The sequence below is a fragment of the Martes martes genome (assembly GCF_963455335.1).
Source record: "Martes martes genome assembly, chromosome: 5".
NCBI classification, from domain to species: Eukaryota; Metazoa; Chordata; class Mammalia; order Carnivora; family Mustelidae; genus Martes; species Martes martes.
This window is the reverse complement of record NC_137892.1, coordinates 9,267,343-9,555,700: the sequence shown is the minus strand read 5'-3', so window position 1 is coordinate 9,555,700 and position 288,358 is coordinate 9,267,343. Positions and strand designations below refer to the sequence as shown.

General features: G+C 37.5%; 1 protein-coding gene across 1 annotated transcript; it reads right to left on the bottom strand.

Annotated features, from left to right (window-relative positions):
• Positions 1-71,499: 71,499 nt before the first annotated feature.
• On the bottom strand, positions 71,500-207,799 carry LOC308342655 (butyrophilin subfamily 1 member A1-like; the record flags this gene model as incomplete). The annotated part of the gene is made up of 7 exons (XM_080803235.1): positions 207,577-207,799; positions 147,164-147,511; positions 139,164-139,445; positions 136,636-136,812; positions 74,027-74,047; positions 73,752-73,778; positions 71,500-72,026 (listed from the first exon to the last, which is right to left on the bottom strand). The coding sequence occupies exons 1-7, from the start codon at positions 207,689-207,691 to the stop codon at positions 71,500-71,502; spliced, it is 1,497 nt and encodes a 498-aa protein (XP_080659361.1). The 5' UTR covers positions 207,692-207,799.
• Positions 207,800-288,358: the final 80,559 nt, after the last annotated feature.

The following is a 288,358-nucleotide window of genomic DNA, read 5'->3' as shown; positions in this document are numbered from 1 at the left end:
CATCCAAAAACAACATAATGAATATTCATTTCATGAGCACATGAAACATTCTTCAGAATAGATCACATATTGGGTCACAAAACAGTCTTCAATAAATTTAAAATTACTGAAATCATACCAAGCACCTTTTCACAACAGAAGGGTATGATCCTAGGGGGAAGAGTTAATATGGTGGAGGAATAGGCGACCCAAATTTCATCTGTTTACTGCAATTCAGCTAGTTATAAAATCATTCTGAATACCTGCAAAATCAACTAGATATCTGAGAAAAGAATTGCTACAATTCTACAAATAGGAAAGTGACCACGTTTTGTGAGATAGAAGGTACAGAGTTGTGAATCTGAGGCAATTCACAGTTCTAGGTACTGGAAAGTGTCATAAGCAATGGTCAACAAAATCAGAACCATTAGAACTCTGCCTGAAAGGTGCTCATGAGAGGAAGCAGGGTGGAATCCCAGGAGGGACAGCATGTTCTCAGGATCCCCAGGGTCACAAGAAGAGTGGGGGTGGCTGAGTATTGCAATTTCCTAGCATTGAACAGGGAAGCCAGTTGCAAATAGTAAGACCAAATGCCAGCTCTCTACTCAGTGTTGCCATAAACAAGGAACCATTGAATGGTCAGACTGCTCTTTGAGCAGGGACCCAATAAGAAGCAAAGGCACCATGAAGCCTCCTCCCACCACTTAGAAGAACAGCACAGGCATATACCACAACAGTCCATGAAGTATGGAGACTCAAAGCAGGGTCCTGAGCCTGAGGTAAAAATGTTCAGTCACAGGTTGGGTGAACAGAGTTTAGACAGAAATCAGGGATACGAGAGTGATTGACTGCTAATACCTGAGGGCTCACTCATTGAAGAGTCGTGGGCATGAACTTTCAGCTCCAGGACTAGAGCTCTGTTTTCAACCCCCACATTGGCTCCAGAGCTGCTGAAACTGGGCCTGGCTCCCTGGCAGGGGTGGTCAAATTCCATCTGGAGAAAGACACCTGAGCATGAGCACAACAAGCCCTTCCTCCAGAAGATCAGCGGGAACTTCCTACTAACCCCAGATTTACCAATCATAGAGAACTGCAAATCTCCAGCTCTTGGGGAAAAAAGTATATAGCTTTCATTGTTTTTCCTTATCATTTTTTAGGCTTTGGGCTTTATATTTTATTTTATTGGGCTTTTCAACTATTTTCTTATTATTTTAAGTATTTTTTATTTCTAATTTTTTTTCTTTGTCACACCTACTTACTTATTTTTAGGTTTTAATTTTAAATCAATTATTCAATACATATTATTAGTTTCAGAGGTAGTGTTCAGTGATTCATCAGTTGCGTATAACACCCACTGTGCATTACATCACATCCCCTCCTTAATGCCCATCACCCACTTACCCTATTCCCCTAACCCCTTCCTCTACAGCAACCCTCAATTTGTTTCCTATGGTTAAGAGTCCCTTATGATTTCATTTTGTTTTAGCTTACCCTCCCTTACCCTATGATCCTTTGTCTTATTCCTTAAATAACATATATGAATGAAAACATGATAATTGTCTTCCTCTACTTGGCTTATTTTGCATAGTATAATACCCTCTAGTTCCACCCACAACAACTTTGATGGCTGAGTAATAGTCCATTGTATAAAAAATGCTATGTCTTCTTTATCCATTCATCTGTTGATGGACATCTGGTCTCTTTCCACAATTTGGCTATTGTGGACATTGTTGATACAAACATTAGGGTGCATGTGCCCTTTCTTTTCATTACATCAGTATCTTTGGGGTAAATACTTAGTAGTACAATTGCTAAGTGAGAGGGTAGCTCTATTTTCAACTTTTTGAGGAATCTCCATAATGTTTTCCAGTGCAGAGAAAGAGGATTTCGCTTTCTCTGCAGCCTCGCTGACACCTGTCATTTCCTTACTTTTTAATTTTAGCCATACTGACTGGTGTGAGGTGGTATATTATTATAGTTCTGATTTGTATTTCCTGATGCCAAGCGATATGGAGCATTTTTTTTTCATATGTCTGTTGGCCATTTGTATGTCTTATTTGTAGAAATGTCTGTTCATGTCTTCTGCCCATTTCTTGACTGGATTTGTTTGTTTGTTTGTTTGTTGTTGTTGTTGGGTTTTATAAGTTCTTTATAGATTTTGGGTATTAGCCCTTTATATAAAAAGACATTTGCAAATATCTTTTCTCATTCTGTACGTTGTCTTTTGGTCTTGTTTAATGTTTCCTTTGTTGTTCAAAAGGTTTTTAACCTGATGCAGTCCCAAAAGTTCATTTTTTCTTTTGTTTCCCTTGCCTTTGGAGACAAGTCTAGCAAAAATTTACTGCAGACAAGGTCAAAGAGAATGCTGCCCATGTTCTCCTCTAGGATTTTGATGGATTCCTATCTCACATTTAGGACTTCTATCTATTTTGAGTCTATCTTTGTGTATGGTGTAAGAAAATGGTCCAGTTTCATTTTTCTGCATGTGGCTGTCAAATTTTCCCAATACTTTTGTTGAAGAAACTTTTGCTCATTTCTATTTCCTGCTATTTCCTGCTTTGTCAAGTATTAGTTGATTATAGAGTTGAGGGTCCATTTCTGGGCACTCTATTCTGTTCCATTGATCTATATGTCTGTCGTTGTGCCAATACCATGCTGTCTTGATTGTCACAGATTTGTAATATACCTTGAAGTCAAACATTGTGATGTCACCAGATTTACTTTTCTTTCTCAACATTCCCCTGGCTACTCAGGGTCTTTTCTGGTTTGATACAAATTTTAAGATTGTTTCTTCCATCTCTGTGAAAATGTCAATGGCATTTTGGTGGAGATTGCATTGAATGTATAGATTGCTCTAGGTAGCATAGACCATTTTAATAATATTTGTTATTCCATTCCAGAAGTATGGAACTGTTTTTCCATTTTTTTGTGTGACTTCCTCAATTTCTTTCATAACTGTTCTATAGTTTTGAATTACAGAGTTTTACCTATTTGGCTAGCTTTATTCCTAGGTAATTTGTGGGTTCTTGTGTGATTTAAAATGAGATCAATTCCTTGTTAGTGTATATAAATGTGGTACTACAGTGTTGGTGGGAATTAAAACTGGTATAGCCACTCTGGGAAATAGTATGGAGATTCCTCAAGAAGTTAAAAATAGGGCTACTATATGACCCAGCAACTGCACTACTGGGGTATTTACCCAAGAGATACAGATGTAGTGAAAAAAAAGAGTCACATGCACCCCAGTGTTCATAACAGCAATGTGCACAATAACCAAACTGTGAAAGGAGCTGAGATGCCCTTCAACAGATGAATGTATATATAAAATGTGATCCATATACACAATGGAATATTGCACAGCCATCTGAAAGGATGACTACATACCATTTGTATCAACATGGATGGAACTGGAGGATATTATGCCAAGTGAAATAAGACAAGTAAAGAAAGACAATTATCATAAGGTTTCACTCATATGTGGAACATAAGGAACAGTGACGAGGACTATAGGGGAAGGGAGGGAAAATTGAATGGGAAGAAATCAGAGAGGGAGACAAACCATGAGAGACTCTGGATTCTGGGAAAAAAATTGAAAGTTTGCAGAAGGGGTAAGTGGGTGATGGGTATTAAGGAGGGCATGTGTTAGGAGACAAGATGGCGGGGAAGTAGGAGGAGGTGCCTTTTCAACCTGCACCCTAAAGTGAGCTGATTACCTACCAAAGAACTCCGATCACCCATGAAATCAGCCTGAGATCAGAATTATACACGTCTGGATCTCTACGGGGGCCAGAAGACGCCAGTGGGCAGGTAAAGTGGAGTGGGAACGTCGGACTGATATCGGAAGATAAACAAAAGGGGGAGGGAGCCACCAGAGGCGACCGACTGGAAAATAATACCCCAATACGAGAGTGCCCGGCATCTGGGGACCAGCATTAACTTGGAGTCTTGTTGAAAGCACTCAAAAGAGCAAAGACTCGAGCGGGGAAATTGTGGGAATTGGGGCGGATAGGGATAGGGGCTTAAGTCCCCAGACCCAGGGCAGCATCCCCTGGCGCTGAGCCGGAGAGTGCGGCGGCGGAGAAACCTGGTCTTTGTCCCGGAGCCGCCAGTGCGCCCTAGAACGGGTGGAGTCCGGCTCCCGTGAGGGGCTGGGAGCCACACCAGACGGCAGAACGCGCACCTTACTGGAGATGCGCACGTGCCTCAACCTCCCCTGAGAGAGGTGCACGAACGCCCAGCCTGGTGTTCTGGGACCCACGCGGCGATAGACCCACGCGGCGATAGAGCCGATAGAGCTGGAGGCGCCGTGCCCCAAACCATCCCCTGGGAGAGGTGCGCGCAAGCCCTGAGCTCTCAGCCCCAGCTAGTGGGAAAATCTCAGTGTGCAATTGCTGCTTGGAACCTCTCTGGCGGTCTGGAGCTGCCCAGACAGCCACAGCTGCCTTGGTTTTGCGTACAAGCAGGAGATCCTGCGTCCCCAGGGACCGTGACTCAGAACCTGCTCTGCCAGCGGCCCATCGGCTGCAGCACCTGCAGGGGAGCAGACTGAGGCTTCTCTCTGAGAGGGAGGTTGGGCTGCAGTTTTCTTTCCTCTAAACCTCCAAAAACCATCAAAAGCTGTCAAGGCGAGAGAAAAGAAGTGAACAAACATAAAAACCTCCAGAGAACAAAAACCTGAAAAAAAACGTTTTTCTCAGAGCCCACCCCCTTGAGGGGGTCGGGAGGACTTAACTCAGGGAACATCATTGACTGAAAACCCACGTGGCAGCCCCCTCCCCCAGAAAACAAATCAGGAAAAAAAAAAAAAAGATTACAAGAGAACAACCACCACTACTTCATAGATACAACTTTTATTTTTAATTCTTTCCCACTATTCTGGTTCATTTTTTTTCTTTTTTTATATAGATAATTTTTTAACCTATTTACCATCACAGTGAGATGTCCAGTACATCAAATTCCATGATAAACTTCTAACCTGAATTTTTTGATACATACACATGTGTTTTTCTTTTGCTTTTCTATTTTCTTAATTTTTAAAAAAATTTTTAATTTAGTTTAGTCCAGTTTATTCCTTTTTTATTTTTATTTTCTAATATTCATATAGAGTTAAACTTCAAGGTAATCCCCTTTCTCCAAGCAATGCTACCCCTATAGGTGAACCAATTTTTAAGCCCCCTTTTTCTTAGGAAAGTTGAGTCCTTTAACAAAGATATCAAGATACATCCAGGAAGAATCAAAATAACCTTCCTCGCCCACACCAAGAATCTATAACCATGCTCCCATCTTTTTCTTCTGCCAGTGTCTCTGTGTATTTATGTTTGTCCGGATAGTATATAAATCTTATACTTGGGGTTCTTCTTGACGAGGCTCCTCCTTTTTTTTGCTTATATATATATATTTTTTCTCTCGTCATATACTTTTATCAGTCTTTTTGTTTGTCTGTTTTTGTTTGTATACGTCATAAACCTTACCCTGGGGCCCATTTGGGCTGAACCTTCACTTGTATCTTCCCTTTTTTTCCTGTCTCTCTCTCTCCCTCTTTTTTCTTTTTCTTTTCTTTTTTCTCTCATTTGGGTGGGGAATCCTGAGTGCTCAGAAGCGTTCCAGGGTGCACCTTGACTGCACCACGGTCAATACATCCAGCTACATCTGTCCAGTCATCTCTCACCAAAATGACTAGGAGGAGGAATCCCCAACAGAAGAAAAATACAGAGGATGGGCCTTCTGCAACAGAGCTAACGGCTATCAACATAGACAATATGTCAGAAAGAGAATTCAGGCTAACAATTATCCAGGCAATAGCTAGGTTGGAGAAAGCCATGGATGACCAAACAGAATTGATTAGGGCAGAATTGAAAGCGACCAGAGAGGAGGTTCATAATGTTAGGGCAGAGCTGAAGGCCACCAGGGATGAGGTTCACAACGCTCTCAATGAGTTCCAATCTAATCTAAATTCTCTAAAAGCTAGGGTAACTGAGACAGAAGATAGAATTAGTGATCTGGAGGACAAACAAATAGAGAGAAAGGATCAGGAGGAAGCCTGGAACAAACAGCTTAGAAGCCACGAAAACAGAATCAGGGAAATAAATGATGCCATGAAACGTTCCAACGTCAGAATTATTGGAATCCCTGAAGGGGAGGAGAAAGAAAGAAGTCTAGAAGATATAGTGGAACAAATTTTTCATGAAAATTTTCCCAATCTTGCGAATGGAACAAGTGTTCATGTACTAGAAGTAGAAAGGTCCCCCCCCAAGATTATAAATTCAAAAAAAACATCCAGGCACCTCATAGTAAAATTGAGGAATCATAATTGTAGATACAATCTCTTGAAAGCCGCTAGGACAAAGAACCTCCTTACATACAGAGGAAAGCCAATCAGAATAACGTCAGACCTGTCCACAGAGACCTGGCAAGCCAGAAAGGGCTGGCAAGATATATTCAGTGCACTAAATGAGAAGAACATGCAGCCAAGAATACTTTATCCAGCAAGACTGACATTCAAAATGGATGGAGAGATAAAGAGTTTCCAAGACCGGCAAGGCTTAAAAGACTATGCAACCAACAAGCCGACACTGCAGGAAATATTAAGGGGGATTCTATAAAAGAGGAAAAATCCTAAGAATAGCATTGAACAGAAATATAGAGACAATCGACAGAAAGAAAGACTTCAAAGATAACACAATGTCAATAAAAACGTATCTCTCAATAATCACTCTCAATGTGAATGGCCTAAATGCACCCATAAAACGACACAGGGTTGCAGATTGGATAAAACGACAGGACCCATCCATATGTTGTCTACAAGAGACCCATTTTGAACCTAAAGATACACCCAGACTGAAAGTGAAGGGATGGAGAAGCATCTTTCACGCCAATGGGCCTCAAAAGAAGGCCGGGGTAGCGATTCTCATATCAGATAAATTAGATTTTAAACTAAAGACGGTAGTCAGGGATACAGAAGGACACTACATCATTCTTAAAGGGACTATCCACCAAGATGATCTAACAATTGTAAATATCTATGCCCCCAATATGGGAGCAGCCAATTACATAAGAAAACTATTAATCAAGATAAAGAGTCATATTGATATGAATACATTAATAGTAGGAGATCTTAACACGCCTCTCTCAGAAATAGACAGATCATCGAAGCAGAAAATCAATAAAGAAATAAGAGCATTGAATGATACATTGGACCAGATGGACCTCATAGATATATACAGAACATTCCACCCTAAAACAACAGAATACTCATTCTTCTCAAGTGCACATGGAACCTTCTCCAGAATAGACCACATACTGGGTCACAAATCAGGGCTCAACCGATACCAAAAGACTGAGATTATTCCCTGCATATTCTCAGATCACAATGCTTTGAAACTGGAGCTCAATCACAAGGAAAAGTTCAGAAGGAACTCAAATACCTGGAAGCTAAAGACCACCTTGCTTAAGAATGCTTGGATCAACCAGGAGATCAAAGAAGAACTTCAACAATTTATGGAAACCAATGAGAACGAAGACACTTCACTCCAAAACCTATGGGATACAGCAAAGGCGGTCCTAAGGGGGAAATTCATAGCCATCCAAGCCTCCCTCAAAAAAATTGAAAAATCCAGAATACACCAGCTGTCTCTACACCTTAAAGAACTGGAGAATCAACAACAAATCAAACCAACTCCACACGTAAGAAGGGAAATAATCAAGATTAGAGCAGAGATCAACGAGGTAGAAACCAGAGATACAGTAGAACGTATCAATGAAACTAGAAGCTGGTTTTTTGAAAGAACCAATAAGATCGATAAACCATTGGCCACACTAATCCAAAAGAAAAGAGAGAAAGCCCAAATTAATAAAATTAAGAATGAAAAGGGAGAGATCACAACTAACACCAAGGAAGTAGAAACAATCATCAGAAGCTATTATCAACAGTTATATGCCAATAAGCTAAGCAACCTAGATGAAATGGATGCATTCCTGGAAAACTATAAACTCCCAAAATTGAACCAGGAAGAAATTGACAACCTGAATAGACCGATATCTAGTAACGAGATTGAAGCAGTGATCAAAAACCTCCCAAAAAACAAGAGCCCAGGACCTGACGGATTCCCTGGGGAATTCTATCAAACTTTCAAAGAAGAAATAATACCTATTCTCCTGAAGCTGTTTCAAAAAATTGAAGCAGAAGGAAAACTTCCAGACTCTTTTTATGAAGCCAGCATTACCCTGATCCCCAAACCAGGCAAAGACCCTACCAAAAAGGAGAATTTCAGACCGATATCACTGATGAATATGGATGCTAAGATTCTCAACAAGATCCTAGCAAACAGGATCCAACAGCACATTAAAAAGATTATCCACCATGACCAGGTAGGATTCATCCCTGGGTTACAAGGATGGTTCAACATTCGCAAATCAATCAATGTGATAGAACAAATCAATAAGAGAAGAGAGAAGAACCACATGATCCTCTCCATTGATGCAGAAAAAGCTTTTGACAAAATTCAGCATCCGTTCCTGATTAAAACACTTCAAAGTATAGGGATAGAGGGAACATTCCTGAACTTCATCAAATCTATCTATGAAAAACCCACAGCAAATATCATCCTCAATGGGAAAAAGCTTGCAGCCTTCCCATTGAGATCAGGAACACGACAAGGATGCCCACTCTCACCACTCTTGTTCAACATAGTATTAGAAGTCCTAGCAACAGCAATCAGACAACAAAGAGAAATAAAAGGTATCCAAATTGGCAAGGAAGAAGTCAAACTCTCTCTCTTCGCAGATGACATGATTCTTTATATGGAAAACCCGAAAGACTCCACCCCAAACTACTAGAACTCATACAGCAATTCATTAATGTAGCAGGATACAAAGTCAATGTCCAGAAATCAGCGGCTTTCTTATACACTAACAATGAAAATACAGAAAGGCAAATTAGAGAATCGATTCCATTTACTATAGCACCAAAATCCATAAGATACCTCGGAATAAACCTAACCAAAGAGGTTAAAGATCTGTACTCGAGGAACTACAGAACACTCCTAAAAGAAATTGAAGAAGACACAAAAAGATGGAAGACCATTCCATGCTCTTGGATGGGAAGAATAAACATCGTTAAAATGTCTATACTGCCCAGAGCAATCTATACTTTTAATGCCATTCCAATCAAAATTCCACCAGTATTTTTCAAAGAGCTGGAGCAAATAATACTAAAATTTGTATGGAATCAGAAGAGACCCCGAATTGCTAAGGAAATGTTGAAAAACAAAAATAAAACTGGTGGCATCACGTTACCTGATTTCAAGCTTTACTACAAAGCTGTGATCACCAAGACAGCATGGTACTGGCATAAAAACAGACACATGGACCAGTGGAATAGAGTAGAGAGCCCAGATATGGACCCTCAACTCTATGGTCAAATAATCTTTGACAAAACAGGAAAAAATATCCAGTGGAAAAAAGACAGTCTCTTCAATAAATGGTGCTGGGAAAACTGGACAGCTATATGTAGAAGAATGAAACTTGACCATTCTCTTACACCGTACACAAAGATAAACTCGAAATGGATAAAAGACCTCAACGTGAGACAGGAATCCATCAGAATCCTCGAGGAGAACATAGGGAGTAACCTCTTTGATATCAGCCACAGCAACTTCTTTCAAGATATGTCTTCAAAGGCGAAGAAAACAAAGGCAAAGATGAACTTCTGGGACTTCATCAAGATCAAAAGCTTCTGCACAGCAAAAGAAACAGTCATCAAAACAAAGAGGCAACCCACGGAATGGGAGAAGATATTTGCAAATGACAGTACAGATAAAAGGTTGATATCCAGGATCTATAAAGAACTCCTCAAACTCAACACACACAAAACAGATAATCATATTAAAAAATGGGCAGAAGATATGAACAGACACTTCTCCAATGAAGACATACAAATGGCTACCAGACACATGAAAAAATGTTCATCATCACTAGCCATCAGGGAGATTCAAATCAAAACCACATTGAGATACCACCTTACACCAGTTAGAATGGCCAAAATTAGCAAGACAGGAAACAACGTGTGTTGGAGAGGATGTGGAGAAAGGGGAACCCTCTTCCACTGTTGGTGGGAATGCAAACTGGTGCAGCCACTTTGGAGAACAGTGTGGAGATTCCTCAGGAAATTAAAAATAGATCTTCCCTATGACCCTGCAATTGCACTGCTGGGTATTTACCCCAAAGATACAGATGTAGTGAAAAGAAGGGCCATCTGTACCCCAATGTTTATAGCAGCAATGGCCACGGTCGCCAAACTGTGGAAAGAACCAAGATGCCCTTCAACGGATGAATGGATAAGGAAGATGTGGTCCATATACACTATGGAGTATTATGCCTCCATCAGAAAGGACGAATACCCAACTTTTGAAGCAACATGGACAGGACTGGAAGAGATTATGCTGAGTGAAATAAGTCAAACAGGGAGAGTCAATTATCATATGGTTTCACTTATTGGTGGAGCATAACAAATAATATAGAGGACAAGGGTAGATGGAGAGGAGAAGGGAGTTGAGGGAAATTGGAAGGGGAGGTGAACCATGAGAGACTATGGACTCTGAAAAACAACCTGAGGGTTTTGAAGGGGCGGGGTGGGAGGGTGGGGGAACCAGGTGGTGGGTATTGGGGAGGGCACGGATTGCATGGAGCACTGGGTGTGGTGAAAAAACAATGAATACTGTTACGCTGAAAATAAATAAAAAATTTAAAAAAAAAAAAGGGAGGGCATGTGTTATGAAGAGGACTGGGAGTTATACATAACTAATGAATCAATGAACACTGCATCAAAACTAATGCTGTACTCTATGTGGGCTAAATGAACTTAATAAAAATATACAATTATAAAAATAAATAAATAAACAATAAACTTTTAAAAAACCTTATCGATCCTAATATCAAGAAGCTTCTTCCACATGTTTTCTAGAAAAAAATTATTTTATCAAGTGCTACATTTAAGTCATTAATCTATTTTGAGTTAATTTTTGTGAGTGGTTTAACATGGGGGGATATTTTTATTTTTCTACATGCAGTTATCTATTTCCATTTATCTTATATTGAAGATATTATTTTCCCATTGTCTCTTCCTTATTTTCATGGTAAATATTGGTGGATCATATACAAGTGGGTTTATTTCTAGGCAGTCAATCAGTCCCATTGATGCATGTATCTATTTTTATGCCACCATTATATGATTTTCATTACTATAATTTTTTAATACAGTTTGAAATCAGGAAGTGCGATGTCTCCAACTTTTTTTTTTTTCCTATTTCAGGATTGCATTTGCTGTTCTGTGTCTTTTTGTGGTTTCATACTAATTTAAGGCTAGCTTTTGTTTCTGTTTCTGTGGAAAAACATGGTAGTAATGTCTAATTTTAGTGTGTATGTGTTTCCTCACCTTGGTTTAAATATATATATATATGTATATATATATATGCACACTTATAGAAATATGTTTATGCATAGAAATATTTATAGAAATGGAACTTTCTTTTATACATATTTTGTGTCCTGCTACTTTTATGATTTTATTTATTGGTTGTAAATATGATATTACACTATCTGCAAACAGAGACATTTTACCTTTTGCTTTCTGAGTCTGATGCCTTCTATTTCTTTCCCTTACCTAATTGCTTTGACTAGGTCCCAGTACTACATTGAATAGGATGACAATTAGAGAGTACCCTTAAATTATTCCTATTTTTAGAGAAAGGCTAAGCTTTCAGTATTGCTCCTTTCAGTTCTGTTCTTGTCATAGTTTTTTTTTAAATATATTTGGCCTTTATTATATTGAAATACTTTCTATACTCAATTTCAGAAAGTATCATGAAATATGTTGACTTTCATCAAAGGTTTTTTTTTTCTGTAGTGATTGAGATGATCATATTTTGAAATTAATTTACTATTTTCATTAAAGTATTACTGACAAAAATATTACTTTAGTTTCAGTTGTACAACATAATGATTCAACAACTCTATATTCTACACTGCTTGCAAGTGTAGCAACCATCTATCAAGCTAGAATGCTATTGCAATACTGTTGAATATATTCCGTATGCTCTGACTTTCTTTTCCATAAGTGAAAACCCGTACTTCCCTTTCCCTTCACCAATTGTGTCCTTTTACCAACCAACCTCCTCTCTAGCATCATGAGTTTCACCTCTGTATAATTTTGTGTGTGTGTGTGTGTGTGTGTGTGTGTGTGTGTGTGTGTTATATGGAAGGGGTCCAGTTTCATACCTTTGAATGTGGCTGCACAGTTTCCCCAAAAACATTTATGGGAAAGACTATTGCTTCTCACTTTACATTTTTGTCTCAATTTTTGAATATTTATTTACCATGTATATATTTGTATCTTATAGTTCAGTGATGTTTTGTATCACCTTTATTGATTTATGTATGGTAAGTGATTAATATATTACAAGTATGAATTTTACCTAATCATGACTTGTGAAAAGTTTATTTAATCATTAATTTTTGTTTCAACTTTTTGTTTAAATTCCAGTTAGTTAACACATAGTGTATTATTGGTTTCAGATATTTGGCTTTTAGATGACAAAGGACAATGCAGTTATTTTCCATCTCCTCATGTGAAAAATAAGATTGACAATGCACATATAATACAATTACTTTAAAAGTAAGCAACACTCTAAGAGGTACTCATATAATGGCAACATGTAATGGGTAATTATAGCTTTCCCACTAAAATCAGGTGCAACATAATGTTGCCACTTTTCAGGCTTGTGGTGTATTTAATATTGTTCTCAGCTAAAATCCCAAACTCAAGACATATTAAAATGTCATGTAATTATTTAAAACAAGAGATAAATGAAGTGGTACTTTCAACTGATAACATAGTGTTTTCCAAGTTTTAATTTATTTTAATTTCATTTTAGTTTAATTGCAGAGTAGTTAACATAAAATGTTATATTAGTTTCAGGTGTGTGATATAGTGATTCTACAATGTTATATATTACAAAATTCTCATCAAGATAAGTGTATTCTTAATCCCTTTCATTTATTTCACCCTTCCCCCAAACACCTCCCTCCTGGTACCCATCAGTTTCCTCTCTATAGTTAATGATCTTTTTACATATGTCTGTCTCTCTCTGTCTCTGTCTCTGTCTCTCTCTCTCTCTCTCTCTCTCTCTTGTTTTTCCTGTGTTTGTTTTGTTTCTGTAATTCCACATATGAGTAAGATCATATGGTATGTCTTCCTCTGACTGGTTTACTTCACTTAGCATTATACTCTCTAGATCCATCCATATTCAATCTTTTATTCTTATTTATGACTAATATTCCATTGAATAATTATACCATTTCTTCCTTATCCATTCATTTATTGATGGACATTGGGCTGCTTCCATAATTCAGCTATTGTAATTAATTCTGTAATAAACATAGTAGTGTGTATATCCTTCTGAATTAGTCACTTTGTATTCTTCAGGTAAGTACCCAGTGCTGCAAATGCTGGATCACTTTTCATTTTTGGGGAAACCTCCATACCTTCTTCCACAGTGACCAGTTTGCATTCCCACCTGAACTAGAACAAGTGTTTCTTTTTTTCCACATTTTTTATATTTTTGCAGTTCTGATAGATGTGAGGTGATACATCATTGTGGTTTTGATTTGCATTTTCCTGAGGATGAGTGATGTGAACATCTTTTCATGTGTCTGTTGGCCGTATTTTCGAGAAATGTCTGTTTACATCTTCTGAGCATTTTTTTAATTTTTTTTATTATTTTTTTTTTAATTTTTATTTATTTTCAGCGTAACAGTATTCATTGTTTTTTCACCACACCCAGTGCTCCATGCAATCTGTGCCCTCCCTAATACCCACCACCTGGTTCCCCCACCCTCCCACCCCGCCCCTTCAAAACCCTCAGGTTGTTTTTCAGAGTCCATAGTCTCTCATGGTTCACGTCCCCTTCCAATTTCCCTCAACTCCCTTCTCCTCTCCATCTACCCTTGTCCTCTATATTATTTGTTATGCTCCACCAATAAGTGAAACCATATGATACTTGACTTTCTCTGTTTGACTTATTTCACTCAGCATAATCTCTTCCAGTCCTGTCCATGTTGCTTCAAAAGTTGGGTATTCGTCCTTTCTGATGGAGGCATAATACTCCATAGTGTATATGGACCACATCTTCCTTATCCATTCATCCGTTGAAGGGCATCTTGGTTCTTTCCACAGTTTGGCGACCGTGGCCATTGCTGCTATAAACATTGGGGTACAGATGGCCCTTCTTTTCACTCCATCTGAGCATTTTTTAACTGGATTATTATTGTTTTTTGGTGTTGAATTGTATAAGTTATTTATGTATTTTAGCTAGTAAACATTTATCAGGTATATCATTTGCAAATATCTCCTCCTAGTCAGTAGGTTGCCTATTAATTTTGTTGGGTGTCTCCTTTGCTGTGTAGAAGCTTTTTATTTTGATGTAGTCCCAATAGTTTACTTTTGCTTTTATTACCCTTGCTTCAGGAGACGTATGTAGAAAGGTGCTGTAAAACCAGTTCCAAAGACACTACTGCCTGCATTCTCTTTCAGAATTTTTTTGCTACAGTCGTCACGTTTAGGTCCTTAGGACATTTTAAATTTATTTTTGTGTATGCTGTAAGAAAGTTATCTGATTTTATTCTTATGCATATAGCTATCTGTTTTTTACCCAACACTATATTTTGAAGGAGCTACTTATTTACTATTGCATATTTTCCTCCTTCATTGAAGATTCACTGAATATATAATCATGGGTTTATTTCTGGGCTTTGTTTTCTGTTCCATTGACCTAAATGTCTATTTTTTCTGTCCGGTTTTGATTACTGCAGCTTTGTAATATAACTTGGTATCTACCATTATGATACCTCCAACACTGTCTTTTTCAAGATTGCTTAGGTTATTCAGGGTCTTTTGAGATTCCATACAAACATTAGGATTGTTCTAGTTCAGTGAAATGTTTTTGGTATATTGATGGGGATCGAACTAAATCTGTAGATTTCGTTAGATAGTGTGAAAATTTGAACAATATTTCTTCTTTGATTCCATGAGCATGGGATGTATTTCCATTTGTTTGTGCCTTCACTTTCCTTTCATAGTTTTATAGTTTTCAGAATAGAAGTACTTCACCGCCTTGGTTAAGTTTATTCCTTAGTGTTTTTTTTATTTGGGGATGGAATTGTAAATGGGATTCTTCCCATAAATTCTGCTGTTCATTATTAGCACACAGAAATGCCATATATTTCTGTTGTTGTTGTTGTTGTTGTTTTTTGTCCTATGAACTTACTGAATTCATTTGTCAGTTCTAGCAGGTATGTGTGTGTGTGTGTGTGTGTGTGTGTGTGTGTGAAGATTTTAAAGTTTTCTATATATAGTTTCATGTCATCTGCAAATACTGAATATTTACTTATTTCTTAGCAATTCAGATGTCTTTTATTCTTTTTTCCTGTCTGATTACTATGGCTAGGACTGCAAGTATTATGCTGAATAAAAATAGTGACCATTAACATTCTTGTCTTTTCCTGACCATAGGGGAAAAACTCTCATTTTCAATACTGTAGGTTTTCACATATGTTGAGAGCTGTTCCCCCTAAACCTATTTGTTGAGAGAGTTTACCCTGAGTAGATGCTGCACATTATCAAATGCTTTTTCTTGCATGTATTGAGATAATCATATAGTTTTCATCTTTTCTCTCCTTGATGTTATGTATAACATTGACTGATTTACACATACTGAAACATACTTGCATCCAAGGAATAAATCCCACTTGGTTGTGGTGAATAATCTTTTAAAATATTTTTTTATTTATTCATTTGACAGACAGAGATCACAAGTAGGCAGAGAGGCAGGCAGAGAGAGAGAGAGAGGAGGAAGCAGGCTCCCCGCTGAGCAGAGAGCCCGATGCGGGGCTCGATCCCAGGACCCTGGGATCATGACCTGAGCCAAAGGCAGAGGTTTAACCCACTGAGCCACCCAGGTGCCTCTAATTTTTTAAAATGTATTAATAGATTTAGATTACAAATATTTTATTGGGAATTTTTACATCTATGTTCATCAGAATTATTGGCCTCTAGTTTGTTTAATTGATTGATTAATTGATTAATTATTGGTGTCTAGATAATGTTGGCCTCATGGAATGAATTTGGATATGTTCTTTCTTCTTCTCCTCCTCCTCCTCCTCCTCCTCCTCCTCCTCCTCCTCCTCCTTCCTCTTCTTCTTCTTCTTCTTCTTCTTCTTCTTCTTCTTCTTCTTCTTCTTCTTCTTCTTCTTCTTCTTCTTCTTCCTTTAAGAATATCCTGATAAGAATAGGTATTATTATTTCTTCTTTAAATGTTTGGTAGAATTCATCTTTGAAACTTGCCCTGGACATTTGTTAATTGGACATTTTTCTAATACTGAATTGATTTAATTGGTGGTAATCAGTCTGCTCAAATTTTTTTTTGTCTGATTCATTTTTGGGAGGTCATATGTTTCTATGAATTTATCCATTTCTTCTAGGTTGAAAAACTTGGCATATATTTCATTCATATTATCTTACCATCTTTGTATTTCTGTGATGTTCGTCTTTATTTCTCCTTTTATTTCTGATTTGGTTAAGTCCTTTCTCTCTCTCTTTTCCTTTTTGCTCTGTCTAACTAGAGGTTTATCAATTTCATTGCTCTTTTCAAAGAAGCAGCTACTAGATTCAATTTTTTTTCTTTTTTAGTTTCTCTATTATTTATTTATTATCTAATATTTATTATTACCTTTCTTCTTTGGTTTTGGGTTATGTTTGTCCTTCTTTTTCTAGTCCCTTTATGCTTAGGTTTAGATTTTTATTTGAGAATTTCTTGCTTCTTAATGTTGGCCTGTACACTATAAACTTCCCTCATAGAAATGCTTTTGCTGCATCCCAAAGATTTTAGACCATTCTGTTTTCATTTTCATTCACAGAAAAAATGAACAAAATTACTCTTGGATAACTTCTGTGATTTCTTGGTTGATCCTGTTATTGTGTAGTAGCATGCTATTTAACTTCCATGTATTTATGCTCTTTCAAAAATTCTTCTTGACTTGATTTCTAGTTTCATATAGTTTTCTTCAGAAGAGTTTCATGGTAGGATTTCAATCATTTCTTATTTTTTGAGGTTTGTTTTGTGGCCTAATATATGATATGTTCTGGGGAATTTTTTATGTGCAATTGAAATTAATGTGTATTCTGCTCTTTCAGAATGGAATATTCTGACTATATCTGTTAAGTAGATTTGGTCCAATCTGTCTTTCAAAACCACAGTTTGATTGTTAATGTTCTCTTTGGATAATCTGTCTATTGATGTAAGTAGGATGATAAAGTTCTGTACTATTTCTGTACTATTATCAATTCGATTTTTTTATGTTTGTTATTGACTATCTTCTGTATTTGGGTGTTTCCTAGTTTGGTGCATAAATATTTACAATTGTTAGATATTTTCGTTGGATAGTCCATTTTATGGTTACATAGTGTCCTTCTTTGTCTTTTTGTATGGTCGTGTTTTATTTTTTTTATTTTTTTTAGAGATTTTAGTTATTTATTTGAGAAAGAGAGGGAATGAGCAGCAGAGGGTGGGGAAGAAGCAGACTCCTTCTTGAGCAGGGATCCTGATGAAGAACTTGATCCCAGGACACATGGACCATCACCTAAGACAAAAACAGGTGCTTAACCGACTGGGCCATCCAGGTGACCTGTTATGGTCATGTTACAAAGTAATTGTTTCTGATATAAATATGGCTACCATAACTTTCTTTTCACACCCACTTGCATGATAAATATTTCTCCATCCCCTCAAATTCAATCTGCAGGGTTTTTTAGGTCTGAAATTGGCAGCATGTACGTGGGTGTTGTTTGTTTTTGCTTTTTTGTTTGTTTGTTTGTTTGTTTTTCTATTCTGTCACCCTATGTCTTTTGATTAGTGTTTTTAGCCTCTTTACATTCAGAGTATTTATTTATTTGCATGTATTTATTGCCATTACTTGTGTTTAGTTGTTACTATAGTTATTCTCTAGACCTTTCATGCCTTGCTCCCTCCTATGATGATTAGTTGTGTTTAGTGACATGCTTGGATACCTTTCTTTTTGTCTTTTGTCTATCTATTGTTGGCTTTTGATTTGTGGTTACCATTACATTTGTGTATAACATCGTTTGCATATAGCAGCCCATATGGAGCTGATAGTCATTTACATTCAAATCCATTCTTTACTCTTTACTGTCCACATTTTAGATACTGTTGTTACATTTTGCATCCTTTTATTTTGTCAGTCACTGGTCTGATTTTTACTGATGTGCTTATCTTTAGTTCGTTTGTTTGTTTTTTGCTTCCTACATTTCTTACTCTTACTTATGGTCAGTCCTTTCCCCTCAAAGAGTCACCTTTAACTTTTCTTATAGGGCTAGCTTAGTGGTGATGGATTCATTTAATTTTTGTTTGTCTGGGACACTATTTCCCTTCATCTAAAATACAGCTTGGGTGCATAGAGTATTCTAGGCTGCAGATGTTTTTCTTTCAGCCCGTTGAATATATTATTTCATTTTCTTCTGTCCTGGAAAGTTTCTGCTGAAAAATCTGCTGATAGCTTTATTTGGTTCCTTATGTATGTAATTGTTAACTTTTCTCTTGCTGCTTTTATTTATTTATTTTTTAAAATATTTTTATTTACTTATTTGACAGACAGATATCACAAGTAGGCAGAGAGTCAGGCAGAGAGAGGAATGGGGAAGCAGGCTCTCTGGCAAGCAGAGAGTCCAACATGGGGGTTGATCCCAGGACCCTGGAATCATGACCTGAACCAAAGGCTGAAGCTTTAACCCACTGAGCCACCCAGGCGCCCCTCTCTTGCTGCTTTTAAAATTCACTCTTTACTACTTCTTTTTGCCATTTTAATTACTATGTGTCTTGGCATGTACTTCTTTGGGTTGATTTTGTTGGGGGCTCTCTGTTCTTCCTGGATCTGAATTTCTGTTACGTTTCCCAGATTCTGGTAGCTGTCATCTATTATTTCTTCAAATAATTTTTTCCCTCCTTTTCTCTCTCTTTTCTTTCTGGGATACCTGTAATACAAATGTTATTATGCTAATGATGTCACTGAGTTCCCAGAGTCTACTATCATTTTACATAATGTTCCCTTCTCACCTGCTGAGCTTGATTACTTTCTTTTATTTTATTCTCCAGGTAGGTAGTTCACCCTTCTTTTTTCTGTAATGCAGTATTTATTCCATTTAGTTTATTTTTAATTTAATTTATTGTGTTGGTCATATTTTATTTGTTCCTTTTTATCGCTTTGTTATGGGTCTCACCGATGACTTCCACTCTTTTCTCAAGTCCAGTGTGTATCTTTATAATCATTACTTTATTCTCTATTATGTATATTATTTATCCCCATCCCACTAAGGTCTCTTGCTGTCATTTGTCTTGTTCTTTCATATGGGGCATATTCTTCTGTCTCCTCATCTTCTCCAACTCTGTGTGTGTGTGTGTGTGTGTGTGTGTGTGTGTGTGTGTTTACCTCTGTGTTAGTAAAGTCAGCTCCATCTCCTCCTCCTGAAAGTAGTGACCTTACAAAGAAGAGATCCTATAGGCCCTCCTGTGTAGTATCCACCATAGTGCAAGCACAAAGGAACCACACTTGAAAGTTGCCTCCTGTGTGTGATGTGCACAACTGCTTCTGTGGCTGAGTATTTTTTTTTCTTTTGCCCAGTCATCTACAATGACTCTTTGCCAGGACCAGGGTTTGGTCCTAGGTGCTAGTGAACCAGTCTGTGGCTGCTGTAGGGTGTTCAGTCAAACAGAGCCTTTATCAAAGATTCAGTAGCACCAGACTGCATGTTATTTTCTCATGTTGTTCCCCAAGACACTTTAATTCACATGTGGCACCTGCAATCAGACTAACTGTCTGTCCCCAGTCCACTTCTGGGACAGGACTCTGAGTGATTTATTCACTTATAATTCCCTTTCCTTAGGGAAAAAAGTCACTTTAAAGTTTTGTCACCCCTGTCAGTGCATCATCCACACTACCGGGCCTGTTATCCCAATTTGGAGGGGCTCTGACCAAGACCTTATTGGAAGGGACATATCCACAACATTCATGATGGTGGGATACACAGTTTTAACAAAGTCTGTGCTGAGGTCTTCTGTGAGTGTGGACCTACAGGACTGAGACCAAGCCAAATCTGGCTGGAGAAGGTGGACTCACAGAGTACCGGGAGAGAGGGAGTGTGAGGTGTGATTTTAGCAGGGTTTGTGCAGGTCTTTTGGTGTAGGGGATCTGCAGTGCTAGAACTGACCAGGCTGGTGGATGAGGCAGATCTACTGAAGCATGGGAAGGGGGGACAAATGCACAGTGTTAAGAAGTTAAGCAGGGAGTGTCAGCACCATGCTGGTTCCCACAGGTTAATGTGTTTTGGCTGGATGATGGGGATGGTAATGTTATCTTCCATGTCCTTAGTTCCTGGAGTAGTCTTCCAAAAATCCCTGATCCCCCACCCCATGCTCTGAGATTAGTATAAACGAATCTCCCTCCTCTTGACACAGGTGTTTCTTTTTTTTTTTTTTTTTATGCTCTCTATGGGCTTTTTGTTGTGCTGTCTCTCTAAGGCCAGGGACTCATTTTCCTCTCACCCTACTGATTCTCCCAGAACTGAGCCCAGTGATTTTTAAAATTCCATGTTTTAAATCAGACAAGATATAAGAATTTATAAGATGTGGCCCCTTTGGTTTAAAAACCAAATGTTGAGATGCCTGAGTGGCTCAGTTGGTTAAGCCACCGCCTTAGGCTTGGGTCATGATCCCAGGGTCCTGGGATCAAGTCCCGCTTTGGGCTCCTTGCTTGGTAGGGAGCCTTCTTCTCTCATTGCCTCTGCCTGCCTCTCTGCCTGCTTGTGTGTACTCTCTCTCTGGCAAATAAATAAAATCTTTAAAAAATTAAAAAAAAAATGGTATACAGATCTCTTTTCCTTAATCAGGGTCCCCAGTGTGATAGACCATTTCTTTCTCCTTTCCATGTCTGTGGGTCCCTCCCTCCAGTGGACAGTCCCATGGTTTTATTTAGATCCTCAACATGTTTCCACCATCCTTGCCCTTTTTGATGTGATCTATTTTCTACATTCAGCTGTGGAGTTTGTTCTGTATGCTTTTGGTTCATTTTCTGAATTATTCACACTGATATTACAGTTAATTAGTTGTACTCATGGGACAATTTGAGCTTAGAGTCCTTCTACTCTGCCATCTTCCCTGATCTGATAACACTAGCTGATAGAATTATTTTTCTTTATGAGTTCCCTATTTATTTGACAGAGAGAAACACATAAAGAGAGGGAACACAAGCAGGGGGAGTTGGAGAGGGAGAAGCAGGCTCTCCCTTGAGCAGGGATCTTGATGTAGGGATCCCAGGACCCTAGGATGATGACCTGAGCAGAGGACAGATGCTTAACGACTGAGCCACTCAGGTGCCCTAATACAAATTTTTATTAAAAAAGAAAAAAAAATAAGGGTGCTGAGTGGGTGAATTGATTAAGTATGTGCCCTTGGCTCAGGTCATGCTCTTGTGATCCTGAGACCAAGCACAATGTTAGGCTCAATAGGAATTCTGTTTCTCGCTCTTCCACTGCCCCTTCCTCCTGCTCATGATCTTTCTCTACTTATCTCTGTTAAATTATTAAATATTTTAAAAGGAAAAAATATCAAAAAATAACCATTTAATTAATAGAATAATTCATCACGTTATTGGATAAATCAATGGACAGACCTCAATATTGATTTCAGAATGTTAAAAATGGGGAAGAATTATACATATTATTCTTTATGCAGTATAAAACATCAAGAAACATATTTGGAAAATTATTTGAAGAACTACATGTATAATACCACTAGATTTTATGAAATGACCTTAATGATATGAATTACTAGAGGGATAATTTATAATCCATGGTTATGAAAAGTATGTATTTTAAAGATGCAATTTTCCTCCAAATTAACATATGCATCCAAGGACATTTAACCAATTGAAAATTCTTTGAGCAAAGATAGATGAGATTGGGTTCCTGACGATTTGATTGTCCATGGAGAATTCTTTAAAATAAAATAAAATTTAAATTTAATTTAATAACTGAAAAGACAATGCATAACAGAAAATTAAGTAAAGGCCACTTAAAGCCATTAAGAAAAGATGAAATACAATTATATAATTAACAATTAAATTATCTAACTCTCAACTTTCTACAGAAGGACAGGTAAAAACCATAATAATCTATAGCCAAATTTTTTCGTTCTCAGAAAAAAAACTTGAAAAATAAAATTGGAAACATAATGAAATAAAATTGCCACCAACAAGTATTTACTACAATATTAACAGTTGTGCACAACAACAATGTCCATCTATAGATAGGAAAATTTTAAATAAATTAAGGTATCTGTATATATTTATGCAGCTGTTTAGCAGCATAAACAGCTAACTACATGGTCCTCATGTGGTTGAGTTTCATGTAATATTGATGCATAAAAATTAACATACGGTCATATAGAATAGTATTTTTTGGTTCAATGGGTATTTGTTTATGCATGTTTTTGTTTGTACACTCACATTAGGGTGCTATAAGAGTGTTTTGCTCTAGCCACCCAATTTAGTTTTAGTTACAAAATTTATAAAATAGAATTTGAGACATCTCCTAACAGAAACACATACACACACTTACCATCACCACCAAACACGTCCCTCAAGCATTTATTGCTTCTAAATCATTACTCAGCACCACTGATTCCTCTTATATTTAAGAGAAGACTAGAGGGGAAAAAAAGATGCCTAGAGGGACTTTAAGTCATTCCATGCTTAGGTGTGTTATATTCTTTTTTTTTAAGAACCATATATTTTTATTTTTTTTAATTTTTCAGTGTTCCAAGATTCATTTTTTATGCACTACACCCAGTGCTTCATGCAATATGTGCCCTCCTAAACACCCACCACCAGGCTCAACCATCCTCCACCACCTCCCCTCCAAAACCATCAGTTTGTTTCTCAGAGTCCTCAGTCTCTCATGTTTCATCTACCCCTCTGATTTCCTCCAGTTAACTTTTAATATTCTTATTGAAAATTTATTCCATTCCATCCCAGCATGGAAAGCAGTGGAGTGCTTCCCATCCTGGGAAATAAGAGCATCTAAGAAATAGGCTACACATTTATTAAACAATTTTATCTTTTATAAATATCAGGCTTTGTGCTAACAAAGGTGATATGTCGATATATGTTTAATTCACAAGAGATATGTCTAGTAGAACATGTATGGTAACAAAGATGATAGAGTATCTGATTCCGGACACAGTTCTCAAGTGACATGATATTTGAGGTTTTTTGTCTGTTTGTTTTGTTTTGTTTTGTTTTTTTCTGTCACCTTTCTACCTCATGATAAAAAAACCTGTAGTGAATTTTAGTTTTTGTAAAAACAATTTCAAATGAGCTATTTTTTGTTTGCTTATGTTTTTTTGTTTTTGTTTTTGTTTTTGTTTTGTAATTCTGCAACTTCGGTGATGCTTATTCTGACTGTTCTATTCATTTATATTTTTTCCATTTATTTAGTATATAATACGGGCCAACTTTTGTATCTTTTGTATAGGTACATCTCTGGTAACTTGGAAGAGAATTAGATTTATGATCCTGTATACTGTGATGGAGTTCCTTCCATGAAAGCAAATAAATGATCCAATAGTCCATGGGTGAACAATCACTGAATGCATCAAGTTATTTCAGCAAAGTTCAAACATGATAATATTTACTCACCAAGACAAAGATTCCTATAAATATGAGCTCCACAAATAAAACAGCTCATGTTGTGTGAAATGTAAAACTACCATTTTGTGGTTTCTGAAAGTTCTGGACTATGAATATTATATCTCTAGTGGGAAAAAAAATTAAGAACAAAAGGGGGGAAACCACTTAGAAGCATTGTAGAAAAACCTAATTCTAGCCTGTCTTTTTTTCCTGAACAACAACAACAACAAAAATATCCAGACCTACTCAGCATTCCTGGTTTCTGTCCTATAAAGTGGTGAAACCACAGGAAAGGGAGAGAAAAATGGCAGGATATTTTACCACTCTTGGGCCCTAGGATAATCTTTGTTTTTACACTGTCCTGGATGCAAGTCTATTCTATGGTAACATGAGGTATCTCAGATTTTGTGAAATATATCTAAGACTTTGTGAAATAAGAAATAATATCTTCCCACAATACCTCTATTTATACATTTATTACTCATTCTTGATAATCTTCTCACTCCCCAATTGTAAGTAGGAAAATATTATATGAGTTAGAGAAATACAGCAATAGTTTAAGTGGAAATGAAAGTTGATGACATGTTAAATTGATTACAGAACCTTAGGAAGTGGCACACTTGGAGGCCAACGTAGACATTTAACCCATGTTATCACAGTTGGACATGGCTGCTCCAACTGGACACAAGCTCTGGTGTTGCTAATGCTGGTGCAGAAGCTGGAGCTACACCCTCTGTCACTGTGCATGTTATTTCTCCTACCATCCTTTCCAGAGAGAATTCTATACCAGCCTTCATCTTCACATCACCATTCTTTTCCCCCTAAGTGATTTTTTTTTAATGGAGGGGCACATTTCAATTACATAAATCATAAATAGCAGCTCAATGAGTTTTTCATAAAAGAACAATCTTATAACCACCAGCCATATCAAGAAACAGACCTTACCAGCCCTCCAGAGCTCCTTTTGCATGTCCTCATGTTGCAACACCCTAGAAACATAACCATCCTTCTCACGAATATCACTATTGATGAAATTTCCATGTTATTTTTAAGTTTAGATTATGGAATCATTAAGACATATATTTATTTGTGTCTAAATTATTTCAGTAAGCATCGCATTCATGAAATTTATCTGTGTTATTCCTGATGTCTGTTGGTGCTTGGTTCTCATTTTGTGTAGTATCCCATTACACGATTATGACAAAATGTATACTGTTAGTGATTGATACTTGAATCATCTTTCATTTGGGATTATTATAAACCATGGTTTTATAAATATGAATTTGGTATACATATGTACACATTATACATGGGATGTCAATTAATTGTATTTGTAGATACGAAATTACCAGGCCATAAGGTTACCAGAAAATCCCAACCCCCCCAAAAAAGGAAACTTTTCCGAAGTTATTATAGATGAGAGGACCCTGTCACTAACTTTGACAGTGAATTTTAACATTAATGCATATTATTGGAGAATATGGCTAAAATGCCAGCAGTAACTAATAAGAGAGGCTGGGAAAAATGGTCTCTGGCTTCCGTCTTGGAGAGGCATTGATACATACACTGAGAAGCCACAATTATAGGAAGAGTTTTCAAAATTATATGACAGTGAAGACAAAAATAAATATAAACTTCCAAAATGACAAAATAATAACTGTATTGCACACCTGAAACTAATATAACACTGTATGTTAACTATATTGAGATTAAAAATAATTTAAAAATTATATATATATATACAATACATATTCATTATTTTTAGGTGTTCATTCATTATTTTTCTGTAATTATTTATATCTGTATTATAGATGTGGAAGAAAATGATCAATTGTCTTTAGTTTAATGTTAATTAAATATTGTATGACAGGCATTTTCACTATTCACATTAATGCTCTGAAGAAAATATTGCTACAATAATGCACTATATATTTTTTTAATTTGGCAATTAATTATGTTTAATCCACAAGCTCTATATAGCTTAGGTTTAAAATGAAAACTAAAACAGTGAAAACAAAACATTATTTTAAAGCCTGGATCCTTCCAGCTTTAAAATACAAGAGCTCTGAAAGTTGTATATATGCATAGGAAGAACAGGAAAAAAAATATGAATGGAACCATGACATTTCATAAAACAAACTATTATATAACTAGAGGATCAGTTGCACTACTGGGTATTTACACCAAAGATACAGATGCAGTGAAAAGAAGGTCCTTAGGTACACCAATGTTCATAGCATCAATGGCCACAATTGCCAAAATGTGCAAAGAGCCAAGATACCCTTCAACAGACAAAAGGGTAAAGAAAATATGGTTCATATACACAATGGAATATTACACCTCCATCAGAAAGGATGAATATCCAACTTTTGTATCAACATGGGTGGGACAGGACCAAATTATGCTGAGTGAAATAAGTCAAGCATAAAGTCAATTATTATATGGCTTCAATTACTTGTGGAACCTAAGGAATAACATGGAGGACATTAGGGGAAGGAAAGAAAAAGTGAATTGAGGGAAATGGGAAGGGAAGATGAACCATGAGAGACTTTGGACTCTGAGAAACAAAGTGAGGGTTTCGGAGGGGAGGAGGGGTGAGGGGTTGGGTGAGCTTGGTGGTGGGTATTACATAGGGCACGTATTGCATGGAGTAATGGGTATGGTGCATAAGCAATGAATCTTGGTACACGGAAAAAATGAAATTGAATTAAAAAAATAAAGAGACTTAGGTGAGAACTTAATAAAGGCTGATGAACTGGGTTTTTTTGTTTTTGTTTTTGTTTTACTTTTAATATATATATGAATACTGTTTCAGCCACAACCTTGAGGAGTAGCTGTGTTTGCCCAGAAATAAGACCAATGTTGAATTACTGCAAAAGGATAAATGAATATTTTAATATCAAAATCTTTCCTGTTGCTTGGGGAGTCTCTGATGAAATGAATCAAGATTCAAGCTTTAGAGTGAGTAGGGAAATGAAAGCTTTTTTTTTTTTTTTTTTTTTTTTTTTTGGTCAGGACACTGTGTTTATACCGATGTGTGACACGTTGATTTGAAAATTTCTTTCTATTTTGTCATTCTGTTCCGTTTTTTGTTTGTTTGTTTGTTGTGTTTTTAAGGACAATAATGCACTTTAATTGAAAAATTAGAAAACTACTGAAATAAAAAATCTATTCAACAATTTTTGGCCTTAGACTGATATCGTTGGGTCTATATTTTTACTGTTTTCCAACAGAACTCGCTACTTGTAACTGAAAACATTAAAAATTGTTACCTTTCATTGAAGTGGATGGAGTTTAATTTGAAAGTTTCTGTTTTCAAAGTGGAACACTGGAAAATTATAGTGAGGAAACATCCATGGAACTTGAAAGAGACTGTTGGCCTGCACACCATATTCATTTCCTTCTCTTTGAGATTATTAGAACTTACTAAGAGACTATAATGACAGACTTGGCCATGAGGTTTGCTTTGGGCAATAAGATGGAAGTGAAGGTCAATGATGGACAAATAATCAGTGTGTGTATTTGACCAAATTCTCTTCTCTCTGCCATAGCAAATAGGAATATCCAGGTATGTGCAACTCAGTCAGAATGAAGATGAAATTCCAGGGGAACAAAGCCCTCAGATGGCTCATAATGGATGTGTCATATAAAAAAAAGCAATTTTTGTGTAATTAAGGTACAACCTAAAGGTTATCATTTTACCAGCAGCAGATAGTTTTTTCTGACCAATGTTTTACTCATTTTTCAACACAGACATTTGACAAGAGGGTATCTACATGTTATACTGTTAATAAAGCAGGTACACTTTAACCTGAACTGTTTACCTGGATGACATTAAATATACATACTTTAATAGATTTCACAAGAGAGTTCAGGTAATGGTGACTTGTTCCCTGATTAAAAGCTGTGTGGAAATCAGTATCATTTTGTTAAATTAGCACTGCCCTTCGAGTTGAAATTTCTAGAGGGTGTGAAACTGGCCTTGTGTTAATGAAGCATCTATCTGGAGCATGAGGCAGAATATATTTTGGCAGATTTTCAGGAGCACCATAATTAATCATATTAATAGCACCATGTTTATTCACATTCCCTCTGTAAAACAGAAAACTTTCATGGGTGAATTATTTATTTCTGCTTATTAGCTGATCCTGGGGACATTCAAGATATTTAAAGTAACTTGGCTTCTAGTCTATGGTTATGTTCCATCACCTGACTTCATTTTTCCTCTTATAAAGGTGGCATATTTGAAACAATTAAGTAACATATTTCATCTATATCTCCCTGTCTTTCCTAACTATTTCTGGAATCTCAGTTTGAATGACTTTTTAAACTCCTAACAACAATGGACTTCTGTCAGTTTTTACAATACTTGCAGAGTGAACATTAGATTGATTATCTAAGCTCCAGAGATTCTGTCATAGGTGAAAGACTTTAATTAAATCCAGAGAGAAGTCATTCACATTCTTTCTGAATACAAAAAAATAATTAAATACTCGTGTGTCCAGCGATACTAGTATCCCATTTTCTACTTCCCAGAGGAATAACCTTGAATATAATCACACCTATGAGCAGGAACTCAATGCTCTCAATATTTTAATGTTTGTCCTGAACTTCCAGTCTTGAAAAGTACGTATACACAAAGGTTGCCAGGTGTTGAGTTGTAAGACTGTTTCCACAATCTTTACATAATTTAGAGCAGAACTGATAGTGCCAACAAAGAAAAGACAAAAAACAGCCTCTCTGCTCCTTGGATTGATGGGTTTAAGACTTTGGAATCATGTTGAAAGGTGCTCTATCTCAGGTTAGGTAGTGATTTATCCAGCTAAATATAGCATCTAGGCTCAATAAAACTAAAACAATCTCATCATTAAGATTTCATATTGGGGTGCCTGGGTGGCTCAATCAGACGTGCATGTGACTCTTGAACTCAGAATCATGAGTTTGAACCCCTTGTTGGATGTAGAGATTATCTAAATTAATTAATTAATTAATTAACTTAAAAATTCACATCACCAAATGTCTTCTAATCACACATATCTAAATACACACAAATATATGATAATTGACTCTCTGCTTGATTTGTTTCATTCAGCATAATCTCTTCCAGTCCCATCCATGTTGATATAAAAGTTGGGTATTCATCCTTTCTTCTGGAGGCATAATATTCCATTGTATACATGGACAATGTTTTCTTTATCCATTTGTCTGTTGAATGGCATCTTGGCTCTTTTCACACTTTGGCAATCACTTACTTGTGTAGCATAAGGAATAACATGAAGGACATTAGGAGAAGGAAAGGAAAAGTTAATTGGGAGAAATTGGGGAGGGAGACAAAGAATAAGAGACTGTGGACTCTGAGAAACAAACTGAGGGTTTTGGAAGGGAGGGGGGTGGGGGTTAAGTGAGACTGGTCTTGTGTATTAAGGAGAGTACATATTGCATGGAGGACTGGGAGTGGTGTATAAACAATGAATCTTGAACATTGAAAAAATAAAATTAAATTAAAAAAATAAAATAAATAAAAACAAATAAATAAAATATACATGAAATAAACTTACCTTGAAGCTCTAGTTTCATGGTTTTTAAAATTCCAAATCTTTCTCTCTCTTTCTCTCCTTTTTTTTATTTGCATAAATAACATACAGTTTTCTATTAGTTGCAGGTATACATTATAATGATTCAGCAATTCTACACATTACTTATGTTTATCTAAATATGTGTACCCTTAATCCCATTTATCTAGTTAACCTATCAACCTACCCACCTCCCATCCAACAATCCAACATTTTTTTCTCTATATTTAAGAGGCTGATTAATTTTTTTATCTCTTTTTTCTTTGTTTTTGTTTGCTTTCTTTCTTAAATTCCACAAAGATGTAGAATTATGTGGTGTTTGTCATTCTCTGAACTAATTCACTTCATTTAACTTTATACCTTCTAGGTCCATCCATGTTGTTGCAGATTTCAAGATCTTATTTTTTTTCTTTTATGGCTGAGTAACATTCCTGTGTGTGTGTGTGTGTGTGTGTGTGCACGCACGTGTGTGTGTGCGTGTGTGTGTGTGACATCTTTGACCATTTATTGATCAACCTGTGGGTTGCGTCCATACCTTAGCTATTGTAATAATGTTGCAACAAACATAGGGGTGAACATATCTTTTTGTGATTTGTGTTTTTATTTCATTTGTGTAAATATCCAATAACAGAATTATGGGATCACATGGTAATTTTATTTTTATTTTATAAAGAAAACTCAATAGTCTTCCCTCAGTGACTATACCAATTTGTATTCCTATCAGTAGTAAAAGAGTTCCCTTTTCTCTAGATTCTCACCAACACTTGTTATTGCGTGTGTGTGTGTGTGTGTGTGTGTGTGTGTGTGTGTGTGTCTGGGTGTGTGTTTTATTTTAGCCATTGTAGCAAGTGTAATGTGATATCTCATTGTGATTTTGACTGGCATTTTCCTAATAGTTAGACAAGTTGAGCATCTTTTCATTTGTCGCTTGGCCATCTGTATGTCTTTTTTGTAAAAATGTCTATTCAGGACCTCTTCCTATTTTTCATTGGAGTTTTTGGGGTGTTGGGTTATATATGTCTTTTTTTTTTTTTTTTTTTTTTCAAGAGATTTTTTTTTTTTTTTAAAGATTTTATTTATTTGACAGAGAGAAATCAGAGCTAGGCAGACAGAGAGAAGGGGAAGCAGGCTCCTGCTGAGCAGAGAGCCCGATGCGGGGCTCGATCCCAGGACCCTGAGATCATGACCAGAGCTGAAGGCAGAGGCTTAAACCCCTGAGCCACCCAGGCGCCCCTTATATATGTCTTTTAATGTATTTTGGATATTAACTCCTTATCAGATATTTATTTGCAAATATCTTCTCCCATTTAGTAGGTTGCTTTTTTGTTTTGTTGTTGGTTTTCTTTGTGGTGCAGAACTTTTTAGTTTGAATTAGGCCCAACAGATTTTTTTTGAGTCCTTTCAGTCTCTCTCATCTTTCTTTATTAATGAATTTGACTCAATGTACATCCATTTTGTTTATTTTTTTCAGAGAGTCAGTTCCTGGATCCATTGATCTGTGTTATTTTATTTTAACTGATTTTGTTTTATTCTCTATTTCATTTTCTCTACTCTAGTAATCTTTGTTATATCCCCTATGTGCTAGTTTGGAATTTTGTTTGTACTTCCTTTTCTAGCTCCTATATGTGTAAGGTAATTGTTTATTTGAGTTTTTTCTTGGTGTTTGAGGTAAGACTCTATTGCCATTATATTTCCTTTTACAAAAGCTATTGTTTTCAAAAACTTTGGACAGAGGAAGGAGGGGCAAGATGGCAGAGAAGTGGGAGACTCTGTTTCAACCTGTCCCCTAAAGTGAGCCAATTATCTACCAGAACATTCTGAACACTCGTGGAATCAGCCTGAGATGTAGGATTATACACTTCTGGATCTTTATGGGGGCAGAAGACCCAGTACTGGTAAATTGGAGGGGGGGATGATTGGACGAATATCAGAAGATAAACAGAAGGGGTGGGAAGACACCAGAAGTGACACATTTGAAAGTAATACCCCAATACAAGAGTGTCCTGGGATTGGGGACCAGCATTAACTTGGAGTCCAGTTAAAAACACTCAAAAAAGCAACAGATCTGAAGGGACAATTGGTGGAATCATATGGGAATGGACACAGGCTTACACCCATGGACCTAGGATTGCCACAACCTGCAACTACCAGTGCCAGATAGTGAGGCAAAGCCTCTAGGCCATGGTCCCTGAGTCACTGGGGAGCAGGAGAATGTCTGCATGACAGAGCACATGACAGCCTCTGTGTGAATAACAGCTGGCACTCTCTAGAACCACAGCCTTTTGCACTCTGCATGCATGCTGCACACTGGGGTCTGAGATCTGCTCCATACCATCTCCTGAGAGAGATCCATGAGGGCACTAGCAGGTGGTCTCTAGGAACCTCTAGAGTTTGAATATTCCCAGCCTGGGCAGGTATGAAAGTCTCAGGGCACTGTCTCTGGTTAGGATCTCTTGGGAAGTCTGGACCTGCCTAGACAACAGACCCTGCAAAGGCACTCACTGGAAGCAAACTCTCTGGACCAATATTGCTCATTGTTTTACTAGCACTGGGGTACAAAGACAAGCAGGACCTCTGGCAACCCCTGAGAGAGTGGCTGGGGACGTGCTATGCTTGTGGGAGCTGGCAGAGGGGGAACCTGGGTGCTCTGGACCACCCAGAGTGGATCAGACTGAAGCTTCTCTCTGAGAAGGAGGTCTGGGTGCAGTTTTCTTTCCTCTGAACCTTCAAAGAACTGCCAAAAGCCACAAAGGGAGGGGGAAGGAAAAAAAAAAAAAAAAACCTCCAGAGAAGAAAAGCCTGAAAAACCGGTTCCCTCAGAGCTCCCAATATTGCCCTAAAACCTGTATACTTCATATATACAACTTTTATTTTTAATTCATTCCCACTATTCTTATTCTTTTTAATTTTTTTTAAAATTTTTTAAACCTATTTGCCATTACAAGGAGAGCTTCAATACAATGGATTCCATAATAACATTTTCACTTGATCTTTTTTGATACATATACCTGTGTTATTCTTTCACTTTTCTATTTTTAAATATTCATATAGAGATAAGCTTCAAGGTAATCCTCTTTCCTCAATCAATAATATCCCTATATATAAACCAGTTTTAATCCCCCTTTATCTTGGGAAAGTTGAGTCCTTTAACAAAGATTTCAAGATACACTCAGGAAGAATCAAAATAACCATCCTTGCCCACACACACTGAGGATTTATAACCACTCTCCCAACTTTTTCTTCTGTCAGTGTTTCTGTGTATTTCTTTTTGTTCTGGTATTATATAAATTTTATACTTGGGGTTCATTTAGGCTGGGTTCTTTTTTCCTTGTCATTTACTTTTTATTTATTTATTTATTTTTAATTTCTTTTCAGTGTACAGAATTTATTATTTATGTACCACACCCAGTGTTCTATGCAATATGTGTCATTTACATTTGTCAGGCTTTTTGTTTGTCCGTTTTTGTTTGTATACCTTATAAATCTAAACTTTGGGGCCATTATGGCTTCTCTTTCTCTCTCTCCCTTTTCTTTCTGTCTCTGTCTTTCTCATTCTTTTTTTTTCCTTTTTGCTTTCTTTTTGGTGGGGACTCCGATTGCTCAGAAGCATTGCAGGGTGCACCTTGCCTGGATCACAGTTGATACATCCAGCTACACATCCCCTCAGCCATCCTTCACCAAAATGAATAGGAGGAGGAATACCCAACAGAGGAAAAATTCAGAGACTGTGCCCTTTCCATCAGAGCTATTAGATATGGACACAAACAGTATGTTGGAAAGGAAACTCAGACTAACAATTATCCAGGCAATGGCTAGGTTGGAGAAAACAATTAATAACAATATGGAATTTATTGGGGCAGAAGTGAAACCCACCAGAGAAGATGTTAACAATGTTCTCAATAAGTTCCAATCTAATCTAAATTCTCTAACAGTTAGGGAAACTGAAACAGAAGATAGAATTAGTGATCTAGAGAAAAAAACATACAGAGAAAAAGGATCAGGAGGAGGCCTGGAACAAACAACATAGAAGCCGTGAGAACACAACTAGGGAAATAAAGGACTCCATGAAACATTCCAACATCAGAATTATTGGAATCCCTAAGGGGGGTAGAGAAAACCAAAAACCAAAAACAAACAAACAAACAAAAATAGGAGATATAGTTGAACAAATTCCCATGAAAATTTCCCAGTCTGGGGAATGGAAAGTGTTTGTATCCTAGAGACAAAAAAGGTCTGCTCCCAAGATCATAGAATCTAGAAAGACATCGAGGCACATGATTGTGAAATTGAGGAATCATAATTTTAGACAGGAGCTCTTGAGAGCAGCTAGGAGGAAGAGATCCATTACATACAGAGGAAGGCCCATCAGAATAACATCAGACCTGTCCACAGAAACCTGGCAAGCTAGAAAGGGCTGGCAAGAAGTATTCAGAACACTAAATGAAAATAACATGCAGCCAAGAATATATTATCCAGCAAGAGTGACATTCAAAATGGATAGAGAGACAAAGAGCATCCAAGACTGGCAAGGATTAAAAGAGTATGTGACCACCAAGCCGGCACTTCAATAAATATTAAAGGACGTTCTATAAAAGAAGAAAGAACCCAAGAATGTCATAGGACAGAAATTTATGGAGACAATTTATAGAAACAAGGACTTGACAGGCAACATGATGTCATTAAAAACGTCTCTCTCAATAAGCACTCTCAAGGTGAATGGCCTAAACATTCCCATAAAATGACAGAGGGTTGCAGATAGGATAAAATGACAGGATGCATCCATATGTTGTCTACAAGAGACCCATTTTGAATCTAAGGATACATCCAGACTGAAAGTGAAGGGATGGAGAAGCATCTTTAATGCCAATGGGCCTCAAAAGTAAGCTGGGGGTAGAGATTCTTATATCAGATCAATTACAACTTAAACTAAAGACTGTAGTCAGGGATAAAGAAGGACACTACGTCATTCTTAAAGGGTTTATCCACCAAGAAGATCTAACAATTGTAAATATTTATGCCCCCAATATGGGAGCAGCCAACTACATAAGACAACTGTTAATCAAGATAAAGAGTCATATTTACATAATTATATTAATAGTAGGGGATTTTAACATGCCACTCTCAGCAGTAGACAGATCGTCCAAGCAGAATAGCAATAAAGAAACAAGAGCTTTGAGTGACACATTGGAACATATGTACCTCATAGATATATACAGAACATTCCACAATAAAACAACAGAATACTCATTCTTCTCGAGCACACATGGCACTTGCTCTAAAATAGACTACATACTGGGTCACAAATAAAGGCTCAACTGATACCAAAAGACTGAGATTATTCCTTGCATATTCTCAGACCACAATGTTTTGAAACTGGAACTCAACAACAAGAAAGTTTGGAAGGAATTCAAACACGTGGAAGCTAAAGACCACCTTCCTTAAGAATGTTTGGATCAACCAGGAAATCAAAGAAGAATATAAACAATTCATGGAAACAAATGAGAATGAAGACACTTTGGTCCAAAACCTATGGGATAAAGCAAAGGCAGTCCTAAGGGGAAAGTACATAGTCATTCTAGCCTACCTCAAAAAAATTGAAAAACCCAGAATACACCAGTTCTCTTTGCACTGTACAGAACTGGACAATCAACACCAAATTAAGCCAACCCCACACACGGAAGGAAATAATCAAGATTGGAGTAGAGATCAATGAGATAGAATCTAGAGATACAGTAGAACACATCGACAAAACTAGAAGCTGGTTTTTTGAAAGAATCAATAAGGCTGATAAACCATTGGCCAAACTAATCCAAAAGAAAAGGGAGAGGACCCAAATTAATAAAAATATGAATGAAAAGGGAGAGATCACGACTAGCACCAAGAAAATAGAAACACTCATCAGTTATTATTGTCAAGAGTTATATGCCAAAAAATTAAGCAACCTAGATGAAATGGATGCATTCCTGGAAATCTATAAACTTACAAAACTGAATCAAGAAGGAATTGATAACCTGAATAGACCAATATCTAGAAACAAGATTGAAGTAGTGATCAAAAACTCCCAAAAAACAGACCCCAGGACCTGATGGATTCCCTGGGGAATTTGACCAAACATTCAAAGAACAGATAATAATTATTCTCCTGAAGCTGTTTCATTCAATTGAAGCAGAAGGAAAACTTCCAAACTCTTTTTATGAAGCCAATATTACCCTGATCCCCAAAACAGGCAAAGACCTCACCAAAAAGGAGAATTTCAGACTAATTATCCCTGATGGATATGGATGCAAAGATTCTCAATAAGTTCCTAGCTAATAGGATCAATAGCACATTAAAAAAGATTATCCACCATAACCAGGTGGGATTTATCTATGGAATTCAGGAGTGGTCCAACATTCACAAAACAATCAATGTGATAGAACAAATCAATAGGAGAAGAGAGAAAAACCACATGGTCCTCTCAATTGATGCAGAAAATACACTTGACGAGATACAGCATCCATTCCTGATTAAAATGATTCAAAGTATAGGGATAAAGGGAATATTCCTCAACTTCACAAAATCTGTCTCTGAAAAACCCACAGTGAATATCATCCTCAATGGGGAAAAGCTGGCAGCCTTCCCTTTGAGATCAAGAACAAGGATGCCCATTCTTGCCACTCTTGTTCAACATAGTACTAGAAGACCTAGGAACAGCAACTAGGCAGCAAAAAGAAATAAAAATATTCAAATTAGCAATGAAGAAGTCAAACTATCTCTCTTCACAGATGACATGAGACTTTATTGGAAAACAGAAAAGTCTCCACTCCCAAATTACTAGAACTCATACAGCAATTCAGTAATGTGGCAGGATGCAAAATCAATGTCCAGAAATCAGTTGCTTTCTTATATGCTAACAATGAAAATACAGAAAGGGAAATTAGAGAATCGATTCCATATACTATAGCAACAAGAACCATAAGATACCTGGGAATAAACCTAACCAAAGATGTAAAGGACCTGTCCTCAAGGAACTACAGAACACTCATGAAAGAAATCGAGGAAGACACAGAAAGATGGAAGACCATTCCATGCTCATGGATCAGAAGAATAAATATTGTTAAAATGTCTGTACTGCCTGGAGCAGTCTATAGTTTCAATGCTATTCCAACGAAAATTCCACTGGCATTTTTCAAAGAGCTGGAACAAACAATCCTAAAATTGTATGGAACCACAAGAGACCCTGAATTGCTAAGGAAATGTTGAAAAAGGAAAACAAAACTTGGGGCATCATGTTGCCTGATTTTAAGTTTTACTACAAAGCAGTGATCACCAAGACAGCATGGCAATGGCACAAAAACAGACACACAGACCTATGAAACAGAGTACACAGCCCAGGTAGGGACAGACTACTGTAAACTAATCCTGGAGAAAGCAGGAAAAAATATACAGTCGGGAAAAGACAGTCTCTTCAACAAATGCCCAGTTTGCTGGGCAAACTGGACAGCTATGTGTAGAAGAACGAACCTCCCACTCACTTGCACCATATACAAAGATAAACACAGTATGGATAAAAGACCTCAAAGTGAGCCATGAATCCATCAGAATCCTAGAGAAGAACATAGGAAGTAACCTCTTCAACATTGGCCACAGCAAATTCTTTCAAGATATGTCTCCAAAGGCAAAGGAATCAAAAGCTAAAATGAACTTTTTGGACTTCTTCAAGATGAAAAGCTTTTGCACAGCAAAGGAAACAGTCAACAAAACAAAGAGGCGGAATGAGTGAAGATTTTCACAAATGAACGTAGACAAAGGGCTTGTATCCAAGTTCTATAAAGGACTCAAACTCAACACTCAAAAAACAGATAATCATGTCCAAAAATGGGCTGAAGACACTAACAGTCATTTCTCCAAAGAAGACATACAAATGGCTGAAGGACACATGAAAAAATGTTCATCATCATTCGCCATCATGGAGATTCAAAGCAAAGCCACATTGATGATCATTTGACATCGGGGAGATTCAAATAAAAATGGGCAGAAGACATGCCCATTCAAAAAAAAAAGGGGGGGGGCAGAAGACATGAACAGTCACTTCTCCAAAGAAGACAGACAAATGGCTAACAGACACATAAAAAATGTTCATCATCACTAGCCATCAGGGAGATTCAAATCAAAACCACATTGAGATACCACCTCACACCAGTTAGAATGGCCAAAATTAACAAGACAGTAAACAAGTGTTGCAGAGGTTGTGCAGAAAGGGGAACCCTCTTACACTGTTGGTGGGAATGCAAGTTGGAGCAGCCACTTTGGAAAACAGTGTGGAGAATCCTTAAGAAATTAAAAATAGACCTTCCCTATGACCCTGCAATTGCACTATTGGGTATTTACCCCTAAGATACAGATGTAGTGAAAAGAAGGTCCATCTGTACCCCAGTGTTCATAGCCACAGTGGTCACAGTCACCAAACCGTGGAAAGAATCAAGATGCTCTTCGGTGGATGAATAGATGAAGAAAATATGGTCCATATACACTATGGAGTATTATGACTCCATCAGAAAGGACGAACACCCAACTTTTGTAGCAACATGGACGGGACTGGAAGAGATTATGCTAAGTGAAATAAGTCAAATAGAAAGAGTCAATTACCATATGGTTTCACTTACTTGTGGAGCATATGGAATAACATGGAGGACATGGGGAGATGGAGAGGAGAATGGAGTTGAGGGAAATTGCATGGGGATATGACCCATGAGAAGCTGTGGTCTCTGAGAAACAAACTGTGGGGTTTTTTTTTTGGGGGGGGGGGCTTGGGTGAGCCTAGTAGTAGGTATTCCAGAGGGCACACATTGCATGGAGCACTGGGTGTGGTACATAAACAATGAATTCTAGAATAATGAAAAGAAATTTTAAAAATAAAAAAAAACTGGACAGTTTCATTTTCATTTTCATTTTTCTCCTTTATTTTTTATTTCCTCTTTGAATTTTTGGTTGACCCATTCATTATTTGAGAGCATGTTACTTAGTCTCCATGCATTTGTGTTCTTTCATGATTTTTTAAAAATTGATTTCCAGTTCCATATTGTTGTGGTTGGAAAAGATGCATGGTGTAATTAGGGTCCTTATACTTGGGTAAGTCTTGTTTTGTGGCTTCAAATACAATCTATTTTTAAGAATGTTTCATGCACGTTTGAAAAGAATGTGTATTCTCGTGTTTTGGGTGTAATGTTCTGAATACAGATTTTAGGGCCATCTGATCCCTAAATGTTCAGATGTGTCATCAATGTGTCAATAAGACACTGTTTCCTTGTTGCTCTTCTTTTTGGATAATCTATCCAGTGATGTAAGTGGGTGATAAAGTCACTTATTATTGTTGCATTACTGTCAATGTCTTCCTTTATGTCTGTTAATAGTTGTTATATATTTAGGTACTCCAATGCTGAGTGCAAGAATATTTACAGGGGCGCCTGGGTGGCTCAGTGGGTTAAAGCCTCTGCTTTCAGCTCAGGTCATAATCCCGGGGTCCTGGGATTGAGCCCCAGGGTCCTGGGATTGAGCCCCGCATCAGGATCTCTGCTCAGCAGAGAGTCTGCTTCCCTTCCTCTCTCTGTCTGCCTCTCTGCCTATTTGTGATCTCTGTCTGTCAAATAAATAAAATCTTTAAAAAATAAAGAATATGTACAATTATTGTGTACTCTTGTTGAGTTGTTCCATTTATTATTACGTAATGTTTGTATTTGTCTCTTGTTACAGTCCTTGTTTTAAGGTCCGCTTTGTCTGGTATATGTATTGGGTTTTTTTGTTTGTTTGTTTGTTTGTTTTGTTTTATTTTGTTTTTTAGTATGAATCTTTATTGAATCACATCATTTTAAACTATTAAATCTAGAAGATTTTCTGTAGTATTATAAATGATTTTGATTACACATGTGAGAAATGTTCAGGAAGTTTTAATAACCACTTCAGATTTATTCCTTCCAGATTTTTTAAATTTATTTTTTTTAATTTATTTTCAATGTACCAGAATTCATTGTCTATGTACCATCCATGTTGATACAAAAGTTGGGTATTCATCCTTTCTGATGGAGGCATAATACTCCATTGTATATATGGACCACATCTTCTTTATCCATTCATCTTCTGAAAGGCATCTTGGTTCTTTCCACAGTTTGGTGACTACAGCCATTGGTGCTATGAAAATTCGGGTACAGATGGCCCTCCTTTTCACTACATCTGTATCTTTGGGGTAAATACCCAGTAGTGCAATTGTAGAGTCATAGGGAAGGTCTATTTTTAATTTCTTCAGGAATTGCCACACTGTTTTCCAAAGTGGCTGCACCAACTTGCATTCCACCAACAATATAAGAGGATTCCCATTTCTCCACATCCTCTCCAACACTTGTTGCTTACGGTCTTGTTAATTGTGGCCATTCTGACTGGTGTGAGGTGGTATCTCGATGTGGTTTTGATTTGAATCTCCCTGATGGCTGATGATGATGAAGATTTTTTCATGTTTCTGTTAGCCATCTGTATGTCTTCATTGGAGAAATATCTGTTCATGTCTTCTGTCCATTTTTTGATGTGATTGTCTCTTTTTTGAGTGTTGAGTTTCAGGAGTTCTTTATAGATCTTAGATTTCAGCCCTTTGTTATGCCTTTGCAAATATCACACCCATTCTGTTTGCTGCTCCTTTGTTTTGTTGACTGTTTCCTTTGCTGTGCAGAAGCTTTTGATCTTGAAGAAAGCCCAAAAGTCCATTTTTGCTTTTGTTTCCTTTGCCTTCGGAAACTTGTCTTGAAAGAGGTTGCTGTGGCTGGTGCCGAAGAGGTGACTGCCTATTCTGTCCTCTAGGACGTTGATAGATACCTGCTTCATGTTGAGGAATTTTATCCATTCCGAGGTTATATTTGTGCATGGTGTAAGGTAATGGTGAAACTTCATTCTTCTATACATATTTGTCCAATTTTCCAGCACAATTTATTGAAGACACTTTTTTCCACTGTGTATTTCTTGCTGTTTAGTTGAAGATTATTTGACCATAGAGTTGTGAGTGCATATCTGAGCTCTCTATTCTGTTCCACTGCTCTATGTGTCTGTTTTTCTGCCTGGACTGTGCTGTCTTCGTGATCACAGCTTTGTAGTAAAGCTTGAAATCAGGAAACATGATGCCTTCAGTTTTGTTTTTCTTTTTCAACATTTTCTTAAAAAATCTGAGTCCCTTCTAGTTCCACACAAATTTTAGGATTGTTTGTTCCAGCACTTTGAAAAATGCCAGTGGAATTTTGATTGGAATGGTGTTGAAAGTATAGATTGCTCTAGGCAGTATAGACATTTTAACAATATTTATTTTTCTAATTCATGAGCATGGAATGCTTTTCCATCTTTTTGTGTCTCCCTCAATTTCTTCCATGAGTGTTCCGTAGTTTTGTGAGTACAGGTCCTTTAGTTCTGTTGTTAGGTTTATTCGAAGGTATCTTATGGTTTTTGGTGCTGTAGTAAATGGAATTGATTCTCTAATTTCCCTTTCTATAGTTTCATTGGTAGTCTATAAGAAAGCAACTGATTTCTGTCATCGATTTTGTATCCTGCCACATTACTGAATTTCTTTATGAATTCTAGTAGTTTGGGGGTGGAGTCTTTAGGGTTTTCCATATAAAGTATCATGTCATCTGTGAAGAGAGAGAATTTCACTTCTTCATTGCCAATTTGAATACCTTTTATTTCTCTTTGTTTGCTGATTGCTGTTGTTAGGACTTCTAACACTATGTTGAACAAGAGTGGTGAGAGTGGGCATCTTGTTGTTTTCCTGACCTCAAAGGGAAGGCTGTCAGCTTTTCCTCATTGAGGATGATATTCGCTGTGGTTTTTTCATAGATAGATTTTATGAAATTGAGGAATGTTCCTTCTATCCCTATACTTTGAAGCATTTTAATCAGGAACATATGCTGCAATTTGTCAAATGCTTTTTCTGCATCAATTGAGAAGACCATGCATTTCTTCTCTCTTCTCTTACTGATGAGTTCTCTCACACTGTTTGAACCACCCTTGTATCCCACAGATAAATCCCACCTTGTCATGGTGGATAAACTTTCTAATGTACTGTTGGATCCTATTAGCTAGGATCTTGTTGAGAATCCTGGCATTCATCACGGATATTGGTCTGAATATCTCCTTTTAGATGGGGTCTTTCTCTGGTTTGGAGATCAGACTAATGCTGACTTCATAAAAAGTGTCTGGGACTTTTCCTTCTACTTCTATTTTTGAAAGCAGCCTCAGGAGAATATGTATTATTTCTTCTTTGAATGATTGCTAGATTTCCCCAGTGAAACCGTCAGGTCCTGGGCTCTTGTTTTTGGGAGGCTTTTGATCACAGCTTCAATCTCGTTACTAGATAATTGTCTAGACAACATGAAGTTTTCAATTTCATCCTGATTCAGTCTTGGAAGTTTGTCGTTTTCCAGGAATGCCTCAATTTCATCTAGGTTGCTTAACATATTGGCATATAGCTGTTTATAATTTCTGATGAATGTTTCCATTTCCTTGTTGTTAGTCCTGATCTCTCCCCTTTCATTCAAAATTTTATTGATTTCAATCCTCTCCCTTTTCTTTTGGATCAGTTTAGTCAGTGGTTTTTCTTTTTTAATTGATTCTTTCAAAGAACCTGCTTCTAGTATCTTTGATGTTTTCTACTGTATCTCTAGCTTCTATCTCATAGATCTCGGCTCTGATATTATTTCCCTTCTTGTGTGTGTGGGTGGCTTAATTTAGTGTTGATATTCCAGTTCTGTAGGACTCAAAGAGAGCTACTTTATTCTGGATTTTTCAATTTTTTTGAAGAGAGCTTGGATGGTATGTATTTCCCCCTTAGGATCACCTTTGTTGTATCCCATAGGATTTGAACCAAAATTTCTTCATTCTCATTTGTTACCATGAATGTTTACGTTCTTCTTTGATTTCCTGGTTGATCCAAACATTCTTAAGGAAGGTGGTCTAAAGATTCCAGGTGTTTGAATTCCTTCCAAATTTTCTTGTGGTTGAATTCCTCTTTCAAAACATTGTAGTCTGAGAGCAAGCAGGGAATAATCTCAATCTTTTGGTATTGATTTAGCCCTGATTTGTGACCCAGTATGTGGTCTATTCTGGAGAAAGTTCCACTTGCACTCTAGAAAAATGAGTATTCTGTTGTTTTATGATGGAATGTTCTGTATATATCTATGAGGTCCATCTGGTCCAATGTGTTATTCAAAGCTCTTGTTTCTTTATTGATTTTCTGCTTGGATGATCTCTCTTTTACTGAGAGTGGTCTGTTACGATCCCCTACTATTAATGCATTCATATGAATGTGAATTTTTTAAATTAACTGTTGGTTTATGTATTTCGCTACTCTCATAGTGGGGGGATAAATATTTACAGTTGTTAGATATTGTTGGTGGATAGATTCTTTAAAAATGATACAGTGTCCTGTATCTCTGAGTAGTGTCTTTAGCTTGAAATCTAATTTATCTGATATGGGAATAGCTACCCCAGCTTTCTTTTGAGGCCCATTGGCATGAAAGATGCTTCTCCATCCCTTCACTTTCACTCTGGATTTATATTTAGGTTCCAAATGTCTCTCTTGTAGACAGAATATGAATGGGTCCTGTCATTTTATCCAATCTGCAACCCTGTGCTGTTTTATGGGATCATTAGGCCATTCACGTTGAGAGTGATTATTGAGAGATACATTTTTATGGACATCATGTTGCCTGTGAAGTTCTTGTTCCTATAGATTGTCTTTGTAAATTTATGTTTCTTGTCACTCTTGGGTTCTTCCTTCTTTTAAAGACCGCCTCATAATATTTCTTGTAGTGCCAACTTCGTGGTCACATACTCTTTTAATCCTTGCAGGTCTTAGAAGTTCTTTATCACTCCATCCATTTTGAAAATCAACCTTGCTTGATAAAGTATTCATGGCTGTTCGTTCTTCACATTTATTGTCCTGAATACGTCTTACCAGACCTTTCTGTCTTCTGTGGATATGTCTGATGTTATTTTGATGGACCTTCCTCTGTATTAAAGGAATCTCTTCCTCCAGCTGCCCTCAGAAACTCTTGTCTAAAATTATGATTCTTGAGTCTCACTATCATGTGTCTTGGTGTCTTTCTAAATTCATTAATCTTGGGGGGTGTTATTTTCACCTCCATGACTGGAAAGCTTGTTCCATTCCTCAGATTGGGAAAATTTTTATCCAGAATTCGTTCAATTGCTTCTTATATTCTTCTTTCTTCTCCACTCCCTCAGGGATCTCAATAATTCTGACATTGGGACATTTCATGGTGTCGTATTTCCCTAATTCTATTTTCATGGCTTCTATGTTGTTTGTTACAGGCCTCCTCCCGATCCTTTTACTATCAGCTTGTCCTCTAGATCGATAACTCTATCTTCTGTTATGGTTACCCTAGCTGTTATAGTAGTTAGATTAGATTGGATCTCATTGATAGCATTTTTAACTTCTGCCAGTGAAGCTCTCATTTATGTGTTGTCAGAGATTCAGAGATTCTGTGTTGTCACTAATGGTTTTCTCCAACCTAGGCATTGCCTGGATAATTGTTATCCTGAATTACCTCTCCAACATACAGTTTATGTCCATATACAAAAGTTTTGATGGTGAGCACACTGTCCCTGAAGTTTTCCTTTTTGGGTGTTCCTCCTCCTAGTCATTTTGGTGAGAAGTGGCTGAGGGCATGTATAGTTGAATATATCAACCACAGTCCAGGCAAGTTGCACACAGGAATGTTTTGGAGCAATTGAAAGTCACCACCAAAAATAAAGAGAGAGAGAAAAAGTGAAAACCCAGCCACAATGAGCCCCAAAAGTAAGATTCATAAAGTATTTAAACAAAAAAGAACAAACAAAAAGATAGACAAAAGTAAAAGGAGAAAAAAAAAAGAACCCAACTAAAATGAACCCCTAGAATAAGATTTATATAATACCAGAACAAAAACACATTCACAGAAGCACTGACAAAAGAAATAGATGGGAGGGTGGTTATAAATCCTCTATGTGGGTGAGGAAGTTTATTTTGGTTCTTCCTGGGTGTTTCTTGATATATTTGTTAAAGTACTCAACTTTCCAGAGATAAAGGGAGATTAAAACTGATTTATACCTATGGGTAGTATTGAATGGGGAAAGGGGATTACCTTGAAGATTATATCTATCTGTATATTTGAAAAAAAGAAAAGAGAAAAGAAAAAGAAAAACTGATGTATATGTATACAACAAGTTCAAGTTAAAAGGTTATTATGGAATATGTTGCATTAAACCTCTGGTTGTAGTGGTAAGTATGTTAAATTTAAAAAAAATCAAAGAACAAGACTGGTGAGAACACATAAAAAAAATACTTGCATTTATTAAATATACTGGTTTTAGGGCAATGCCATGAGCTTAATATATTGCTTTCCCCAGATGCTGGGGTTTTAGAGTTTTATGGGGACCCTGTGGTTGTTGTCCTCTTGTTTGTTTGTTTTTGTTTGTTTGTTTTTGTTTTTTGTTTGTTTTGTTTGTTTGTTTGTTTGTTTGGCTCACCTTCTGGGGGTGGGGCCTGTTGAGTTGTTTCTTAGTCAGTCTTGCTTGAGTTGAATTGACCTAGCCCCTATCAAGCGGCTGGGCTCTGTGGAAACCGGGTTTTTCAGTCTTTTGTTCTCTGAAGGTTTTTGTTCTTTGTCAGCTTTTTTCTGGTTTTCAGAGGTTTAGTGGAAAGCAAACCACCCAGACCTCTGCCCCAGAGATAAGGCTCAGTCTGCTCTCCTCTGGGTGGTCCAGGACACAGAGACTCCCCCTCTGCAAACTCCGCTGAACAGCGCAACTTCCCACAGGTGGTGCATACCCCCAGCCACTGCCTCACTGGTTGCTCAAGGTGTCTCCTTGTCTCTGCACCTCCGTTCCACTAAATCCGGCAGCAATATTTTCCAGGGAGCCAACTTCCAGTGACTGCCTTTGCCAGGACTGCTGTCTGGGGTCCTGGCCCATGCAGGTTGTGCTCAGACTCTGCTATCCTGAAGGTCACAGAAGGCTAACCCGACCAGAGATCATGTGAGGTTCTCTCAGGCACATACGTAGAGCATCCAGACTCTTGGCTGGGCCTAGAGACTCCTGACTACTGCATACACCACTCTCTCTCAGGCATGGGCAGTTGCCCTGGGCAGTATGCCCAGCTGAGCAGTGGTGCAGGCAGCAGAAAGTCATGATCTCAGGGACCACAGATGTTCTGCTGCATTCTCTCTGGCGTGGGTGGTTGCTGGTGGTGACTGCCCTGGATCTGTGGGCTTAAGCCTGTGCCCATGATCCCCTGATTCCACCAGTTGCCCCTTAAGTTATTTTTCTCTTTTTGAGTGCTTTTAGCCAGACCCCAAGTTAATGCTGGTCCTGAACCACAGGGCACTTTTGGGTTTTCCTTTCCAACAGATCACTTCTGGTGGCTCCCTCCCCCTTCTGTTTATCCTCCAATATCAGTCTGAGTGTTCCCAGTCAGTGTTACCTCTCCACTGATGTCTTCTGCCTCTGTAGAGATCCAGAAGTATATAATCTTATATCTCAGGCCGATTTTTTGTGTGTTCAGGTGTTCTGGTAGATATTTAGCTCAGTTAAGGTGACTGCTGAAACCAGGTCTCCTACCTCTCTGCCATCTTGCCCCCATCTCCTGTGTGTCATTTAAAGCCTTTATTTCTTTTAGGAGTGTTCTGTAGTTCCTCGAGTACAGATCTTTAACCTCTTTGGTTAGGTTTATTCCGAGGTATCTTATGGTTTTTGGTGCTATAGTAAATGGAATCGATTCTCTAATTTGCCTTTCTGTATTTTCATTGTTAGTGTATAAGAAAGCCACTGATTTTTGGACATTGACTTTGTATCCTGCTACATTACTGAATTGCTGTATGAGTTCTAGTAGTTTGGAGGTGGAGTCTGTCGGGTTTTCCATATAAAGAATCATGTCATCTGTGAAGAGAGAGAGTTTGACTTCTTCCTTGCCAATCTGGATACCTTTTATTTCTCTTTGTTGTCTGATTGCTGTTGCTAGGACTTCTAATACTATGTTGAACAAGAGTGGTGAGAGTGGGCATCCTTGTCGTGTTCCTGATCTCAATGGGAAGGCTGCAAGCTTTTTCCCATTGAGGATGATATTTGCTGTGGGTTTTTCATAGATAGATTTGATGAAGTTCAGGAATGTTCCCTCTATCCCTATACTTTGAAGCGTTTTAATCAGGAACGGATGCTGGATTTTGTCAAAAGCTTTTTCTGCATCAATGGAGAGGATCATGTGGTTCTTCTCTCTTCTCTTATTGATTTGTTCTATCACATTGATTGATTTGCGAATGTTGAACCATCCTTGTAACCCAGGGATGAATCCTACCTGGTCATGGTGGATAATCTTTTTAATGTGCTGTTGGATCCTGTTTGCTAGGATCTTGTTGAGAATCTTAGCATCCATATTCATCAGTGATATTGGTCTGAAATTCTCCTTTTTGGTAGGGTCTTTGCCTGGTTTGGGGATCAGGGTAATGCTGGCTTCATAAAAAGAGTCTGGAAGTTTTCCTTCTGCTTCAATTTTTTGAAACAGCTTCAGGAGAATAGGTATTATTTCTTCTTTGAAAGTTTGATAGAATTCCCCAGGGAATCCGTCAGGTCCTGGGCTCTTGTTTTTTGGGAGGTTTTTGATCACTGCTTCAATCTCGTTACTAGATATCGGTCTATTCAGGTTGTCAATTTCTTCCTGGTTCAATTTTGGGAGTTTATAGTTTTCCAGGAATGCATCCATTTCATCTAGGTTGCTTAGCTTATTGGCATATAACTGTTGATAATAGCTTCTGATGATTGTTTCTACTTCCTTGGTGTTAGTTGTGATCTCTCCCTTTTCATTCTTAATTTTATTAATTTGGGCTTTCTCTCTTTTCTTTTGGATTAGTGTGGCCAATGGTTTATCGATCTTATTGGTTCTTTCAAAAAACCAGCTTCTAGTTTCGTTGATACGTTCTACTGTATCTCTGGTTTCTACCTCGTTGATCTCTGCTCTAATCTTGATTATTTCCCTTCTTACGTGTGGAGTTGGTTTGATTTGTTGTTGATTCTCCAGTTCTTTAAGGTGTAGAGACAGCTGGTGTGTTCTGGATTTTTCAATTTTTTTGAGGGAGGCTTGGATGGCTATGAATTTCCCCCTTAGGACCGCCTTTGCTGTATCCCATAGGTTTTGGAGTGAAGTGTCTTCGTTCTCATTGGTTTCCATAAATTGTTTAAGTTCTTCTTTGATCTCCTGGTTGATCCAAGCATTCTTAAGCAAGGTGGTCTTTAGCTTCCAGGTATTTGAGTTCCTTCTGAACTTTTCCTTGTGATTGAGCTCCAGTTTCAAAGCATTGTGATCTGAGAATATGCAGGGAATAATCTCAGTCTTTTGGTATCGGTTGAGCCCTGATTTGTGACCCAGTATGTGGTCTATTCTGGAGAAGGTTCCATGTGCACTTGAGAAGAATGAGTATTCTGTTGTTTTAGGGTGGAATGTTCTGTATATATCTATGAGGTCCATCTGGTCCAATGTATCATTCAATGCTCTTATTTCTTTATTGATTTTCTGCTTCGATGATCTGTCTATTTCTGAGAGAGGCGTGTTAAGATCTCCTACTATTAATGTATTCATATCAATATGACTCTTTATCTTGATTAATAGTTTTCTTATGTAATTGGCTGCTCCCATATTGGGGGCATAGATATTTACAATTGTTAGATCATCTTGGTGGATAGTCCCTTTAAGAATGATGTAGTGTCCTTCTGTATCCCTGACTACCGTCTTTAGTTTAAAATCTAATTTATCTGATATGAGAATCGCTACCCCGGCCTTCTTTTGAGGCCCATTGGCGTGAAAGATGCTTCTCCATCCCTTCACTTTCAGTCTGGGTGTATCTTTAGGTTCAAAATGGGTCTCTTGTAGACAACATATGGATGGGTCCTGTCGTTTTATCCAATCTGCAACACTGTGTCGTTTTATGGGTGCATTTAGGCCATTCACATTGAGAGTGATTATTGAGAGATACGTTTTTATTGACATTGTGTTATCTTTGAAGTCTTTCTTTCTGTCGATTGTCTCTATATTTCTGTTCAATGCTATTCTTAGGATTTTTCCTCTTTTATAGAACCCCCCTTAATATTTCCTGCAGTGTCGGCTTGGTGGTTGCATAGTCTTTCAAGCCTTGCCAGTCTTGGAAACTCTTTATCTCTCCATCCATTTTGAATGTCAGTCTTGCTGGATAAAGTATTCTTGGCTGCATGTTCTTCTCATTTAGTGCCCACATTGAGATACCACCTTACACCAGTTAGAATGGCCAAAATTAGCAAGACAGGAAACAACGTGTGTTGGAGAGGATGTGGAGAAAGGGGAACCCTCTTACACTGTTGGTGGGAATGCAAACTGGTGCAGCCACTTTGGAGAACAGTGTGGAGATTCCTCAGGAAATTAAAAATAGATCTTCCCTATGACCCTGCAATTGCACTGCTGGGTATTTACCCCAAAGATACAGATGTAGTGAAAAGAAGGGCCATCTGTACCCCAATGTTTATAGCAGCAATGGCCACGGCCGCCAAACTGTGGAAAGAACCAAGATGCCCTTCAACGGATGAATGGATAAGGAAGATGTGGTCCATATACACTATGGAGTATTATGCCTCCATCAGAAAGGACGAATACCCAACTTTTGAAGCAACATGGACAGGACTGGAAGAGATTATGCTGAGTGAAATAAGTCAAACAGGGAGAGTCAAGTATCATATGGTTTCACTTATTGGTGGAGCATAACAAATAATATAGAGGACAAGGGTAGATGGAGAGGAGAAGGGAGTTGAGGGAAATTGGAAGGGGAGGTGAACCATGAGAGACTATGGACTCTGAAAAACAACCTGAGGGTTTTGAATGGGCAGGGTGGGAGGGTGGGGGAACCAGGTGGTGGGTATTAGGGAGGGCACAGATTGCATGGAGCACTGGGTGTGGTGAAAAAACAATGAATACTGTTACGCTGAAAATAAATAAAAAATAAAAAAAAAAATAAAGCCTTTATTTCCTTGTTGATCTTTTGCTTAGATGATCTGTCCATTTCAGTGAGGGAGGTGTTAAACTCCCCTTCTATGATTGTATTACTGTCATTTAAAAAAATTAATTGGTTTATATAATTGAGTGTTCCCATGTTAGGGGCATAGATACTTAAAATTGTTAGATTTTCTTGTTGGACAGACACTTAAAGTATGATATAGTGTCCTTTCTCATCTTATTATAGTCTTTGGCTTAAAATCTAATTTGTCTTATATAAGGATTGCTACCCCAGCTTTCTTTTGATGTCCGTTAGCATGGTAAATTGTTTTCCACTCCCTCATTTTGAATCTGGGGGTGTCTTTGGGTCTAAAATGTGTTTCTTGTACACAGCATATTGTTGGGTCTTGGCTTTAGGTTGTTGTTGTTTGTTTGTTTGTTTTTAATCCATTCTGATACCCTGTGTCTTTTGATTGGGGCATTTAGCCCATTTACATTCAGGGTAACTATGGAAAAATATGGATTTAGTGATATTGTATTGCCTGTAAGGTGATTGTTACTGTATATTGCCTCTGTTCCTTTCTGGTTTATGTTATTTGTATTCTCTCTCTTTGCTTAGAGGAAATTTTTCAATGTTTCCAGTAGGCCTGGTTTGGAGTTTGCAAATTATTTCAGTTTTTGTTTGTCCTGGAAGCTTTTTTTCTTCTTCTATATTCAATGACATCCTGGCTGGATATAGTATTCTTGGCTGCATACTTTTCTTGTTTAATGCATACTTTTCTTGTTTAATTCCTTTCTGGAATGGCCATACTTTCCAAAAGCTGTATATTCTTTGCTTATATAGGGGACTGAATTTCACCTAAAGTTGACAGTTATGTGTGATATGAAGTAAGAGTTCATTAATAATTTTCCATATGAATATCTACTTCCCTGATCATATTTTCTTGAAACACGTTTTATTTCACCTGCTGCTTTGTTTTCTCCCCTTGGCCTCTGTGTGTCTGTAGGTCTTTCTCTGGCAGAAGGAATGAAAGCCAGCACTTCATCTTCACTGAGCTCCAGGAAGCATCAGTCCTGTAGCGAATGTTATATATCATCAAAAAAAGTCATTAACAGGAGTCACACTGAGTAAGCCCAACTTAGTGTGCACCATATTTTGTGTTATACTCCAAAAAGATGCATTTTTCGGGTGTCTAGGTGGCTCAGTCGTTCAGCGTCTGCCTTCAGCTCAGGTCATGACCCCAGGGTCCTGGGATCGAGTCCCACAACCGGCTCCCTGCTCCACAGGAAGCCTGCTTCTCCCTCTCACACTTCCTCTGCTGTGTTCCCTCTCTCGCTGTGTCTCTCTCTGTCTAATAAATAAATAAAATCTTTTAAAAAAAGAAAAAAAAAGATGCATTTTCTGTTCAGTAAGAAAACCAGATGTAAAGCTTCCTATGTTCCAATGCCCTGAGGTCTCAAAATGTTTAAGTTCCCCACCTTATCAGTGTAGCTCCCTTTATGGGAATTAAAGTGGATTGGGGCCGTGGAAGGGCAGAGGAAATCCAGTTAGAGACTGACAGACCTGTGTAAAGCTCCTTTCCATTGGGAAGGGATATATTTACTGCTCTTTAGCAGATGAGTTGGGCAGACTGACAGGATCAGCCAACCAGACTTTTTAAAGTGGTGGTAGCCCCTTCTCTCAGGTCTGTCAACGTGATAACTACCGGACACTTACCTTTAACCTCATTCCTCCTTTAGAGGAATCTCAGTTCTTGACAGATGTTTATAGCTTTCCTCCCACTATCCCCCCCACCTTTCTTCATATTATGGTATCTTTCTCAGACTATATTCTGAAACCCAACATGTATATGTGCTCCAACTCATAAGCTTTCCTCATCTACCCATTTGCCCAGCAGCTTCATCTTCCCTCAATATCTGCAAAGTTCTTTACTTCCCAGGGAAATGGATTCTGGCATATTCCTTGGGAAAATGACCACCCAGAGTTCAGTGTCAGGAGTCAGCCTCAGTGACTGATGCTCAACCACTGATTTTCTTTGGGGCTTTCAGATCCTGTGAAACTTCTGTGTTATTTCTTTGTAACAATAGCATGAAAAGTGGTTTCCAGCATATTTCTGCAAGATAAAATAAAATAATCCAGGGAATTTATACCAGAGAGAGCAACTCATAAATTGTTCTGATAACACTTCTGTTTCCAGTATTGCCAAGGACCTTCAGATGGTTCATAGTTTAGGAACCCACAGCAAGATACAGAGATGCTTTCCAGGTTTTCATTTTGCTATAAAATCAAAGCCATTGGGGCACCTGGGCAGCTCAGTGGGTTCAGCCTCTGTCTTTGACTCAGGTCATTACCTTAGAGTCCTGGGATCGAGCCCTGCATTGGGATCTCTGCTTGGTGGGGCGCCTGTTTCCCCCTCTCTCTCTGCCTGCCTTTGTGCCTACTTGTGATATTTCTCTCTGTGTAAAAGAAATAAAATGCTTTAAAAAATCAAAGCCGTTGGTCAAGCCTAAGACTTAACCCTGAGGACATCAGGACTTCTACTCAACAAAATCCATATCGTTATTCTCATCCCTTATTGTAAGCTAGCTTCTCCAATGTTCACTTTTCCACCACGCTAAGACAAATACAGGCCACATTTATTTTAGGGAAAATCTATTTTTCAATAACTATTATGCCATTTTGTCAATCTATATTAATGGTTTTGTCAAAATAAATTTCTGTTTGGTGTCTACTAAAACTTCTTCCAGGAAGCAGAGCTCTTCTCCACAGCATTTCCTCTAACTATTGTAACAACAGAAATGTAGATATTAGTCATATCTGGAAGCCTAAATGTTTATTCATTTCCCTTTTCAGTCCCTTCTGAATCTCTACAGACTCCAATAGAAATGTTTTTATCACATGTCCTATGAGACTGAAATTCTGTATTTTGCCTTCTAACTAGGGAGTCTCTACAAATTTCTTAAGTTTTTCTTTTTTCATTTTTTAAAAATTTAAACTCTAGTTAGTTAACATATAGTGATAACTGTAGTGAATATTGATTAACCAACATAGTTAACCAATATAAAATTGTTTCAGGAGTAGTATTTAGTGTTTCATCATTAACATATAACACCCAGTGCTCATCATAACAAGTGCCTTCAGAAATATCCATCACCTGTTAACCACTCCTGCACCCATTTCAATTCCATCAACATTCAGTGTGTTCTCTAAAGTTAAGTCTCTTATAGTTGCTTTCTTTCTTTCTTTTTTCCTTCTTCTTATATTTTCATCTGCTTTGTTTCTTTAATTTTCACATATGACTGAAATCATATGGTATTTGTCTTTCTCTTACTGACTTATTTCACTTAGCATAATACCTTTCTAGCTGTATCTATGTCCTTTGGAATGATAAGATTTAACTGTTTCTAATAGCTAACTGTTTCTAATATATCTATATATAGAGAGAGATAGATAGATATAGATATGTAGATAGATATAAATAGATATAGATAGAGAGATAGATAGATATAGATAGGGATATATATATATAGATATAGATAGATATATAGATAAGTAGATGTAGATAGATAGATCTATAGATCTATCTATCTATCTATATCTATATATAGATATCTATCTATATCTATCTATATCTATCTATCTATATATCTATATAGATAGATAGATATAGATAGATAGATATAGATAGATATCTATATATAGATATAGATAGATAGATATATAGATAGATATAGATAGATATAGATAGATAGATCTATATAGATATATATAGATCTAGATATATCTATCTATATAGATATAGATCTATAGATAGATAGATATATCTATCTATATAGATATAGATCTATAGATAGATAGATCTATCTATAGATCTATATATAGATATAGATAGATATAGATATAGATAGGGATATATATATAGATGTAGATATAGATATCTATATCTATCTATATATATCTATATATAGATATATATAGATCTATATATAGATGGTGCTTAATCCCAGGACTCTGGGATCATGACCTGACCCAAAGGCAGGTGTTTAACCCACTGAGTCACACGGGAATTTTTTTCAAGATTGTTTTGGTTTGGGGGGCCTTTATGGTTCATATATATATGTATGTATATGTATTCACATCTTCTCATCTTTATCCACTCATCAGCAATGGACATTTGGGATCTTTCTTAGTTTGGCCACCATTGATAATGGTGCTATTAACGGCAGTGTGCATGCATCCTTTTGGCCTCTATTTTTGTGTCCATCGACTAATAATTAGTAGTGCAATTGCTGGATTGAAGGATAGTTCTGTTTTTAATTCTTGAAGGAACCCCCATGCTGTTTTGAAGAGTGTCTGTAGTAGTTTGAATTCCCACCAACAGTGTAAGAGAGTTGCCCTTTCTCCACATCCTCACCAACATCTGTTGCTTTCTCTTTCTTAATTTTAGCTATTCTGACTGGTGTGAGTTGGTATCTCATCTTTTGATTTGTATTTCCCTGTTAATGAGTGATGCTGTGCATCTGTTCATAGCCCTGTTAATTAATCATATGTATGTCCTTTGGAAAAATGTCTAGTCATGTTTGCTGTCCATTATTTAACTGCATTATTTGGCTTTTGGGTGTTGAGTTGAAAGATCTTTACAGATTTTAAGTACTATTCCTTTACCAGATATATCATTTTCAAATATCTTCTCTCATTCCTAAGGATGCCTTTAATTTTGTTGGTTGTTTCCTTCACTATGTAGAAGTTTTATCCTGAAGAAGTTCCAATAGTTTTTTTTTTTTTTTTTTTTTTTTTTTTTTTTTGCCTTTGTGTACCTTGCATCTGGTGAGGTGTTTAGAGAGGAGATGTTATGCCCGAGGTCAAATATGTCGCTGCCTGTGTTCTTCTCTAGGGTTTAATATTTCCCTCTCTCACATTCAAGTCTTTAAAGCATTTTTAATTTATTTTTGTGTAATGTGTAAAAATTGGTCCAATTTCATTTTTTCTGCAAAATACTGTACAGTTTTCTCAACACCATATGTAGAAGAAGCTTTTCCCCCCCATTGGATATTCTTTCTTGCTTTGTCAAATATTAGTTGACTTTGAAATGGTGGGTCCATTTCTGGGTTGTTCAATATGTCCCATTGATCAATGTGTCTGTTTTTGTGCAGTATCATACTCTCTAAATGACTAAAGCTTTGGAATGAAGCTTAATGTCTGTACTCATGATCCCTCCAGTTTTTCTTTCTTTCTTTTTTAAAAATAATATTTTATTTGTTTATTTGACAAAGAAAGAGTGAGAGAATGCAAGCAGGGGAACATAAGAAGGAGAGGGAGAAGTAGACTCCTCACTGAGCAGGAAGCCCAAGGAAGGGCTTAATCCCAGGACTCTGGGATCATGACTTGACTCAAAGGCAGATGCTTAACCCACTGAGCCACCCAGACATTTTTTCAAGATTTTTTTGGTTTGGGGGGCCTTTCTGTTTCCGTACAATTTTAGTAATGCTTTCTCTAACTCTGTGTAACTTGCTGGTGATATTTTGGTAGAGATTTCTTTAAATGTGTAGATTGCTTTAAGTAGTGTAGACATTTTACCAATATTTGTTCCTCCAATCCATGAGCATGTTTCTCCATTTCTTTGTGTCCTCTTCAATTTTTTTTCTTAAGTGTTCTGTAGTTTTCAGAGTACAAATCTTTTCCTTCTTTGGTTAGGTTTTTTCCCAAGTATCTTATGGTTTTGGGTGTAATTTTAAATAGCATTTATTCATCGATTTCTTTTTCTGCTGCTTCATTTTTGGTGTATATAAATGTGACATATTTCTGTGCATTGATTTTATATCTTGTGACATTGTTTAATATATATATTAGATTTAGCAAAATTTGGAGTCTTTCAGGTTTCTACATAGAATATCATGTTGGCAAATAGTGAAAGTTCGACTTCATCCTCACTAACTACAACACCTTTTATCTCTTTGTGTTGTTTCATTGCTGAGGCTAAGACTTCCAGTACTATGCTAAATAATTATGGTCTGTGTGGACATTCCCGTTTTGTTCATGACCTCAGAGGAAAAGATCTAAGCTTTTCCCCAATGAAGATGCTATTACCTCTGGGTCTTTTGTACATGGCCTTTATGGTATTGAGTATGTTGAATCTAGAATTATTTTGTTGAGGGTTTTTATTAAGATTGGGTACTGTATTTTTTGAAATTCTTTTTCTGCATCTGTTGAGAAGATCATATGGTTTTTATTCTTTCTTTCAACTACGTTGTGTATCATGTTGACTGATTTGTGAATATTGAAACATCCCTGCATCCCAGGAACAAAGTCCACTTAATTGTGGTGAATAATTCTTTTAAAGTTCTGTTGGATTTGATTTGCTTGTATGTTGATAAGATTTTTTGCATTATTGCATGGAGTACTGTTATATATAAACAATGAATCTTAGAACACTACGTGAAAAACTAATGACAAATACTGTTTGTATTTTTGTGGATTTAGTTGTGATCTCACATATTTCATTTATGATTTTACTTATTTGGGTCCTTTCTCTTTACTTTTAGGCTAAGACCTACATAAATTTTATCAATTCTTCCAAAGAAATAGCTCTTAGTTTCATTGATATGTTTCTAATATTTTTATTTGTTTGTTTGTTTGTTTCTGCCATTTATTTCTGACCCAATCTTTGTTATTTCCCTTCTTCTGCTGGCTGTAGGTTTTATTTGTTGTCCCTTTTCTAGCCCATTTAGATGTAAGGTTAGGTTGTGTATTTGGGACTCTTCTTGTTTCTTGAAGTAAGCCTGTAATGCAATATGCTTCCCTTTAAGGACTGCCATTACAGGATCTCAAAGATTCTGTTCTGCCATGTTTTATTTTCATTTGCTACCATCTATTTTTTATTTCTTATTTAATTTTCTGGTTATTTCATTCATTCCTTAGTAGGATGAAATTAACCGCCATATACTTATCTTTCTATTTTTTTTCTCTCATCGTTGACTTCAAGTTTCATAGTATTGTGGTCTGAAAATATGCACGGAATGATCTCAGTCTTTTTGTACTTGTTGAAAGCTGATTTGTGAGCCAGTATGTGGTCTGTTCTTGAGAATATTCCATATGATCTTGAAAAGAACATGTGTTGCACTGCTTTAAAAGGAAATTTTCTAATATATCCGTTAAGTTCATCTGGTTCAGTGTGTCATTCAATGCCCTATTTCCTGATTTCCTGCTTAGATGATCTGTCTAAGGATGTATGGGAGTGTGTTAAATTCCTTACTTTAAATAGAAGTCCTTCTATTTCTTAATGTAGTGTTTCATGATTTTCATTATTTATGTTATACACAATCTTAGGTAGAGACAAATAATGAGAGATTATGGACTCTTGGAAACAATCAGGATTTTGGGGGTGGGGAGTATGACTTAGCCAGGTGATGGGTATTAAGGATAGTATATGTTTTAATGATCCCTGGGTGTTATGTGTCCCCTGAGATTCCCCCCTTCAGTTTTCCCTTCTTCCCCCTAATGTTTTCCATGTCATTACTTATTCCACATACAAGTGAAACCATATGATCCTTGTTTTTCTCTTCTTGATGTATTTCACTCAGCATAATCTCCAGTCCCATCCATGTTGATGTATAAGTTTTGTATTCATCATTTCTGATGCCTGAGTAATATTCCATTGTATATATGGACCATATCTTCTTTACCCATTTGTCTGTTGAAGGACATCTCCACTCTTCCTACAGTTTGGCTATTGTGGACATTGCTGCTATGAACATTTGGGTGTGTGTATCTTTTCTTTTCACTACATCTGTATCCTTGGGGTAAATACCCAGTAGTGCAATTGCTGGGTCATAGGGTAGTTCTATTTTTAACTTTTTGAAGAACCTCCACACTGTTTTCCAAAGTGGCTGTACCAACTTGCATTACAACCAAAAGGTTAAGAGGGTCCCCTTTTCTCTACATCCTCCCCAACATTTGCTTTTTCTTGACTTGTTAATTTTTGCCATTCTAACTGGTGTAAGGTGGTATCTCAATGTGGGTTTTGTTTGGATTTCCCTGATGTTTAAGGATTTTTTAAAATTATTTTTATTTTTTTTAAGATTTTATTTATTTATTTGACAGACAGAGATCACAAGTAGGCAGAGAGGCAGGCAGAGAGAGAGAGAGGAGGAAGCAGGCTTCCTGCTGAGCAGAGAGCCCGATGTGGGGCTCGATCCCAGGACCCTGGGATCATGACCTGAGCCGAAGGCAGAGGCTTTAACCCACTGAGCCACCCAGGCGCCCCTGATGTTTAAGGATGTTAAACATTATTTTTTCATGTGTCTGTTAGCTATTTGTATGTCTTCTTTGGAGAAATGTCTGTTCATGTCTTCTGCCTATTTATTTATTTTTTTTGGACTGGATTATTTGTTTTTTGGGTATTGAGTTTCAGAAGTTCTTTACAGATGCTAAATTCCAGCCCTTTAATTGTAATGTCATTTGCAAATATCTTCTCCCATTCCATGAATTGCCTCTTAGTTTTGTGGACTGTTACCTTTGCTGTGTAGATGCTTTTTATCTTGATGAAATCCCAAAAGTTCCTTTCTGCTTTTATTTCTCTTACCTATGGAAACATGTCATGAAAGAAGTTGCTGTAGCTGATGTTGAAGTAATAACTGCCTCTTTTCTCCTCTACAATTTTGATTAATTCCTATCTCACACTGAGGTAATTTTGACTTTATCTTTGTGTATGGTTTAATTCCTCTGTAAATAGCTGTCCAATTTTCCTAGCACCATTTCTTGAAGAGACTGTCTTTTTTCCATTGAATATTCTTTCCTATTTTAATGAAGATCAGTTGAACATAGAGATGAGGAACTTTCTGGGCTCTCTATTTTGTTTTTGGACCTATGTGTCAGTTTTTGTGCCAATATCATGCTGCCTTGTTGATGACAGCTTTGCAATATAGCACGAATTCAGGCAACATAATGCCCCCATCTTTTCCTCTTAAGAGCTCCTTGGTGATTCAGGATCTTTTCTTGTTCCTTTCAAATTTTAGTATAGTTTATTCCAGCTATTTGAAAAATGGAAATGATATTTTGATAGGGATGGCACTGAAAGTTAGATTGGTCTGGGAGGCATAGACCTTTTAACAATGTTTATCCTTCTGATCCATGGGCATGGATTTTTTTTTTCCATTTTGGGGGCATCTTCTTCAATTTCTTTCATTAATGTTCTCTAGTTTCTAGAGTATAGATCATTTACCTCTTTGGGAAAGTTTATTTGTAGGTATCTTATGGTTTTTGGTGTTATTGTGAATGGAATCACAATTTCTCTTTCTACAGTTTCATTGTTAGTGTATAGGGAAGCAATTTATTTCTGTGCACTGATTTTGTATTCTGCCATGTTACTGAATTGCTGTAATGAGTTCTAGTAATTTAGGACTGGAGTCTTTTGGGTTTTTCACATAAAGTATCATGTTAACTGCGAAGATAGAGAGTTTGACTTCTTTACCAATTTGAATACCTTTTATTTCTTTTTGTTTACTGATTTTTGAGGACTTTTAGTAATATGGTGAACAATAGTGGTGAGATTGGAAGGCCTGGGTGGCTCATTTAGTTAAGTGGCTGCCTGCAGCTCGGATCATGATCCCAGAGTCCTGGGACTGAGTCCCGAATTTGGCTCCATGTTCAGCGGGGAGCCTGTCTTTCTCTCTGCCTCTGCCTGCTTGTATTCTCTCTCTGACAAATAAATAAATGAAATCTTTTTTTAAAAAATAATGCTAAGATTGGCCATTCTTTTTTTTTAAGATTTTATTTATTTATTTGACAGAGATCACAAGTAGGAAGAGAGGGAGGCAGAGAGAGAGGAAGGGATGCAGGCTCCCCGCTGAGCAGAGAGCCTGATGTGAGGCTTAAACTCAGGACCCTGAGATCATGACCTGAGCTGAAGGCAGTGGCTTTAACCCGCTGAGCCACCCAGGGCCTCAAGATTGGCTATTCTTGCTGTGATTCTGATCTCAAGGGGAAAGCTCTCAGCTTTTCCCCATTGAGAATGATATTCACTGTGGGCTTTTCATAATGGGTTTTTATGTAGTTGAGGAATGTTCCATCTATCCCTATACTCTGAAGAGTTTTAATAAGGAAAGGATGCTGTATTTTGTCAGTGTTTTTTTCTGCATCAATTGAGAGGATCATATGGGTCTTGTCTTTTATTAATGTGTTCTATCACATTGAATGATTTGCAAATGTTGAAGCACCTTTGCATCCCAAGAATAAATCCCATCTGGTCATAATTGATAATCCTTTTAATGTAATATTGGATCCTATTGGCAAGGATACTGTTGAGAATTTTGGCATCCATATCCATCTGGGATTTTGGCATGTAATTCTCCTTTGTGTGGGGTCCTTGCCTGGTTTTGGGACCAAGGTAATGCTGGCCTCATAGAATAAGTTTGAAAGTTTTATTTATGCTTCTGTTTTTTGAAACAATTTTAGTTGAATATGTAGTACTTCTTCTTTAAATGTTTGGTAGAATTTCCCTGGGAATTCCTCTGGCCGTAGACTCATATTTTTTGGAGGAGGTTTTTGATTATTGCTTCAATTTCATTCCAGGTAATTGGTCTATTTAGATTGAAAATTTCTTCCTGTTTCAGTCTTGCTACTTTATAGGTTTCCAGGAAATCATCCATTTCCTTCAGGTTGGTTAATTTATTGACATATAGTTGCTGATAATAATTTCTATTTTTTTTCTATTTTCTTGGTGTTAGTTGTGATTTATCACCCTTTCATTCATAATTTTATTAATTTGGTTCCTTTCTCTTTTCTTTTGGACAAGTCTGACAGATTTTTGTTGCTCTTATTAATTCTTTCAAAGAACTATCTTCTAGTTTCATTGATCTGTTCTACTATTTTCCTGGTTTTGACTTCATTGATTTCTGCTCTAATCTTTATTATTTCTCTCTCCTAATTGTTTTAGGTTTTATTTGAAGTTCTTTCTCCAGTTCCTTTAGGTGTAAAGTTAGTTTGTGCATTTGGGATTTTTCTAATCCTCGAAAGGGGCTTGAATGGCTATGTATTTCCCCCTTACGACCGGGTTTGCAATATCCCATAGGTTTGGGACCAATGTGTTCTCATTCTCATTGGTTTCCACGAATTGTTTAAGTTCTTCTTTAACTTCCTGGTTGACCCAAACTTTTGTTAGCAGGATGGTCTTTACATTTCAAGTGCTTGAAATCCTTCCATTTTTTTTTTTCTTTTTCCTTATAACTGAGTTCCAGTTTCAAAGCATTGTGGTCTGAAAATACACAGGGAATAAGCTCAATCTTTTGGTATCAGTTGAAACCTGACTTAAGAGCTAGTACGTGGTCTACTCTGGAGAATGTTCCATATGCATTTGAGAAGAATGGGTATTCTGTTGTTTTTCAGTGGAATGCTCTGTATATATCAATGAAATCCATCTGGTCCCATGTGTCATTCAAAGCTCTTTTTTATTCTTATTAATCTTCTGCTTAGATGCTCTCTCTATTGCTATGAGTGGAGTGTTTAGGTCTCCTACTATTAAAGTGTTATTACCAATAGGATTCTTTATTTTGGTTAACCACTAGTTTATATAGCGGGCTCTTCTTTTGTTGGGGGCATAGAGATTTAGAATTGTTAGATTTTTATTGTTGGATTGACTCTTTAAGAATGATACAGTGTCCCTCTATATCTCTTACTAGAGGCTTCAGCAAAAATCTCACTTCTCTAATATAAGAATTTCTTTTTTTTTAAAGATTTTATTTATTTGACAGAGAGAAATCAGAGCTAGGCAGAGAGGCATTCAGAGAGAGGGGGAAGCAGGCTCCCGCTGAGCAGAAAGCCCAATGCGGGGCTCGATCCCAGGATCCTGAGATCATGACCTGAGCCGAAGGCAGAGGCTTAAACCACTGAGCCACCCAGGCGCCCCTCTAATATGAGAATTTCTATCCCAGGTTTCCTTTGAGCTCCCTTGGCATGAAAAATGTTTGTCTATCTCCTCACTTTCAGTCTTTATGTGTCTTTAGGTTTGAAATGAGTCTCTTGTAGACAGTATTTGGATGTGTCATGTCTTTTCATTCAATCTGCAGTCCTGTGCCATTTCATGGGAGCATTTAGGCCATTCATGTTGACAGTGACTATCAAAAGATGATTTTAGTGCCATCATGCTGCCTGTGAAGTCCCTGTTTCTATAGATCGTCTCTGTAAATTTCTGATCTATATCACTCTTAGGGTCCTTCTTCTCTTATAGAATCCCTCCCCCCCCCCCGCTTAATATTTCCTGCAGGACCACATTGGTGGTCACATATTCTTTCAGTTTTTGCCAGTCTTGGAAGCTCCTAATCTCCCCATCCATTCTGAATGACAATCTTGCTGGATAAAGTATCCTTGGATGCATTTTCTTCTCATTTAGTACCCTGTATATGTCTTTCCAGCCCTTTCTGAATTGTCAGGTTTCTGTGGATAGGTCTGTTGTTATTGTGATGTTTCACCCATGATATGTAAGAAATCTCTTTCCCCAAGATGCTTTCAGGATTTTTTCCTTGTATCTAAGACATTCAAGTTGCATTATTATATGTCAGGGCATTGATCTGTTCACATTGATCTTGGGAGGGGTCTTCCCTGCCTCCTGGACAGGAATGCTTATTTCCTTCCCCAGATTAAGGAAGTTCTCAGCAATGATTTGCTCAATTATGCCTGCTAGTCCTCTCTTTTTCTCCACCCCTTCAGGATCCCAACAATTCTGACATTGGAACATCTCAGGGCATTATTCTTTCTCAGCCTGATCCCTAGGGTTTTATTCTGTTTTTCCCAAATCTCCTTAGCTTCCTTCTTTTCTATTATCTTACCTTCTATCTCACTAACTTGTTCTCCTGTCTCATTTACCCTGGAACTCATTTATCCAGTTTAGGTTGCATCTCATTTATAGCATTTTTAACTTCGGCCTGATTAGATCTCATTCCTGCCCTTAAAGATACCATATTGTCTCTAATATTTTCCTCAAACCTGAATATCACCTTCATCATTGCTACTCTGAAGTCTATCTCTGACATCTTGTTTATGACCACATCCATTATGTTGGTGGCAGAGGCCATAGTCTCTGGATTTTTTTTTCTTTGTTCAGGGCTCCTTTTGTTATTCATTCTGTTGAGGTGTGATTGAGGGAATGTATAGAGTCCGAAGTGTTAACCATGATCTAAGTAAGATACACCCATTTGGTGACCCTAGGGTTATGGTCCTCTGGTTCTTCCAGTCTGTCTTCCGGGGGAGGGGTACGCTATGCTGTTACTCAGGCAACCCTGCTTGGGCAGAGTTGCACTGCTCCCTATGTGGGGGCGAGTAGTCTCTGTGAAATCCAGGTTTTTGAATTTTTGTTCTTTGGTGGATTTCTGTGGTGGATTTCCCCATCTCTTCCAAAAGTCATAGCAGCAGTGATCACACCCAAATCTTGGTACCAAAGGAGAGAAATAACAGTCTGCTCTTCACTAAGCCCTCAAGACACATGGTCTCAGTTTCAGTATGCATTGCTAAAAATAACAATTACCTCGGTGGTGCACCCCACAACAATTCTCCCAGAGTCTGATCCGAGGATTGGGCATGTCTCTGCAATTTGTGCTTCTAAAACTGCAAGCCATCCCCGGTTCACAGGCATGTGCCTGCAGCACCTGGATCCTATGTGGGGGCTGCACTAAAGTCCTTTCCCCACCTCTGGTGCTCTACGAGTCTGTGCTTGTTCCCCCATGTGGGATGTTTTTTTCTCCAGTGCTTTATCAACTTCCTTACAGTAGCTTATGGTGGCTCCCTCTCCCTTCTGTTTATCTTCCTATATTTGCTCTCAGAATCATGGCTCAGCCCTTCATACCTTGAGACTGCGCTAGATTTCCTGTTCGTAGAGATACAGATATATATTCCTATATCTCAGCCTGATTTTGTTGGTGTTTAGAATGGATTGGAGAATTCCAGCTAAATTCAGGGTCCTGGCTGAAATAGGGTCCCCTATTCCTCTGTTTTCGTCCCTTCTCTAGAGCCCCTACTCATTGCATCATTATCAATGAGTTTCTTTGTTGGTTATCAATAGTTTTATATGGTTGGGTGCTCCCAAAAATACTTACGTGTTAGATTGGTTTGATTAGTAATTACGATATATGACCTTTTTCATCTCTTATTACAGTCTTTGGTTTAAAATCTAGTTTGTCTGATATAAGAGTGGCTACTCCAGCTTTCTTTTTTTTTTAATGTCCTTTGTCATGATAGATGGCTCCCCAACACCTCACTTTCAATCTGCAGGTGTCTTTAGGTCTAAAATGATTTTTTTTTTATTGTTGTGGTGGTGGTGGTAGTTGTGGTGGTGGTGGTGGTGTTTGCTTTTTCTTTGTTTGTTTTTTTTCAGATGGTATATAGGTGGGTCCTTTTTTATCTACTCTGATACCCTATGTCTATGATTGGAGCATTTAGTCCATTTACATCTAGAGCAATTATTGGAATACATGCATTTAGTGCCATTTTATGACCTGTAAAGTTGGTGTCTCTTGTGATGTTCTCATTCCCTTTATAGTTTTTGTTGCTTTTGATCTCCCCTACCCTCCCCCCCGCCCCGATTCAGAGTCCCCTTGTTATTTCTTGCAGGGCTGCGTTAGTGGTCACAGATTACTCTAGTTGTTTTTTACTTTTATTTTGTTTGCTCTCGTTTTGTTTTTGTCTACGGAAATTCTATTTGTCCTATTATGAATGACAGGTGGCTGGATAAGGTATTCATGTTTGCATATTTCCCCATGTGACATATCGAGTATATCATGCCACTTTCTGGTCGATGAAGTTTCTGTGGACAAATCTGTTGTGAACCTGTTCTGTCTTCCCTTGTATGTTAAGGACTTATTTTTTTTTTGCCCCACCCCTTGATGCTTTCAGGACTTTTTTTGTTTTTTAGATTTTATTTACTTATTTGACAGAGAGAGTGAGTGAGCACAAGTAGGGGAACAGCAGAGAGAGAAGGAGAAGTAGGCTCCCTGCTCAGCCCTGATGTGGGGCTAGATCCCAGGACCCAAGGATCATAACCTGAACTGGAGGCAGAAGCTTAACCAACTGAGCCACGCAGATGCCCTATGCTTTCAGGATTCTTTTCTTGTCTGTGTATGTTGTGAATTTGACTGTGCTATGTCTTCATGATGACTGGCATTTGTTAAGTTTTTTGGAATTAATCTGTGCTTCTTGTATTTTGATGTGTGTTCCTTCCCTACATTAGGGAAGTTTTCATATAATTTGCTCAAATATTTTTCTCTTCTTCTGGGATTCCTGATATGAATGTTATTATTCTTAAGGAGTCACTGACTCCACTAAGTCTACAGTCATGATCTATTACCTTTCTTTTCCATTACCCTCTTCTTTTCAGCTTCATTATTTTCTATATTTTACCTTCTATATCACTGATTCATTCCTCTCTTTCATCCATACTCATTTTCATGGCAACCATTCAGGTTTACATCTTAGTTTTAGCATTTTTATTTTTGGCCTGACTGAGTTTTAGTTTTTTATCTCCATAATAAGTGATTCTTTATTGTCTCCTAAGCATTTTTCAAACTAGCTCATATCCTTATAATTCTTGTGTAAATTTTTTTCAGACATCCTACTTATATTTGTATTGATAAAATCCCAGGCCCTTACTTCTTCCTGTTCTTCCTTTTGGGGTGAATTCCTCTATCTTCTCGTTTTGTCCAGGTCACTATTTTTTGGGGTGTGATTGTTATGAAAGCTAGTGTATTCCTGCTTCTCAGAGTAATAGTTACATTAAGAAAAATTTTTAAAAAGGAGGGTGCGTCCTATATAAACTCTGCTGTTGTGTTTTGTCTCTTCTTACCATTAGTTGAGTCCTCTGTAATGTCTCATTCCCTGAAGTTGGGGCTGTTTGGACCTTGTCTTCCACTCTGTCAAATTTTAACTGGGTATGCTTTGGTCTACTTGTTAAAAGAAGCTAGAATTCTCTTACACCGTACACAAAGATAAATTCAAAATGGATAAAAGACCTCAATGTGAGACAGGTATCCATCAGAATCCTAGAGGAGAACATAGGTAGTAAACTCTTTGATATCAGCCACAGCAACTTGTTTCAAGATATGTCTCCAAAGGCGAAGGAAACAAAAGCGAAAATGAACTTTGGGACTTCATCAAGATCAAAAGCGTCTGCACAGTGAAGGAAACAGTCAACAAAACAAAGAGGCAACCCACGGAATGGGAGAAGATATTTGCCAATGACAGTGCAGACAAAAGGTTGATATCCAGGATCTATAAAGAACTCCTCAAACTCAACACACACAAAACAGACAATCATATTAAAAAATGGGCAGAAGATATGAACAGACACTTCTCCAATGAAGACATACAAATGGCTATCAGACACATGAAAAAATGTTCATCATCACTAGCCATCAGGGAGATTCCAATCAAAACCACATTGAGATACCACCTTACACCAGTTAGAATGGCCAAAATTAGCAAGACAGGAAACAACGTGTGTTGGAGAGGATGTGGAGAAAGGGCAACCCTCTTACACTGTTGGTGGGAATGCAAACTGGTGCAGCCACTTTGGAGAACAGTGTGGAGATTCCTCAGGAAATTAAAAATAGAGCTTCCCTATGACCCTGCAATTGCACTACTAGGTATTTACCCCAAAGATACAGATGTAGTGAAAAGAAGGGCCATCTGTACCCCAATGTTTATAGCAGCAATGGCCACGGTCGCCAAACTGTGGAAAGAACCAAGATGCCCTTCAACGGATGAATGGATAAGGAAGATGTGGTCCATATACACTATGGAGTATGATGCCTCCATCAGAAAGGACGAATACCCAACTTTTGTAGCAACATGGATGGGACTGGAAGAGATTATGCTGAGTGAAATGAGTCAAGCAGAGAGTCAATTATCATATGGTTCCACTTATTTGTGGAGCATAACAAATAACATGGAGGATGTGGGAAATTGAGGGAAATTTGAGGGAAATTGGAAGGGGAGGTGAACTATGAGAGACTATGGACTCTGAAAAACAACCTGAGGGTTTTGAAAGGGCGTGGCGTGGGAGGTTGGGGGAACCAGGTGATGGGTATTATGGAGGGCACGGATTGCATGGAGAACTGGTTGTGGTGAAAAAACAATGAATACTGTTACGGTGAAAAGAAATTTAAAAAAAAAAGCTAGAATTTAAAAAAAAAAAGAAAAAGAAAAGAAGAAAGAAGAAGAAAAAGAACAAGAACAAGAAGGAAAAAGAAGAAGCAGAAGGAGGAGGAGGAAGAAGAAGAGGAGGAATCTAGAACTTATTTACCATAAAGCAGAAGCTATGCAGCCTTCTATGATTAGTAGACTTAGTGTGTGTGAGGGGTTTGTGCTTGTCTTTTGGAGGAGGGGACCAACGCACTGATTCTCAAGCAAACATGCCCTAGTAGGGATGCACCTGCAGACTACAGGAGGTGGACATTGGTGTATATGGTTTCAGTATCCATTGGGGGGTACTCTGTTCCTCATGAAAGTGATTAGTTCTGATATTCAGGGGGAAATGGTATTACTCTGCTCTCTCATCTCTGAAACAGGAAGTTCACACCACTCTTCAGTAAGCCCTCACAGATGTGCAAACACTCACCCATCTTTTGTTCCCAGCTTCCATTAAATCCTTGCCTTCACTTTGTGTCTAAACTGTCTACTTGTCAAGCTACACATTACTCTTGTGATTTTTCTCAGGCACGTGGCTGGCTTTCAAAACTCCAAATTTAGGGGCACCTGGGTGGCTCAGTGGGTTAAGCCTCTGCCTTCAGCTCAGGTCATGATCTCAGGGTCCTGGGATTGAGCCGTGCATTGAGCTCTCTGCTCGGCAGGGAGCCTGCTTCCTCCTTCTCTCTCTATCTGCCTCTCTGCCTGCTTCTGATCTCTGTCTGTCAAAATAGTAAATTAAAAAATTAACTTCCAAATTTACAGACCCTGTGAAGTGAACCCATATTGATCCTCTGATGTATGGTCTCACTTTATTTTTGCCATTTTTGGATTTGTTCCTGAAGTGTTGTCACATGACTGCAAAGTGCCTTGGAGTTTATTGAGAGGCACAGCAAAAAACTGGCACCAAGGTTTGTTGCACTCAGCTGGTATCTCTTCCTATGCTAATGAAATGGGCATCATGTTATTCCCAGCAGTTATTCTGTTCCTGGAGAGGCCATGCCATCATTCCCAAATGCACTCTAAGAAGGAAAATTGTTTCTCCCTGTGTGACACAGCTGATTCTCAGACCAAGTTGCCCACTCCTTGCCCTCCATACTTCTTCCCCATAGGAGCACTACTAAGTATGTGAGCATGATCCTGATGATGGCACAGACTTTTAAAACTTTAGACTTTGGGGGTGCCTGGGTGGCTCAGTGCGTTAAAGCCTCTGCCTTCGGCTCAGGTCATGATCTCAGGGTCCTGGGATCAAGCCCCACTTCGGGCTCTCTACTCAGCAGGGAGCCTGCTTCCTCCTCTCTCTCTCCCTGTCTCTCTCTGCCTGCCTTTCTCTCTCTACTTGTGATCTGTCAAATAAATAAAGATTAAAAAAAAAACTTTAGACTTTGTACTCAGCTGCTTATAATAACTTGAAGTAGTCAGCCTGTCTTCTTTTCCCAATCAGTGGTTTGGGGCAAGAGTTTTTCTTGTGTAATTCCCTGCCTGCTGCTTTCACTCTCTCTTTCTCTTCCTCTCTCAACCCAATCTCTGTGATCACGGCTCCCTCCCTTCTGTAGCACTCACAATTCTTACCTCCCTCAAATCAACTCTCCATAGCTCCTACTTATCATGAGGTGGCATTTTTTTCTCCCTCCACATATGTAGTTTATTCTCTCAGTCTTCAGGTCAATTTCATAGCTGTTTAGAATGATTTGATATTTATCTAACTGTGTTTGAGAGATGAGGCAAGCTTAGGGTTCCACTACTCTTCTGCCATCTTAATTCCTCTTGATTTTCTTCCTTTTAATTAAAGCAGAGTTTCAGGCATTTCAGCAAAATGAGGTTGTATTGTGTCTTGTGTAACTGGAATAAGTAATTTAAGCAAGTTATTTTTGTCATAATTTTCCCCCTTGCCATAATTTTTCATATTTTCTAAGTCACATTCAACAACACAGTTTAATGTTAGTGGAAAGACACATCAATATGCTAGATGTCTCTACTTCTTAGCATTTATCTATACCTTTTAGCTAAAGGCTAGCAGTGAAACACCTGTAATTGAATGAGTCAGGTATATTTTTCACTACAATAAGGGAAAACACACATTGTAGGGAATTGTGGAAAGTGGGTGAAGAAGCATTAGAGGTAAAAGGAATGAGAACATTTTTACTTAATTATTGTAACGAGCTAAATATATTTATCATTATTTATTTTTATTTTATTTTTTTGTAAAGGAGAAAGATTTTTTACTTGATCATTGTAATGAGCTATGTTTAGAAGTTATTACATATTCACTTTTCCCTCATTAGTTCTTCAAAGGATCTGAAAAAGCTGAGGATTTTTTTTTTTCCTGTTAACTTGAGGAGAGTAAAATTTGACTATATTTTGTCTTGTTAAGATTCCTTTCTCAAACACCTGGTATCCTATGGTACGTAATCTAATTTTCACTAATATGTATTATTTTATGCAGCATCCCAGAGCAGCTCTTTCTTATGGACCATATTCTAGTCTCCTGAAAACATGAGATCTTCACCCAGAAAAGTTTTAAGTGCACAGGTCATGCAATGAAGCACCCCTTTATTGCACTACAGAGTAGTTGTGAGCTCTTCTCACTCCAAACATCTCCAGAAGAAGGCAAACATAGGTCCACTGTGTTCTTTAGATTTCATGAGAGAGATTAATTAATCTCTTAATTGTTTTCTCATATGATTTAAAGGGCAAGCAACCACACCATCTCCTAATTTTCTGGGACAGTCACTGAGAACACATACAGATATTTCCTGAAACCTCAATAAACTCTCTTGACATTATTAAATATTCCATGCCCATGATCAGGTAGACTCATATAACCAGATATAGGCCACCTCCTTTAAAATGGCTAAGATAATGGGCTTCATATTCATTTGAAATTGTCCAATTATTATTATTATTATTTTAGGCAAGGATTTAATTTTAACATTTCTTTACTTATATATTGAATATTTTATTGTAATATACCTAAATGGTCCATTAGTGGCACAAAGAAAATTTCAGCATACCTGTCATGTTGTTTCAACTACTTACCTCTCTGGAAATTAATTTAGAACCATTCTGTCCCAATTTCATCTGTGTCCCATAGGTCTTCTACTTTCCCCACACAGGCCCACTCTTATTTATTTATTTATTTATTTAAGTTCAGTCAACCACCGTACAGTACATCATTAGTTTTTAATGTAGGGTTCAATTATTCATTAGTTGTGTATAACACCTAGTTCTTGTCACATCACATTCCCTCCTTAATACCTATCACCCAATTACACAACCCACCACTACCCTCCCTTTTGTAACCCTCAGTTTGTTTCCCGGAATTCAGAGTCACTCATGATTTGTCTCCCTCTCTGATTTCTTCCTACACAGTTTTCCCTCCCTTCCTATATGGTCCTCTGTTTTATTTCTTATATTCCATATGTGGGAAACTATATGATCATTGTCTTTCTCTGTTTGACTTACTTCACTTAGCACATTCTCCTCCAGTTCCATTCATGTTGATGCAGATGGTGGGTGATGGCTGAGTAATAGTCCATTGGATATATGTATCACATCTTCTTTATCCATTCATCTTTTGAAGGGCATCTTGGGTCTTTCCACAGTTTGTCTATTGTGACATTGCTGCTATGAGAACTCAGTTACATATGCCTCTTCTTTTCACTACATCTGCTCCTTTGGGGTAAATAACTGGTAATGCAATTGTTGGGATGTAGGGTAGCTCTATTTTTTAACTGTTTGAGGAATCTCCATACTGTTTTTCTTTTCTTTTTTTTTATTTATTTTCAGCGTAACAGTATTCATTGTTTTTTCACCACACCCAGTGCTCCATGCAATCTGTGCCCTCCCTAATACCCACCACCTGGTTCCCCCACCCTCCCACCCCGCCCCTTCAAAACCCTCAGGTTGTTTTTCAGAGTCCATAGTCTCTCATGGTTCACCTCCCCTTCCAATTTCCCTCAACTCCCTTCTCCTCTCCATCTACCCTTGTCCTCTATATTATTTGTTATGCTCCGCCAATAAGTGAAACCGTATGATACTTGACTTTCTTTGTTTGACTTATTTCACTCAGCATAATCTCTTCCAGTCCTGTCCATGTTGCTACAAAAGTTGGGTATTCGTCCTTTCTGATGGAGGCATAATACTCCATAGTGTATATGGACCACATCTTCCTTATCCATTCATCCGTTGAAGGGCATCTTGGTTCTTTCCACAGTTTGGCGACCGTGGCCATGGCTGCTATAAACATTGGGGTACAGATGGCCCTTCTTTTCACTACATCTGTATCTTTGGGGTAAATACCCAGCAGTGCAATTGCAGGGTCATAGGGAAGATCTATTTTTAATTTCCTGAGGAATCTCCACACTGTTCTCCAAAGTGGCTGCACCAGTTTGCATTCCCACCAACAGTGGAAGAGGGTTCCCCTTTCTCCACATCCTCTCCAACACACGTTGTTTCCTGTCTTGCTAATTTTGGCCATTCTAACTGGTGTAAGGTGGTATCTCAATGTGGTTTTGATTTGAATCTCCCTGATGGCTAGTGATGATGAACATTTTTTCATGTGTCTGGTGTTTTTCAAAGTGGTTCTACCACCTTACATTTTAACCAGGCTCACTCTTATTGCAATTCATGTTCTCTTGAAGTAATTTTCCTTCACCATTTGCATAAGTAGACACATCATTTGGGTATTTTATTTATGTTCTGTGGTCTTGCATTTTCATTAAGTAAATTCTACAGCATGCAATTCAAATCAAATTATTCTTGTCCATGGACAAAAGTACATACTTGTGAAAGAAGTGATTAAAAAGGTATAATTTATAGTATTGAAATTTAGATTTATTTAAAGGAAGAAATTCAGCATTTTATATATATATCCTAAGATTCAGCTGATTCAAAATAAGACATTTCTTCTTCAGAAGAACATTTTCTTTCTGGCTTGTTTATATACCACATTACAGGATGGTCAGAGGGTCTTCATTTTGACCATTGTAGAGTGGTCCAGGATAAAAGTATGGTCTCAAGTCCTCTGTGAAACAGTTTCTATAGGTGTAGATATGAGACAGGTTGTTCACATTATAAAAAGACAACCTCCCAGCCTCATAGTCCAGGAAGATTCCAATAATCTCAGGAGGTTCCTCAAAATGGAGTGTTATCGGTGAGCTTGCAAGAGCTTGGTAGTCATTACATCTTTTTAAGCACAATGTCCAGAAACCCGTCTCTGGGGACACTGTGATTTCTCCTCGTCTGCAGACGGAATCTTTACAAATGCCTAGAGTCCACCTCACTTTCCTTTCTACACTCACCTCCCAGTAGTGTCTACCTTTGGAAAATATTTGCTTACCTAATACACAGACTAGGTTATCAAATTGCTGACTGCTTATGGGTATTTCTTGCAAATTTTTTTTTGCTTTCACACTTTTCTTGTCTTCAGCAACTTCAAGATACGGGTGAGCTGTTTCTGGATCCAAGGTAACATTTTCTATGGAAAAACCTGTTGTCAGTCTTGTTTATGATCAATAATAATCCACAATAATTAATACAATGTACGAGGGCCCTTTCTCTGTCTAGGATTTTTCTCTAACTTTCCTCAAATGAAGCTGTTCTTTTCCCTCAAGTCATGCTTTTTTATCACTTCTATTTACTAACTCACACACTTGAGAACTTGATAATGAACATTTGTCTAGAATGGAAAAAAAATGAATATCTGAACAAACAGATTTTTTCTAGTCACAATATTATTTTTGCAAATGCAATATTACATGGAACACTTATGTACCTAGTGCTATTTGAAGGACATTTATAAATATTTAATTTTCATAACAAAATAAAATGGAGAAATGCTTTTATTTTGTAGTTGAGAGAACAAACATTTAAAGAAATTTGTCCAACTATGATTAGTAAAATCCCTCAATGTTAGGATTCAAGTCCATATCTATTTAATTCAGTTTTGAATTAATGAAAAATATTTATATATATTTACCTTAAATCTGAATGTCTTGACAATTTAAACTGTAATTTATAATTTAAATTTATAATAATAAACTTATTATCTAATGAAATTTGACTACATTTGCTAAATTAATTTTTCTACAATTGCCTGCATACAGGCACAAATTTTCACAGATACATGAATCCAAAAATAATTTGAAAAGTGTTAAAAACATAAACACACAAGACTGAGGTAAAAATTATCTGGATATCTACTTAATTACACAGGATTCTCTTAATATATGCTATAAGTATTTATCCTATGAATTAATAGTTTTAGATAAAACTAAGTTTTACTTGTGTTAGTATAACCACAAAGAAAATTCCACTAATAATAGTGCAATATAAAAATCAGTAAAAACTCTTATATGTTAGCAGTGCAAATATAGGATTTTTTCTGTTAAATTCATTGCAACTCATTGGCTTATAGACATTTTTTCCAAAGGAATATTGATATGCATACTGCATTTTTTTCAACTGGCAAATGTGCTTATAAAGCTGTCTAATGAATGTGAATATTATGTCAATTAGTTATATAATCTGGAGAAATCTCCTATGAATGCTCATCATATATTTCTTTATAAAACAGTGCATTAGTACCTGACTTTGTGTATTTGTGAGAATCAAATGAAGATGCTTCATTTTAACTAATTAATACAAAGCTGTAAAATGTAACACAAGTTTCTATTTTTCCTAGTATTAAACAAAGGCAATAAATGTGACAGTTGTTAAAAGTCAAAAGATATCTTGAAGGAGAAAGTGGTTTTCAACTAGACAAATCAAATGAAGGGCCACTGATTGTGGTCCATAGGCAATTAGTGTCATTGTGCCACCAAATCTTTAGACAAATTTCTCCAACCTACCATAGATGAGTGGCTGCCTACATTTGCCCCATTCCCTGTCAGCTAACTCTATAACCATCCCTCATTCAAAACCATTTTTGGTTTTGGAAAGCATGTTGATGACATAATTTTGGATTATAATATTCTGTTTCCCTCCATCAATGAATCTCAGATAACAGCACAATTTGTGATATATAATGACCTATAGCTGTAAAGTACTCAACAATAAGTATAATAAAATGGAAGTTTTGGCAAAAAAAAAGTGCATTTGTGTTAGGTAGGAATTTGTGAGTGTGTTAGTCTCTCTTCTCTGGTGGTCCAGTGTTCTGGCTAAAAATAAGACTCCATATCCAAGTACTTCAGCATCTAGTTACCTGCAAATCCTCGAGCAAAAGCCAACCCTAGAATTGAAAAAAAGAAAAAAAAAGAAAACAAAATTATAGTTTTGAAACCAAGATTTATCAGTGAGTAAAACAGGAATCTGATGTGCGGTCAAAAGACAGATGTATGAGTCAGGGCTAGAGGTTGCCTTTTCCATAACTCACCTTCTTTTCCCAGGAGTTTTATCCTTTCTGAAAGAACAAGATGTAGTGAGAGTTTGCTTTGAAATATATTAACATTTTTATCCTCCTAGAGAAATATTACTTACCAAGTTCTTCATGAAGTTTTCCTGAAAAGAAAAACAAAGGCAAATCCTTGTGAGAAGTTGATTAAGAGTTGTTAACTAGACTTTCTAATGTTTACACATGTAAATAATTTGGTTAAAAATTGTTTGATTTAAGTTATATATTTGGAAAATAATGGTTTAAAAACTTTTGGTTGGTTTTGCATGAACATAACTCAAATGATCATAGTGCAAATTTTTATGAAAATTTGAGAGAGACATTTGAAAGAGAAATAGGCTCTCCCAGGTGTTTGCATTAAGCACATGCAGACTGTCCTCACCAAAAAGCATAAATTTAAGAATCCAGCACCGAAAACATCAGTGAGGTTTGGATATAATTTCTTTTTCTCTGCACCTGAAGTATTAAAAACTAAATGCACTTAATTCTGCTATAAATATTGTTTTGAAAATGCAAATCTGCCCCAATATGACTAAAATATTAAGAGAGTTCCATTACATTATGAATTTTACATTTTTGTTTGTGATTTGTTGTATAGAGGTCTGTACCTGTTGAATCTATGGGTGTAGATTACATAAAATACATAAAATATATAAACCTACACACAAATACCCACATATAGGCACACATCTCAGAAGGACAATGACGTATACCCACCCACAACTTGTATTGCAATTTTCTCCACTTTTACTTCACAGTGACTATGAGCCATCACCCTCACTAATGGTGCACAGGTCCATGACCTTCCTTTGTTTTTTTTTTCCCCTTTGGTTTTTATCCATAGTCATTCTCTGCTCTCTATCTCTATGTTTCTATTTCTTCTCATTATTGTCTATTTATTTTATTCTCTTCCTTTGCACAAGTCTTTGAGCATAGAGTTGGTGGTAGGGAAGTTACATGGATCCACGTGTAAACTTCAGGTTCCTTTCCTGATAAAATGTCATATTATTGTAGTGTGTGGATATTTCTTAACAAGTATAAAATTCTGTAACATTGTGACACAATGAATGAATTACAATTTTTCAACATTATGAAGGTGTTAGCTGATGCTATGATAGTAATTGTTTTGCAATACATAAATGTACCAAATCAACGTTGTATAAGTTGAACTTACATAATTGAATATGACAATTATATTTTATTAAAAATATAAGGCAAATATATTTTATTAATGTTGTAAGGAAGTACCTCCAAGTTGTTAAGGGACTAGATTTTTTTTTAAAGATTTTTATTTATTTATTTGACAGACAGAGATCACAAGTAGGCAGAGAGGCAGGCAGAGAGAGAGGAGAAAGCAGGCTCTCCACGGAGCAGAGAGCCTGATGTGGGGCTTGATCCCAGGACTCTGGGATCATGACCTGGGCCAAAGGCAGAGGCTTTAACCCACTGAGCCACCCAGGCGCCCCAAGGGACTAGATTCTAAATGTCCTCACCACAAAAAAAGAAATGATAATTGTGTGATGTGATATTAATGTGAGAGATATTAGCTAATGCTAGTTTGGTCCTCATATTGTGATGTAAAACTGTAAGTAAAACTGTATTAAATAAAAAATGAAAATAAATTAGATTTCTTATGGAGATGAGCTTTGCCAGATACATTACTGAGTATATAATGTTTAATATGTGTTCAATATTGTGTTAAATATGTACTTGTGATTGATACATTAGTTAAGAGAATTCAGCATCCAGTTATCAACAGAACTCTTCTTTCTTTTGCAAAAGTTTTGCATTTACTAGAAAACAAAGTTAATTTATTTTGAATGCAGCCTACCATCAATATGCATGTACATCATGCATTAATGTTCATCCAAATGGTGATTTTATCTTATAATGCAGACAACAAAACACGATTCTAAGAAAACTGTAAAAATAATTGTGTATCATTTTAACCTACTGAATTGTAAAATGTACTCATGATTTATCATTTAATCTTTCCTAGGTTTGTTAGCACAAGAATATAGATACCACAATAGGAATCACAGTCATGTAAACTGAGGAAGAACTTTATATTCAAATTATGGCTTAGAAGTTTAAGTAATACACATATTTATGAAGCAGAAATTGCCATCCAGTTAAAGAAATAGCAATTATTTCAATAGATAATATTCTTTTAAACTAGAGTCTCCTGGCAATCAGCTAAAGATAGTTCAAAATATGAACAGAGTTTTCTCAAACTATAACCAACTTATTCCTACCGGTGTGATCTCTGTAATATCAAGAAAATACCTTAAATTAGGATGACACTGTTATCTATAACATAACGGATAAATGAGCTAATGTGAAAAATATATATATATCTAGAATTTTCATTCAGCAACTGATATTTAACTTATCTGACATGTCCACAAGCAACATCTATTACATTTTATTCATGACATTCATAATTTAATTGCCAGGATTTCCTACTTATCCAGTGCATTTTTATTGAGGGTCTTCTTCAGACCGAGCTATAGTTTCATTGTGGTGAGTATGACAAAATCGCTTTACCCACAGAAGCAAAGACATGCAGCCAATCGGAACACCATTCTAAAATCAAGGTGTGTTAAGAGAACAAAAAAGGTCAGCAGAGGCATTGCTGCTAATTTGACCAGGATTATTTTCTTTGTGTCTAACTATAAACATCATTTTTACAAACATAATATATGTTAATATATTTAAAAAAATAAAAGAGAAAAAAATCACATCAGGTTTCCATTACCTAGTTATAACTCCTTTAAAATATATCCTATCTTGGGTCACCTGGGTGGCTCAGTGGGTTAAAGCCTCTGCCTTCAGCTCAGGTCATGATCCTAGGGTCCTGGGATTGAGCCCTGCATCAGGCTATCTGCTCCGCAGGGAGCCTGCTTCCCTTCCTCACTCTGCCTACTTGTGATCTCTGTCTGTCAAAATAAATAAAATCTTTAACAACAACAACAACAACAAATATATATATATATATACATATATATATATACATATACATATATATATATCCTATCTTATAAGCAACTAATGAATCATTAAAGACTAAATTAAAAACTAATGATGTACTACATGTTAGCTAATTGAATTTACATTAAAAATTAAAACAAAAATAAAATACCTTGCCATAATCTCATTATCTAAATATCCAGAATATCTTTACACTACAATAACAAAAGAATAATCTAATACGTGGTTTTCATAATTTAAATTATTCTTTTCAAGATTAATTTGGATATATTCCATGAAAATACTCTATTATAGCATAATCAAGTGACTGGATGGTTTCCTTTTTGTAAATAACATTTAATAAGCTAATTCTTTTCTGTGCATTGAATTACTGATTGTTTCCTTATTCTGATAAAAGTAAAAACCAAAACTATTGATCATTAATAAATCTCATCTCTGAGGTAATCTGAAAGAAAGAAAATAAAAGATAAATGACACACAGAAAAAAAATGACTATGAGTCCAAAACCATATAAAGTAAAAATACAATTTGTCACTTAAAGACCAAAGACAAAACAATAAATTAAAAACAAAATAAATTAAAAACAAAAAGTTTAAATCTCTCTCTCTCTCTCTTTTTTTTTTTTTTTTTTTTTTTTTTTTTGTCAAGGGTTACCGAAGGTCTGGTACTAATCATCAAAAGTTTAGGTAGTTGAAGAGATTACTAATGGTAAGAGAGTTTAGGAATTACCGATATTAGAGTATTGAATTTTATCATCATCTCAATGAACAAAATCAATGTATCCAGTTATATAGGTCAGAGAAGAGGGATGTTTTGCTTGTGTTTCCTTTTACATTACCTTCCACTTCACCCTCCACTTTGAGTTCTTCATTGGGACTTCTTGATCATAGCTCCATCTTAAGTTTCCACCATCTTCATCACCCTCCTGAATCTTTCTCAATTACTGTGGAAGCCCCTTTACTGGTCTCCCAATTCCCACTCTTGCACATGTCAATGGATTCTCTAATGCAGTCTTTTTAAAATGCTAATCTTATAATCTTATTAGGTTAAATCCCTCCTCACTCAAAATTCCTCAGTTCCTTTCACCTCTCATAGGACTGTTATTAAATTCTAAGTGACAGGTTGATTATGATCTGCCTTATGTCTACATTCTCAGTCATATTTTCTTAGTCATATTTTCTTCTAGTTATTTATATCATGTTTCTTTAATTTTTGTTATTCTTATTTCAATGTTAGGCACATTAGGGAAAGAATACATGCTTTGTACTTACCTATGTATTATTATTGTAAAGCACAGTTTGTCTGATGTAAAACTCCTTGGTTAAATAAATATAGGTTGTTGATGATGATGATAATGATGATAAATACATTTTGCTGTCAGGACATGTTTCATATGACTAACCAACCTTTTCTAAACCATAGATAAATGCTTTCCTTCTTTCATCTGTCTTTTTTTTTTCATTTTTGTTTTTGTTTTAATAAGAGAAAATTTATTTGTTGACATTTATTGTAAAATGATTTGTTTTGTTCTATACTCCAAGAAGATTAATTAATTTCTGGGAAAATGAGAAGAAATATTGGAAGTGTAATAAATTTGTGTGCACTGGTTTTCAGATTTGGATTAATCTGAAGTTTATCTGATTTCAGTCAGAATGGGTTTATGTAATATACACCCACCCAGAGTACTTTTACTTTTGATCAACAGCCTTTCTTATATGAGAAGCTTTGTCAAACAGAAAATCTAAATCTGAATATGATTCCAAAGTCAGATAAAGTGGGGACAGTAAAGCAAATGCTATCATGTAGGTCTCCACACTGAGAATCACATAATCAAAAAGAAACTACAGATTCTACACAAGATTTTTCTCTTTCTTTAAACTACTGATTTTACGCAGGAATTTTCTTCCAAATTTAAAAGACCAGTAGACTTATTAAATAACTAAATGATATATACAATTAGTATCATTGAAGGTTAACCATGAAATAATAAATAAGCATAAATAGACTTCTTAGATGGGTTTATTAGTTAAGTTTATAGCTCAGAGTATATTCTACCTAACGTTTCTTTCTCTCTCTGTCTTTTTTTAACCATTAACCAAATGATTTGTTATCTACATTCAAGAAAATAACATTGTTGAAAAGAAAATGTTATCATTCTACCCTTTTTTGTTTAATATTTTTATAATTCCTTTAATTTCTTGGATAATATTCAACATTCTGTTTCCCTGGATCACATTCAAAATTCTTAGAATGGCAAAGAGATACTACATTTCCTTGCTGCTACCTACACTACAGCCCTGATGGGAATTTTCTGAACCAGAGTCACCTAGATATTATGTCTCCTCTGATAGAATCATAGACTCACCTCCCCCCCAGACTTTAGTGCCTCATGTGTTTCCTGCTTTCCACATGTTATTCCTCTCTTTGACATACCTGTCTTCTTTACTACCACTAGTCTCATCTCTGTTGCTGCTTTTTCATTAATCCACAACCCAGAAATAAGTGCAATCTCACTACTGTATGTGTTCATGGCCTCATGAACCCTTCTCCATAACATTTATGAGAATATTGATTTCCATTTAACATGTAAATGTGGATTATCTGTCCTGAGATAGCAACTTCCAAACTGAAAAATAGTTTTTTCTTTCTTTCTTTCTTTCTTTCTTTCTTCTTTCTTTCTCTTTCTTTTCTCATTGTTTCTTAAGCACTGACTATGGAATAGGCTGCCAATTATCATCTGCACAAAGAATGATTGCCCTCACTGCATAGAGCAGTTGTGAGACCTGAGTTCCAGCCCTCAACAGCATTAGCTGAAGCATCCAGTTATTCTTCATTTATGATTAAAACGTTCCCTGTTTCATGAATACTTATATTTACTTTTTCAAAAAGTAACAGAAATATATTTTAGTTATTTCTAAACATTTTTATGTCATAAGAGGGGTGTTGGATTTTGACTCTTTTATAGTATTAAAAGAACATCAAATGTGCAAGGTTCAAACACTCCTTCAATATCACCAAAATCAAGTAAAAAAAAAATCAGTATCACTTACCTTTCTCTTTTTCTATAGTCTCTATATAAAGAAATAAACAAAACAACAGTATGTCAGAATGTGTCCTGTTATTCCTATTCATGGAAAACCTGTCCCAGAACTGGGTCCTCTTTGACAACAGAGACCCTGAGACCAGAAAGTTATGATCCAGTCTATATCTCTGAAACACAGAGAGACACTTATTCTTTGAAAAATAATAATTTAAATAAAATAACTCAATCTAAAAGAATGCAGTTTGACCTGTAAATGTGTATGTTTATATATATATATCTATACACACGCACACACACACACATATCTATATATGTATATATCTATATATGTGTATCTATACACATATATGTGTATAGATATATACATATATGTGTGTATAGATATATACATATATAGATATATATGTGTGTGTGTTTAGATATATACATATATAGAGATAGATAGATATAGATATATGTGTGTGTGTGTGTGTGTGTGTGTGTGTGTGTGTAAAACAGGATATTTAAAAGGGAATCAAGAAAATAGGTGCCAAGGACCTACAAATTCTACCCATTCTTCCCAGAATAGGGGGTAGTCTGAAACCGACCTTCAGATTCTTATTTTATCACAAGATCATTCATAATACATTGAAGTTGATAAGAAGAAACTGAAAACAAACAAATAAGTACTTCCTAAGATTTCTATGGATTTTTTCAGAGGAAGGGTTTGCTTTAGCTTACCTTGTGTTAATGAGGTGCTTTCTTTTTTATATTTTTTAAGACTTTATTTATTTGACAGAGAGAGTGTGAGAGAGCACAAGAAAGGGGAGCAGGAGAGGGAGAAGCAGGCTACCCACTGAACAGGGAGCCCTATGCAGGGCTAGATCCCAGGACCTTGAAATCATGACCTGAGCTGAATGAAGATGCTTAACCATCTGGGTCAAACAGGAGCCCAAATGAGGTGGTTTCTTTAGCATATTCACCTCAAGCAATAGATCCTTTATTTAAACAACCATTAAAAACTTAAAACGTATCTCTTGGAGTTTTAGAGATAGAGAGGTAATTTCCTAATCTTCAATTTTAAAATGTTCCAAACCATAGGTTGTTTAGTCCTACAGTATTGAAAATCTCCCACATAACCTGAAATCATTGCAGATTTGTCCTCCAGAGCAAACTCTACATGTTTGCAGACTTAGAATCAATAGAATTTCCTTGTTTCTCTTACTGTCAATCACATCGTAATAACTCATTGTTTTGAGTATTTCAGATAAGAGTCAGCAAATATCCTCACAAGGACTTTCTTGAGAAATTTGTTAAGTAGACAATATAGTATGTTTCATGGACAGGACCAAATTAATTTAAATAAATACATTTTCAAAATAGCTATTTATTAAACATTTGAGCAAGTGAGACTATATGACACACAGTTATATGTGTCTTTGTATCTGGTTTATGGAATAACCTGGAAATCATTAAGTTTATGGAAGAAACAACCTCATTTAATCTATTAGCCTTTCAAATAAACTTCCTTGAATCATTTTTTTCCATAACAGGTTTTAACTATTAAATTGTCCAGGCCATGAAATGCCCTTTGGCCCTCATTCTTTCACCTCCTCTCTGCTTCTGGTATCTCAAGGGAAAAGAGCTGAAGGTGGCAGAGTGTGAGTTGGTGAAGGAAGGAGAAAAAAAACTTATCTCACGTGAGTGTTATCTCTGTGTTTGAATGCTATACTGTTTACTCTTTCTTTTGGGGAGGATTTTGATATATTCCTCAAGGTCCTCCCTCCCAAATCCCAATCTATTTTCATCCCTTCATGTGGGATGAGTACTTGGTAACTCTCTTAGAAACTCCTCCCTCCCCATGATTCTCCTGAGGTCTCATAGAGCCTCACCCAAAGTCTCAGCCAACTCCATTTATAAGCAGCTCCAGACCCAGATTCTTCAGCATGCCCTTTTTGGCTCAGAGGAGTATGGCCAAACACATGAGGTTCAGAAGAATATAAGATGAAGTCAAATTAAGGGATGAATTATGATGTTATTCTGTGAGAATTAGATATAATGTGATCTTTAAGCTAGATCAGTAAAGAAAATAGCTCATGTTCTCTTTTCCTACATAATCTAGAAAAATAAGGTGCAAAACAAACAAAGAAAAATTCATGAATAAATTCATTGTTTCCACCCAGCAAGCATTTGTGGATTGGCCACCCTTAGTTCTGCAGTGATCATGCTACTGACTATCTCAGTAAGGGACATATACCCCTGACAAGTTCCATGTGCAGAACACCATGCAAAAAATAATGAGGTATACATTGCTGCAGCATCCCATAGAGTACTCAGATCCCTCTCTGAAATAGTGAGGGTTCACCAGTTTCCCACAAAGAAAGCAGTACTAATCAGGAAATGACCACAGAAATAAAATATTTCAGCAATAAGGAAAATCAAGTGCAAATGCATAGAGATCAAATTACTATAAAAATATTCTCCTAAGTAACAAGGTCAACAGTTAAAAAATAAATTCAAAACTAAAAAATATGGATGCAGTATATCAAAGCATATGTCTATTATATTTTAACAATTTAACACATCATATAGAAAAATATAAAGTTTAAAAGAGCCAAATATTGGTTTTAATATGTTTGGTTAGAATATAAAATATAAGTTAACATTGGGGCATCTGGGTGGCTCAGTGGGTTAAAGCCTCTGCTTTCAGATTGGGTCATGGTCCCAGGGTCCTGGGATTGAGCCCCACATTGGGCTTTCTGCTCAGTTGGGAGCTGCTTCCCCCTCTCTCTCTCTGCCTGCCTCTCTGCCTACTTGTGATCCCCATCTGTCAAATAAATAAATAAACTCTTTAAAAATATAAATAAATTAAAATTAATTGTAACTTAATATAATAATTCATTTATTATAATTTATTATATGATTTATTAAATAATTAAATTCATTTAACAATAAATTTAGGAATTAGACAATGTAGGTTAAAATCAAAGTCACCTAATGATTTTTTTTTTAATTTTTTATTTATTTTCAGCGTAACAGTATTCATTGTTTTTTCACCACACCCAGTGCTCCATGCAATCTGTGCCCTCCCTAATACCCACCACCTGGTTCCCCCAACCTCCCACCCCGCCCCTTCAAAACCCTCAGGTTGTTTTTCAGAGTCCATAGTCTCTCATGGTTCACCTCCCCTTCCAATTTCCCTCAACTCCCTTCTCCTCTCCATCTACCCTTGTCCTCTATATTATTTGTTATGCTCCACCAATAAGTGAAACCATATGATACTTGACTTTCTCTGTTTGACTTATTTCACTCAGCATAATCTCTTCCAGTCCTGTCCATGTTGCTACAAAAGTTGGGTATTCGTCCTTTCTGATGGAGGCATAATACTCCATAGTGTATATGGACCACATCTTCCTTATCCATTCAATGATTTTATGTTAGAAGTAGTAGCAGATACATCATAAAGGAATATCTGATTATTTGGCCTTTAAAAATTAAAACATCTAAGAAACAAAGGAAATATTTTATTTTTATTTTTACTTATTTTTTTAAGATTTTATTTATTTATTTGAGGTAGAGAGGTGTGAGAGAAAGAGCAAATACAGGAGAAAGGGGGAGGGCCAGAGGGAGAGGAAGAAGCAGACTCCCTGTTGAGCAGGGAGCCTGACAGGGGCCTCAAGCCAAGGATCACGACCTGACCTTAAGACAGATGCTTAACCAACAGCGCCACCCAGGCACCACTTAAAGGATTTTTTTTTTAATTACACAGTGTGACTACTTAAAATTGTGAATTGTTTATACAACCTATATTTATAGTGTTACAAAAACACATAATTTCAGCTGATAACTAATCATATAGAGAAAGATAATTTAAAGGAATTTATAGTTAATGAAATGGAAATCAATTGCTAATATAAATTTATTATATCAAATATGATTTTATTTTTATGATATTTTATGATTTTTATGATTTATATTTTTATGATTTTTATGATATTTTATCCCTATGATAATTTTACCCCTAAAATATAGGCAAAACTACTCACCTTTCTGTGTAATTAAGAGTTCTGTGTAAAAATAAAATTTATAATAAAGAATTCAACAAATTATGTATGGAAGAATTTCTAGAGAAATAGACTTTACTCAAATTTTTCAAACTTGGAATTAGTAAAATATTAGCCATGTAGGTCAAAATAAGAGACAGAGAAGAGAAACAAAGAAGCATGCATTGTGTACATCATTTCAAATGGATGATTTCTAAGGGATTCCAGAGTATCATGAAATATGCCCAGAATTCCTCATCTACATTCTCCTTTCCTCATGAACTAAATCAGTTCACGCATATTCATCCTACAATTATGTGGAACTCATCACAGGACAGTCCCCAAAGAAAGTTTATCCAGATTACACAGGGGTCAGAGCTGCAAGAGAGTAGGAGGGCATCACTGAGCCTTTGGAAGGGGGAGGCATCCAGAGTCAGCAACAGCCTGAAATAGACAGTCAGGCTTCATTGCTCATCCCAAGAAGAAATTCTGGGCATTGAAAGATATAATCTTTCCCTGGATACTTGACAATGGCCATAATCTGATGGTAATTCAAATACCAATTCTTACCTTGTAAACTGTTATGCAGCACATAATAAAAGATTTTAAAAACTGAGGGGGTCAGATTAAGTGAGAAAGAATCCTTCATACATAAGGATTTTTCTACATTTTCAAAAATGTAGAAGAGAGGAAAAAAAAAGATTCTCCAAGTGCATTTTACACACTCTTCCTTTTCTCAATTCTGAAGGCAATGGGATAACATGTATAACTTACATGCAATCTAACAAAGAAAAAATGAGAATAGCTAACTAGTAGAAATTTGATGGTGGACTAGACTGTGCTCTGCACCAAAATGTAGCACCATGAACCTTTTCAGTAATTCTGTGGGGTTTAATTCAGATCTTCATCTAGTACATTGCCCAGATATTAACCAACTTTCCTCTCTGTAGAATCAAAGCAATACTTTCAAACCTTAAGGAATCACTATTAATATAGTGATCGAACAGAGCCGCTAGACACTTGAAAAACCTAATTAAGACAAAGGGAAGGACATGCATAATTTAAACAAAAAACCCGAAATGGTATTTATTTCCTTATGTCTTTTCAGACTTTTTTCTCTTAAATCTGTCCTTCAAAAAAATGCCTGACCTTTAAATTGTGGTCAATATATTAAACACAAGGTAGTTACCTGGATAGTTACACAGGATGACTTACCATGATCTTCCTGAAGTTTACCTTTAAAAAGAAATACACAAACCAGTTAGAGAGTGAAAATAAAAATTTTGACATTTCATCGCTGTGAAGGGAGCTTATAATACACGTGAGCTGGAAATTATATATTTTATGTGTGTGAGTCATGTTTTGTGCAGCTGGATAACAAGTAATAGAAGATTCACCAACACAGAGGTTCTTGACAGACTTTTGAGCACACATACCATGATTCACAAAGCTCCATACCATGACCTGCAAACACTCCCTTGGAGATATTCATTCTCTGGAGCACAGTGTGACTTGTTGGGTGAGTATTAGTAGTTCTGAGCTGCCCTACATTAAGGTATCCCCAAAGGACAACACTGTAACAAGTATTAGCCATATTATATTACATGATTTCAAACCACTGAATAATAATCTCTTTGACATTATTAATTTTAGACATGATAATTAGAAATCATCAAAGAGAATAAGAGTGAAATATATATCTCTGAAATCATATATGTATGCTCAGGAGAGTGCAAATTATTAATATATTAACTCATTTGTTCAGCAAGAATTTCATTTTTTATTGAAAAATAATTGACATAATATATTTTATTAGTTTCAGGTGTACAACCCAGTAATTCAATATTTATATATTTTATGAAATGGTCAGTGAAATGAGTCTAGTTATTATGTATCGCCAAACAAAGTTGATAAGGTACTATTGATGATATTCCCTGTGCTGTACATTACACACACACACCTCATCTATTTTGTAACAGGAAGATTTTACCATTTAATCCCATTTATCTATTTTATCTATTTTTCCAACCGCATCCCTTATAATGACCATCAGTTTGCTCTCAGTATCTATAAGGTTTCTGGTTTTTGTTTTGTTGTGTTTTGTTGTGTTGTGTTTGTTAGTTTGTTTGGATTTTTAGATTCTACATGTAAGTGAAATCACATAGTATTTGGTTTTCTTCATCTGACTTATTTCACCCTGTATAGTACCATTTAGGTACACTCATGTTCTGTAAAAAGGCAAGACTTTATTCTCCTATATGGCTAAATAATATTCCATGTGTGTGTGTGTGTGAATATATATTTTATAATACATAGTATATATAGAGCCTGGGTGGCTCAGTGGGTTAAAACCTCTGCCTTCTGCTCAGGTCATGATCCCAGGGTCCTGTGATTGAACCCCACATAAGGCTCTCTACTCTGCAGGGAGCCTGCTTCCTCCTCTCTCTCTCTGCCTGCCTCTCTGCCTAATTGTGATCTCTGTCTGTCAAATAAATAAATAAAATCTTAAAAAAGAGGTATATTTCTACTATATAGTATATATAGATGTACATATATCAGCTTTTTCCATTATCTATCTTTGAATATTTATGTTACTTCCATATCTTAGCTATGTAAATAATGCTCCGATTAACATAGGAGAGTGTATGCCTTTTTGAAGTTGTATTTTCATTTTTTTCTGATAAATTCCTAGTACTTGAATTCCTGCAAAATATGATAATTTCATTAAAAAAAAACCCAAACTTTTTTTTTCAATATTGGCTGCACCTATTTATTTTCCCTCCAAGAGTTCACAGTATTCCCTTTCCACATCTTTACCAACATTTACTGTCTTTCTGATAATAAACACTGTGACAGGTATGAGATGATATCTTATTGTGATTTTGATATATATGTAATCCACCACTGATTAGTGATGTTTAGCATCTTCTTCTGTGGCTTTTGTTCCTCTCCAAATCTTTTTTTTTTTTAAGTCTAGTCAGGTATTCTGCCCATTTGTTAATTAGGTTATTTGAATTTTTGATATTGAATTATATGAGTTTGATATATATTTTGCATATTAACCCCTTACCAGATATATCATTTGCAAATATTTATTTGCATTCAGTAGGTTAAATTTCATTTTGTTTATGGTTTATTTTGTAGTGCAAAAGCATTTAGTTTGAGGTAGTTTAACAATTTATTTTTTCTTTTGTTGCCCTTGCCTGAGGGAAAAAAAATATGAAGTAAATATTGCTAAAACTCATTTCAAAGAATTTACTGCCCATTTTTTTCTTCTAAGAGTTTTATTGTTTAGATCTTACATTTAAGTCTTTGACCCACTATGAGTTTCTTTTTTTTAAAGATTTTATTTATTTATTTGACAGAGAGACAGCAAGAGAGGGATTACAGCAGGGGGAGGGGGAGAGGGACAAGCAGGCCTCCCGCTGAGCAGGGACCATGATGCAGGGCCCGACCCTAGGACCCTGAGACCATGACCTGAGCCAAAGGCAGACACTTAATGACTGAGCCACCCAGGCACCCCAGAAAAAATCATAAAAGCAGCAAAAGGGGGAAAATATTACCTTGAGAGGAAGAAACTTAAATATTACAGCATACATTTTGTAGAAACAATACAATAAAGTAGACAGAAGATCTGTCTAAAAGAACTGACAGATAAGAAGTGCAAATTTAGAATTCTATACCCAGCTAACATATATTTTAAATGTATGGGGCAAAATAAAGACTTCTTTCCAGATATACAAGCTTTGAAAAATTACTTCACCAGAAGTTCCACACTATAAGAAACGTTAAAATACTCCACTATGAGTTTCTTTTGTGTATGATGTGGAAGTTGTCAAATTTCATTCTTTTCCAAGCATATATTTTGTTTTCTGAATAGCATTCAATGAAAGGACACTTTCCCATTGTATATTCTTGCTTCCTTTGTCATAAAATTGACAATATAAGTGTGGAATTGTTTTGGATTTGTGTTCTTTTGTACTGATCTATGTGTCTACTTGTGTGCCAGTAAAGTACTGTTTTGTTTATTATAGCCATGTAGTATACTATGAAATCCAGGAGGGTGATACTAACAGCTTTTTCTTCCTTATCAATATTGCTTACTTAGGAACTAAGATGGTGGCAGAGTAGGAAGACCCTATACTCCTCTCATATCTCAAATGCAACTAGATAACTATCAAATCATTCTGAATATCCAAGAAATCAACCTGAGGATGAAAAAAATTTTGCACAACTAGAGGGAGAAAAGAGGTCACTATGGAGAAGGCAGAAGTGTAGAGATGTGGTTTGGTGGAGAAATGGATCCTGGGTGCTTCATAAGGTAGGGAGACCTGGTTGTAGAGAAAGACAATACATAAGGAAATGCACAAGGAGAAGATGTCCCTCCCAATGCTATTGGGTTAGGGGAAAAAAAGAAGGGATGATTTCTTTGAGGTTTTTGTTTGCTTGCTGACTTTTTTTTTTCAACAAGCAGGGCTTAAGGACTGGAGTTTTTATGTCAGTAGGCCAGGCTGGGATGGAGCCTTGAGGTATTTATTGCCCTACTCCTGGAGAGAAGACAAGTAAACAGGATGAGGGAAGATGGTTTAATTCCAGGATCACCTGGACACAGGGTGGGTTGGTGGAGGCTTGCTTCTCTTGGAACACTTCAGTAAGAGGTGCATTCACAGAGACACCTCTACAGTGATAAAAGAGCCAATAGGCAGCATTTTCCTTTCCCACTATTCAGAATAGGCATAAAATCCTCTGCCAAGGGCACTCTGACACCTAACACTGACTGTCTAGACTTATTTCTCCAAACCTCACACCCTTGCACTCTAGCAGGATTGCTTTTCTCAGTGAAACCTCCATGAGTTCCAGTGAGGTGAGACCCCTCCCCATGACATGTTCCCAAAGCCTGGAGTTTTAAAACTCAGTAGGCTTTGCTGGGATAGACTCCAGAGGGCACTGCAATGCTCTTGGAGAGAAGATGGACAAACCCAGAGGCAGACTGCATGAAAATAATTATTTGAAAATGTCTGGGACACACAAAGTGGAAACTACTCACTGTACTGGGAGTAATTCCCTGAGAACAGCAGGCATGGAGATCTGTCTCTGGAGACAAAGGTGTTGGCTGATGCCATTTTGCTCCCCACTGCTCAGCATAAACATAAAAGTTACCTTTAGTAAAAACCACAGTACTGACATTGCCTGCCTAACCTGCTTATACCCTGTGTTCTGCCACTTTTTCCCTTCTCTGTAAAATATGACTCAATCCCAGCATGGCAGTTTCCTTCCTCGGAAGACCAGTAGAAATCCTGCCCACACAATGTCTCCTGAACAAACAGTTCTTCAAGGCTGCAGTTCTAGTGGAAGAAGCATCAGGTCTCCTTTAATAAGCAGACCAGAGGAAAAGTTGGTCCTAGTTAAAATTCACCATAGTCTGGATCAAGTCTAAACACTGCCCACAGCATGCAAGGAGCGCCTCTTCAGAGGACTGCCTGAAGGATAGAGCAGCCAAAACGCAGCAGCAGAGTTCAGTCAGCATGCACTAGAGACACCCCATGATACACCAGTACCTAGACACTATATGACCTCTTCTTCATGAAGCCATTACTCTCAAGCACAAGAAACACAATAGGCTTTATTAACACAGAAGAAAAACAACAACAACAACAAAAACCAAAGACTTAGAGAAAATGTCAGCATAGAAGAAATATCTGAAATGAAGCAAAAAGTTATGTCCATCACCAGGGTTCTAAGTGAAATAAATACAAATAATATGCCTGATGGAGAATTTAAAACAACCATCATAAGATTCTAGCTGGGCTTGGGAAAAGAATGGAGGACATGAGAGGCCCATATTGTAGAGACAAAAGAGTTAAAAAAAACAGTTAGAAAGGAAATAATAAAATAAGTGAGATTAGAAGCAGACAGAGTGTAATGAACAGAAGGATGGAAGAAACAGGAATGAATAAGTAATAAAGATAGAATAGTGGAAAACCATGAAGGTGAAAGAAAGGAGAGAGAAAGAATTATGGATCATGATGACAGACTTAAGGAAGTCAGTGACTCCATCAAACATAATAAGTTTTGTATCATAGGAGTCACAGAAGAAGAGAGAAAAAAGTGGACAGAAGGTTTATTGGAGAAAATAATAGCAGAAAATTTCCCCAATCCAGGGAAATAAACAGAAATCTAAATTCAGGAGCCACAGAAATCTCCAAACAAAATCAACAAAAGTAGGCTAACACACATACACACACATTGCAGTTAGATTTGCAAAATATATTGATAAACAAAAACCCAATAAACCATAGGACAAATTCTCTTACAAGGAAGGACCATAAGGTTAACTACAAATCTCTTCACAAAAACTTGGCAAGAAAGAAGGGAGTAGCATGAGATATTCAATATGCTGAAAGGGAAAAAAAATGTAGCCAAGAATACTCTATCCAGCAATGCTGTCATAGAGAACAGAAGTGAGGTAGTTTCAAAAAAAAAAAAAAAGAAGTGAGGTAGTTTCCCAGACAAAAACCAAACCAAACCAAACCAAAACAAAACAAAACAAAAGGATTCATGACCACTAGACCAGCCCCACAAAAAATATCAAATGGAACCCATTAAGTGTGAAGGAAAGAACATCAAAAGTGACAAACATAAAAAAAAGGAACAGAGAAAATCTCCAGAAACACTGACAAAACAAGTAATAAAATAAATACAAACAATAATAAAATATACACACATCTATCAATAACTACTATGAATGTAAATGGATTAATATTCCATTCAAAAGACATAAGATGTCAGAACAGATTAAGAAAAAAAGACCCATCTATATGCTGAATGAAGGAGATTCATTTTAGACCTTGAGAAATCTACAGATTGAAAGTGAGAGGGTAGAGAAACATTTATCATGCAATAGGCACATAAAGAAAGCTGGAGTAGCCATACTTGTAACAGAAAAAGTAGATTTTAATCCAAAGACTATAACAAGAAATGAAGGACACTATATCATACTAAAGGAGACTATCCAACAAGAAAATCTAGCAATGGTAAATATTTACACCACCAACTTGGAAGCCCTCAAATATATAATCACTTAATAATAAACTTGAATGAACTCGTTGATAAAAATAAAATAATAGTAGGGGACTTGAACACCCCACTTACCTCAATGGATGGATAATCCAGGAGAAAGTCAACAAGGACACAGTGGATCAAATGACACATTGGACAAGATGGACTTAATAGATATATTCAGAACATTTCATCCTAAATCAGCAGAATGCACATTCTTTTTGAGTGTACAAGGGACTTTCTCCAAAATAGATCACATATTGGATCACAGAGCAAGCCTCAACAAGTGTAAAAATAATGAGATCATAACATGCATCTTTTCTGACCACAAAGCTATGAAACTTATTCAACCACAAAAATTAGGAAAGAACACAAACATGGAATTCAACGAATTGCTACAAATAGATGAATAGATCAACCAGGAAGTCAAAAGACAAATTAAAAAAAAAAACATGTAAACAAACAAAAATGAAAACATAATGGTCCAAAACTTTTGGGATGTAAGAAAACTGGGCATAAGATGGAAATATTCAGCAATATAAACTTACCTCAAGACGCAAGAACTAATCTCAAATAAAAAGCCCAAAAATGAATAATCCAGTTAAAAAAATGGGCAGAAGCATGGTCATTTTTCCAATGAAGGCATACAGATGACTAACAGAGACATGAAAAGATGCTCAATGTCACTGACAATCATGGAAATACAAATCAAAACCATGATGAGATACCACCTCATCAAGTCATAAGGGTTAAAATTAACAACACAGACCTGTACACCTGAAGCAAATAATATATTATAAGTTAATTTAAAACAAACAAACAAACAAACAGACAAAAACCAACAACACAGGAAATAACAAATGGTGAGGATGGAGAGAATGAGGATGCCTCTTACACTCTTGATGGGAATGTAAGCTAGTGCAGCCACTATGCAAAACAGTAGGGAGCTTTCTCAAAATTTGAAAAAGGATCTACTCTAGGACCCAGCAATTGCCCAATTAGGTATCTAGAGTAAGGATTTAAAAAAACAATGTTTTTTGAGGGGATACATACACCTGATGCATAACAGCATTATCTACTATAGTCAAAATATGGAAAGAGACCAAATATGGGTGGGAGGATGGGCTAAATAAAGGGAATTAAGAGGTAAAACTTCTAGGGGCACCTGGGTGGCTCACTGGGTTAAAGCCTCTGCCTTTGGCTCAGGTCATGATCCTGGGGTCCTGGGATCAAGCCCTGCATCAGGCTCTTTGCTCAGCAGGGAGCCTTCTGCCCCCAGCTCTCGCCGACTTGTGATATCTGTCTATCAAATAAATAAATAAAATCTTTAAAAAAGAGGCAAAACTGGGCGCCAGGCTGGCTCAGTGTTTTAAAGCCTCTGCCTTCGGCTCAGGTCATGATCCTCGGATCCTGGAATCAAGCCCCGCATCGGGCTCTCTGCTCGGTGGGAAGCCTGCTTCTCCCTCTCTCTTTTCCTGCCTCTCTGCCTACTTGTGATCTCTGTCTGTCAAATAAATAAATAAGTGATCTTAAAAAAAAAAGAGGTAAAACTTCTAGTTGTACAATAAATTAGTCACAAAGATGAAAAGTTCAGCACAGAGAATATAGTCAATATTTTAATAATATATGTTGACTGCATTTATTCATTGAGTAATGTATAGAATTGCCAAATGAATATGCTGTACACCTAAAACAAATTCAACGGTGTATGTTAACCATACTTCAATTAGCAAACATCAAACAAACAAACAAAATAGTGGGAAAAAAAAGGAAAATTTCTTTCTATTTGGAAAGCTATCTCCAGAGAAGACACCTAAGTTTCTACTCTGTCTGGAACCTCCTAGAACTCCAAGACACCTGTGTATATGGTTGAACCGAGAACCCAATCTGCACAATCTCTACAATAGGACACTACTTGTTGTGTTCACTCTCTGACTTCCCCAGAGTTGAATTATCTTTTCACATTCCACTGCCCTGTCTGATCAAGGGCCCAGACTCCTTCAGCTAGACAATGTCCTTGGGAAAGAACTAGGAATAAAAGTCAATACCTGTATTTTACAGTGATTGTACTTAAAAGGAAATATGTGCTTTTTCCTGGTCCAAAGTGACCAAGAAAGTGAAATTTCAGTTTTTAAAAAAGTATCCTGGTGTTTTCATAATGATTTCATATTTTACAGTATTGAATTTTTTCATTGATATTGTGATTTTTTAATCAAAGAAGAAAAGTTCTACTTACCTTAGGATGAAATCTTGGTTCACTCTAAGTATCTTACCTCTTATTCTCAAATTGTAATAGCAAAGATTAAATAACATCAGGTTCTGTGCAGCCTGGGAAGCTGCATATTTTCTTTCTGAATTTGATCTGTTTCTTGTGCATCAATACTTTGTATTATTTTACTCCATCAATTAATTATAAATAAAATTTAAATTCTAATGTTTAATGCTTCTTAATATTTTTCTAAATCAAGTAAATTTTGATGGTGGTACTCTTGGAAAAGAAACATTGGCACTTCTAACATAGGACCTTGTTAGAAATGCCAATACTTGAACCCAAGTCAGAATTGTTGAATCAGAATTCCGGGATGTGTGCCAGCAATATGTACTCACCTTATGATTCTGATGCATGCTCGGGTTTAAGAACATTTGTTCTATCTCATCCTTAGAAATAACTTAATGAACATAATGGTACAGTGTTTCTGTCTTAGATCTCCGAAACTGACAAAATGCAGCCACTCCTCAGAGATGTGGCTAGAGCTCTGTTCATATATAAAAAAAGAGTTCAATAGTCTTTACTTAAGTTCTCACACAAGTCTCTCCATTTTAACATGGATCAGATTAGCTCTCTGGGAACTTTCCAAGCATGCACAGTTCCTGCAATCTTCCATTTTTGATCCATGTTTATTCGGGCACAACTTGAATCTATGACCTTATCCTCTAAATGGAAATGTGAGCTTCTCTTAGTTACAAGTAAACCAACTCACCATGTTTCTTTTTCAGTGAACCTTAAAAAAAAAAAAGAATTTATTAGTAGAACTGATCTAATTCTCTTTCTCTAAATGTATATCCAAATGTGTACCTCTCTCTCTATATATATCCAAATATGATATATATTAAGATAACAGAATATAGGGGAAAGAAAAGTAAAACTTAAAAAAGTTTTTAAATGATTGCCTGGAGTTAAGCACTTCTTCCTTCACACAGTCATCATAGAGAAAAAAAGTGTTTTGTTGTAGATATATATGCCATATATATTAATATATAACTATATAAGATTTGTTATATATATACATATATGTATATGTTATACATATATATATGTATAAACATACAATTTGCCCTTTTGATCATTATTATGTGTGTAATCTGTCATGCTGTTTTCCACTGTTTTGCAAACATCACCACTGTTTCTAAAACATTTTTATCATCCACAATATAAAGTCTATAACTATTAAATAGTAAATTCACACTGATCCCACTCTCCAATTCCCATTGACTTTAACCTATTTTCTGTTTCTATAATATTTGATTAGTCTAGCTTTTTAATATCAATCACACATCACTTTCCCTTTTTGTGTCAAGCTTATTTTACTTGTCATAATGTTTTCAAGGTTCATTTATATTGGATCATATATCAAAAGTTCATTCATTTTTTAATGAATTAACAGTATTCAACTGTATCATACTTCATTTACCCATTCATGTGATGATGAACATGTGTGCTGTTTCCAACTTTGGCTACTGTAAATAATGCTGCAATGAACATGGCATAAAGTAACCATTAAAGTCCCTGTTTTTACTTATTTGTGTTACATTCCTAGGAATATAAATAGTTAATCATATGGTAATTATATGTATCATTTTTGAGGAACTACAAAGCTATTTCCACAATAGTTGCACCATTTAAAATTTTCACCTGCAAACTGCAGGAGGGAAGGGCAATATGTTAGAGAAGTAGGAGACCCTGTTTCAACTGTCCCCCTAAAGTGAGCTAAATATTTACCAGAACACTGAATACCCATGAAATCAGCCTGAGATGTAAGGGTCTATACTTCTGGATCTCTACAGGGACAGAAGACATCAGTGGAGAAGTACAGTGGAGTGGGAACACTCAGACAGATATCAAGGGATACACAGAAGGGGGAGGGAGGCACCAGAAGTGAAACATTGGAAAGTAATACCCCAATACAAAAGTGCCCTCCGACTGGGGACCAGCATTACTTTGGAGTCTGGTTAAAAGCACTGAAATCGAGCAAAAGATCATAAGGGGCAACTGGTGGAATCAAGTGGCCACAGGCACAGGCCTAAGCCCACATTCCCAGGAAGGATACCACTGGCATCTACCCAGGTCAGAGAGAATATGGTGGGACCCTCAGCCGGTGGACCTTGAGTCCATGGATTTCCATTGTTTGCATCACTGCTCAGGCTGGGTGAATCCCTCCCCACTCCTGAGGGAGGCTTGTGTGGGTGCAGGCTTGCAGTCTCTGGGTCTGCATCCTTCTGCAACCCACTGTGGGCTCTGAGAATTCCCAGACTGTGCCTGAGAGAACCTGGCATGATCTCAGGTCAGGATTCCTCCACCAGCAGCATTCCCTGACCCACTGCGGGGTTTGAGCACACCTGGCATGAGCCTGGACCCCAGAAAACAGTTGTGGAAATGGCAGCCAACAAAATTGGGTTCCCTGGACAAATATTGCTTGCCATTTTAGTGGTGCAGGGGTGCAGAGACAAACAGGGGCCTCGGGTGATCATTGTGATGGTAGCTAGTGGCACACACTGCCTGTGGGAGGTTGTGTTGTGCAGCAGAGTTTGCAGAGGGGGAGTCTGTGTATTCTGGACCACCCAGAGGAAGGATACTGAGGCTTCTCTCTGAGGCAGAGGTATGGGTGGAGATTCTTTGCCCTGACCCTCTGAAAAGCCATAAAAACCTGCCAAAGAACAAAAATCTACAGAGAGCAAAAGCCTGAAAAACAGGTTTCCACAGAGCCCAGCCCTTTGATAGATGGAAGGGCTGCTCAACCTAAGCAAGACTGACAGGAGTCAAACTCAGCAGGACCCTCTCCCAAAAGACAAACTAAAAGCAAGAGGACAATAACAACAGGGCCCCCATAAAACTGTAAACCCCAACATCAGGGGAAAACAATATATTAAAAATTGTGTATTGTCCTAAATCCTGTATATTTCATAGATATGTATTTTTTAATTTGTTCTCATGATTTTTGTTCTTTTAATTTTTTAACCTACTTAACATTACAACTACAGGTTTAATGCAACATATTCTTTTTTTATTATTTATTTGATAGACAAGAGATCACAAGTAGGCAGAGAGGCAGGCAGAGAGAGAGGAAGGGAAGCAGACTCCCCGCAGGGGAGCTCAGCAAGAAGCCTGCTTCTCTCTCTCACTCTGTCCCCTGGCCATGCTTGCTCTCTCTCACTCTCTCTCTATCTCAAACAAATAAAAGCTTTAAAAAATATTTAAGAAAGGAAAATATGGTGTGTATATATAATGGAATATTACACCTCCTTCAGAAAGGATGAATACCCAATTTTTGTGTTAAAATGGATGGGACTGGAGGAGATTATGCTGAGTGAAATGACTCAGGCAGAGGAAATCAATTATAATATGTTTTCACTTACTTGTGTAGTATAAGGAATTACATGGAGGACATTAGGAGAAGGAAAGGAAAAGTGATTTGGGTAAATTGTTGGAGGAGAGGAAGCATGAGAGACTGTGGATTCTGAGAAAAAAACTGCGGGTGTTGGAGGGGAGGGGGCTCAGGGATGGGTGAGCCTGGTGGTGGGTTTTAAGGAGGGCATATATTGCATGGTGCATTGGGTGTGGTGCATAAACAATGAATCTTGAGACACTGAAAAATTAAAATAAAATTAAGATGTTAAAAATAATAATAATCAATAATAACAATAATAAAAATAACAGAAGAAATAAGTAACATGGCCAATGGAGAATTTAAAGCAATATCCATAAAGAAACTCACTTATCTTGAGAAAAGGATAGAAGACATCAGAGAGACCCTTACCACAGAGATAATAGAGTTATAAGGTAATCAATTAGAAATGAAGAATGCAATAGGTGATATTGTAAGCAGACTTAATGCAATGAAGAGAAGTTTTCAAGAAGCAGAAGAATGAATTAGTGACCTAGAAAACAAAAATATGGAAAAATAATGAAGCTGAAGACAGGGGAGAAAGTATAATGGAACATAAGAATAGACTTAGGGAACTCGGTGACTATATCAAATGTAACAAAATGCAATAACATTTATGTAAAACGAGTTCCAAGGCAGAAAAGATATATATGGGGCAGAAAATTTATTTGAAGACATAATAGCTGAAAAATCCCCTAATTTGCTAAAGGAAACAGACATCCAGATCCAAGAGACACAGAGAACTTACAAGAAAATCAACAAAGTCAGGTCAACACAAAGACATAATGTAATTCAATTTGTAATATACAATGACAAAAAGTACCTTAATATACAAGGGAAGACCCATTATTCTCGCTGCAAATCCCACCAAAGAAACCTGGCAAGACAGAAGGCTGTGGTTGATGTAATCAAGGTGTTGAATGAGAAAAATCTGAAGACCAGAATACTGTATTCAGCAAGGTTATCATTCAGAATAGAAAGAGACAAATGAGTTTCCCACACAAAAAGTAAAGGTGTGAAAAAGCAGTAAATCAGCACTGAAAAAAAAAAATCTACAGAGGACTCTTTTAGTGGAAAGGAAACACCAATATGATAAAGGTAAAAAGGATCTGAAAAAAATCTCCCTGGGGAAGGGGGATCAAGATGGTGGAGAAATAGGACACCTAAACTTTGTCTGGTACCCAGAATTCAGCTAGATATTTATCAAACCATTCTGAACACCTACAAACTCTACAGAAGACTGAAGAGAAGAATAGCAGAAATTCTATGAACAGAAAAGCGACCACTTTCTGAAAGGTAGGACATCCCAAGAAGTGAATCTGAGATTATACAAGGGAAGATAGAACATGGCTGGAGGGAGCTGGCTATGAGCAAATGAGAGAACAGCAGAGCACAAAAGCAGAACTTTTCGAAGTCTGCTCTATGGAGGGACCTCCCTCTGGTGGCTAAGCAGTAGGTGGAATCTTTGCAGGGACAGTGTGGTCTCAGGATTTTTGGGACCCAGAAAGTCTGGGTGCCTGACTGTGGCAGAGTTCCCAAGTAGGCAAAGCTGAGGAGGTGGCTTTCAGATTGGGTTGATATAAACCTTGATCTGAGGCAAAGTTGGGCAACTACTCTTCGAGCAGGGATCCCCCAGTTGGCAGATCTGGGAAGACCAAACCCCTTCCTCCAGTGGCGTGGGAGCATGCTGGAAGAATCTGCTGGGATTGGAGACCAAACAGGGCTATGTGCCAGAAATAGAAATGCTCAGTCACAGGCTGGTTGAGCACAAAGTGCGACTGGAGACCAAGGAGAAAGGAGTGATTGACTGCTTTTCTCTTAGGTCTTGATGAGGAGGGGGGCCTCTGACCTCTTGTCTCTTCTGGGGCTGGAGATTGGGAGGCTACCATTCACATTCTCATCCTCCAAAGCTATACAGAAAGATTTCATGGAACAAAGCTACCAAAAGCAAATCCAACCATATAATTTAGCTCGGGCCCTGGCAAAGGCAGTGCAATTCTGCCTTGGGCAAAGACATTTGAAAATCACTGCAAAAGACTACTCCCCCAGAAGACCAGCAAGAACATCCAGCCAAGAAAAAGTTTACCAATTAATGAGAATTACAAAACACCTGTGCTAGCAGAATATAGCACATAGAATTCATGACTTTTCCCCATGATTCTTTAGTGTTTCAAATTTTTTTTTAATTTTCATGGTTTTTTATTTTTTTATTTTTTAATTTTTCTTCTTTCTTATTTTAACCTATCTTAACTATCTTATCTATCAATACCTTTTTAAAAGTCTTTTAAAGATTTCATTGCTATAGCCATACTCTATCCTTCATTGTATTTAAACTTTTTTTTGTGTGTATATATATACACAAAAAATATATATACATATATAAAAGATAAAACTTTATATATATATACATTTATATGTATATATGTATATGTATACATATATATGTATATATGTAAAAATAAAATTAAATTAAAATAAAAGAAGAAACTCTATCCCAAATTTTTTAAAGAAAGATAAAACTTTATATATATATAATACATATATATAAAAGATAAAACTTTATATATATAAAGTTTTATCTTTCTTTAAAAAATTTGGGATAGAGTTTCTTCTTTTATTTTAATTTAATTTTATTTGTTCAGTGTTCCAAGATTCATTATTTATGCACCACACCATAAGTCAAGCAGAAAGAGTCAATTATCATATGGTTTCACTTACCTATGGAGCATAAAGGATACAGTTTCTTTTAACAAACCAAAATACACCCTATATTTAGTGTATGGCATTCTTCTAGTCTCCAGCCTCATCACATTCTCTTCTATTTTTTTTTCAAGCAACTTCTTATATTATCAATTTATTTTTTTAAAATCTTATTTTTTCATCTTTACAGTCATATCCCATCTCTTCATTTAGTTTACCCTTATTTTTTGTGTATATATATATATATATATACACACACACATATATATATATGTGTGTGTGTATATATATATATACACATATATATACACACACACATATATATATGTGTGTGTGTATATATATATATATGGAAAGAAAATCATATATATATACAAAAATGTGTGTGTATATATATATGATTTTCTTTCTTTAAAATATTTAAATATTGGGAGTCAATTTCTTCTAAAACACACCAAAATACACCCAAAACCAAGTGTGTGGCTCTGTTCAATTTACCAGCCTAATCTTTTTTTTTTCCTTTCTTCTCTGCCCATTTCAGGTTTCTTCTGATTTGGTTAGTGTATATTTTTCTGGTATCATCAATACCCTTCTAGCATGTTGTTCTCTCATTGATCTTATCTTTCCTGGACAAAATGACAAGTTGGAAAAACTCACCTCAAAAAAGAAAAAAAAATGAATAAGAGGTAGCATTGACTGCTAGGGACCTAATCAATATGTACATCTGTAAGATGTCAGAACTAGAGTTCAAATTGACAATTATAAAGACTCTAGTTGGGATTGAAAGGAAGCATAGAAGATACTAGAGAATCCCTTTCTGAACAAATAAATGAACTAAAATCTAACCAAGCTGAAATTTTAAAAAAGCTATTAATGAGGTACAATAAAATGTGGAGGCTCTTATGGCCAGGATAAATGAGGTAGAAGAGAGAATTAGTGATAAAGAAGACCAAATGATGGCGAACAAAGAAGATGAGAAAAAGAGAGATAACTACTGTATCAAAAGAGGAGACTTTGAGAGATAAGTGATATCATAAGATGAAACAATATTAGAATAATTGGAATCCCAGAAGAAGAAGGAGAGAGAGGGGAAGAAGGTATATTGTAGCAAATTATAGCAGAGAACTTCCTTAATTTGGGGAAGGAAATAGGCTTCAATACACACCAGGCACAGAGAATCTGCCTAAAAATCAATAAAAATAGGCCCACACCTCATCATCTAATAGTAAAACTTATAGGTCTCAGAGACAAAGAGAAAATCCTGAAAGCATCTCAGGACAAGAGGTCTGTAACATACAATGGTAGAAATATTAGACTGCATCAGACCTATCCACAGAGACCTGAAAGGCCAGAAACTTCTGGTATGATATTCAGACCACTAAATGAGAAAAATATGCAGCCTAGAATACTATATCCAGTCAGGGTGTCATTGAAAATAGGAGAAAATAAAAAGCTTCAAAACAAACAAAAACTAAAAGAATTTTCAAACATCAACCAGCCCTACAGGAAGTATTGAAAAGGGTCCTTTAAGCAAAGAGAGAGCCTAAAAGTAAAAGACCAGAAAGGAACAGAGACAATATACAGTAACAGTAACCTTATAGGCAATACAATAGCACTAAATTCATATCTTTCAATAGTAACCCTGAATGTAAATGAGCTAAATGTCCCAATCAAAGACACAGGGCATCAGAATGAATTAAAAAAAAATACCCATCAATATGCTATCTGCAAGAAACTCATTTTAGACCCAAAGACGCCCCTAGATTTAAAGTGAGAAGGTGGAAAACAATTTACCATGTTAATGCACATTATAAGAAAGCTGGGTGACAAACCTTATATCAGACAAATTAGATTTTAAGCCAAGCACTATAATAAGAAATGGGGAAAGACACTAAATCATACATAAAGGGTCTGCCCAAAAAAAAGATCTGAAATTTTTAAATATCAATGCCTCTAACATGGGAGAAGCCAATTATATAAACCAATTAATAATAAAATCAAAGATATGTATTGACAATAATACAATAATAGTATGTGACGTTAACACCTCCCTCACTAAAATGAACAGAGCATCTAAGCAAAAGATCAACAAGGAAATAAAAGCCTTAAATGATACACTGGACCAGATGGACATAATAGATATATTCAGAACATTCCATCCCAAAGAAACAGAATACACATTCTTCTCTAATCCACATGGAACATTATCCAGAATAGAAAAGATCCTGGGTCACAAAACAGGTCTCACCTGGTACCAAAAGACTGGGATCATTCCCTGCCTATTTTCAGACTGAAATGCCTTAAAACTAGAACTCAGCCACAAGAGTAAAGTTGGAAAGAACTTAAATACATGGAGGCTGAAGAGCATTCTGCTAAAGAATGAATGGGTCAACCAGAAAATTAAAGAATAATTTTAAAATTCATGGAAGTAAATGAAAATGAAAACACAACTGGTCAAAATCTCTGGGATGCAGGAAAGGTAGTACTGAGAGTAAAGTGTATAGCAATACATGCCTTTCTCAAGAAACAAGAAAGGTCTCAAATACATAACCTAACCCTACACCTAAAGGAGCTGGAGAAAGAAAAGAAAATAAAGCCAAACCCCAGCAAAAGAAGATAAATAATAAAGACCAGAGCAGAAACCAAGGAAATACAAATGAAAATAACAGTAAAATAGAGCAAAAGAACTAGAAGCTGGTTCTTTGAAATAATAAGATTGATAAATCCCTGGCCAGAGTTATCAAAAAGAAGTGAGAAAGGACCTATATTAATAAATTCATAAATGAAATAGGGGAGATCACAACCAATACCAAAGAAATACAAACAATTATAAGAACATATTATGAACAACTATAGCCAGAAAATTTGACAGTCTGGAAGAAATGGATGCATTCCTAGAGACTTATAAACTATCAAAATTGAACCAGGAAGAAATAAAAAACCTGAACTGAACCATATCTGGTAAGGAGATTAAAGCAGTCATCAAAAATCTCCCAACAAACAAGAGGCCAGGGTCAGATGGCTTCCCAGGAGAATTCCACCAAACATTAAAAGAATAATTAATATCCATACTCCTGAAACTGTTCCAAAAATAGAAATGGAAGGAAAACTTCCAAACTCATTTTATGAGGCCAGCATGAGCTTGATCCCAAAACCAAAGACCCATCAAAATGAAGAATTATAGAGCAATATCCCTGATGAACACGGATGCAAAAATTCTCACCAAAATTCTAGCCAATGGGATCCAATAGTACATTCAAAAAATTATTCATCATGACCAAGTGGGATTCATTCCTGAGTTGCAGGGTTGGTTCAACATGCACAAATTAATCAATATGATACAATACATTAATGAAAGAAAGAACAGGGAATATATGATACTCTCAACAGATGCTGAGAAAGCATTTGGCAAAGTAGAGAATCCATTCTTTTTTTTTTTTTTTTTTTTTTTTTTACAATGCAGTACTTTTTTTTTTTTTATTTTAATAAACATATAATGTATTTTTATCCCCAGGGGTACAGGTCTGTGAATCGTCTGGTTTACACATTTCACAGCACTCATCATAGCACATACCCTCCCCAATGTCCATTTCCCCACCACCCTCTCCCATCCCCCTTCCCCCCCGCAACCCTCAGTCTGTTTCTTGAGATTGAGTCTTTTATGGTTTGTCTCCCTCCCAATCCCATCTTTTCATTTTTTCTTTTCCTACCTCCCCCCAAACCCCCCCACCTTGCATCTCCACTTCCTCATATCAAAGAGATCATATGATAGTTATATTTCTCCGATTGACTTATTTCGCTAAGCATGATACCCTCTAGTTCCATCCACGTCGTCGCAAATGGCAAGATTTCATGTCTTTTGATGGTTGCATAGTATTCCATTGTGTATATATACCACATCTTCTTTATCCATTCATCTGTTGATGGACATCTAGGCTCTTTCCACAGTTTGGCTATTGTGGACATTGCTGCTATAAACATTCGGGTGCACGTGCCCCTTCGGAGCACCACGTTTGTATCTTTAGGATATATACCCAGGAGTGCAATTGCTGGGTCGTAGGGTAGCTCTATTTTCAGTTTTTTGAGGAACCTCCACACTGTTTTCCAGAGTGGTTGCACCAGCTTGCATTCCCACCAACAGTGTAGGAGGGTTCCCCTCTCTCCACATCCTCGCCAGCATCTGTCATTTCTTGACTTGTTAATTTTAGCCATTCTGACTGGTGTGAGGTGGTATCTCATTGTGGTTTTGATTTGTATTTCCCTGATGCCGAGTGATGTGGAGCATTTTTTCATGTGTCTGTTGGCCATCTGGATGTCTTCCTTGCAGAAATGTCTGTTCATGTCCTCTGCCCATTTCTTGACTGGATTATTTGTTCTTTGGGTATTGAGTTTGATAAGCTCTTTATAGATTCTGGATACGAGCCCTTTATCTGATATGTCGTGTGCAAATATCTTCTCCCATTCTGTCAGTTGTCTTTTGGTTTTGTTAACTGTTTCCTTTGCTGTGCAAAAGCTTTTGATCTTGATGAAATCCCAATAGTTCATTTTTGCCCTTGCTTCTGTCGCCTTTGGCGATGTTCCTAGGAAGAAGTTGCTGCGGTGGAGGTCAAAGAGGTTGCTGCCTGCATTCTCCTCAAGGATTTTGATAGATTCCTTTCGCACATTGAGGTCCTTCATCCACTTTGAGTCTATTTTCGTGTGTGGTGTAAGGAAATAGTCCAATTTCATTTTTCTGCATGTGGCTGTCCAATTTTCCCAGCACCATTTGTTGAAGAGACTGTCTTTTTTCCATTGGATATTCTTTCCTGCTTTGTCGAAGATTAGTTGACCATAGAGTTGAGGGTCTATTTCTGGGCTCTCTATTCTGTTCCATTGGTCTATATGTCTGTTTTTGTGCCAGTACCATACTGTCTTGATGATGACAGCTTTGTAATAGAGCTTGAAGTCTGGAATTGTGATACCACCGACTTTGGCTTTCTTTTTCAATATTCCTTTGGCTATTCGAGGTCTTTTCTGGTTCCATATAAATTTTAGGATTATTTGTTCTATTTCTTTAAAAAAAATAGATGGGATTTTGATAGGGATTGCATTAAATGTGTAGATTGCTTTAGGTAAAATAGACATTTTCACAATATTTGTTCTTCCAATCCATGAGCATGGAATATTTTTCCATTTCTTTGTGTCTTCCTCAATTTCTTTCATGAGTACTTTATAGTTTTCTGAGTATAGATTCTTTGCCTCTTTGGTTAGATTTATTCCTAGGTATCTTATGGTTTTGGGTACGATGGTAAATGGGACTGACTCCTCAATTTCTCTTTCTTCTGTCTTATTGTTAGTGTAAAGAAATGCGACTGATTTCTGTGCATTGACTTTATATCCTGACACTTTACTGAATTCCTGTATAAGTTCTAGCAGTTTTGGAGTGGAGCCTTTTGGGTTTTCCACATATAGTATCCTATCATCTGCAAAGAGTGATAGTTTGACTTCTTCTTTGCCGATTTGGATGCCTTTAATTTCTTTTTGTTGTCTGATTGCTGAGGCTAGGACTTCTAGTACTATATTGAACAGCAGTGGTGATAACGGACATCCCTGCCGTGTTCCTGACCTTAGCGGAAAAGCTTTCAGTTTTTCTCCATTGAGAATGATATTTGCGGTGGGTTTTTCATAGATGGCTTTGATAATGTTGAGGTATGTGCCTTCTATCCCTACACTTTGAAGAGTTTTAATCAGGAAGGGATGCTGCACTTTGTCAAACGCTTTTTCAGCAACTATTGAGAGTATCATATGGTTCTTACTCTTTCTTTTATTAATGTATTGTATCACATTGATGGATTTGCGGATGTTGAACCAACCTTGCAGCCCTGGAATAAATCCCACTTGGTCGTGGTGAATAATCCTTTTAATGTACTGTTGGATCCTATTGGCCAGTATTTTGGTGAGAATTTTCGCATCTGTGTTCATCAAGGATATTGGTCTGTAATTCTCTTTTTTGGTGGGATCCTTGTCTGGTTTTGGGATCAAGGTGATGCTGGCCTCATAGAATGAGTTTGGAAATTTTCCTTCCATTTCTATTTTTTGGAACAGTTTCAGGAGAATAGGAATTAATTCTTCTTTAAATGTTTGGTAGAATTCCCCTGGGAAGCCGTCTGGTCCTGGACTTTTGTTTGTTTGGAGATTTTTGATGACTGTTTCAATCTCCTTACTGGTTATGGGTCTGTTCAGGTTATCTATTTCTTCCTGGTTCAGTTGTGGTAGTTTATACATCTCTAGAAATGTATCCATTTCTTCCAGGTTGTCAAATTTGTTGCCATAGAGTTGCTCGTAGTATGTTCTTATAATTGTTTGTATTTCTTTGGTGTTGGTTGTGATCTCTCCTCTTTCATTCATGATTTTATTTATTTGCGTCCTTTCTCTTTTCTTTTTGATAAGTCTGGCCAGGGGCTTATCAATCTTATTAATTCTTTCAAAGAACCAGCTCCTAGTTTTGTTGATTTGTTCTATTGTTTTTTTAGTTTCTATTTCATTGATTTCTGCTCTGATCTTTATGATTTCTCTTCTCCTGCTGGGTTTGGGCTTTCTTTGTTGTTCTCTCTCCAGCTCCTTTAGGTGTAGGGTTAGGTTGTGTATTTGAGACCTTTCTTGTTTCTTGAGAAAGGCTTGCACTGCTATATATTTTCCTCTCAGGACTGCCTTTGTTGTGTCCCACAGATTTTGAACTGTTGTGTTTTCATTATCATTTGTTTCCATGAATTTTTTCAATTCTTCTTTAATTTCCTGGTTGACCCATTCATTTTTTAGAAGGATGCTGTTTAGTCTCCATGTATTTGCGTTCTTTCCAAATTTCCTCTTGTGATTGAGTTCGAGCTTCAGAGCATTGTGGTCTGAAAATATGCAGGGAATGATCTCGATCTTTTGGTACTGATTGAGACCTGATTTATGACCCAGGATGTGGTCTATTCTGGAGAATGTTCCATGTGCACTAGAGAAGAATGTATATTCTGTTGCTTTGGGATGGAATGTTCTGAATATATCTGTGATGTCCATTTGGTCCAGTGTGTCATTTAAGGCCTTTATTTCCTTGTTGATCTTTTGCTTAGATGATCTGTCCATTTCAGTGAGGGGAGTGTTAAAGTCCCCTGCTATTATTGTATTACTGTCGATGTATTTCTTTGATTTTGTTATTAATTGGTTTATATAGTTGGCTGCTCCCATGTTAGGGGCATAGATATTTAAGATTGTTAGATCTTCTTGTTGGACAGACCCTTTGAGTATGATATAGTGTCCTTCCTCATCTCTTATTATAGTCTTTGGCTTAAAATCTAATTGATCTGATATAAGGATTGCCACCCCAGCTTTCTTCTGATGTCCATTAGCATGGTACATTGTTTTCCACCCCCTCACTTTAAATCTGGAGGTGTCTTCGGGTCTAAAATGAGTTTCTTGTAGGCAGCATATGGATGGGTTTTGTTTTTTTATCCATTCTGATACCCTGTGTCTTTTGATTGGGGCATTTAGCCCATTAACATTCAGGGTAACTATTGAGACATATGAATTGAGTGCCATTGTATTGCCTGTAAGATGATTGTTACTGTATATTGTTTCTGTTTCTTTCTGATCTACTACTTTTAGGGTCTCTCTTTGCTTAGAGGACCCCTTTCAATATTTCCTGTAGAGCTGGTTTGGTGTTTGCAAATTCTTTCAGCTTTTGTTTGTCCTGGAAGCTTTTTCTCTCTCCTTCTATTTTCAATGATAGCCTAGCCGGATATAGTATTCTTGGCTGCATGTTTTTCTCGTTTAGTGCTCTGAATATATCATGCCAGTTCTTTCTGGCCTGCCAGGTCTCTGTGGATAGGTCCGCTGCCAATCTAATGTTTTTACCCTTGTATGTTACAGACTTCTTTTCCCGGGCTGCTTTCAGGATTTTCTCTTTGTCGCTAAGACTTGTAAATTTTACTATCAGGTGACGAGGTGTGGACCTATTTTTATTGATTTTGAGGGGCGTTCTTAGCATCTCCTGGATTTTGATGTTTGTTCCCTTTGCCATATTAGGGAAATTCTCTCCAATAATTGTCTCCAATATACCTTCTGCTCCCCTCTCTCTTTCTTCTTCTTCTGGAATCCCAATTATTCTAATGTTGTGTCGTCTTATGGTGTCACTTATCTCTCGAATCCTCTCCTCGTGTTCCAGTAGTTGTTTGTCTCTCTTTTGCTCAGCTTCTTTATTCTCTGTCATTTGGTCTTCTATGTCACTAATTCTTTCTTCTGCCTCATTTATCCTGGCAGTGAGAGCTTCCATTTTTGATTGCACCTCATGAATAGCTTTTTTGATTTCAACTTGGTTAGATTTTAGTTCTTTTATTTCTCCAGAAAGGGCTTTTATCTCTCCGGAGAGGGTTTCTCTAATATCTTCTATGCCTTTTTCGAGCCCGGCTAGAACCTTGAGAATTGTCATTCTGAACTCTAGATCTGTCATGCTACCTATGTCTGTATTGATTAGGTCTCCAGCCTTCGGTACGGCCTCTTGTTCTTTTTTTTGAGGTGAGTTTTTCCGCCTTGTCATTTTGTCCAGGTAGGATTTGCTTTCTCCTGCTGTGGAATTCCGCTGTTCTTGGTGACTGAAGTTGGTTTTGGATGGTTTCTTGTTGATCTTCTGGGGGAGGGGCCTGTTGTAGTGATTCTCAAGTGTCTTTGCCGCAGGCGGAATTGCACCGCCCTTGCCAGGGGCCGGGCTAAGGAATCCGCTCGGGTTCGCTTTCGGGAGCTTTTGTTCCCTGAGCGCTTTCCGTAGAGTTCCGGAGGACGGGAATGAAGATGGCGGCCTCCCAATCTCTCGGCCCGGAGGAGCCGAGAGCTTGGGGTTCCGCTCCTCAGTGCACTCTCAGAGCAAAGCGCCCAATAGCCCCGCCTCCCTGGCTTGCGGTCGCGCCTCGAGGAAAGCAGTCAATTGTTGGAGCTGGAGAAAAGCGCCGGGTCGCTTTTGTCTCCGCGGCCTGCGGCTGCGCTCCGAGCCCACCCAGCCTGCGACCGGCACAAGGTAACCCCGGGCTTAGAGCTCACTCCTCGGCTTTGTCGCTATAGCCGGCTTCCCCGCTCTAATACCTGCGAGCTCTGCGGCACTCAGACACCCCCAGTCCTTCTGTGACCCCGCGGGTCCTGGGGTTATGCTGACCCCGCCTGGGTTTCCCCCCAGTTTAGCCTCTGGAGCGATGTCTCCCAGTGGAGCCAACTTTTAAAAGTCCCGGTTTTTTGCTCCGTCGCTCCGCCGCTTGCCTGGTGCCGGCCCCTCCCCCCGGGGTCTATCTTCCCATCGCTTTGGATTCACTTCTCCGCAGGTCCTACCTTTCAGAAAGTGATCGATTTTCTGTTTCTGGGATTGTTGCTCTTCTTCTCTTCGATTTCCCGTTGGATTTATAGGTGTTCACAATGGTTAGATAAGCTATCTAGCTGATCTCCTGCTACCTGATGTCGTCTCAGCCTGCTACTTCTCCGCCATCTTGACTCCTCCTACCAGAGAATCCATTCTTGACCAATACTCTTCATAGTGTAGGGATAGAGGGTGCATTCCTCAAAATAATCAAAGCTATCTATGAAAAACCCACAGCAAATATCATTCTCAATGAGGAAAACTGAGAGTTTTTTCCCAAGCCTCAGGCATATGACAGGACTGTCTATTATCACCACTGCTATTCAACAACATAGTACTAGAAGTTCTAGCCTCAGCAATCAGACAGCACAAAGAAATAAAAAGAATCCGTATTGGCAAAGAAGAAGTCAAACTCTCACACTTTGTAGTTGATATTACACTTTGTGCAGAAAAAAAAAGAATCCACTCTAAAAGTGCTAGAACTCACTCAGGAATTCAGTAAAGTGTCAGGCTATGAAATCAATGCAAAGAAATCAGTTGCATTTCTGTACACCAATAACAGGACAGAAAAAAGAGTAATTAAGGGGCTGATCCCATTTACAATTTCACCCCAAATCATGAGATACCAAGGAATAAATCTAACCACAGAGGCAAAGAAACCTTACTGAGAAAACTGTAGAGTACTCATGAAAGAAATTGAGGAAGACACAAAGAAATAGAGAAAAAAAATCTATGCTCATGGATTGGACGAACAAATATTGTTACAATGTCTATGTTATGTAGAGCAATATACACATTTAATGCAATCCCTATCAAAATGCCATTAACTTTTTTCACAGAAATGATAGAAATAATCCTAAAATTTATATGGAACCAGAAAAAAACTCTGAATAGCCAGAGGAATGCTGAAAAAGTAAACCAAACCTGGCAGCATCACAATTCCAGGCTTCAAGTTATATTACAAATCTGTGAGCATCAATACACTATGGTACTAACAAAACAAAACAAAACAAAACAACAACAACAACAACAACAACAAAAACAGACACATAGATCAATGTAACAAGATTGAGAGTCCAGAAATGGACCTTCAATTCTATAGTCAACTAATTTTTGACAAAGGAAGAAAGAATGTCCAGTGGAAAAAAAGATAGTCTCTTCAACAAATGGTGTTGGGAAAATTGGACAGCCACATGCAGAAGAATGAAACTGGACCATTTCCTTACATCACACACAAAAAATAGGCTCAAAATGGGTGAAAGACCTCAATGTGAGACAGAAATCTATAAAAATCCTTGAGGAGAACACAGGCAGCAATCTCTTCACCCTCTGCCACAGCAACTTCTTCCTAGAAACATCACCAAAGGCAAGGGAAGCAAGGGCAAAAATGAACAATTGGGACTTCATCAAGATGAAAACTTTTGTACAGCAAAGGAGACATTCAACAAAACCAAAAGACAACAGACAGGATAGGAGAAGATACTTGCAAGTGACATATCAGCTATTGTGCCCGTATCCAAAAGCTATAAAGAACCTATCAAACTCAACACCCAAAGAACAAAGGATCCAATCAAGAAATGAACAGAAGACATGAAAAGACGTTTCTGCAAAGAAGACATCCAAATGGCCAACAGACACATGAAAAAGTTCTCAACATCACTTGGCATCAGGGAAATACAAATCAAAACCACAGTGATAAACCACCTCACACCAGTCAGAATAGCTAAAATTAACCAGTCAGGAAACAACAGGTGTGGGTGAGGATGTGAAGAAAGGGAAACCCTCCTACACTGTTGTAGGGAATGCTAGGTGGTACAGCCACTCTGGAAAACAGTATGGAGGTTTCTCAAAAAGTTGAAAATAGAGCTACACTACCACCCAGCAGTTGCACTACTGGGTATTTACCCTAAAGAAAGAAATTTAGTGATCTGAAGGGCACATGCACCCGAATGTTTATAGAATAAATGTCTACTATAACCAAACTATGGAAAGAGCCTAGATGTCCATCAGCAGATGAATGAAAATAAAGATGTGGTGTATATCTACAATGGAATAGTATGCAGCCATGAAAAATCTTGAATATTGCCATTTGCAACGATGTGGATGGAAATAGAGGGTATCATACTAAGTGAAATAAGTCAATCAGAGAAGGACAATCATATGATCTCACTAATATGAAGAATTTGAGAGAGAAGACAAGATAATAGAGGAAGGGAGAGAAAAATGAAGCAAGATGAAACCAGAAAGGGGAAAAAAAAATATGAGATATCTCAGGAGACAAACTGAGGGTTTCTGGTGAGGAAGGGGGCGAGAGGGATGGTGTAGCTGGGTGATAGACATTGGGTATTGTATGTGCTATGGTGAGTTCTGTGAATTGTGTAATACTGATGAATCACAGACCTGAACCCCTGAAAAAAATAATACATGATATGTTAATTAAAAATTTTTAAGAAGAATGAATCTCTAGAAAAAATGAAAAAAAGAGTTATACAAAGGCAAAAATACAAAGATATAAAAATTACTTTGAATGTAAATGGATAAAGTGTTCTTGTCAAAAGATGTAGGATAAAGAACAAGATTTTATATATATATATATATATATATATATATATATATATATATATATATGAAACATCCAGCCATAAAACACATTTTATACCTAAAGACACCTGCTGATTGAAAGTGAGAGTATACAGAAATCTTTATCATCCAAAAGGATATCAAAAGAAAGCCAGATGAGAAATGTTACTATCATACAAAATATGATCTTTTTACATTCTTTAAACAAAAAGTATAACAAGATTTTTAAAAGGCACTATATTGTAATAAATGGAACAATCCAACAAGATCTAATAATTGTAAATATTTATGCAACCAACATAAGAACCAACATAAGAACACTGAAATATACAAACAATTAAAAGAAAATGTAATGGAACTATTTGATAATAACACAATAGTAGGGACTTTAAAATCCCATTTAGTTCAATGAGCAGATAATCTAAAAATAAAATCAAGAAGAAAACGATGGCTTTGAATGACACACATTGGACCATATGAACTGAAAGACATATTCAAACAATCAAATTTTAAACAATAGAGTAATATTTCTTTTCAAGTACACATGGTACATTCTCCAGAAGAGATCATATATTAGGTACCACATCAGGCCTCAACAAGAACAAAAAGACTGAAATAATGTGGGAAACAAAGGCAGAAGAAAAAAAATTATTAAATTTCCTTACGTCCTACAGCCCATTGACAAGTCCTTGCAACAGCTGGAGTGACATTCTTTTAGGACTCAATTGCCTCAGTGTTATTTTGTTAAGTTCAATCCTACTCCAATTCCCCCTGCTCCCCACCAGGATTCTGTATGTCTAGTTTAGTGTATAAAAATCCCCTTAGAATTTTCCCTTATCTCTTATCCCACAAAGATACACGCAGGCAATCATCCCCCAAGCATATTGCCCACTGATATACATCTGAAAGAGTCTCATGATTAAGGTTTTATTAGACAGTAATAAGTCACATTTTCCCAACAATAGCTAGCCCTCTCAAGGTTTTGGAAACCTTGCTTCCAAAATTCCTTAGAGACTTACGCTATCCCTAACCCCCTCCCAACTTGACAGTATATAATGGGCCACTCCTCATGACCTCATTATAGCTTTCTCTCCCCATGGGTCCCGTCCACGTGCTTTAATTAAATCACCTTTTTGAAACAAAGATGTCTCAGAAAGTCATTCTTAGCCATTGACTTTGAACCCTAACATCTTTTCTACATCAGAATCATAGTATGTATCTATTCTGACCACAACACTATAAATCTAGCAGTTGAGTACAAGAAAAATTTTGGAAACATCACAAATAAATGGAAATTAAACAACATGCTACTAAACAAGGAATTGATTAACCAGGAAATCAAAGAAAAAATTTAAAAAGTGCATGGAAACAAATGAAAATGAAGGCAGAATTGTCTAAAGTCTCTGTGATTCAGCAAAAGCAGGCCTAAGAGGGAATTATATGGCAATATGGGCCTACTTAAAGAAACAGGAACAAATCTGAAGTAAGTGAACTAACCGTACACCTAAAGGTGCTAGGAAAACAACAAGAAATGAAGCCTAAAGCTAGCAGAAGGAATGAAATAATAAATATTAGAGTAGAAATCAATGACACAAAATCTAAAGAAAAAATAAAACTTCAAACGAATCAATGAAATGAGGCGATGGTTATTTGAAAAAAATATGAAACCAATAAAATTCTGGTTAGAGTTATCAAAAAAAAATAGAAAGGACCCCAACAAATAAAATTATAAATGAGACCATAGAAATAACAACCAACAACACAGAAATAAAAAGAGTTAGAATATGATGGCAACCTAGAACATAAGGCTAAATTTCTATAAACATATAAACTACTGAAACTGAAACTGGAAGAAATAGAACACTGGAACAGATCAATACCCCAGAAAGAAATAGACTCAGTAATCAAAAAACTCCCAATGAACAAACATCCAGGACCCAATAACATCACAGGTGAATTCTATCAAACACCTAAAAAAAGTATCTATCTTCCAAAAAAGAGAGGAAACTTCCAAAGTTTTTTATGAGGCCAAATTTTACATGATACCAACCTGGTTAAATAATCCACTCAAAATAGGAACTATGGGTCTATATCATTCATGAACATGTGTACAAAAATTCCCAGTAAAATACTAGCAAACCCTACCCAGCAATACATTAGAAGATAAAAGTAATAATTCACACAATAAATTGGAAGTTATTCCTTGGATGCAAGGGCAGTCCAATACCTGTAAATCAATCAATATGATTTATGCAACATTAATAAAAAGAAAGAATGAGGCAAATATGTTAATTTCAATAGATACAGAAAAATCATTTGACAAAATACAACATACACTCACAATTAACAAAACTGCAAAAAAAGTATGTTTAGAGGCAACACACGTGAACAAAATAAAGGACTTATATATGAAAATCCCACAGGTAATACATCCTCCAAGGGGAAAAACTGAAAGCTTCTCTTCTATGGTCAGGAAACAGACAAGATGTCCACTCTCACCAGTTATTTAACATAGTGGTGGAAGTCCTAGCAAAATAAATAAAAGTCATCCAATTCAGCAAGGAAGAAATGAAACTTTCACTATTTGCAGAGGACATGATTCTCTCTAGAAAAAAATCTGAAAGAATCTATAAAGAAACTGCTAGAACTGACACACAAATCCAGTAAATATTCAGGATACAAAATCAACATACAGAAATCAATGGCATTTTTATACACAAATAATGAAGCAGCAGGAAGAGAAATTAAATAATCAATTCAATTTATAATTCCACCAAAAATATTAAGATACCTACAAATTAACCTAACCAAAAGAGTGGGACCTATATTCTGAATATTATAAAACATTGATGAAAGAAACTGAACAGAATATAGAGAATTGGAAAGACATTCCATGCTCATGGACTGGAAGAAAACATAGTGTTAAAAGTTGATATTACCAAAAGTAATCTAAGTATCAGAATGCAGCCCCTATCAAAATACTAACAATGGGGTACCTGGGTGGCTCAGTTGGTGTCAGGTTTTGCCTCAGGTCATAATCCCACATTCCTGGGATTTAGTCAGACTCCATTCTGATCAGGGAGTTTGTTTCTCCCTCTCCCTCTTCTCCTCTGCCCACTACCGTGCTCACAGTCTTTCTTTCTCTCCCTCTCTTTCTCTCTGAGATAAATATATACATAAATAAATAAAAGCTTAAAAATACTGACAGCATTTTTTTGATAGAACTACAAAACAGAACCCTAAAATTTGTATGGAATCACAAAAGTCCCCAATAACCAAAGAAAATTTGGAAATTAAAAGCAAAGAAATTCCAGAGTTCATGTTCTATTAGATAGTTGTAGTGATCAAGACAGTATGGTACTGTCAGAAAAGAAGCTACAGTGACCAATGGAACAGAAAGGACAGCCCAGAAATGAACACAAAACCATATAATCAATAACTGTTTAAAAAAGCAGGGAAGAAATCACACTATTTTCTAAAGTGGTTGTACCAACTTGCATTCCACCAACAGTGTAAGAGGGTTCCCCTTTCTCCACATCCTCTCCAACACCTGTTGTTTACTGTCTAGTTAATTTTGGCCATTCTAAGTGGTGTAAGGCGGTATCTCAATGCGGGTTTTTTTTTTTAATTAAATTTTTTATTTATTTTCAGCGTAACAGTATTCATTGTTTTTTCACCACACCCAGTGCTCCATGCAATCTGTGCCCTCCCTAATACCCACCACCTGGTTCCCCCAACCTCCCGCCCCCCGCCCCTTCAAAACCCTCAGGTTGTTTTTTTCAGAGTCTATAGTCTCTCATGGTTCACCTCCCCTTCCAATTTCCCTAAACTCCCTTCTCCTCTCCATCTACCCCAATATTCATAGCAGCAATGGCCACAGTCGCCAAACTGTGGAAAGAACCAAGATGCCCTTCAACGGACGAATGGATAAGGAAGATGTGGTCCATATATGCTATGGAGTATTATGCCTCCATCAGAAAGGATGAATACCCAACTTTTGTATCAACATGAATGGGACTGGAAGAGATTATGCTGAGTGAAATAAATCAAGCAGAGAGAGTCGATTATCATATGGTTTTGTTTATTTGTGGAGCGTAAGGAATAACATGGAGGACATGGGGAGATGGAGAGAAGGGTGTTGGGGGAAATTCAAAGAGAATATGAACTATGAGAGACTGTGGACTCTAAAAAATAATCTGAGGGTTTTGGAGGGGCAGGGGATGGGGTTTTGGGGGATCCAGGTGGTGGGTATTATGTAGGGCACATATTGCATGGAGCACTGGGTGTGGTGCATAAATAATGAATTCTGGAACACTGAGGAGAAATTTAAAAAATAAATAAAAATTAAAAAAAAGCAGGGAAGAATGTCAAATAGTACAGAAAGTCTCTTCAACAAATGGTGTTGGGAAAACTGGACAGCTACCTGCAAAAGAAAAACTAGACCACTTTCTTAGATAATGTGCAAAGATATATTCAACTCAGGGTTGCCTGGGTGGCTTAGTTGGTTAAGTGTCTCCCTTTTGGCTCAGGTCATGGTGTCAGTGTCCTGGGATCAAGTCCTGCATGGCATCCAGCTTCTTGCTCAGCAGCGACTCTGCTTCTCTCTCTCCCTCTGCCCCTTCTTCCACTCATCCTTCTCTCTTTCTCTCTCAAGTAAATAAAAAAAATATTTAAAAATATATTCAACTTGGATGAAAGACCTAAATATGAGGCCTGGAACCATAAATATCCTAGAGTAGAACACATGCAGTAACTTATGTGACATTGGCCGTAGCAAATTCTTTCTTTCTTTCTTTCTTTCTTTCTTTCTTTCTTTCTTTCTTTCTTTCTTTCTTTTTCTTTCTTTCTTTCAAGATTTTATTTATTTATATGACACACACACACACACACACACACACAGAGAGAAAGAGAGAGAGAGAGGGAGAGAAATAGGAAACACAAGCAGGGGAGGTGGAGAGGGAGAAATAGGTTCCCTGTGGAGGAGGGACCCTGATGTGGCACTCAATACCAGGACACTGAGCCTATGAACTGAGTTGGAGGCAGACACTTAATGACTGAGCCACCCAGGTGCCCCACAACTTCTTTCTTGATATGTCTCTTGACATAAGGGAAACAAAAGTAAAAATAAGATATTGGGGCTTCATCAAACTAAAAAAGCCTGTGCAAAATGAAGGAAATAATCAACAAAACTAAAAATCAATCTTTAGAATGAAAGAATATATGTGTAAATGACACATCTGATAAAGGGTTAGTATCCAAAAAATACAAAGAAGTTATCAAACTTAATACCCTAAACATGAATATCTAATGGTCAGAAGATATGATAGACATTATCCCCAAAAAGACATACAGATATACAAAAGACACTTGTAAAGATGTTTAACATCACTGATCTTCAGGGAACTACAAATAAATACTACAATGAGATAGCACCTCACAACTGTCAGAATGGCTAAAATTGACAACACAAGAAACAATGCGTCTTTAGAAACATGTAGAGTAATGGGATCCTTCTTGCACTGTTGGCAACAATGCAATCTGGTTCAGCCATTCTGGAAAATACTATGGAGTTTCCTCAAAAAATCGAAAATAGAACTACCCACCATCCAGCAATTGCACTACTAGGTATACACCTAAAAAGAGGGGCAGAGGGACATGGAGGGAATCTCAAGCAGACTCCCTACTGAGCATGGAGCTCGACATGCTGCTTGATCCCAGGATCCTGAGATCATGACCTGAGATGAAATCAACAGCTTGCCACTTAACTGATTTAGCCATGCAGTTATCCATGCATGCTAATTCTAATAATAATAATAATAATAATAATAATAACAGTAGCAATATTGTATAAATATTATAATAATAAAGATTAGAGCATAAATCAATGATACAGTATTTTTTTAAAAAAGTAGAATACATCAATGAAACTAAGAGCTGGTTCTTGGAAAGAATTAACAAGATAGATAAACCACTTGCCAGAATCACCAAAAGGAAAATAAAGGACCCAAATAAAATCAGGAATGAAAGAGAGGAGATTACAACAAACACTGAATAAATACAAACAATTATAAGAACACAAAGATATAGATGTATAGATGTATAGATGAAAAGAAGGGGCATATACACCCCAATATTCATAGTAGCAATATCCAAAATAGCCAAACTGGTAAGGAGCCAAAATGTCCTTCAGTGGATGACTGAATAAAGAATATGTTGTTCATATATACAGTGGACTACTACTTAGCCATCAGAAAGGATAAATAGCTACCATTTACATCGACATGAATGGAACTGGAGGGGAATATGGTAAGTGAAATAAGACAATCAGAGAAATACAATGATCATATGGTTTCACATACATGTGGAATATAAGGAATTAAACAGAGGACCATATAGGAAGGGAGGGAAAACTGAAAAGGAAGACATCAGAGAAGGGGATAAACCATGATAGACTCTGGACTCCATGAAACAAACTGAGAGTTACAGAAGGGAGGATGTGGGGATGATGGGGTAACCGGGTGATGGGTATTAAGGAGGGGATGTAATGTGATGAGCGCTGGGTGTTACACACAACTAATAAAACTTTTAACACTACATCATAAAATTATGATGTACTATATGTTGGCTAACTGAACATAATAAAAATATTATGAGCAATTATGTGTCAGCAAATTAGGCAATCTGGAAGAAATGGATAAATTCCTAGAAACATATAAACTACCAAAACTGAAAAGGAAAGAAATACAAAATCTGAACAGACATATAACCAGGAAAGAAACTGAATCAGTAATCAAAACTCTTTCAACAAACAAGAATCCAAGGCTGGATGGCTTCCCAGAGGAATTCTAATATTTAAAAAGGAGTTAGCCATTTGTATGTCTTCAATGGAGAAGTGTCTGCTCATGTCTTCTGCCCATTTTTTGACTTGATTATCTGTTTTTTGAATGTTGAGTTTGATGAATTCTTTGTAGAATCTTGGATATCAGTCCATTGTCTGTCCTGTCATTTGCGAATATCTTCTCCCATTCCGTGGGTTGCCTCTTTGTTATGTTAACTGTTTGCTTCACTGTGCAGAAGCTTTTGATCTTGATGAAGTCCCAAAAGTTCATTTTTGCTTTTGTTTCCTTTCTTTAGGAGACATGACTTGAAAGAAGTTGCTGTGGCAGATGTTGAAGAGGTTACAGCTTATGTTCTCCTCTAGGATTTTGATAGATTCCTGCCTAACATTGAAGTCTTTTATCCATTTCAAGTTTATATTTTTGTATGGTATAAGAAAGTGGTCAAGCTTCATTCTTCTATGTAGAGCTGTCCAATTTTCCCAGCACCATGGAAGAGACTTTTTTTCCACCGTATATTTGTTCCTGCTTTTTTGAAGATTATTTGACTATAGAGTTGTGGGTCCATATGTGGGCTCTATACTCTGTTCCACTGGTCTATGTGTCTGCTTTTGTGCAGTAACGTGCTGTGTTGGTGGTCATAGCTTTGTAGTAACAGAGAGATGAAAAAATGTTACTCCTCATTAGCCAACAGAGAGATTCCAATCAAAACCACATTGAGATGCCACCTTACACCAGTTAGAATGGCCAAAATCAACAAGACAGCAAACTAGAAGTGTTGGAAAGGATATGGAGAAAGGGAAACCCTCTTACACTGTTGGTGTGAATGCAAGTTGGTGCAGCCACTTTGGAAAACAATGTGGAGATTCCTTAAGAAATTAAAAATAGAGCTACCCTATGACCCTGCAATTGCCCTACTGGGTTATTTACCCCAAAGATACAGATGTAGCGAAAAGAAGGGCCACCTGTACCCCCATATTCATAGCAGCAATGGCCACAGTCGCCAAACTATGGAAAGAGCCAAGATGCCCTTCAACAGAGGAATGGATAAGGAAGATATGGTCCATGTACTCAATGGAATATTATGCTTTCATCAGAAAGGATGAATACCCAACTTTTGTATCAACAGGGTCGGGACTGGAAGAGATTATGCTGAGTGAAATGAGTCAAGCAGCGAGAGTCAAGTATAATATGGTTTCATTTATTTGTGGGGCATAAGGAATAACACAGAGGACATTGGGAGAAGGGGATGAGAATGGATTCAGGGGAAATCTGAGGGGGAGGTGAACCATGAGAGACTGTGGATTCTGAGAAACCCACTGAGGGTTTTGGAGGGGAGGGAGGTGGGGGTTGGGTGAGCCTGGTGGTAGGTATTAAGGAGGGCATGTATTGCATGGAGCAATGGGTGTCATGCATAAACAATGAATCTTGGAACACTGAGAAAAACAAATAAGTTTAAATTAAAAATTTAAAAATATTTTTTAAGAAAGGAATTAATACTTAGTCTTCTGAAACTATTTAAAAAATAGAAATGGAAGAAACCTTTCAAGCACATTCTATGAGGCCAGCATCACCCCGATCCCAAAGCAGACAAAGAGCCCACTAACAAAAAAGAATTACAGACCAATATACCTGATGAACAGGGATTCTCACTAAGATAATAGCCAATAGGTTCCAAGAGTACATAAAATGATTACCATGACCAAGTAGGCTTTATTCCTGGGCTACAGGGATGGTTCAACATGCACAAATCAATCAACTTGATACACCACATTAATAAAGAAAGGATTAGAATCGTATGATCTTATCAATGGATGCAGAAAAAAATGTTTTGAAAAGAATACAGCATCTTTTTCGACCAAAAAAAATCCACTATTTAGGGATGGATGGAACATACCTCAATATCATAAAGGCCATATGCAAAAAACACACAGTGAATATCATCCTCAATGGTCAGAAAAACAGCATGAACGTCCACTCTCCCCCTTTTTGTTCAACATATTATCAGAAGTCCTAACCTCAGCAATCAGAAAACAAAAAGAAATAAAAGGCATTCAAATCAGCCAAAAAGCTAAACTCTCATTCTTCACAGACAATATGATACTCTGTGTAGAAAACCTGAAAGCAAAGTTGCAGGATATAAAATCAACACACAGAAACCTGTTGCATTTATTTACACTATCAAAGAAGCCACAGAATGAAAAATCATGGAAATGATCCCATTTCAAATTGCACCAAAACCCATAAGATACTTAGGAATAAAGCTAACCAAAGAGGTAAAAGATCTGCACTCTGAAACCTATAGATCATTTAATAAAGAAATTGAGGAAGGCACAAAGAAATGAGAAAACATTCTATGCTCATGGATTAGAAGAATAAACATTGTTAAAATGTCTATGCTACCCAAAACAATACACATATTCAAACCAATCCCTATCAAAATACCACCATCAATTTTCACAGAGCTGAAACAAACAATTCTAAAATTTGTTGGGAACCACGAAAGACACCAAACAGCCAAAGTAATGTTAAAAAGGAAACTCAAAGTTGAAAGCATCATAATTCAAGAATTTAAGCTGGATTGCAATGTTGCAATCATCCAGACACTATGGTACTAGCAGAGAGACAGACACATGGATCCATGGAACAGAATAGAGAACACAGAAATGAACTGTCAACTCTATGGTCACCTAATCTCTGATAAAGCAGGGAAAAACTAAAATGGGTGCTGGGAAAATTGGACAGCAACATAGAGAAGAATGAAAGTGGACTACATTCTTACACCATACTCAGAAATAAGTTCAAAGTGGATGAAAGGCCTAAATGTGAGACAGGACTTCTTTAAAATCCTAGAGGAGAACACAGGCAGCAACTTCTTTATCCTCTGCCACAGCAACTTTTTGTAAGACATGTCACCACAAGCAAGGGAAACAAAAGCCAAGATGAGCTACTAGGACTTCTTCAGAACAAAAAATAAAATTTTACATCATAAGTAATAATCAACAAATCTAAAAGGTAACCAATAGAAATAGAGCAGATATTCACAAACAACATATCAGATAAAGGCTAGTATCCAAAATCTATAAATAACTTACCAAATTCAACACCCCAAAACCAAAAAAATCCAGTCAAGAAATGGACAAAAGAAATCTCCAAAGAAGACAAACAAATGGCTAACAGACACATGAAAAAATACTCAACATCACTCTGTATTGGAAATATGCAAATCAATGCCACAAGGAGATACCACTTCATACCATTCAGAATGGTTAAAATTAACAACTCAGGAAAGAATAGATGTTGATGTGGATGCAGTGGAAGGGGAACTATATTATAATGTTTGTGAGAATGTCAACTGGAGCAGTCACTGTGGAAAACATTATGGAGTTTCCTCAAAAAGTTAAAATGGAAATACGCTATGACCCAACAACTACACTAATAGGTATTTATTCATTTTGATCAGAATGGCATTGAAACTATAGATTGCTCTAGACAGTATAGACATTTTAACAATGTTGATTCTTCTGACCCATGAGCCTAGAATCTTTTTCTACCTCTTTGAGGCTTCTTCAATTTCTTTCATGAGTGTTTTTTAGTTCGTTGAGTACAGATCCTTTATTTTTTTGGTTATCCTTATTCCCAGGTATCTTATGGTTCTTAGTGCTATGGTAAATGGAAATGATTCTCTAATTTCCCTTTCAATATTGTCATTGTTAGTATATAAGAAAGCAACTGATTTATGTACATTGATTTTGTATCTTGCCACATTACTGAATTGCTGAATGAGTTCTAGTAGTTTGGGGGTGGAGTCCTTGGCTTTTCCATATAAAGTATCATGTCGTCTGCAAAGAGAGAGTTTGACTACTTCATTGCTAATTTGAATACCTTTTATTTCTCTTTGTTGTCTGATTGTTGTTGCTAGGACTTCTAGTACTATGTTGAAATACAGTAGTGAGAGTGGGCATCCTGTCGTGTTCCTGATCTCAAAGGGAATGCTGTCAGCTTTTCTTCATTGAGGATGATATTCGCTGTGGGTTTTTCGTAGATAGATTTGATGAAGTTGAGGAATGTTCCCTCTATCCCTATACTTTGAAGAGTTTTAGTCAGGAACGGATGCTGGATTTTGCCAAAGGCTTTTTCTGCATCATTTGAGAGGACCATGTGATTCATCTCTCTCCTCTTATTGAAGTGTTCTATCGCATTGATTGATTTGCAAATGTTGAACCACCTTCCAACCCCAGGGATAAATCCCATCTCCTAATGGTGGATAATCTATTTAATGTACTGTTGGATTCTATTAGCTAGGATCTTGTTGAGAATCTTAGCATCCATATTCATCAGGTATATTTGTCTGAAATTCTCCTTCTTAGTGGGGTCTTTGCCTGGTATGGGGATCAGGTAATGCTGGCTTCATAAAAAGAATGGAAGTTTTCCTTCTGCTTCAATTTTTTGGAACAGCTTCAAGAGAATAGGTATAATTTCTTCTTTGAAATTTTGGTAGAATTCCCCATGGAATCCATCTGAAAAAATAAGATTATATACTTCTGGATCTCTATGGGGACAGAAGACATCAGTGGAGGGGTAAAGCTGATGGGAATGCTCAGACTGATGTTGGCAGATACACAGAAGTGGGAGAGAACCAGAAGTGATGCTTTGGAAAGTAATACCCCAATACAAAAGTGCCCTGTGATTGGGGATGCACAATAACTTGGGGTCTGGTTAAAAGCACTCAAAAAGAGCAGAAGATCTTAAGGGACAACTGGTGGAATTGGGTGGCCAGGGGCACGGGCCTAAACCCATATTCCCAGGATGGTCAGAGCTGGTGAACACACATGTCAGAAAGAATGTGGTGGGGCATATAGTCAGTCTATGGTCCCTGGTCCCCTGGGTTACTGCTGCTTGCACCACTGCTCTGCTGGTGCACTCCTGTCTGTGCCTGAGAAAGCCAGTTGTGGGTGCTGGCTGGCAGTCTCTAGGACTGAAGAATTCCATGACCGGCCAATGGATCTGAGCCCTCATAACCCATGCCTGAGAGAACCTGGTGTAATCTCCAGTTGGGATACCTCACCCCCAGCTTTCCATGACCAACATATTTGTGAGGTCTGAATGACCCCGATGTGGGCCTGGACTCCTGACAGCAGTCCGGGAAAGGCAGTCACCAGAAACCGGTGACTATATTGGTCTGGGGAGACCAATATAGCTCACGGTTTTAGTGGCACGGGTGTTCAGAGACAAGTGGGACCCTCAGGGGGCCAATGGGATGGTGGCTAGTGATGCACACCAGCAGTGGGAAGTTCTGCTGTTCAGCAGATTTTGCAGAGGGGGAGTCTGTGTGTTCTGGACCACCCAGAGGGGAACAGTCTGAGGCTTCTCTCTGAGGAGGAGGTCTGGGTGCAGACAGATTCTTTCTTTGCTCTGACCCTCTGAAATGCTGCAAAAAGATGTCAAAGAACAAACAACGCAGCAGGCCCCTCATCCAGAAGACAAACCTAAAGAACAAGAGGACAACCACCGCAGAGGCTCATAAAACTGAAAAAAAAAAAAAAAATCCCAACGTCAGGGGAAAACAATATATTAAGTTCCCCCTATTGCCCCCAAACCTGAATATATATCATAGATGCAAGTTTTTTTTTTCTTTTCCCCCTTTTTAAAAATTTGTTCTCATGACTCTTGTTCTTTTAATATTTCTAACCTACTTACCATTAGAACTAGAGTTTTAATACAACATATTTCATAATAACTTTTTAACTTGAACTTTTTAAATACATATACCCGTGTTTCTTTTTCTTTTCTTTTTTCTTTTTTCTTTTTTCTTTTTCTTTTTTTCCATATGGAAAAAAGGATTACCTTGACTCTTATATCTATATGCATATAAAAAAAGAAATATATATATATACATATATGTGTATATATGTGTGTGTGTATATGTATATACATATATATGTGTGTATATATACATATATGTGTATATATGTATATGCATATGTATGTGTATATGTGTATATGCATGTATATATACACACATATACATGTGTGTATATGCATATCTATGTATACATGTATACATGTATACATATACATACATATATACATATACATGTATATGTATATATACATATACATACATACATATACATGTATATACATATATATACATGTATACATATGTATACATATGGGAAGGTGGTTATATCTTTGATGTGGGTGAAGAAGGTGATTCCAGATCTTCCTATGTGTATATTGTTTACTTTCTGAAAGGACTCAACATATATATACATGTATACATATACATATACATACACATGTATACATATGTATACATGTGTATATATGTATATGCATGTATAATATATGTATGTATGTATATGTATATATACATCTATATGTATAGATGTATACATCTATACATATAGATGTATATATATGTATACATATGTATATGTATGTATTATATATGTATGCATGTATATGTATATATACATATGCATGTGTATGTATATATGTGTATATGTGTATGTATATGTATATGTATATATACATATATGTGTCTACATATACATACATATATACACATATATACATACACATGCATATGTATATATACATATACATGCATGCATATATATGTATATATATGTCTACATATACATACATATATACACATATATACATGTATACATACATATACACACACACACACACATGTTTTTTTAAATCCCTGTATCTCTGGAAAATTGAGTCCTTTCAGAAAGTTAACAATATACACATAGGAAGATCTGGAATCACCTTCTTCACCCACATCAAAGATATAACCACCTTCCCATTTTATTTTTCTATCAGTGTTTCTGTGTATTTGTTTTTCTTCTGGTTTTATATCAATTTTATTCTTGGGATTCATTTTGCCCAGGTTCTTTTTTTCTTGTCATTTACTTCTGTCATTATTTTGTTTGTTCGTTTTTGTATATGTACCTCATAAATCTTATTTTTGGGGGTCATTTAAGTGGGGTGTTCTTTTTTTCTTCTTTCTCTCTTTCTCTTTTTTCGTTTTTTCTTCCATTTTAGTAGTGACTTCTGATTGCTCTGGAACATTCCAGAGTGTAACTTGCATGGGGCATCATTGGTATATTCAGCTATACATCCCCTCAATCACCTGTCACCAAAATGACTAGGAGGAGGAACATCAAACAAGGGAAAAATTCAGAGACTGTGTCCATTCCCACAGAGCTATTGGATATGGACATAACAGTATGTCAGAAAAGGAATTCAGGGTAACAATTATCCAGGCAATACCTAGATTGGAGAAAACTCTTAGTGACAACATAGAAACTCAAAGGGCAGAAGTGAGGGCTGATCTGGCAAAAGTTAAAAGTGCTATCAATGAGATCGAAACTAATCTAAATACTATAACAGCTAGGGTAACTGAGGCAGATGATCACATTGGTGATCTAGAAGAAAAACTAATAGAGAAGAAGGATCAGGAGGAGGCCTGTAACAAGCAGTTTAGAAACCATGAAATAGAAATAGGGAAATATATTTCACCATGAAATGTTTCAATGTCAGATTTATTGGGATTCCTGAGTGGGTGGAGAAAGAGATAAGACTAGAAGATACAGTTTAACAAATTCTGAATGAAAATTTCCCCAATCTGAGGAATGCAACAAGGTTCATGTCTTAGAGGGAGAAAGGATACCCCTCAAGGTCAATGAACCTAGAAAGGCCTCCAGACACTTGATTGTGAAATTCACGAATCATAATTTTAGACACTAGGTCCTAAGGACTGCTAGGAGGAAGAGATTCCTTATGTACAAAGGAAGGTCCATTAGAGTAATGTCAGATCCGTCCACAGAAACCTGGCAAGCCAGAAAGGGCTTTCAAGACATATTCAGGGTACTAAATGAGAAGAACATGCAGCCAAGAATACTTTATCCAGCAAGGCTGACATTCAGATTGGATGGAAGATACAGTTTTCAAGACCAGCAAGTTTTAAAAGAGGTTGTAACCACCAAGCTGTCACTACAAGAAATATTGGGGGGGGTCTATAAAATAAGAAAGAACCCAAGAGTGACATAGAACAGATATTTACAAAGACAATCTATAGAAATAAAGACTTCACAGGCAAAATGATGTCAATAAAAATTTATCTTTCAATAACCACTCTCAACGTAAATGTCCCAAATGCTCCCATAAAGTGGCACAGGGTTGCAGAGTGGATAAAATGACAGGAAATATCCATATGCTGTCTACAAGAGACACATTTGGAACCTAAAGATACATCCAGCCTGAAAGTGAGGGGATGGAGAAGCATCTTTCATGCCAATAATTCTAAAAATAAAGCTGGGGTAGGGATTCTCATATCAGATCAATTAGATTTCAAGTTAAAGACTGTAGTAAGAGATACAGAAGCACACTATATTACTCTTAGAGGCTCTATTCATCAAGAAGATCCTACAGTTGTAAATATTTATGTCCCCTATATAGGAGCAGCTAACTACATAAGCCAACTGTTAATTTAAAAAAAATTATATTGACATGAACATATTAATAGTAGGGGATCTTAACATCCCATGCTCAGTAATAGATGGATCATCCAAGCAGAAAATTAATAAAGAAACAAGAGTTTGAGTGACACATTTGACGAGTGGACCTCATAGGTATATAGAGAACATTCTACCCTAAAACAAGAGAATGCTCATTCTTTGTGAACACACATGGAAATTTCTCCACAATACACCACATTCTAGGTCACGAATCAGGGTTCAACTGGTACAAAAAGATCGATATTATTCCCTGCATATTCTCAGACCACAATGCTTTAAAACTGGAACTCAACCACAAGAATATGTTTGGAAGGAATTCAAACACTTGGAAGCTAAAGACTACCTTGCTCATGAATATTTGGATCAAGAAGGGAATCATTGAAGAACTTAAACAGTTTATGGAAACCAAAGAGAATGAAGACACATCAGTCCAAAACCTATGAGATATGGCAACGTTGGTGCGAAAGGGGAAATACATAGCCATCCCTGCCTCACTGAAACATTTGAAAAATCCAGAATACACCAGCTCCCTTTACATCTTAAAGAACTGGAAAAACAGCAACAAATTATGCCCACCATATGCACAAAGAGGGAAATTATGAAGACTAGAGCAGAAATTAGTGAGGTAGAAACTAGAGATACAATAGAACACATAAACAAAATTAGAAGCTGGTTCATTGAAAGATTTAATAAGATTGGTAAACCACTGACCAAACTAATCCAAAAGAAATGAGAAAGGACCCAAATTATAAAATGATAAATGAAAGGGGAGAGATAATGACTAATACCAAGGAAATAGAAACAATCATTAGAAATTATTATCATTAGCTGTATGCCAGTAAGTTAAGGAACCTAGAAGAAATGGATGCATTCCTGGAAAACTATAAACTTCCAAGACTGAAACAGGAAGAAATTGACAACTTGAATAGACCAGTATCTAATAATGAGATTGAAGCAGTGATCAAAAACCTCTCCAAAAAACAAGTGCCCTGGACCCGACGAATTCCCTGGAGTATTTTACCAAAGAATCAACCTATTCCCCTGAAGCTGTTTCAAAAACTAGAAACTGAAGGAAAAATTCCAGACTCTTTCTATGAAGCCAGAATTAACCTGATCCCCAACATGAGCAAAGACCCCCTCAAAAAGGAGAATTTCATACCAATATCCCTGATGAATATGTATTCCAAGATTCTCAACAAGATCCTAGCAAATAGGATCCAACAGTACATTAAAACAATTATCCACCATGACCAGGTGGGATTTATCCCTGGGATACAAGGGTGGTTTGACATTCACAAATCAATCAATTTGATAGAACAAATCAATAAGAGAAGAGAGAAGAACCACATGATCCTCTCAATTGTTAAAGAGAAAGCATTTGACAAAATACAGCATATATTCCTGATTAAAACTCTTCAAAGTATAGGGATAGAGGGAATATTCCTCAAATTCATAAAATCTATGAAAAACCCACAACAAATATCATTCTCAATGGGGAAAAGCTGACAGCCTTCCCTTTGAGATTTGGAACAGGACAAGGATGTCCACTCTCACCACTGTTGTTCAACATAGTACTGGAAGTCCAAGCAACAGTAATCAGACAACAAAAATAAATAAAATGTATTCAAATTGGCAAAGAAGAAGACAAACTCTTCTATCTTCACAGATGACATATTTCTTGATATGGAAAACCCAAATGACTCCACCCCCCAAACTACTAGAACTTATGCAGCAGTTCAGTAATGTGGCAGGATACAAAATCAAGGCACAGAAATCAGTTGCTTCCTTATACACTAACAATGAAAATATTCAATGGGAAATTATAGAATTGATTCCATTTACTATAGCACCAAGAACCATAAGATACCTGTGAATAAACCTATGCAAAGAGGTAAAGGATATGTTCTCGAGGAACTACAGAACTTTCATGAAATATATTGAAGAAGACACAAAGATGGAAAAGTATTCCATGCTCATGGATCAGAAAAATCAACATCATTAAAATGTCTATACAGCCTAGAGCAATCTATACTTTTAATGCCATTTCTTTCAACATTCCACTGGCATTTTTCAAAGTGCTAGAATAAATGATCCTAAATTTTGTATGGAACCAAAAGAGACTGAGAATTGCTAAGAAAACATTGAAAAGGAAAAACAAAACTGGAGGCATCCCGTTGCCTCATTTCAAGCCTTACTACAAATCTGTAGTCATGAAGACGGTACTGGCACAAAAACAGACACAGACCAGTGGAACAGAATAGAGAGTCCAGGACCGGACCCACAACTCTTTTGTCAAATAATCTTCAACAAAGCAAGAAAGAATATCCAGTGGAAAAAAGACAGTCTCTTCAATAAATGGTGCTGGGGAAATCGGACATCTATGTATAAAAGAGCGGAACTCCACAATTCTCTTACACCATACACTAAGATAAACTCAAAATGGATAAAAGACTTCAACATGAGTCAGTAATTTATCAAAATCCTGGAAGAGAACATAGGCAGTAACTTCTTCGACATTGGCTACAGCAACTTCTGTCAAGACATGTCTCTAAAGGCAAGGGAAATAAAAGTGAAAATGAACTTTTAACTCATCAAATAAAAATCTTCTTCACAGCAAAGAAAACAGTCAACAAAACAAAGAGGTCACCCACAGAATGGGAGAAGTTAATTGCAGATGACACTACAGACAAAAGGCTGATATCAAAAATCTATAAAGAACTCAAACTCAGCACTCAAAAAACAGATAATCACGTCAAAAAATGGGCAGAAGACGTGAACAGTCACTTCTCCAAAGAAGACATACAAATGGTTAACAGACACATGAAAAAATGATCATCATCATTAGCCATCAGGGAAATTCCAATCAAAACCACATTGAGTTACTGCCTTACATTTTGCCAGTTAGAATGGCAAAGTTTAACAAGGCAGGAAGCAACAAATGTTGGAGAGGATGTAGAGAAAAGAAAACCCTCTCACATTGTTGGTGGGAATGCAATTTGGTGCAGCTATTTTAGAAAACAGTGTGGAGATTAAAAAAAAAAATAGAGTGTCCCTAAGACCCTGCAATTGCACTACTGGGTATTTACCCAAAGATACAGAGGTAGTGAAATGAAGGGCTATTTGTGCCCCAATGTTCATAGCAGAATTGCCCATGGTTTCCAAACTGTGGAAAGAGCCAAGATGCCCTTCAACAGGCAAATGGATAAAGAAGATATGGTCCATATATTCAATAGAATACTATGCCTCCATCAGAAAGGATCAATACCAACTTTTGTATCAACATGGATAGGACTAGAGGAGATTATGCTGAGTGAAATAAGTCAGACAGAGTCAAATATTGTATGGTTTCACTTGCTTGTGTAGCATAAGGAACAACATGGAGTCTATTAGGAGAAGGAAAAGAAAAGCGAATTGGGGGAAATCAGAGGGGGAGACAAACCATGAACCTCTGTGGCCTCTGAGAAACAAACTGAGGGTTTGGGAAGGGAGTTGGGTGGAAGAATAGGTGAGCCTTGTGGTGGGTATTAAGGAGGGCATGTATTGCATGGAGTACTTGGTGTTGTACCTAAACAATGAATCTTGGAACACTGAAAAAATTAAATTAAATTTAAAAATGCACATAAAGTAAATCCCAAATTATCCTCTAAAAGAGTTTCACCAATTTACATGTCTATCAGTGTAATAATATTTCTCTTCATGGAATTGTGAACAATGGATATATGTATAAAACCAGCTAATGTGTGAAAAGTGTTATTTACTTATTATTTTATTTTAATATTCCTAATTGCCAGTGAAATTTTCTTGAAGGATGAAAATTTTTCCAACCTTCTCAACAAGTTCTGTAAGCTGTAGTATTTTTGTTGAGATTTGTATCATTATTCTCAAAATCCAAACATTATGAAAAAAGAATAAAATCTTACTATTTGCAATGACATGGATGAAGCTAGAGAGTATTTTGATAAGTGAAATAATTTAGTCAGCAAACTCAAATGCCATGTGATTTCACTCATGTGGAAATTCGTATTAATATATAGTGCATTATTTGTTTCAGAGGTATAGGTCTGTGAATCATTAGTCTTACACAATTCACAGCTCATCATATGTGGAAGTTAAGAAACAAAAAAATGGACACAGTGGGGGAAAAGAGAAGCAGACCTGGAAACAGACTCAACTATAGAGAAGAAACTGAGAGTTACTGGAAGGGTTGTGAATAGAAGGATGGTTAAATGCACTATGGGTATTAAGGAATACACTTGTGATGAGCTCTGGGTGTTGTATATAAGTTATGAATCACTAAATTCTACACCTATAACCAATATTACACTGCGTGTTAACTAACTGGAATTTAAATAAACCTTGAAGGAAAAAAATGATTGTAGCAAGTTACAAATTAAAGCATTACAAAATGATAAAGGGATGTGTCAACATCCCAACAACAAAAGGATGTAAAAAATTATAAATATGCACTCAATATTGGAGCACCACAATACATAAGCTAAATATTGCCATTTATAAACAGAGAAATAAATAGTAATACAGTAATAGTAGGGAACATTAGTACCCCACTTACCTCAATGGATCAATCAGTTGGGCAGAAAATGTCTTTGAATGACACATTAAAACCAGATGGATTGAACAGATTTATACAGAACAATATATCCAAAAATAATCAAATACACGTTCTTTTAGAATGCACAAAGAATATTCTCCACATTATAACACACTTTAGACCAAAAACAAAACAAAACAAAACAAACTCTCAATAAATTTAGGAAGACTGCAAGCATATCAAGCATTTTTTAAAACCAAAACAGTATGAACTTAAAAATCAATTACAAGAAAAAAAATCAATTACAAGAAAAAAAAAACACTGGGAAAACACAAGCGTGAGGAGGCTAAACAACGTTCTATTAAACAACAAATGGGTCATCAAAGAAATGAAAGAGGAAACAAGAACATACATGGAGACAAATGAAAATGAAATCTTTGGGATGGAGCAAAAGGAGTTCTAAGAGGAAAATTTATACTTACAGATGCCTTTATCAAGAATCAAGAAATCTCTTACAAACGATCTAAACATTCACCTAAAAGAACTAGAAAAAAGAAGAAATGAAGCCCAAAGTTACTAGAAGGAAGAAAATAATAATAAAAAAACAAGGTAGAAATAAATAAAATAGAGACAAGTAAATATAAAAGATCAATAAATCCAAGAACTTTGAAAAGATAAACAAAATTAATAAATCTTTAATCCTACTCATCAAGAAACAAGCAAACCCAAGGACCCAAACAAATGACATCAAAAAGAAAGAGAAGGAAAAAAAATATCACCACAGGGGGAAAAAGATTATAATAGTCCCTTATGAAAAAAATACATGAATAAATTGAACAAATTAGAAGAAATGGTTAAATTCCTAAAAACATACAGTCTTCCAAAGCTGAATCAGAAAGAACAGAATATATGAACAGTCCAATTCTGAATAAAAAATATTGAATTGATTATCACAAATCTCTTCTCATGAAAAAAAGGATAAAATGGATTCACAAGTGAATTTCACAAAAATTTTTAAAGAGTGAATACTGATTCTGCTCAAACTACTCTAAAAAATATAAGAGAAAGAAATTTTCCAAATACCTTCCTTGAGGCCAGCTTTTCCTTGATACCAAAACCAAAGACACTAAAGCAAAACCAAACTAAACCAAAGTAGGCCAATATTCCTGATGAACATAGATGCAAATCCTCAAGAAAATATTAGCACAACACATTCAACAATACTTTAAAAAAATTCAAAATTCTTCATGGTCAATGTGGGTTTCTTCTGGGGATACAAGGATGGTTCAGTATCCATAAATCAATCAACATGATACACCACATTAATAAAGGATAAAAATTATATAATCATCTCCATGGAGGCAGAAAGAAATGACATGATATGTTTCATGATAAACACTCTTAACAAAGTGCGTTTAGAGGGAACACATATCAATATAACAAATATCATATTGACAAACTCACAGTTAACATTATATATTATGGTGAAAAATTGAGAGTTTTCTTCTAAGAACTTGAACACAAGAATATCCACTCTGCCAACTTTCATTCAAAGATTTCTGGAAATCCTAGCCACACCAATCAGACAATGCAAAGAAATAACATATAATAAAACACTAAGAACTCCACCAAAAAACTATTAGAAGTAATAAATCAATTCAGTGAATTTTCATGTACAAAACTAATACACAGAAATCATGTGTTCCTCTATTTACTAATATTAGGGCAGCAGAAAACACGAGCTTTTAAAAAATCCTATTTAAAATTGCACACACACACACACACACACACACACACACACACACATAACCAGACTTCACTAAGGAAGTAAATGACCTATGCTCTGAAAATTATAAAGTATTGATTAAAATAATTTAGAAGACTGAAACAAATAAAAAGATATTCCATACTCCTGGATGGGAGAATTAACATTGTTGAAATATCCATGTAAACCAAATCACGCTACATAGTCAGTGCAATCCCTATCCAAACACCAACAATGGCTTTCTCATAACTAAGACAAATAATTGTAAAATATATATGGAACCACAAAAGACCTTGAATATCCAAAGCAATGTTGAGAAAGAACAAAGCTGAATATATCCCAAACCCAGATTTCATAATACACCACAATGGCATAATAATTAAAGAAGTATGTTCCTGGCATAAATATAGACACCAGATCAATGGAACTAAATAGAGAGTATAGAAATAAACCCATGCTTGGATGGTCATTTAATCTATGACAAAGGAAGCAAGCATATACACGGGGGAAAAAAATCCTCTTTAGTAAATGGTCCTAGTTTAACTGGATAACTGCATGCAAAGAAATGAAAGCGACTCACTTTCTTACACCATACACAGAAATAAAAATGTTTTAAAGACCTAAATCTGAAATCTGAAACCATAACGCTTCTGGAAGAAAACAGGCAAAAATCCCTTTGACATTGATCTTAGCAACAAATTTATGCATATGTTAGCTGAGGCAAGGGAAACATAAGCAAAATTAAACTACTGGAACTACACCAAAACAAAAAAAAATAAATAAAAATTTAGAATTTAAAACTTAAAAAATAAATTAAAAATAAAGCTTTCCACAGTGAAGGGAACTATCAGCAAAGTAATGGGCAACCCATTGAATAAGAGTTTATTATCCAAAATATATAAAATACAACTCAACACCAAAAATAAAAGGAAAATAAAGGGGAGAAAAGTAATTCATTAGAAAATGAGCAGAGGACCTGATCAGACAATTTTTTTTAAAATGCTATACAGATGGCCAACAGACAAAAATAAAAATGATCAACATCACTAATCATCAGTGAAATTCAAATCAAAACCATGAGATGTCTTCTAATGCTGGTCATGATGGCTAGTATTAAAAAGATAATAAGTATAGGGGCACCTGGCTAGTTTAGTTGGTTAAGTGCCCCACTCTTCATTATGGCTCAGGTCATGATCTCAGGGTCTTGAGATTGAGTCCCCAGTGGGACTCCAGGCTCTGAAGGGAGTCTGCTTGGGATTTCTTTCTTTCCCCAAGCCCTCTACCTCACCCCCTTCTCTCTCTGAAATGCATAAAATAAATCTTTATTTAAAAAAAAGATAAAACATTCTAAGTGTTAGCAAGGATGTGAAGAAACAGAACCTTCACATACTGTTGGTGGGAATCTAAATTAATGCAACCACTGTGAAAAACAGCAGGAAGATTATTTAGGAAATTAAAACTAGTCAAATTACCAATCCCACTACTGGGTATTTACTCCCCCCCAAAATGGAGTCACAAATTCATAAACATATATGCTCCACATTGTTTATTGCAGTGTTATTTACAATATCTAAGATATGGAATCAACTTAAATGTCCTTGCACAGATGTATGAATAGATAATACGTGTGAATAATATAATTCATCCAAAGAATGAAAGATATTGCCATTTACATGAACATGGATGAACCTAGAAGATATTAGGTTGAGATTTCAGAAAAACAACAACAACAACAACAACATATGGTTGTACTTTTATGTGGAAGGTTAAAAACAAAACAGATAAAGCAGAACCAGACTCATAAATACAGAGAACACCCTGGTGGTTGCAGGAGTGTGGAGTGAAGGGGTGAAAAGGAGCGTGAGGTGCAGGCTTCCAGTTATGAAATGAATTAACCTTTTAGATGAAAGATGTAACATCTTCCATATTGTAATAGTTGTGTAGTGAGAGATGGTAGCTACACTTGTGTTGAACAAAGAAAGCATAATATATAGTTGTGGAATCATGATGTTGTACATCTGAAATAAAAATAATCTTGGTTATCAATTATTCTATTTTTATTAAGCTTTCCATTTTAATTCCAGTATAGTCAAAGATGGAATTGGTTAATTGATAATGAGCAGTGACACTAGAATTCCAAATTTAGGTAAATTTTCCAAATAATTAGCCATTTAGTCATTTTTTTCCAACAATGCCCAATAATGTCCTTATGTTTTGATGCACTATGCTCTAGCTAATAAATACTATTTTTATGGCTCAAAAAAGATATTTCCCACAATTTTAGAAAAAAATATGTTTTTAAGGAGGGCCTAGGTGTCTAAACTAGTTAGATTTCCAACTCTTAATTTTGGCTCAGTGATGATCTCAGGGTCCTGAGATTGAGCCCTGGGTTGGGCTCTACACTCACCATGGAGTCTGCTGGAGATTGTCTCTCACTACCCTTTCTCCCCTGTGCCCCTCCTCCCACTCAAAGCACTATCAATCAATCAATCAATCAATCAGTCAGTCTTAACAAAACTAAAGAGATCTTTTTCATATTGACTAAGTAGGCACTATGGGACATTTTGAGAAGTATCTATGTCATACATAAACTTTGTGGCACGAAATATATAAATTGCATGAAATGGCAAGTGATGAGAGTAAACTTTAACCCAGTTCTTCAGACTATGGGTTTTTATCGTTGTTTGTTTCCTTACATTTACCTTTGATTACTATCTTGATTCTTTTCAGCACTAATTGAAGTAATTATGTTGGCAGGGATGTACCCCAGAAGATACTGGAAATTAAATCAATGGAGAACAAAACTAAATGCAAATCCATCTTAGTTCTACAAGAATAGCTACATATAGCTGTCTACAGCACCAACATTAGTTCTGAAGAAAACATCTGCTTTTGCTGCTGCTGTTCTAATTTTATTTATTTGTTTGTTTATTTATTCCTGGAGAAAGCATTTATTTAAAGATCCCATTGTACACATTGAAAAGTGAAGCACAGAAGTGTCATAGACAGTGAGTAGCCAGTTCTGCCTAGAAAAAAGTTACCAAGTTAAAGTACAGAGAAACAGACTATCTTATAAGACATCTCCTGCTCCCCTAGAGAATGGAGAAAGGCAATTATAGGCATTTTTGGTGAGGGTAAAGAGTCTAATGTGTTAATACATCCTTGCTTATGCTAATGATGAAGTGTTATGAATATTGTTCTAACCTCCATAACCCCCCAAAATATTAAAGAACACCTGGAATCTGATATCAGAAAATGGCATCCCAATGCTAAACTAAGACTACACTTCACAAATTATGTCATAGAGAATTTACTATCTCTGGGTACGTAAAGAAGAACATAAAAAGCTAACAAATAAATAATCTAGATTCTCGACCTTCAAATTTAAGGGTCAGATCACAAACCAAGTGTATTTTTTAAAATTTTCTTCTTGATGGAATAATTGACATTGACCAGACCACCTCAATTATCTTACAAACATGCAGAGCCGTGAGTGTATAGATGGAATTATTTTCTTCCAGATTTCCTTGTTCCCAATTTTAAATGATAAAGACCCCCTGTTGAACATTTATGATTTCTGTGTTACTGTTATCCTCTAATTTTTCACAAATGAACGCAATCTCCCACTTTTTTTTTCTTTCTTTTTTACCTTTGTTTTTTCTAGCACACACAAGTTGAACAGAGATGATTGTAACAACAGCCAGGAGAGAAAAGATAATGGCCAATCCCACTGGCCAAGGACAGTCCTCAGGGAACAAGGCATCTGAAAAATAGAGATAGTTTCACTTAGTATCCTGCTTGACATCATTGACTTGGCAGCGGGAAACAAATTCCAACATGTTTTCTTTTAGGACACATTTCTGGGAATAGCAACAATTTTAAGCCTTACCTACCCCTCCCTGCAATTCTAAGGAATTCAAGAATGTTAAAAAAAATCTTCTGTTTCCTTTCTTGTTCCAAATGTATGGAGACTTGGAAGATTTATTTTATAAATTATCACATTTTTGAAAACACACAAATAACACATCAGACACCTATGTACCCACAATTAATATTTAATGAACATTAATATCATTACATTTGTGACAAATATTTCACAATAAAAAAATCTACACATGTGGGTTCCTGGGTGGATGAGTCAGTTAGGTGTCTGCCTTTGGCTCAGTTCATGATCCAGGGGTCCTGGGATTGAGTCCAGAGTCAGACTCACTGCTCTGTGGTGAGTGGGCTTCTCAGTCCTTCCCTCTCCCCACTTGTTCTTCTCTCTCTTTCTCAAATAAATAAATAGAATATTTTTTAAAATCTACAAATGCAGTAACATATTTATTTTCATCCTTTTCTCCCCCCTTTCTTCTACACTTCCCCAAATTGATATTGTCGTGTATCTTTTCTATACAATTATTTTCTACATAAACATATGTGAGCTTGACAATATGCCAATTAGTGAGAGGCATGTGTAGTTTCTCTAAAGATTAAAGGAGAAGTTGTGACGTCTTGTATAAGCCAAATGGGATTCATGGTCTGGGTTCTAGAGACATTCTTATTTCAGTTCAAAGTTTCTAATGAGGAATATGTCAGCTATCAACTGATATCAGCAAAATCTGCTATCATTTTAAAATTTTTCTATTAATAATGTTGTTCCAAAAGAGACACGAAGGACAGTCTCATTCAAGGATTCTCATGATATACAATCTCAACAAGATGGGTGTGTAATTTTCAGTAGATGATTTCAAATATATAAATATAAAGAAAAATATTTTAATATATTTCATCTCTTATATTCAAATTTTAAAGAGCTCTGTATATATTGTCCCAACTCATTATTTCCTCTTTTATGTTTCAACTACTTTTTTTCATTACAAAAACTTAAGTAAGAGACTGCTAATTTCCTCTGTTCTACCTTTGGTTTACTAAGACTATTGAAAAAAGAAATCCTCTATCCTAGTGTATGTGTTTGTTTCTTTCACATTTCCAAACTCAAATCCTATTTCTAATGAACTTAAAACAGTATAGCTTCCCAAACTAAAGTATTGTAGAAATGACAGTTCACTTGTTGATAAAAGGTCATACAAATATTTACTTATTGTAGTAAAATATATTGTGGCTCAGTATTTTTCTGAGTAATGGGGACATAAATGAAATAAGATATAGTGTGCTCCAAAGTTTATTATTCTATCTGGAGAAATAGAAACATATAATCACAATAATGTATGTGTAAAGAAGTCACCTAACAGAGTGGGTTGAAGATAACTTCCTAGGAGGATAATGTTTAACACTGAGGGATCAGTAGGAAATATTTACTGACAGAAAAATAGAACAAATGTGTCAATAACAGCCTACAAGTGTAATGCATGGTTGAATATATTCAGAGAATTAATGTGAGGAAGAATATTTGGGTACAAGGAAGAGAGGGATGAAATGTGAAGCTGGAGAGATAAGAAAGGAAAATAGATAGATAAAGAGTGTTGTTGACAGGCTATAATTTTGCATAGATACATTTGCCTAGACACGGAAGTTGGAGGGCATCATTTGAACAAACTATATATTTGAAAGTTCATTTTGGGTAGGCATAAAGAGTAGATTGGAATGTCTCAGCTCTTCTCTGCTTGTGATATTAATTATCTGACTTAATACTTATAACAATTACAAAAAAATACTCATAACAATTTCATGAGATAGGCACTAATAGTACCCATATGTAACAGATGGGAACTGATCATAGGGAGATTAATAGTTACCCAAAATCATGAAGCTCGTAAATGGTCCTGCCACAATTCAAATTCAATTTGACAGATGGGAAAAAATACCAAATTGTGAAAAGTGGCTTTCCCTAGGCAGAAGGATCAAGAGAAGTTTAGAAGAAACTTTGAAGGATTCTTCAAAATATTTTATTACTCTTTGAATATTTCTGTGCATTCACGTATTTGCTTTTATAAAGTAAGACAAAGACATTCCCATCACAAAAATAAATAAATAAATAAAACAAATATGAATTTTTACATGTTCTCACATTAAGAGTTAATACGTAAACTAGAACATTCTCCTAATCTTTGTCAATAAGACCATCTTGATCAATGGTGATATCTCAAGATACTGACTTTGTAGGGAACTGACCTGCCATGGAAACATGCACTCCCTTCTCCACACCGAGTATTAGGTTCCTTACAACACAGGAAAATTCTGCTCTTGAGCTTTTGTCCACTGTGAGAGATGATTCTACATGAAACAATCCATTTTCTACTATTGTCTTTGTCTCAGAAGTTGGTGCCAAGTGCAGTCCTTGATGGTCCTTCCATTGCACCTCAGGCTCTGGATACCACCCTGTGGATGTGCAGGTCAACTTAATTACCCTTCTATTGCCAGGCTCAATGTGAATATGAGGAACCATTCCTGAACCTGAAATAGCCAAAAAGATACAGAGAAAGTACAGTTCTTTGTTTGTTTGTTTGTTGCCATTTTACTTTTTAATTAGCTTCTATGAAACTCAGTTTCCTTATTTATAAAAGTGGGACTTTGAGAAATAACCTAGTCACAAAGAATTTTGAGAAAACAAATCAGCTGTAAAAACATTTTAAAAGTACCCAAATGCCAAACATATCTGCATTGGTTTCTTTTTTCTCTCTCTTATTTGAAACATTACTGATTATTTTATCTGATGATTCATAAATTTGGGTTAAGAACACTCTATCAATTCATTTCCAGCCACTAAAGCAAAAGACACACATCATTTCGTGATTATCTGTGACAAATTCTTAGTCATTCTCCAAATATATTTTGATTCCTAATTCTAAAGAAGTTATTTTTTAAAGGTTTTATTTATTTATTTGAGACAGAGTGAGGGAAAGTGAGAAAACACAAAGAGGAAGTGGGGCAGAGGAAGAGGTACATGAAGCTACCCTGCTAAGTAGGGAGGCTGAAGTGTGGCTCCAACCTTGGCCCCTGAGATCATGATTTGAACCAAATCAGACACTTAACTGACTGAGAAACCCATGTGCCCCCAAGATGTTACTTTTAATAAGAACTTCTTATAATTTTGGGAATGGTACTAACATAAATACGGTCTAAATAACTAGAGGTGGGTGGCTACTGAACACCTGAATATTTTTAGGAATTGAATTTCATATTTTAATCAATTATATTTATATAATTTAAATTTCAATGCAACATGTAGCCATCATTTTGGGTAGAATACTTTGGGTAACAATGTAAGTTTTAAGAGTTATGTCATTGCAGGTTAAGAATGCATATCCTAACCCTCTTACAATTAGGAGAGGCTTTGATATGCTGGTGGATGTGTTTGAAATTAAAATTATATTTGGGGCCCTCTAGAATATTTCCCTCAAAGGAATGAGATCAACCTTTTCCTTCACTCTTTCTCTCTTCCCAAGGGCTGGAGCACACAGAGTGTCTGTGAGTCATCTTCAAAAGTGAATTGTATGGGGGCGCCTGGGTGGCTCAGTGGGTTAAAGCCGCTGCCTTCGGCTCAGGTCATGATCCCAGGGTCCTGGGATCGAGCCCTACATCGGGCTCTCTGCTTGGCGGGGAGCCTGCTTCCCCTCCTTTCTCTGCCTACCTCTCTGCCTACTTGTGATCTCTGTCTGTCAAATAAATAAATAAAATCTTTAAAAAAAAGTGAATTGTATGGATGTGGCAAAATATCAAGATAAGAAATGTGTGAACATCACAGTGTCTAACCACTTTTCCAGTTCTGCGCTTTCTTCTGCCTTTGTCTTAGAGAAAATCAGCTCTGATTTAAGCTACTATCTTTTGAAATTCAGTGAATAGTAGTGCAACATTCCACACAGTATATGTACAGTAACTAAGACAGCCTATAACAACAACAATAACACCAAAAAGCAAATTTATTGGGATCCAATTACCCTTCAGTGGTTTGAATTGGGTCTTCTGAAAAGATATGTTCAAGTCCTAAACTTCAATATATGTGCTTTATTTGGATACCATTTTGTCCATGTAATTAGTAAAAAAGAAATTATATGGCATTAGGGTGGGTCCTAATCTAAAATGACTGTGGTCTATATCATCAGAAGGAAATTTGGATGTGGACACACAGGGAAATTGGCACATTGAAGTCGGAGGTAGTGAATGGAGAGATCGCAGGCAAGCCATGGCATGACTGGGGCTACCAGAAACTGGAAGAGGAAAGGAAGAATTCTCTTCAGATGCTTCCTTAGGACCATAATACTGATGACACCTTGATTGTGGACTCTAACCTCCAGAACTGTGAGAAGATAGGTTTCTGTTATTTTTAAGCCACCCCATTTGTGGTAATTTCTTATGGCAGTCCTTTCAATAAGTCAGTGAAGGAAAATTATATAATGTCATCTGATGTTGCCTGGATGGCCAAACGCTGAAAAAAATCACCATGAGGAGGTAACTAGTAAAGAGCATGTCTCATCAGTGATGATCTCACTGGCACAGTGTTGCCCTCCAGTTCTGGCACTGATAAATGGTATTCTCAGAATACAGTAGCCTTGAGAATCAGTAGAGCATCATGTTTATGAGGATAAGGTCTAGAGTCAAAGGGTTACATTTGTACTGGCTGGCACCAATGATCCAGCATAACTAATGACTGAATCACTCTGTTCCTCCATTTAAAAAAAAAAAAAAAGGATAGAAAGTGTCACAAGTCATATTACACGTGTAAAGATTATCCATATAAAGTGGTTATGGGGTTGTAATAAATATTGTTCATCTTTTTGAAAATATTTCATTTATTTATTTATTTTACAGAGAAAGACAGTGAGCACAAGCAAGCGGAGTGACAGGCAGAGGGAGGAGGAGAAGCAATCTCCTGGCTGAGCTGGCAGCTTGACTTAGGGCTTGATCCCAAGACCCTGAGATCATAACCTGAGCAGAAGATATATGCTTAACCACCTGAGTCACCCAGGTTCCCTATTGAGAGTTAATCAATTAATATACAAAAAAAGTTTTTTTTTTTTTCATTTGCTGGGATCTTTCCATTTGAAAGGCCATCCCATCGTATTTCATGTATTTAGTCTACCTCTTAAGATTTAAAGGGAAATGGGGGAGTTGGAGAGGATGGCGGAGAAGTAGGAGGCACTGTTCAACTGGTCCCCTAAAGTGAGTTGATTATCTACCAGATCACCCTGAACATACATGAAATCAGCTTGAGATGTAGGAGTATACACTTCTGGATCTCTATGAGGGCAGAAGACGCCAGTGAACAGGTAAAGCAGAGTGGGAACATCGGACTGATATTGGAAGATAAACAAAAGGGGGAGGGAGCCACCAGAAGTGACCTATTGGAAAGTAATATCCCAATACGAGAGTGCCTTGTGATTGGGAACCAGCATTAACTTGGAGTCTGGTTAAAAGCACTCAAAAAGAGAAAAAGTTCTTAAGGGGAAATTGGTGGAATCAGGTGGTTAGGGGCATGGGCTTAAGGCTACAGATCCAGCATGGCCACCATCAGCACTGTGCCAGAGAGAGTGTGGTGAAGCATCCAAGCCTTGGTCCTTGAGCCACCAGCACCCTTGAGAGTGTCTGGGTAGTGGTACACAAGAGATAGTCTGCTGTGGATGTCAGCCAGCGCCCTCTAGAACCACAGGCTTTTGCATTCTGCATATGCCCTGTGGGACCATGGTCTGAGTTACTCTCCACACCCTCCCCTAACAGAGGTCTGTACTGGCTCTATCTCTGGTTGGGATCTCTCCAGAGGGTCTGGACCTGCCCAGAAAACCACAGCAAAGGCAGCCACTTGAAGCCAGCTCTCTCGACTAATACTGTTTGTGCTTTTAGTAGCACTAAGGTATAAGTGGGAGCTCCTGCGACCCCTGATACAGTGGCTAGGGACATGTTCTGCTGGTGGGGGGTAACAGAGGAGAATCTGTGTGCTCTGGAGCACCCAGAGGGGAATAGAATGAGGCTTCTTCTCTCTGAGATGGAGGTCTGGGTGCAGTTTGCTTTCCTATAAATCTCTGAAGAACCGCCAAAGCCACCAAGGTGAGGGGGGAAAAAAAAACAAACAAACAAAAAGCAAAAAACAAAAAGCCTCCAGAGAACAAAAGCCTGAAAAACCTGTTTCCTCATAGCCCAGCTCATTGATAGGGGGCAGAGGGACTGAACTCTAGCTAAAGAATGCCTGAAACACCACGTGGCAGTCCACTCCCCCAGAAAGCCAGCCAAAAACAAAACAAAACAAAAACAACCAACCAAACAAACAAAAAACAAGAGAAAAACCACCATATGATCCCTATAAAACTGTAAAACCCCAATATCAAGAGGAAAGAAGATATTAAGCTCCCCATATTGCCCTAAAACTTGTATACTTATTAGAAACAACATTAATTTTCAATTCATTCCCACTATTCTCATTCTCTTTAATTTTTTAAATAATTTTTAACCTATTTACCATCAAAATGAGAGGTTCAGTACAACAAATTCCATAATAACCTTTTATGTTGAACGTTTTTGATACATACACCAGTGTGTGTGTTTTGTTTTGTTTTGTTTTGTTTTTGCTTTTCTATTTTTTCAATATTTATGCAGAGATAAGCTTCAAGGTAATTCTCTTTTCCTAATCAATGCTAACCCTATATATAAACAAGTTTTAATGTCCCTTTATCTTGGAGAAGTTGAGTCCTTTAACAAAGATACCAAGATACATCCAGGAAGAATCAAAATAACCTTCTTCGCTCACATTGAGAATTTATAACCACCCTGGCATCTTTTTCTACTGTCACTGTTTCTGTGTATTTGTTTTTGTTCTGGTAGTATATAAATCTTATGCTTGGGGTTCATTTTGACTGAGTTCTTTTTTTTTGTCATTTATTTTTAATTGTCTTTTTGTTTCTCTGTATTTGTTTGTATACTTTATAAATCTTACCTTTGGGGTCCATTAGGGATGGCTCTTCTCTCTTTCTTTTTTTTCCTGACTCTCTTTCTCACTCTTTTTTTTTCATTTTTCTATTTTTAGTGGGGACTCCTGATTGTTCAGCAGTGTTCTAGGGTACACATTGCCTGGATCAAGGGTGACACATTCAGCTACACATCCCCTCAGCCATCTCTCACCAAAGTGACTAGGAGGAGGAATGCCCAACAGAGGAAAAATTCAGAGACTGTGCCCTTTCTATCATAGCTGTTGGATATGGACATGGAAAGTATATCAGAAAGGGAATTCAGGCTAACAATAATCCAGGAAATGACTAGGTTGGAGAAAACCACTAATGACAAAATGGAATTGATTAGCGTAGAAGTGAAAGCCACCAGGGAAGATGTTAACAATTCTATCAATGAGTTCCAATCTAATCTAAATTCTCTAGCAGCTAGGGTAACTGAGGCAGAAGATAGATTAGTGCTCTAGAAGACAAACTGATAGGGAAAAAGGATCAGGAACGGGCCTGGATGAAACAGATTAGAAGCCATGAAAAAAAAATTAGGGAAATGAAAGATGCCATGAAATGTCCCAATGTCAGAATTATTGGAATCTGAGCCAGAGGAGAAATAAAGAACACTAGAGGATATAGCTGAACAAATTCTCCATGAAAATTTCCCCAATCTCATGAATGGAAACAGTGATTGTATCCTAGAGGCAGTAAGGTATCCCCCCAAGATCATAGAATCTAGAAAGACCTCAAGACACATGACTATGAAAATGATGCATCATAATTTTAGGCAGGAGCTCTTGAAAGCAGCTAAGGGGGAAACATTTATTACGTACAGAAGAAAGACCATTAGAATAAAATCAGATCTGTCCACAGAAACCTGGATCTAACAATACATTATAAAGATTATCTACCATGACCAGGTGGGATTTATCCCGGCCTTGCAAGCGTGGTTCTACATGCACAAATCAATCAGTGTGATAGAACAAATCAATAAGAGAAGAGAGAAGAACCACAATGTCCTCTCAACTGATGCAGAAAAAGCATTTGAATTCCCTTTCTGATATACTTTTCAATTAATTAACATATAATGTATTGTTAGTTTCAGGGGTACAGGTCTGTGATTCATCAGTCTTACATGAAACCCAGTGCTCATTACAACATCTACCATCCCCAATGTCCATCATCCAGTTACCCCATCCATCCAACCCCCTCCCCTCCAGCAAACCTCAGTTTGTTTCCTATGATTAAGAGTTTCTTATGGTTTGTCTCCCTCTCTGGTTTCATCTTGTTTCACTTTTTCCTCTCTTCCCCTATGACCCTCTGCCTTGTTTATTAAATTGACATGTCAGTAAGATCATATGATAATTGCCTTTCTCCGATTGACTTATTTTGCTTAGCACAATATCCTCTAGTTCCATCTATATTGTTGCAAATGGCAATATTTCAATTTTTGATGACTATGTAATATTCCATTGTATATAAATGCCATATCTTCTTTATCCATTCATCTGCTAATGGCTATCTGGGCTTTTTCTGTAGTTTGGCTATTGTGGACATTGCTGCTCTAACCATTGGGGTGCGTGTGACCCTTCTTTTCACTACATCTGTATCTTTGTGGTAAATAGCCAGTAGTGCAATTGCTGGGTTTTAGGATAGCTCTTTTTCAACTTATTGAGGAACTTACAGAGTGACTGCACTAGCTTGCATTTCTACCAACAGTGTAGGAGGTTTCCTCTTTCTCTGTTGTGGGCATACCGGAGGCCTGGATGGTTTCTGACATAGAACAGGTTGACTTGAATACTTTCTTTACCTATTTTAAGAGTCTGGGATTTTCTGTTTCTTCTGGCCAAAACAGGGACAGAAAACCTATAGTATTCACCATTGTGAGACTATGTTATGTCACCTAGTATCAGGGACTTCAATTTTATTTTTCTCTTAGAAAATAATTTGTTTGAATTTACAGCCTATATTTGTGGTTGTCATTACAGTTATTGATTGATGGATGTGCTTACCTGTACCCTGCAAATATCAGTCTAGTGAGATATTAGAAGACAGTGATGATTACTGATTTTAAGTAGAATTCAATGTTGGTGTTCACTGAGAGTCTGGGTTTTGCAGAAATTTTATTATCCCCAACCCCCCTGAATATTTAAACAGCACAGGAAATGAATTGGTTTTATTTTGACTGAAGGCATTGAAGAATCCTTTCTGTAGGAGAAGAAACTCTGGTAAAATGGAAGAATAGTGGAAAGTTTTCTATTTAGTGATAGAATAAATGTACAAAGAACAAATAAGGGGCACCTGGGTGGCTCAATGGGTGAAAGAACAAATAAATCTGAGATTAAAGAAAATTGAGATAATCCTGAGAAATGACATGCTGTTCATTGAAGAATCAATAGTAGCAACTGGATCTCAAATTCAAAGCCCTTGATAAGTGTTTACCTAAGGTTTATGAAATTTCTTCACAACACCTAGAAGTGGCTCTCTAACACATGAATTGCTTCAGAGGTTATCACAATAGAGTGAAAGATTCCTGCTCCAAAGGCAAAATTTAGTGAATGGAAGAACATAATTTCTCATCCATCCCTGTTGATGACTGGTTAAATGCCTCCCTGGGAGTGACAATCATTTGCACACAATAGAGACTTGCAGTTAGGAACTCCAATGTACTTGCCTAAGATGCAGATTTTCTCTAAACCCAGGAAAGAATGTCAAAAGCAGGCAACTCTTCTCTCCCTGACTCTGCAGAAATACTATTGGGGGTGTGTGGATATAAGGGGATAAATTATGCAGGAATCTGAATAAACAAGCATGTTGTCCTGAGAGTCAGCAACACCATATTTGACTGGGATATTCCCAGAGCAGGCAGCAACAAGGTGCAGAAAAACAAGCCTGTTTGCAGGCTGGTGAGATTCTTCCCACCTCTGTTTAGTTCCTTTTATGTTTCTGAATTGAGACTAAGATACATTTCTGGGATTCTTCTGAGATAGTATCTACTATAATCTCTGTTATTTCTTTCCTTCAAAGTAATGATGTTTGCACAGAAAGATGCAAATTATATTTTCACCACAGCAAAGAATGTTGGGATGGGCTGATTAGATTAATTTTACATATTTAACTTTCTGGCATTCTATTATAGCCTGTATCTGGATTTAGCCACCTCTATCTATGTACACAGATGATTTAGACTGCTTATGGAAAAAAAATAATACAATTTGTGTAAGAGTTTTCATTGCAGAGACTCACCTGCAACCAACACTTGGAATTGTGCTTTATTGTAGTATATGGAGCTTTCAAAGAAACACGCATACTCCCCTCCATCTGAAGGTTGGATTGGATGGATCCTTAGGGCAACATGCCCTTTGGTAATATTCTCCTTCAGGAATTCTGTTCTCCCTTGGTATTCTGGCCTCAGCCCCTCCATATAATTCTGGGAAGTACTGTAATGATACAGCAGGCCGAAAGGTTCATTCCTGTACCATCTCACTTCCATGTTCTGAGCATCCATTGATGGGCTGAGCTGGCAGGACAGCACAGCTTCTTCTCCAACCAAGGCAATGACTGGTGCTCTTGGTCCTATCACGTGGAATTGCCCTGGAAGTCATTTGAAAACAATGGAACAATCAATTAGGCGGTTACAGGTTATGATTATGACCATCTGATCAGTAAGCAAGTGGACCAGGCTAACTGACTTAGTGAGCTGTAGCCAATTAATGAACAGATCTAAAATAAGGATACCCAAATACACCATTAGTGCAAGAGGTAGTAGAGAACCTGATGTCAATGTACAACAGTCATATGGTCTTAACAAAAATTTAATTGAGTTTTCCCTTTGCCTAGGCTGGAATTCAAATTTTATAAATATAATTCTTTATGCCTTATGAATATCATGTGTGTAAAGAATATCATTCTTATTTAATAGGTAAGAATATCAAGTCAGTCAAAATTAATTAATAATAAAATCAGTGATCAATGATTAAGTGAATGATATATTTCCCCTAAATACATAATTACAAAGACATGAATTGAGAATTCTAATAGCAACAAACAGTGGTTTTCTTTCCTTAAACCATGTATTACCTAATATAGTATAACATATAATGAAATGTAACAAACTACTAAAAATTAAGTTGTATTAAGAAAAAATAGAACACTATAGTATTTTCCCATTTTAGAAAATAAGTGTGAAATCCTGTGTAAATTTTCTAGAGCATTACTATAGTTTATCTCTGAGAATAGGGATAATGAGTAACTACAGGTTAAATACAAATCTTTAAAAAGTTGAGTTTTGCCTGGTTTTAATCTTTTAAAAGGCTACATAATATTTTGCCTCACTATTGAAATTCAAATATTTCTTTCTTAAGAATATAGGGGTATAGCATCAGAAAAGAACCCAAAGAGCCAAGGAACTGTTGAAAAAGAAAAACAAAGCCAGAGACATCACGTTACCTGATTTCAAGTGATGTTACAAAGCTGTGATCACCTTAAGACAGCATGGTACTGGCACAAAAACAGGCACATAAATCAGTGGAACAGAACTAGGAGCCCAGATATGGAATCTCAATTCTATGGTCGACCAAACTTCAACAAACCAGGAAAAAATATCCAATGGAAGTTTAAACAGTATCTTTAATGAGTGCATGAAGAATGAATCTTGACAATTCTCTTACTCCATACACAAAGGTAAACTCAAAATGGATGGAAGACCTCAACATGAGACAGGAATCCATCAAAATCCTACAGCAGAACATAAGCAGTAACCTCTTCAACATTGGTCACAGCAAATTCTTTCAAGATAAGTCTCCAAAAGCAAGGAAAACAAAAGTGGAAATTACCTTTTGGGACTTCATTAAGATAAAAAGCTTCTTCACAGCAAAGGATGCAATGAACAAAACTAAGAGGCATCCCATGGAATGTAAGAATATATTTGCAAATGACACTACAGACAAAAACAAAAATCTAAGATCTATAAAGAACTCCTTAAATGCAACACCCAAAAAACAGATAACCATGTCAAAAATGGGCAGAAGAGGGGCACCTGGGTGGCTCAGTGGTTTAAAGCCTCTGCTTTTGGCTCAGGTCATGGTCCCAGGGTCCTGGGATCGAGCCTCACATCGGGATCTCTGCTCAGCAGGGAGCCTGCCTCCCTCTCTCTATGCCTGCCTCTCTGCCTACTTGTGATCTCTGTCTGTCAAATAAGTAAAATCTTTTTAAAAAAAAAGGGCAGAAGATATTAACAGACACTTCTCCAAAGAAGACATACAAATAGCTAGCAGACACATGGCAAAAATGTTCATCATCATTAGCCATCAGGGAAAGTCCAATCAAAACCACATTGAGATACCAGCTTATACCATTTAGAATGGCCAGAAATAACAGGACAGGAAACATCAAGTGTTGGAGAGGATGTGGAGAAAGGGGAACCCTCTTATACTGTTGGAGAGAATGCAAGTTGGTGCAGCCACTTTGGAAAACAGTGTAGAGATTCCTCAAAAATTAAAAATAGAGTTATCCTATGACTCAGTGATTGAACTCCTGAGTATTTACCCCAAAGATACAGATGTAGTGAAAAGAAGGACCATATGTAACCCAATGTTCATAGCAGCAATGTCCACAATAGCCAAAACGAAATGCCCTTCAATAGACAAGTGGATAAAGATCTTATGTTTTCCATATACACAATGGAATATTACTCAGCTATCAGAAAAGATGAATACCCAACTTTTGCATCAACATGGATGGAACTGGAAGATATGATGTTAAGTGAAATAAGTCAAGCAGAGAAATTTAATTATCATGTGGTTTCACTTATTTGGAGAATATTAGGAATAGCACAGAGGACATTAGGAGAAAGAAGGGAAAAATGAGGGGGAGAATCAGAATGGGGGGTGACTCATGAGATATGGACTCTAGGAAACAAACTGAGGGTTTTAGAGGGGAGAGGGATGCAGGGATGGATAATCCTAGTGATGGGTGTAAAGGAGGGCATGGACTGCATGGAGCACACTGGGTGTTATAAGCAAACAACGAGTCATGGAACACTACACCAGAACCTAGTGATGTACTATATGGTGACTAACCTAAAGTAATAAATAAAAGAAAAAATAATATAGATTTATGATTTTGAAATGGAAACCTCAAAAATTATAGCATTCCTTTCTCTAAGTCATTGTGTATGTTTAACCTAGACACACATGGCTCCATATTCTAACTTCTTGCTTGTCATACATGTAAGAAGATCTTTATTTTTCTTATTAATAGAAGGAATAAATTAACACAGATTACCCACTTAATTACTAGATGAATTCATAATTTTGTGTAGCAAAAAATACTTACAAATTCTTTTAGTTAATGGCAAGTTTTTTATTGTATATTTTGAGATACACAAATAATGGTTTGAACCAGCTTGGCTGGAAATTTGGGTAAGATTTTTTTTCTCTTACAATCTCACTGATTGTTACATGAACAATTTCATTAGCAGGTGGCTTACAGTGGTCGTTGCAGTCTGGTTTTGAGCTTATTCATAAAATTTCTTTTTTATCGAGGAACAATTTATATATTATATTGTATTAATTCCAGATGTACACCATAGTAATACATTAAAAGTATTCACCAAAATGTCTAGTTACCATCACCATACAATGTTGTGTTTTTTTTTATTTTTTTACCATACAATGTTGTTAAAAGATTATTGACTATTTTTCATAAGTCGTATGTTACATCACCACATTTTATTTTATAGCTGGAAGATGGATTCTCTTAATCCCCTTATTTCTCATCCGTCCACCCATCCACTGACCTCTGGCAACTATCAGTTTATTCTCTATATCTATGATTCTGATTCTGGGTCATGTGTTCATATATTTTGTTTTATTTGTAGATTCCTCATATAGGTGATATCGTATGACATTTGTCTTCCTTTCTCACTGATATCACTTGGCATAATACCGTGAAGGTCCATACATTGGCAAGATTTTATTATTTTTTATGGCCAAGTATTCTCCTGGTGTGTGTGTGTGTGTACGTGTGTGTGTAAGTTATTTCTTATCTACTCACAGATTACATTGCATCCATACCTTTATAATTATAAAAATTATGCTTCAATTAATTTGGAATGTGTATGTCCTTTCAAATTAGTATTTTTGCTCTTCAAATACTTAGAACTAAACCATTCAATCATATGGTGATTCTATATTTTAAGTTTTTTTGCGGAGCATCCATACCATTATCCATAGAAGTTGCACTAGTTTACATTCCTACCAACAATGTATAAGGATTTTACTTTCTCCACATCCTCATCAACACTTGTTATTGTATTTTTTATACTAGCCATTCTGACTGGTGTGAGATGGTGTGTCATTGTAGTTTTGATTTATTTCCCTGACAGTAAGATATTTTTAGCATATTTTTGTGTGCCTATTAGTCATCTGTATGTCTTTGGATAATGTCTACTAGGTCCTCTGCACAATTTTGATTCATATTTTTTCCATCTATGGATTTCCATGAGTTTTTATATATTTGGATGGGACCCCTTATTGGATATATAATTTGACAATATCTTCTTCAATTCAGTATGTTCTCTCTTTGTTGTATTGATTGTTTCCTTTTCTGTGCAAAACGTTTTTAATTTAATGTGGTCTCCTTTATTTTAGTTTTTGCTTTCTTTGCCTGAGGAATCTGACCAAAACTGATCACACTTACATGGACGATTAATCTACAACAAAGGATGCAAACATACAGATTGGGAAAAGACAGTGTTTTCAATAAATGGTATTGGGCAGTTTCTCCAAAGGAATAAAACTGGACAATACTTTACACCATATACAAACAAACAAACAAACAAACAAAACCCACCAAACTCAAAATAATTTAAAGACTAAAATGTAAGATGGGAAACTATAAAACTCCTGGAAAAATATAAATGATAAGTATTTTGATAATAGTCTTAGGGATAAGTGTGAGTTAATTTGTTAATTTTCTGGCTTTCTATTTTATTAAATTATCTCTGCATCCATTCTTATATCAATCCTACACCTTTTAAATTAATATAGCCTTTTTAAAAAAGATTTTTATTAATTTGACAGACAGAGATCACAAGTAGGCAGAAAGGCAGTCAGAGAGAGGAGGAAGCAGGCTCCCCGCTCAGAGAGCATGATGCAGGGCTCAATCCCAGGACCCTGGGACCATGACCTGAGCCAAAGGCAGAGACCTTAACCAACTGAGGCACCCAGGCACCCCTAATATAGCTCCATGCGATACATGCCCTCCATCATACCCACAACCAGGCTCACTCAAGCCCCCCACCCCTCTCCACTTCAAAGCCCTCAGTTTGTTTCTCAGAGTACACAGTCTCTCATTGTTTCTCTCCCCCTCCAATTTCCCCCAACTCACTTCTCCTCTCCATTTCTCCATGTCCTCTGTGTTATTCCTTATGCTCCACAAATAAGTGAAACCATATGGTAATTGACTCTATCTGGTTGACATATTTCACTTAGCATAATCTCTTCTGTTCCAGTCTATTGATACAAAAGCTGTGTATTCATCCTTTCTGATGAAGGCATAATACTCCACAATATATATGGACCATATCTTCTTTAAATATAGCCTTTTAATATAGTTTGAAATCAGGAAGCATGAGAACTCAGCTCCTTTTTTTCTCTTTTTAATTTTCTTTTTTGACCAACTGGGGTCTTCTGTGATTTCATACCAAATTTGGTATTATTTTTTTCTATTTCTGTGAAAAATCCACTGGAATTTAATGGGAATTACAAAGACTCTGTAGATTACTTTGGGGTAGTATGGACGCTTTAACAAAGATTTAGTTTTCAGAGAACAGATTTTTTTACATCCTTGATTAAATTTATTCCCAGGCATTTTATTCCTTTTGATTGAATTGCAAATTGGATTTTTCCCTAAACTTCTCTTTCTGATAGGTCACTATGAGTGTGTAAAAATGCAACATATTTCTATATATTGATTTTGTATCCTGCAACTTTACTGAAATCATTTATTAATTCTTATATTTTTTTGGTAGACTTTATGTTTTCTATATATAGTATCATTCCTTTTGCAAACTATGGCACTTTTACTTATTTTCTCATTTGGATGCATTTTTCTTGTATACTTTCTGTGGTTAGGACATTCAATGCTATGTCAAATAAAAGTATGAAGAATGTCTTGTTCCTGATTTTAGAGGCAAAGTTTTCAGCTTTTCACCATTGAATGTGATGTTAGTCCTGGGTTTGTCCTATACAACCTTATGTTGAGATATGTTCCTTCTATATGCAAATTTTGAGTTTTTATCATAAATGGGTATTAAATTTATCCAATGTTTTCTCTGCATCTATTGAGATGATAATATTATTTTTATTCTTCATTGTTAATATACTATATCTTGTTGATTGATTTGCAGACCTTGAACCACCCTACCATTTCTGGAACAAATCTCAATTGATCATGATGTATGATCCTTTTAATATGCTGTTGAATTTAATTTGCTAATATTTTGTTGAGGATTCTTGCATGTATGTTTATCAGGGATATTGACCTGTAATGTTTCTGTTTTGTTTTGTTTTGATCTTTGGTTTTATTTTGGTGTTTGTAGTGTGTTTGCCTGGTTTAGGTATCATGGTTTTTCTGTCCTTGTACAATGAGTTTAGAGGCACTCTTTCCTCTTCAGTTTTCTTGGAAATTTGAAAAGAATCGGTATTACCTCTTCTTTAAATTTTTGTAGAATTCACCTGTGAAGCCATCTGATCCTGAAGTTCTGTTTGTCAAATTGTATTCTCATTATGGACTGTAAAATGTCTGTTCAGATTTTCCAGTTTTTCCTGGCTTAGTTTTGGAAGACTCTATATGTTTTTTAAGGAATCTATCCATTTCTTCTAAGTTGATCTATTTGTCAGCTTATGATTTCTAGAGTCTCTTATGATCCTTTGTATTTCTGTGGTATTTGTTGTCATTTCTTGTTCATTTCTTTTTGGGGGGGGGGCTCTCTTTTTTTTCATTGATGAGTGTGACTAAAAGTTTTCTGATTGTTTATCTTCTTGAAGCATCTTCATTTAGTTTCATTGGTCATTAATAATTTGTTTCTGTATCTATTTAATTTTGTCCACTCTGATCTTTCCTTCTGATTCTTTCCTTCTTTCTACTAACTTTGGTCTGTGCTTGGGAAAAGTTTTCAATTAGCAATAATCACATCTTGGATAAACTTAATTGACTATGATACTGTCATTGCACACACCTTGGGCTGTGTTTGTCCTTCTTTTTCCAGTTCCATTAGGTATAAGGTTATTTTGTCTGAGATTTTCCTTGAGGAGTGCCTTTATTAATACACTTCCCTCTTAGGACAGTTTTTGATGAATTCAATGAATTTTAGAATTTTTTTCATATGTCACTCTCTACATACATATATTTTTTCTTTACATTTCCTCCTTTATTTCTTTGTTAACCTTTTGCTTGTTTATATAATAAGATATATTTTTAATCTACAAATATTTGTGTTTGTTCTTTTTTTGTATTTAATTCCTACTTTCATATTGTATTTGGAAAGGAAACTTCATGTGATTTAAATATTCTTAAATAGCTTCAGCTTTCTTTTGAGTCTAATACATGATCTATCCTGGAGAATGTTCCGTGTGCACTTGTGAAAAATATGTATTCTGCTGATTTGGGATGGAATATTCTGAATATATCTGTGGAGTCATTTGGTCTAATATGTCATTGAAGGCCAATATTTTCCTTATTAATTTTCTGTCTGCATGATAAATTCACTGATATAAGTAGGGTGCTAAGGTTCCCCACTATTACTATTGAATTTCTGTCAGTTTTTCCATTCATGTATGTTAATTTGACACTCTCTCTCTCTCTCTCTCTCTCTCTATATATATATATATATATATATATATATATGATGTTATATTGGGCGCATAAATAGTTACAATTATATGTTCTTTTTGTTCAATCATTTTATCACTATATAATTCCTTTCTTTGCTCTTGTTACAGCCTTTGTTGTAAAGTATATTTTGTCTGATATAAATATTTGCTACTCCTTATTTCTTTTTGCACTGAATTTCTTTTTCCATTCTTTGCTTTCAGTCTACGTGTCTTTAGATCTAAATAAAGTCTCTTATAGACAACTGATGGATGGGTCATAGAGGCAAGATAGTAGATGAGTAGGAGACACAATTTCAACTGGTCCCCTGAAGTGAGATAGATATCTACCAGAGCAATCTGAACACCCATGAAATCAGCCTGAGATATAAGATTATACACTTCTGGATCTCTTCAGGTGCAGAAGATCATCAGTGGAGACGCACAGAGGAGTTGGGAGTGTGTGGACTGATATCAGAGGATAAACAGAAGGGGAAGGAACCATCAGAAGTTAGCCATTGGAAAGTAATACTCTAATTGCAAAAATGCCCTGTGCTTGGTGACCATCATTAGCTTGGAGACCCATGGCTATAAGATGAGAAGGGGTTAATAACAGCACTTAAACAGAACAAAGGAACTCAAGGGATAATTGCTGGTACTGGGTGGCTGTAAGGCATGGACCTAAACCCATGATCTCAGGAGGGCCAAACCAGTTACCACCCATGCCTGAGAGACCCTGGCATGGGCTTGAATCAGTGGTCCCTGAGTTGGCAGCCACCACAGCCATCTCTGCTGCCTCGACCACCACATGGGCTGAGCACACCTAGCATGGGTCTGGGATCCAGTCTGCAGTCCCAGGAACAGCAGCCACTGGCACCAGGCACAACTGGATGAGTATTGCTTGCAATTCTGGTGGTACTGGAGTACAGAGAAAACTGGGGACCTCAAGCGACCACTGAGATGGTGGCTAGGGGTGCACACTGCCTGTAGGAGGCCATGGTGTTCAAAAGAGTTTGCAGAGGGGCAGTCTGTGTGTTCTAGACCATTCAGAGGGGAGCATACTGTGGCAACAGTCTGAGGCAGAGGTCTGGGTAAAGACAGTTTACTTTGTTGTGACCCTCTGAATAAGCAAAAAGGCAAGAGAAATCACCAAAGATCAAAAGCCTCCAGAGAACAAAACCCTGAAAAACTGGTTTCCATGGAGCCCAACTCCTTGAAAAGGGGGCACGGCAACTCAACCCAAGCAGAATTGACTGAAAAACAATCCAGCAGGTCCTACCCTAGAAGACAAGTCAAAAGAACAAGAGGACAACAACCATAGGGTCCACATAAAACTGTAAAACCCCAACATTAGGGGGAAACAACATATTAAGCTTCCAGTATTGCCTCACAGCCTGTATATTTCACAGATATGACTTTTCTCTCTCTTTCCTTTTTTTAAATTTGTTTTCATGATTCTTGTTCTCATTTTTTTTACCTTTTTAACATTTCAACTAGATGTTTAGTACAACATATCCCATAGTAACTATTTAACTTGAACTTTTTCAATGCATATATTTTTGTTTAACTTTCTTATAGATATAGACATATAAATAGAGCAATAGATACATATAAGATCCAAGGTAGTCCTTTTCCACTATTAAATACTGCATATATATATATATATATATATATATATATATAATCAATTTTAATTTCTTTGTATCTCTCGAAAGTTGAGTCCTCTAACAAAGATAACAAGACACACCCAGGAAGAACTGAAATACCCTTACTTGCCCACATTGAGGGATTGTAACCACCTTCCTGTCTTATTATTTTGTCAGTGTTTCTGTGTGTTTTCTTCTATTTTTGTACTTTATAAATCTTATTCGTGGGGTTCATTGTGGCTACTTGTGCTTTTTCTTTTGTTGGTCTTTTTGTTTGTTCTTTTTTGATTTTGTATGTTTTAAATCATACCCTTGGGGCTCATTTTGGCTCTTCTTCTCTCTCTCTCTCTCTTTGTCTTTTCCTTTTTGGTGGTGACTTCCTATTTCCCCCAAACTTTCCAAAGTTCACCTTGCCTGGATTGTGGTTGGTATTTTTAGATATACATTCCCTCAACCTCCTCTCACAAGAATGACTTTGTGGAGGAAGCCCCAACAGAGGAAAAATTCAGAGACTGTGACTTCTGCCATGCAACTATTGGATATGAAAATAAGAAAGATGTCAGAAATAGAATTCAGAATACAATTATCCAGATGATGGCTAGGTTGGAGAAAACCATTAGTGGCAACACAGACTCTCTAAGGGAAAAAGTGAGAGCTGACCTGACAGAACTTAAAAATGTTCTCAATGAGAGAAGGCAAGTTGGTGCAGCCACGTTAGAAAACAGTGTGGAGATTCCTTAAGAAATTAAAAGTAGAGCTTCCTTATGACCCTGCAATTGCACTACTGGGTATTTACCGCAAAGATACAGATGTAGTGAAAAGAAGGGCCATCTGTATCCCAATGCTCATAGCAGCAATGGCCACAGTCACCAAACTGTGGAAAGAACCAAGATGCCCTTAAATGGACGAATGGATAAGGAAGATGTAGTCTATATATACCATGGATTATTGTGCCTCCATCAGAAAGGATGAATACTCAACTTTTGTATCTACATGAAAGGAATGGAAGAAATTATGCCAAGTGAAATAAGTCAAACAGAGAGTCAATTATATGGTTTCACTTATTTGTAGAGCATAAGGAATAACATGGAAGACATGGGGATATGAAGAAGAGAAGGGAGTTGGGGGAAATTGGAGGGGGAGACAAACCATGAGAGATGGTGGACTCTGAGAAACCATCTGACAGTTTTGAAGGGGAGGGAGGTGGGAGGTTGGGTGAACCTGGTGGTGGGTATTATTGAGGGCAGGTATTGCATGGAGCACTGGGTATGGTACATAAACAATGAATTCTGAAACACTGAAAAGAAATTAAAAATAAATAAATATATTTTTTAAAAAATTTCCTCAATGGGCACCTGGGTGGCTCAGTGGGTTAAAACCTCTGCCTTCAGCTCAGGTCATGATCTCAGGGTTCCGGGATCGAGTCCCACATTGGGCTCTCTGCTCAGCAGGTAACCTGATTCCCCCTCTCTCTGCCTTCCTCTCTGCCTATTTGTGATCTCTCTCTCTCTCTCCCTATCAAATAAATAAATAAAATCTTTAAAAAAATGTTCTCAATGAGCTCCAATCTAATAAATACTCCAACAGCAAGGGAAAGTGAGGCAGAAGACTGATCTAGAAGACAAACTGATAGAAAAGAAGGACCAGGAGAAGGTCTGCAACAAACAGCAGATAAGCCAGGAAAATAGAATTAGGGAGATAAATGACACCATGAAACATTCTAATGTCAGCAGTACTGGGATCCATGAGGTGATGGAAGGAGAAAGAGGACTAGAAGATAGAGTTGAACAAATGTTAGCTGAGAATATCCCTAATCTGGGGAATGGAACAAGTGTTCATGTCCTAGACACAAGGTTGACACCACCCAAGGTAAACATAGGTAGAATGACCTCCAGATAGGTAATTGTGAAATTTGAAAATCGTAATTTCAGAGAAAATGTCCTAAGGGCAGCTAGGCAGAAGAGATTCCTTACCTACAGAAGAAGGTACATCAGAATAACATCAGACCTGTCCACAGAATTCTGGCAGCCAGAAAGGAGGGCAAGACATATTTAGGGCACTAAATGAGAAAGCCATGCAGCCAAGAATACTTTATCCATCAAGGCTGACATTCAAAATGGATGGAGAGATGAAAAGATTCAAGGACAGGCAAGGAATAAATGATATTGTGACACCAAGCCACCACTATAAGAAGTATTTAAGGGGGGTTCTATAAAAGAAGACAATCCCCAAGAGTGATATAAAACAGAAAAATACAGAGACAATCTATAGAAACAAGGACTTCACAGGTAACATAATGACAATAAAAACTTATCCTTCAATAATAACTCTCAATGTGCATGGCTTAAATGTGTCTATAAAATGGCACAGGGTTGCATACTGAATAAAAAGATAATACTTATACATATGTGTCTACATGAGTTGCATTTTGAACCTAATGATAAATCCAGACTGAAAGTGAAGGTAAGGAGAACCATCTCCTATGCCAATGGGCCTCAAAGAAAGCTGGGGTATCAATTCTCAGGTCAGATACATTAGTTTTTAAACTAAAGACTATACTCAGAGATACAGAAGGACAATACATCATTCTACAGGGTGTATACCCCAGGAAGAACTAGCAATTGTGAATATTTATGCTCCCAATATGGAAGCAGCCAACTACATAAGCCAAATGTTAATCAAATTAAAGAGACATATTGATAAGAATACATTAATTGTAGGGGATCTTATATGCCACTCTCAGCAACAGACAGATCACCTAAACAGAAAATCAACAAGGAAACAAGAGCTTTGAATGACACAGTCGACTGGATGAACCTCATAGATATATATAGAATATTCCACCCTAAAACAACAGAATAGGAGAGGAGTCAAGATGGTGGAGAAGTAGCAGGCTGAGACGACATAAGGAAGCAGGAGATCAGCTAGATAGCTTATCTAACCATTGCGAACACCTACAAATTCAATGGGAAATCAAAGAGAAGAAGAGCAACAATTCTAGAAACAGAAAATTGATCACTTTCTGAAAGGTAGGACCTGCAGAGAAGTGAATCCAAAGCGACTGGAAGATAGACCGTGGGGGGGAGAGGCCGGCTCCCGGCAAGCGGCAGAGCAACGGAGCACAAAATCAGGACATTTAAAAGTCTGCTCCACGGAGGGACATCACTCTGGAGGCCAAACTGGGGGTAAGCCCATGTGGGGTCAGCATAACCCCAGGTCCCATGGGGTCACAGAAGAACCGGGGTGTCTGAGTGTCACAGAGTTCAAAGGTATTAGAGCAGGGAAGCCAGCTACAGGGACAGAGCCGAGAAGTAAGCTCTCAGCTCAGGGTTACTTTGAACGGGTCACAGGCTGGGTGAGCTTGGAGAGTGGCTGGAGGCCACGGAGATGGAAGTGACCAGGTGCTTTCCTCCAAGCGAGATCAGAGGCCAGGGAGATGGGGGCAGTTGGGCGCCTTTCTCTGAGGGAGCACCGAGGAGTGGGACGCCAAACTCTCGGCTCCTCCGGGCTGGAGATTGGGAGGCCGCCATCTTCCTTCCTGTCCCCCGGAACTCTACAGAAATCGCTCAGGGAACAAAAGCTCCCAAAAGCGAACCCGAGCAGATTACTTAGCCCAGCCCCTGGTAAGGGTGGTGCAATTCTGCCTGGGGTAAAAACACTTGAGAATCACTACAACAGGCCCCTCCCACAGAAGATCAACAAGAAACCCAGCCAAGACCAACTTCACACACCAAGAACAGTGGAATTCCAGAGGAGGAGAAAGCAAATCTTATCTGGACTAAATGACAAGGGGGAAAAACTCACCACAAAAAAATAACAAGAGGCAGTACCGAAGGCTGGGGACCTAATCAATACGGACATTGGTAATATGACAGATTTAGAGTTCAGAATGATGATTCTCAAGGTTCTAGCCGGGCTCGAAAAAGGCATAGAAGATATTAGGGAAACCCTCTCTGGAGAGATAAAAGCCCTTTCTGGAGAAATAAAAGAACTAAAATCTAACCAAGTGGAAATAAAAAAAAAGCTATTAATGAGGTGCAATCAAAAATGGAAACTCTCACTGCTAGGATAAATGAGGCAGAAGAAAGAATTAGTGACATAGAAGACCAAATGACAGAGAATAAAGAAGCTGAGCAAAAGAGAGACAAACAAATACTGGACCACAAAGAGAGAATTTGAGAGATAAGCAATACCATAAGATGACACAACATAAGAATAACTGGGATTCCAGAAGAAGAAGAAAGAGAGAGGGGAGCAGAAGGTATATTGGAGACAATTATTGGAGAGAATTTCCCTAATATGGCAAAGGGAACAAACATCAAAATCCAGGAGATGCTAAGAACGCCCCTCAAAATCAATAAAAATAGGTCCACACCTCGTCACCTGATAGTAAAATTTACAAGCCTTAGCGACAAAATGAAAATCCTGAAAGCAGCCTGGGAAAAGAAGTCTGTAACATACAAGGGTAAAAACATTAGATTGGCAGCAGACCTATCCACAGAGACCAGGCAGGCCAGAAAGAACTGGCATGATATATTCAGAGCACTAAATGGGAAAAACATGCAGCCAAGAATACTATATCCAGCTAAGTTATCATTAAAGATAGAAGGAGGGATAAAAAGCTTCCAGGACAAACAAAAGCTGAAAGAATTTGCAAACACCAAACCAGCTCTACAGGAAATATTGAAAGGGGTCTTCTAAGCAAAGAGAGAGCCTAAAAGTCGTAGATCAGAAAGAAACAGAGACAATATACAGTAACAGTCACCTTACAAGCAATACAATGGCACTAAATTCATATCTCTCAATAGTTACCCTGAATGTTAATGGGCTAAATGCCCCAATCAAAAGACACAGGGTATCAGAATGGATAAAAAAATATAACCCATCAATATCCTGCCTACAAGAAACTCATTTTAGACCCAAAGACACCTCCAGATTTAAAGCGAGGGGGTGAAAAACAATGTGCCATGCTAATGGACATCAGAAGAAAGCTGGGGTGGCAATCCTTATATCAGATCAATTAGATTTTAAGCCAAAGACTATAATAAGAGATGAGGAAGGACATTATAGCATACACAAAGGGTCTGTCCAACAAGAAGACCTAACAATTTTAAATATCTATGTCCCTAACATGGGAACAGACAACTATATAAACCAATTAATAACAAAATCAAAGAAACACATCGATAGTAATACAATAATAGCAGGGGACTTTAACACTCCCCTCACTGAAATGGACAGATCATCTAAGCAAAAGATCAACAAGGAAATAAAGGCCTTAAATGACCCACTGGACCAGATGGACATCACAGATATATTCAGAACATTCCATCCCAAAGCAACAGAATACACATTCTTCTCTAGTGCACATGGAACATTCTCCAGAATAGACCACATCCTGGGTCATAAATCAGGGCTCAACCAGTATCAAAAGATTGGGATCATTCCCTGCATATTTTCAGACCACAATGCTCTGAAGCTAGAACTCAATCATAAGAGGAAATTTGGAAAGAACCCAAATACATGGAGACTAAACAGCATCCTTCTAAAAAATGAATGGGTCAACCAGTAAATTAAAGGAGAGGTGAAAAATTCATGAAAACAAACGATAATGAAAACACAACGGTTCAAAATCAATGGAGCACAACAAAGGCAGTCCTGAGAGGAAAATACATAGCGGTACAAGACTTTCTCAAAAACAAGAAATGTTTCAAATACACAACCTAACCCTACACCTAAAGGAGCTAGAGAAAGAACAACAAAGAAAGCCTAAACCCAGCAGGAGAAGAGAAATCATAAAGATCAGAGCAGAAATCAATGAAATAGAAACTAAAAAAGCAATAGAACAAATCAACGAAACTAGGAGCTGGTTTTTTGAAAGAATTAATAAGATTGACAAACCCCTGGCCAGACTTATCAAAAAGAAAAGAGAAAGGACGCAAATAAATAAATTATGAATGAAAAAGGAGAGATCACAAACAACACTAAAGAAATACAAACAATTATAAGAACATACTATGAGCAACACTACACCAACAAATTTGACAATCTGGAAGAAAACATTTCTAGAGACATATATACTACCACAACTGAACGAGGAATAAATAGAAAACCTGAACAGACCCATAACCAGTAAGGAGATTGAAACAGTCATCAAAAATCTCCAGACAAACAAAAATCCGGGGCCAGACAGCTTCCCAGGGGAATTCTACCAAACATTTAAAGAAGAATTAATTCCTATTCTCCTGAAACTGTTCCAAAAAATAGAAATGGAAGGAAAACTTCCAAACTCATTCTATGAGGCCAGCATCACCTTGATCCCAAAACCAGACAAGGATCCCACCAAAAAAGAGAATTACAGACCAATATCCTTGATGAACACAGATGCGAAAATTCTCACCAAAATACTGGCCAATAGGATCCAACAGTACATTAAAAGGATTATTCACCACGACCAAGTGGGATTTATTCCAGGGCTGCAAGATTGGTTCAACATCCGCAAATCCATCAATGTGATACAATACATTAATCAAAGAAAGAGTAAGAACCATATGATACTCTCAATAGATGCTGAAAAAGCATTTGACAAAGTGCAGCATCCCTTCATGGTTAAAACTCTTCAAAGTGTAGGGATAGAAGGCACATACCTCAATATGATCAAAGCCATCTATGAAAAACCCACCGCAAATATCATTCTCAATGGAGAAAAACTGAAAGCTTTTCTGCTAAGGTCAGGAAGACGGCAGGGATGTCCATTATCACCACTGCTGTTCAACATAGTACTCAAAGTCCTAGCCTCAGCAATCAGACAACAAAAAGAAATTAAAGGCATCCAAATTGGCAAAGAAGTAGTCAAACTATCACTCTTTGCAGATGGTATGTTACTATATGTGGAAAACCCTAAAGGCTCCATTCCAAAACTGCTAGAACTTGTACAGGAGCTCAGGAAAGTGTCAGGATATAAAGTCAATGCACAGAAATCAGTTGTATTTCGTAACAATAACAACAAGTTAGAAGAAAGAGAAATTGAGGAGTCAGTCCCCTTTAAAATTGCACCCAAAACCATAAGATGCCTCGGAATAAACCTAACCAAAGAGGAAAAGACTCTATACTCAGAAAACTATAAAGTACTCTTGAAAGAAATTGAGGAAGACACAAAGAAATGGAAAAACGTTCCATGCTCATGGATTGGAAGAACAAATATTGTGAAAATGTCTATTCTACCTAAAGCAATCTACACATTTAATGCAATTCCTATGAAAATCCCATCCATTCTTTTTTAAAAAAAAAGAACAAATAATCCTAAAATTTATATGGAACCAGAAAAGACCTCGAATAGCCAAAGGAATATTGAAAAAGAAAACCATAGTTGGTGGCATCACAATTCCGGACTTCAAGCTCTATTACAAAGCTGTCATCATTAAGACAGTATGGTACTGGCATAAAAACAGATGCATAGATCAATGGTACAGAATAGAGAGCCAAGAAATAGACCCTCAACTCTATGGTCAACTAATCTTCGACAAAGCAGGGAGGAAAGTCCAATGGAAAAAGACAGCCTCTTTAACAAATAGTGTTAGGAAAATTGGACAGCCACATGCAGAAAAGTGAAATTGGACTATTTCCTTACACCACACACGAAAATAGACTCAAAATGGATGAAGGACCTCAATGTGAGAAAGGAATCCATCAAAATCCTTGAGGAGAATGCAGGCAGCAATCCCTTTGGCCTCAGTCGCAGCAACTTCTTCCTAGGAACATCGCCAAAGACAACAGAAGCAAGGGCAAAAATGAACTATTGGGGTTTTATCAAGATCAAAAGCTTTTGCACAGCAAAGGAAACAGTGAACAAAACCAAAAGACAACTGACAGAGTGGGAGAAGTTATTTGCAAACGACATACCAGATAAAGGGCTAGTATCCAAAATCTATAAACAGCTTAGCAAACTCAACACCCAAAGAACAAATAATCCAATCAAGAAATGGGCAGAGGACATGAACAGACATTTCTGCAAAGAAGACATCCAGATGGCCAACAGACACATGAGAAAGTGCTCCACATCACTCGGCATCAGGGAAATACAAATCAAACCCACAATGAGATACCACCTCACACCAGTCAGAATGGCTAAAATGAACAAGTCAAGAAATGACAGATGCTGGCGAGGATGTGGAGAGAGGGGAACCCTCCTACACCGTTGGTGGGAATGCAAGCTGGAGCAACCACTCTGGAAAACATTGTGGAGGTTCCTCAAAAAACTGAAAATAGAGCTACCCTATGACCCAGCGATTGCACTACTGGGTATATATCCTAAAGATACAAACGTGGTGCTCCAAAGGGGCACATGCACTCGAATGTTTACAGCAGCAATGTCCACAATAGCCAAACTATGGAAAGAACCTAGATGTCCATCAACAGATGAATGGATAAAGAAGAAGTGGTATATATACACAATGGAATACTATGCATTCATCAAAAGAAATGATATCTTGCCATTTGCGACAACGTGGATGGAACTAGAGGGTATTAAACTTAGCGAAATAAGTCAATCAGAGAAAGACAGCTATCATATGATCTCCCTGATATGAGGAAGTGGAGATGCGATGTGGGGGTGGTTGGGGGGTAGGAAAAGAAAAAATGAAAGAAGATGAGATTGGGAGGGAGACAAACCATAAAAGACTCAATCTCAATAAACAGACTGACGGTTGCTGGGGGGAGGGGGGACGGGAGAGGTGGTGGGGATGTGGACATTGGGGAGGGTATGTGCTATGATGAGTGCTGTGAAATGTGTAAATCTGGCAATTCACAGACCTGTACCCCTGGGGATAAAAATACATTATATGTTTATTAAAATAAATAAATTAATTAAAAAATAAAACAACAGAATACTCATTATTCTCAAGCACACATGGAACCCTTTCCAGAAGAGATGACATATGGGGTTACAAATCAGGTATCAAACAATACCAAAAGTTTGAGATTGTTCCCTGTATATTCTTGGACCAGAAGGATTTGAAAGTGGAACACAATCACAAGAAAAAGTTTGGATTAAATTCAAACACTTGGAAGGTAAAGAATGTTTGGGTCAACCAAGAAATAAAAGGAGAACTTAAACAATTCATAGAAACAAATGAGAATGAAGACACAACTGCCCAAAACCTACTGGATACAGCAAAAGGGGTACTAAGGAGGGAATACACAGCCATTCAAGCCTCATTCAGAAAAACTGAAAAATCCTGAATACACCAACTTTCTTTAAACCTTAGAGAACTGGAGAATCAACAAAATATTAAGCCAACCCCATGCACAGGAAGAGAAATAATGAAGATTAGAACAGAGATCAATGAGTTAGAAACCAGAGATACAGTAGAATATACATCAATGAAACTAGAAGCTAGTTCTTTGAAAGAATTAGCAAGATTAATACACCATTGGCCAAACTACTCCAAAAGAAAAGAGAAAGGACCCAAATTAATAAAATTATAAATGAAAGGACAGGCTCCATAGCTCAGGGGTTAGAGCATTAGTCTTGTAAATGAAAGGACAGAGATCACGACTAACACCAAGGCGATAGAAACAATCATCAGAAATTATCACTACTGGGTATTTACCCCAAAGATACAGATGTAGTGAAAAGAAGGGCCATATGTACCCTGATGTTCATAGCAGCAATGACCACAATCACCAAACTGTGGAAAGAGCCAAGATGACTTTCAACAGACAAATGGATAAAGAAGATATGGTCCATATATACATTGGAGTATTATACCTCCAACAGAAAGGATGACTACCCAACTTTTGTATCAACATGGACGGGACTGGAGGAGATTATGCTGACTGAAATAAGTCAAGCAGAGAGTCAATGATCATATGGCTTCACTTACTTGTGGAGCATTAGGAATAACATGGAGCATATTAGGAGAAGGAAAGAAAAAGTGAATTGGGGAAAATCAGAGCGGGAGTCGAACCATGAGAGAATATGGAATCTGTGAAACAAACTGAGGGTTGTGGAGGGGAGGGGGGGAGTGTTATGTGAGCCTGGTGGTGAGTATTAAGAAGGACACATATTGCATGGATCACTGGGTGTGGTGAATAAACAATGAATCTTGGAACAATGGAAAAATAAAATTAAATATAAAAAAGAAATTATTATCAAAGCTATATGCCAATAAGTTAAGCAACCTAGAAGAAATGGATGCATTCTTGTAAAGTAGTAAACTTCCATGACTGAAACAGGAAGAAATTGGCAACTCGCATAAAACAGTATCTAGTAAAGAGATTGAAGCAGTGAACAAAAACCTCCCAAAAAACAGGAGTCTAGGACCTGACGGATTCCCTGGGGAATTCTACTAAACATTAAAAGAAAAAAAATCCTATTCTTCTGAAGCTGATTCAAAAAATAGAAACAGAAGAAAACTTCCAGATTCTTTCTTAATAGAAATTAAGATAACATAGATACTAAATTAAGATAAAAGAGAAATTAAAGCCAGAATTACCTTGATCCCCAAACCAGGAAAAAACTCCATCAAGAAGGAGAACTTCAGACCAATATTCCAGATGAATATGGATGCCAAGATTCTCAACACGATCCTAGCTAATAGGATCCAACAGTATATAAAAAAGATTACCCATCATTACCAGGTGGGATTTAACCATGGGATGCAAGATTCCTTCAACTTTTGCAAATCATGGAGTGCCTGGGTGGCTCAGTAAGTTAAAGCTTCTGCCTTCAGCTCAGGTCAAGATCCCAGGTTCCTGGGACAGAGCCCTGCATGGAGCTCTCTGCTCAGCAGGTTACCTGCTTCCACCTCTCTCTCTGTCTTTCTCCTGCCTACTTGTGATCACTGTTTGTCAAATAAATAAATAAAATTTTTAGAAAAATTCACAAATAAATCAATGTCATAGAACGAATCAATAAGAGAAGAAAAAAAGCACACAGTACTCTCAACTGATGCAGAAAAGGCATTTGACAAAATGCATCGTACATTCTTTTCTTTTTTTTAAGATTTTATTTAAATTCCAGTTAGTTAACATACCGTGTAATATTAGTTTCAGGTGTACAATATAGTGACTTAACACCTCCACACATTACACAGTGCCGATCACAAGTGCACTTTTAAAAAAAAAATTTATTTATTTTCAGTGTAACATTATTCATTGTTTTCTCACCACACCCAGTACTCCATGTAATCTGTGCCCTCCCTAATACCCACCACCTGGTTCCCCAAACCTCCCACCCCCCGCCCCTTCAAAACCCTCAGGTTGTTTTTCAGAGTCCATAGTCTCTCATGGTTCACCTCCCCTTCCAATTTCCCTCAACTCCCTTCTCCTCTCCATCTATCCTTGTCCTCTATATTATTTGTTATGCTCCACAAATAAGTGAAACCATATGATACTTGACTCTCTATGCTTTACTTATTTCACTCAGCATAATCTCATCCAGTCCTGTCCATGTTGCTACAAAAGTTGGGTATCCGTCCTTTCTGATGGAGGCATAATACTCCACTGTACATATGGACCACGTCTTCTTTATCCATTCGTCTATAGAGCATCTTGGCTCTTTCCACAGTTTGTCAATTGTGGCCATTGTTGCTATGAACATTGGGGTACAGATGGCCCTTCTTTTCACTCCATCTGTATCTTTGGGGTAAATACCCAGTAGTGCAATTGCAGGGTCATAGGGAAGATCTATTTTTAACTTCTTGAGGAATCTCTGCACTGTTCTCCAAAGTGGCTGCACCAGTTTGCATTCCCACCAACAGTATAAGAGGGTTGCCCTTTCTCCACATCCTCTCCAACACACGTTGTCTCCTGTCTTGCTAATTTTGGCCATTCTAACTGGTCTAAGGTGGTATCTCAATGTGGTTTTGATTTGAATCTCCCTGATGGCTAGTGATGATGAACATTTTTTCATGTGTCTGGTAACCATTTGTATGTCTTCCTTGGAGAAGTGTCTGTTCATATCTTCTGCCCATTTTTTAATATGATTTTCTGTTTTGCGTGTGTTGAGTTTGAGGAGTTCTTTATAGATCCTGGATATCAATCTTTTGGCTGTACTGTCATTGGCCAATATCTTCTCCCATTCCTTGGGTTGCCTCTTTGTTTTGTTGACTGTTTCCTTTGCTGTGCAGAAGCTTTTGATCTTGATGAAGTCCCAAAAGTTCATTTTCACTTTTGTTTCCTTCGCCTTTGGAGACATATCTTGAAAGAACTTGCTGTTGCTGATATCAAAGAGGTTACTGCTTATGTTCTCCTCAGGGATTCTGATGGATTCCTGTATCACGTTGAGGTCTTTTATCCATTTCGAGTTTATCTTTGTGTACGGTGTAAGAGAATGGTCAAGTTTCATTCTTCTACATATAGCTGTCCAGTTTTCCCAGCACCATTTATTGAAGAGACTGTCTTTTTTCCACTGGATATTTTTTCCTGTTTTGTCAAAGATGATTTGACCATAGAGTTGAGGGTCCATATCTGGGCTCTCTACTCTGTTCCACTGGTCGATGTGTCTGTTTTTATGCCAGTACCATGCTGTCTTGGTGATCACAGCTTTGTAGTAAAGCTTGAAATCAGGTAACGTGATGCCACCAGTATAATTTTTGTTTTTCAACATTTCCTTAGCAATTTGGGGTCTCTTCTGATTCCATACAAATTTTAGGATTATTTACTCCAGCTCTTTGAAAAATACTGGCGGAATTTTGATCAGAATAACATTAAAAATATAGATTGCTAAGGGCAGTATAGACATTTTAACAATGTTTATTCTTCCGATCCACGAGCTTGGAATGGTCTTCCATCTTTTTGTATCTTCTTGAATTTCTTTTAGGAGTGTTCTGTAGTTCCTCGAGTACAGATCTTTAACCTCTTTGGTCAGGTTTATTCTGAGGTATCTTATGGTTCTTGGAGCTATAGTAACTGCAATAGATTCTCTAATTTACCTTTCTTTATTTTCATTGTTAATGTATAAGAAAGCCACTGATTTCTGGACATTGACTTTATATCCTGCCACATTACTGAATTACTGTATGAGTTCTAGAAATTTGGGGGTGGAGTCTTTCGGGTTTTCCATATAAAAATCATATCATCTGCGAAGAGAGAGAACTTGACTTCTACCGTGACAATTTGGATACATTTTATTTCTCTTTGTTGTCTGATTGCTGTTGCTAGGACTTCTAATACTATGTTGAACAAGAGTGGTGGGAGTGGGCATCCTTGTTATGTTCCTGATCTCAACAGGAAGGCTGCAAGCTTTTTCCCATTGAGGATGATATTTGCTGTGGGTCTTTCATAGATAGATTTGATGAGGTTCAGGAATGTTCCCTCTATCCCTATACTTTGAAGCTTTTTAATCAGGAATGGACGCTGGATTTTGTCAAGTGCTTTTCTGTATCAATTGAGAGGACCATGTGGTTCTTCTCTCTTCTCTTATTGATTTGTTCTACCACATTGATTGATTTGTGAATGTTGAACCATTCTTGTAACCCAGGGATGAATCCCACCTGGTCATGGTGGATAATCTTTTTAATGTGCTGTTGGATCCTGTTTGCTAGGATCTTGTTGAGAATCTTAGCATCCATATTTTTCAGTTATATTGGTCTGAAATTCTCCTTTTTGGTAGGGTCTCTGCCTGGTTTGGGGATCAAGGTAATTCTGGCTTGATAAAAGTGTCTGGAAGTTTTCCTTCTGCTTCAATTTTTTGAAACAGCTTCAGGAGAATAGGTGTTATTTCTTTTTGGAAAGTTTGGTAGAATTCCCCAGAGAATCCGTCAGGTCCTGGGCTCTTGTTTTTTGGGAGGCTTTTGATCACTGCTTCAATGTCGTTACTAGATATCGGTCTATTCAGGTTGTCAATTTCTTCCTGGTTCAATTTTGGGAGTTTGTAGTTTTCCAGAAATGCATCCATTTCATCTAGATTGCTTAGCTTAATGGCATATAATTGTTCATAATAACTTCTGATGATTGTTTCTACTTCCTTGGTGTTAGTTGTGATCTCTCCCTTTTCATTCTTAATTTTATTAATTTGGGCTTTCTCTCTTTTCTTTTGGATTAGTGTGGCCAATGGTTTATCGATCTTATTGATTCTTTCAAAAAACCAGCTTCTAGTTTCGTTGATACGTTCTACTGTATCTCTGGTTTCTACCTCATTGATCTCTGCTCTAATCTTGATTATTTCCCTTCTTACGTGTGGAGTTGGTTTGATTTGTTGTTGATTCTCCAGTTCTTCAAGGTGTGGAGACACCTGGTGTATTCTGGATTTTTCAATTTTTTTGAGGGACGCTTGGATGGCTATGTATTTCCCCTTTAGGACAGTCTTTGTTGTATCCCATAGGTTCTGGAGTGAAGTGTCTTCATTCTCATTGGTTTCCATAAATTGTTTTAGTTCTTCTTTGATCTCCTGGTTGATGCAAGCATTCTTAAGCAAGGTGGTCTTTAGCTTCCAGGTGTTTGTGTTCCTTCTGAACTTTTCCTTGTGATTGAGCTCCAGTTTCAAAGCATTGTGATCTGAGAATATGCAGGGAATCATCTCAGTCTTTTGATATTGGTTGAGCCCTGATTTGTGACCCAGTATGTGGTCTATTCTAGAGAAGGTTCCGTGTGCACTTGAGAAGAATGAGTATTCTGTTGCTTGAGGTGGAATGTTCTGTATATATCTCTGAGGTCCATCTGGTCCAATGTGTCATTCAATGCTCTTGTTTCTTTATTGATTTTCTGCTTCGATGATCTGTCTATTTCTGAAAGAGGCTTGTTAAGATCTCCTACTATTAATGTATTCATATCAATATGACTCTTTATCTTGATTAATAGTTTTCTTATGTAATTGGCTGCTCCCATATTGGGGGCATATTTACAATTGTTAGTCATCTTGGTGGATAGTCCCTTTAAGAATTATGTAGGGCCCTTCTATATCTCTGACTACCGTCTTTAGTTTAAAATCTAATTTATCTGATATGAGAATCGCTACCCTGGCCTTCTTTTGAGGCCCATTGGCATGAAAGATGCTTCTCCATCCCTTCACTTTCAGTCTGAGTGTATCTTTAGGTTCAAAATGGTTCTCTTGTAGACAACATATGGACGGGTCCTTTTGTTTTATCCAATCTGCAACCCTGTGTTATTTCATGGGTGCATTTAGGCCATTCACATTGAGAGTGATTTTTGAGAGATACGTTTTTATTGACATTGTGTTATCTTTGAAGTCTTTCTTTCTGTCGATTGTCTCTATATTTCTGTTCAATGCTATTCTTAGGCTTTTACCTCTTTTATAGAACCCCCCTTAATATTTCCTGCAGTGTTGGCTTGGTGGTTGCATAGTCTTTTAAGCCTTGCCGGTCTTGGAAACTCTATCTCTCCATCCATTTTGAATGTCAGTCTTGCTGGATAAAGTATTCTTGGCTGCATGTTCTTCTCATTTAGTGCCCTGAATATATCTTGCCAGCCCTTTCTGGCTTGCCAGGTCCCTTTGGACAGGTCTGACATTATTCTGATGGGCTTTCGTCTGTACGTGAGGAGCTTCTTTGTCCTAACGGCTTTCAAGAGATTGTATCTACAATTATGATTTCTCAATTTTACTTTCAGGTACCTGGATGTTTTTTTGGAATCTATAATCTTGGGGGGAGATCGTTTTGCCTCTAGTACATGAACGCTTGTTCCATTCGCGAGATTGGGAAAATTTTCATGAAGAACTTGTTCCACTATATCTTCTAGACTTCTTTCTTTCTCCTCCCCTTCAGGGATTCCAATAATTCTGACGTTGGAACGTTTCATGGCATCATTTATTTCCCTGATTCTGTTTTCGTGGCTTCTAAGCTATTTGTTCCAGGCTTCCTCCTGATCCTTTCTCTCTATCTGTTTGTCCTCCAGATCACTAATTCTATCTTCTGTCTCAGTTACCCTAGCTTTTAGAGAATTTAGATTAGATTGGAACTCATTGAGAGCATTGTGAACCTCATACCTGGTGGCCTTCAGCTCTGCCCTAACATTATGAACATCATCCCTGGTCGCTTTCAATTCTGCCTTAATCAATTCCATTTGGTCATCCATGGCTTTCTCCAACCTAGCTATTGCTCGATTAATTGTTAGCCTGAAATCTCTTTCCAACATATTGTTTATGTTGATAGCCATTAGCTCTGTTGCAGAAGGCCCATCCTCTGTATTTTTCTTCTGTTGGGGATTCCTCCTCCTAGTCATTTTGGTGAGAGATGACTGGACAGATGTAGCTGGATGTATCGACCGTGGTGGAGTCAAGGTTCCCCCTGGAACGATTCTGAACACTCAGGATTCCCCACCCAAATGAGAGAAAAAAGAAAAGAAAAAGAAAAAAGAGAGAGAGGAAAAAAAGGGAAGATAAAAGAGAAGGTTCAGCCCAAATGGGCCCCAAGGTAAGGTTTATGAAGTATACAAACAAAAACAGACAAACAGAAAGACTGATAAATGTATATGTCAAGAGAAAAAAAATATATATATAAGCAAAAAAAGTAAGAACCTCGTCAAAAAGAACCCCAAGTATAAGATTTATATACTTTCAGGACAAACACAAATACAAAGAAACACTGGTGGAAGAAAAAGATGGGACCATGGTTATAGATTCTCAGGGTGGGCGAGGGAATTTATTTTGATTCTTCCTGTATGTATCTTGATATCTTTGTTAAAGGACTCAACTTTCCTAAGGTAAAGGGGGATTAAAAATTGGTTTACCTATAGGGGTAACATTGATTGGAGAAAGGGGGTTACCTTGAAGTTTAACTCTATATGAATATTAGAAAATAAAAATAAAAAAGGAATAAACTGGACTAAACTAAACTAAAATTAAAAAAAATAGAAAAGCAAAAGAAAAACACAGGTATATGTATCAAAAAGTTCAGGTTACAAGTTTATCATGGAATTTGATGTAGGGACATCTCACTGTGATGGTAAATAGGTTAAAAATTATCTATATAAAAAAAGAAAAAAAAATGAACCAGAATAATGGGAATGAGTTAAAAATACAGTTGTATCTATGAAGTAGTGCTGGTTGTTCTCTTGTAGTCTTTTTTTTTTTTTTTCTTTCCTGGTTTGTTTTCTGGGGGAGGGGGCTGTCACGTGGGTTTTCAGTCAATGATGTTCCCTGAGTTATGTCCTCCTACCCCCCTCAAGGGGGTGGGCTCTGAGGAAACCGGTTTTTTCAGGCTTTTGTTCTCTGGAGGTTTTTATGTTTGTTCACTTCTTTTCTCTCACCTTGACAGCTTTTGATGGTTTTTGGAGGTTTAGAGGAAAGCAAACTGCACCCCGACCTCTCTCTCAGAGAGAAGCCTCAGTCTGCTCTCCTGTGGGTGCTGCAGAGCCCATATAAATTCCCCCTTGGCCGCTGGCAGAGCAGGTTCCTAGTTGCTGTCCCTGGGGATGCAGGATCTCCTGCTTGTACGCAAAACCATGGCAGCGACAGCTGTCTGGGCAGCTCCAGACCACCAGAGAGGTTCCAAGCAGTGATCGCACATTGAGTTTTTACTGCTTGCCGAGGCTGGGTGTGCCTGGTCTTTCCAGGTCTAAGAGCGCTGGGCTTGCACACACCTCTCCTGGGGGGAGTGTGTGTGGGGAGCGTATGTCTCAGGCTCTAGCATGGTGCAGGTCCCAGAGCACCAGGCTGGGCCTTCGTGCACCTCTCTCAGGGGAGGATGTGGGGCGCACATATCTCAGGCTTGTAGTTCCTGCACATTCTGCCATCTGGCATCTGGCGTGGCTCCCAGCCCCTCACAGGAGCTGGACTCCATGCGTTCTTGGGTGCGCTGGCAGCCCAGGGACCAAGACCTGGTTTCTCCGCAGCACTCTTTCTGGCTCAGCGCCAGGGGAGGTGGTCCTGGGTCCGGGGACTTAAGCCCCTGTCCCTAGCCACCCCAATTCCCACAATTTCCCCCTGCAAACCTTTGCTCTTTTTGAGTGCTTTCAACCAGACTCCAAGTTAATGCTGGTCCCCAGATGCAGGGCACTCTCGTACTGGGGTATTACTCTCCAATCGGTCACCTATGGTGGCTCCCTCCCCCTTTTGTTTCTCTTCCAATATCAGTCCAACGTTCCCACTCCACTTTATCTGCCCACTGGCGTCTTCTGCCCCTGTAGAGATCCAGACGTGTATAATTCGGATCTCAGGCTGATTTCATGGGTGATCGGAGTTCTTTGGTAGGTAATCATCTCACTTTAGGGTACAGGTTGAAATGGCGCCTCCTCCTACTTCCCCGCCTTCTTGTCTCCTGCATCATCCTTTCTTGATTAAAACTCTTCAGATTATAAGGTAGAGGGAACATTCCTCAACTTCATAAAACCCATCTATGAAAAACCTACAGCAAATATAATCCTCAACAAGGAAATGCTGAGAGCCTTTCCATTGAGATCAGGAACATGACAAGGATGCCCATTCTTGTCAATATTGTTCAACATATTACTAGAAGTCCTAGCACCAGCAATCTAACAAAAAAGAAAAAAATAAACAAAGGTTTTCAAATTGACAAAGAAGAAGTCAAATTCTCTTTCTTTGCAGATGACATGATACTTTATGTTGAAAACCCAAAAGTATCCACCCCCAAATTACTAGAACTCATACAGTAATGCAGTAATGTGGCAGGATACAAAATCAATGCACAGAAATTGGTTGTTTTCTTATACACTAACAATGAAACTGTAGAAACGGAAATTAGAGAATCAATTCCATCTACAATAGCACCAAAAACCGTAAGAGACCTGGAACAAACTTAACCAAAGAGGTAAAGATCTATACTTGAGGAACTATAGAATAGTCTTGAAGGAAATTGAAGAAGACAAAAAAAAAAAAAAAAGGAAAAACAGTCCATGCTCATAGATCAGAAGAATAAGCATCAATAAAATGTCTATGCTGCCCAAAGCAATCTATACTTTCAGTGCCATCCCAACCTAAATACCATTGGCTTTTTTCAAAGTGCTAGAAGAAACAATCCTAAAATTTGTATAGAACAAGAAGAGGCCCCGAATTGCTAAACAAATGTTGAAAAAGAGAAACAAAACTAGGGCATCATGTTGCCTGATTTCAAGCTTTGTTACAAAGCTGTGATTGCCACGAAGCATGTTACTGGCACAAAACCTGACACATAAACCAATGGGATAGAGTAGAGAGCTAGATATGGACCTTCAATTCTGTGACCAAATAATCTTCGACAAAGCAGGAAAAAAATATGCAGTGGAAAAAAGTTTCTTCAATAAATGGTGCTGGGAACATTAAACAGCTATGCACAGAAGAATGAAACTTGAGAATTCTCTTACACCATACACAAAGGTAAACTCAAAATGGATGAATGATCTAAATGTGAGAAAGGAAACCATCAAAATCCTAGATGAGAACATAGTAGCATCTTTTCCATCAGCCACCACAACTTGTTTCAAGACATGTCTCCATAGGCCAGGAAAACGAAAGCAAAAATGAACTTTTGGAACTTCATCAAGATAAAAATCTTCACTGCAAAGGGAACAGTCAACAAAACAAAAAGGCAACACACAGAAGAGGAGAAGATATTCACAAATGATACTACATACAAAGGCTGATATCCAAGGTCTATAAAAAACTCCTCAAACTCAACACCCAAAAAACAGGTAATCCAGTCAAGAAATGCAGATAAGACATGAACAGACACTTCTCCAATGAAGACATACAAATGGCTTGCAGACACATGAAAAAATGTTCATCATCATTAGCCATCAGGAAAATTCAAATCAAAACCACATTGAGAGACCACCTTGCAACAGTTGGAATGCAGAAATTAACAAGGCAAGAAGCAACAAATTTTGGAGAGGATGTGGAGAAAGGGGAACAATCTCACACTGTTGTTGGGATAGCAAATTGGTGTAACTGCTTTGGAAAATAGTGCAGAGATACCTGAAAAATTTAAAAATAGAACTACCCTATGACCCGGCAATTGTCCTCTTCAGCATTTAACCCAAAGATAAGATGTAGTGAAAAGAAGGGCCATAGGTACCTCTATGTTCATAGCAACAATATCCACAATAGCCAAACTGTGAAAAGAGCCGAGATGTATTTCAAGAGATGAAAGGCTAAAGAAATATGATCCTTATATACAATTAAACATTACTCAGCCATCTGAAAGCCATGTTTTTACATCAACATGAATGGGACCGGAGGAGATCATTCTGAGTGAAATAAGTCAATCATACAAAGCCAATTACCATATGGTTTCACTTACTTGTGGTACATAATGAATAACATGGAAGACATTAGGAAAATGAAGGGAAAAGTGCAGGGGAAAATTGGATTGGGAGATGAACAATGAGAAACTTTGGACTCTGAGAAACAAATTCAGGGTTTTAGAGGGGTGGAGGGTTGGAGAATGAGTGAGCCTTGTGGTTATTAAGGAGGGCATGTATTGCATGGAGCACTCGGTGTTATATGTAAACAATGCATCTTGGATGACTACATCAAAAATAAATAATGTAGGAGGGAGAGAAGATGGTGGAGAAGTAGGAGGAGGCACTGCTTTAACCTGTCCCCTAAATTGAGCTGATTACCTACCAAAGAACTCTGATCACCCATGAAGTCAGCCTGAGATTAGAATTAAACACTTCTGGATCTCTATGGGGGCAGAAGATGACAGTGGACAGGTAAAGCAGAGTGGGAACATGGGACTGATATTGGAAGATAAACAAAAGGGTGAGGGAGCCACCAGAAGTGACCCATTGGAAAGTAATACCCCAATATGAGAGTGCCCTGTGATTGGGGACCAGAATTAACTTTGGGTCTGGTTGAAAGCACTCAAAAAGAGCAAAAGATCTTAAGGGGAATTTCATGGAATTGGGCGGTTAGGGACAGGGACTGAAGCCCACGGACCCAGCATGGCCACTGCTGGCAGGAAACCAGAGAGCACAACAAAGAAGCGGGGTCTTTGTCCCTGAGCATCTGGTGTGCCTGAGAGCATCTGGGTGGCAGTGCCTGTGAGAGAGAGGGAGCCCGCTGTGGACGCCAGCCGGCAGAACCACAGCCTTTTGCACTCTGCATGCATGCTGTGAGACTGGGGTCTGAGCCGCCTCCCATACCCTCCCCTGAGGGAGGCCCATGCAGGCGCCAGCCAGTGCTCTCTAGGACCCAGAGAGGCTGAACACACAGCCTGGGCCACTGTGAAAATCTCAGGGCACTATTTCTGCTTGGAACCTCTCTGGTGATCTAGATGCGCCCAGACAACTGCAGCTTCTATTTCTCGTGGTTTTGGGTACAAGTGAGAGTTCCTGTGACCCCAGAGACTGTGACTGGGGACATGCTAAACTAGCGGCAGAGGGAGAATTTATGTGCTCTGGAGCACCCAGAGGGGAACAGACTGAGGCTTCTCTCCAAGATGGAGGTCTGGATCCAGTTTGGTTTCCTCTAAACCTCCAAAGAACCGCCAAAAGCTGCCAAGGGGAGAGAAAACAAGCAAACAAACAAAAAAACCTCCAGCGATCAAAAGCCTAAAAAACCGGTTTCCTCAGATCCCAGCCCCTTGATGGGGTCAGGAGGATTCAACTCTAGCAATACTCCCTGAAAAAACCACACGGCAGGCCCCTCCCCCAGAAAGCCAGCCAAAACAACAAAACAAAACAAAACAAACAAACAAAATAAAAAACAAGAGGACATCCACCACTACTTCATAGATACAACTTTTATTTTTAATTTGTTCCCACTATTCTGGTTCTTTTAATTTTTAATATAACTTTTTTAACCTATTTACCATCACAATGATGTGTTCAGTACATCAAATTGCATGATAACCTTTTAACCTGAACTTTTTTGATACATATACCTGTCTTTTTATTTTGCTTTACTATTTTTTATTTTATGTTAATTTATTTAGTTTTTATATTCATATAGAGATAAGCTTCAAGGTAATCCCTTTTTCCCAATCAATGCTACCCCTGTAGGTAAACCAGTTTTAATCCTCCTTTATCTCAGGAAAGTTTAGTCCTTTAACAAACATACCAAGATACATCCAGGAAGAATCAAAATAAACTTCCTCGCTGAGAATTTATAACCCCCCTCCCAGTTTTTTCTTCTGTCAGTGTTTCTGTGTATTTATTTTTGTTCTGGTAGTATATAAATCTTATACTTGGGGTTCATTTTGATGGGGTTCTTTATTTATTTATTTTTCTCTTGTGATCTACTTTTCTCGGTCTTTTTCTTTGTTTTTGTTTATATATTTCATAAATCTTACCTTTGGGGCCCATTTGGGCGGGCTTCTCTTTTATTTTATCTTTATTTTTATTCCTCTCTCTCTCTCTCTTTTAGTTTTTCTTTCTTTTTGGTGGGACTCTCGATTACTTAGAAATATTCCAGGGTGCACCTTGCCTGCACCACGGTTGATGCATTCAGATACACATCTGTTCAGCCATCTGTCGCCAAAATGACTAGGAGAGGAATTCCGAACAGAAGAAAAATTCAGATACTGGGCTCTCTCCATCAAAGCTATTGGATATGGACATGAACAGTATGTCAGAAAGGGAATTGAGGCTAACAAACATCCAGGCAATAGCAAGGATGGAGAAACCTTTTGATGACAAAATGGAATTGATCAGGGCAGAAGTGAAAGCCACCAGGGATGATGTTCACAATGTTATCAATGAGTTCTAATCTAATCTAAATTCTCTAACAGCTAAGGTAACTGAGACAGAAGAAAGAATTAGTGATCTGGAGGACAAACTGATAGAGAAAAAGGATCAGGAGGAAGTCTGGAACAAACAGCTTAGAAGCCATGGCAATATAATTAGGGAAATAAATGAAGCCATGAAAGTTCCACCATAAGAATTATTGGGGTCCTTGAGGAGGAGGAGAAAGAAAGAAGACTAGAAGATATAGTTGAAAAAATTCTCCATGAAAATTTTCCCAATCTGGCTAATGGAACCAGCATTCCTGTCCTAAGGCAGAAAGGATTCCCCCAAGATCACAGAATCTAGAAAGACCTCAAGACACCTGATTGTGAAAATGATGAATCATACTTGTAGACAGGAGCTCTTGAAAGCAGCTAGGGGGGAAGAAATCCCTTATGTACAGAGGAAAGACCATCAGAATAACGTCAGACCTGTCCACAGAAACCTGGCAAGCCATAAAGGGCTAGCAAGATGTATTCAGGGCCCTAAACTAGAAGAACATGCAGCCAAAAATACTTTATCCAGCAAGACTGACATTCAAAATGGATGGAGAGATGAAGAGCTTCCAAGACTGGCAAGGTTTAAAGAGTATGTGACCACCAAGCTAACACTGCAAGAAATATATTTTTTTAATATTTTATTTATTTATTTGACAGAGAGGTCACAAGTAGGCAGAGAGGCAGACAAAGGGAGTGGGGGAAGCAGGCTCCCTGCTGAGCAGAGTGCCCAATGTGGGGCTTGATCCCAGGACCCTGAGATCATGTCCTGAGCTGAAGGCAGGGGATTAAACCACTGAGCCACCCAGGCGCCCCCACGGCAAGAAATATTAAGGGGCGTTCTATAAAAGAGGAAAAAATAACTAAGAATGTCATTGAACAGAAATACCTGGAGATAATCCATAGAAACAAAGACTTCACAGGTAACACGATGTCAATAAAAACGTATCTCTCAATAACCACTCTCAATGTGAATAGCCTAAATGTGCCAATAAAATGGCACAGGGTTGCAGATTGGATAAAACAACAGGAACCATCCATATGTTGTCTACAAGAGACACATTCTGAACCTAAGGATACATCCAGACTGAAAGTGAAGGGATGGAGAAGCATCTTTCATGCCAATGGGCCTCAAAAGAAAGCTGGGGTAGCTATTTTCATATCAGATAAGTTAGATTTTAAACTAAAGACTACACTCAGGGATACAGAAGAACACTACATAATTCTTAAAGGGACTATCCACCAAGGAGAACTATAGATTGTAAATATTTAGGCCCCCAGTATTGGAGCAGCTAATTACATAAGACAACTGTTAATCAAGATAAAGAGTAATATTGATATGAGTGCATTAACAGTAGGAGATCTTAGCACACCACCCTCAGTAATACACAGATCATCCAAGCAGAAAACCAGTAAAGAAACAAGAGCATTGAATGACACATTGGACCACATGGAACTCATAGATATATACAGAACATTCCACTGTAAAGCAACAGAATACTCATTCTTCTCAAGTCGATGTGGAATCTTCTCCAGAATAGACTACATACTGCGTCACAAATCAGGGTTCAGCCAATACCAAAAGATTGAGATTACTCCCTTCATATTCTCAGATCACAATGCTTTGAAACGGGAGCTCAACCAAAAGGGAAAGTTTGGAAGGAATTCAAACACCTGGAAGCTAAAGACCACCTTACTTCAGAATGCGTGGATCAACCAGGAAATCAAAAAAGAACTTAAACAGTTCATGGAAACCAATGAGAATGAGGACACTTTGGTCCAAAACCTATGGGATACAGCAAAGGTGGCCCTAAGCGGGAAATCCATAGCCATCCAAGCCTCCCTTGAAAAACTGAAAAATCCAGAATACACCAGCTGTCTCTACACCTTAAAGAACTGGAGAATATAGAACAAATTTAGCCATCTCCACACACAAGAAGGGAAATAATCAAGATTAGAGCAGAGATCAATGAGATAGAATCTAGAGATACAGTAGAAACTATTGAGGAAACTAGAAGCTGGTTTTTGGAAAGAATCAATAAGATCAATAAACCGTTGGCTAAACTAATCCCAAGGAAAAGAGGGAAGGCCCAAATTAATAAAATTATGAATGAAAAGGGAGACATCACAATTAACACCAGGAAATAGAAACAATCATCAGAAATTATTATCAACTGTTATATGCCAATAAGTTAAGCAACCTAGAGGAAATGGATGCATTCCTGAAAAACCATAAACTTCCAAAACTGAACCGGGATGAAATTGACAACGTGAATAGACTGATATCTAGTAATAAGATTGAACCAGTGATCAAAAACCTCCTAAAAAACAATAGGCGAGGACCTGACAGATTCCCTGGGGAATCCTACTAAACATTCAAAGAAGAAATAACACCTATTCCCCTAACGCTTTTTCAAAAATTTGAAGCAGAAGGCAAACTTCCAGGCTTTTTTATGAAGCCAGCATTACCCTGATCCCCAAACCAGGCAAAGACCAGAACAAAAAGGAGAATTTCAGACCAATATCACTGATGAATATGGATACTAAGATTCTAAACAGGATCCAACAGCATATTTAAAAGATTATCCACCATGATCAGGTGGGATTCATCCCTGGGTTGCAAGGATGGTTCAACATTCGCAATTCAATCAGTGTGATAGAACAAATCAATAAGAGAAGAGAGAAGAGCCACATGGTCCTCTCAGTTGATGCCAGAAAAAACATTTGACAAAATGCAGCATCTGTTCATGATTAAAAGGCTTCAAAGTACAGGGATAGGGGTGCCTCGGTGGCTTAGTAGGTTAAGCCTCTGCCTTCACCTCAGGTCATGATCTCAGGGTCCTGGGATTGAGCCCCCCCCATCAGGCTCTCTGCTCAGCAGGGAGTCTGCTTCCCTTCCTCTCTCTCTACCTGCCTCTCTGCCTGCTTGTGATCTCCGTTAAATAAATAAAATCTTTAAAAAAAAGTACAGGGATAGAGGGAACATTCCTCAACTCATAATATCTATCTATGAAAAACTCTCAGCAAATATCATCCTCAATGGAAAAAACCTGGCAGCCTTCCCGTTGAGATCAGGAACATGACAAGGATGCCCACTCTCAACACTCTTGTTCAACATAGTATAAGAAGTCCTAGCAACAACAATCAGAAAACAAAGGTAAATAAAAGGTATTCAAATTGGCAATGAAGAAGTCAAACTCTCTCTCTTCGCAGAAGACATGATATTTTATATGGAAAACCCAAAAGACTGCACCTCCAAACTACTAGAACTCATACAACAGTTCAGTAATGTGGCAGGATACACAGTCAATGTACAGAAATCAGTGGCTTTCTTATACACTAACAATGAAAATACAGACAGGGAAATTAGAGCAGCAAATCCATTTACTATACCACCAAGCACCATAAGATACCTTGGAATAGGGGCGCCTGGGTGGCTCAGTGGGTTAAAGCCTCTGCCTTCAGCTCGGGTCATGATCTCAGTGTCCTGGGATTGAGCCCCACATCGGGATCTCTGCTCAGCAGAGAGCCTGTTTCCCCCTCTCTCTCTGCCTGCCTCTCTGCCTACTTGTGATCTCTGTCAGTCCAATAAATAAATAAAATCTTTAAAGAAAAAAAGAAATAAAAATGTACCAGGAATAAACCTAACCAAAGAGGTAAAGGATCTGTACTCAAGGAACTACAGAACACTCATTCAAGAAATTGAAAAAGACACAAAAAAATGGAAGACCATTCCATTCTCATGGATCAGAAAAATAAACATTGTTAAAATGTCTATACTGCCTGGATCAATCTACACTTTCAATGCCATTCTGATCCAAATTCCACCGACATTTTTCAAAGAGCTGGAACAAACAATCATAAAATTTGTATGGAATCAGAAGAGATCCCAAATTGCTAAGGAAATGTTGAAAAAGAAAAACAAACCTAGGGGCATCTCATTGCCTGATTTCAAGCTTTACTACAGAGCTGTGGTCACCAAGACAACATGGTACTGGCATGAAAACAGACACATAGATCAGGGGAACAGAGTAGAGAGCCCAGATATGGACCTTCAACTCTATGGTCAAATAATCTTTGACAAATCAGGAAAAAATATGCAGTGGAAAAAAGACAGTCTCTTCAATAAATGGTGCTGGGGAAATTGGACAGCTATATGAAACTCGACCACTCTCTTACACCATACAAAAAGATAAATTCTAAATGGTTAAAAGGCCTCAATGTGAGGCAGGAATCCATCAGCATCATAGAGGAGTGCATAGACAGTAACCTCTTCGATATCTGCCACAACAACTTCTTTCATGATATGTCTCCAAAGGAAAGGATGCAAAAGTAAAAATGGACTTTTGGGAGTTCATCAAGGTAAAAAGCTTCTGCACAGCAAAGGAACCAGTCAACAAAACAAAGGGGCAATCCACAGAATTGGGGAATATATTCGCAAATGACAGCACAAACAAAAGGCCGATACCCAGGATCTATAAAGAACCTCTCAAACTCAACCCACACAAAACAGATAATCATGTCAAAAAATGGGCAAAAGACATGGACAGACACTTCTCCAATGAAGACATACAAATAGCTATCAGACACATGAAAAAAATTCCATCATTACTAGCCATCAGGGAGATTCACATCAAAACCGCATTGAGATACCTTACACCAGTTAGAATGGCCAAAATGAACATGACAGTAAACAACATGTGTTGGAAAGGATGTGGGGAAAGGGGAACCCTCTTACACTGTTGGTGGGAATGCAAGTAAGTACATCCACTTCGGAAAACAGTGTGGAGATTCCTTAAGAAATTAAAAATAGAGCTTCCCTATGACCCTGTAACTGCACTGCTGGGTATTTACCCCAAAGATACAGATGTAGTGAAAAGAAGGGACATCTCTACCCCAGTGTTCATAGCAGTAATGGTCACGGTCGCCAAACTGTGGAAAGAACCAAGATGCCCTTCAATGGACGAATGGATAAGGAAGATGTGGTCCATATATAGTATGGAATACTATGCCTCCATCAGAAAGGATGAATACCCAACTTTTGTAGCAACATGGACAGGAATTGAAGAGGTTATGCTGAGTGAAATAAGTCAAGCAGAGAGAGTCAGTTATCATATGGTTTCACTTATTTGTGGAGAAATAGGAATAACACAGAGGACATGGGGAAATGGAGAGGTGAAGGGAGTTGGGGGAAATTGGAGGGGGAGAGCAACCATGAGAGACTGTGGACTCTGAAAAACAATCTGAGGGTTTTGAAGGTGTGGGGTTTGGGAGGTTGTGTGAGCCTGGTGGTGGGTATTATGGAGGGCATGTATTGCATGGAGCCCTGTGTGTGATACATAAATAGTGATTTCTGGTACATTGCAAAGAAATTTTAAAAAATGTAATGATGTATTGTATGGTGAATTACATCAAACAATGAATTTTAAAAAAAAACTTAAAAAAATTGATAGATGGGTCTTTTTTTTTTCTTTTTTATCCATATAGCCATCCTGTATCTTTTGATTTGTGTCTTTAATCAATTTATATTTAAAGTTAATATTTTATGTAGATGCTTATTTCCATTTCTGGGGTTTTCTGTAGTTATCTGCTCTTTCTTCTTCTCTTGCTCTATGTCCTTGCAACCTGATCACTCTACTTTCTTTAGTGTTATGTTTGGATTCCTTTGTTTTTAATATTTATAGATCTAGTACAGACTCTTGGTTTGTGGTTACCATGAGGTAGGTTCATATATGATGATCTATGTGTTTATCAAACTAATTTAAGTTGGTGGTCAGTTGGGTTTATATACATTTTAAAATCACTTTATTTTTATTCCTCTCCATGTTTTATGTTTGTTGTCATATTTTTTATCTGTTTACTTTTTCTCTCAACCATCTATTCTAGATATAGTTGACTTTACAACTTCATTTTTAAGATTTTATTTATTTATTTGACAGAGAGTGACACAGCTAGAGAGGGAACACAAGCAGGGGGAGTGGGAGAGAGAGAAGAAGGCTTCTATCTCTGAGCAGGATGATCATGGCCTGTGATCATTACATGATCCAAACCACCAGTGACCAAAGCAAATCACCCAGGCACCCTGACTTTGCAACTTTTAACTTTTAACATTATTACTAAGTTCATAAGTAATCTATCACTACTTTTCTAGATGATTGTCTTTATCACTGAAATATTTGTCCTATATTATTTCATTTATAGTTATGGACTTTGTTTATCTGTTCAAAGAAATATTTTTTTTAATATTTCTTGTGACACTAGTTTGGTGGTGATGAACTCCATTAGATTCTGCTTGTCTGGAAAACTATCTCTCAAATAACAAATGGCAATTTAGCCAGGTAGAGTATACTTGGTTTTTCTCTTTTAGTTTTTGTGTATATCATGCCACTCTTTTCTGACTGCAAAATTTGCTGAGAAGTCAGCTGAGAGTTTTATGATGTTTCCTTTATGTAACTAATTTCTGTTCCCTTAGTGCTTTTAGGATTCTCCCTTTGTCTTTAATTTTTGACATTTTAATTATAATGTGTTCTGGTGTGGATCTCTTTGGCTTTATCTTGCTTGAGACACGAAGTGCAACATGGACCTTGATGTTGTTATTTTTTAGCATAAACTTTATCATTCTATCCATTTTAAGGAATGCAATTCAATAGCATTTGGTACATTCATGATGTGGTGAAAATATTACCCCTATTTCCCAAACTTTTTTTTTTATCACCCCCAAAGGAAATTTCATACCCAGTAAGCTGTTACTCTTATCCCCCATCGTCCTTTTTCCCCTTTATTTATTTATTTTTTTATGTAGTGTTAGTCACCATGCAGTACATCAGTAGTTTTTGATGTAGTGTTCCATGATTCATTGTTTGCTTATAAAACCCAGTGCTCCACGCAATATATGCCCTCCTTAATACCCATGACTGGGCTAATCCATTACCCCTCTCCCCTCCGTTCTAAAATCCTTAGTTTGCTTCCCAGAGTACATAGTCTGTCATGGTTCATCTACCTCTCTGATTTCTTCCCCTTAATTTTTTGCTTCCTTTTAATGTTTTCCATGATATTCCTTATGCTCCACAAATAAATGAAATGATGTGATAAGTGACTTTCTCTGCTTGACTTATTTCACTCAAAATAATCTCCAGTCCCATCCATGTTGATGCAGAGTTAGATATTCATCCTTTCTGATGACTGAGTAATATTCCATTGTAATATGGACATCTTTTCCCCCAGGTTAGTGATATTTTCAGCTCTTGTTTATTCCAATAACTTTTCTTCCCTTTTGTGTCTTTCATCTCTCTTTGTGGAACCTCTATAAAGTGAATTCTAATAAGCTTGATGTCATCCCTGAAGTCCCTTAAACTATACTTACTTTTGTTCTTTTTTGTTTCTCAGTTTGGGTGATTTCTGTTACACTGTCTTCCAGAATGCTTATCCATTCTTTTGTATCATGTGATCTGCTGTGTATAACCTCTTGGGTATTTTTTTTAAATTTCTCTTCTTGTATTCTTTGGCTCTGGTTGGTATTGTCTATATGTTTTCTATATGTTTATTTACATTCTAACTGCATTTATCCTTTCTTCTCATGAGTTTGGTAAACATCTTTATGATCTTTACTTTGAACTTTTTTTCAGGCAGTTTTCTTCTGTCAACTCTTAGCAGAATGTGCCCCCTGACATCGGCAGACTAGAGAAAGAATTCCAAAATGACACCTGGCAGTCCTGGTAGCAACATGGCAGAAGGAGATAGCAAAAATTGCTGCTGCCTGTGTCTCAGTCCATAATGATAGGCTCAGTTGAATTTTGCCTTTCTTGTAGGCACTTCAGGATTAGTAAGTGGTTCTTCTTCATCCATGGTCTTTACAGTTTTTGATAGTGTTTTTGGACTGGTTTTCATGTCAAGTGAGTTTATATGCAAGCTCTTAAAACAAAAACAAAAACAAACAAAAAACTTTTTTTTTTCCTTTTCCTGTTATGCTATTATTTTTCTGGATGTATTCCCTGTTGTTTTTCAGATAGAGATATTTTCAGGGCTCAATGTCCTGTGCATAATATAAGGATTAATTTATCAATTGTGGAGCTCAAAATTATTGGTGCTTACAGAAATTTCTTAACTTTAAGATTCTTCCTTACTAGGAAAAGACATATTTGGGGTGGTTTTGTTTTATTTTCTTTTGCTTTGTTTTGATTGTTTGTTTTTTTTCCCCTATTGGGACTGTATCTTTCCTTCTTCTATGCAGTCCAGTGCTGTCCTTTTTTCGTGAAGGCTCTGTTCATCCAGTTTCTAGGTCTAGTTTGAAATAATTACCTATGTTGTAGTAGATGTATTGTCTCTGTGGGAAGAGGTATGCTCAGGATCTTCCTTTGCCACCATCTTGAACTATTTGCTATTTAGTTATTTACTACACTTGTGGAAAAGATGTTCTGTGTTGGCAGGCAATATTATTTTAAGTATCTCCCTAACAGTAATCAAATTTTTCTTGACTATTTTTGTTTCCAAGGAAACCCCATACATAAAATGTCTAAACTTCCAACATCTGTCCCAACTTGCTAAAAATTTCTTGTCATAGGTTTCTCAAGAGTATTGAGATTATTAAGTGTATGGATTACACACATTTTGTTTAATTTAATTTCTTCACTTATTTGTAGTCCAAGACCTTCTGTGTAGAAGGTCAGAGGTACAAAGATAACAAGAAAAGTATCCATCTGATCAAAATAAAAACAGAGAAATTTAAACTCTTTTTGCAAAACTTATTTTTTCACCTAGTGAATATTTAATTCTAATAGTGCCTACTCGGTGCAGACAATACTTAGAAATGCATGGATTCATCAGGAAAAAAATTAGGGGTTAATCAGATAACAAAAAATGTCCTCTCTTTCAACATACATTCATTCAAATTTAATTGTTGAATATACATTGTGTCATGTTATGAGAAGAAGAATGAAAGAAGCTAATAAATGGTAAGAGAATAGCAGTTAAGGATTTCATTGGCTCCTAAGATAACTCTGGAGCTTCTTCCTTTTAAAGTCTGTATGTCTTAACTCAGAAACTATCCTGATGCCACAGATTGAGAAGGCTATCAGAACGACAAGACAGAAGAAAAGCAAGAGACTTATTGAAAAGGATGAGTTGCCCCACAAAGAACACTATGAGCTATAGATATCAGAATTTTTTGTGGGAACTAAATCCACACTAATGATAGCCCCCTCTTTGGGTTGATGGTCATCTCATCACTCTTGAGACAGGAAATATTTCTTCATGTTTCCTTAAGGACACTGTCATATTTTGATACCCAAGACTCCACTGGATATAAATTCTCTATTAAGCCATTCTTAATTTTCTCTAAGCCCCACCCAGATTCCTGCATTAGTCTCACCACATAATCAATCCTTCCTATTAGTGTTGCAGAAAAAAAGTGGAAGACTGGACAGATTGATAGTTGAAATAACAGGGAGGCAAGGTAAATCTGATAAGAAATAAGTAGGATGGGTGTGCAGCACAACTTGTCTGCCACATAAAGGGGCAAGCCAGAATATATTTAACATGGGAATCTTCATGAAACTTAAGATGAATCATGGGCATTAGAATACCTCAGACAATAACCAACCATAGATCTCCTTCTTTTCTCAAGCAATATTAATAATAGGCAGGAGATTACTAATTAAATGGTACATAAGACCCAGAGTTCAGTGGCATATATAATTGTCAATATATGTCTGGGATGTCAAGAGATTGGGAGACTTACAAATAGATTTGGGACATTGGCACATCTGCCATTTGAAGCTGGATTTTCTGACTCTGTCATGATGAAATTGTATGTGGTGTGAGTTAGGGGACAGTTTGAGTCCACAAAACGATCCATTGAATAATTAATTGATGGAGCAAAGCTGAGTTTATTAGTTAATAATAATGGGAAACAACATCCCACAGAATATTTACAGTGTCTAAGAAAGGGAGGTCAAGAGTGGTACAGCTTCAATGCACTCTCCCATGCGTTGGGTGGGTTAGGTTTCTTATCACTCTTGGTGGGAGATTCAGGAATTTCCCTGTAGTAGTCTTGCAGTGAGGAGAATTACCTGGCCCTGACAGTCTGCCCTTATTACTTGCAATTTCCTCCTCACAATTCCAGGCAAATTAAATGCTGCTGAAGATATGTAACTATCTGGCATTCTTCCATGTTGACAGTGATAAAATACATCTACCAGATTATCCAACAGTTCATCAGAATTAACATACAAATAGCTGGATTGTGATTAGGTCAGTGGAAAAATACCATTAATGGTAAAGGGCGTGTCCTATAGGTTAAAAATTCAAAGGGAGCTTAAGGCTTTAATCAAGAAATTTATATAAAATTTTTGAATAAAAATAATTAACAGTTATCAAAATAAGATATATTCACTGGGACTCAGTGTGATAATTTTATGTGATTTGTTCAGAAAAAAAAAGAACTGGAGGACATGATATCCTGTATTAATGCAGGCAACTATACACATATTATCCTATAGTTGAATTGATGTTCTTACATCAATTGATGTTGAATTGTTCTTGAATAGCATCTCATTGATGTTGAATGAGTTCTTACAATTAGGTCTCTGCTTTATTCTAATTTTACATGATGGTACTCCCTCTTTCCCACCAACTCAAGATATGATTTCCTTTGATTGGAAGGAAATAAGAATATGAATATTTTCAATTTTCCATTGAATGGAAATCCTGTTTATAAATTAGACCATTATTATAGGTCAGGGAAAATGGACCAAAATCCCATATGGTCAGGCCGTTATGGTCCAGTACTAAAACACTGATCTGTCCATCCTTATTTAGGCAACCTAAGGACACCCCATCCTTACCCTCTAACCCTCAATTCACCATCAAATCAGCTGCATCAACCCTTCTACTGTTAATCCACCAAGTCACCTGTGATCTGTCATGTTTCTTTTGTGCCTCTACCTTGTCTCTCTTGTAAACTGGTTGCTGCCAAGATCCTATATGTTCCTCCATCTATTTTCCTAAGTCACTCATCTCCTCTTTGTTTGCTTCTTCTTTTGTGTGTCAGATATGGAATACATCTTAACAGAACTGGATGAAGGTTGCCTGAATCTTGTATATAAACTTTTCTCCCTTATTCACTTCCAGTGTTATTGCTATTATAATTTGAGTCAATTATCTGGCAATCTACCTTAGGATAGGGACTTTAAGGAATATTACCAAGCAGTTTCTGAAATTCCTTTTGTTTCAGGGAGGTTCCTTCTCTTCTCTATCTTAAAGTGGCTTGCCTATTTTGCTTTTTGTTGGTGCATAGAAAATGTGTGTCTGTTCCTCTGACTGAGCTGACCAGCTTTCAGACTGGGAGTCTTCTTTCTTTGTCCTCTGGACTTTTATGCCTTTCCAGCCTTGCTGTTGTTGGCACTTCACCTCTTTTGCCTCGACCTTCCTTGATCTGTTTCTACACCATAGTGTGGTGCAGCTTGCATAACTGGCTCACATACCATCCTCCATTCCTCCAGTTCCATTGGCTGCTGCTCTTCCTAATCTTGTTATGAAGGAGCAAAGAGCAACCCAAACTATTGGGCTACTACCTTATGGGGCTCAAATGGTGTACATCCCTAATCAACATGCGATCCCAAGGGTTCCTGTAGACATAAGCTGACCAATCCCTTTCCCACAGGTTCCCAGATAAAAATTGATAGTGGGGAACAAATTGTTTGACCTTTAAGTGGACCCATGTGCAACATATTTGTCTGTAAACTAATTTGTTAGTTTGATTAAGGTAGACATGTCTTTAGAGTTATCAGCATTAAATATAAGATTTTTGTTCTACCAATTTTTACTGAAGGTCAGATAAGCTCATGGGAATTTCTGTTGCATTTTGTCATCAAAAATATGACTTAAAAGGATGGCTACTTTTGTCTCTCTCAAACTTTTCATGGATAATAGTTAAAATATATATATATTAAATAAATAAAAATATTTATATACAAAAATTTAATACCTTGCAAAATCTTTGCTATCCTAAACCTTTGAACATTTTTTAAGTTAATGATAAGTTGTATTGTATTCATTGAATAATAAAGTCTATTCCAAATAAGACAAAAACAGTAAAGCATTGATAACTGAAGATAGTTTTGTGCTTTTTGGCTTCAAAGTGTGGGGGAATTAAATATACTTGTATTTGCCTGTAAACACTTGTTATGCTTTTTTCTTGAAAGACTGTACTAGGGAAAAACATAAGTTTTTAGAATTATATAATATATTAATGAATTTTAGATCTAAAGAATTCTGGTATAAGTGACAGTTCAGAATTGATTACTGAATTTTTACTAGAGATTAAAGTTTCTAAAAGTTTAAATTCTTCTAAATGTCATTAAGACTGATGAAAATAAACAAAGCCATTATATATTCAAGAAAATATTTTTAATAGGAAATATATAAAGAATGGGAATACATATTGTTGATGGGGAAAAGTAATTTTGTCTTAAAATGAGACTGGTTGTTTGGTAAGAGAAGGCTTAGGATAAATTCTGAATAAGAAGAAACCTGTAGGAAGTTTTTGAAAGGGAACTCTACAAAATGCTTTTATGTGTTATCAGGGTTATGGTTGAAATGAATGGATTTTGAAGTACATTGGTATAAGATGAAAATTCTGTTCTACTCTTTGTTAAAAAGACAGAGTTTCTTTTCTTTTTTGTCTTCTTTTATTAAGACAATGTAAAAAAAAAACTTTTTCTTTCTCTTTTTTTCTGCTTTTGATTGTTTGGTTGCCTTATTTGTATGTTTGTTTTTTGATTTTTTTGTTTGTTGTCGTTGCCTTTTATTTTGTTTTGTTTTCTTTATTTAGTTAAATACCCACAAGTTATATTTTTCTTAACATCAGGTCTTCATTACTTAAGAAAATTAAAGCTTCTCAGAGTCCCTCAGGGGTCAGTTGTAGAGCATTCAAGTCTTGATCTCAGGGTTTTAAGTTCAAGCTCCACATAGGCTATGGAGCCTAAATTAATTAATTAATTAATTAATTAACTAAATTTCAATGTTGAAGGAGCTATGTATTGCAGACAAATAAACAATTTTCTGTAGAATCCCTTATTGTCACCTTGGTTAAATATAAATATTAGATTTATAATGATCTAATATGTTTTAGGCATCTTCTTTAAACTTTCTAGGATATTTTGAAAAGATTTTATTTATACATTTCACAGAGAAAAAGAGGGAGAGAGAGAGAGCACAAGCAAGTGGAGCAACAGGCAGAGGGAGGAAGAATCAGGCTCCCTGCTGAGCAGGGTGTCTGATGTAGGCTCAGTAGAGGGCTAGATTCCAGGACCTCCAGACCACAGGACCCCAGTACCATGACCAGAGCTGAAAGCAGATGCTTAACTAACTGAACCACCCACGTGCCCCAAACTTTCTGAGATTTTTAAACAAACTCTAAAAGATTTAAATGGTAAATGAAGTTCTTTTTACTCATCATGCTTATTTAGCATGTGATGATCCTTAAGCAGCATTCTCATAACAATAGTGCTAAGCTTTAAGTTGTTTTGTACAGGTAAATGCTGTAAATATTCTGGAAAATATATGAAATTCATGAAGTTACAATTTGTCCTGGTAAAAAGGTCATTAATTGAATTATAGAAATGTTGTGTGTCACAGAAATCACCATATTTCCTCTTCAACTGAATTATAATAAATTATCATATCAGATCTTTAACAAATCTATTTCTGAATTGTGATTTTATTTACTGTTATTGTAATGATGTTTTTGCAAAATTGGTTCTGCCTTCAAGGCAATTCATGGAAAGTGTTTTTGACAAATACAGATGTTTGATATATTTGAAATCATAAAACAGACCTAGGTAAGAATTTCCAGAACTAATAGGAAAGCTACATTTAAAATAAATCCAAAAATATAGAAATAAATTAATGAAGGAAAATAAGACAATATTCCATTGTGAACAAATTGAAGCATTTATCTTTCCTCGCTATCTGAACACTGTAGAATTCAGAAACTCTCAGTGACTATTGTTTCTTCCTAGGCAATTATAATCATTTGCATATGTTCCAAGAGAATGTGTTCTCCTAACAACAAGACACCACTGGAAACTGGTTATATTACAAAGGCTTCAGCTGGAATGTCATGTGTGAAAGAGGCCTGCATAGACTTCGAATGGATCAGACAGCTTTAAGGAATTAAGTTTGAGGTTTTGAAGCTAATAAAATCCCTTGTAAATTTGGCCTGATATCTTGTTATGGAGTTCCTAGTTGTCTGACCAGGTGTATAAAGAATGGCATTTCCTGGCAGATTCAGGAAGTATTGGAGACCTCTAGAGGAATACAACTTCTACAGGTATTGCCAACAAGTCTGATGAAAAATATTTGGCTTGGCTCTGACCCCCAAAAAGTTCAATCTAGAGATTCCTTATGAAAAAATTCCAACAAAGCAGATTTTATATAATGCATATAATGAATCAGTGTTCTTGCTGAGCTTACATAAATAATTAGGCTAAATTTGTTAAAAACTGAATTTGCTTTACCAACAAATTAGTCCTGATTTGGCTATCTCCAGAAATGAGGGTAAATTTAGAGAGGAAAAAAATGTGTTTCAATAAAGTATCTGTTTAGATGTTAAATTCTAGTTTTAATTATCTTTCAATGTTTGTCGTTTTCCTGAGCTTGACCACCAGGCTCACTTCAGAGGGATTGCCATAGTAGCTCACATAGAGACCATCTTCTTGTTTGTTACTCCGTGGAGATAATAAAAGGTACCCAATGGGCATATGAATATTTAAACATCTGGACAATGGGATGGATTCCACAATAGTGTAAGTCTCCTGTCACCTTGATTGATTCTACATGGCTGGGTAACAAAATTGTGCCTTAAAAGTCAGAGTGTACCCCATTCGATGAAGTTAAATATGGACTTGTAGAAATAATGACCTTTCATATAATAGTACTGGAAAATGCACTTGGGGATGCTCTTATCTTCTGGGACAATTCATCTCCTACTTTTCAGTGAGTCTTCATAATTAAGATACAGTTACATATGGATATCAGGTTTCATGATAGTTTTATCTCTTAGCCATATTTGTCCTGGGAGACATCTCTATTGACATAAATTACAAGTAGATACTTTAGCCAAGTACAAAGTGGCCACCTTAAATCAGGCCCAATATGAAAACACACCAATACTAACACATACAGGGATATTTCTATCACTAAAAAAGAATGTTTCTTACTGTCTTATGCTAAATGTTACATGGACTCTCCAGGCCATGGGAGCCCTTTCTCTTATCCTCAAATTATCACAATTTTAACTGAATATGCCAACCAACAAATTGGCTCTGATGACAAATTTCCCAACTACATAGTCGTTCTTATGAATAAACTCAGGAAGGATTATGTCAAGTATGGAGTGGATATATGTGGCTTACTTCAACAATAAGAAAATTAAGCCAAGGGCCCTTTTATGCAGGGATCAGCAAAAACATATACTTGATTCATGACCCAATACTACTCGCCACATGGGATGACTCACCACAGAAACCTGTGACCATAGCATTAATTTACAGAGAACGGATTGGCTTGCTACTGACTGGACAAGACCATCACACATCAGATGGCTACCATCCGATGGGACATAGTGATTATGTGGGCAAATTTTTTACCTTGGCTTCCACTAGTCTAGGCTGGAAGAGGTACTATAGGTTATACTTGGATGAAAGCACTAAGACTATCACAAGTCCAACTATTCTTCCATATCTAAAACAATGTTGGGCAACATTTATGTTTCATTAGTATGACCATCTGACACCTATTTTTCTTCCATCAGTAGGTTGAGAAGATGCCATACAGCACATTGAGACCCTTGGTAAATACACAGTTCAAGTGTTATACAACTCTCAAAACAGCATAACATTTTTAAATACTAATGTAACTCAAATGCATAAACCAATTCTACAATTGGTAGAATGACACTAGATGTTTTAAAAGCAGCACAAGGAGGAACATGTGCCATTATTAAAGCAGAATGTTACATCTATGTTCCAGATTAAAACTAAAATATATCAGGGTTACTCACTGATATAAATACCCAAATCACTGTTGTTAAAGATCCTACATTGTCATTTAATGATTGATTAAGTTCCTGGTTGGGAGGTGGACTATGGTCCACACTAAAAAGTCTCCAATTACACATTTTTAAACAGATTTATTGTTTATTTTAAATAGAGAAGTGACCATGAATGGGAGGAGGGATAGAGGGAGAGGGAGAAAGTTAATCCTCAAGCAGACTCTCTGCTGAGTAGCAAGCCTGACACAGGGCTGGGTCTCTGGACCCTGCAATCATCACCTCAGCTAAAGTCGAGTCAGCTTTTCAATCAAATGATCCACCCAAGGGCTCCTGCTTATTGTGATTGTTCTTATTTTTATTTTAATATTAATTCTAATATGTTGTCTCACTTTGTTCTCTCCTATTGTTCAGATACATGTAAGTAGTTCCTGACCCTATCACCAAGTTGACAGATTGTCCTCACTACTTGAAACAAATTCACCTTGATATCCACTCCAGACTCTACAACAATGGCCTTCTGTAATAGTTACTTGTACTGAGAGATTGTGACCAGTTTCAGTCCATAAGGAGGGACATTTCTATAAACCCTGTTTGGTTGAACAAGTCATGGAAGATGAGCCCTTTACCCTTCAACAACCTTAAAGATTTCAGGACTAAAAATTGTTCTGAAAGGAACTGATGACAGAATTAGAAAAATGTTCACTTTTAGACCAGAAATCTCTCCTACAGCTTGCATATGATTATTTTGTTTATTTTATTTATTTGTTTGAGAGAGAGGATAAGAGCAAGGGAGGATCAGAGGGAGAAGAAGAATGTTTACCAAGCAAGGAGCCTGAATTAGGGCTTGATCCTAGGACTCCACAATAGCTACCTGAGCTGAAAGCAGATGCTTAACCAAACAAGCACCCAGGTATCCTAAGCTTGCATGATTTTAAAAATGATCAAATACATATTGTGCAAGTTCTTAAGGGATATCAAGATTGCCTGCATTTTCACAATAGTTAATATTGCACTGAACTATATAATTGCCAGAGAAATCTTGCAAAAGTAGTTTCATAAGTAGAAATGTAAAGAAAACACTTCTGCTCTAATACAACCTGCCCATCCCCTTTCCTTTGAGCACTAAGCATACAGCAATCAGCTTCATACAGCAAAAATCCCCCTCTTCCTCCCCATGGATCCTGTCCTCATGCTCCTTATATAAACTTAGAGGTTGCACCATTAATGTCTCAAGAATTCTATTGTTTTAAAGATTTACTTATTTATTTAGGGAGAGAGGGAGAGAGAGCATGTTGGGCAGGGGCAGATGGAGAGAATATTCAAGCAGATTCCCCACTGAACACAGAGCCTGACACAGGGCTTTATCTCACAACCCATGACTCTTGCTGAAACCAAGAGCTGGAAGATCCACCAACTGAGTCACCTATGTGCCCCAGGGATTCTTTCTTGACTGTTGTGCTCAATAATCTTGAAACATTCATAAGAGTGATTTATCAAGTCCATTAAGAAAAACTGCATGCCATTTCACCTTTATTTTCAAATAAAGGAAACTTCATAGTTGGCAACATTAATAAGTTCTAGACAATGTTGTAATAAGGTCTAACAATATTGTATTGTGCACTTAAAATTAATGTATAACTCATGCTCAATATTCTTACAACACACACATTTAAAAAGAAAAAAAGAAAGTAAGAAACAGTAAAATATTAAACTTTCTTATTAGGAAGTATCTTGCTGGAAAGATCTGTACTCTAGAAACCATAGAAAACTTATGAAAAAAATTGAGGAATACACAGAAAAGGGGGAAAAAACATTCAATGCACATGGATTGGAAGAACAAAAATTGTTAAAATGTCTATGCTACGCAAAACAATCAAAACATCTAATGCAATCTTTATCAAAATAACATCAGCATTTTTCATAGGGCTGGAGCAAACAATCCCAAAATTTGTATGGAACCAGAAAAGACCTTGCAAAGCCAAAGAAATGTTGAGAAAGGAGACCAAAGCTGGAGACATCACAATTCCAGACTCCAAGCTGCATTACAAAGTTGTAGTCATCAAGACAGTATAGTCCTGGTACAAAAGCAAACATATAAATCAACAGGACAGAATAGAGAACACAGAAATGGACTCTCAACATTATGGTCAACTAATTTTTGACAAAGCAGGAAAGAATACAAATAAGAAAAAAAAAAAAACAGGGGCACGTGGGTGGCTCAGTTGGTTAAGCAGCTGTCTTTGGCTCAGGTCATGATCCCAGAGTCCTGGAATCGAGTCCTGCATCGGGCTCCCTGTTCAGCAACGAGCCTGCTTCTCCCTCACTTTCTGCCTAATTGTGCTCTCTATCTCTCTGTCAAAACAAAACAAAACAAAACAAAACAAAACAAAAACAAACAAAAAACTTAAAAAATAAAAAAAAGAAAAGAAAAACAAAATAAAGACAGTCTCTTCAACAAATATTGTCGAGAAAATTTGACAGCAATTTACAGAAGGAAACTGGACAACTTTCCTACACCATACACACATATAAACTCAAAAATTGATGAAACACCTAAATGTGATACAGGAATCCATATAATCCTAGGGGGAGGACAGAAGCAGCACCCTCTTCGACCTCAGCTGAAGCAACTTCTTGCTAGACATGTCTTCAAAGGCAAGAGAAAGAAAATTAAAAATGAACTTTTTGGGTCTTCATCAAGATAAAAAGCTTTTGCATAATAAAGGAAACAGTCAACAAACTAATAGGTAACCTATAGAATGGGAGAAGATACATGCAAATGACATATCAGCTAAAAGGCTAGTATCCAAAATCTAAAAACTACACACACACACACACACAATCCAGTCAAGAAATGGGAATACCTGAACAGACATTGCTCTAAGAAGACATTCAAATGGTCAACAGACATGGAAAAATGCTCACATCAGAGAAAAAGAAATAAAAAACAAAATAATATACTGCCTCCCACCAGTCAAAATGGCTAAAATTAAGAACACAGGAAAAAACAGATAAGGTGAGGATGTGCAGAAAGGGAAACCTTCTAACCCTATTGGTGGGAAGACAAACTAGTGCAGCTACTCTGGAAAAGAGTAAGGAAGAGTATGGAAGCTCTTCAAAAAGTTAAAAATAGAGTCTCCCTACCCCCCAGCAATTGCACTATTGGGTATTGGTACACAAGGTAAAAGCACAGTGATATGAAGGGACGCTGGCTCCCCAATGTTTATAACAGAAATGTCCACAATAGCCAAACTATGGGAAGAGCCCAGATGTCCATCAACAGATGAATGGGATAAATATATCTATATATTGATATCTATATCTATATCTATATAATCTATATCTACGGAATATACATATGTGTGCGTGTGTGTGTGTGTGTGTGTGTAATGGAATATTACTCAGGCATCAAAAAGAATGGAATCTTGCCATTTGCCACAATGTGGGTGAAGCTAGAGTGTATTATACTAAACAAATAAGTCCAATAGCAAAAGACAAATACCATATGATTTCTCTCGTAAGTGGAATTTAAGAAACAACACAGATGAACATAGGGGAAATAAAGGAAAAATAAAATACGATAAAAACAGAGATGGAGGCAAACCATAACAGACTCTTAAGTGTGGGGAACATATTAAGGGTTTTGGATGGGAGGTGAGTGGGGGATGAGGAAACTGGGTGATGGATATTAAGGGAGTGCTTGATATAATGAGCCCTTGGTGTTATATGTAACTGATGAATCATTAAATTCTACCCTTGAAACTAATAATATGGTATATGTTAACTAAATTGAATTTAAATAAAAATTTTAAAAAATGATAAAAAATTGCAACAGCACCATAGGAACAAACTTATTAGGGGGCATAGATATAACTTATTAAGATAAAAGTTTTTAAGATAAGTTTTTAAGTTTTTAAGATAAGTTTAAGTGAATTTTTAATAATATATTATGATAAGTTTTATTATAGATAAAACTTATTAAGGGCATAGATATATTGATTAATTAATCATTAATTGTGGTGGCGATTATTACGTAGGTGTTTCAATTGTTTGCAAAGTTTTACACTTCACTTTTTCCTCCTACCCCAGCATGTCCACCAAAGGCTTAGGAGCAGTTTGCCCAGATGACCACATGCACTGTTGTGATAAGGCTGGACTTTGCCACAAGCTTCCCTTCTTGCCCTCCTCAGGTGATGATCTAGAGATATTTAAATACAGGCACAAATTTATCTGTGCCTATTATTTATGTGCCCCACGTTCACCCCAGTAAAAATGTTTGCTCCTCAGCTTTCCCACTCTTCAGTCTCCCAAAATGCTTGCTGACCCATCTCTTGGCAGATCTTCTGCCTTTATCCAGGTAATCACCTGTATGGAATATGATGGTTTCTCTAGAAAATGTAAGAAAAATAAACTTTGTTTTCCTGAGTGTCCCCTGTATCACCCCCCCATTTTGGCTGCACCTGATTGATCATCTTATCAATGAAAACAAAAAAGTTAGTTGAGAGGACAGGAAGCAAGATAGTGGCAGAGTAGGGGGCCACATTTTATCTGTTCCCTCAAATTTGATATCTATGAAACCATTATGAACACACATGAATTCACCCTGAGATGTAAGAATATATATCTGGAACTCTACAAGCAGAAAAACAATTACTTTTTGCAAGGAATAAGATAAGGAATTGTTAAACTTAGGGAAATATTGGAAGATAAAGGGAGGGGAAGGAATCCACCATAAACAAGCTACCCTAGTGCTATAACATCAGATAGAAAATCCTTAGAAATCTGTTCTACTGTGAGACATTCTTTTCTGAAAAAGGGCACAGGAGATGAGTAGGGTAGAATTCTAGGTGGCTTCGTGGGGTCTCAATAGACACAGGAAGGACAGGGGTGCCCCATCTGATAAAGTGCCCAAGCACTTTAACAAGTTAGTAAACTTGTTAAGGTTAGTGAGCCCAGAAAGAAAACTTGGGTCCAGTAGCCATAAGCCACAGGTTGGCCAGTAGTGAGATCACTCTTTGCCTGAACACCCTGAAGAGGAATGGAAGGTTCAGGCCATGTAACATCCCCTGGGAGAAACGAAACAGCTGCATCCATGACTGGGCAAGAGCTTTCAAGGTAATGTTGGTCCCAGAAAGGACAGTGGGATGGCACCCAGCTATGACTTGGGAGCAGTGGAATGGGATGCATGTGGGAGACTGCAACCACTTGCAATCACAAAAACTCAAAGCAAAGTGTCACTTGTGGGGCCCTGCAGATGCTCCATGGGAGAATTTCAGTGGGGGAGAACCATGGAAGTCGGTAGGTTTGGTGCACACAGAAGTTAAGACAGTTGTCCTAAGGGTTTAATGGAGAAGGGGGGATGTGATTTTGTGGCTCTGGGCCAGAGATCCTAGCCCAACCATTTTTACTTTGACACGGAAAGCCACCTGGGAACAAAAGCAACACAATCAACTCACCTGAAGCCCATCCCCCTGACCTGGGAGTATGGCAACTCCAACAGGTAAAGATACCTGAGGTAGAGACACCTGAGAAGCAGCATAGTAGGCCCCTCCCCAAGAAGACAGACTGGAATAAGAGGCGAATGATTAGCTTATCCCCCAGGACTGTAAAACTCTATCACCAGGGAAAATAAAATACTGAGCTCCTCGTGTTTCCTCACAAATCTTGTTTTCCCTCATTCTAAAATTTTACATTCCATTTTTTTAACATTTTTCCTTTTGAAGGAGAAAAAAGAAAAAAAGTAAAATTTTGTTTTCTTTTAATATTTGGGATGTACTGTCATCTAAGTCACAGACCTAAATTAATTCAGGAACAAGTAGATCATCCTGCTTTGTCCATCTTGTGAGATTATAGTCTCCCCCCTCTTCTGTTGTTTTGTTCATTTTGTCTTTGTTCATATTTCTGTGGTGTCTACATACCACTTTGGATTTTGGGGGGATGCATTTTTCTATAGTCATGGCTGATATTTTGGACTCTGTTCATTCACCTATGCATTCTTCCTTAGGAAGGATGACTTGAAGGAGGAAATAATAACAAAGGAAGGAACTAGAAGTGATGTTCTCTGCCATAGAGCTAATCAATATGGATATTAGAAAGATGTCACAGAGAGGATTCAGGCTACCAATTATAAAGTTAGGTAGGCTTGAAAAAAAGCACACATGACAATACAGAATCTCTAAGGCTGGAAATGAGATCAAATCAGGTTGAATTTTAAAATTCTATTAATGAGTTGTCATCTAAATCGGTTGCTCTAACTGCTAGTGTCAGTGATGCAGAAGAAAGAATAAGTGATCTAGAGGACAGGCTGATGGAAAGGAAGGAAGTTGAGAAAAACAACTAATAGCCTATGAAGAAAGGCTTTGGAAACTTAATGATTCATTGAAAAGAACCAATGTCAAAATCATTGACATCCAAGAGGGGGGTGGAAAGATAGAGAGGGCTAGAAAGTATATTCAAGCAAACCATGGCTGAGAACTTTCCTAATCTGGGAGAGGAAGCAAGCATTCATTACTAGGAGGCAGAGAGGATCCCTCCCAAAATAAATAAATACAGTTCAACACCCTGACATAATAGTGAAGCTTGCAAATATTAGAGCAAAAGAAGCTATCCTGAGAGTGGCTAGGGAGAGAAGATTCTTTATGTATGAAGGAATATTACAGTAACATCAGACCTAACCACAGAAATCTTGAAGCCAAGAAGGGCTGGAATGATATATTCATGGCACTAAATGAGAAAAACGTGCAGCCAAGAATATTTTATACAGCAAGGCTGACATTCATTAGGGAAGAAGAAATAAAAATCTTCCAGGACACACAGAAACTGAAAGAATATGTGACCATTGGGGCGCCTGGGTGGCTCAGTTGGTAAAGTATCTGCCTTTGGCTCAGGTCATGATAGCAGGGCCCTGTGATCAAGCCCCATATCAGGCTACCTGCTCTGTGGGAAGTCTGCTTCTCCCTCACCCACTCCCCCTGCTTGTGTTCCCTTCTTCCCTGTGTGTCTCTCTCTGTCAAATAAATAAATAATTTTTAAAAAATGTAAGCACCAAGCCAGGCCTGCAAGAAATATGAAGGGGCATACTGTAAGTGAAGAGAGATACAAGAGTCACATAGATCAGAAAATAGCAGGGACTACAGAAACAGGGCCTTTGCTAGCAATTAATGTCACTAAATTCATATCTTTCAATAGTTACTCTGAATCTAAATGGGCTGAATGTTCCCATCGAAAGACACAGGGTATCAGATTGGATAAAGAAAAGCAGAGCACATCTATATGTTTTCTTTAAGAGACTAATATTGAACCCAAAGACATCTCCATATTGAAAGGGAGGGGGATGAGAACATTTTACCACACTAATGGACCTCAAAGGAAAGTTGGAGTAGCATTCCTTATTTCAGACCATTTAGATTTTAAACCAAAGACTGTAGTAAGATTAAAGGGACACTATGTAATACTTAAAGGGTCTATACAACAAGATGATTTAACAGTTATGAATATTTATGCCCCCAACATGGGAACAGCCAATCATATGAACCAATTAATAAGCAAAACAGGGATGCCTGGCTGGCTCAGTTGGTTAAGCTACTGTCCTTGGCTGAGGTCATGATCCTGGAATCCTGGTATCGAGTCCTGCATCAGGCTTCTTGCTAGGTAGGGAGTCTGCTTCTCCCTCTGACCCTCCCTCTTCTCCTGGTCTCCCTCTCTTTCATTCTCTCTCTCTCTCTCTCTTTAATAAATAAATAAAATCTTTAAAAAAATATCCAAAACAAAGAAACATATTGATAATAATACATTGAGAGTAGGAGACATCAACACTCCACTCACAGCAATGATCATATTAGCAGCAGACCAACAATGAAACAAGAAATTTGAATGACACATGGGACAACATGGACTTCATAGATATATACACAGAATATTCCATCCTAAAACAAAAGTATACTCATTCTTTTTAGTACGCATGGAACTTTCTCCAGAACAGATCACATAACGGGGCACAAATCAGTTCTCAGCTGAAACCTAAGGGCTGAAGTTATCCCTGCATATTTTCAGCCCCAAATACTTTGAACCTGAAAGTCAATCACAAGGAGGATTTAGAAGGAACTCAAACACTGGGAGGCTAAGTAGCATCCTGCTAAATAATTCTAATAATATATGCTAATAATAATGCTAATAATCCTGCTAATAATAATTTCCTCAACCAGGAAATTAAAGACAAACTTAAACAATTTATTGAAACCAATGAAAATGAAGACTTTTTTTTTTTCAAAACCTATTGGTTACTGCAAAAGTTGTCCTAAAACGGAAGTACAAAGCTATCCAAGCCTCTCTCATAAAATTAGAACAATCCCAAATGAACAAACTAACCTTACATCTAAAGGACCCAGAGACAGCACAGTGAATAAAGCCTAAACCAAACAGAAGAGAAATAATAATGATCAAAGCAGAAATCAATGAACTAGAGACCAGAAAAACAATGAAGTAGATCAATGAACTAGAAGCTAGTTCTTTGAAAGAATTAATGAGATGAATAAACCTCTGCAGACATATCCAAAAGAAAAGAGAAAGGACCCAAATTAATTAAATCATGAAGGAAAAAGGAGATAATGACCAACACCAAGGAAACATATAAAAATATTAGACAATATTATCAGCAACTCTGTGCCAAAAATTAGGCAATCTGGAAGAAATGGATGCATTCCTGGACATTTATAAACTACCAACATGAAAACAGGAAGAAATAGACAATGAGAACAGACAAATAACCAGTATGGAAATTGAAGCAGTAATCAAGAATCTCCCAAAAAACAAAAGGCCAGGGTAAGATGGTTTCTCACGGGAATTTTACTAAACATTTAAGGAAGAAGTGATAACTATTTCACAAAATAGATCTGTTTCACAAAATAGAAATGGAAGGAAAACTTCCAAACTCATTCTGTGAAGCCAACATTACCCTGATGCAAAAACAAAAGACCCCATCAAAAAGAATTACAGAACACCATCCCTGATGAACATGGATGCCAAAATACTCAACAAGATCCTAGCCAGTAGAGTACAACAGTACATTGAAAGGATTATTCACCACAGCCACGTGACATGTATTGCTGGGATGCCAGGGTGGTTCAACATTCACAAATTGATCACTGTGATAGAGCATATTAATAGAAGAAAAGATAAGAACCATTTGATCCGATCAACTGATGCAGAAAAAGCATTCAACAAAATACAGCATGCTTCTTGATTAAAACTCTCCATAGTATAGGGATAAATAGAACATACCTCAAATTCATAAAAACCATCTATGGAAAGTCCAGAGTGAATATCATTCTCAACAGGGGAATATTTAGAGTTTTTCTTGTAAGGTCCGGGACACAACAGGGATGCCCACTCTCACCAATATTGTTCAACATATTACTATAAATCCTAAACTCAGCAATAATACAACAAAAAGAAATAAAAGGTATTCAAATTAACAAAGAAAAAGTTAGACTCTCCCTCTTCACGGATGACATGATACTATATGTAGAGAACCCAGAAAACTCCATCCCTATTACAAGAACTCATACAGTAAATCAGCAATGTGGCTAAAAAATCAATGCAGAGAAATCACTTTCATTTCTATAGATTAAAAACATGACTGAAGATTGAGGAATTAAGGCATCAATTCCATTTATAATTGCACCAAAAAGCAAAAGATACCTAGGAATAAACCTAGCCAAAGTAGTAAATTCTAGAAACTATAGAACACTTTTGAAACAAATTGAGGAAGACATAAGAGATGGGAAAATATTCTGTACTTATGGATTGGAATAATAAACATTGCTAAAATATCTATGCTGCACAGAGCAACTTACAATTTCAATGCAATTCCTATCAAAATAACATAGACAATTTTCACAGAGCTGGAACAAATGATCCTAAAATTTGAAAGGAACGAGAAAAGATCCTGAATCACCAGGGGACTGTTGAGAGAAAAAAACAAAACAAAACACAAAGCTGGGAACATCACCTTGCCTTTTTTCAATTTATATTACAAAGCTATGATCATCAAAACAGTATAGTATTGGCACAAAGACAGACACAAAGATCAATGGAACAGAATAGGGAGTCCAGAAATGGATGGTCAACTAATATTTGACAAAGCAGGGAAGAACACCCAATGGAAAAAACAAAGCTTCTTCAATAATGGTGCTTGGAAAATTATACAGCCATATGCAGGAGAATGAACCTGGAACATTCTCTTACACAATACACAAAGATTATGTCAAAATGTATGAAAAAGCTAATGTGAGACAAGAATCCATCAAAATCCTAAAGGGGAACATAGGCAGTAATCTCTTACACCCTGGCCACAGCAAATTCTTGTGAGACACATTTCTAAGGTGAGGGAAACAAAAGAAAAAATGAACTATAGGGACTTAATCAAGATAAAAAGCTTTTGCACAGCAAAGGAAACTGTCAAGAAAAATAGAAACTGACCTTCAGAATGGGAGTAGATAGTTACAAATGAAATTGCAGATATCCAAGATCTATAAAAAAAAAAAGGCATCAAATACAATACCCAAAAAACAATCCAGTCAAGAAATGGGCAGAAGACTTGAAGAGTCACTTCTCCAAAGAAGAAATACAAATAGCTAACAGACACAGGAAAAAAAAATGTGTCATATCATTAGCCATTAGGAAAAAAGAATCAAAACCACAATAAGATACCACTTTATACCAGTTAGAATGCCTGAAATTAACAAAGCAGTAAATAACGTATTTGGCAAGGATGTAGGGAAAGGGGAACCCTCTTACACTGTTGGTGTGAATGCAAGCTGGTATACCTATTCTGGGAAACAGTATGGGGGTTCCTCAAAAAGTTAAAAATAAGGCTGTCCTATGACCCAGCAATTGCACTAATGGGTATTTACCCCAAAGTTACAGATGCAGTGAAAAGAAGGTGCACATGCACCCCAACGTTCACAATAGCCAAACTGTAGAAGGAGCCGAGATGTCCTTCAACAGATGAATGGATAAAGAAGATACGGTTTACATATACAATAGAATATTACTCAGCTACCAGAAAGAATGAATTCCTACCATTTACACTAATGTGGATAGAACTGGAGGGAATTATGCTAAGTGAAATAAGTCAAGCAGAGAAAGAATTATCATATGGTTTCACTCATATGTGGAATACAAGAAACAGGGCAAAGGATCATAGGGGAAGGGAGGGAAAACTGAATGGGAAGAAATCAGAGAGGGAGACAAATCATTAGAGATTCTTGACTCTGGGAAACAAACTTCGGGTTGCAAGAGAGAGGGGCTGAGGAGATGGCATATAGTGGTGATGGATATTAAGAAGGGCACATAATGTGATAAGCACTGGGTGTAATAGGCAATTAATGAATCTTTGAACATTACAACAAAAACTAAAGTTGTACTATATGTTGGCTAATTGAAGTTAATAAATAATATGTACAAATTTAAAAGTGTAGATATTAAATATGTGTATTTTTGTGTATCAATTATCCCTCAATAAATCTGATTTTTAAAAAGATGACTTCTAAGTTATAATGTTATTTTTTTGTGATATGCCACAAATTAGTTAATTAATTAGAATTCATTTTCTAATGTACTAATTGCTTTCCTGTATTTTAAGTAGATAGTGTTTCAGAGGAAGTGGACTGAGATACAATTATAGGTTTTAAAATTAGTTCCTTTATTTTTTTTGGCAAATTATGTATATTTACTTCACTGTTCAACAGTATATCTTTCATTAAAATCAACATGAACATTCTCTATCTAAACGTGTTGTTAGTTCAGTGTTTATTTTTGCAATGAAATAGAATATTTAGTACTTCTTTCAACTAATCTTTTGTCTGGAAGAGTATGTCTTAGTTGGACCGGTGTTCTCACACGCCTATGGAAATAGAATATTTCCATACTGGAAGTGACATTCAATCTCAGTTCAAATGCACTCATGTGAACATACGGGTATTTATTAAAGTCAAAAGTATTTAATACCCTGTTAAGAGTCATGCAGCTGGATGGGCGCAACATGTCCATAGGAGTCCAAAGTTTCTGACTCTATGTTCTGACAGCAGTGGGTAGAGAACATTCTCCAGGGAAGCAAACTGATTTTTCTTATCTAGACTCGGCTTCAAAAATAATGTTACATCAACTGGGCTGAATAAATGACAAAGTGTTTTTGAGATACTCCTCTTACATTATTTATATTTTATAAGATGTCTTTGTGTAATTATATGATTTTATCCTAAAAAGCATAGAAAAGGAAAGGGACACAGGAAGACGTTAAAAAAACAAACAAACAAACAAACAAACCTGAAAGGAGAACAATTCCGAGGTCTTCAGGTCCCTGTATAAGGAAAACCGCAGGGCCCTGGCGATGTGCTATGGAACAAAATGACTTCTGAGCTAAGTTACAGGGTAAAGAAAATCCCAGCTGTCCCTCCGTCTTACTCACCTGCACCTTCCTGTAGAAGCAAAACTAAGAGAAGAAGGGTCCTGAGGTTCACACAAAAAGGCTGCATCCCAACTGGTGGTCCCAGGGCTGGAAGGTCAGACTTCTTTCCTCCCATGAACTATCATGGGTCCTAGTCCTGAAGTCTGGTTTACTTATATTCACACTGTTTCTAAAACACTGAGAACATGTTCCTCAAACAGAAAACTGGCTTGTTAGGGCACTCACATATGCGAAACTGAAAGCAGGAAGTGGACTCTGAACAAACTGCCTCATGCTTTTATACATTAAAGGGCCCAATAAGGAAGTATGTTAAAGCAGAATTATCGAACAAAGGTGGAAAAAAAAAAAAAAAAAACGCCTTACAGAATGAAGAAAACTTTAACCCTAAACTTTTCAGTTTAGTATCAAGACTGTTTTTCTGAATTAGAATTAAAAACCACTGTCTCACTCTTCAAGGCAAATGGTATTAGTAACAATCAAATTTTCTTATTTGGCAAAGGCAAACAGGAGCAATGCCACATAACACAGACAGAAGCTTCTCTGCAGAAGTACAAAGGTTAGAAAGATCACCTAGACCTCCACATCCCAGGAGAGGACATTTCAGTGACTTGTTTTATTAAAGGGAGTTGTCTCCTTTGATCCTACATTTTGCAAGCAAGCATGGGACCAGCTGTGTTGCCTATTATAGCTATAATATGCCACCAAACATCACAACTCCAGAGTAAAAATGGGGGCAGGGGAAGCTAGTTATAAACATGGGTCAAACAGCATAAATAGGTATGGTTATGGTTACTCTATGTTAGCCATAGAATATACATAGATATATAGATACATATATGAAAATATGTACATCTTTAATCATAAAGAAAATATGAAACAAAAGCATGATGGAATATCACTAAACTTCTGATGTCAAAAACAAAATTTTTATTTATTTATTTTTCTAAGTGGCAGTGCCAATATTGCGAGAAGACACAGGTAAGCTGGATCAATCATAAATTGTTAATGCGAATGTAAAATGGCACAGAAACTCTGGAAAAAAAGAGAGTTCTGTATTTTCTAATAAAAGTAAATATTCAAATGGTACATAAAATTAAAATTGAAATTGTTGGCAAAAGTCACAGAGAAATAAAACTGTATATGTAAAATGTGTACACACATGTACATAGAGCCTTCAGTTGTAATAGTCAAAATTTTGAAGAAATCCAAGTGTCCTCCAGTGGGTGAGTATTTAGACTGTGGCATATTGGTAATATGGTATGCTGCTCATCAATACAAAATAAACTGTTGGGCACAAATCAACTCGTATGGATTTCAGTGGAAGTACACAGTAAAAAAAAGCAATGGCAAAGATTACACACTACATGAGTCTATTCATAAAATGCTCTTTAATGTACAAAATTACAATAGATTAATGTTTCACAGAGATTAGGGATTAGATTAGATTAGATTAGAGATTAGAGATTGGGTGGAGAGGAGGGATAGAAGCAAATGTGACTGAAAGGGGTTAACACAAGATATCTTTGGTGATTTTACCTTTCTATTTCTTGGTTGAGGTTGTTAGCCACATTTTTTTTAATTTTTATTTTTTCCTTATTTCTTTAAAATTTTTTCAGTGTTCCATGATTCGTTGTTTATGCACCCCCACCCAGTGCTCTGAGCAATATGTGCCCTCCTTATTACCCACCACTATGCTCACCCATCCCACTGCCCTTCTCCCCTACAAAACTCTCAGTTTGTTTCTCAGAGTCCACAGTCTCTCGTGCTTTGTCTCCTGGTCCAATTTATCCAAATTCACTTTTCCTTTACTTCTCCTAATGTCCTCCATGTTATTCCTTATGCTCCACAACTAAGTGAAACCATATGATAACTGACTTTCTCAGCTTGACTTATCTCACTCAGCATAATCTCCTACAGTCCCATCCATCTACATCTACAGTTGACACAAAAGTTGTGTATTCATCCTTTCTGATGGCTGTGTCATATTCTATTGTATGTTACCCACATTTACACGCGGGTTAAAATTCTATAAACTATTCCCCTACACACACAAAGACACACTCAGTGAACACTTTTAAAAGTGGTAATGTCTGAACAATTTCTGCGGATTGTAGTCAATCCAATTTCCTTTTTGTGACATGTTGGGATTATACAAAATAACACCACTGAGAGAAACTGGGGAAGGGGCTTCTCTGTACCAGATCTGGTTTTTTTCACAAGTCTATAATCATTTCATACTTATAAAAAAAAATCAAAACCATAAAATACAGGTGTCTGGATGGCTCAGTCAATTAAGTGTCTGCCTTCAGCTCAGGTCATCATCTTGGTGTCCTTGGGTTGAGCTCTGTGTCAAGCTCCCTGCTCAATGCGGTGTCTGCTTTTTCCTCTCCCTCTATCCCACAACCCTTGCTCGTGCTCTCTCTCCCTGTCTCTCGGTCAAATAAATAAAATGAAATAATTAAATTAAAGTAATGTTAAGAAAGTCAAAGTCATAGATAAAACTGTGATACTAAATGATAATAGTTCATTTATATATAGAAAATAATTGTTTTTTTAAAGATTTTATTTATTTTTTTGACAAAGAGATAAATCACAAGTAGGCAGAAGTAGGCAGAAAGGCAGGCAGAGAGAGAGAAGCAGGCTCTCTGTTGAGCAGACAGCCTGATGTGGGGCTCCATCCCAGGACCCCGGGTTCATGACCTGAGCTGAAGGCAGAGGCTTAACCCACTGAGCCACCCAGGTGCCCCAGAAAAGAATTGTTTTTTAAAGGCTTAGATATAGTGTAATGTAAAGTGAGAAACAATGAACTAGTTTTTTTTAATAAAATTTGATTGATTTAAAATAGTTAGAACAAAGTAGAATTTATCAATAAAATAAGAAAAATTCACTGAAAGTAAAACACATGAATGTTTAGGGCAGAGAACTGGAAGTCATAAGAGCAGATTTCAAGGAAAAGTCACATATATTAAGATGGGGAGGTATAAACATAGTAAGCATTAATATATCCATGTTATTAAAAAGAGGGGGGATGTCAAGATTAGGGGGACATGATGGCAGAGAATTAGGAGGAGGCACTGCTTTCAACCTGTCCCCTAAAGTGAGCTTATTAACTACCAAAGAACTCTGATCACACATGAAATCAGCCTGCGATTAGAATTATACACTTCTGGATCTCCATGGGGGCAGAAGACACCAGTGGGCAGGTAAAGTGGAGTGGGAACATCAGACTGATATTGGAAGATAAACAAAAGGGGGAGGGAGCCACCAGAAGTGACCCATTGGAAAGTAATACCCCGATATGAGAGTGCCCTGCGTCTGGAGACTAGCATTAACTTGGAGTCTGGTTGAAAGCACTCAGAGCAAAGGATCGCAGGGGGAAATTGGGGTGATTGGGCGGTTAGGGACAGGGGCTTAAGCCTGGTGACCCAGGACAGACACCGATGGTGCTGAGCCAGAGTGCAGCAAAGAAGACAGGTCTTGGTCCCTGAGGTGCTGGCACACCTGAGAGCTTCTGGGTGGTGGCGCCTGTGAGGGTGAGGGAGCCTCGCCAGCCAGCAAAACCACAGCATTTTGCACTCTGCGTGCACATGCTCAAGTTCTGCTCCACTAGAGTTTGTGTTGCACCCTACACTCCCCTGAGAAAGGTGCCGGAGGGGCCAGACAGATAGCACTCTCTAGGACCCAGACTCTGAGCACTCCCAGCCAGGGCCAGCGTGAAAATCTCAGTGAGCTATCTCACCTTGGGACCTCTCTGGTGGTCTGGAGCTGCCCAGATAGCCAAGTCTAGTATTTCTCATGGTTTGGGGTACAAGCGGGAGTTCCCATGCCCCCAGAGACTGTGACTGGGAACATGCTCTGCCAGTGGCAGAGGGGGAATTTATGTGCTTCGGAGCACCCAGAGGGGAATAAACTGAGGCTTTTCTCTGAGAGAGAGGTCTGGGTCCAGTTTGCTTTCCTCTAAACCTCCAAAAACCGCCAAAAGCTGGCAAGGGGAGCAAAAACAAAGAAACAAACAAACAAAAAACCCTCCAGAGAACAAAAGCCTGCAAAACCGGTTTCCCCAGAGCTCAGTACCTTGATGGGGGCAGGAGAGCTTAACTCAGGCAACACTGCCTGAAATCCCAAGTGGCAGGCCCCTCCCCCAGAAAGCCAGACCCCCCCAAAAAAAAAGACAAGAGATCAACCACCAATAATTCATAGATACATTTATTTATATTTTTTAATTTTTGATTTTTTTTAATTTGTCAGAGAGAGAGAGAGAGCGTGTGCACAGGCAGACAGAGTGGCAGGAAGAGGCAGAGGGAGAAGCAGGCTCCCCACCGAGCAAGAAGCCCAATGTGGGACTCGATTCCAGGATGCTGGGATCATGACCTGAGCCAAAGGCAGCCACTTAACTAACTGAGCCACCCAAGCGTCCCTACAACATTCATTTTTAATTCCTTCCCACTATTCTGGTTATTTTCTTTCTTTTCTTTTCTTTTCTTTTTTTTTTTTTGAATATATAACTCTTTAACCTATCTACCATCACAAGGAGACGTTCAGTACATCAAATTCAATAATAACGTTTTACCATAACTTTTTTGATACATATACCTGTGTTTTTCTTCTGCTTTTCTATTTTTTATTTTTTTTACTTTATTTTATTTTATTTTATTTTTAATATACACATAGAGATAAGGTTCAAGGTAATCCCCTTTCCCAAATCAATGCTAAAACTATAAGTAAACAAGTTTTAATCCCCCTTTATCGAAGGAAAGTTGAGTCCTTTTACAAACATATCAAGATACATCCAGGAAGAATCAAAATAACCTTCCACACTGACCCTGAGAATTTATAACCTCCCTCCCATCTTGTCCTCTGTCAGTGTTTCTGTGTACTTGTTTTTCTTCTGGTAGTGTCTAAATCTTATACTTGGGGATCATTCTAACTGGGTTCTTTTTTATTTATTTACTTATATTTTCTCTTGTCATCTACTACTGTTGATCTTTTTGTTTGTCTGTTCTTGTTTGTATACTTCATAAATCTTTACCTTGGGGCCCATTGGGCTGGGCCTTCTCTTTTATTTTATCTTTTTTTTTTCCCTCTCTCTCTCTTTCTCTCTTTTATTTCTTTTTTATTTCTATTGATGGGGACTCTCCATTTCTCAGAAGTGTTCCAGGGTGCACCTTTCCTGCACCACGGTCGATACATTCAGCTACACATCCGTTCAGCCATCTCTCACAAAAATGACTAGGAGGAAGAATGCCCAACAGAAGAAATTCAGAGACTGGGCCCTCTCCATTAGAGCTATTGGGTATGGACATAGACAGTGTGTCGGAAAGGGAATTCAGGCTAACAATTATCCAGACAATAGCTAGGTTGGAAAAAGCCTTTGATGACAAAATGAAATTGATTGAGGCAGAAGTGAAATCCACCAGGGATGATGTTCACAATATCCTCAATGAGTTCCAATCTAATCTATATTCTCTAACAGCTAGGGAAAATGAGGCAGAAGATAGAATTAGTGATCTGTAGGACAAACTGATAGAGAAAAAAGTTCAGCAGGAAGCCTGGAACAAACAGCTTAGAAGGCATTAAAACAGAATTAGGGAAATAAATGATGCTATGAAACCATCCAATGTCAGAATTACTGGAATCCCTGAGGAGGAGGAGAAAGAAAGAATACTAGAATATATAGTTGAACAAATTCTCCATGAAAATTTTCTGAATCTTGTGAATGGAGCCAGCGTTTATGTACTAGAAGCAGAAAGTTCTCCCCAAAAGTTCACAGAATCTAGAAAGACCTCAGGACAACTGAATGTGAAAATGATGAATCATACTGGTAGACAGGAGCTCTTGAAAGCAGCTAGGGTGAAGAAATTCCTTACATACAGAGGAAAGCACATCAGAATAACGTCAGACCTGTCCACACAAACCTGAAAAGCCAGAAAGGGCTGGCAAAATGTATTCAGGGGACTAAATGAGAAGAACATGCAGCCAAGAATACTTTATCCAGCAAGACTGACATTCAAAATGGATGGAGAGATAAAGAGCTTCCAAGACCAGCAAGGTTTAAAAGAGTAAGTGACCACCTAGCTGGCACTGCAAGAAATATTAAGGGGGGGGTCTATAAAAAAGGAAAATAAAACTAAGAATATCATTGAACAGAAATATATGGAGACAATCTGTAGAAACAATGACTTCACAGGTAACACGATGCCAATAAAAACGTCTCTCTAAAAAATCACTTTCAATGTGAATGGCCTAAATTGCCCATAAAAGGACACAGGCTTGGAGATTGGATAAAACGACAGGACCCATCCATATGTTGTCTACAAGAGACCCATTCTGAACCTAAGGATACATCCAGACTGAAAGTGAAGGGATGGAGAAGCATCTTTCATGCCAATGGGCCTCAAAAGAAGGCCGGGGTAGCAATTCTCATATCAGATAAATTGGATTTTAAACTAAAGACTGTAGTCAGAGATAAAGAAGGACACTACATCATTCTTAAAGGGTCGATCCACCAAGAAGATCTAACACTTGTAAATATTTATGCCCCCAATATGGGAGCAGCCAATTACATAAGAAAACTATTAATCAAGATAAAGAGTCATATTGATATGAATACATTAATAGTAGGAGATCTTAACACGCCTTTCTCAGTAATAGATCATCCAAGCAGGAAATCAATAAAGAAACAAGAGCATTGAATGACACTTTGGAAGAGATGGACCTCATAGATATATACAGAACATTCCACCCTAAAACAACAGAATACTCATTCTTCTCAAGTGCACATGGAACCTTCTCTAAAATAGACCATATACTGGGTCACAAATCAGGGCTCAACCGATACCAAAAGACTGTGATTATTCCCTGCATGTTCTCAGATCACAATGCTTTGAAACTGGAGCTCAATCAACAAGGAAAAGTTCAGAAGGAATTCAAACACCTGGAAGCTAAAGACCACCTTGCTTAAGAATGATTGGATGAACCAGAAATTCAAAAGAAAGTACTTAAACTATTCATGGAAACCAATGAGAATGAAGACACTTTGGTCCAAAACCTATGGGATACAGCAAAGGTGGCCTTAAGCGGGAAATACATAGCCATCCAAGCCTCCCTCAAAAAAACTGAAAAATCCAGAATACACCAGCTGTCTCTACACCTTAAAGAACTGGAGAATATAGAACAAATTTAGCCTTCTCCACACACAAGAAGGGAAATAATCAAGATTAGAGCAAATATCAATAAGATAGAAACTAGAGATACAGTACAATGCATCAAGGAAACTAGAAACTGTTTTTTTTTTTTAAATCAATAAGATCAACAAACCATGGGCTGAACTAATCCAAAAGAAAAGAGAGAAGGTCATAATTAATAAAATCATGAATGAAAAGGGAGACATCACAACTAACATCAAGGAAATAGAAATGATCATCAGAAATTGTTATTAACAGTTATATGTCAATAAGTTAAGCAACCTAGTTGAAATGGATGCATTCATTGAAAACTATAAACTTCCAAAACTGAACCAGGATGAAATTGACAACCTGAATAGACTGATATTTAGTAATGAGATTGAAGCAGTGAACAAAAACCTCTCAAAAAACAGTAGCCTAGGACCTAACCGATTCTTCGAGAATTTTACCAAACATTCAAGGAAGATATAACACCTATTCTCCTGAAGCTGTTTCAAAAAATTGAAGCAGAAGGAAAACAACAGACACTTTTTATGAAGTCAGCCTTACCCTGATCCCCAAACCAGGCAAAGAACCCACCAAAAAGGAGGATTTCAGACCAATAACCCTGATGAATATGGATGCTTAGATTCTCAACAAGATCCTAGCAAACAGGATCCAACAGCACATTAAAAAGATTATCCACCATGACCAGGTGGGATTCATCCCTGCGTTGCAAGGATCGTTCAACATTTGCCAATTGATAACAAGTCAATAAGAGAAGAGAGAAGAACCACATGGTCCTCTCAATTAATGCATTAAAAAGCATTGACAAAATCCAGCATCCATTCCTGATTTCAATGCTTCAAAGTATATGGATAGAGGGAACATTCCTCAACATCATCAAATCTATCTATGAAAAACCCACAGCAAATATCATCCTCAAAGGGAAAAAGCTTACAGCCTTCCTGTTGAGATCAGGAACACGACAAGGATGCCCACTCTCACCACTCTTGTTCAACATTGTATTAGAAGTCCTAGCAACAGCAATCAGGCAACAAAGAGAAATAAAAGTTATACAAATTGGCAATGAAGAAGTCAAATTCTCTCTCCACAGATTACATTATACTTTAAATGGAAAGCCCAAAAAACTCCACCCCCAAACTACTAGAATTTATACAAAAATTCAGTGATGTGGCAGGATACAAAGTCAATATACAGAAATCAGTAACGTTCTTATATATTAACAATGAAAGTACAGAAAGGGAAATTAGAGAATCGATTCCATTTACTATAGCCCCAAGAACCATATGATACCTGGGAATATACCTAACCAAAGAGGAAAAGAATTTATACTTGAGGAACTACAGAAAACTCATGAAAGAAATTGAAGAAGACACAGAAAGATGGAAGACCATGCCATGCTCATGGATCAGAAAAATAAATATTGTTAAAATGTCTACGCTGCATGGAGCAATCTATACTTTCAATACCATTCCGATCAAAATTCCACCATTATTTTTCAAAGAGCTGGAGCAATCCATCCTAAAATCTGTATGGAATCAGAAGAGACCCCGAATTGCTAAGGAAATGTTGAAAAAGAAAAACAAAACTGGGGTCATCACCTTGCCTGATTTCAAGCTTTACTGCAATGCTGTGATCACTAAGACAGCATGGTACTGGCATAAAAACAGACACATAGACCAGTGGAACAGAGTAAAGAGCCCTAATATGGACCCTCAGTTCTATGGTCAAATAATCTTTGAAAAAGCAGGAAATGTATGCAGAGGAAAAAAGACAGTCTCCAATAAATGGTGCTGGGAAAACTGGACAGCTATATGTAGAAGAATGAAACTCGACCGTTCTCTTACAGCATACACAAGGATAAACTCGAAATGGATAAAAGACCACAATGTGAGACAGGGATCCATCAGAATCCTAGAGGAGATCATAGGCAGTAACCTCTTTGATATCAGCCACAGCAACTTCTTTCAAGATATGTCTCCAAAGGAGAGACAAGATGGCGGGGAAGTAGGAAGAGGTGCCATTTCAACCTGTACCCTAAAGTGCGCTGATTACCTACTAAAGAAGTCCGATCACCCATGAAATCAGCCTGAGATTAGAATTATGCACGTCTGGAACTCTACGGGGGCAGAAGACACCAGTGGGCAGGTAAAGCGGAGTAGGAACATTGGACTGCTATCAGAAGATAAACAAAAGGGGTAGGGAACCACCAGAAGCGACCCATTGGAAAGTAATACCTCAATACGAGAGTGCCCTGCGACTGGGAACCAGCATTAACTTGGAGTCTGGTTGAAAGCACTCAAAAGAGCAAAGGATCATGGGGGGAAATTGTGGGAATCAGGGCGGTTAGGAACAGGGGCTTAAGTCCCTGGACACAGGACAGACACCACTGGCTCTGAGCCGGAGAGAGTGTGGCAAAGAAACCAGGTCTTGGTCCCTGAGCTGCAAGAGCATCTGAGAGAACGTGGGGTGTGGCTTCCATGAGGGGCTGGGAGCCTCACCAGCCAGCAGAAGCACAGCCTTTTTGCAGTCCCTATGTGTGCGCCGCACCGCTCTACCAGAGGCTGAGTTGCGCCCCACACCCTCCGCTGAGAGAGGCACGTGCAGGCACCAGCCTGGCGCTCTCAGACCCAGAAAGTCTAGGCATTCCCAGCCTGGGCCACCGGGAAAATCCCAGTGTGCTATCACTGTTTGGGACCTCTCTGGAGGTCTGGAGCTGCCCAGACAGCTGCCGCTGCCATGGTTTTGGGTACAAGCAGGAATTCCTATGTCCCCAGGGACTGAGACTGGGAACGTGCTCTGCCAATGGCCAAGGGGGAATTCTGTGCTCTGGAGCACCCAGAGGGGAACAGACTGAGGCTTCTCTTGAGAGCAAGGTCTGGGTGCAGTTTGCTTTCCTCTAAACCTCCAAAAACCATCAAAAGCTGTCAAGGCGAGAGAAAACAAATGAACAAACAAACATAAAAACCTCCAGAGAATAAAAGCCTGAAAAACTGGTTACCTCAGGGCCCACCCCCTTGAGGGGGGTGGGAGAACTTAACTCAGGGAACACTGACTAGAAAACCCATGTGGCAGGCCCCTCCCCCAAGTAGCAAACCAGAAAAAAAAATAAAGATGACAAGAGAAGAACCACCACTACTTCATAGATACAACTTTTATTTTTAATTCGTTCCCACTATTCTGGTTCATTTTTTTTTCATTTTTTATATAGATAATTTTAAACCTACTTAGCATCACAGTGAGATGTCCAATACATCAAATTCCATGATAAACTTCTAACCTGAAGTTTTTGATACATATACCGTGTTTTTATTTTGCTTTTCTATTTTGAAATTTTTTAAAAATTTTAGTTTAGTTTAGTTTATTCTTTTTTTATTTCTATTTTTTAACATTCATATAGAGTTAAACTTCAAGGTAATCCCCTTTCCCCAGTCAGTGCTACCTCTACAGGTAAACCAATTTTTAATCCCCCTTTATTTTAGGAAAGTTGAATCCTTTAACAAAGATATCAAGATACATCCAGGAAGAATCAAAATAACCTGCCTCGCCCACACTGAGAATTTATAACCACTCTCCCATCTTTTCTTCTGCCAGTGTTTCTGTGTATTTGTGTTTGTCCTGATAGTATATAAATCTTATACTTGGGGTTCTTTTTGACGAGGTTCTATTTTTGTTTGTTTGTTTAGCTTTTATATATATATATATATATTTTTTCTCTTGTCATATACTTTTATCAGTCTTTTTGTTTGATTGTTTTTGTTTGTATACTTCATAATTTTTACCCTGGGGCCCATTTGGGCTGAGTGCTCTCTTTTATATTTCTTTTTTTTCCTGTCTCTCTCTCTCTTTCTTTTTCTTTTTTCTTCCTTTCTTTTTTCTTTCATTTGGGTGGGGACTGTTGATTGCTCAGAAGCATTCCATTGTGCACCTTGACTGCACCATTGTCAATACATCCAACTACATATGTTCAGACACCTCTCACCAAAATGACTAGGAGGAGGAATGCCCAGCAGAAGAAAAATTCAGAGGATGGGCCTTCTGCAACAGAGCTAAGGGCTATTGACATAGACAATATGTTTGAAAGGGAATTCAGGCTAACAATTATCCAGGCAATAGCTAGGTTGGAGAAAGCCACGGATGACAAAATGGAATTGGTAGGACAGAACTGAAAGCCACCAGGGATGATGTTCATAATGTTAGGGCAGAGCTGAAGGCCACCAGGTATGAGGTTCACAATGCTCTCAGTAAGTTCCAATCTAATCTAAATTCTCTAAAAGCTAGGGTAACTGAGACAGAAGATAGAATTAGTGATCTGGAGGACAAACAGATAGAGAGAAAGGATCAGGAGGAAGCCTGGAACAAACAGCTTAGAAGCCACGAAAACAGAATCAGGGAAATAAATGATGCCATGAAACGTTCCAATGTCAGAATTATTGGAATCCCTGAAGGGGAGGAGAAAGAAAGAAGTCTAGAAGATATAGTGGAACAAAGTCTCCATGAAAATTTTCCCAATCTCGCGAATGGAACCAGCGTTCATGTACTGGAGGCAGAACTGTCTCTTCCTAAGATTATAGATTCTTTAAAGTCCTCGATACACCTGATAGGAAGAATGAGTAATTATAATTGTAGAGAAATTCTCTTGAAGGCAGCTAGGACAAAGAAGCTCCTTAGGTACAGAGGAAAGTCCATCAGAATAACATCAGACCTGTCCACACAAACCTGGCAAGCCAGAAAGTGCTGGCAAGATATATTCAGGGCACTAAATGAAAAGAACATGCAGCCAAGAATACTTTATCCAGCGAGACTGACATTCAAAATGGATGGAGAGATAGAGTTTCCAAAACCAGCAAGGCTTACAAGACTATGCAACTACCAAGCCGACACTGCAGGAAATATTAAGGGGGGTTCTATAAAAGAAGAAAAATCCCAAGAATAGCATTGAACAGAAATATAGAGACAATCTACAGAAAGAAAAACTTCAAAGGTAACACGATGTCAATAAAAATGTATCTCTCAATAACCACTCTCAATGTGAATGGCCTAAATGCGCCCATAAAATGACACAGGATTGTAGTTTGGATAAAATGACAGGACCCATCCATATGTTGCCTATAAGAGACCGATTTTGAACCTAAAGATACATCCAGAATGAAAGTGAAGGGATGGAGAAGCATCTTTCATGCCAATGGGCCTCAAAAGAAGAATGGGGTAGCGATTCTCATATCAAATAAATTGGATTTTAAACTAAAGACTGTAGTCAGAGATACAGAAGGACACTACATCATTCTTAAAGGGACTATCCACCAAGATGATGTAACAATTGTAAATATCTATGCCCCCAATATGGGAGCAGTCAATTACATTAGAAAATTATTTTTTTAATATTTTTATAAACATATAACATACTTTTATCCCTAGGGGTACAGGTCTGTGAATTGCCAGGTTTACAGACTTCACAGTACTCACTATAGCACATACCCTCACAATGTCCATAATCCCACCCCCCTCTCCCGTCCCTCCTCCCCCCAGGAACCCTCAGTTTGTTATGTGAGATTAAGAGTCACTTATAGTTTGTCTCCCTTCCAATCCCATCTTGTTTCATTTATTCTTTTCCTAGCCCCCAAGCCCCCATGTTGTATCTCTACTTACTCATATCAGGGAGATCATGTGACAGTTGTCTTTCTCTGATTGACTTATTTCGCTAAGCATAATACCCTCTAGTTCCATCCACGTTGTCGCAAATGGCAAGATTTCATTTATTTTGATGGCTGCATAGTATTCCATTGTGTATATATAACACTTCTTTATCCATTCATCTGTTGATAGACATCTAGGTTCTTTCCATAGTTTGACTATTGTGGACATTGCTGCTATATACATTCGGGTGCACGTGCCCCTTCAGAGCACCATGTTTGTATCTTTAGGATATATACCCAGTAGTGCAATCGCTGGGTCATAGGGTAGCTCTATTTTCAGTTTTTTGAGGAACCTCCACAATGTTTTTCAGAGTGGTTGCTCCAGCTTGCATTCCCACCAACAGTGTAGGAGGGTTCCCCTCTCTCCACATCCTCACCAGCATCTGTCATTTATTGACTTGTTCATTTTAGCCATTCTGACTGGTGTGAAGTGGTATCTCATTGTAGTTTTGGTTTGTATCTCTCTGATGCCGAGTGATGTGGAGCACTTTTTCATGTGTCTGTTGGCCATCTGGATGTCTTCTTTGCAGAAATGTCTGTTCATGTCCTCTGCCCATTTCTTGCTTGCATTATTTGTTCTTTGGGTGTTGAGTTTGATAAGCTCTTTATAGATTTTGGATACTAGCCCTTTATCTGATATGTCGTTTGCAAATATCTTCTCCCTTTCTGTCAGTTGTCTTTTGGTTTTGTTAACTGTTTTCTTTGTGGTACAAAAGCTTTTGATCTTGATGAAACCCCAATAGTTCATTTTTGCCCTTGCTTCCTTTGTCATTGCTGATGTTCCCAGGAAGAAGTTGCTGAGACAAAAGAGGTTGCTGCCTGCATTCTCCTCAAGGATTTTGATGAATTCCTTTCTCACATTGAGGTTCTTCATGCATTTTGAGTCTATTTTCGTGTGTGGTATAAGGAAATTGTCCAATTTCATTTTTATGCATATGGCTGTCCAATTGTCCCAGCACCATTTGTTGAAGAGGCTGTCTTTTTTCCATTGGACATTCCTTCCTGCTTTGTCAAAGATTAGTTGACCATAGAGTTGAGGGTCTATTTCTGGGCTCTCTACTCTGTTCCATTGATCTATGTGTCTGTTTTTGTGCCAGTACCATACTGTCTTGATGATGACAGCTTTGTATTAGAGCTTGACATCCGGAGTTGTGATGCCACCGACTTTGGCTTTCTTTTTCAATATTCCTTTGGCTATTCAAGGTCTTTTCTGGTTCCATTTCTTTGAAGAAAATGGATGGGATTTTGATAGGGATTGCATTAAATGTGTAGATTGCTTTAGGTATTTAGATAGAATCACAATATTTATTCTTCCAATACAAGAGCATGGAATATTTTTTCCATTTCCTTGTGTCTTCCTCAATTTCTTTCATGAGTACTTTATAGTTTTCTGAGTATAGTTTCTTTGCCTCTTTGGTTAGGTTTATCCCTAGGTATCTTATGGTTTTGGGTGCAACTGTAAATGAGATTGGCTTCTTAATCTCTCTTTCTTCTGTCTTATTATTGGTGTAAAGATATGCAACTGATTTCTGTGCATTGATTTTTTATCCCGACACTTTACTGAATTCCTGTACAAGTTCTAGCAGTTTTGGAATGGAGCCTTTTGGGTTTTCCAAATATAGTATCATATCATATCATCTGCAAAGAGTGAGAGTTTGACTTCTTCTTTGCCAATTTGGATGCCTTTAATTTCTTTTTGTTGCCTGATTGCTGGGGCTAGGACTTCTAGTACTATGTTGAATAGCAGTGGTGATAATGGACATCCCTGCCGTGTTTCTGACCTTAGCGGAAAAGCTTTCAGTTTTTCTCCATCGAAAATGATATTTGTGGTGGGTTTTTCACAGATAGCTTTGATGATGGGATGCTGTACTTTGTCAAATGCTTTTCAGCAACTATTGAGAGTATCATATGGTTCTTGTTCTTTCTTTTATTAATGTATTGTATCACATTGATGGATTTGCAGATGTTGAACAACCCTTGCAGCCCTGGAATAAATCCCACTTGGTCATGCTGAATAATCCTTTTAATGTACTGTTGGATCCTATTGGCTAGTATTTTGGTGAGAATTTTCACATCTGTGTTCATCAAGGATATTGGTCTGTAATTCTTTTTTTTGATGTGATCCTTGTCTGGTTTTGGGATCAAGGTGATGCTGGCCTCATAAAATGAGTTTGGAAGGTTTCCTTCAACATCTTTCTTTTCTTTTTTTTTTTTTTTGAACAGTTTCAGGAGAATAGGAATTAATTCTTCTTTAAATGTTTGGTAGAATTCTCTTGGGAAGCCATCTGGCCCTGGGCTTTTGTTTGTTTGGAGATTTTTGATGACTGTTTCAATCTCCTTACTGGTTATAGGTCTGTTCAGGTTTTCTATTTCTTCCTGGTTCAGTTGTGGTGATTTATACATATCCAGGAATGCATCCATTTCTTCCAGATTGTCAAATTTGTTGTCATAGAGTTGTTCATAATATGTTCTTATAATTGTTTGTATTTCTCTGGTGTTGGTTGTTATCTCTCCTCTTTCATTCATAATTTTATTTATTTGGGCTCTTTCTTTTTTCTTTTTGATAAGTCTGGCCAGGGGTTTATCAATCTTATTACTTCTTTCAAAGAACCAGCTCCTAGTTTCGTTGATTTGTTCTATTGTTTTTGTTTGTTTGTTTGTTTCTATTTCATTGATTTCTGCTCTAATCTTTCTGATTTCTCTTCTCCTGTTGGGTTTAGGCTTTCGTTGTTGTTCTTTTTCTATCTCCTTTAGGTGTAGGGTTAGGTTGTGCATTCGAGACCTTTCTTGTTTCTTGAGAAAGGCTTGTACCACTATATATTTTCCTCTCAGGACTGCCTTTGTTGTGTCCCACAGATTTTGAACAGTTGTGTTTTCATTATCATTTGTTTCCATGAAGTTTTTCAATTCTTCCTAAATTTCCTGGTTTACCCATTCATTCTTTAGAAGGCTGCTGTTTCGTCTCCATGTATTTGCGTTCTTTACAAATTTCTTCCTGTGATTGAGTTCCAGCTTCAGAGCACTGTGGTCTGAAAATATGCAGGGAATGATCCCAATCTTTTGATACTGGTTGAGACCTGATTTGTGACCCAGGATGTGATCTATTCTGCAGAATGTTCCATGTGCACTAGAGAAGAATGTGTATTCTTTTGCTTTGGGATGAAATGATCTGAATATATCTGTGATGTCCATCTGCTCCAGTGTGTCATTTAAGACCTTTATTTCTTTGTTGATCTTTTTCTTGGATGACCTGTCCATTTCAGTGAGGGGAGAGTTAAAGTCCCCTACTACTATTGTATTATTGTCGATGTGTTTCTTTGATTTTGTTATTAATTGGTTTATATAGTTGGCTGCTCCCATGTTAGGGGCATAGATATTTAAAATTGTTAGATCTTGTTGGATAGACCCTTTGAGTATGATACAGTGTCCTTCCTCATCTCTTGTTATAGTCTTTGGCTTAAAATCTAATTGATCTGATATAAGGATTGCCACCCCAGCTTTCTTCTGATGTCCATTAGCATGGTACATTGTTTTCCACCCCTTCACGTTAAATCTGGAGGTGTCTTCGGGTATAAAATTAGTTTCATGTAGGCAACATGTTGATTGGTTTTGTTTTTGTGTCCATTCTGATGCCCTGTGTCTTTTGATTGCAGCATTTAGCCCATTAACATTCAGCGTAACTATTGAGAGATATGAGTTTTGTGCCATTGTATTGACTGTAATGCGACTGTTACTGTATATTGTGTGTTCCTTTCTGATCTACTACTTTTAGGGTCTCTCTTTGCTTAGAGGACCCCTTTCAATATTTCCTGGTTTTAGTTTTTGTAACTGGTTTGGTCTTAGCAAATTCTTTCAGTTTTTGTTTGTCCTGGAAGTTTTTATCTCTCCTTCTATTTTCAATGATAGCTTAGCTGGATGTAGTCGTCTTGGCTGCATGTTTTTCTCATTTAGTGCTCTGAATATATCATGCCTGTTCTTTTTGGCCTGCCAGGTCTCTGGATAAGTCTGTTGCCAATCTAATATTTTTACCATTGTATGTTACAGACTTCTTTTCCCAGGCTGCTTTCAGGATTTTCTCTTTGTCGCTAAGATTTGTACATTTTACTATTAGGTGACATGGTGTGGACCTATTCTTATTGATTTTGAGGGGGGTTTTCTGCACCTCCTTGATTTTCATGCTTATTCCCTTTGTCATATTAGGGACATTTTCTACAATAATTTTCTCCAATATACCTTCTGCTCCCCTCTCTCTTTCTTCTTCTGGAATCCCAATTATTCTAATGTTGTTTCATCTTATGGTGTCATTTATCTCTCGAATTCTCTCCTCGTGGTCCAGTATTTGTTTGTCTCTCTTTTGCTCAGCTTCTTTATTCTCTGTCATTTGTTCTGCTGTATCACTCAATCTTTCTTCTGCCTCATTTATCCTAGCAGTAAGAGCCTCCATTTTTTATTGCACCTTATTAATAGCTTTTTTGATTTCAACTTGGTTATATTTTAGTTCTTTTATTTCTCCGGAATGGACTTTTATCTCTCCAGAGAGGGTTTCTCTAATATCTTCTATGCCTTTTTCGAGCCCAGCTAGAACCTTGAGAATTGTCATTCTGAACTCTAGGTCTGGCATATTACCAAGACCCATATTGATTAGGTCCCTAGCCTTCAGTATTGCTTCTTGTTCTTTTTTTTTTTGTGGTGAGTTTTTCTGCCTTGTCATTTTGTCCAGATAAGAATATATGATGGTGGGGTGCCTGGGTGGCTTAGTGGGTTAAAACCTCTGCCTTTTGCTCAGGTCATGATCCCGGGGTCCTGGGATCAAGCCCTGCATCAGACTCTCTGCTCAGCGGGGAGCCTGCTTCCCCCTCTCTCTCTGCCTGCCTCTCTGTCTACTTGTAATCTCTGTCAAATAAATAAATAAATAAAATCTTAAAGAATATATGAAGGAGCAAACAAAATACTAAAAGAGTGGCAAAGACCCCATGAAAATGCACTTTAACCAAATCAGAAGAGACCCCAAATCATGGGGGAGATAAGGGGATAAAAAGAAGTTCAGAAAAAAAATTAAAAAGAAAACAAATTAAAAAAAAAAAAGAAAAAGTATATATTAGACTGGTGACTAGAACAAGTCACCCACTTAATTTTGGGAGTATTTTGGTCTCTTAGAAGAAGCTACCTCCCAAAATTTTAAAGAATGAAAAACATATGTAAGGGTAAACACAATGAACAGATGGAATATGCCTATAAAGAAAAAAAAATTAAATTTCTAAAAAAGGCATTGATAAAGTAAGTTGGTTGGGAGAATAAAGAGAAAGAAAGGGGAGAGATTTTGCTTGGGCTGGAGACTAGAACAAGCCTGAAGCTGGATTTAGGGCATATTTTTATCTATTAGAAGAAGTTGTACCCCAAATTTTTTAGAAGAAAAAACCCTATGTGTATACAAAAAATAAAGTTAGATACAATGAATGATAAAATATGACTATAATAATGAAGATTCAAAAAAGATTATTATTATTCTTATTTTATGAAAGTTATTGTAAAGATAAACTAGTTAAAAAATGTTAAAAGAGGAAACCGTAAAAGTTAAAAAATGTAGAATAAGAAAAAAAATTAAATTAAAAAAAGTAAATTAACTGCAAGACTAATGAATCATGGGGAGAAAGCCATTAATTCCATGTTTTGCTTTCTCCTGCTCTGGAATTCTGCTGTTCTCCTTGGTATGTGAACTTGGTTCTGGCTGGATTTCTTGTTGATCTTCTGGGGGAGGGGCCTGTTGTAGTGATTCTCAAGTGTCTTTGCCCCAGGCGGAATTGCACCGCCCTTACCAAGGGCCAGGCTAAGTAATCAGCTCAGGTTTGCTTTCAGGAGCTTTTGTTCCCTGAACACTTTCTGTAGAGTTCTGGAGGATGGGAATGAAAATGGCAGCCTCCCAGTCTCCGGCCCAGAGGAGCCGAGAGCTCGGGACCCCACTCCTCAATGCGCCCTCAGAGGAAAGGGCTCAATAATTTTGTCTCCCTGGTCTCTGGCATGCTCCGAGCTCACCCAGCCTGAGACCAGTTCAAGGTAACCCTGAGCTGAGAGCTCACTCCTCGGCTCTGTCTCTGTAGCCTGCTTCCCCGCTCTAATACCTGTGAGCTCTATAATACTCAGACACCCCCAATCCTTCTGTGACCCCACGGGACCTGGGGCCACGCTGACCCCATGTGGGCTTCACCCCAGTTTAGCTTCTGGAGAGATGTCCCTCAGTGGAGCAGACTTTTAAAAGTCCTGATTTTGTGTTCCAATGCTCTGCCACTTGCCGGGAGCCGGCCCCTCCCCCCACGGTCTATCTTCCTGTTGCTTTGGATTCACTTCTCTGCCAGTCCTACCTTTCAGAAAGTGGTCCATTTTCTGTTTCTGGAATTGTTGCTGTTCTTCTGTTCGGTCTCCTCTTGGATTTGTAGGTGTTCGCAATGGATTGATAAGCTATCTAGCTGATCTCCTGTTACCTGAGGCAGTCTCAGCCTGCTCCTTTTCCATCATCTTGACTCCTTCTACATAGGAAAACTATTAATCAAGATAAAGAGTCATATTGATATGAATACATTAATAGTAGGAGATCTTAACATGCCTCTCTCAGTAACAGAGAGATCATCCAAGCAAAAAATCAATAAAGAAACAAGAGCATTGAATGACACATTGGGCCAGATGGACCTCATAGAGATATACAGAACATTCCACCCTAAAACAACAGAATACTCATTCTTCTCAAGTGCACATGGAGCTTTCTCCAGAATAGACCATATACTGGGTCACAAATCTGGACACAACCTATACCAAAAGACTGAGATGATTCCCTGCATATTCTCAAATCACAATGCTTTGAACCTGGAGCTCAAACACAAGGAAAAGATTGGACGGAACTCAAACACATGGAAGCTAAAGACCAGCTTGCTTAAGAATGCTTGGATCAACCAGGAAATCAAAAAAGAACTTAAACAATTCATGAAAACCAATGAAAATGAAGACACTTCGGTCCAAAACCTATGGGATATAGCAAGGCGGTCCTAAGGGGGAAATACATAGCCATCCAAGCCTCCCTCAAAAAAAAAAAAAACAAAAAAACTGAAAAATCCAGAATACACCAGCTGTCTCTACACCTTAAAGAACTGGAGAATCAACAACAAATTCAACCAACTCCACACACAAGAAGGGGAATAATCAAGATTAGAGCAGAGATCAATGAGGTAGAAACCAGAGATACAGAAGAACGTATCAATGAAACTAGAAGCTGTTTTTTTTTGAAAGAATCAATAAGATCGATAAACCATTGGCCACAACTAATCCAAAAGAAAAGAGAGAAAGCCCAAATTAATAAAATTAAGAATGAAAAGGGAGAGATCACAACTAACACCAAGGAAGTAGAAACAATCATCAGAAGCTATGATCAACAGTTATATGCCAATAAGCTAAGCAACCTAGATGAAATGCATGCATTCCTGGAAAACTACAAACTCCCAAAATTGAACCAGAAAGAAATTGACAACCTGAATAGACCCATATCTAGTAACGAGATTGAAGCAGTGATCAAAAACCTCCCTAAAAACAAGAGCCCAGGACCTGACGGATTCCCTGGGGAATTCTATCAAACTTTCAAAGATGAAATAATACCTATTCTCCTGAAGCTGTTTCAAAAAATTGAAGCAGAAGGAAAACTTTCAGAGTCTTTTTATGAAGCCAGCATTACCCTGCTCCCCAAACCAGGCAAAGACCCTACCAAAAAGGAGAATTTCAGACCAATATCACTGATGAATATGGATGCTAAGATTCTCAACAAGATCCTAGCAAACAGGATCCAACAGCACATTAAAAAGATTATCCACCATGACCAGGTGGGATTCATCCCTGGGTTACAAGGATGGTTCAACATTCGCAAATCAATCAATGTGATAGAACAAATCAATAAGAGAAGAGAGAAGAACCACATGGTCCTCTCAATTGATGCAAAAAAGCATTTGACAAAATCCAGCATGCGTTCCTGATTAAAACACTTCAAAGTATAGGGATAGAGGGAACATTCCTGAACTTCATCAAATCTATCTATGAAAAACCCACAGCAAATATCATCCTCACTGGGAAAAAGCTCACAGCCTTCCCATTGAGATCAGGAACATGACAAGGATGCCCACTCTTACCACTCTTGTTCAACATAGTATCAGAAGTCCTACCAACAGCAATCAGACAACAAAGAGAAATAAAAGGTATCCAAATTGGCAATGAAGAAGTCAAACTTTCTCTTCGTAGATGACATGATACGTTATATTGAAAAGCCAAAAGAATCCACCCCCAAACTCCTAGAACTCATACAGCAATTCAGAAAGGTGGCAGGATACAAAGTCAATGTCCAGAAATCAGTGGCTTTCTTATACACTAACAATGAAAATACAGAAAGGGACATTAGAGAATCAATTCCATTTACTATAGCACCAAGTACCATAAGGTACCTGGGAATAAACCTAAACAAAGAGGTAAAGGATCTGTACTCGAGGAATTACAGAACACTCACGAAAGAAATTGAAGAACACACAGAAAGATGGAAGACCATTCCATGCTCTTGGATCAGAAGAATAAACATTGTTAAAATGTCTATACAGCCTTGAGCAATCTATACTTTTAATGCCATTCCGATCAAAATTCCACTGGTATTTTTCAAAGAGCAGGAACAAATCCTAAAATTTATATGGAATCAGAAGAGGCTCCAAATCACTAAGGAAATGTTGAAAAACAAAAATAAAACTGGCGGCATCACGTTACCTGATTTCAAGCTTTACTACAAAGCTGTGATCATCAAGACAGCATGATACTGGCATAAAAACAGAGATAGAAACCAGTGGAACAGAGTAGAGAGCCCAGATATGGACCCTCAACTCTATGGTCAAATCATCTTCAACTAAACAGGAAAAAATATCCAGTGGAAAAAAGACAGTCTCTTCAATAAATGGTGCTGGAAAATTGGAAGCTATATGGAGAAGAATGAAACTTGACCATTCTCTTACACTGTACACAAAGATAAACTTGAAATGGATAAAAGACCTCAACGTGAGACAGGAATCCATCAGAATCCTCGAGGAGAACATAGGCAGTAACCTCTTTGATATCAGCCACAGCAACTTCTTTCAAGATATATCTCCAAAGACGAAGGAAACAAAAGCGAAAATGAACTTTTGGGACTTCATCAAGATCAAAAGCTTCTGCACAGCAAAAGAAACAGTCAGCAAAACAAAGAGGCAACCCACGGAATGGGAGAAGATATTTGCAAATGACAGTACAGACAAAAGGTTGATATCCAGGATCCATAAAGAACTCCTCAAACTCAACACACACAAAACAGACAATCATATTAAAAAATGGGCAGAAGATATGAACAGGCACTTCTCCAATGAAGACATACAAATGGCTACCAGACACATGAAAAAATGTTCATCATCACTAGCCATCAGGGAGATTCAAATCAAAACCACATTGAGATACCACCTTACACCAGTTAGAATGGCCAAAGTTAGCAAGACAGGAAACAACGTGTGTTGGAGAGGATGTGGAGAAAGGGGAACCCTCTTCCACTGTTGGTGGGAATGCAAACTGGTGCAGCCACTTTGGAGAACAGTGTGGAGATTCCTCAGGAAATTAAAAATAGAGCTTCCCTATGACCCTGCCATTGCACTACTGGGTATTTACCCCAAAGATACAGATGGAGTGAAAAGAAAGGCCATCTGTATCCCAATGTTTATAGCAGCAATGGCTATTGTCACGAAACTGTGGAAAGAACCAAGATGCCCTTCAACAGACGAATGGATGAGGAAGATGTGGTCCACATATGCTATGGAATATTATGCCTCCATCAGAAAGGATGAATACCCAACTTTTGTAAGAACATGGACGGTACTGGAAGAGATTATGCTAAGTGAAATAAGTCAAGCAGAGAGATTGAATTATCATATGGTTTCACTTATTTGCGGAGCATAACAAATAACACGGAGGACATGGGGAGATGGAGAGGAGAAAAGATTTGAGGGAATTTGGAGGGGGAGATGAACCATGAGAGACTATGGACTTTGAAAAACAATCAGGGTTTTGAAGGGGCTGGGGTGGGAGTTTGGGGGAGCCAGGTGGTGGGTATTATGGAGGGCACACATTGTATGGAGCACTGGGTGTGGTGAAAAAACAATGAATACTGTTACGCTGAAAATAAATATAAATAAGTAAATAAATAAATAAATAAAATCAACCAAAAAGAACTAGGAATAGGATTTAAATTATAATCAGCATCTAAAAAAGAGGAAAGAAAAGAATACATTCTTAAACAGATGGCTTGCTGGTACAGTTTATCAAATTTTTAAAGAAAGACTAGCACCAAAACTTCTCAAACTCTCCAAACAATTTAAGAGAATAAAACACTTCGTAATGTATCCTACAAGGCCAAAATAACCTTTATATCTCAAGAAGACACAGACACTACAAAAGAGTCACAGAACAATATTCCTGATGAATATTGACCAAAATTCTCAAAAATGCTAACAAATTAAATTTATCAACATATTATAAGGTTATACACCATGGATAAGTAGGATTTATTCCCGGAATCCAAGAATTATTCAACATACAACATAAAAATATAATACATGTTAACAGAAAGAAAAATTATCATCTCAGTGGATGCAAAATTCTTTAGATATATTCCAACATCCTTTTAAGATAACAATACTCACCAAGCTAGTAATTGAGGAGAAATACCTTCACACAATAAGGAACATATATGTAAAGCCTACAGCTTATCATCATGTTCAAATTGAAAGTCAAAACTTTTTCTCCAAAATCAGGGATAAGACATGAATAACTGCTCTCATCACTTCTACTTAACATATTGGAAGTTATAGCAGGATCAATCAAGCAGGAAGAAGAAACAAAAGATATTTTAATTGGAAGCTAAGAAATAAAATTGCCCACTTATGGATACATGATTTTAGATAGAAAAAATCCCAAGTAGCTCACAAAATTATTCTTAGATCTAATAATGAATTCATCAAAATTGAAGGATAGAAAATTCATTTGCAAAAATCAGTCTTGTTTTCTTGCATTAATGATGAATGACCCAAAAAGGAAATTAAGGTTGTGGAAAAAAATTCCAAAGAGTTTATTTGAAATCGTTGATTACAAGAATTGGAAAATGTTGGAGAATATGAGTTGGATAAAAAGTCATACTTAAGGAAGGATGAGGGAGAATGAAGCTTCTAATATAATCACAACCAGTCTCATGATCAGCCAAGCACAACCCAACAAAAGATATACAGATCTTCCAAAATAGAACAAAATGCTGGGAAGAGTCAGAAAGTACTTTGCCCAAAATTTCCCAGAAGTAAAAACTTAGAAAGATGCAACAGTACCAAATCCTTTGGTAAATGCTTCTACCAAAGTTAACACACACACACACACACACACACACACACACACACACACACTACCTATGTATCACCTATATATCTTAAGTCTTTGGAACCCTTTGTTTTAATGTAGAATACTTTCTATATGAGAGTTAGTTACATACAAAAAATTGCATCATAAGTTATTCCTGTTAGCATTTCAAAGTATGATTACTACTGAATTATATAGTCATACTGGGAAATTGAAAAAAATGAAATATTTCTTGGTGGCCCATGATCACTAAGAACAAGCCACACTCTCCAGGTTCAGTTTCCTGAATGAATTTCTCCATTTCTGACATGTCATCCTGGGATACCTAGTTAGTACTTTGAATTCCATGAGTCCACAGAAGGTGTATTTGGATGAGGAGAATGGGAGACTAGGATAATATCAAAGCATTTGGGGAATATGCATGTAGATAATGGAAGGAAGTTTTCCTCAGTGGGTCATTGCTGAACATGAATATTATCAACAAAGTATTTTAAATAAAGAATCAATTGTCTGGAGTTGACCCCGTGGCAGAGTAATAGAGCACAAGATGCAGACTCAGGTGTTCAGGGTCTCCATCTCTGGTAGAATGATGCTCACTGATCTTTAAATCCTGGTAGATCTCAGATTCCTCACTTGCGAAGTGAAGGATTTGGCCCAGATAATTAACTATGTGAAACATTAACTCAGTGCATTTGATGATCTATAACTTTAAACTGGTGTAAAAAAATTTGATAGGATTTCTCCCACTGAGAGCCTTTTCTTCCTCCTCAACAATTCCGTGACAAACATATGGACTTTAGTTTACAGATTTTTTTCACCATCTGGATAGAAAAAACTTGATATTCTGGTGGGTGCTAGCTGTAGAAATTGGGTGATCCAGGCAATGTCATAGAAACTTACAGTCAAGTGATATAACTGGAGCATCAGAGAATGTGAGAAACAGAAAATAGATTCCCCTTGTGGTGAGAAAGTTCTGTCTGCCCTCACACTCTCCTCACAAACCCAATGTTCTCAGGTGAACTTTCCAGGTGGATCTATACAGGGAAAGTGGAGAAGTCTGGAGCCACACAATGGGTCGAAGTCTATAGTAAATGAATAAGTCTGAATTAAGACTTTTCCAATTTACCCTTTTTCTTTTTATGAGAGGTTTCTGTGCTTTGAATTATCTCTGATAATCTTATTTCACAGCTAGACAGGTTATCTGTCTTTATTTGACACAGTGAAATTACACATTTATTTATTGGCCATTAAGTCTGCTCCACTCTGGGAGTTAGGGTATTCAGGACCTTAGCACCTGCAGAAAGAATCCTACCCTCTCAACTAAATAAAACTAAGAGAGGATGAAAAAGAGGGAGCAGGAGGGCAACAAGAGTGGTTGATCCCTATTCAATGCTTTCTATCAAACTGAGGTCAGTTTGGGGATAAGAGTAGGCTGCCCTTCAGAGGGTCCAGGGGCAGAGATACATAGCTCACAGCAGTCACATGCATGGAGGTGTTCTCTGGATGTATCCTTTCAAAAACACTCTTCAAAGACGTCCATAGCAGCCATCTTTGTGCTTCCTGGATATGTTCCCCTTTATGAAAAACTCAAGTGGATCAATTCCAACCCTTTTTTTTTTAATTTACTGGAGTATTTTATTAAAAACACTTCAATGAAGTAATACAGAGTTCAGAGTTCAGTTAATACCAAAATTAAGTATCCTTGTATGATCTCCTTAAAAAACCAGAAGCAATTCTTCCCTTCTTATCCTGATCACAACCCCTTCTTTCCAAGAGATATAACATGGCTGACTATTTTTTTTAAATACTTCAAAAAATAAACTTTTTTTTTTTACAGAAAGTTTTGGATTTAGCAATATCAAACAGAAACTACAGAGAGTTCTGAAATAATTCTGTCCCTACACACACATCACAATTCTCGACTGCCCATATCTTGCACCAGAGTGGTATATTTGTTATAATCCATAAGCCTTCTTTGACACATCATAGTCGCCAAAGTTCATAGTTTCCTCTTTGGAACTGGCAAATGTATAATAATGTGTATCCACCATTATAGTATCATACAGAATAGATTCATTACCCTAAAAGTTCATTGTGTTCTTCCTATTCACCCACCCCCTATTCCATGGGAATAACTTATCTTTGTGCACTCTCTATAGGTTTGTTTCTTCTTTCGAGAAAGTCTTGTAGTTAGAAACATTCACAATATAGCATTTTCACATTGACTTCTTTCACTTACTAATTAACATTCACTTAGGTTTTTCCACATATTTTCATGAATTGATAACTCACTTCTTTATACTCTTAGATTTTTTTTAATTGTAAAAGGTACTAGAGCTTATCTTTCTATTTGTTTAAAAATACCTTGGTTGTTTCCATGTTTAAGCAACTACAATAAAGTTAATTTAAATACTTGTGTGCATTTTTTTTTCTGTAGACAAGGTTTACTTTTTTTTTTTTTTTTAAATTTACTTGACTGATCACAAGTAGGCAGAGAGGCAGGTAGAGAGAGAGGGGGAAGCAGGCTCCCTGCTGAGCAGAGAGCCCAATGTGGGGCTCGATCCCAGGACCCTGAGATCATGACCTGAGCTGAAGGCAGAGGCTTTAACCCACTGAGCCACCCAGGCGCCCCTGTAGACAAGGTTTTCAACTGTTATGGGTAAATACCAAATAATGTGATGCGGAAATACATGCAAAAAGTAGGCTTATTTTTGTATAAAACTGTGAAACTATCTTCCAAAGTGACTGTACTATTTTATATTCCTTCCAGCAACAAATGAGCCTTCCTGTTGCTCCACAACTGTGCAGGTATTTTGGTGGTATCAGTATTTCAAACTTTTACCATTCTAGGAATTGTTAGTGTCATTTCGTGTTCTTTTATTTGGAATTGTTTAATGACATATTACATTGAATATCTCTGCATATAACTATTTAACATTGTATATCTTATTTTTCTTTCTTTTTCAGCTCTTTATTTAAATTATAGATAGTGAACATCCAATATTGTTTATGTGAAATATTGTAATTTTTATATTACATATTATAACATGTAAAATATTTATATGTAATATTGCTTTCAGGAGTATAATTGAGTGACTCATCACTTACATATGACACCTAGTGGTCATCATATAAGAACTGTCCTCCTTGATACCCATCCCCCATTTAACCTATCCCCTATCCACCTCCATCCATCAATCTTCAGTTTTCTCTCTGTCCCTAAGAGACTCTTATGGTTTGCTTCCCTTTCTGTCTCTCACTTACTTTTTTTCTCCTCATGTGTTCATCTATTTTGTTACTTAATTTCCAAATATGAGTGAAATCATATGGTATTTATCTTTACCTGACTGAATTATTTCACCATACTCTTTTGCCATCCATATTACTGCTAATGGCGGGAGTTCATATTTTTTGAAGGCTGATTATTATTCCATTATGTATTCCATTATATATATATATATATAGAGAGAGAGAGAGAGAGAGAGAGAGAGAGAGAGAACGCCAAACTATGGATAGAGCCCAAACGTCTTTCAAAAAAAATATATATATATTACATATATATCTGTATATACATATACAGATATGTGTATATATATGTATTATATATATCTGTATATACATATACAAATACGTGTGTGTGTGTATATATATATATATTTATATTTATATATCTGTGTATATATACTAGAGGCAACTGTGTACATCTGTGTATATATACTATAGCCAACTATAGTTTGGCTATAGTTCATAATGCTGCACTAAACATCAGGTAGTATGGGGCGCCACAGTGACTCCGTGGATTAAAGCCTCTGCCTCAGTCTCAGGTCATGATCTCAGGGTCCTGGGATCAAGCCCCGCATAGGGCTCTCTGCTCAGCAGGGAGCCTGCTTCCTCCTCTCTCTCTGCCTGCCTCTCTGCCTACTTGTGATCCCTCTCTGTCAAATAAATAAAATAAAATCTTCAAAAAAAATCAGGGTGTATGTAACTCATTAACTCTGTATTATTGTATATTTTGGGTAAATACCCAATAATTAGGTAAATACCAATACCCAATATCAAATAATTAGTTAAATAGCTAATATTGCAATTGCTGGGTAATAGGGTAGTTCTATTTTCAAAATTTTGGTGAACTTCCATATTATTCTCCAGAGTGGCTGAAGCAGTTTACATTCTTATCAACAGTGCAAGAGGGTTATCACCACCTACTTTGGCTTTCTTTTTCAACATTCCCTTGGCGATTTGAGGTCTTTTCTGGTTCCGTACAAATTTTAGAATTGTTTTTATCCAACTCGATGAAAACTGCTGTTGGTATTTTGATAAACTTTGCAATAAGTGTGTAGATTGTTTTGGGTAGCATAGACATTTTAACTATATATATATATATATATATTATTTATTATATATATTATTTATTATTTATTATATATAATATATAATATATATAATAAATATATATATTATGATATTGTTTATTATATATTATTTATTATATATATTATTTTCAGCATAACAGTATTCATTGCTTTTTCACCACACCCAGTGCTCCATGCAATCTGTGCCCTCCCTAATACTCACCACCTGGTTCCCCCAACCTCCCACCCCCTGCCCCTTCAAAACCCTCATGTTGTTTTTCAGAGTCTGTAGTCTCTCAAGGTTCACCTCCCCTTCCAATTTCGCTCAACTCCTTTCTCCTCTCATCTTCCCTTGTCCTCTATATTATTTGTTATGCTCCACCAATAAGTGAAACCATATGATACTTGACTTTCTCTGTTTGAATTATTTCACTCAGCATAATCTCTTCCAGTCCTGTCCATGTTGCTACAAAAGTTGGGTATTCGTCCTTTCTGATGGAGGCATAATACTCCATAGTGTATATGGACCACATCTTCCTTATCCATTCATCCGTTGAAGGGCATCTTGGTTCTTTCCACAGTTTGGCGACCGTGGCCATTGCGGCTATAAACATTGGGGTACAGATGGCTCTTCTTTTCACTACATCTGTATCTTTGGGGTAAATACCCAGTAGTGCAATGGCAGGGTCATAGGGAAGCTCTATTTTTAATTTCCTGAGGAATCTCCACACTGTTCTCCAAAGTGGCTGCACCAGTTTGCATTCCCACCAACAGTGGAAGAGGGTTCCCGTTTCTCCGCAACCTCTCCAACACACTTTGTTTCCTGTCTTGCTAACTTTGGCCATTCTAACTGGTGTAAGGTGGTATCTCAATGTGGTTTTGTTTTGAATCTCCCTGATGGCTAGTGATGATGAACATTTTTTCATGTGTCTGGTAGCCATTTGTATGTCTTCATTGGAGAAGTGCCTGTTCATATCTTCTGCCTATTTTTTAATATGATTGTCTGTTTTGTGTGTGTTGAGTTTGAGGAGTTCTTTATGGATCCTGGATATCAACCTTTTGTCTGTACTGTCATTTGCAAATATCTTCCCCCATTCCTTGGGTTGCCTCTTTGTTTTGCTGACTCTTTCTTTTGCTGTGCAGAAGCTTTTGATCTTGATGAAGTCCCAAAAGTTCATTTTCGCTTTTGTTTCCTTCGCCTATGGAGACATATCTTGAAAGAAGTTGCTGTGGCTGATATCAAAGAGGTTACTGCCTATGTTCTCCTCGAGGATTCTGATGGATTCCTGTCTCACGTTGAGGTCTTTTATCCATTTCAAGTTTATCTTTGTGTACGGTGTAAGAGAATGGTCGAGTTTCACTTTTCTACATATAGCTGTCCAGTTTTCCCGGCACCATTTATTGAAGAGACTGTCTTTTTTCCACTGGACATTTTTTCCTGTTTTGTCGAATATTATTTGACCATAGAGTTGAGGGTCCATATCTGGGCTCTCTACTCTGTTCCACTGGTCCATGTGTCTGTTTTTATGCCAGTACCATGCTGTCTTGGTGATCACAGCTTTGTAGTAAAGCTTGAAATCAGGTAACGTGATGCCGCCAGTATAATTTTTATTTTTCAACATTTCCTTAGCAATTCGGGGGCTCTTCTGAATCCATACAAATTTTAGTATTATTTGCTCCAGCTCTTTGAAAAATACTGGTGGAATTTTAATCGGAATGGCATTAAAAGTATAGATTGCTCTGGGCAGTATAGACATTTTAACGATGTTTATTCTTCCGATCCAAGAGCATGGAATGGTCTTCCATCTTTTTTGTGTCTTCTTCAATTTCTTTTAGGAATGTTCTGTAGTTCCTCGAGTACAGATATTTAACCTCTTTGCTTAGGTTTATTCCGAGGTATCTTATGGTTCTTGGTGCTATAGTAAATGGAATCAATTCTCTAATTTGCCTTTCTGTATTTTCATTATTAGTGTATAAGAAAGCCAATGATTTCTGGACACTGACTTTGTATCCTGCCACATTACTGAATTGCTGTATGAGATCTAGTAGTTTGGGGGTGGAGTCTTTCGGGTTTTCCATATAAAGAATCATGTCATCTGCGAAGAGAGAGAGTTTGACTTCTTCCTTGCCAATTTGGATACCTTTTATTTCTCTTTGTTGTCTGATTGCTGTTGCTAGGACTTCTAATACTATGTTGAACAAGAGTGGTGAGAGTGGGCATCCTTGTCGTGTTCCTGATCTCAATGGGAAGGCTGCAAGCTTTTTCCCATTGAGGATGATATTTGCTGTGGGTCTTTCATAGATAGATTCGATGAAGTTCCAGAATGTTCCCTCTATTCCTATACTTTGAAGCGTTTTAATCAGGAACGGATGCTGGATTTTATCAAAAGCTTTTTCTGCATCAATTGATAAGATCATGTGGTTCTTCTCTCTTCTCTGATTGATTTGTTCTATCACATTGATTGATTTGCGAATTTTGAACCATCCTTGTAACCCAGGGATGAATCCCACCTGGTCATGGTGGATAATCTTTTTAATGTGCTGTTGGATCCTGTTTGCTAGGATCTTGTTGAGAATCTTAGCATCCATATTCATCAGTGATATTGGTCTGAAATTCTCCTTTTTGGTAGGGTCTTTGCCTGGTTTGGGGATCTGGGTAATGCTGGCTTCATAAAAAGAGTCTGGAAGTTTTCCTTCTGCTTCAATTTTTTTAAAACAGCTTCAGGAGAATAGGTGTTATTTCTTCTTTGAAAGTTTGATAGAATTCCCCAGGGAATCCGTTGGGTCCTGGGCTTTTTTTGGGGGGGGAGGTTTTTGATCACTGCTTCAATCTCGTTACTAGATATCGGTCTGTTCAGGTTGTCAATTTCTTCCTGGTTCAATTTTGGGAGTTGATAGTTTTCCAGGAATGTATCCATTTCATCTAGGTTGCTTAGCTTATTGGCATATAACTGTTGATAAAAACTTCTGATGATTGTTTCTACTTCCTTGGTGTTAGTTGTGATCTCTCCCTTTTCATTCATATTTTTATTAATTTGGGCTTTCTCTCTTTTATTTTGGATGAGTTGTGGCCAATGGTTTATCGATATTATTGATTCTTTCCAAAAAACCGGGTGCTAGTTTCATTGACACGTTCTACTGTATCTCTGGTTTCTACCTCATTGAACTCTGCTCTAATCTTGATTATTTCCCTTCTTACTTGTGGGGTTGGTTTGATTGGTTGTTGATTCTCCAGTTCTTTAAGGTGTAGAGACAGCTGGTGTATTCTGGATTTTTCAATTTTTTTGAGGGAGGCTTGGATGGCTATGTATTTCCCCCTTAGGATCGCCTTTGCTGTATCCCATAGGTTTTGGAGTGAAGTGTCTTCATTCTCATTGGTTTCCATAAATTGTTTAAGTTCTTCTTTGATCTCCTGGTTGATCCAAGCATTCTTAAGCAAGGTGGTCTTTAGCTTCCAGGTATTTGAGTTCCTTCTGAACTTTTCCTTAGTGATTGAGCTCCAGTTTCAAAGCACTGTGATCTGAGAATATGCAGGGAACAACCTCAGTCTTTTGGTATCGGTTGAGCCCTGATTTGTGACCCAGTATGTGGTCTATTCTGGAGAAGGTACCATGTGCACTTGAGAAGAATGAGTATTCTGTTGTTTTAGGGTGGAATGTTCTGTATATCTCTATGAGGTCCATCTGGTCCAATGTGTCATTCAACGCTCTTATTTCTTTATGGATTTTCTGCTTCGATGATCTGTCTATTTCTGAGAGAGGCATGTTGTGATCTCCTACTATTAATGTATTCATATCAATATGACTCTTTATCTTGATTAATAGTTTTCTTATGTAATTGGCTGCTACCATATTGGGGGCATAGATATTTACAATTGTTAGATCATCTTGGTGGATAGTCCCTTTAAGAATGATGTAGTGTCCTTCTGTATCTCTGACTACCCTCTTTAGTTTAAAATCTAATTTATCTGATATGAGAATCGCTACCCCGGCCTTCTTTTGAGGCCCGTTGGCATGAAAGATGCTTCTCCATCCCTTCACTTTCAGTCTGAGGGTATCTTTAGGTTCAAAATGGGTCTCTTGTAGACAACATATGGATGGGTCCTGTCGTTTTATCCAATCTGCAACCCTGTGTCGTTTTATGGGTGCATTTATGCCATTCACATTGAGAGTGGTTATTGAGAGATACATTTTTATTGACATTGTGTTATCTTTGAAGTCTTTCTTTCTGTTGATTGTCTCTATATTTCTGTTCAATGCTATTCTTAGGATTTTTTTTTCTTTATAGAACCCCCCTTAATATTTCCTGCAGTGTCAGCTTGGTGGTTGCATAGTCTTTTAAGCCTTGCCGGTCTTGGAAACTCTTTATCTCTCCATCCATTTTGAATGTCAGTCTTGCTCGATAAAGTATTCTTGGCTGCATGTTCTTTTCATTTAGTGCCCTGAATATATCTTGCCGGGCCTTTCTGGCTTGTCAGGTCTCTGTGGACAGGTCTGACTTTATTCTGATGGGCTTTCCTCTGTATGTAAGGAGCTTCTTTGTCCTAGTGGCTTTCAAGAGATTGTATCTACAATTATGATTCCTCAATTTTACTATGAGGTGCCTGGATGTTTTATTGGAATTTATAATCGTGGGGGGAGACCTTTCTGCTTCTAGTACATGAACACTTGTTCCATTCGCAAGATTGGGAAAATTTTCATGAAGAACTTGTTCCACTATGTCTTCTAGTCTTCTTTTTTTCTCCTCCCCTTCAGGGATTCCAATAATTCTGACGTTGGAACGTTTCATGGCATCATTTATTTCCCTGATTCTGTTTTCGTGGCTTCTAAGCTGTTTGTTCCAGGCTTCCTCCTGATCCTTTCTCTCTATCTGTTTGTCCTCCAGATCACTAATTCTATCTTCTGTCTCAGTTACCCTAGCTTTTAGAGAATTTAGATTAGATTGGAACTCATTGAGAGCATTGTGAACCTCATCCCTGGTGGCCTTCAGCTCTGCCCTAACATTATGAACATCATCCCTGGTGGCTTTCAATTCTGCCTTAATCAATTTCATTTGGTCATCCATGGCTTTCTCCAGCCTAGCTATTGCCTGGATAATTGTTAGCCTGAATTCTCTTTCCGACATATTGTCTATGTTGATAGCCGTTAGCTCTGTTGTGGAAGGCCCATCCTCTGTATTTTTCTTCTGTTGGAGATTCCTCCTCCTAGTCATTTTGGTGAGAGATGACTGGACAGATATAGCTGGATGTATCGACCGTGGTGCAGTCAAGGTGCACCCTGGAACGCTTCTGAGCACTCAGGATTCCCCACCCAAACGAGAGAAAAAATAAAAGAAAAAGATATAGAGAGACAGAGAGGAAGAAAAGGGAAGATAAAAGAGAACGTTCAGCCCAAATGGGCCCCAGGGTAAGATTTATGACGTATACAAACAAAAACAGACAAACAAAAAGGCTGACAAAAGTATATGACCAGAGAAAAAAAAAAAATATATATATATAGGCAAAAAAAGTAAGAACCTCATCAAAAAGAACTCCAAGTATAAGATTTATATACTATCAGGACAAACATAAATACACATAGACGCTGGCAGAAGAAAATGATGGGAGAATGGTTATAGATTCTCAGTGTGGGCGAGGAAGGTTATTTTGATTCTTCCTGTATGTTATCTTGATATCTTTGTAAAAGGACTCAACTTTCCTAAGATAAAAGGGGGATTAAAAATTAGTTTACCTATAGGGGTAGCATTGATTGGAGAAAGGGGGTTACCTTGAAGTTTAACTCTATATGAATATTAGAAAATAAAATAAAAAAGGAACAAACTGGACTAAACTAACCTAAATTTTTTTTAAAAAATTTAAAAAATAAGAAAGCAAAAGAAAAACACATGTGTATGTATCAAAAAATTCAAGTTAGAAGTTTATTATGGAATTTGATGTACTGGACAACTCACTGTGATGGTAAATAGGTAAAAAAAAAATTATCTATATAAAAAAAGAAAAAAAAAATGAACCAGAATAGTGGGAATGAGTTAAAAGTAAAAGTTGTATCTATGAAGTAGTGGTGGTTGTTCTCTTGTAGTCTTTTTTTTTTTTTTCTTTCCTGATTTGTTTTCTGGGGGAGGGGGCTGCCACGTGGGTTTTCAGTCAGTGATGTTCCCTGAGTTAAGTTCTTAGCCCCCTCAAGGGGGTGGGCTCTGAGGAAAACAGTTTTTTCAGGCTTTTGTTCTCTGGAGGTTTTTATGTTTGTTCACTTCTTTTCTCTCGCCTTGACAGCTTTGGATGGTTTTTGGAGGTTTAGAGGAAAACAAGCTGCACCCCAACCTCCCTCTCAGAGAGAAGCCTCAGTCTGCTCCCCTGCAGGTGCTGAAGCCGCTGGGCTGCTGGCAGAGCAGGTTCTGAGTCATGGTCCCTGGGGACACAGAATCTCCTGCTTGTATGCAAAACCACAGCAGCGGCGGCTGTCTGGGCAGCTCCAGACCACCAGAGAGGTTCCAAGCAGCAATCGCACACTGAGATTTTCCCGCTGGCCCGGGCTGGGACTGCTTGGTCTTTCCAGGTCTAAGAGCACCATGCTTGCGTGCACCTCTCCCAGGGGACGGTTTGGGGCACAGGCATCTCAGGCTTTAGCACGGCGCAGGTCCCAGAACACCTGGCTGGGCATTCTTGCACCTCTCTCAGGGGAGGGTAGGGCATGCAGGCTTCTCTGGGAAGGTGCGCATTCTGCCATCTGGCATGGCTCCCAGCCCCTCAGGGGAGCCGGACTCCACTCGTTCTCGGGAGCGCTGGTGGCTCAAGGACCAAGACCTGGTTTCTCCACTGCACTCTCTGGCTCAGTGCCAGGGGAGGCTGTCCTGGGTCTGGGGACTTAAGCCCCTGTCCCTAGCCGCCCCAATTCCCACAATTTCCCCCCGAGATCCTTTGCTCTTTTGAGTGCTTTCAACCAGACTCCAAGTTAATGCTGGTCCCCAGACACAGGGCACTCTCGTATTGGGGTATTATTTTCCAATCGGTTGCCTTTGGTGGCTCCCTCCCCCTTTTGTTTATCTTCCGATATCAGTCCGAGGTTCCCACTCCACTTTACCTGCCCACTGGCGTCTTCTGCCCCCCATAGAGATCCAGACGTGTATAATTCTGATCTCAGGCTGATTTCATGGGTGATCGGAGTTCTTTGGTAGGTAATCAGCTCACTTTAGGGTACAGATTCAAAAGGCGCCTCCTCTTACTTCCCCGCCATCTTGTCTCCCCTACAATATTTTTTTTTTCCGAACCATGAGCATGGAGTGTTTTTTTCATTTCTTTGAGTCTTCCTCAATTTACTTCGTAAGTGTAATGTAGTTCTTGGAGTGCAGATACTTTACTTGGGTAGGTTTATTTCTATGTAACTTACTGTATTTGGTGCAATTGTAGATGGGATAAATTCCCTGATTTATCTTTCTGTTGCTTTATATTTTTTAGTGTATAGAAATGCAACAGCCTTCTGTGCATTAATTTTATATCCTGCAAATTTGCTGAATTTGTTATCAGTTCCAGCATTTTTTGTTTGTGTCAATGTTTTTTTATATAAAGTATCATGTCATCTACAGATAGTGAATATTTGAATTTTTCTTTGCCAATTTGGGTGTGTTTTATTTCTTTCTTGTCTGATTACTGAGGCTAGGACTTCCATTTCTCTTTTAAACAATAGTGGGGGCAGTGGATATCCCTGTCATGTTATTGATCTTAGGGGAGCAGTTCTCAGTCTTTCCCCATTGATATGATATCTACTGTGAGTCTTTCATATATGGCTATCATAATGGTAATGTTTCTTCCCTCTATACCTACATTGTGGAGATTTTTTTTTTTTAATCAAGAAAGGATGCTGTATTTTGTCAAACTTTTTTGTTTTGCTTCGTTCTGTTTGCTTATCAATTGAGAAGATTATGTGGTTTGTAACCTTTCTTTTATTAATGTAGTGTTGACTAATTTGTGGTTGTTGAACCAATCCTGCATCCCAGGAAAAATCTCACTTGGTCACGGTGAGTAGTCTCTTTAATTTTTTTGTTGTTAACTATTAGCTAATATCTTGGTGCAAATTTTTGCATTGTCTGTTATTTCCCTTTTTATTGGGGTCTTTGGCTGGGGATCAAGGAAATGCTGGGCTTGTAGAGTGAGTTTGGAAGTTTTCCTTTCATTTCTTTTTTTGGGAAGGGGGGTTAGTTTCAGAATAGGTACTAATTCTTTTTTTTAAAGATTATATTTTATTAATTCATGAGAGACAGAGCAGGGAGCCTAATGTGGGACCTGCTGTGAGGTCAACATTACCCTGATGCCGAAACCAGGCAAAGGCCCCATCACAAAGGCAAGATATAAATAAATATCACTGATGAGCATGGATGCCAAAACACTAAACAAGATTCTAGCCAGTAGGATCCAACAGTACACTAAAAGGATTATTCACCATGAAAAATAAGTGATTTATTCCTGCTATGCAAGAATGGTTCAGCATTTGTGAATAATCAGTGTGATAGACCATATCAAATGAAAGGATAAACAAGAACCACATGATCCTCTCAACTGATATATAAAAAGGTATTTGGCAAAATACAGCATCCTTTCTTGATTAACCTTCTTCAGAATATAGATATAGGGGAATATACCTCAAATTCATAAAAACTGTCTGTGAAAAAAAAAAATCTGTGAAAAGACCCTAGTGAATAGCACTTTCAATGAGGAAAAACAGAGTTTTTACCTTAAGGTCAGGAACATGACAGGGATGTCCACTCTTACCACTGTTGTTCAACATAGTACTAGATGTCCTAACCTCAGCAATCAGACAACAAGGAGAAATAGAAAGCATTTGAGTTGGCCAAGAAGAAATCAAACTCTCTCTTTGTAGGTGACATGATATTCTATGTGGATCACTCAAAAGAATCCACCTCCTAATTACTAGAACTCATAAAGCAATTCAGTACTCTGGCGGGATTCAAAATCAATGTGTAGAAATCAGTTGCATTGTGTATACTAATAATTTAACTATAGGAAGAAAAATTAAGGAATTGATTCCATTCACAATAGGAAAAAAAAAGACCTAGGAATAAACCTGACCAAAAAGATAAAGTATCCACACTCTAGAAACTACAGCACATTTATGAAAGAAACTTGGGAAGACACAAAAAGATGAAAAATCATTCTATGTTCATGGGTTGGAAGAATAAATACGATTAAAATGTCTAGGCTCTCCAGAGCCATCTACACATTCAGTGCCATCCCTATTAAAACACCATTGGTATTTTTCAAGAAGTTGGAACAAACAATCCTAATATTTGTATGGAACCAGGAAAGACCACAAATCACCAAGAGACTGTTGCAAAAGAAAAAAAAAAACAAATCTGGGGGGGTAATATTGAGTGACTTCAAGTTATATTACAAATCTGTGATCATCAAGACAGAATGGCATTGGCACAAAAACAGAAACATATATTAAGGGAATAGAATATACTCTAGAAATGGATGCTCAACTCTACGACCAACTAATCTTTGTCTAATCAGAAACAAATTTCCAATGGAAAAAAGACAGTCTCTTCAATAAATGTTGCTGGGAAATTTGAACAGTGACATGCAGAAGAATGATCTTTAACCATTCTCTTATACCATACAGAAAGATAAACTCAAAATGGATGAAAGACCTCAATGTGAGACAGGAATCCATCAAAATTCTAGAGGAGAATAAAGTCAGTAAGCTCTTCTACACTGGCCACAACAACTTTCTTCAAGACAGGATCCCAAGGAAAGGAAAAAAAAAAACAAAAATGGATTATTGAGACTTCATCAAGATTTAAAAAAAACAACAACAACACAACAACAACAAAACAAACAACAACAACAACAACAAAAACCCAGAAACTTCTGCACAACAAAAGAAACCATCAACAAAACTATGAGGCAACTCACAGAATGGGAGGAAATATTTGTAAATGACATGACAGATAAAGGGTTGGTATCCAAGATCTATAAAGAACTTATCAAGCTCAACACCTAAAAACCAAATAATCCAGTCAAGAAATGGGCAGAAGTCATGAACAGACACTTCTCCAAAGAGACATACAAATGGCTAACGTACACATGAAAAAATGCTCAACATCACTAGCCATCAGGTAAATACAAATCAAAGCCACAATGAGATTCCATCTTACTCCAGTTAGATATGCAAAAATTAACAAGACAGGAAATGACAAATGATGGAGAGGATGTGGCAAAAGGGGTACAATTTTCCACTGTTGGTGGTTATGCAAGCTGAAAGAGCTGTTCTGGAAAATAATATAGAGGTTCCTCAAAATGTTAAAAGATAGAGCTATGCTAAAACCCAACAATTGCACTAGAATATATTGTCCCCAGAGATATAGATGTAGTGAAAAGAAGGGACACCTGCACCTCAATGTTCATAACAACAATATCCACAATAGCCAAACTGTGGAAGGAGATGAGATGTCCTTCAGCAGATGAATGGATATATAAATATGGTACATGTATCCAATGGAATATTACTCAGTTATCAGAAAGGATGAATACCTGCCATTTGCACTGACATGGATGGAATTTGAGGGGATTATGCTAAGTGAACTATGTCAAGCAGAGAAAGACAATTGTCATATTGTTTCACTCATGTGTAGAACACAAAGAATAACATGAAGGACCATTTGGAAAGGAAGGAAGTCTGAAGGGGGAGGGATCAGAGAGGGAGAAAAACCATGAGAGACTATGGATTCTGGGAAACACATGAGGGTCACAGACGGGAGGGGGTGAAGCAGTTGGGTAACTGGCTGATGGCCATTCAGGAAGATACATTTTGTGATAAGCACAGGGTGTTATACATAACTAATGAATCACTGAACACTACATCAAAAATTAATGATGTATTATATGGTGGCTAAGTGAACATAATAAAAATAAATAAATTACAAGAATAAAATAAAATACATCTCACCAATTAAATATATGGGTTATGGTAACATTAAAAAAAAAAAACACAACAGGAAAGGATACCCAATGCAAAAAAGAAAGTATTTAACAAATGATGTTGGGGAAACTGAACAGCAATGTGCCAAAGAATGAAAATAGAACACTTTCTTACACCAAACAGAAAAATAAAGTCAACATGGATAAAACACCAAAATGTGATACAAGATACCATCAAAATTCTAGAAAATAACAGAGGCAGTGACCTTCTTGACTTTAGCCATAGAAAATTCTTACAAGATAAGACTTTTGAGACAAGGAAAACAAAATAAAAACAAACTACTGGGACCTCATCAAGATAAAATTCTTCTGCATGGTGAAGGAAGCAGTAAAAAAGAAAAAAATAAGAGACAACCTTCAGAATAAGAGATTTATGTGAAAATGATATATCTGATAAAAGGTCAGTATCCAAAATCCAAAAAGAACTTAAAGAAACTTGGGGTGCCTTGATGATGCAGTCAGTTAAGCACCCAACTATTGATTTTGGCTTGGGTCATGATCTCAGGGTCATGAGATACAGTGCCATGTCTGGTCTGTGCTCAGCACAGAGTCTGCTTATGTTTTTCTCTCCCTTTCCCTCTGACCCTCCCCCTGGCCTCTCTATATCTCTAAAATAATTAAAGAAATATAAAAAAGAACTTTTCAAACTCAACACCCAAAACCCAAATAATCCAGTTAAACAATGGGTTAGTATCCAAAATCTATGAAAAATTTATCAAATTCAACACTCAGAAAATAAATAATCCAGTTAAAAAACCAAAGAGGGGGCATCACAAGGTATGACTTCAAACTAAATTATAACGCTGTGATAATCAAGACAGTATAGTAATGGCACAAAAACAGACATAGACCAATGGAACAGAATAGAGAGCCCAGAAATAGTCCCTTAACACTATGGTCAACTAATCGTCAACAAAGCAGGAAAGGATATCCAGTTTGGGAGCAGGGGACAGTCTCTTCAATAAATGCTGCTGGGAAAATTGGATAGCCACATGCAGAAGAATGAACCTGGACCATTCTCTTTCACCATACACAAAGATAAATACAAAATGGATGAAAGACCTCAATGTGAGACAGGAATCTATCAAAATCCTAGAGAACAAAGGCAGTAACCTCTTCAACATTGGCCACAGAACTTTTTTCAAGATATATCTCTAAATGCAAGGGAAATAAAAGTAAAAATGGACTATTGAGACTTCATCAAGATAAAAAGCTTCTGTACAGCAAAGGGAACAAAACTAAGAAACTACAAAACAACAAAACTAACTTCTCAAAATGGGAGAAGATATTTGTAAATGACATTACAGATAAAGGGCTGGTATCCAAGATCTATAAAGAGATTATCAAAATCAACACCCAAAAACCAAATAATCCTGTCAAGAAATGGGCAGAAGTCATGAACAGTCACTTCTCCAAGGAAGATATATAAACAACGGAGAGACATGAAAAAATGTTCAACTTCCTTGGCCATCAGGGAAATAAAAAAGCCATAATGAGCTACCACCTTACACCAGTTAAAACTGCAAAAATTAACATGACAGGAAACAACAAATGTTGGAAAGGATATGGCAAAAGGGGTACCCTCTCACACTGTTGGTGGCAATGGAAGCTGATACAACTGTTCTGGAAAACTGTTTGGGGGTTCCTCAAAAAGTTAAAAGTAGAACTATGCTAAAATCCAGCAATTGTACTAGTAGATATTTACCCCAGGGTTACAGATGTAGTGAAAATGATGGACACATTTACCCTAATGTTCATAGCAGCAATGTCCACAGTAGCCAAACTGTAGAAGAAGTCAAGATGCCCTTCAACAGATGAATGGATAAAGATGTGGTGCATAGGGGCACCTGGATGGCTCAGTGGGTTGAGCCTCTGCCTTCAGCTCAGGTCATGATCTCAGGGGCCTGTGATCGAGCCCCAGATCGGGCTATCTGCTCAGCGGGGAGCCTGCTTCCCCCCCTCTCTCTGCCTGCCTCTCTGCCTACTTGTGATCTCTGTCTGTCAAATAAATAAATAAAATCTTTAAAAAAAAAGATGTGGCGCATATATCCAATAGAATATTGGATATATGCGCCATCAGAAAGGATGTCATCAGAAAGGATGAATACCTGCCATTTGCATTGACATGTATGGAACTGGAAGGGATTATATTAAGTGAAATATGTCAAGCAGAGAAAGACAATTATCATATGGTTTCACTCTTATGTGGAATATAAGGAATAGCACAGTGAACCATAGGGGAAGGGAGGGTAACCTGAATGGGAAGAAATCAGAGAGGGGCACAAAATATGAGAAACTATGGACTCTAGGAAACAAACTGATGGTCACAGATGAGAGGGAGTGGGGCAATGGGGTAATGAGGGGATGAGTATTAAGGAGGGCATCTGTTGTGATAAACACTGGGTATCACACCATTCAGAATAGCTGAAATTAAGAACACAAGAAAGGACAGATATTAGCAAGGATGTGAAGAAACAGTAACCCTCTTACACTGTTGGTGGGAATGCAAACTGTTGCACCCACTGTGGAAAACAGTATGTAGGTTCTCTGAAAGTTAAAAATAGAACTACCAGCTACCATCCAACAATCGCACTGTTAGGTATTTACCAAATATATACAAAAATGCTGATTCAAAGTGGCTCATGCACCCCAATGTTTATAGTATATAATAGCATTATCAACAATAGCCAAATTATGGAAAAAGCCATAAGTGTTCATAAACAATAGCGAGTTAATGAAAAAAGCCCAAATGTCCATTAATTGATGAATGGTTGAAGAAGAGACTCTAAATAATTTGGCCATCAAGAGGAATGAGATTTTGCCATTTGCAAGGATGTGGATTTAGCTAGGAAGTAATGTGTTCTGTGAATTAAATAATTCAGAAATGACAAACAGTATGATATCAGTAATGTATAGAATTTAAGAAAAAAAATGATGAACACAGGGGGGAAAATGGCATGCAAACCAAGAAATATACTGTTAACTGCTGAGACCAAACAGGGTAACTGGAGGGGAAGAGGATAGGCGGGATGGATTAAATGTGTTAAGGGTTAAGAAACACACTTATTGTGATTAGCACTGAGTGTTGTTTATAAGTGATGAATCACTAAATTCTTTTTTTTTTCCTTCTGGGTTCTTCATTTCTTAATTTAATTTTATTTTTTCAGGTTCCAGGATTGTTGTTTATGCAACACACCCAGTGCTCCATGCAATATCTGCCCTCCTTAATGCCCACCACCATGCTCACGTAACCCCCTGCCTCCTTCCCCTCCAAAACCTTCAGTTTGTTTCTCAGAGTCTTCAGTCTCTCATGGTTCACCTCCCCCTCCAATTTCCCCTAGTTCACTTTTCCTTTCCTTCTCCTAATGACCTCTATGTTATTCCTTATGGTCCACAAGTAAGTGAAACCATGTGATAATTGACTCTCTGCTTGACTTATTTCACTCAGCATAATCTCATCCAGTCTACACCTGAAACTAATATCATATTGTATGTTAAGTAAAATTTTTTTTAAATATTTGGAGGAAAAATTATATTCTTTATTAACATTTTAAAATCATTAGACTCTACAGATTGAATACCTTCTTTTTTCTAATATTAATTTCTAATATTAATGATCTGTACTCTTTTTTTCAGGCTAGAGTTTTTGTCAATTTTATTATTTCAGTTACCAACTCTTGTTTTTATTGATTTTCTCTATTTATATCATGATTTCAATTATGTTGATTTTTACTCTAATTTTTACTTTATTCTCCTCACTTAAACTTAATATGCTTTTCTTTTCCAGAGGGTGGGTAGATTATTGATCCTAGTTATTCCTCTTTTTTAACATATTTATTCACTGTTATAAAATTCCTTCTAATAACTTATTTTTGCATCCCACAAATTTTGATAGATTTTATTTTCTTTTTATTTACTTCAAAATTATTTTGAGACATTTGGAGACTTCTTCCATTTGTAGATGGGTTATGTACAAATCTATTTGGTTTCCAAGTATTTTCAGGTTTTCAAATGACCATTTCCTTTATTTCCATGTTAGTTTCACTGTAATCTGAAAACATATTTTATGTGATTTATACGCCTTTAAGTTTGTTATGGTGGGTTTTATAGTAGAGAATGTACCTAGTAAATGTTGTATACGAGCTTGAGAAGAATGTGTATCCTGCTCTTGTCAGCTTATAAAAATACCAATTAGATGGAGTTGACTGATGGTGCTCTTCTGTTCAACTATGTGGTTATTGATTTTCTGTCTGTTGGATCTAAAAAATACTTTTAGAGGAGTATTGGAGTTTACAACAATAATGGAAGATTCATTTCTTTCTTTTTGCAGTAATATTCGTTTTCACCTTACATATTTTGTCACTCTTTTAGACACATACAAACAAAATATGGTTTATCTTCCTACAGAATAATCACTTATCATTACATAATGCTTTTCTTTATCACCAGTGATTTTTCTTGTTTTTATGTCTGTTTTATCTTAAATTAATATAGCTACTCCAATCCTCTTTGGATGGAAGTAAATATGGCATATCATCCTCCACCTCTTTACTTTTTTGTGTGAATTTATAGTTAAAATGGGTTCACTGAAGGCAATATATAATCTGATCTTGCCTTTTAACACCCTGCAACAGTCTCTACCTTCTAATTAATGTAATTAGGAATCTGAAAGATATAACATAATTTTTATACAGTTAGCTTAATACCCCCACATTTGTTACTGTTTTCTAGTCATTGTTCATGTTCTTTGTTTTGTATTTAAGGTTTTTTTCCACCTTGTCTGATTTTAATTGGGTATTTTGTAAGATTCCATTTTCTCTTTTAAATTAGCATAATACTTTCTTTTCATTTCTTTCCTACTGGTTTATTAGAGTTTGCAGTATAAGTTTACCAGTAATCTATTCATTTCCATATTTTGACCTATGAAATTTTTCTTTTCCTGGAAAACTTTATTTTCTGTTTCTTGCAGGAAACTGTGAAATTTTGTTTTTCTATGGATGTCCTTAATTCTCTTTTACTTTTGAAAGATTATTCCACTAATAAGGAATACTAGGTATTTTAATTTTCCAACAATTTAAATCTTTTATTGCAATCTTTCTTGCTTGAACGATTTATGAAGAGATGTCCAATGTAAGTCTAACATTTTTCCTCTTAAAAAATACATTTCTCCCTTGCTGGTTTCTTCCAAGTTTTCTTTCTTTTCTTTTCTTTTTGTTTACTTGTCTTTGACTTTTATCAGTTTGAATATCATATACCTACATGTAATTTCTAAGATATTTTTCTTGTTTAATGTTCTCTGAGATTCTTTTATCTCAGAGATTTCATGTCTGCCCTTAATATGGAGAAACTCTCAGTAATTATTTCTTTAAATGCTTAGTAGACTCCTTCACCTCTTCCTTCTCCATTTGGTATTCCCTCATATGTATGGAACACCTTTTGTATTTGTCTCACAGCTCTTAGATAATCATGTTTTATAAATAACTTTCAGTTTTGACAGTTTCTATTGACCTTTTGTCAAACTCAGTTGTCTTTTCTCTGCCTTGTCAGATTTACCAATGACCCTAGCAGGAACATTTTTCTTTTGTGTTACAGTGTTTTTGATTTCTAGCATCTCTTTTGTTCTTTCTTAGAATTTCCATCTCTCTGCTTACATTACCCATTTCTTTTTCTATGCTTTACATTTATTTTCCATTAGAAACTTTATACTATTAGTTTTTTTTAATTCCTACTGATATTTTCTACTTCTCTTCCATTGACGGTGTGATGCTGATATTCTTCCCATCTCTTCAAAATCACTTTCTTGTCTTTTAGCATGTCCTGTAATTTTTCTTGAAAGCTGGATATGATTTATGAGGTAAAAGGAACTAAAGTAAATGGGTACTCAGTGGGGAATTTTCTGTTTATCTGTCTTGGAGTTAGTCTATGTTTACTGTTTGCTCTAGGTATAGGTGTCAGAGGCTAAAATTTTTGTCATGCTTTTGTTTTTATCTCCTATCTCCTATTTTCAATTTGGATCTCCATAGAGATTTCCACATCAATAAGGTCTGAAGCATGCATTTTTTTGTTATGATCCCCTGCTATTTTATGGGCTCTTTATTCATGTGGTTGTAAGGTGTGGAAAAGGGGATTGTAACTTTTGAATTGGGTTCCTATATTTTTGTGAGTTTGTGTCCCTGGACTCTGATTTGCGCAAGAGTTTCTAAGCTGCTCCCCTCTCCTGCCCATCAGTGTGACAGAATGGTTAAAAGGGGGACAAGTTAAGTGTTTCCCTCCCCCAGATTAATAAAACTCTAATAAACCCAGTTTGTTAGGCTTCGTTAAAAAAGTTTTTTTTTTTTTTTTTTTTTTTTTTTTTTTTTTTTTTTTTTTGCGACCAGAGAGGAGGTTCATAATGTTAGGGCAGAGCTGAAGGCCACCAGGGATGAGGTTCACAACGCTCTCAATGAGTTCCAATCTAATCTAAATTCTCTAAAAGCTAGGGTAACTGAGACAGAAGATAGAATTAGTGATCTGGAGGACAAACAAATAGAGAGAAAGGATCAGGAGGAAGCCTGGAACAAACAGCTTAGAAGCCACGAAAACAGAATCAAGGAAATAAATGATGCCATGAAACGTTCCAACGTCAGAATTATTGGAATCCCTGAAGGGGAGGAGAAAGAAAGAAGTCTAGAAGATATAGTGGAACAAATTTTTCATGAAAATTTTCCCAATCTTGCGAATGGATCAAGTGTTCATGTACTAGAAGTAGAAAGGTCCCCCCCCCAAGATTATAAATTCAAAAAAAACATCCAGGCACCTCATAGTAAAATTGAGGAATCATAATTGTAGATACAATCTCTTGAAAGCTGCTAGGACAAAGAACCTCCTTACATACAGAGGAAAGCCCATCAGAATAACGTCAGATCTGTCCACAGAGACCTGGCAAGCCAGAAAGGGCTGGCAAGATATATTCAGGGCACTAAATGAGAAGAACATGCAGCCAAGAATACTTTATCCAGCAAGACTGACATTCAAAATGGATGGAGAGATAAAGAGTTTCCAAGACCGGCAAGGCTTGAAAGACTATGCAACCACCAAGCTGACACTGCAGGAAATATTAAGGGGGGTTCTATAAGAGAGGAAAAATCCTAAGAATAGCATTGAACAGAAATATAGAGACAATCGACAGAAAGAAAGACTTCAAAGATAACACAATGTCAATAAAAACGTATCTCTCAATAATCACTCTCAATGTGAATGGCCTAAATGCACCCATAAAACGACACAGGGTTGCAGATTGGATAAAACGACAGGACCCATCCATATGTTGTCTACAAGAGACCCATTTTGAACCTAAAGATACACCCAGACTGAAAGTGAAGGGATGGAGAAGAATCTTTCACACCAATGGGCCTCAAAAGAAGGCCGGGGTAGCGATTCTCATATCAGATAAATTAGATTTTAAACTAAAGACAGCAGTCAGGGATACAGAAGGACACTACATCATTCTTAAAGGGACTATCCACCAAGATGATCTAACAATTGTAAATATTTATGCCCCCAATATGGGAGCAGCCAATTACATAAGAAAACTATTAATCAAGATAAAGAGTCATATTGATATGAATACATTAAGAGTAGGAGATCTTAACACGCCTCTCTCAGAAATAGACAGATCATCGAAGCAGAAAATCAATAAAGAAATAAGAGCATTGAATGACACATTGGACCAGATGGACCTCATAGATATATACAGAACATTCCACCCTAAAACAACAGAATACTCATTCTTCTCAAGTGCACATGGAACCTTCTCCAGAATAGACCACATACTGGGTCACAAATCAGGGCTCAACCGATACCAAAAGACTGAGATTATTCCCTGCATATTCTCAGATCACAATGCTTTCAAACTGGAGCTCAATCACAAGGAAAAGTTCAGAAGGAACTCAAATACCTGGAAGCTAAAGACCACCTTGCTTAAGAATGCTTGGATCAACCAGGAGATCAAAGAAGAACTTAAACAATTTATGGAAACCAATGAGAACGAAGACACTTCACTCCAAAACCTATGGGATACAGCAAAGGCGGTCCTAAGGGGGAAATTCATAGCCATCCAAGCCTCCCTCAAAAAAAATTGAAAAATCCAGAACACACCAGCTGTCTCTACACCTTAAAGAACTGGAGAATCAACAACAAATCAAACCAACTCCACACGTAAGAAGGGAAATAATCAAGATTAGAGCAGAGATCAACGAGGTAGAAACCAGAGATACAGTAGAACGTATCAACGAAACTAGAAGCTGGTTTTTTGAAAGAATCAATAAGATCGATAAACCATTGGCCACACTAATCCAAAAGAAAAGAGAGAAAGCCCAAATTAATAAAATTATGAATGAAAAGGGAGAGATCACAACTAACACCAAGGAAGTAGAAACAATCATCAGAAGCTATTATCAACAGTTATATGCCAATAAGCTAAGCAACCTAGATGAAATGGATGCATTCCTGGAAAACTAGAAACTCCCAAAATTGAACCAGGAAGAAATTGACAACCTGAATAGACCGATATCTAGTAACGAGATTGAAGCAGTGATCAAAAACCTCCCAAAAAACAAGAGCCCAGGACCTGACGGATTCCCTGGGGAATTCTATCAAACTTTCAAAGAAGAAATAATACCTATTCTCCTGAAGCTGTTTCAAAAAATTGAAGCAGAAGGAAAACTTCCAGACTCTTTTTATGAAGCCAGCATCACCCTGATCCCCAAACCAGGCAAAGACCCTACCAAAAAGGAGAATTTCAGACCGATATCACTGATGAATATGGATGCTAAGATTCTCAACAAGATCCTAGCAAACAGGATCCAACAGCACATTAAAAAGATTATCCACCATGACCAGGTAGGATTCATCCCTGGGTTACAAGGATGGTTCAGCATTCGCAAATCAATCAATGTGATAGAACAAATCAATAAGAGAAGAGAGAAGAACCACATGATCCTCTCCATTGATGCAGAAAAAGCTTTTGACAAAATCCAGCATCCGTTCCTGATTAAAACGCTTCAAAGTATAGGGATAGAGGGAACATTCCTGAACTTCATCAAATCTATCTATGAAAAACCCACAGCAAATATCATCCTCAATGGGAAAAAGCTTGCAGCCTTCCCATTGAGATCAGGAACACGACAAGGATGCCCACTCTCACCACTCTTGTTCAACATAGTATTAGAAGTCCTAGCAACAGCAATCAGACAACAAAGAGAAATAAAAGGTATCCAGATTGGCAAGGAAGAAGTCAAACTCTCTCTCTTCGCAGATGACATGATTCTTTATATGGAAAACCCGAAAGACTCCACCCCCAAACTACTAGAACTCATACAGCAATTCAGTAATGTAGCAGGATACAAAGTCAATGTCCAGAAATCAGTGGCTTTCTTATACACTAACAATGAAAATACAGAAAGGCAAATTAGAGAATCGATTCCATTTACTATAGCACCAAAAACCATAAGATACCTCGGAATAAACCTAACCAAAGAGGTTAAAGATCTGTACTCGAGGAACTACAGAACACTCCTAAAAGAAATTGAAGAAGACACAAAAAGATGGAAGACCATTCCATGCTCTTGGATGGGAAGAATAAACATCGTTAAAATGTCTATACTGCCCAGAGCAATCTATACTTTTAATGCCATTCCGATCAGAATTCCACCAGTATTTTTCAAAGAGCTGGAGCAAATAATACTAAAATTTGTATGGAATCAGAAGAGACCCCGAATTGCTAAGGAAATGTTGAAAAACAAAAATAAAACTGGTGGCATCCGTTACCTGATTTCAAGCTTTACTACAAAGCTGTGATCACCAAGACAGCATGGTACTGGCATAAAAACAGACACATGGACCAGTGGAACAGAGTAGAGAGCCCAGATATGGACCCTCAACTCTATGGTCAAATAATCTTTGACAAAACAGGAAAAAATATCCAGTGGAAAAAAGACAGTCTCTTCAATAAATGGTGCTGGGAAAACTGGACAGCTATATGTAGAAGAATGAAACTTGACCATTCTCTTACACCGTACACAAAGATAAACTCGAAATGGATAAAAGACCTCAATGTGAGACAGGAATCCATCAGAATCCTCGAGGAGAACATAGGGAGTAACCTCTTTGATATCAGCCATAGGAACTTCTTTCAAGATATGTCTCCAAAGGCGAAGGAAATAAAGGCAAAGATGAACTTCTGGGACTTCATCAAGATAAAAAGCTTCTGCACAGCAAAAGAAACAGTCATCAAAACAAAGAGGCAACCCACGGAATGGGAGAAGATATTTGCAAATGACAGTACAGATAAAAGGTTGATATCCAGGATCTATAAAGAACTCCTCAAACTCAACACACACAAAACAGATAATCATATCAAAAAATGGGCAGAAGATATGAACAGACACTTCTCCAATGAAGACATACAAATGGCTACCAGACACATGAAAAAATGTTCATCATCACTAGCCATCAGGGAGATTCAAATCAAAACCACATTGAGATACCACCTTACACCAGTTAGAATGGCCAAAATTAGCAAGACAGGAAACAACGTGTGTTGGAGAGGATGTGGAGAAAGGGGAACCCTCTTACACTGTTGGTGGGAATGCAAACTGGTGCAGCCACTTTGGAGAACAGTGTGGAGATTCCTCAGGAAATTAAAAATAGATCTTCCCTATGACCCTGCAATTGCACTGCTGGGTATTTACCCCAAAGATACAGATGTAGTGAAAAGAAGGGCCATCTGTACCCCAATGTTTATAGCAGCAATGGCCACGGTCGCCAAACTGTGGAAAGAACCAAGATGCCCTTCTACGGATGAATGGATAAGGAAGATGTGGTCCATATACACTATGGAGTATTATGCCTCCATCAGAAAGGACGAATACCCAACTTTTGTAGCAACATGGACAGGACTGGAAGAGATTATGTTGAGTGAAATAAGTCAAGCAGAGAAAGTCAAGTATCATATGGTTTCACTTATTGGTGGAACATGACAAATAATATAGAGGACAAGGGTAGATGGAGAGGAGAAGGGAGTTGAGGGAAATTGGAAGGGGAGGTGAACCATGAGAGACTATGGACTCTGAAAAACAACCTGAGGGTTTTGAAGGGGCGGGGTGGGAGGGTGGGGGAACCAGGTGGTGGGTATTAGGGAGGGCACAGATTGCATGGAGCACTGGGTGTGGTGAAAAAACAATGAATACTGTTACGCTGAAAATAAATAAAAAATTTAAAAAAAAAATAGCCAAATAAGAATAAAGTTGGGCTGAAGTGGGCATTCTTAAATATATCTGGGAGACTGTACACCTTTTGTAAAGCTCTGACTTTGGGAATCATGTTAATTTGTCACACAAACAAAAATAAACAAGGAAAAATATTTTCCTAAGCAGAAAAAATAAATAAATAAATAAATAAATAAATAAATAAAGTTTTTTTTTTTTTTTTTTTTTTTTTTTTTTTGAGGACGAGCCTTTTTGGAACAGGATGCTATGGGGGTATTTTAAAATGACCACTTTCTCCTCTTTCTACTACTTGTTTGAGGAGATTTTTCTCCAACCTTCACCATTGGACTCTAGAAAATCTCCTTGAGGTAAAGTTCACAAAAGTGTATGCATTCCCCTAAGAAAGAGTCCCTTTTAAACTTTTCACTCAAGATTATCCATCCCAAGAGTCCAGCACTCATCTGTTACAGTTTCAGTTTTTCTCCTTAGTTCCATGGGTGATTCTTGCTAAGTGGTAAACTGTGATTCTCTGTATCTGCCTGTTGGTCTCCGTAATTTGGGGGCACCTGTTTTCCCTCTGATATGAACTTTCTGATGGACCTGAGAAGAGTTGTTTATTTTTAGTTTCTTTATTGCTTTTTCTGTTTTCTTTCTTTCCTGTTATGAGAATGGGAGTGAGGACTCTCCAAGCTCCTTACATGCCAGACTGAAAACCAGACTCTCTGTAGGTTGATTTATTTTCAAATATCAATGTGGCATAAGGATTTAGAAACGAATGGACCTATCAAATAAAATGTTGAATTAATAAATCAAAAGTGTCTTCTAATTTCCAAAAAGCCTTCAACAGCAAAGGGGTTTTAAAATATGAAAACATTCTTTTTTAAACATGGATATATTAATGCTTACTATGTTTATATCTCCCCATATTAATATATGTATTTTACTTTGAAATCTGTTCTTATGCCTTCCAGTTCTCTGCCCTATACACTCATGTGTTTTATTTTCAGTGATTTTTTTCTTATTTTATTGATAACTTCTATTTTGTTCTTATTCTTTTAAAATAAACCGAATTTTAGAAAAAAATCATTGTTTCACACCATACATTATGCTGTACCTAAACTTTTTTTTAAGATTTTTATTTATTTATTTGACAGACAGAGATCACAAGTAGGCAGAAAGACAGGCAGAGAGAGGAGGAAGCAGGCTCCCCGCTGAGCAGAGAGCCCGATGCGGGGCTTGATCCCAGAACCCTGGGATCATGACCTGAGCCGGAGGCAGAGGCTTAAGCCACTGAGCCACCCAGGCGCCCCTGTATCTAAACTTTTAACAATAATTCTTTTCTACATATAAAATCAACCTATTATCATTTATTATCACTGATTTATTTATGGCTTTGACTTTCTTAAAATTACAGTTATTTAAACATTGTATTTATTTATTTGAGTGAGAAAGAGATAAGAAGAGAGCATCAGCAGGGGGCAAGTAGCAGAGGGAGAGGAAGAAGCAGACTCCCCACTGAGCAGAAAGCCTGACACAGGGCTCAATTCCAGGTCTCCAAGATCATGACCTGAGCTAAAGGCATACACTTAACTGACTATGCCACTCAGGCACCGTTATTTTACATCTTTGATTTTTTTTTTAAGTACGGAATGATTATACATTTGTGAAAACTAGAAATTTGATACATAGTAGTTCCTTCTCCAGTTTCTCTTAGTGGTAATGTTTTGTATAACCCCAACATAATGTCATACCCAGGAAACTGAATTGACTACAATCCACAGAAATAGTTCATATGTTACTATTTTAAATATGCTCATTGACTGTGTGTTTGTTTGGGGGGGTTATGCAATTTTAACGATGTGTAAATGTGGATAACAACCTCAACCAAAACACAGAAACGTAAAATCACCACAAAGGTACCTTGTGTTAACCCTTTTTAGTCGCATCTGCTTCCACCCCACACCTCAACCCCATTCTGACTCCCTAATCCATGTGAACCACTAATCTATTGTTAATTTATGCAATTTTGTACTTTAAAGAATATTTTCTGAATAGACTCATGCAGTATGTAATCTTTGTCATTGCTTTTTCACAGTGTAATTCCACTTAGATCCATGCAACTTGATTTGTGAACATGCAGTTTATTTTATATCGATGAGCAGTATACCATATTACAATGCACCACAGTTTAACTACTCACGCACTGGAGGACACTTGGATTACTTCAAAATTTTGAATACTACAAGTTAAAGTTTTATGAACACGTGTGTACCCACTTTATGTGGACATAATTTGATTTCTTTGTGACTATTCCCAACCATTGCAATTTTAGTGTCATGTAGCATTTGGATATTTACTTTTATTAGAAAATGCAAAACTTCTTTGTTTCAGAGAATCTGTGTCATTTTACATTCTCATTAACAGTGTATGATTGACCCAATTAACCTGTGTCTTTCCCAATATTGGCATTGTCACTTAGAAAACAATTAAAAGTTTTAATTTTTACAACACATGTTTAGTGATATTTCATCCAAGTTTTATTTTATATTTTCTTTATGGCTAAGGGTGTTGTACATATTTTCAAATAATTTTCAAATTTTCAAATAAGTTTCAATTAAATTTATACTCTGTGGATAACAGAGTGACTATAAACTATATCTGTTTATGTTCTTTGACCTATTTTCATAACTAGTTTATTTTTTCATTTTTACTCTTCATGATGTTTATCTATTATATCTAAAATATTCAGCACAGATGCTCTCATTCTTGCTCCAAGAATGTAGGATCAAAGGAGAAGACTCCCTCTGTTAAAACACATTACTGAAACACCCCTTCTTGTAATTGGAGGTCCAGGCAATCTTTCTAACATCTGTATTTCTACACAGGACTTTCTGACTTTCCAGCCTTGCAACCAATACTTGGGATGCAGCCTTTCTTTGGGAACCTCAGTCCCCTTCTTCTCTTGGCCCTGCTTCCCTGGCCAGGTGCAGGTGAGCTGGGTTTTTCTTTGCCCAGCATCATAGCTCAGAAGTCATTTTTTTTCCATAGCACATTGCCAGAGCTCTGCTCTTTTCCTATTACCTGGACCTGAAGACTTCAGAATTGTTCTCCTTTCAGTCTTTTTTTTTCCCCCAATGGTCATCCTGTGTCCCTTTCCTTTTCTATGCTTTTTAGGATAAAATCATATAATTATACAAAGATGATTTGTAAACTATAAATAATATAAGAGGAATATCTCAAAACACTCTATTACTTATTCGGTCCAGTTGATGTAACACATTTTCTAAGCTGAGCCTAGAAAAGAAAAGTCAGTTTGCTTTCATGGGGAATGCTTTCTACCCACTGCTGTCAGAAGCTAGAGTTAGAAAGTTTGGCATCTTAAGGTCATGTTGCACCCATCCAGCTGCATGACTCTTATGAGAGTACTAAATACTTGGGGCTTTAGTAAACACCCTTTTATTCACATGAGTGCATTTGAGCTGAGTTTGATAGAGAATACCATGTTGATTTTAATGAAAGATATACTGTTGAACAGTGAGATAAATATACATAATTTACCAAGAAATAAAGAACATAATTTTATTTTATTTATTTTTTAAAAGATTTTATTTATTATTTGACAGACAGAGATCACAAATAGGCAGAGGGGCAGGCAGAGAGAGAGGGAGAAGCAGGCTTCCCACTGAGCAGAGAGGCCTATATGGGGCTCAATCCCAGGAATTTGGGATCACAACCCAAGCTGAAAGCAGAGGATTTAACTCACTGAGCCACCCAGGTGCCCCACAGGACATAATTTTAAAATCTAAAATCTAAAATTTTACCTCATTCTACTTCCTCGGAAACATCATCTATTAAAACACAGGCAAGTAATTAGTACATTAGAAAATAAATTGTAATAAATTGTAATACATAAACATGTAACAGAACTCAAAATATAAGAAATTATATCTGGGAGTTTTTTTTATTAACTTTATTGAAGGATAGTTAATATACATAAAGTACACATATTTAATATCTACAGTTTTGATTTTGGACATCTGATGTTTTGTTTTCCTTCATAAGATGATCAGTCAGATGCAGCCACAACAATGGGGATGTAAGGGAGAATCAGGAAAACAAATTTCATTTTTCTCACATATTTTAGAGAAACCATCATATTCCATAAAGGAAGTTACATGGATAAAGACAGAGGAAGTGCCAAGAAAAGCAGTTAGTTAAGCAGTTTTGATCAAAGGCTTGGTGTTTGACTTTAGCGTGTATCTACTTGGATCAGAAGAGGAGAAAGTGTATGGATAGAATGATGGGAGGGTAAAGGTCCAGCATTGGTCAATTATTAGTAAACTCCGTTTTTTAATGACAATGAGAATGATGCAAGTATAAAGAAGTCAATCCCCAGAGGAAAAACATATCTCTTTCCAAGATCACTTCTGTGTCCAGCTGAGCCACGGTTAACTCTGTAGTGTCCAAGATTGAGAAGTGAGGTTCATCTTCTCTTACAGCTGGTAATATTGGTAGTGTACTTAAAATTGTAATGTAATTGTGGGTTACAGGGCTCGGGGAGTACAGACAGTCTTCCATATCAGGGAGAGGGTTTTGCACTATCCCCAGGGTATAGATACGCTGCCAAACTGTACTGAGGAACTTCCAAGTGTAGAAGAAGAAGATCTAGGAAAACCTGAGATTAGATGTAGGATAGAAAAACTGCTTTTGTCTGCTAAGAAAATTAGGTGAGATCATGTTAAATCCTTGTCAAAAAGATGTTTTGTGAGTGAAGCCAGTGAAAATGTCTATTCACAAAAAAACATTGACCACTCAGTACTATTAACTCTCCTTGTCTAGTGGAATATTTGTTTATTTCTTATTTATTTATTTTTAACAGTGTGTTATTAGTTTCAGATGTACAATATAGGAATTCAACACTCCCATACAACACCTGATATTCTTTTTTTTTTTAATTTATTTATTTGTTTGACAGACATATTACAAGTATGCAGAGAGGCAGGCAGAGAGAATGAGAGGAGGAGGCAGGCTCCTCACTGAGCAGGGACCCCGATGCGGGGCTCGATCCCAGGACCCTGGGACCATGACCTGAGCCGAAGGCAGAGGCTTTAATCCACTGAGCCACCCAGGTGCCCCCAACACCTGATATTCTTCAGAACAAGTGCTCTCCTTCATTCCCATCACCTATTTCATTCATCCCACCTGCCCTCTGGTAACAATCAGTTTTTTCTCTATAGCTGAGTCTATTTCTTGATTTGCCTCTATCTTTCTCCTTCTCTCTTTCTTTCTCTTTTTCCTCTTTGCTTATTTTTTTTTCTTAAATTTGACATAGGAGCGAGATCATATGGTATTTGTCTTTCTCTGACTGACTTATTTCACTTACCAGTGTACTCTTTAGCTACATCCATGTCATTGAAAATGGCAAGCTTTCATTCTTTTGTATGGCTGAGTAATATCCCATTATATATATATATATATATATATATATATATATATATATATATATATATACTAAATCTTCTTTAACCATTTGTCAATTGATGAATGCTTGGGCTGCTTCCATATTTTGGCTATTGTAGATAATGCTGCTATAAGCATTGCAGTGCATGTATCCCTTCGAAATAATATTTTTGTATTCTTTGGGTAAATACGTAGTAGTGAGATTGTTGGATCTTAAGGTAGTTCTTTTTTTTTTCCCCAGTAACCTCCATACTGTTTTCACAGTGGCTGCACCAGTTTGCATTCTCACCAATAGTGCCCAAGTGTTCCTTTATCCCCATATCCTCACCAACACTTCTTGTTTCTTGAGTTGTTGATTTTAGTCATCTGACAGGTGTGAAGTTATACCTCACTGTTGTTTTGATTTATATTTTCCCAATGATGAGTGATGTTGAGTATCTTTTAATGTGTCTGTTGGGCATCAGGATGTCTTCTTGGGAGAAATGTCTGTTCATATCTCCTGCTCACTTGTTATTCAGATTATTTGTTTCTTGGGTGTTGACTTTTATCAGTTCTTTATGTATTTTTGATACTAGCCCTTTAACAGATATGCCATTTTCAAATATCTTCTCCAATTCTGTAAGCTGCCATTTGGTTTTGTTGATTGTTTCCTTTGATGTACAGAAACTTTTTATTTTGATGCCGTCCCAATAGTTTATATTTACTTTTTTTCCCCCTTGCCTCCTTAGGAGACATATCTAGAAAAAGTTGCTAGAGCTGATGTCAAAGAGTTTACTGTCTATACACTGTCACACACAACTAATGAATCATTGAACACTACATAAAAAAAAAACACACTAATGATGTATTATATGTTGGCTAATTGAACACAATAACTAAAAAAACAAAAACAAAAACAAAACAAAACAAAATGTTACTGCCTGTGTTCTCTTCTAGGGTTTTTATGGTTTCAGGTCTCATATTTATGTCCTTAATCTATTTTGAATTTATTTTTGTGTGTGTTTAATAAAGTGGTTCAGTTTCATTCTTTTGCATATTGCTATCCAGTATTCCCAACATCATTTGTTGAAGAGACTGTCTTTTTCCCATTGGATATTTTTTCCTGCCTTATTGAATATTAACTGGCCATAGAGTTGTGTGTTCATTTCTGGGCCTTCTATTATCTCCTGTTGATCTATGTCTATTTTTATGTTAGTACCATACTGTTTTGATCACTACAGCTCTGTAATATAACCTGAATTCTGGAATTGTCAAGCTTCCAGCTAAATTTTCTTTTTCAAGATTGTTTTGACTCTTTGGGATCATTCATAGTTCCATACAAATTTAAGGATTTTTTTTTTTTTTTTGGTTCTAGTTCTGCAAAAAATGCTGTTAGTATTTTGATAGGGATTGTATTGAATGTATAGACTGCTTTGGGTACTTAGACATTTTAGCAGTATTTTTCCTTCCAATCCATGAGCATGGAATGTTTTTACATTTCTTTGTGTCATCTTCAATTTCTTTTGTGAGTGTTTTATAGTTTTCAGAATATAGGGCTTTCACTATTTGGTTAAGCTTATTCCTCGGTATCTTATTATTTTTGGAACAATTTTAAATGGGATTATTTTCTTAATTTCTTTTTCTGCTGCTTCATTATTGATGTATAGAAATGCAACAGGTTTCTGCACATTCATTTGTATCCTGTGACTTTCCTGAATTTGTTTATCAGTTCCAGCACTGTTTTGGTGATCTTTTAGGTTTTCTATATATAGTATCATGTCATCTGCAACTAATGTAAGGTTTACTTGTTCCTTTCCAATTTAGATGCCTTTTATTTCTTTCTGTAATATGATTGCTGGGGCTAAGACTTCCACTACTATGTTGGATGAAAGTTGTGAGAGTGGACATCTTTGTCCTGTTCCTGACCTCAGGGGAAAAGGTCTCAGTTTTTTCCCTTTATGTATGATGTTCACTGTGGTTTCTCATATATGGCCTTAATTATGTTGAGGTTTGTCCCCTCTAAACCAAGTTTGTTGGGGGTTTTTACCATGAATGGATGCTGTACTTCATCAAATGCTTTTCCTGCATCTATTAAGATGATCATACAATTTTTATCCTTTCTCTTATTGATGTGAAGTATCTTGTTGGTTGATTTTTTTAAAAGATTTTATTTATTTGACAGAGAGAGATCACAAGTAGGCAGAGAGGCAGGCAGAGAGATGAGGAAGCAGGCTCCCCACCAAGCAGAGAGCCCGATGCAGGGCTTGATCCCAGGACCCCAGGATCATGATCTGAGCCGAAGGCAGAGGCTTTAACCCACTGAGCCACCCAGGCGCCCTGGTGGTTGATTTTTGAATATTGAGTTGTTCTTGCAACCCAGAAATAATCTCACTTGATAAGGATGTATGATTCTTTTGATGTATTGTTGGATTCCCTTTGCAAGTATTTTTTTACATTAAAATGTTTATTTATTTTCAGCGTAACAGTATTCATTTTTTTTTCACCACACCCATTGCTCCATGCAATCTGTGCCCTCCCCAATACCCACCACCTGGTTCCCCCACCCTCCCACCCCCCGCCCCTTCAAAGCCCTCAGGTTGTTTTTCAGAGTCCATAGTCTCTCATGGTTCACCTCCCCTTCCAATTTCCCTCAACTCCCTTCTCCTCTCCATCCACCCTTGTCCTCTATATTATTTGTTATGCTCCACAAATAAGTGAAACCATATGATACTTGACTCTCTCTGCTTGACTTATTTCACTCAGCATCATCTCTTCCAGTCCTGTCCATGTTGCTACAAAAGTTGGGTATTCGTCCTTTCTGACGGAGGCATAATACTCCCTAGTGTATATGGACCACATCTTCCTTATCCATTCATCCGTTGAAGGGCATCTTGGTTCTTTCCACAGTTTGGTGACCGTGGCGATTGCTGCTATAAACATTGGGGTACAGATGGCCCTTCTTTTCACTACATCTGTATCTTTGGGGTAAATACCCAGCAGTGCAATTGCAGGGTCATAGGGAAGATCTATTTTTAATTTCCTGAGGAATCTCCACACTGTTCTCCAAAGTGGCTGCACCAGTTTGCATTCCCACCAACAGTGTAAGAGGGTTCCCCTTTCTCCACATCCTCTCCAACACACGTTGTTTCCTGTCTTGCTAATTCTGGCCATTCTAACTGGTGTAAGGTGGTATCTCAATGTGGTTTTGATTTGAATCTCCCTGATGGCTAGTGATGATGAACATTTTTTCATGTGTCTGGTAGCCATTTGTATGTCTTCATTGGAGAAGTGTCTGTTCATATCTTCTGCCCATTTTTTAATATGATTATCTGTTTTGTGTGTGTTGAGTTTGAGGAGTTCTTTATAGATCCCGGATATCAACCTTTTGTCTGTACTGTCATTTGCAAATATCTTCTCCCATTCCGTGGGTTGCCTCGTTATTTTGTTGACTGTTTCTTTTGCTGTGCAGAAGCTTTTGATCTTGATGAAGTCCCAAAAGTTCATCTTTGCCTTTATTTCCTTCGCATTTGGAGACATATCTTGAAAGAAGTTGCTGTGGCTGATATCAAAGAGGTTACTGCCTATGTTCTCCTCCAGGATTCTGATGGATTCCTGTCTCACGTTGAGGTCTTTTATCCATTTCGAGTTTATCTTTGTGTACGGGGTAAGAGAATGGTCAAGTTTCATTCTTCTACATATAGCTGTCCAGTTTTCCCAGCACCATTTATTGAAGAGACTGTTTTTTTTCCACTGGATATTTTTTCCTGTTTTGTCGAATATTATTTGACCATAGAGTTGAGGGTCCATATCTGGGCTCTCTACTCTGTTCCACTGGTCCATGTGTCTGTTTTTATGCCAGTACCACGCTGTCTTGGTGATCACAGCTTTGGAGTAAAGCTTGAAATCAGGTAACGTGATGCCACCAGTTTTATTTTTGTTTTTCAACATTTCCTTAGCAATTCGGGGTCTCTTCTGATCCCATACAAATTTTAGGATTATTTGCTCCAGCTCTTTGAAAAATACTGGTGGAATTTTGATCGGAATGGCATTAAAAGTATAGGTTGCTCTGGGCAGTATAGACATTTTATCAATGTTTATTCTTCCGATCCAAGAGCATGGAATGGTCTTCCATCTTTTTGTGTCTTCTTCAATTGCTAGTAGGAGTGTTCTGTAGTTCCTCCAGTACAGATATTTAACCTCTTTGGTTAGGTTTATTCCGAGGTATCTTATGGTTCTTGGTGCTATAGTAAATGGAATCGATTCTCTAATTTGCCTTTCTGTATTTTCATTGTTAGTGTATAAGAAAGCCACTGATTTCTGGACATTGACTTTGTATCCTGCTACATTACTGAATTGCTGTATGACTTCTAGTAGTTTGGGGGTGGAGTCTTTCGGGTTTTCCATATAAAGAATCATGTCATCTGCGAAGAGAGAGAGTTTGACGTCTTCCTTGCCAATTTGGATACCTTTTATTTCTCTTTGTTGTCTGATTGCTGTTGCTAGGACTTCTAATACTATGTTGAACAAGAGTGGTGAGAGTGGGCATCCTTGTCGTGTTCCTGATCTCAACGGGAAGGCTGCAAGCTTTTTCCCATTGAGGATGATATTTGCTGTGGGTTTTTCATAGATAGATTTGATGAAGTTCAGGAATGTTCCCTTATCCCTATACTTTGAAGCATTTTAATCAGGAACGCATGCTGGATTTTGTCAAAAGCTTTTTCTGCATCAATTGAGAGGATCATGTGGTTCTTCTCTCTTCTCTGATTGATTTGTTCTATCACATTGATTGATTTGCCAATGTTGAACCATCCTTGTAACCCAGGGATGAATCCCACCTGGTCATGGTAGATAATCTTTTTAATGTGCTGTTGGATCCTGTTTGCTAGGATCTTGTTCAGAATCTTAGCATCCATATTCATCAGTGATATTGGTCTGAAATTCTCCTTTTTGGTAGGGTCTTTGCCTGGTTTGGGGATCTGGGTAATGCTGGCTTCATAAAAAGAGTCTGGAAGTTTTCCTTCTGCTTCAATTTTTTGAAACAGCTTCAGGAGAATAGGTATTATTTCTTGTTTGAAAGTTTGATAGAATTCCCCCGGGAATCCGTCAGGTCCTGGGCTCTTGTTTTTTGGGAGGTTTTTGATCACTGCTTCAATCTCGTTACTAGATATCGGTCTGTTCAGGTTGTCAATTTCTTCCTGGTTCAATTTTGGGAGTTGATAGTTTTCCAGGAATGCATCCATTTCATCTAGGTTGCTTAGCTTATTGGCATATAACTGTTGATAATAACTTCTGATGATTGTTTCTACTTCCTTGGTGTTAATTGTGATCTCTCCCTTTTCATTCATAATTTTATTAATTTGGGCTTTCCCTCTTTTCTTTTGGATTAGTGTGGCCAGTGGTTTATCGATCTTATTGATTCTTTCAAAAAACCAGCTTCTAGTTCCATTGATACGTTCTACTGTATCTCTGGTTTCTACCTCATTGATCTCTGCTCTAATCTTGATTATTTCCCTTCTTACATGTGGAGTTGGTTTGATTTGTTGTTGATTCTCCAGTTCTTTAAGGTGTAGAGACAGCTGGTGTATTCTGGATTTTTCAATTTTTTTGAGGGTGGCTTGGATGGCTATGAATTTCCCCCTTAGGACCGCCTTTGCTGTATCCCATAGGTTTTGGAGTGAAATGTCTTCATTCTCATTGGTTTCCATAAATTGTTTGAGTTCTTCTTTGATCTCCTGGTTGATCCAAGCATTCTTAAGCAAGGTGGTCTTTAGCTTCCAGGTGTTTGAGTTCCTTCTGAACTTTTTCTTGTGATTGAGTTCCAGTTTGAAAGCATTGTTATCTGAGAATATGCAGGGAATCATCTCAGTCTTTTGGTATCGGTTGAGCCCTGATTTGTGACCCAGTATGTGTTCTATTCTGGAGAAGGTACCATGTGCACTTGAGAAGAATGAGTATTCTGTTGTTTTAGGGTGAAATGTTCTGTATATATCTATGAGGTCCATCTGGTCCAATGTGTCATTCAATGCTCTTGTTTCTTTATTGATTTTCTGCTTCGATGATCTATTTCTGAGAGAGGCGTGTTAAGATCTCCTACTATTAATGTATTCATATCAATATGACTCTTTATCTTGACTAATAGTTTTCTTATGTAATTGGCTGCTCCCATATTGGGGGCATAGATATTTACAATTGTTAGATCATCTTGGTGGATAGTCCCTTTAAGAATGATGTAGTGTCCTTCTGTATCTCTGACTACTGTCTTTAGTTTAAAATCTAATTTATCTGATATGAGAATTGCTACCCCGGCCTTCTTTTGAGGCCCATTGGCATGAAAGATGCTTCTCCATCCCTTCACTTTCAGTCTGGGTGTATCTTTAGGTTCAAAATGGGTCTATTGTAGACAACATATGGATGGGTCCTGCCGTTTTATCCAATCTGCAACCCTGTGTCGTTTTATGGGCGCATTTAGGCCATTCACATTGAGAGTGATTATTGAGAGATACTTTTTTATTGACATTGTGTTATCTTTGAAGTCTTTCTTTCTGTTGATTGTCTCTATATTTCTGTTCAATGCTATTCTTACGATTTTTTTTCTTTTATAGAACCCCCCTTAATATTTCCTGCAGTGTCAGCTTGGTGGTTGCATAGTCTTTTAAGCCTTGCCGGTCTTGGAAACTCTTTATCTCTCCATCCATTTTGAATGTCAGTCTTGCTCGATAAAGTATTCTTGGCTGCATGTTCTTCTCATTTAGTGCACTGAATATATCTTGCCAGCCCTTTCTGGCTTGCCAGGTCTCTGTGGACAGGTCTGACGTTATTCTGATGGGCACCTCTGTATGTAAGGAGCTTCTTTGTCCTAGCGGCTTTCAGGAGATTGTATCTACAATTATGATTCCTCAATTTTACTATGAGATGCCTGGATGTTTTTTTTTGGAATTTATAGTCTTGGGGGGAGACCTTTCTGCTTCTAGTACATGAACACTTGTTCCATTCGCAAGATTGGGAAAAGTTTCATGAAAAACTTGTTCCACTATATCTTCTAGACTTCTTTCTTTCTCCTCCCCTTCAGGGATTCCAATAATTCTGAAATTGGAACTTTTCATGGCATCATTTATTTCCCTGATTCTGTTTTTGTGGCTTCTAAGCTGTTTGTTCCAGGCTTCCTCCTGATCCTTTCTCTCTATCTGTTTGTTCTCCAGATCACTAATTCTATCTTCTGTCTCAGCTACCCTAGCTTTTAGAGAATTTAGATTAGATTGGAACTCATTGAGAGCATTGTGAACCTCATCCCTGGTGGCCTTCAGCTCTGCCCTAACATTATGAACATCATCCCTGGTGGCTTTCAATTCTGCCTTAATCAATTTCATTTGGTCATCCATGGCTTTCTCCAGCCTAGCTATTGCCTGGATAATTGTTAGCCTGAATTCTCTTTCCGACATATTGTCTATGTTGATAGCCTTTAGCTCTGTTGCGGAAGGCCCATCCTCTGTATTTTTCTTCTGTTGGGGATTCCTCCTCCTAGTCATTTTGGTGAGAGATGACTGGACAGATGTAGCTGGATGTATCGACTGTGGTGCCGTCAAGGTGCACCCTGGAACACTTCTGAGCACTCAGGATTCCCCACCCAAACGAGAGAAAAAAGAAAAGAAAAAGAAAAAAGAGAGAGAGAGAGAGAGAGACAGGAAAAAAAGGGAAGCTAAAAGAGAAGGTTCAGCCTAAATGGGCCCCAGGGTAAGATTTATGACGTATACAAACAAAAACAGACGAACAAAAAGACTGATAAAAGTATATGACGAGAAAAAAATAAATAAATAAGTATATATATATATATATATATATGCAAAAAAAGGAGGAACCTCGTCAAGAAGAACCCCAAGTATAAGATTTATATACTATTAGGACAAACATAAATACACAGAGACACTGGCAGAAGAAAAAGATGGGAGCATGGTTATAGATTCTCAGTGTGGGCGAGGAAGGTTATTTTGATTCTTCCTGGATGTATCTTGATACCTTTGTTAAACGACTCAACTTTCCTAAGAAAAAGGGGGATTAAAAATTGGTTTACCTATAGGGGTAGCATTGATTGGAGAAAGGCGGTTACCTTGAAGTTTAACTCTATATGAATATTAGAAAATAAAAAATAAAAAAGGAATAAACTGGACTAAACTAAACTAATTTTTTTTAAAAAGTTAAAAAATTAAAAAAGAAAATGAAAAACACATGTGTATGTATCAAAAAATTCAGGTTAGAAGTTTGTTATAGAATTTGATGTACTGGACATCTCACTGTGATGGTAAATAGGTTAAAAAATTATCTATATAAAAAAAGAAAAAAAAATGAACCAGAATAGTGGGAATGAATTAAAAATAAAATTTGTATCTTTGATGTAGTGGTGGTTGTTCTCTTGTAGTCTTTATTTTTTTTTCTTTCCTGACTTGTTTTCTGGGGGAGGGGGCTGCCACGTGGGTTTTCAGCCAATGATGTTCCCTGAGTTAAGTCCTCCCACCCCCCTCAAAGGGGTGGGCTCTGAGAAAAACAGTTTTTTCAGGCTTTTGTTCTCTGGAGGTTTTTATGTTTGTTCACTTCTTTTCTCTTGCCTTGACAGCTTTTGATGGTGTTTGGAGGTTTAGAGGAAAGAAAACTGCACCCCGACCTCCCTCTCAGAGAGAAGCCTCAGTCTGCTCCCCTGCAGGTGCTGCAGCCGCTGGGCCGCTGGCAGAGCAGGTTCTGAGTCGAGGTCCCTGGGGACGTGGGATCTCCTGCTTGTACGCAAAACCAAGGCAAGCGGTGGCTGTCTGGGCAGCTCCAGACCGCCAGAGAGGTTCCAAGCAGCGATTGCACACTGAGATTTTCCCGCTGGCTGGGGCTAAGAGCGCCAGGCTTGCGCGCACCTCTCCCAGGGGAGTGTTTGGAGCGAGGGTGTCTCCAGCTCTATCGGCTCTATCGGCTCTATCACTGCGTGGGTCCGAGAACACCAGGCTGTGCGTTTGTGTACCTCTCTCAGGGGAGGGTGAGGCACGGGAGCATCACCAGCAAGGTGCGTGTTCTGCCATCTGGTGTGGCTCCCAGCCCCTCACGGGAGCTGGACTCCACCCGTTCTCAGGCGCGCTGGCAGCTCAGGGACAAAGACCAGGTTTCTCCGCTGCACTCTCTGGCTCAGCGCCAGGGGAGGCTGTCCTGGGTCTGGGGACTTAAGCCCCTGTCCCTAGCCGCCCCGATTCCCACAATTTCCCCCGCACGATTCTTTGCTCTTTTGAGTGCTTTCAACCAGACTCCAAGTTAATGCTGGTCCCCAGATGCAGGGCACTCTCGTATTGGGGTATTATTTTCCAATCGGTCGCCTCTGGTGGCTCCCTCCCCCTTTTGTTTATCTTCCGATATCAGTCCAATGTTCCCACTCCACTTTACCTGCCCACTGGCATCTTCTGCCCCCTGTAGAGATCCAGACATGTATAATTCTGATCTCAGGCTGATTTCATGGGTGATCAGAGTTCTTTGGTAGGTAATCAGCTCACTTTAGGGTACAGGTTGAAAACGCGCCTCCTCCTACTTCCCCGCCATCTTGTCTCCCCTCTTTGCAAGTATTTTGTTGAGGATTTTTGCATGTACATTCATCAAGGATATTGGCCTATAGTTGTCTTTTTCTCTTTCTTTCTTTCTTTCTTTCTTTCTTTCTTTCTTTCTTTCTTTCTTTCTGGAAACTGCCCAGTTTGTAGTTGTCTTTTTCTTGTGATGTCTTTATCTGGTTTTGGTATCAGGTAATGCTGACCTCATAGAACAAATCTGAAAGTTTTCCTTCCTTTTCCATTTTTGAGAATAATAGGTATTAACTCTTCTTTAAATGTCTTGTAGAATTCACCTGCGTAGTTGTCTTGTTTTGGATTTTTGTTTGCTAAGAGTATTTTGATTACTGCTGCAATTTTTTTGCTGGTTATTAATCTGTTCACATTTTCTTTTTCTTCCTGTTTCAGTTTTGGTAGTTTATATGTTTCTAAGAATTTACCATATCTGCTGGGTTGTCCAATATGTTGGCATATAGCTTTTCATAATATTGTTTTATAATTGTTTGTATTTCTGTGTTATTTCTTTTCTCTCATTTGTGAATTTATTTGAGTTCTTTCTCTCTTTTTGTTGATAAGTCTGGCTAGAGGTTTATTGTTTTTACTGGTTCTTTTAAAGTACCCATTCCTGGTTTCCTTGACCTCTTCTATTGTTTTTGTTGTTTTCTATAGGATTGATTTTTGCTCCGATCACTATTATTTCCTTCCTTATGTTGGTTTTTCTTTGTTGCTCTTTTTCTAGCTCCTTTTGGTGTAAGGATGGGCTGTTTATTTGAAAATTTTCTTGCTTCTTGAGATAGGCATATATTGCTATGAACTTCCCTCTTAAAACTGCTTTTGCTGCATCTCAAATTTTGGATTGTTGTGTTTTCATTTTCATTTTTTTTTTATTTAGCTTTCTATTTCCTGGTTGACTGATTGTTTAGTAGCATAGTATTTAACTTTTATGTATTTGTGCTTGTTCCAGATTTTTTTCTTGTGGTTGACATGGAGTTTCATACCATTGTGGTCAGAAAAGATGCATGGTATGACTTTGATCTTTTTGAATTTGTTGAGGCTTGTTTTGTGGGCTAATATGTGATCTATTCTAGAGAATTTTCCATGTGCACTTGAAAAGGATCTGTATTGTCCTATGTTAGGATGGAATATTCTGTAAATATCTGTTAAATCCACACATTCCAGTATGTAATTCAAAACCATTGTTTCCTTATTGATTTTCTACTTAGATGAACTGTGTATTGATATAGTGGGGTGTTAAAATACCCTACTATTATTGTATTGCTGTTGATTTGATATTTTATGTTTGTCATTAACTGTTTTATGTATTTGGGTGCTCCTATGTTGGGTACATAAACATTTACAATTGTTATAATTTCTTGTAGAATTGTTCCATTTATTATTTCATAGTGTCCTTCTTTGTCTCTTTTTACAGTTTTTGTTTTAAAAACTATTTCTTCTGATGGTTACTACTCTGGCTTTCTTTCTTTGATTTTTTAAAAGATCTTATTTATTTATTAGGGAGAGAGAGAGAGAGTGAGAGAGAGCCAGCATGAGTCTGGGGAAGGGCAGAGGGAGGAGCAGACTCCCCAGTGAGGGGGAGCCCAATGCAGGGCTCAATCCCTGGCCTCCTGGATCATGACCTGAGCCAAAGGCAGATGCTCAACCAAATAAGCCACACAGGCACTCAAACTCTGGCTTTATTTTGACATTCATTTGCGCAATACATGTTCCTCCATCCCCTTACTTGCAATCTGCAGTTGTCTTTAGGTCTAAAACTAGTTTCTTATAGGCAGCATATAGATGGGTCTTGTGTTGTTTTTTGGTTTTTTGTTTGTTTGTTTGTTTGTTTATTTTGTTTTGTTTTGTTTTTTGTCCACTCTGTCATCTTATGTCTTTTGACTGGAGTGTTTAGTTCATTTACATCCAAAATAATTATTAACAAATATGTATTTATTATCATTTTTTCTGAAGATGTTCTCTGATCCTTTCTTGTCTTTCTTTCATGTTTTGCTGATTTCTTTTAGTGATATATTTGGATTTCTTTCTCTTTATTCTTTGCATACTTATCACTGGTTTTTGATATATGGTGAACATAGGTTTGTTTATAACCTCTTCTGCATATAGTTGTCTATAACAGTCATTTAAGTTTTAGTGGAAAACAAGTTTTAGTGGACTAGTTGAATGTATCATGTTGAATTTTCTCTTATCCAAGTTGAAGCACTCTAATAAAATATCTGTGGAGGAGCACTGAGTCCGATCATCATCAAATCTAATAATATTTTCCCCAATAACAAGCAAATTAACTCTGCCCTTGATGTTCTATCAGTTTGAGTTTTCAAAAGTGACCCAGAGTTTCTTTTAATTGAAGTAGTGTACGCGAATCTCTTGCTTCCCACCTCTCTCACTGTGGAAAACAAAATCTAGAAGCATATTGTACTAAATTCCAAATTTCAGAAACTTTCATTAGCAAGTACTTTTCAAGTATCCAGGAAGGAAGGGCTGTATTTTCATTATATCCTCCATGGAGAGTTTCATAATGAAAATTATTTGATTTAATTTTGTGGTAATCAATTTTTAATTTTAAATTATGTTTTCAAATTTAATATTAAAAAACTGAACTGTTATTTTTTAATATGGGATCCTCCAATGGTGGTGCTATAGGGCAGATAATAGACTTAGCATAGGGAACATGTTCATTAATCAACTGCTATTTTAAATTACCATAAAATGAATAATATTAGGTTTATCTGTAGGAGTCAAAAAAGTTAACATTAAAAAAATAAATGAGGGGTGCTTGGGTGGCTCAGTGTTTTAAGCCTCTGCCTCTGGCTCAGGTCATGATCCCAGAGTCCTGGGATCGAGCCCCGCATTGGGCTCTCTGCTTGGCGGGGAGCCTGCTTCCTCCTCTCTCTCTGCCTGCTGCTCTGGCTACTTGTGATCTTTCTCTCTGTCAAATAAATTTTTAAAAATCTAAAAACAAAATTTAAAAAAAAATGAATGAAATGCTTTGGAAATGTGCTTGGCAAACAAATATGTTTTCAGTCAGATTTTTTAATGTTAGAAACTGATAAACTAGTTCTGTCCAATGGAACTTTCTATAATGATGGAAATATTCTTTAATACAATGGCTACTGAACACTTGAGGTTAGGATAATAGGACTGAGGAGGGAATTTATTATTTTTTTAATTTTTATTTTTTTAAAGATTTTATTTATTTATTTGACAGAGAGAGAGAGAGAGAGAGAGATCACAAGTAGGCAGAGAGTCAGGCAGAGAGAGAGGGGGGAAGCAGGCTCTTTGCTGCCCACTGAGCAGAAAGCCCAACGCGGGGCTCGATCCCAGGACCCTGAGACCATGACCTGAGCCAAAGGTGAGGCCTTAACCGACTGAGCCACCCAGGCACCCCTATTTTTTTTAATTTTTAATTAATATGCATTTAAATTTATGTAGATGAATATGGCTGCCACCTTAGAGAACACGGCTATATCCTGAAAATTAAGACACTTAAAGAAGGTTGTTATCATTAGATGTTTAGAGGAGTATTTACCAATTGTTACTATAAATGCCAGAGTACATTAATAAAAATGGAAGTAAGGCCAAGTGATGACATTATTTTTTTTCCTCAACACCTTTTTAATATAGAATCTGTATGGTATTTCATAATTATCATGTTTCAGACGTCCAACCAATAAACATTGCTAATGTTGCTTGAGATATTAAACTATAAAACATGCTACACAAACATTTAAGCCGTAGACAGGCATAGAAATGGCATCAACACCTCTCTGAATGTTCATTTCCATTTCTGGTTTATGTAACTGTCAGGCTCTTTATCTCATTCTTTGACCCTTCCCTGTCTGACAGAAAGACTGCCACGTGGTGGGTATAATTCGATATATGCCAAATAGCTGGAAGTATGTTAGTTATATGCACATTACCTAGTCTGTGGTTCTCAGAGGCAAGCAGCTCAGTATCTAACCCTGGCAAATGGCACAGTGAATGGTACAGAGCAGGCAGCAGTAAATGCCTGTAAACTGACAGGTAGACTTGGCACCTATTTATTCCTCTATTTTTTTTTAAATTTTTATATTTTTAATTTATTTATTGTCAGAGAGAGATAGCACAAGCAGGGGAAGGATTAGACAGAGGTAGAAGCGGACTCCACGTTGAGCAGGGAGCCCAATGGAGGAATCCATCAAGGACCCTGGGCTCATAATTTGAGCTGAAAGCAGATGCTTAACTGACTGAGCCCTCCAGGTGCCATATTCCTCTAATTCTTGCCAAGAAAAAAAGGAAATTATGTGTGTACTATGAACATGAATACATAAACATCACCACAAGCACATGTGTACACACACACACACACACACACACACACACACAAATGCTTTCATTTTTGTGTGAGCCAGAAAAGTTCAGTGTGTCTCTCTCCCCTCTGTTGACTTCCTAGTTTAGATTTCTGCATGTTTAATGCTATATTTATTACTAAGAGATGTGTGTTTCACATACTTAGAAGAGAAGTAGATTTTCCAAGAGTATGTAAAAGCTAAAGAAATGCATGTATTTTAAAATGTTATGTGGCTTGCAAGTTGCCTTTATTTAGAAGCAAAAGCAACCTTGTCCTTGGTGAAATCGACCATGTCTGCAGTGACAGAGAAGTCACCGTGTGGCTCCATCATCTTTTTCTTCATACTTGGAATACCCCTTAATAGAGAAGAGTCTTTTTCTTTTCCTTTCTTTCCTTAACTGTATTTTTAAGGTATTGGGATGGAAGAGCAGAAACCTCAGAAAAAGATTGCTGGCTTTAGCTTTTTGGAGAGGGAAACATCCACCATTAGAAATTCTGAAAGAGTATGACAAGCTTTTTGTGAAAGGGAGGGAGGGCAGTGACTGTCGAGATGCTGGGCAGAATTCCTTGGGGGTTGTACCTATTTCTACTGAATTGAACTTGGGTCATTTTTTTTTCACAATAAGTAATTAATTGAAAAATTTGGGCATGGTTGTGATTCTCCAGTGTCCTGAATGCAGCTCACGGTGTTTTGTATTAAGGAGAATGTGGATGGTTGGACAATTACTAGGACTCTAAGTCACTCTTTCCTTGTGTTTTAAGTGTTCTGGTGGTTGTAGAAAGCACCGGTAGTTCTTGGATCATTTACTCTGGGAGAAGCCAGCTGCTTTGCCATTCAAGCAGCGTGCCAGAGACTTCCATGAGTTGAGGATGCATGACTTCCTGCAAACAACCAGTGCCAGCTTGGCTTTGGCATTAATGAGTCACCTTGGACTTCATTGTCCATCCCGATTTGAGCTTTCATATTATTGTAGTTCAGGAAAACAGGTCAGTTGCAAGCCTGTGAGAGACCTTGAGTGAGATGTACCCATTCCAGTTGTCCCTAATTCCTTTGTCACTGAAATTGTAGGTTTTCAACTTCTTACCATGTTGAAGTAACTGGTACTGGGTTTGTCTTCTTGCTATAAAAATTTCAAAAACTGGAAAAACATATGAAACAATGTTTTTTTTTTTTCAGAACTGTACAATAGGCTGTGAAGGACTGAGATCCAGGGAAAGGGATAAGAGATGATGGGATTCCCTACAGTTGCTCTGGTTACAACTACCTGAAGACCCCTTGTTAACCTCGGCACAAGAAGGGTTAAACCAGGCAGGGTATAACACTGCTGTGGAGTTGAGAAGACAGAGATTAGAGTCTGGGGAGGAGGAAGTGGGTTGAATTTGCCAGGCAGGGTACTCCAGAAGGGGGAGTCATGCAGAAAATGGCTCCAGAGATCAAAATAGGGTCATTTTGAATCTGTCACTGAATACTAGACTTCATGTGTGTGGGATGTGAAACTCTTTGAGGCACCATGAAGATCAGCAAGGGAGCTAGAAGATCAGCAAGGGAGCTAGAAGCTCAGCCACTTCCCAAAATTCACCATTGGCTGGAAGACAAGTTCCACTGAACCTGGCTTGAACCCAGGTTCAAGGTGGTGCCCACTTTCCCCGTGAGAGCCATTGACTAATCTGCCAGGAATGGGGCCGGCCCAGGAAGTAGCCTCAGAGCGTGCTGATAAAAATCACTCAGAGGGGCTCAGCACACATTCCCGACAGTGCGGAGCTGCTGTCACCATGGTGCGGAGCAGGTAGGCCCTCACAGGGGCCAGCCACATGAGGCTGTTGGAGATGTGGACCCAGAGGCTTATGCCCTTGAATTCACAGCTGGGGGCCAACCAAGCCCCCTCTTCTTCTAGCGGTCATCTTTCCCCTTCCCTGTCCCTGGGCTGGACCCAATTCCTTATCTAGGGGAGTTCAAGGAATACCAGTGGTTGACCTAGGACCTTATCAGCAAGAAGCCCAGTAGCCTTCAAGGAGGGACCCTCCAGGAGGTGGCGAAAGCTCTGTGGTAGCTAGCGACAGTCCCCTCAAAGACAATAAGTGCAGGAGACCAAGCCCTGCTGATTCGAGCCAGTCTGTGGGCCATAGAGACAAGGGCTATGCCCCAGAGTGCTCCGCTCCTGGCTGGTGGGATAGGACCTGTGCAGGGTCAGCCAGTGGAGGGCACATGCAGGGTGTGCCCGGGACCTCAGCACAGGGAGAGTGTTCCTGGCTCCAGCATCCTGACCCTGAGGCTGCATGAAACCTCAGGGTTCCTTTTGTAAGGTGGGGCGTGTAATGGAGATGGCCCCCACCTCGGGGAGCAGAAGGGAAGGAGGCCTGGCCAGCAGACTTGTTCACGACAGGCCTGAGGGGTGGCTGCTGCTTAAAGCTCAGCCCCCTTGAAGAAGGTGCATGCTTACATAGCCCCCAGCTGTGGGGTCCTGCCACCAGCCTCATGGCAGTGACCCCTCCCATCCTGACCCCTGTCCCTGTAGATTGGTGGTTTTCCCGGAACTGTTCATGAAGATGGTGGAGAAGCACTTCATGGTGGGACACAGTTTCACCTACTACGTCCTCACAGACCGGCCAGCAGCCATGCCACGTGTGTACCCCCGGGTGGACCGCACCCTTGTGTGCCCTGCAACCCCCAGACTCCCATGTCCCCAGGTCAATGCTATCACCACCCCACCTTCCACAGGCTCGGAGGGGCCAGGTCACTTGCCTGTAGCCATGCCCGGCACACTCACGGGTCACCTCAAGGACCCCTTAGCCCGTGCTGGCAGGATGTGTCCATGGAGTTCATGGAGATTATCAGGAACTTCTCACAGCAGTGCTTCCTCTATGAGGCAGACTACCTGGTGTGTGTGAACATGGCCCTGAAGTTCAGCAACCACGTGGGCATGGAGTTCCTGTCCCCTCTCTTGGAACCCTGCACCCTGGTTTCTTCAGGGTGGCCCATGATTCCTTCACCTAGGAGCACCAGCCGCATTCCCAGGCCTACATTCCCAGAGACGAGGGTAACTTCTACTACACAGGAGGCTTTTTGGGGGGTCGGTGGTCGAGGTTCTCCAGCTGACCTCAGCCTGTCACCAGGTGATGGTGGTCTATCAGGCCACTGGGGTCGGGGCTGTGTGGCATGACGAGAGCCATCTGAACAGGTACCTTCTCTACCACAAGCCCACCAAGGTGCTGTCCTGGAGCACCTGTGGGACCTGCAGTGGCTGAGCTGGCCCCAGGTCATGAAGAAGCTGAGATTCATGGCTTTGCCCAATAATCACCAGGACATCCGGGACTCGTGAGGGGCTGCACCCACTTCCAGCAGGAGACCACCCTGGGCAGAGCTGTCAGAGCATGTTCCCTCCTCTGTGCCCTCTCTCCACAGAAACCTGGAAGCCAGAAAGGGCTGGCAAATATATTCAGGGCACTAAATGAGAAGAACATGCTGAGAAGAATACTTTACCCAGCAAGACTGACATTCAAAATAGATGGAGAGATAAAGAGTTTCCAAGACTGGCAAGGCTTAAAAGAATATGCAACCACCAAGCCGACCCTGCAGGAAAAACTAAAGTGGGTTCTATAAAAGAGGAAAAATCCTAAAAAAGCATTGAACAGAAATATGGAGACAATCTACAGAAAGAAGAACTTCAAAGGTAACACGGTGTCAATAAAAACGTATCTATCAATAATCACTCTCAATGTGAATGGCCTAAATCCGCCCATAAAATGACACAGGGTTGCAGACTGGATAAAACGACTGAACCCATGCATATGTTGTCTACAAGAGACCCATTTTGGACCAATGGATACACCCAGACTGAAAGTGAAGGGATGGAGAAGCATCTTTCATGCTAATAGACCTCAAAAGAAGGCCGGGGTAGTGATTCTCATATCAGATAAATTAGATTTGAAACTAAAGATTGTAGTCAGAGTTACAGAAGGACACTGCATAATTCTTAAAGGGACTATCCACCAAGAAGATTTAACAATTGTTAATATCTATGCACCCAATATGGAAGCACCCAATTACATAAGAATACTATTAATCAAGATAAAGAGTCATATTGATATGAATACATTAATAGTAGGAGATCTTAAAATGCCTCTATCATTAATGGACAGATAATCCAAGCAGAAAATCAATAAAGAAATAAGAGCATTGAATGACACATTGGACCAGATGGGCCTCATAAATATATACAGAATATTTCACCCTAAAACAACAGAATACTCATCCTTCTCAAGTGCACATGGCACCTTCTCCAGAATAGACCACATACTGGATCACAAATCAGGACTCAACTGATACCAAAAGACTGAGATGATTCCCTGCATATTCTCAGATCACAATGCTTTGAAACTGGAGCTCAATCACAAGGAAAAGTTTGGAAGGAATTCAAACACCTAGAAGCTAAAGCCCCCCTTGCTTAAGAATGCTTGGATCAACCGGGAGATCAAAGAAAAACTTATACAATTCATGGAAACCAATGAGAATGAAGACACTTCACTCCAAAACCTATGGGATACAGCAAAGGCGGTCCTACGGGGGAAATACATAGCCATCCAAGCCTCCCTCAAAATAATTGAAAAATCCATTATATACCAGCTGTCCCTACACCTAAAAGAACTGAAGAATCAACAACAAATTAAACCAACTCCACATATAAGAAGGGAAATAATCAATATTCTGATGGGCTTTCTTCTGTACGTGAGGAGCTTCTTTGTCCTAGCTGCCTTCAAGAGGGCCTGCCTACAATTATAATTCTTCATTCTTACTATTAGGTGTCTCAAGGACTTTCGAGAATCTATAATCTTGGGGGGAGACTGTTCTGCCTCTAGTACATGAATGCGGGTTCCATTCGCGAGATTGGGAAAATTTTCATGAATAACTTGTTCCACTATATCTTCTAGACTTCTTTTTTTCTCCTCCCCTTCAGGGATTCCAATAATTCTGACGTTGGAACGTTTCATGGCATCATTTATTTCCCTGATTCTGTTTTTGTGGCTTCTAGGCTGTTTGTTCCAGGCTTCCGCCTGATTATTTCTCTCTATCTGTTTGTCCTCCAGATCACTAATTCTATCTTCTGTCTCAGTTACCCTAACTTTTAGAGAATTTAGATTAGATTAGAACTAATTAAAATGATTTTGAATATCATCCCTGGTGGATTTCAGTTCAGTTTTGTCCTAATCATTTCCATTTGGTCATCCATGACTTTCTCCAACCTAGACATTTCTTGGATAATTGTTAGCCTGTATTCCCTTTCGGACATATTGTCTATGTCGATAGCCATTAGCTCTGTTACAGAAGGCCCATTCTCTGAATTTTTCTTCTGTTGGGTATTCCTCCTCCTAGTCATTTTGGTGAGAGATGGCTGAACAGATGTAGCTGGATGTATCGACCATGGTGCAGTATAGGTGCACCCTGGAATGATTCTGAGCAATCAGGATACCCCACCCAAATGAGAGAAAAAAAGAAAATAAAAAGAGAATAAAAGACAGGAAAAAAAGGGAAGATAAAAGAGAAATCTCAGCCCAAATGGGCCCCAAGGTAAGATTTATGAAGTATACAAACAAAAACAGACAAATAAAAAGACTGAAAAAAGTATATGACACAAGGATGAGGTAAGATGGTGGGGAAGTAGGAGGAGGCGCCTTTTCAACCTGTACCCTAAAGTGAGCTGATTACCTCCCAAAGAACTCTGATCACCCATGAAATCAGCCTGAGATCAGAATTATACACGTCTGGATCTCTACGGGGGGCAGAAGATGCCAGTGGGCAGGTAAAGTGGAGTGGGAATGTCGGACTGATATCAGAAGATAAACAAAAGGGGGAGGGAGCCACCAGAGGCGACCGATTGGAAAATAATACCCCAATACGAGAGTGCCCTGCATCTGGAGACCAGCATTAACTTGGAGTCTGGTTGAAAGCACTCAAAAGAGCAAAGGATCGCGGGGGGAAAATGTGGGAATCGGGGCGGCTAGGGACAGGGGCTTAAGTCCCCAGACCCAGGACAGCTTCCCCTGGCACTGAGCAAGAGAGAGTGCGGCGGAGAAACCTGGTCTTTGTCCCTGAGCCGCCAGTGCGCCCAAGAACGAGTGGAGTCTGGCTCCCATGAGGGGTTGGGAGCCACACCAGACGGCAGAACACGCACCTTGCTGGAGATGCGCGCGTGCCTCACCCTCCCCTGAGAGTGGTGCACGAACGCCCAGCCTGGTGTTCTGGGACCCACGCTGCAATAGAGCCGATAGAGCCGATAGAGCCTGAGATGCTGCGCTCCAAACCCTTCCCTGGGAGAGGTGCACGCAAGCCCCGCCCTCTTAGCCCCGGCCAGCAGGAAAATCTCAGTGTGCAATTGCTGCTTGGAATCTCTCTGGCGGTCTGGAGCAGCGCAGACAGCCACCGCTGACTTGGTTTTGCATACAAGCAGGAGATCCTGCGTCCCCAGGGACCGCGACTCATAACCTGCTCTGTCAGAGGCCCGGCAACTGCAGCACCTGCAGGGGAGCAGACTGAGGCTTCTCTCTGAGAGGGAGGTCAGGGTGCAGTTTGCTTTCCTCTAAACCTCCAAAAACCATCAAAAGCTGTCAAGGCGAGAGAAAAGAAGTGAACAAACATAAAAACCTCCAGAGAACAAAAGCCTGAAAAACTGTTTTTCTCAGAGCCCACCCACTTGAGGGGGCGGGAGGACTTAACTCAGGGAACATCATTGACTGAAAACCCACGTGGCAGCCCCCTCCCCCAGAAAACAAATCAGGAAAGAAAAAAAAAAAGACTACAAGAGAACAACCACCACTACTTCATAGATACAACTTTCATTTTTAATTCATTCCCACTATGCTGGTTCATTTTTTTTCTTTTTTTATATAGATAATTTTTAACCTATTTATCATCACAGTGAGATGTCCAGTACATCAAATTCCATAATAAACTTCAAACTGAATTTTTTGATACATACACATGTGTTTTTCTTTTGCTTTTCTAATTTTTTAATTTTTTTTAAATTTTAGTTTAGTTTAGTCCAGTTTATTCCTTTTTTATTTTTATTTTCTAATATTCATATAGAGTTAAACTTCAAAGTAACCCCCTTTCTCCAATCAATGCTACCCCTATAGGTGAACCAATTTTTTTTTTTTTTTTAAAGATTTTATTTATTTATTTGTCAGAGAGAGTGAACGCAGGCAGACAGAGAGGCAGGCAGAGGCAGAGGGAGAAGCAGGCTCCCTGCTGAGCAAGGAGCCCGATGTGGGACTCGATCCCAGGACGCTGGGATCATGACCTGAGCCGAAGGCAGCCGCTTAACCAACTGAGCCACCCAGGCGTCCCAGGTGAACCAATTTTTAATCCCCGTTTTTCATAAGAAAGTTGAGTCCTTTAACAAAGATATCAAGATACATCCAGGAAGAATCAAAATAACCTTCCTTGCCCACACTGAGAATCTATAACCATGCTCCCATCTTTTTCTTCTGCCAGTGTCTCTGTGTATTTATGTTTGTCCTAATAGTATATAAATCTTATACTTGGGGTTCTTCTTGACGATGCTCATCCTTTTTTTGCTTATATATATATTTTTTTCCCTCGTCATATACTTTTATCAGTCTTTTTGTTCGTCTGTTTTTGTTTGTATACGTCATAAATCTTACCCTGGGGCCCATTTGGGCTGAACCTTCTCTTTTATCTTCCCTTTTTTTCCTGTCTCTCTCGCTCTCTCTTTTTTCTTTTTCCTTTCTTTTTCCTCTCGTTTGGGTGGGGAATCCTGAGTGCTCAGAAGCGTTCCAGGGTGCACCTTGACGGCACCACAGTCGATACATCCAGCTACATCTGTCCAGTCATCTCTCACCAAAATGACTAGGAGGAGGAATCCCCAACAGAAGAAAAATACAGAGGATGGGCCTTCTGCAACAGAGCTAACGGCTATCAACATAGACAATATGTCGGAAAGAGAATTCAGGCTAACAATTATCCAGGCAATAGCTAGGCTGGAGAAATCCATGGATGACCAAACGGAATTGATTAAGGCAGAATTGAAAGCGACCAGGGAGGATGTTCATAATGTTAGGGCAGAGCTGAAGGCCACCAGGGATGAGGTTCACAATGCTCTCAATGAGTTCCAATCTAATCTAAATTCTCTAAAAGCTAGGGTAACTGAGACAGAAGATAGAATTAGTGATCTGGAGGACAAACAGAGAGAAAGGATCAGGAGGAAGCCTGGAACAAACAGCTTAGAAGACACGAAAACAGAATCAGGGAAATAAATGATGCCATGAAACGTTCCAACGTCAGAATTATTGGAATCCCTGAAGGGGAGGAGAAAGAAAGAAGTCTAGAAGAAATGGTGGAACAAGTTCTTCATGAAAATTTTCCCAATCTTGCAAATGGAACAAGTGTTCATGTACTAGAAGTAGAAAGGTCTCCCCCAAAGATTATAAATTCCAAAAAAACATCCGAGCACCTCATAGTAAAATTGAGGAATCATTAATTGTAGATACAATCTCATGAAAGCCACTAGGACAAAGAAGCTCCTTACACACAGAGGAAAGCCCATCAGAATAACGTCAGACCTGTCCACAGAGACCTGGCAAGCCAAAAAGGGCTGGCAAGATATATTCAGGGCACTAAATGAGAAGAACATGCAGCCAAGAATACTTTATCGAGCAAGACTGACATTCAAAATGGATGGAGAGATAAAGAGTTTCCAAGACCGGCAAGGCTTAAAAGACTAATGCAACCACCAAGCCGACACTGCAGGAAATATTAAGGGGGGTTCTATAAAAGAAAAAAAAATCCTAAAAATAGCATTGAACAGAAATATAGAGACAATCGACAGAATGAAAGACTTCAGAGATAACACAATGTCAATAAAAACGTATCTCTCAAAAATCACTCTCAATGTGAATGGCCTAAATGCGCCCATAAAATGACACAGGGTTGCAGATTGGATAAAACGACAGGACCCATCCATATGTTGTCTACAAGAGACCCATTTTGAAACCAAAGATACACCCAAACTGAAAGTGAAGGGATGGAGAGGCATTTTTCATGCCAATGGGCCTCAAAAGAAGGCCGGGGTAGTGATTCTCATATCAGATAAATTAGATTTTAAACTAAAGACGATAGTCAGAGATAGAGAAGGACACTACATAATTCTAAAAGGGACTCTCCACCAAGATGATCTAACAATTGTAAATATCTATGCCCCCAATATGGGAGCAGCCAATTACATAAGGAAACTGTTAATCAAGATAAAGAGTCATATTGATATGAATACATTAATAGTAGGAGATCTTAACACGCCTCTCTCAGAAATAGACAGATCATCGAAGCAGAAAATCAATAAAGAGGGCGCCTGGGTGGCTCAGTGGGTTAAAGCCTCTGCCTTCAGCTCAGGTCATGATCCCAGGGTCCTGGGATCGAGCCCCACATCGGGCTCTCTGCTCAGCGGGGAGCCTGCTTTCTCCTCTCTCTGCCTGCTTCTCCGCCTACTTGTAGTCTCTGTCTGTCAAATAAATAAATAAATACATCTTTAAAAAAAAAAAAGAAAATCAATAAAGAAACCAGAGCATTGAGTGACACATTGGACCAGATGGACCTCATAGATATATACAGAGCATTCCACCCTAAAGCAACAGAATACTCATTCTTCTCAAGTGCACATGGAACCTTCTCCAGAATAGACCACATACTGGGTCACAAATCAGGGCTCAACCGATACCAAAAGACTGAGATGATTCCCTCCATATTCTCAGATCACAATGCTTTGAAACTGGAGCTCAATCACAAGGAAAAGTCCAGGAGGAACTCAAACGCCTGGAAGCTAAAAACCACCTTGCTTAAGAATGCTTGGATCAACCAGGAGATCAAAGAAGAACTTCAACAGTTCATGGAAACCAATGAGAATGAAGACACTTCACTCCAAAACCTATGGGATACAGCAAAGGCGGTCCTAAGGGGGAAATTCATAGCCATCCAAGCCTCCCTCAAAAAAATTGAAAAATCCAGAATACACCAGCTGTCTCTACACCTTAAAGAACTGGAGAATCAACAACAAATTAAACCAACTCCACATGTAAGAAGGGAAATAATCAAGATTAGAGCAGAGATCAATGAGGTAGAAACCAGAGATACAGTAGAACGTATCAATTAAAATAGAAGCTGGTTTTTTGAAAGAATCGTTAAGATCTATAAACCATTGGCCACACTAATCCAAAAGAAAAGAGAGAAAGCCCAAATTAATAAAATTATGAACGAAAAGGGAGAAATCACAACTAACACCAAGGAAGTAGAAAGAATCATCAGAAGTTATTATCAACAGTTATATGCCAATAAGCTAAGCAACCTAGATGAAATGGATGCATTCCTGGAAAACTATAAACTCCCAAAATTGAACCAGGAAGAAATTGACAACCTGAATAGACTGATATCTAGTAACGAGATTGAAGCAGTGATCAAAAACCTCCCCCCCCCAAAAAAAGCCCAGGACCCAACGGATTCCCTGGGGAATTC